This window comes from Calliopsis andreniformis, unplaced genomic scaffold, assembly GCF_051401765.1.
Source record: "Calliopsis andreniformis isolate RMS-2024a unplaced genomic scaffold, iyCalAndr_principal scaffold0002, whole genome shotgun sequence".
NCBI lineage: Eukaryota > Metazoa > Arthropoda > Insecta > Hymenoptera > Andrenidae > Calliopsis > Calliopsis andreniformis.
The window spans coordinates 14,354,684-14,643,041 of NW_027480423.1; positions in this window are offsets into that span (position 1 = coordinate 14,354,684).

Consider the following 288,358-nt stretch of genomic DNA (forward strand, 5'->3'; position numbering starts at 1 on the left):
CGCCCGAAGCATAAAACGCAATAAAGGTGCAACAGTTTTTCCATCGTTTAACAGGAATAACTGCAACCAGTTTGAATGTACTGGTCATTTCTACGTTCCGGATAACCTAGGTTTCACTCTAGGGCGTTGCTCTACCAGATCGAATAGCTAGGGATTTAGAATTCAACGCCAGAAGGATAAAATACGATATAAGTACAACAGTTATTCCATCGTATAAAATGAATAGTTGCAAACATTGTAAAAGTAATGGTCATTTCTACGTTCCGGGCAACCTAGGCGTCACTCTAGGGCGTTGCTCCACCACATCTAATAGCTACGGCCTTAGAAGTCAATTCCAGAGGCGTAAAATACAATATAAATACAACAGCTTTTCCATCGTACAAAATGAATAATAGCAAACAGTGTGAAAGTAATTGTCATTTCTACGTTCCGGGCAACCTAGGCGTCACTCTAGGGCGTTGCTCCACCACATCTAATAGCTACGGCCTTAGAAGTCAATTCCAGAGGCGTAAAATACAATATAAATACAACAGCTTTTCCATCGTACAAAATGAATAATAGCAAACAGTGTGAAAGTAATTGTCATTTCTACGTTCCGGGCAACCTAGGCTTCACTCCAGGACGATGCTCCACCAGATCGAATAGTTAGGGACTAAGAAGTCAACGCCAGAAGCATAAAATACAATAAAGATGCAACAGTTGTTCCATCGTATAACAGGGATAACTGCAAACAGTGTGAAAGTACAGGTCATTTCTACGTTCCGGGTAATCCAGGTTTCACTCTAGGGCGTTACTCCACCAGATGGAATAGCTAGGGACTTAGAATTCAACGCCAGAAGAATAAAATACAATCTAAGTACAGCAGCTTTTCCACCGAATAAAATGAATAGTTGCATACATTGTGAAAGCAACGGTCATTTCTGCGTTCCGGGCAACCTAGGCTTCACTCTGGGGCGTTGCCCCACCAGATCGAATAGCTAGGGACTTAGAATTCAATGCCAGAAGCATAAAATACAAAATAAATAGAACAGTTCTTCCATGTATAAAACGAATAATTGATACCACTGTGAAAGTTATGGTCATTTCTACGTTCCGGGCAACCGAGGCTTCACTCCAGGGCGTTGTTCCACCAGATGGAATAGTTAGGGCCTAAGAAGTCAACGCCAGAAGCATAAAATACGATATAAATACTACAGCTTTTCCATCGTATGTAACGAATAATTGCTACCAGTGTGAAAGTTATGGTCATTTCTACGTTCCTGGCAACCGAGGCTTCACCCTAGGGCGTTGTTCCACCAGATGGAGTAGTTAGGGCCTAAGAAGTCAGCGCAAGAAGCATAAAATACGATATAAATACAACAGCTTTTCCATCGTATAAAATGAATAATTGCAACCTGTGTGAAGGTTATGGTCATATCTTCGGTCCGTGCAACCTAGGCTTCACTGTAGGCTGTTGCTCTACCAGATCGAATAGGTAGGGCCATGGAAGTCAACGCCCAAGCATAAAATACAATAAATATACAAGAGTTTTTCCATCGTATAACAGGAATTATTGCAACCAGTGTGAAAGTGATGGTCATTTCTACGTTCCGGGCAACCTAGGCTTCACTCTGGGGCGTTGTTCCAACAGATCGAATAATTAGGGCCTAAGAAGTCAACGCCAGAAGTATAAAATACAATATAAACATAACAGTTTTTCCATTGTATAAAACAAATAATAGCAACCAGTGTGAAAGCTATGGTCATTTCTACGTTCCGGGCAACCTAGGCTTCCGTCTAGGCCGTTGTTCCACCCGTTCGAATAGTTAGGACCTTAGAAGTCAACGCCCGAAGCATAAAATACAAAATAAATAGAACAGCTGTTCCATGTATAAAACGAATAATTGTTTCCAGTGTGAAAGTTATGATCATTTCTACGTTCCGGGCAACCTAGGCTTCACCGTAGGGCGTTGTCCCACCAGATGGAATAGTTGGGGCCTAAGAAGTCAACGCCAGAAGGATAAAATACAACATAAATACAACAGTTTTTCCATCGTATAGAATGAATAATTGCAACCAGTGTGAAAGTTATAGCCATTTCTACATTTCGAGCAACCTAGGCTTCACTCTAGGGCGTTGTTCCACCAGATCGAATAGTTAGGGCCTGAGAAGTGAACGCCAGAAGCATAAAACACAATATAAATACAACAGTTTTTCCATCGTATAAAACGAATAATTGCAACCAGTGTGAAAGTTATGGTCACTTCTACGTTCCGGGCAACCTAGGCTACACTCTAGGGCGTTGCTCCACCAGATCGATCAGTTAGGGCTTTAGTAGTCAACGACCGAAGCATAAAATACAATAAAGATGCAACAGTTTTTCCATCGAATAAGAGGAATAACTGCAAACAGTGTGAAACTACTGGTCATTTCTACGTTCCGTGTAACCTAGGTTTCATTCTAGGGCGTAGCTCCACCAGATCGAATAGTTAGGGCCTTAGAACTCAACGGCCGAAGCATAAAATACAAAATAAATGGAACAGTTTTTCCATCGAATGACAGGAATAACTGCAAACAGCGTGAAACTACTGGTCACTTCTACGTTCCGGGTAACCGAGGTTTCACTCTAGGGCGTAGCTCCACCAGGTCTAATAGCTAGGGACTTAGAATTCAACGCCAGATGGATAAAATACAATATAAGTACAACAGTTTTTCCATCGTATAAAATGAATGATTGCTAACATTGTGAAAGTAATGGTCATTTCTACGTTCCCGGCAACCTAGCCGTCACTCTAAGACGTTGCTCCACCACATCTAATAGCTACGGCCTTAGAAGTCAACGCCAGAAGCGTAAAGTACAATATAAATACAACAGCTTTTCCATCGTATAAATTGAATAATTGCAACCAGTGTGAAAGTAATGGTCATTTCTACGATCCGGGCAACCTAGGCTTCACTCTAGGGCATTGCTCCACCATATCGAATAGCTAGGGACTTAGAATTAAACGCCAGAAGCATAAAATACAATAAAAATACAACAGTTTTTCCATTGTATAACAGGAATAATTGCAACGAGTGTGAAAGTAATGGTTATTTCTACGTTCCGGGCAACCTAGGTTTCACTCTCGGGCGTTGCTCCACCAGCTCGAGTAGCTAGGGCCTCAGAAGTCTACGCTTGAAGCATGGAATACGATATAAATACAACACCTTTTCCATCGTATAACAGGAATAATTGCAACCAGTGTGAAGGTAAAGGTATGTCCTACGCTCCGGGCAACCTAGGCTTCACTCCAGGGCGTTGCTCCACCAGATCGTATAGTTAGGGCCTTAGAAGTCAACGCCAGAAGCATAAAATACAATAAATATACAAGAGTTTTTCCATCGTATAACAGGAATAATTGCAACCAGTGTGAATGTGGTGGTCATTTCTACGTTCCGGGCAACCTAGGCTTCACCCTAGGGCGTTGCTCCACCACAACTAATTGCTACGGCCATAGAAGTCAACGACAGAAGCATAAAATACGATATAAATACAACAGCTTTTCCATCGTATAAGAGGAATAATTGCTGCCAGTGTGAAAGTTATGTTTATTTCTACGTTCCGGGCAACCTAGGCTTAACTGTAGGGTGTTGCTCGAACAGATCGAATAGGTAGGGCCATAGAAGTCAACGCCCAGAGAACAAAACACAACAAATATACAAGAGTTTTTCCATCGTATAACAGGAATAATTGCAACCAGTGTGAAAGTGATGATCATTTCTACGTTCCGGGCAACCTAGGCTTCACCGTAGGGCATTGTCCCTCCAGATGGACTAGTTGGGGCCTAAGAAGTCAACGCCAGAAGGATAAAATACAACATAAATACAACAGTTTTTCCATCGTATAGAATGAATAATTGCAACCAGTGTGAAAGTTATAGCCATTTCTACATTTCGAGCAACCTAGGCTTCACTCTAGGGCGTTGTTCCACCAGATCGAATAGTTAGGGCCTGAGAAGTGAACGCCAGAAGCATAAAACACAATATAAATACAACAGTTTTTCCATCGTATAAAACGAATAATTGCAACCAGTGTGAAAGTTATGGTAATTTCTGCGTTCCGGGCAACCTAGGCTTCACCCAAAGGCGTTGCTCCAACAGATTGAATAGTTAGGGCCTTAGAAGTCAATGCCCGAAGCATAAAATGCAATAAATATACAACAGTTTTTCCATCGTATAGCAGGAATAATTTGAAACCAGTGTGATAGTAGTGGTCATTTCTACGTTCCGGGCTACCTAGGTTTCTCTCCAGGGCGTTGCTCCACAAGATCGAATAGTTACGGCCTCAGAAGTCAACGCCAGAAGCATAAAATACGATAAAGATGCAACAGTTTTTCCATCGTATAAAACGAATAATTGCAACCAGTGTGAAAGTTATGGTCATTTCTACATTCCGAGCAATCTAGCCGTCACTATAGGGCGTTGCTCCAGCAGATCGAATAGTTAGGTCCTTAGAAGTCAACGCCAGAAGCATAAAATACGATATAAATACAACAGCTTTTCCATAGTATAAAAGGAATAATTGCAAACAGTGTGAAAGTAATGGTCATTTCTACGTTCCGGGCAACCTAGGCTTCACTCTACGGCGTTGTTCCACCAGATCGAATAGTTAGGGCCTAAGAAGTCAACACCAGAAGACTAAAATACAAAATAAACACAACAGCCTTTACACCGTATAAAATGAATTATTGCAAACAGTATGAAAGTACTGGTCATTTCTACGTTCCGGGTAACCTAGGTTTCACTCTAGGGCGTTGCTCCACCAGACCAATCAGTTAGGGCCTTAGAAGTCAACGCCCGAAGCATAAAATGCAAAATAAATAGAACAGTTTTTCCATTGTATAAAACGAATAATTGCTACCAGTGTAAAAGTTATGGTCATATCTACGTTCCGGGCAACCTAGGCTTCACCCTAGGGCGTTGCTCCACCAGATCAAACAGTTAGGGCCTTAGATGTCAACGCCAGAAGCATAAAACACAATAAAGGTGCAACAGTTTTTCAATCGTATAACAGGTATAACTGCAACCAGTGTGAAAGTACTGGTCATTTCTACGTTCCGGGTAACCTAGGTTTCACTCTAGGGAGTTGCTCCACTAGATTGAATAGCTAGGGACTTAGAATTCAACGCCATAAGAATAAAATACAATATAAGTACAACAGTTTTTCCATCGTATAAAATGAATAATTGCAACCAGTGTGAAAGTTATGGTCATTTCTACATTTCGAGCAACCTAGGCTTCACTCTAGGGCGTTGCTTCATCTGATCGAATAGATATGGCCTTAGAAGTCAACGCTAGAAGCAAAATATACAATAAAGATGCAACAGTTTTTCCATCGTATAACAGGAATAACTGCAAACAGTGTGAAACTACTGGTCATTTCTACGTTCCGGGTAACCTAGGTTTCAGTCTAGGGCGTTGCTCTACCAGATCGAATAGCTAGGGACTTAGAATTCAACGCCATAAGAATAAAATACAATATAAATATAACAGTTTTTCCATCGCATAAAACGAATATTAGCAACTAGAGTGAAAGTTATGGTCATTTCAACGTTCCGGGCAATCTAGGCTTCACACTAGGGCGTTGCTCCTCCAGATCAATCAGTTAGGGCATTAGAAGTCAACGCCCGAAGCATAAAATGCAAAATAAATAGAACAGTTTTTCCATTGTATAAAACGAATAATTGCTACCAGTGTAAAAGATATGGTCATATCTACGTTCCGGGCAACCTAGGCTTCACCCTAGGGCGTTGTTCCACCCGATCGAATAGTTAGGACCTTAGAAGTCAACGCCCGAAGCATAAAATACAAAGTAAATAGAACAGCTGTTCCATGTATAAAACGAATAATTGTTTCCAGTGTGAAAGTTATGATCATTTCTACGTTCCGGGCAACCTAGGCTTCACCGTAGGGCGTTGTCCCACCAGATGGAACAGTTGGGGCCTAAGAAGTCAACGCCAGAAGCATAAAATACGTTTAAATACAACAGCTTTTCCATCGTATAAAACGAATAATGGCAACCAGTGTGAAAGTTATGGTCATTTCTACGTTCCGGGCAACCTAGGCTTCACTCTAGGACGTTGCTCCACCTGATCGAATAGTTAGGGCCTTAGAAGTCATCGCCTGAAGCATACAATACAATAAAAATACAACAGTTTTACCATCGTATAAAAGGAATAATTGCAACGATTGTGAAAGATATGGTCATAACCACGTTCCGGGCAACCTAGGCTTCACTCTTGGACGTTGCCCCACCAGATCGAATAGCTAGCACCTTAGAATTCAAATACAGAAGCAGAAAATACAATAAATATGCAACAGTTCTTCAATCGTACAGCATGAATAATTGCAACCAGTGTGAAAGTAACGATCATTTCGACGTTTCGGGCATCCTAGACTTAACTCTGAGGCATTGCTCCACAAGATCGAATAGTTAGGGCCTAAGAAGTCAACGCCAGAAGCATAAAATACAATATAAATACAATAGCTTTTCCATCGTATAAAACGAATAATTGCACCCAGTGTGAAAGTTATGGTCATTTCTACGTTCCGGGCAACATAGGCTTCCCTCTTGGACGTTGCCTCACATGATCGAATAGGTAGGGCCTTAGAAGTCAAAGCCAGAAGCAGAAAAAACAATAAAAATGCAACAGTTTTTCCATCGTATAGCATGAATAGTTGCAACCAGTGAGAAATTAATGATCATTTCGACGTTTCGGGCATCCTAGACTTAACTCTGAGGCATTGCTCCGCCAGGTCGAAGTGTTAGGGCCTTGGAATTCAACGCCAGAAGCATAAACTGCAAAACAAATTCAACAGTCTATCAATCGTGTAAAACGAATAATTGCAACCTTTGTGAAGGTTATGGTCATATCTACGTTCCGGACAACCTAGGCTTCACTGTAGGGTGTTGCTCCACCAGATCGAATAGTTAGGGCGTAAGAAGTCAACGCCAGAAACATAAAACGCAATATAAACAACAGCTTTTCCATCGTATAAAACGAATAATTGCAATCAGTGTGAATGTTATGGTCATTTCTACTTTCCGAGCATCCTAGGCTTCACCCTAGGGCGTTGCTCCAACAGATTGAATAGTTAGGGCCTTAGAAGTCAACGCCCGAAGCATAAAATACAAAATAAATAGAACGGTTTTACCATTGTATAAAACGAATAATTGCTACGAGTGTAAAAGCTATGGTCATTTCTACGTTCCGGGCAACCTAGGCTTCACTCCAGGGCGTTGCTCCACCAGATCGAATAGTTAGGTCCTTAGAAGTCAACGCCAGAAGCATAAAATACGATATAAATACAACAGCTTTTCCATCGTATAAAAGGAATAATTGCAAACAGTGTGATAGTAGTGGTCATTTCTACGTTCCGGGTAACCTAGGTTTCACTCTAGGGCGTTGCTCCACCAGATCGAATAGTTACGGCCTAAGAAGTCAACGCCAGAAGCATAAAATACGATAAAGATGCAACAGTTTTTCCATCGTATAAAACGAATAATTGCAATCAGTGTGAAAGTTATGGTCATTTCTACATTCCGAGCAACCGAGGCTTCACTCTAGGGCGCTGCTCCACCAGATCGAATAGTTAGGTCCTTAGAAATCAACGCCAGAAGCATAAAATACGATATAAATACAACAGCTGTTCCATCGTATAAAAGGAATAATTGCAAACAGTGTGAAGGTAATGGTCATTTCTACGTTCCGGGCAACCTAGGCTTCACTCTACGGCGTTGTTCCACCAGATCGAATAGTTAGGGCCTAAGAAGTCAACACCAGAAGAATAAAATACAATAAAAATGCAACAGACTTTCCAGCCTATAAGAGGAATAATTGCAACCCGTGTGAAAGTGATGGTCATTTCTACGTTCCAGGCAACCTAGGCTTCACTCTAGGGCGTTGTTCCACAAGATCGAATAGTTAGTGCCTAAGTAGACAACGCCAGAAACATAAAATACAATATAAATAGAACAGTCTTTCCATTGTATAAAGCGAATAATTGCTACCAGTGTGAAAGTTATGGTCATTTCTACGTTCCGCGCAACCTGGGCTTTACTCTAGGGCGCTGTTCCACCAGATGGAATAGTTAGGGCCTAAGAAGTCAACGCCAGAAGCATAAAATACGATATAAATACAACAACTGTTCCATCGTATAAAACAAGTAATTGCAACCAGTGTGAAAGTTATGGTCATTTCAACGTTCCGGGCTACCTAGGCTTCACCCTAGGCCGTTGTTCCACCAGATCGAATAGTTAGGGCCTAAGAAGTGAACGCCAGAAGCATAAAATGCAATAAAAATACAACAGTTTTTCCATCGTATAGCAGGAATAATTTGCAACCAGTGTGATAGTAGTGGTCATTTCTGCGTTCCGGGCAACCCAGGTTTCACTCCAGGGCGTTGCTCCACCAGATCGAATAGTTAGGTCCCTAGAAGTCAACGCCCGAAGCATAAAATACGATATAAGTACAACAGCTTTTCCATCCTATAAAAGGAATAATTGCAAACAGTGTGAAAGTAATGGTCATTTCTACGTTCCGGGCAACCTAGGCTTCACTCTAGGGCGTTGCTCCACCAGATCGAATAGTTAGGGCCTTAGAAATCAACGCCAGAAGCATAAAATACGATATAAATACAACAGCTGTTCCATCGTATAAAAGGAATAATTGCAAACAGTGTGAAGGTAATGGTCATTTCTACGTTCCGGGCAACCTAGGCTTCACCCTAATGCGTTGCTACACCAGATCGAATAGTTAGGGCCTTAGAAGTCATCGCCTGAAGCATACAATACAATAAAAATACAACAGTTTTACCATCGTATAACAGGAATAATTGCAACGATTGTGAAAGGTATGGTCATAACCACGTTCCCGGCAACCTAGGCTTCACTCTAGGGCGTTGCTCCACCAGATCGAATAGGTAGGGACTTAGAATTCAATGCCAGAAGCATTAAATGCAATATATATATATAACAGCTTTTCCATGTATAAAACGAATAATTGCTACCAGTGTGGAATAGTTGGTCATTTCTACGTTCCGGGCAACCTAGGCTTCACCCTAGGGCGTTGTTCCACCAGATGGAATAGTTAGGGCCTAGGAAGTCAGCGCCAGAAGCATAAAATACGATATAAATACAACAGCTTTTCCATCGTATAAAACGAATAATGGTAACCAGTGTGAAAGTTATGGTCATTTGTACGTTCCGGGCAACCTAGGCTTCACTCTAGGGCGTTGCTCCACCAGATCGAATAGTTGGGGCCTAAGAAGTCAACGCCAGAAGCATAAAATGCAATCTAAGTACAACAGTTTTTCCACCGAATAAAATGAATAATTGCATACATTGTGAAAGCAATGGTCATAACTACGTTCCGGGCAGCCTAGGCTTCACTCTAGGGCGTTGCTCCACCAGATCAAACAGTTAGGGTCTTAGAAGCCCACGCCCGAAGCATTAAATACAAAATAAATAGAACAGTTTTTCCATCGTATAAAACGAATAATTGCAACCAGTATGAAAGTTAACGTCATTTCTACTTCCCGGGCAACATAGGCTTCACCCTAGGGCGTTGCTCCAACAGATTGAATAGTTAGGGCCTTAGAAGTCAACGCCCGAAGCATAAAAGGCAATAAAAATACAACAGTTCTTCCATCGTATAACAGGATTAATTGCAACCAGTTTGAAAGTGATGGCCAATTCTACGTTCCGGGCAATCTAGGCTTCACTCTAGGGCGTTGCTCCACCAGATCGAATGGTTAGTGCCTTAGAAGTCAACGCCGGAAGCTTAAATACAATATAAATACAACAGTTATTCCATCGTATAAAACGAATAATTGCAACCAGTACGAAACATATGGTCATTTCTACTTTCCGAACAACCTAGGCTTCACCCTAGGGCGTTGCACCAACAGATTGAATAGTTAGGGCCTTAGAAGTCAATGCCCGAAGCATAAAATGAAATAAAAATACAATAGCTTTTCCATTGTATAGCAGGAATAATTGCAACAAGTGTGAAAGTGATGGTCATTTCCACGATCCGGGTAACCCAGGTTTCACTCTAGGGCATTACTCCACCACATCGAATAGCTACGGCCGTAGAAGTCAACGACTGAAGCATAAAATGCAATAAAAGTACAACAGCTTTTTCATCGTATAACAGGAATAATTGCAGCAAGCGTGAAGGTAATGGCCATTTCTACGTTCCGGGCACCCTAGGCATCACTCTTGGGCGTTGTTCCACCAAATGGAACAGTGAGGGCCTAAGAAGTCAACGCCAGAAGCATAAAATACGATAAAGATGCAACAGTTGTTCCATCGTATAACAGGAATAACTGCAAACAGTGTGAAAGTACAGGTCATTTCTACGTTCCTGGCAACCTAGGTTTCACTCTAGGGCGTTGCTCCACCAAATCGAATAGCTAGGGCCTTAGAAGTCAACGCCAGAAGCATAAAATACAATAAAGATGCAAAAGTTTTTCCATCGTATAACAGGAATAACTGCAAACAGTATGAAAGCACTTGTCATTTCTACGTACCGGGTAACCTAGGTTTCACCCTAGGGCGTTGTTCCACCAGATCGAATAGTTAGGGCCTAAGAAGTGAACGCCAGAAGCATAAAATACAATATAAATACAACAGCTTTTCCATTGTATAACAGGAATAATTGCAACCAGTGTGAAAGTGATGGTCATTTCTACGATCCGGGTAACCCAGGTTTCTCTCTAGGGCATTACTCCACCACATCGAATAGCTACGGCCGTAGAAGTCAACGACTGAAGCATAAAATGCAATAAAAGTACAACAGTTTTTTCATCTTATAACAGGAACAATTGCAGCAAGCGTGAAGGTAATGGTCATTTCTACGTTCCGGGCACCCTAGGCATCACTCTTGGGCGTTGTTCCACCAGATGGAATAGTTAGGGCCTTAGAAATCAACGCCAGAAGCATAAAATACGATATAAATACAACAGCTGTTCCATCGTATAAAAGGAATAATTGCAAACAGTGTGAAGGTAATGGTCATTTCTACGTTCCGGGCAACCTAGGCTTCACCCTAATGCGTTGCTACACCAGATCGAATAGTTAGGGCCTTAGAAGTCATCGCCTGAAGCATACAATACAATAAAAATACAATAGTTTTACCATCGTATAACAGGAATAATTGCAACGATTGTGAAAGGTATGGTCATAACCACGTTCCCGGCAACCTAGGCTTCACTCTAGGGCGTTGCTCCACCAGATCGAATAGGTAGGGACTTAGAATTCAATGCCAGAAGCATTAAATGCAATATATATATATAACAGCTTTTCCATGTATAAAACGAATAATTGCTACCAGTGTGGAATAGTTGGTCATTTCTACGTTCCGGGCAACCTAGGCTTCACCCTAGGGCGTTGTTCCACCAGATGGAATAGTTAGGGCCTAGGAAGTCAGCGCCAGAAGCATAAAATACGATATAAATACAACAGCTTTTCCATCGTATAAAACGAATAATGGTAACCAGTGTGAAAGTTATGGTCATTTGTACGTTCCGGGCAACCTAGGCTTCACTCTAGGGCGTTGCTCCACCAGATCGAATAGTTGGGGCCTAAGAAGTCAACGCCAGAAGCATAAAATGCAATCTAAGTACAACAGTTTTTCCACCGAATAAAATGAATAATTGCATACATTGTGAAAGCAATGGTCATAACTACGTTCCGGGCAGCCTAGGCTTCACTCTAGGGCGTTGCTCCACCAGATCAAACAGTTAGGGTCTTAGAAGCCCACGCCCGAAGCATTAAATACAAAATAAATAGAACAGTTTTTCCATCGTATAAAACGAATAATTGCAACCAGTATGAAAGTTAACGTCATTTCTACTTCCCGGGCAACATAGGCTTCACCCTAGGGCGTTGCTCCAACAGATTGAATAGTTAGGGCCTTAGAAGTCAACGCCCGAAGCATAAAAGGCAATAAAAATACAACAGTTCTTCCATCGTATAACAGGATTAATTGCAACCAGTTTGAAAGTGATGGCCAATTCTACGTTCCGGGCAATCTAGGCTTCACTCTAGGGCGTTGCTCCACCAGATCGAATGGTTAGTGCCTTAGAAGTCAACGCCGGAAGCTTAAATACAATATAAATACAACAGTTATTCCATCGTATAAAACGAATAATTGCAACCAGTACGAAACATATGGTCATTTCTACTTTCCGAACAACCTAGGCTTCACCCTAGGGCGTTGCACCAACAGATTGAATAGTTAGGGCCTTAGAAGTCAATGCCCGAAGCATAAAATGAAATAAAAATACAATAGCTTTTCCATTGTATAGCAGGAATAATTGCAACAAGTGTGAAAGTGATGGTCATTTCCACGATCCGGGTAACCCAGGTTTCACTCTAGGGCATTACTCCACCACATCGAATAGCTACGGCCGTAGAAGTCAACGACTGAAGCATAAAATGCAATAAAAGTACAACAGCTTTTTCATCGTATAACAGGAATAATTGCAGCAAGCGTGAAGGTAATGGCCATTTCTACGTTCCGGGCACCCTAGGCATCACTCTTGGGCGTTGTTCCACCAAATGGAACAGTGAGGGCCTAAGAAGTCAACGCCAGAAGCATAAAATACGATAAAGATGCAACAGTTGTTCCATCGTATAACAGGAATAACTGCAAACAGTGTGAAAGTACAGGTCATTTCTACGTTCCTGGCAACCTAGGTTTCACTCTAGGGCGTTGCTCCACCAAATCGAATAGCTAGGGCCTTAGAAGTCAACGCCAGAAGCATAAAATACAATAAAGATGCAAAAGTTTTTCCATCGTATAACAGGAATAACTGCAAACAGTATGAAAGCACTTGTCATTTCTACGTACCGGGTAACCTAGGTTTCACCCTAGGGCGTTGTTCCACCAGATCGAATAGTTAGGGCCTAAGAAGTGAACGCCAGAAGCATAAAATACAATATAAATACAACAGCTTTTCCATTGTATAACAGGAATAATTGCAACCAGTGTGAAAGTGATGGTCATTTCTACGATCCGGGTAACCCAGGTTTCTCTCTAGGGCATTACTCCACCACATCGAATAGCTACGGCCGTAGAAGTCAACGACTGAAGCATAAAATGCAATAAAAGTACAACAGTTTTTTCATCTTATAACAGGAACAATTGCAGCAAGCGTGAAGGTAATGGTCATTTCTACGTTCCGGGCACCCTAGGCATCACTCTTGGGCGTTGTTCCACCAGATGGAATAGTTAGGGCCTAAGAAGCCAACGCCAGAAGCATAAAATACGATATAAATGCAACAGCTTTTCCATCGTAGAAAACGAATAATGGCAACCGGTGTGATAGTTATGGTCATTTCCACGTTCCGAGCAACTTCGGCTTCACTCTAGGGACTTGCTCCACCAGATCGAATGGTTAGTGCCTTAGATGTCAACGCCACATGCATAAAATACAATAATGGTGCAACAGTTTTTCCATCGTATAACAGGAATAATTGCAACCAGTGTGAAGGTAACGGTATGTTCTACGTTCCGGGCAACCTAGGCTTCACTCTAGAGCGTTGCTCCACCAGATCGAATAGTTAGGGCCTTAGAAGTCAACGCCCGAAGCATAAAATGCAAAATAAATAGAACAGTTGTTCCATTGTATAAAACGAATAACAGCAACCAGTGTGAAAGTACTGGTCATTTCTATGTTCCGGGCAACCTAGGCTTCACTCTAGGGCATTGCTCCACCAGATCGAATAATTAGGGCCTTAGAAGTCAACGCCCGAAGCATAAAACGCAATAAAGGTGCAACAGTTTTTCCATCGTTTAACAGGAATAACTGCAACCAGTTTGAATGTACTGGTCATTTCTACGTTCCGGATAACCTAGGTTTCACTCTAGGGCGTTGCTCTACCAGATCGAATAGCTAGGGATTTAGAATTCAACGCCAGAAGGATAAAATACGATATAAGTACAACAGTTATTCCATCGTATAAAATGAATAGTTGCAAACATTGTAAAAGTAATGGTCATTTCTACGTTCCGGGCAACCTAGGCGTCACTCTAGGGCGTTGCTCCACCACATCTAATAGCTACGGCCTTAGAAGTCAATTCCAGAGGCGTAAAATACAATATAAATACAACAGCTTTTCCATCGTACAAAATGAATAATAGCAAACAGTGTGAAAGTAATTGTCATTTCTACGTTCCGGGCAACCTAGGCTTCACTCTAGGTCGTTGCTCCACCATATCGAATAGCTAGGGCCTAAGAAGTGAACGCCAGAAGCATAAAATACAATATAAATATAACTGATTTTCCATCGTTTATATCGAGTAATAGGAACCAGTGTGAAACTTATGGTCATTTCTACGTTCCGGGCAACCTGAGCTTCACTCTAGGGCGTTGCTCCACCACATCAAACAGTTAGGGCCTTAGAAGTCAACGCCAGAAGCATAAAATACGATATAAATACAACAGCTTTTCCATGGTATAAAAGGAATAATTGCAAACAGTGTGATAGTAGTGGTCATTTCTACGTTCCGGGTAACCTAGGTTTCACTCTAGGGCGTTGCTCCACCAGATCGAATAGTTACGGCCTAAGAAGTCAACGCCAGAAGCATAAAATACGATAAAGATGCAGCAGTTTTTCCATCGTATAAAACGAATAATTGCAATCAGTGTGAAAGTTATGGTCATTTCTACTTTCCGAGCATCCTAGGCTTCACCCTAGGGCGTTGCTCCAACAGATTGAATAGTTAGGGCCTTAGAACTCAACGCCCGAAGCATAAAATACAAAATAAATAGAACGGTTTTACCATTGTAAAAAACGAATAATTGCTACGAGTGTAAAAGCTATGGTCATTTCTACGTTCTGGGCAACCTAGGCTTCACTCCAGGGCGTTGCTCCACCAGATCGAATAGTTAGGTCCTTAGAAGTCAACGCCAGAAGCATAAAATACGATATAAATACAACAGCTTTTCCATCGTATAAAAGGAATAATTGCAAACAGTGTGATAGTAGTGGTCATTTCTACGTTCCGGGTAACCTAGGTTTCACTCTAGGGCGTTGCTCCACCAGATCGAATTGTTACGGCCTAAGAAGTCAACGCCAGAAGCATAAAATACGATAAAGATGCAACAGTTTTTCCATCGTATAAAACGAATAATTGCAATCAGTGTGAAAGTTATGGTCATTTCTACATTCCGAGCAACCGAGGTTTCACTCTAGGGCGTTGCTCCACCAGATCGAATAGTTAGGTCCTTAGAAATCAACGCCAGAAGCATAAAATACGATATAAATACAACAGCTGTTCCATCGTATAAAAGGAATAATTGCAAACAGTGTGAAGGTAATGGTCATTTCTACGTTCCGGGCAACCTAGGCTTCACTCTACGGCGTTGTTCCACCAGATCGAATAGTTAGGGCCTAAGAAGTCAACACCAGAAGAATAAAATACAATAAAAATACAACAGACTTTCCATCCTATAAGAGGAATAATTGCAACCCGTGTGAAAGTGATGGTCATTTCTACGTTCCAGGCAACCTAGGCTTCACTCTAGGGCGTTGTTCCACAAGATCGAATAGTTAGTGCCTAAGTAGACAACGCCAGAAGCATAAAATACAATATAAATAGAACAGTTTTTCCATTGTATAAAGCGAATAATTGCTACCAGTGTGAAAGTTATGGTCATTTCTACGTTCCGCGCAACCTGGGCTTTACTCTAGGGCGCTGTTCCACCAGATGGAATAGTTAGGGCCTAAGAAGTCAACGCCAGAAGCATAAAATACGATATAAATACAACAGCTGTTCCATCGTATAAAACAAGTAATTGCAACCAGTGTGAAAGTTATGGTCATTTCAACGTTCCGGGCTACCTAGGCTTCACCCTAGGCCGTTGTTCCACCAGATCGAATAGTTAGGGCCTAAGAAGTGAACGCCAGAAGCATAAAATGCAATAAAAATACAACAGTTTTTCCATCGTATAGCAGGAACAATTTGCAACCAGTGTGATAGTAGTGGTCACTTCTGCGTTCCGGGCAACCCAGGTTTCACTCCAGGGCGTTGCTCCACCAGATCGAATAGTTACGGCCTAAGAAGTCAACGCCAGAAGCATAAAATACGATAAAGATGCAACAGTTTTTCCATCGTATAAAACGAATAGTTGCAATCAGTGTGAAAGTTATGGTCATTTCTACATTCCGAGCAACCTAGGTTTCACTCTAGGGCGCTGCTCCACCAGATCGAATAGTTAGGTCCCTAGAAGTCAACGCCCGAAGCATAAAATACGATATAAATACAACAGCTTTTCCATCGTATAAAAGGAATAATTGCAAACAGTGTGAAAGTAATGGTCATTTCTACGTTCCGGGCAACCTAGGCTTCACTCTAGGGCGTTGCTCCACCAGATCGAATAGTTAGGGCCTTAGAAGTCAACGCCCAAAGCTTAAAATACAAAATAAATAAATCAGTTTTTCCATCGTATAAAACGAAAAATTGCTACCAGTGTGAAAGTTATGGTCATTTCTACGTTCCGCGCAATCTGGGCTTTACCCTAGGGCGTTGTTCCACCAGATGGAATAGTTAGGGCCTAAGAAGTCAACGCCAGAATCACAAAGAACGATATAAATACAACAGCTTTTCCATCGTATAAAACGAATAATTGCATCCAGTGTGGAAGTTATGGTCATTTCTACGTTCTGGGCAACCTAGGCTTCACTCTAGGGCGGTGCTCCGCCAAATCGAATAGCTAGGGCCTTAGAAGTCAACGCCAGAAGCATAAAATACAATAAAGATGCAAAAGTTTTTCCATCGTATAAAAGGAATAACTGCAAACAGTATGAAAGTACTGGACATTTCTACGTTCCGGGTAACCTAGGTTTCACTCTAGGGCGTTGCTCCACCAGATCGAATAGTTAGGTCCTTAGAAATCAACGCCAGAAGCATAAAATACGATATAAATACAACAGCTGTTCCATCGTATAAAAGGAATAATTGCAAACAGTGTGAAGGTAATGGTCATTTCTACGTTCCGGGCAACCTAGGCTTCACTCTACGGCGTTGTTCCACCAGATCGAATAGTTAGGGCCTAAGAAGTCAACACCAGAAGAATAAAATACAATAAAAATACAACAGACTTTCCATCCTATAAGAGGAATAATTGCAACCCGCGTGAAAGTGACGGTCATTTCTCCGTTCCAGGCAACCTAGGCTTCACTCTAGGGCGTTGTTCCACAAGATCGAATAGTTAGTGCCTAAGTAGACAACGCCAGAAGCATAAAATACAATATAAATAGAACAGTTTTTCCATTGTATAAAGCGAATAATTGCTACCAGTGTGAAAGTTATGGTCATTTCTACGTTCCGCGGAACCTGGGCTTTACTCTAGGGCGCTGTTCCACCAGATGGAATAGTTAGGGCCTAAGAAGTCAACGCCAGAAGCATAAAATACGATATAAATACAACAGCTTTTCCATCGTATAAAACAAGTAATTGCAACCAGTGTGAAAGTTATGGTCATTTCAACGTTCCGGGCTGCCTAGGCTTCACCCAAGGCCGTTGTTCCACCAGATCGAATAGTTAGGGCCTAAGAAGTGAACGCCAGAAGCATAAAATGCAATAAAGGTGCAACAGTTTTTCCATCGTTTAACAGGAATAACTGCAACCAGTTTGAATGTACTGGTCATTTCTACGTTCCGGATAACCTAGGTTTCACTCTAGGGCGTTGCTCTACCAGATCGAATAGCTAGGGATTTAGAATTCAACGCCAGAAGGATAAAATACGATATAAGTACAACAGTTATTCCACCGTATAAAATGAATAGTTGCAAACATTGTAAAAGTAATGGTCATTTCTACGTTCCGGGCAACCTAGGCGTCACTCTAGGGCGTTGCTCCACCACATCTAATAGCTACGGCCTTAGAAGTCAATTCCAGAGGCGTAAAATACAATATAAATACAACAGCTTTTCCATCGTACAAAATGAATAATAGCAAACAGTGTGAAAGTAATTGTCATTTCTACGTTCCGGGCAACCTAGGCTTCACTCTAGGTCGTTGCTCCACCAGATCGAATAGTTAGGTCCTTAGAAGTCAACGCCAGAAGCATAAAATACGATATAAATACAACAGCTGTTCCATCGTATAGCAGGAATAATTTGCAACCAGTGTGATAGTAGTGGTCATTTCTATGTTCCGGGCAACCCAGGCTTCACTCCAGGGCGTTGCTCCACCAGATCGAATAGCTAGGGCCTAAGAAGTGAACGCCAGAAGCATAAAATACAATATAAATATAACTGATTTTCCATAGTTTATATCGAGTAATAGGAACCAGTGTGAAACTTATGGTCATTTCTACGTTCCGGGCAACCTGAGCTTCACTCTAGGGCGTTGCTCCACCACATCAAACAGTTAGGGCCTTAGAAGTCAACGCCAGAAGCATAAAATACGATATAAATACAACAGCTTTTCCATCGTATAAAAGGAATAATTGCAAACAGTGTGATAGTAGTGGTCATTTCTACGTTCCGGGTAACCTAGGTTTCACTCTAGGGCGTTGCTCCACCAGATCGAATAGTTACGGCCTAAGAAGTCAACGCCAGAAGCATAAAATACGATAAAGATGCAACAGTTTTTCCATCGTATAAAACGAATAATTGCAATCAGTGTGAAAGTTATGGTCATTTCTACTTTCCGAGCATCCTAGGCTTCACCCTAGGGCGTTGCTCCAACAGATTGAATAGTTAGGGCCTTAGAACTCAACGCCCGAAGCATAAAATACAAAATAAATAGAACGGTTTTACCATTGTATAAAACGAATAATTGCTACGAGTGTAAAAGCTATGGTCATTTCTACGTTCTGGGCAACCTAGGCTTCACTCCAGGGCGTTGCTCCACCAGATCGAATAGTTAGGTCCTTAGAAGTCAACGCCAGAAGCATAAAATACGATATAAATACAACAGCTTTTCCATCGTATAAAAGGAATAATTGCAAACAGTGTGATAGTAGTGGTCATTTCTACGTTCCGGGTAACCTAGGTTTCACTCTAGGGCGTTGCTCCACCAGATCGAATTGTTACGGCCTAAGAAGTCAACGCCAGAAGCATAAAATACGATAAAGATGCAACAGTTTTTCCATCGTATAAAACGAATAATTGCAATCAGTGTGAAAGTTATGGTCATTTCTACATTCCGAGCAACCGAGGCTTCACTCTAGGGTGTTGCTCCACCAGATCGAATAGTTAGGTCCTTAGAAATCAACGCCAGAAGCATAAAATACGATATAAATACAACAGCTGTTCCATCGTATAAAAGGAATAATTGCAAACAGTGTGAAGGTAATGGTCATTTCTACGTTCCGGGCAACCTAGGCTTCACTCTACGGCGTTGTTCCACCAGATCGAATAGTTAGGGCCTAAGAAGTCAACACCAGAAGAATAAAATACAATAAAAATACAACAGACTTTCCATCCTATAAGAGGAATAATTGCAAACAGTGTGAAAGTGATGGTCATTTCTACGTTCCAGGCAACCTAGGCTTCACTCTAGGGCGTTGTTCCACAAGTTCGAATAGTTAGTGCCTAAGTAGACAACGCCAGAAGCATAAAATACAATATAAATAGAACAGTTTTTCCATTGTATAAAGCGAATAATTGCTACCAGTGTGAAAGTTATGGTCATTTCTACGTTCCGCGCAACCTGGGCTTTACTCTAGGGCGCTGTTCCACCAGATGGAATAGTTAGGGCCTAAGAAGTCAACGCCAGAAGCATAAAATACGATATAATTACAACAGCTGTTCCATCGTATAAAACAAGTAATTGCAACCAGTGTGAAAGTTATGGTCATTTCAACGTTCCGGGCTACCTAGGCTTCACCCTAGGCCGTTGTTCCACCAGATCGAATAGTTAGGGCCTAAGAAGTGAACGCCAGAAGCATAAAATGCAATAAAAATACAACAGTTTTTCCATCGTATAGCAGGAACAATTTGCAACCAGTGTGATAGTAGTGGTCATTTCTGCGTTCCGGGCAACCCAGGTTTCACTCCAGGGCGTTGCTCCACCAGATCGAATAGTTACGGCCTAAGAAGTCAACGCCAGAAGCATAAAATACGATAAAGATGCAACAGTTTTTCCATCGTATAAAACGAATAGTTGCAATCAGTGTGAAAGTTATGGTCATTTCTACATTCCGAGCAACCTAGGTTTCACTCTAGGGCGCTGCTCCACCAGATCGAATAGTTAGGTCCCTAGAAGTCAACGCCCGAAGCATAAAATACGATATAAATACAACAGCTTTTCCATCGTATAAAAGGAATAATTGCAAACAGTGTGAAAGTAATGGTCATTTCTACGTTCCGGGCAACCTAGGCTTCACTCTAGGGCGTTGCTCCACCAGATCGAATAGTTAGGGCCTTAGAAGTCAACGCCCAAAGCTTAAAATACAAAATAAATAAATCAGTTTTTCCATCGTATAAAACGAAAAATTGCTACCAGTGTGAAAGTTATGGTCATTTCTACGTTCCGCGCAATCTGGGCTTTACCCTAGGGCGTTGTTCCACCAGATCGAATAGTTAGGTCCCTAGAAGTCAACGCCCGAGGCATAAAATACGATATAAATACAACAGCTTTTCCATCGTATAAAAGGAATAATTGCAAACAGTGTGAAAGTAATGGTCATTTCTACGTTCCGGGCAACCTAGGCTTCACTCTAGGGCGTTGTTCCACCAGATCGAATAGTTAGGGCCTTAGAAGTCAACGCCCGAAGCATAAAATGCAAAATAAATAGAACAGTTGTTCCATTGTATAAAACGAATAACTGCAACCAGTGTGCAAGTACTGGTCATTTCTATGTTCCGGGCAACCTAGGCTTCACACTAGGGCATTGCTCCACCAGATCCAATAGTTAGGGCCTTAGAAGTCAACGCCCGAAGCATAAAACGCAATAAAGGTGCAACAGTTTTTCCATTGTGTAACAGGAATAATTGCAAACAGTGTGAAAGTAATGGTCATTTCTACGTTCCGGGTAACCTAGGCGTCACTCTAGGGCGTTACTCCACCAGATCGAATAGTTAGGGCCTTAGAAATCAACGCCAGAAGCATAAAATACAATAAAGGTGCAACAGTTTTTCCATTGTTTAACAGGAATAACTGCAACCAGTGTGAATGTACTGGTCATTTCTACGTTCCGGATAACCTAGGTTTCACTCTAGGGCGTTGCTCTACCAGATCGAATAGCTAGGGATTTAGAATTCAACGCCAGAAGGATAAAATACAATATAAGTACAACAGTTATTCCATCGTATAAAATGAATAGTTGCAAACATTGTAAAAGTAATGGTCATTTCTACGTTCCGGGCAACCTTTGCGTCACTCTAGGGCGTTGCTCCACCACATCTAATAGCTACGGCCTTAGAAGTCAACGCCAGAGGCGTAAAATACAATATAAATACAACAGCTTTTCCATCGTACAAAATGAATAATAGCAAACAGTGTGAAAGTAATTGTCATTTCTACGTTCCGGGCAACCTAGGCTTCACTCTACGTCGTTGCTCCACCAGATCAAATAGCTAGCGACTTAGAATTAAACGCCAGAAGCATAGAATACAATAAAAATGCAACAGTTTTTCCATCGTATAACAGGAATAATTGCAACCAGTGTGAATGTAATGGTCATTTCTACGTTCCGGGCAACCTAGGTTTCACTCTAGGGCGTTGCTCCACCAGGTCGAATAGTTAGGGCCTAAGAAGTCAACGCCAGAAGCATAAAATACAATATAAATACAACAGCTTTTCCATCGTATAAAAGGAATAATTGCAAACAGTGTGATAGTAGTGGTCATTTCTACGTTCCGGGTAACCTAGGTTTCACTCTAGGGCGTTGCTCCACCAGATCGAATAGTTACGGCCTAAGAAGTCAACGCCAGTAGCATAAAATACGATAAAGATGCAACAGTTTTTCCATCGTATAAAACGAATAATTGCAATCAGTGTGAAAGTTATGGTCATTTCTACTTTCCGAGCATCCTAGGCTTCACCCTAGGGCGTTGCTCCAACAGATTGAATAGTTAGGGCCTTAGAACTGAACGCCCGAAGCATAAAATACAAAATAAATAGAACGGTTTTACCATTGTATAAAACGAATAATTGCTACGAGTGTAAAAGCTTTGGTCATTTCTACGTTCCGGGCAACCTAGGCTTCACTCCAGGGCGTTGCTCCACCAGATCGAATAGTTAGGTCCTTAGAAGTCAACGCCAGAAGCATAAAATACGATATAAATACAACAGCTTTTCCATCGTATAAAAGGAATAATTGCAAACAGTGTGATAGTAGTGGTCATTTCTACGTTCCGGGTAACCTAGGTTTCACTCTAGGGCGTTGCTCCACCAGATCGAATTGTTACGGCCTAAGAAGTCAACGCCAGAAGCATAAAATACGATAAAGATGCAACAGTTTTTCCATCGTATAAAACGAATAATTGCAATCAGTGTGAAAGTTATGGTCATTTCTACATTCCGAGCAACCGAGGCTTCACTCTAGGGCGTTGCTCCACCAGATCGAATAGTTAGGTCCTTAGAAATCAACGCCAGAAGCATAAAATACGATATAAATACAACAGCTGTTCCATCGTATAAAAGGAATAATTGCAAACAGTGTGAAGGTAATGGTCATTTCTACGTTCCGGGCAACCTAGGCTTCACTCTACGGCGTTGTTCCACCAGATCGAATAGTTAGGGCCTAAGAAGTCAACACCAGAAGAATAAAATACAATAAAAATACAACAGACTTTCCATCCTATAAGAGGAATAATTGCAACCCGTGTGAAAGTGATGGTCATTTCTACGTTCCAGGCAACCTAGGCTTCACTCTAGGGCGTTGTTCCACAAGATCGAATAGTTAGTGCCTAAGTAGACAACGCCAGAAGCATAAAATACAATATAAATAGAACAGTTTTTCCATTGTATAAAGCGAATAATTGCTACCAGTGTGAAGGTTATGGTCATTTCTGCCTTCCGCGCAACCTGGGCTTTACTCTAGGGCGCTGTTCCACCAGATGGAATAGTTAGGGCCTAAGAAGTCCACGCCAGAAGCATAAAATACGATATAAATACAACAGCTTTTCCATCGTATAAAACAAGTAATTGCAACCAGTGTGAAAGTTATGGTCATTTCAACGTTCCGGGCTGCCTAGGCTTCACCCTAGGCCGTTGTTCCACCAGATCGAATAGTTAGGGCCTAAGAAGTGAACGCCAGAAGCATAAAATGCAATAAAAATACAACAGTTTTTCCATCGTATAGCAGGAATAATTTGCAACCAGTGTGATAGTAGTGGTCATTTCTGCGTTCCGGGCAAACCAGGTTTCACTCCAGGGCGTTGCTCCACCAGATCGAATAGCTACGGCCTAAGAAGTCAACGCCAGAAGCATAAAATACGATAAAGATGCAACAGTTTTTCCATCGTATAAAACGAATAATTGCAATCAGTGTGAAAGTTATGGTCATTTCTACATTTCGAGCAACCTAGGCTTCACTCTAGGGCGTTGCTCCTCCAGATCAAACAGTTAGGGGCTTAGAAGTCGACGCCCGAGGCATTAAATACAAAATAAATAGAACAGTTTTTCCATTCTATAAAACGAATAATTGCTACCAGTGTGAAAGTTATGGTCATTTCTGCGTTCCGCGCAATCTGGGCTTTACCCTAGGGCGTTGTTCCACCAGATCGAATAGTTAGGTCCCTAGAAGTCAACGCCCGAAGCATAAAATACGATATAAATACAACAGCTTTTCCATCGTATAAAAGGAATAATTGCAAACAGTGTGAAAGTAATGGTCATTTCTACGTTCCGGGCAACCTAGGCTTCACTCTAGGGCGTTGCTCCACCAGATCGAATAGTTAGGGCCTTAGAAATCAACGCCAGAAGCATAAAATACAATAAAGGTGCAACAGTTTTTCCATTGTTTAACAGGAATAACTGCAACCAGTGTGAATGTACTGGTCATTTCTACGTTCCGGATAACCTAGGTTTCACTCTAGGGCGTTGCTCTACCAGATCGAATAGCTAGGGATTTAGAATTCAACGCCAGAAGGATAAAATACAATATAAGTACAACAGTTATTCCATCGTATAAAATGAATAGCTGCAAACATTGTAAAAGTAATGGTCATTTCTACGTTCCGGGCAACCTTTGCGTCACTCTAGGGCGTTGCTCCACCACATCTAATAGCTACGGCCTTAGAAGTCAACGCCAGAGGCGTAAAATACAATATAAATACAACAGCTTTTCCATCGTACAAAATGAATAATAGCAAACAGTGTGAAAGTAATTGTCATTTCTACGTTCCGGGCAACCTAGGCTTCACTCTACGTCGTTGCTCCACCAGATCAAATAGCTAGCGACTTAGAATTAAACGCCAGAAGCATAGAATACAATAAAAATGCAACAGTTTTTCCATCGTATAACAGGAATAATTGCAACCAGTGTGAATGTAATGGTCATTTCTACGTTCCGGGCAACCTAGGTTTCACTCTAGGGCGTTGCTCCACCAGGTCGAATAGTTAGGGCCTAAGAAGTCAACGCCAGAAGCATAAAATACAATATAAATACAACAGCTTTTCCATCGTATAAAAGGAATAATTGCAAACAGTGTGATAGTAGTGGTCATTTCTACGTTCCGGGTAACCTAGGTTTCACTCTAGGGCGTTGCTCCACCAGATCGAATAGTTACGGCCTAAGAAGTCAACGCCAGTAGCATAAAATACGATAAAGATGCAACAGTTTTTCCATCGTATAAAACGAATAATTGCAATCAGTGTGAAAGTTATGGTCATTTCTACTTTCCGAGCATCCTAGGCTTCACCCTAGGGCGTTGCTCCAACAGATTGAATAGTTAGGGCCTTAGAACTCAACGCCCGAAGCATAAAATACAAAATAAATAGAACGGTTTTACCATTGTATAAAACGAATAATTGCTACGAGTGTAAAAGCTATGGTCATTTCTACGTTCCGGGCAACCTAGGCTTCACTCCAGGGCGTTGCTCCACCAGATCGAATAGTTAGGTCCTTAGAAGTCAACGCCAGAAGCATAAAATACGATATAAATACAACAGCTTTTCCATCGTATAAAAGGAATAATTGCAAACAGTGTGATAGTAGTGGTCATTTCTACGTTCCGGGTAACCTAGGTTTCACTCTAGGGCGTTGCTCCACCAGATCGAATTGTTACGGCCTAAGAAGTCAACGCCAGAAGCATAAAATACGATAAAGATGCAACAGTTTTTCCATCGTATAAAACGAATAATTGCAATCAGTGTGAAAGTTATGGTCATTTCTACATTTCGAGCAACCTAGGCTTCACTCTAGGGCGTTGCTCCTCCAGATCAAACAGTTAGGGGCTTAGAAGTCGACGCCCGAGGCATTAAATACAAAATAAATAGAACAGTTTTTCCATTCTATAAAACGAATAATTGCTACCAGTGTGAAAGTTATGGTCATTTCTGCGTTCCGCGCAATCTGGGCTTTACCCTAGGGCGTTGTTCCACCAGATCGAATAGTTAGGTCCCTAGAAGTCAACGCCCGAAGCATAAAATACGATATAAATACAACAGCTTTTCCATCGTATAAAAGGAATAATTGCAAACAGTGTGAAAGTAATGGTCATTTCTACGTTCCGGGCAACCTAGGCTTCACTCTAGGGCGTTGCTCCACCAGATCGAATAGTTAGGGCCTTAGAAATCAACGCCAGAAGCATAAAATACAATAAAGGTGCAACAGTTTTTCCATTGTTTAACAGGAATAACTGCAACCAGTGTGAATGTACTGGTCATTTCTACGTTCCGGATAACCTAGGTTTCACTCTAGGGCGTTGCTCTACCAGATCGAATAGCTAGGGATTTAGAATTCAACGCCAGAAGGATAAAATACAATATAAGTACAACAGTTATTCCATCGTATAAAATGAATAGCTGCAAACATTGTAAAAGTAATGGTCATTTCTACGTTCCGGGCAACCTTTGCGTCACTCTAGGGCGTTGCTCCACCACATCTAATAGCTACGGCCTTAGAAGTCAACGCCAGAGGCGTAAAATACAATATAAATACAACAGCTTTTCCATCGTACAAAATGAATAATAGCAAACAGTGTGAAAGTAATTGTCATTTCTACGTTCCGGGCAACCTAGGCTTCACTCTACGTCGTTGCTCCACCAGATCAAATAGCTAGCGACTTAGAATTAAACGCCAGAAGCATAGAATACAATAAAAATGCAACAGTTTTTCCATCGTATAACAGGAATAATTGCAACCAGTGTGAATGTAATGGTCATTTCTACGTTCCGGGCAACCTAGGTTTCACTCTAGGGCGTTGCTCCACCAGGTCGAATAGTTAGGGCCTAAGAAGTCAACGCCAGAAGCATAAAATACAATATAAATACAACAGCTTTTCCATCGTATAAAAGGAATAATTGCAAACAGTGTGATAGTAGTGGTCATTTCTACGTTCCGGGTAACCTAGGTTTCACTCTAGGGCGTTGCTCCACCAGATCGAATAGTTACGGCCTAAGAAGTCAACGCCAGTAGCATAAAATACGATAAAGATGCAACAGTTTTTCCATCGTATAAAACGAATAATTGCAATCAGTGTGAAAGTTATGGTCATTTCTACTTTCCGAGCATCCTAGGCTTCACCCTAGGGCGTTGCTCCAACAGATTGAATAGTTAGGGCCTTAGAACTCAACGCCCGAAGCATAAAATACAAAATAAATAGAACGGTTTTACCATTGTATAAAACGAATAATTGCTACGAGTGTAAAAGCTATGGTCATTTCTACGTTCCGGGCAACCTAGGCTTCACTCCAGGGCGTTGCTCCACCAGATCGAATAGTTAGGTCCTTAGAAGTCAACGCCAGAAGCATAAAATACGATATAAATACAACAGCTTTTCCATCGTATAAAAGGAATAATTGCAAACAGTGTGATAGTAGTGGTCATTTCTACGTTCCGGGTAACCTAGGTTTCACTCTAGGGCGTTGCTCCACCAGATCGAATTGTTACGGCCTAAGAAGTCAACGCCAGAAGCATAAAATACGATAAAGATGCAACAGTTTTTCCATCGTATAAAACGAATAATTGCAATCAGTGTGAAAGTTATGGTCATTTCTACATTCCGAGCAACCGAGGCTTCACTCTAGGGCGTTGCTCCACCAGATCGAATAGTTAGGTCCTTAGAAATCAACGCCAGAAGCATAAAATACGATATAAATACAACAGCTGTTCCATCGTATAAAAGGAATAATTGCAAACAGTGTGAAGGTAATGGTCATTTCTACGTTCCGGGCAACCTAGGCTTCACTCTACGGCGTTGTTCCACCAGATCGAATAGTTAGGGCCTAAGAAGTCAACACCAGAAGAATAAAATACAATAAAAATACAACAGACTTTCCATCCTATAAGAGGAATAATTGCAACCCGTGTGAAAGTGATGGTCATTTCTACGTTCCAGGCAACCTAGGCTTCACTCTAGGGCGTTGTTCCACAAGATCGAATAGTTAGTGCCTAAGTAGACAACGCCAGAAGCATAAAATACAATATAAATAGAACAGTTTTTCCATTGTATAAAGCGAATAATTGCTAGCAGTGTGAAAGTTATGGTCATTTCTGCCTTCCGCGCAACCTGGGCTTTACTCTAGGGCGCTGTTCCACCAGATGGAATAGTTAGGGCCTAAGAAGTCAACGCCAGAAGCATAAAATACGATATAAATACAACAGCCTTTCCATCGTATAAAACAAGTAATTGCAACCAGTGTGAAAGTTATGGTCATTTCAACGTTCCGGGCTGCCTAGGCTTCACCCTAGGCCGTTGTTCCACCAGATCGAATAGTTAGGGCCTAAGAAGTGAACGCCAGAAGCATAAAATGCAATAAAAATACAACAGTTTTTCCATCGTATAGCAGGAATAATTTGCAACCAGTGTGATAGTAGTGGTCATTTCTGCGTTCCGGGCAAACCAGGTTTCACTCCAGGGCGTTGCTCCACCAGATCGAATAGCTACGGCCTAAGAAGTCAACGCCAGAAGCATAAAATACGATAAAGATGCAACAGTTTTTCCATCGTATAAAACGAATAATTGCAATCAGTGTGAAAGTTATGGTCATTTCTACATTTCGAGCAACCTAGGCTTCACTCTAGGGCGTTGCTCCTCCAGATCAAACAGTTAGGGGCTTAGAAGTCGACGCCCGAGGCATTAAATACAAAATAAATAGAACAGTTTTTCCATTCTATAAAACGAATAATTGCTACCAGTGTGAAAGTTATGGTCATTTCTGCGTTCCGCGCAACCTGGGCTTTACCCTAGGGCGTTGTTCCACCAGATGGAATAGTCAGGGCCTCAGAAGTCAACGCCCGAAGCATAAAATACAAAATAAATAGAACAGTTTTTCCATCGTATAAAGCGAATAATTGCTACCAGTGTGAAAGTTATGGACATTTCTACGTTCCGCGGAACCTGGGCTTTACTCTAGGGCGCTGTTCCACCAGATGGAATAGTTAGGGCCTAAGAAGTCACCGCCAGAAGCATAAAATACGATATAAATACAACAGCTTTTCCATCGTATAAAACAAGTAATTGCAACCAGTGTGAAAGTTATGGTCATTTCTACGTTCCGGGCAACCTAGGCTTCACTCTAGGGCGTTGCTCCACCAGATCGAATAGTTAGGGCCTTAGAAGTCAACGCCCCAAGCATAAAATGCAAAATAAATAGAACAGTTGTTCCATTGTATAAAACGAATAACTGCAACCAGTGTGAAAGTACTGGTCATTTCTATGTTCCGGGCAACCTAGGCTTCACACTAGGGCATTGCTCCACCAGATCCAATAGTTAGGGCCTTAGAAGTCAACGCCCGAAGCATAAAACGCAATAAAGGTGCAACAGTTTTTCCATTGTGTAACAGGAATAATTGCAAACAGTGTGAAAGTAATGGTCATTTCTACGTTCCGGGTAACCTAGGCGTCACTCTAGGGCGTTACTCCACCAGATCGAATAGTTAGGGCCTTAGAAATCAACGCCAGAAGCATAAAATACAATAAAGATGCAACAGTTTTTCCATTGTTTAACAGGAATAACTGCAACCAGTGTGAATGTACTGGTCATTTCTACGTTCCGGATAACCTAGGTTTCACTCTAGGGCGTTGCTCTACCAGATCGAATAGCTAGGGATTTAGAATTCAACGCCAGAAGGATAAAATACAATATAAGTACAACAGTTATTCCATCGTATAAAATGAATAGTTGCAAACATTGTAAAAGTAATGGTCATTTCTACGTTCCGGGCAACCTTTGCGTCACTTTAGGGCGTTGCTCCACCACATCTAATAGCTACGGCCTTAGAAGTCAACGCCAGAGGCGTAAAATACAATATAAATACAACAGCTTTTCCATCGTACAAAATGAATAATAGCAAACAGTGTGAAAGTAATTGTCATTTCTACGTTCCGGGCAACCTAGGCTTCACTCTAGGTCGTTGCTCCACCAGATCAAATAGCTAGCGACTTAGAATTAAACGCCAGAAGCATAGAATACAATAAAAATGCAACAGTTTTTCCATCGTATAACAGGAATAATTGCAACCAGTGTGAATGTAATGGTCATTTCTACGTTCCGGGCAACCTAGGTTTCACTCTAGGGCGTTGCTCCACCAGGTCGAATAGTTAGGGCCTAAGAAGTCAACGCCAGAAGCATAAAATACAATATAAATACAACAGCTTTTACGTCGTATAAAACGAGTAATTGCAACCAGTGTGGAAGTTATGGTCATTTCTACGTTCCGGGCAACCGAGGCTTCACTCTGGGGCATTGCTCGACCAGATCGAATAGCTAGGGCCTTAGAAGTCAACGCCCGAAGCATAAAATACAAAATAAATAGAACAGTTTTTCCATCGTATAAAACGAATAATTGCTACCATTGTGAAAGTTATGGTCATTGCTACGTTCCGCGCAACCTACCCTTCACCCTAGGGCGTTGCTCCACCAGATCGAATAGTTACGGCCTAAGAAGTCAACGCCAGAAGCATAAAATGCGATAAAGATGCAACAGTTTTTCCATCGTTTAAAACGAATAATTGCAATCAGTGTGAAAGTTATGGTCATTTCTACATTCCGAGCAACCGAGGCTTCACTCTAGGGCGTTGCTCCACCAGATCGAATAGTTAGGTCCTTAGAAATCAACGCCAGAAGCATAAAATACGATATAAATACAACAGCTGTTCCATCGTATAAAAGGAATAATTGCAAACAGTGTGAAGGTAATGGTCATTTCTACGTTCCGGGCAACCTAGGCTTCACTCTACGGCGTTGTTCCACCAGATCGAATAGTTAGGGCCTAAGAAGTCAACACCAGAAGAATAAAATACAATAAAAATACAACAGACTTTCCATCCTATAAGAGGAATAATTGCAACCCGTGTGAAAGTGATGGTCATTTCTACGTTGCAGGCAACCTAGGCTTCACTCTAGGGCGTTGTTCCACAAGATCGAATAGTTAGTGCCTAAGTAGACAACGCCAGAAGCATAAAATACAATATAAATAGAACAGTTTTTCCATTGTATAAAGCGAATAATTGCTACCAGTGTGAAAGTTATGGTCATTTCTACGTTCCGCGCAACCTGGGCTTTACTCTAGGGCGCTGTTCCACCAGATGGAATAGTTAGGGCCTAAGAAGTCAACCCCAGAAGCATAAAATACGATATAAATACAACAGCTGTTCCATCGTATAAAACAAGTAATTGCAACCAGTGTGAAAGTTATGGTCATTTCAACGTCCCGGGCTACCTAGGCTTCACCCTAGGCCGTTGTTCCACCAGATCGAATAGTTAGGGCCTAAGAAGTGAACGCCAGAAGCATAAAATGCAATAAAAATACAACAGTTTTTCCATCGTATAGCAGGAATAATTTGCAACCAGTGTGATAGTAGTGGTCATTTCTGCGTTCCGGGCAGCCCAGGTTTCACTCCAGGGCGTTGCTCCACCAGATCGAATAGTTACGGCCTAAGAAGTCAACGCCAGAAGCATAAAATACGATAAAGATGCAACAGTTTTTCCATCGTATAAAACGAATAGTTGCAATCAGTGTGGAAGTTATGGTCATTTCTACATTCCGAGCAACCTAGGCTTCACTCTAGGGCGCTGCTCCACCAGATCGAATAGTAAGGTCCCTAGAAGTCAACGCCCGAAGCATAAAATACGATATAAATACAACAGCTTTTCCATCGTATAAAAGGAATAATTGCAAACAGTGTGAAAGTAATGGTCATTTCTACGTTCCGGGCAACCTAGGCTTCACTCTAGGGCGTTGCTCGACCAGATCGAATAGTTAGGGCCTTAGAAGTCAACGCCCGAAGCTTAAAATACAAAATAAATAAAACAGCTTTTCCATCGTATAAAACGAAAAATTGCTACCAGTGTGAAAGTTATGGTCATTTCTACGTTCCGCGCAATCTGGGCTTTACCCTAGGGCGTTGTTCCACCAGGTGGAATAGTTAGGGCCTAAGAAGTCAACGCCAGAAGCATAAAGAACGATATAAATACAACAGCTTTTCCATCGTACAAAACGAATAATTGCAACCAGTGTGGAAGTTATGGTCATTTCTACGTTTTGGGCAACCTAGGCTTCACTCTAGGGCGGTGCTCCGCCAAATCGAATAGCTAGGGCCTTAGAAGTGAACGCCAGAAGCATAAAATAAAATAAAGATGCAAAAGTTTTTCCATCGTATAAAAGGAATAACTGCAAACAGTATGAAAGTACTGGACATTTCTACGTTCCGGGTATCCTAGGTTTCACTCTAGGGCGTTGCTTCACCAGATCGAATAGCTAGCGACTTAGAATTCAACGCCATAAGAATAAAATACAATATACCTACCACAGTTTTTCCATCGTATAAAATGAAAAATTGCAACCAGTGTGAAAGTTATGGTCATTTCTGCATTCCGAGCAACCCAGGCTTCACTCTAGGGCGTTGCTCCACCTGATCGAATAGTTAGGGCCTTAGAAGTCAACGCCCGAAGCATTAAATACAAAATAAATATAACAGTTTTTCCATCGTATAAAACGAATAATAGAAACCAGTGTGAAAGTTATGGTCATTTCTACGTTCCGAGCAACCTAGGCTTCACTCTAGGGCGTTGCTCCTCCAGATCAAACAGTTAGGGGCTTAGAAGTCGACGCCCGAAGCATTAAATACAAAATAAATAGAACAGTTTTTCCATTGTATAAAACGAATAATTGCTACCAGTGGAATAGTTAGGGCCTAAGAAGTCAACGCCAGAAGCATAAAATACGATATAAGTACAACAGCTTTTCCATCGTATAAAACGAATAATTGCAACCAGTGTGAAAGTTATGGTCATTTCTACATTTCGAGCAACCTAGGCTTCACTCTAGGGCGTTACTCCACCTGATCGAAGAGTTAGGGCCTTAGAAGTCAACGCCAGAAGCATAAAATACAATATAAACACAACAGTTTTTCCACCATATAAAACGAATAATTACAACCAGTATGAAAGTTATGGTCATTTCTACTTTCCGGGCAACCTAGGCTTCACCCTAGGGCGTTGCACGAACAGATTGAATAGTTAGGGCCTCAGAAGTCAACGCCCGAAGTATAAAATACAAAATAAATAGAGCAGTTTTTCCATCGTATAAAACGAATAGTTGCTACCGGTGTGAAAGTTATGGTCATTTCTACGTTCCGGGCAACCTAGGCTTCACTCCAGGGCGTTGCTCCACCAGATCGAATAGTTAGGTCCTTAGAAGTCAACGCCAGAAGCATAAAATACGATATAAATACAACAGCTTTTCCATCGTATAAAAGGAATAATTGCAAACAGTGTGATAGTAGTGGTCATTTCTACGTTCCGGGTAACCTAGGTTTCACTCTAGGGCGTTGCTCCACCAGATCGAATAGTTACGGCCTAAGAAGTCAACGCCAGAAGCATAAAATACGATAAAGATGCAACAGTTTTTCCATCGTTTAAAACGAATAATTGCAATCAGTGTGAAAGTTATGGTCATTTCTACATTCCGAGCAACCGAGGCTTCACTCTAGGGCGTTGCTCCACCAGATCGAATAGTTAGGTCCTTAGAAATCAACGTCAGAAGCATAAAATACGATATAAATACAACAGCTGTTCCATCGTATAAAAGGAATAATTGCAAACAGTGTGAAGGTAATGGTCATTTCTACGTTCCGGGCAACCTAGGCTTCACTCTACGGCGTTGTTCCACCAGATCGAATAGTTAGGGCCTAAGAAGTCAGCACCAGAAGAATAAAATACAATAAAAATACAACAGACTCTCCATCCTATAAGAGGAATAATTGCAACCCGTGTGAAAGTGATGGTCATTTCTACGTTCCAGGCAACCTAGGCTTCACTCTAGGGCGTTGTTCCACAAGATCGAATAGTTAGGGCCTTAGAAGTCAACGCCAGAAGCATAAAATACAATATAAATATAACTGATTTTCCATCGTTTATATCGAATAATTACAACCAGTATGAAAGTTATGGTCATTTCTACTTTCCGGGCAACCTAGGCTTCACCCTAGGGCGTTGCACGAACAGATTGAATAGTTAGGGCCTCAGAAGTCAACGCCCGAAGTATAAAATACAATATAAATAGAGCAGTTTTTCCATCGTATAAAACGAATAGTTGCTACCGGTGTGAAAGTTATGGTCATTTCTACGTTCCGGGCTACCTATGCTACACTCTAGGGCGGTGCTTTACCAGATTAAATAGATAGTGCCTAAGAAGTCAACGCCAGAAGTATAAAATACAATTAAATACAACAGCTTTTCCATCGTATATAATGTATATTTGCAAACAGTCCGAAAGTAATGGTCATTTCCATGTCCCGGGCAACCTAGTCTTCACCCTAGGGCGTTGCTCCACCACATCTAATAGCTACGGCCTTAGAAGTCAGCCGCAGATGAATAAAATACAATAAAGATGCCACAGCTTTTCCATCGTATAAAACGAATAATTGCAACCAGTGTGAAAGTTATGGTCATTTCTACTTTCCCGGCAACCTAGGCTTCACCCTAGGGCGTTGTCCCAGCAGATCGAATAGTTAGGTCCTAAGAAGTCAACGCCAGAAGCATAAAATACAATATAAATATAACAGTCTTTCCATCGTGTAAAACGGAAGATAGCAACCAGCGTGAAAGTTATGGTCATTTCTACGTTCCAGGCAACCTAGGCTTCACTCTAGGGCGTTGCTCCACCAGATCGAATAGTTAGGGCCTCAGAAGTCAACGCCCGATGCATAAAATACAAAATAAATAAAACTGTTTTTCCATCGTATAAAACGAATAATTGCTACCAGTGTGAAAGTTATGGTCATTTCTGCGTTCCGCGCAACCTGGGCTTTACCCTAGGGCGTTGTTCCACCAGATGGAATAGTTAGAGCCTAAGAAGTCAACGCCAGAATCATAAAATACGATATAAATACTACAGCTTTTCCATCGTGTAAAACGAATAATTGCAACCAGTGTGGAAGTTATGGTCATTTCTACGTTCCGGACAACCTAGGCTTCACTCTAGGGCGGTGCTCCACCAGATCAAATAGTTAGGGCCTAAGAAGTCAACGCCAGAATCATAAAATACAACAAAAATAAAACAGATTTTCCATCGTATATAATGAATAATTACAAACATTGTGAAAGTAATGGTCATTTCTACGTTCCGGGCAACCTAGGCGTCACCCTAGGGCGTTGCTCCACCATATCTAATAGCTACGGCCTTAGAAGTCAGCCCCAGATGAATAAAATACAATAAAGGTGCCATAGCTTTTCCATCGTATAAAACGAATAATTGCAACCAGTGTGAAAGTTATGGTCATTTCTACTTTCCCGGCAACCTAGGCTTCACCCTAGGGCGTTGTTCCACCAGATCGAATAGTTAGGGCCTAAGAAGTCAACGCCTGAAGCAAAAAATGCAATAAAAATGCAACAGTTTTTTCATCGTATAACAGGAATAATTGCAACAAGCGTGAAGCTAATGATCATTTCTACGTTCCGGGCAACCTAGGCTTCACTCTAGGGCGTTGTTCCACCAGATCGAATAGTTAGGGCCTAAGAAGTGAACGCCAGAAGCATAAAATACAATATAAATATAACTGATTTTCCATCGTTTATATCGAATAATTACAACCAGTATGAAAGTTATGGTCATTTCTACTTTCCGGGCAACCTAGGCTTCACCCTAGGGCGTTGCACGAACAGATTGAATAGTTAGGGCCTCAGAAGTCAACGCCCGAAGTATAAAATACAAAATAAATAGAGCAGTTTTTCCATCGTATAAAACGAATAGTTGCTACCGGTGTGAAAGTTATGGTCATTTCTACGTTCCGGGCTACCTATGCTTCACTCTAGGGCGGTGCTCCACCAGATCAAATAGTTAGGGCCTAAGAAGTCAACGCCAGAAGCATAAAATACAACAAAAATAAAACAGATTTTCCATCGTATATAATGAATAATTACAAACATTGTGAAAGTAATGGTCATTTCTACGTTCCGGGCAACCTAGGCGTCACCCTAGGGCGTTGCTCCACCATATCTAATAGCTACGGCCTTAGAAGTCAGCCCCAGATGAATAAAATACAATAAAGGTGCCATAGCTTTTCCATCGTATAAAACGAATAATTGCAACCAGTGTGAAAGTTATGGTCATTTCTACTTTCCCGGCAACCTAGGCTTCACCCTAGGGCGTTGTTCCACCAGATCGAATAGTTAGGGCCTAAGAAGTCAACGCCTGAAGCAAAAAATGCAATAAAAATGCAACAGTTTTTTCATCGTATAACAGGAATAATTGCAACAAGCGTGAAGGTAATGATCATTTCTACGTTCCGGGCAACCTAGGCTTCACTCTAGGGCGTTGTTCCACCAGATCGAATAGTTAGGGCCTAAGAAGTGAACGCCAGAAGCATAAAATACAATATAAATATAACTGATTTTCCATCGTTTATATCGAATAATTACAACCAGTATGAAAGTTATGGTCATTTCTACTTTCCGGGCAACCTAGGCTTCACCCTAGGGCGTTGCACGAACAGATTGAATAGTTAGGGCCTCAGAAGTCAACGCCCGAAGTATAAAATACAAAATAAATAGAGCAGTTTTTCCATCGTATAAAACGAATAGTTGCTACCGGTGTGAAAGTTATGGTCATTTCTACGTTCCGGGCTACCTATGCTTCACTCTAGGGCGGTGCTCCACCAGATCAAATAGTTAGGGCCTAAGAAGTCAACGCCAGAAGCATAAAATACAACAAAAATAAAACAGATTTTCCATCGTATATAATGAATAATTACAAACATTGTGAAAGTAATGGTCATTTCTACGTTCCGGGCAACCTAGGCGTCACCCTAGGGCGTTGCTCCACCATATCTAATAGCTACGGCCTTAGAAGTCAGCCCCAGATGAATAAAATACAATAAAGGTGCCATAGCTTTTCCATCGTATAAAACGAATAATTGCAACCAGTGTGAAAGTTATGGTCATTTCTACTTTCCCGGCAACCTAGGCTTCACCCTAGGGCGTTGTTCCACCATATCGAATAGTTAGGGCCTAAGAAGTCAACGCCTGAAGCAAAAAATGCAATAAAAATGCAACAGTTTTTTCATCGTATAACAGGAATAATTGCAACAAGCGTGAAGGTAATGATCATTTCTACGTTCCGGGCAACCTAGGCTTCACTCTAGGGCGTTGTTCCACCAGATCGAATAATTAGGGCCTAAGAAGTGAACGCCAGAAGCATAAAATACAATATAAATATAACTGATTTTCCATCGTTTATATCGAATAATAGGAACCAGTGTGAAAGTTATGGTCACTTCTACGTTCCGGGCTACCTATGCTACACTCTAGGGCGGTGCTCTACCAGATTAAATAGATAGTGCCTAAGAAGTCAACGCCAGAAGTATAAAATACAATTAAATACAACAGCTTTTCCATCGTATATAATGTATATTTGCAAACAGTCCGAAAGTAATGGTCATTTCCATGTCCCGGGCAACCTAGTCTTCACCCTAGGGCGTTGCTCCACCACATCTAATAGCTACGGCCTTAGAAGTCAGCCCCAGATGAATAAAATACAATAAAGATGCCACAGCTTTTCCATCGTATAAAACGAATAATTGCAACCAGTGTGAAAGTTATGGTCATTTCTACTTTCCCGGCAACCTAGGCTTCACCCTAGGGCGTTGTTCCACCAGATCGAATAGTTAGGTCCTAAGAAGTCAACGCCAGAAGCATAAAATACAATATAAATATAACAGTCTTTCCATCGTGTAAAACGAAAGATAGCAACCAGCGTGAAAGTTATGGTCATTTCTACGTTCCAGGCAACCTAGGCTTCACTCTAGGGCGTTGCTCCACCAGATCGAATAGTTAGGGCCTCAGAAGTCAACGCCCGATGCACAAAATACAAAATAAATAAAACTGTTTTTCCATCGTATAAAACGAATAATTGCTACCAGTGTGAAAGTTATGGTCATTTCTGCGTTCCGCGCAACCTGGGCTTTACCCTAGGGCGTTGTTCCACCAGATGTAATAGTTAGAGCCTAAGAAGTCAACGCCAGAATCATAAAATACAATATAAATATAACTGATTTTCCATCGTTTATATCGAATAATTACAACCAGTATGAAAGTTATGGTCATTTCTACTTTCCGGGCAACCTAGGCTTCACCCTAGGGCGTTGCACGAACAGATTGAATAGTTAGGGCCTCAGAAGTCAACGCCCGAAGTATAAAATACAAAATAAATAGAGCAGTTTTTCCATCGTATAAAACCAATAGTTGCTACCGGTGTGAAAGTTATGGTCATTTCTACGTTCCGGGCTACCTATGCTTCACTCTAGGGCGGTGCTCCACCAGATCAAATAGTTAGGGCCTAAGAAGTCAACGCCAGAAGCATAAAATACAACAAAAATAAAACAGATTTTCCATCGTATATAATGAATAATTACAAACATTGTGAAAGTAATGGTCATTTCTACGTTCCGGGCAACCTAGGCGTCACCCTAGGGCGTTGCTCCACCATATCTAATAGCTACGGCCTTAGAAGTCAGCCCCAGATGAATAAAATACAATAAAGGTGCCATAGCTTTTCCATCGTATAAAACGAATAATTGCAACCAGTGTGAAAGTTATGGTCATTTCTACTTTCCCGGCAACCTAGGCTTCACCCTAGGGCGTTGTTCCACCAGATCGAATAGTTAGGGCCTAAGAAGTGAACGCCAGAAGCATAAAATACAATATAAATATAACTGATCTTCCATCGTTTATATCGAATAATAGGAACCAGTGTGAAAGTTATGGTCACTTCTACGTTCCGGGCTACCTATGCTACACTCTAGGGCGGTGCTCTACCAGATTAAATAGATAGTGCCTAAGAAGTCAACGCCAGAAGTATAAAATACAATTAAATACAACAGCTTTTCCATCGTATATAATGTATATTTGCAAACAGTCCGAAAGTAATGGTCATTTCCATGTCCCGGGCAACCTAGTCTTCACCCTAGGGCGTTGCTCCACCACATCTAATAGCTACGGCCTTAGAAGTCAGCCCCAGATGAATAAAATACAATAAAGATGCCACAGCTTTTCCATCGTATAAAACGAATAATTGCAACCAGTGTGAAAGTTATGGTCGTTTCTACTTTCCCGGCAACCTGGGCTTCACCCTAGGGCGTTGTTCCACCAGATCGAATAGTTAGGTCCTAAGAAGTCAACGCCAGAAGCATAAAATACAATATAAATATAACAGTCTTTCCATCGTGTAAAACGAAAGATAGCAACCAGCGTGAAAGTTATGGTCATTTCTACGTTCCAGGCAACCTAGGCTTCACTCTAGGGCGTTGCTCCACCAGATCGAATAGTTAGGGCCTCAGAAGTCAACGCCCGATGCACAAAATACAAAATAAATAAAACTGTTTTTCCATCGTATAAAACGAATAATTGCTACCAGTGTGAAAGTTATGGTCATTTCTGCGTTCCGCGCAACCTGGGCTTTACCCTAGGGCGTTGTTCCACCAGATGTAATAGTTAGAGCCTAAGAAGTCAACGCCAGAATCATAAAATACGATATAAATACTACAGCTTTTCCATCGTGTAAAACGAATAATTGCAACCAGTGTGGAAGTTATGGTCATTTCTACGTTCCGGATAACCTAGGCTTCACTCTAGGGCGGTGCTCCACCAGATCAAATAGTTAGGGCCTAAGAAGTCAACGCCAGAAGCATAAAATACAACAAAAATAAAACAGATTTTCCATCGTATATAATGAATAATTACAAACATTGTGAAAGTAATGGTCATTTCTACGTTCCGGGCAACCTAGGCGTCACCCTAGGGCGTTGCTCCACCATATCTAATAGCTACGGCCTTAGAAGTCAGCCCCAGATGAATAAAATACAATAAAGGTGCCATAGCTTTTCCATCGTATAAAACGAATAATTGCAACCAGTGTGAAAGTTATGGTCATTTCTACTTTCCCGGCAACCTAGGCTTCACCCTAGGGCGTTGTTCCACCAGATCGAATAGTTAGGGCCTAAGAAGTCAACGCCTGAAGCAAAAAATGCAATAAAAATGCAACAGTTTTTTCATCGTATAACAGGAATAATTGCAACAAGCGTGAAGGTAATGATCATTTCTACGTTCCGGGCAACCTAGGCTTCACTCTAGGGCGTTGTTCCACCAGATCGAATAGTTAGGGCCTATGAAGTGAACGCCAGAAGCATAAAATACAATATAAATATAACTGATTTTCCATCGTTTATATCGAATAATAGGAACCAGTGTGAAAGTTATGGTCATTTCCACGTTCCGGGCAACCTAGGCTTCACCCTAATGCGTTGCTACACCAGATCGAATAGTTAGGGCCTTAGAAGTCATCGCCTGAAGCATACAATACAATAAAAATACAACAGTTTTACCATCGTATAACAGGAATAATTGCAACGATTCTGAAAGATATGGTCATAACCACGTTCCGGGCAACCTAGGCTTCACTCTAGGGCGTTGCTCCACCAGATCGAATAGGTAGGGACTTAGAATTCAATGCCAGAAGCATTAAATGCAATATATATATATATAACAGCTTTTCCATGTATAAAACGAATAATTGTTACCAGTGTGGAATAGTTGGTCATTTCTACGTTCCGGGCAACCTAGGCTTCACCCTAGGGCGTTGCTCCACCAGATGGAATAGTTAGGGCCTAAGAAGTCAGCGCCAGAAGCATAAAATACGATATAAATACAACAGCTTTTCCATCGTATAAAACGAATAATGGTAACCAGTGTGAAAGTTATGGTCATTTGTACGTTCCGGGCAACCTAGGCTTCACTCTAGGGCGTTGCTCCACCACATCAAACAGTTAGGGTCTTAGAAGCCCACGCCCGAAGCATTAAATACAAAATAAATAGAACAGTTTTTCCATCGTATAAAACGAATAATTGCAACCAGTATGAAAGTTAACGTCATTTCTACTTCCCGGGCAACATAGGCTTCACCCTAGGGCGTTGCTCCAACAGATTGAATAGTTAGGGCCTTAGAAGTCAACGCCCGAAGCATAAAAGGCAATAAAAATACAACAGTTCTTCCATCGTATAACAGGATTAATTGCAACCAGTTTGAAAGTGATGGCCAATTCTACGTCCCGGGCAATCTAGGCTTCACTCTAGGGCGTTGCTCCACCAGATCGAATGGTTAGTGCCTTAGAAGTCAACGCCGGAAGCATGAAATACAATATAAATACAACAGTTATTCCATCGTATAAAACGAATAATTGCAACCAGTACGAAACTTATGGTCATTTCTACTTTCCGAACAACCTAGGCTTCACCCTAGGGCGTTGCTCCAACAGATTGAATAGTTAGGGCCTTAGAAGTCAATGCCCGAAGCATAAAATGAAATAAAAATACAATAGCTTTTCCATTGTATAGCAGGAATAATTGCAACAAGTGTGAAAGTGATGGTCATTTCTACGATCCGGGTAACCCAGGTTTCACTCTAGGGCATTACTCCACCACATCGAATAGCTACGGCCGTAGAAGTCAATGACTGAAGCATAAAATGCAATAAAAGTACAACAGTTTTTTCATCTTATAACAGGAACAATTGCAGCAAGCGTGATGGTAATGGTCATTTCTACGTTCCGGGCATCCTAGGCATCACTCTTGGGCGTTGTTCCACCAGATGGAATAGTTAGGGCCTAAGAAGTCAACGCCAGAAGCATAAAATACGATATAAATGCAACAGCTTTTCCATCGTAGAAAACGAATAATGGCAACCAGTGTGAAAGTTATGGTCATTTCCACGTTCCGAGCAACTTAGGCTTCACTCTAGGGACTTGCTCCACCAGATCGAATGGTTAGTGCCTTAGATGTCAACGCCACATGCATAAAATACAATAATGGTCCAACAGTTTTTCCATCGTATAACAGGAATAATTGCAACCAGTGTGAAGGTAACGGTATGTTCTACGTTCCGGGCAACCTAGGCTTCACTCTAGGGCGTTGCTCCACCAGATCGAATAGTTAGGGCCTTAGAAGTCAACGCCCGAAGCATAAAATGCAAAATAAATAGAACAGTTGTTACATTGTATAAAACGAATAACTGCAACCAGTGTGAAAGTACTGGTCATTTCTATGTTCCGGGCAACCTAGGCTTCACACTAGGGCATTGCTCCACCAGATCCAATAGTTAGGGCCTTAGAAGTCAACGCCCGAAGCATAAAACGCAATAAAGGTGCAACAGTTTTTCCATTGTGTAACAGGAATAATTGCAAACAGTGTGAAAGTAATGGTCATTTCTACGTTCCGGGTAACCTAGGCGTCACTCTAGGGCGTTACTCCACCAGATCGAATAGTTAGGGCCTTAGAAATCAACGCCAGAAGCATAAAATACAATAAAGATGCAACAGTTTTTCCATTGCTTAACAGGAATAACTGCAACCAGTGTGAATGTACTGGTCATTTCTACGTTCCGGATAACCTAGGTTTCACTCTAGGGCGTTGCTCCACCAGGTCGAATAGTTAGGGCCTAAGAAGTCAACGCCAGAAGCATAAAATACAATATAAATACAACAGCTTTTACATCGTATAAAACGAGTAATTGCAACCAGTGTGGAAGTTATGGTCATTTCTACGTTCCGGGCAACCGAGGCTTGACTCTGGGGCATTGCTCGACCAGATCGAATAGCTAGGGCCTTAGAAGTCAACGCCCGAAGCATAAAATACAAAATAAATAGAACAGTTTTTCCATCGTATAAAACGAATAATTGCTACCATTGTGAAAGTTATGGTCATTGCTACGTTCCGCGCAACCTACCCTTCACCCTAGGGCGTTGCTCCACCAGATCGAATAGTTACGGCCTAAGAAGTCAACGCCTGAAGCAAAAAATGCAATAAAAATGCAACAGTTTTTTCATCGTATAACAGGAATAATTGCAACAAGCGTGAAGGTAATGATCATTTCTACGTTCCGGGCAACCTAGGCTTCACTCTAGGGCGTTGTTCCACCAGATCGAATAGTTAGGGCCTAAGAAGTGAACGCCAGAAGCATAAAATACAATATAAATATAACTGATTTTCCATCGTTTATATCGAATAATAGGAACCAGTGTGAAAGTTATGGTCATTTCCACGTTCCGGGCAACCTAGGCTTCACCCTAATGCGTTGCTACACCAGATCGAATAGTTAGGGCCTTAGAAGTCATCGCCTGAAGCATACAATACAATAAAAATACAACAGTTTTACCATCGTATAACAGGAATAATTGCAACGATTCTGAAAGATATGGTCATAACCACGTTCCGGGCAACCTAGGCTTCACTCTAGGGCGTTGCTCCACCAGATCGAATAGGTAGGGACTTAGAATTCAATGCCAGAAGCATTAAATGCAATATATATATATATAACAGCTTTTCCATGTATAAAACGAATAATTGTTACCAGTGTGGAATAGTTGGTCATTTCTACGTTCCGGGCAACCTAGGCTTCACCCTAGGGCGTTGCTCCACCAGATGGAATAGTTAGGGCCTAAGAAGTCAGCGCCAGAAGCATAAAATACGATATAAATACAACAGCTTTTCCATCGTATAAAACGAATAATGGTAACCAGTGTGAAAGTTATGGTCATTTGTACGTTCCGGGCAACCTAGGCTTCACTCTAGGGCGTTGCTCCACCAGATCGAATAGTTGGGGCCTAAGAAGTCAACGCCAGAAGCATAAAATACAATCTAAGTACAACAGTTTTTCCACCGAATAAAATGAATAATTGCATACATTGTGAAAGCAATGGTCATATCTACGTTCCGGGCAACCTAGGCTTCACTCTAGGGCGTTGCTCCACCAGATCGAATAGCTAGGGACTTAGAATTCAATGCCAGAAGCATAAAATGCAATATATATATAACAGCTTTTCCATGTATAAAACGAATAATTGTTACCAGTGTGAAAGTGTTGGTCATTTCTACGTTCCGGGCAACATAGGCTTCACCCTGTGGCGTTGTTCCACCTGATGGAATAGTTAGGGCCTAAGAAGTCAACGCCAGAAGCATAAAATACAATAAAGATGCAACAGTTTTTCCATCGTATGACAGGAATAATTGCAACCAGTGTGAAGGTAATGGTATGTTCTACGTTCCGGGCAACCTAGGCTTCACTCTAGGGTGGTGCTCCGCCTGGTTAAATAGTTAGGGCCTAAGAAGTCAACGCCAGAAGCACAAAATACAATATAAATACAACAGCCTTTCCATCGTATATAATGTATATTTGCAAACAGTGTGAAAGTAATGGTCATTTCTACGTTCCTGGCAACCTAGGCTTCACTCTAGGGCGTTGTTCCACCAGATCGAATAGTTAGGGCCTAAGAAGTCAACGCCAGAAGAATAAAATGCAATATAAGTACAACAGTTTACCATCGTATAAAATGAATAATTGCAAACATTGTGAAAGTAATGGTCATTTCTACGTGCCGGGCAACCTAGGCGTCACTCTAGGGCGTTGCTCCACCACATCGAATAGCTACGGCCTTAGAAGTCAACGCCTGAAGAAAAAAATGCAATAAAAATGCAACAGTTTTTTCATCGTATAACAGGAATAATTGCAACAAGCGTGAAGGTAATGATCATTTCTACGTTCCGGGCAACCTAGGCTTCACTCTAGGGCGTTGTTCCACCAGATCGAATAGTTATGGCCTAAGAAGTGAACGCCAGAAGCATAAAATGCAAAATAAATAGAACAGTTGTTCCATTGTATAAAACGAATAACTGCAACCAGTGTGAAAGTACTGGTCATTTCTATGTTCCGGGCAACCTAGGCTTCACACTAGGGCATTGCTCCACCAGATCCAATAGTTAGGGCCTTAGAAGTCAACGCCCGAAGCATAAAACGCAATAAAGGTGCAACAGTTTTTCCATTGTGTAACAGGAATAATTGCAAACAGTGTGAAAGTAATGGTCATTTCTACGTTCCGGGTAACCTAGGCGTCACTCTAGGGCGTTACTCCACCAGATCGAATAGTTAGGGCCTTAGAAATCAACGCCAGAAGCATAAAATACAATAAAGATGCAACAGTTTTTCCATTGTTTAACAGGAATAACTGCAACCAGTGTGAATGTACTGGTCATTTCTACGTTCCGGATAACCTAGGTTTCACTCTAGGGCGTTGCTCTACCAGATCGAATAGCTAGGGATTTAGAATTCAACGCCAGAAGGATAAAATACAATATAAGTACAACAGTTATTCCATCGTATAAAATGAATAGTTGCAAACATTGTAAAAGTAATGGTCATTTCTACGTTCCGGGCAACCTAGGCGTCACTCTAGGGCGTTGCTCCACCACATCTAATAGCTACGGCCTTAGAAGTCAACGCCAGAGGCGTAAAATACAATATAAATACAACAGCTTTTCCATCGTACAAAATGAATAATAGCAAACAGTGTGAAAGTAATTGTCATTTCTACGTTCCGGGCAACCTAGGCTTCACTCTAGGTCGTTGCTCCACCAGATCAAATAGCTAGCGACTTAGAATTAAACGCCAGAAGCATAGAATACAATAAAAATGCAACAGTTTTTCCATCGTATAACAGGAATAATTGCAACCAGTGTGAATGTAATGGTCATTTCTACGTTCCGGGCAACCTAGGTTTCACTCTAGGGCGTTGCTCCACCAGGTCGAATAGTTAGGGCCTAAGAAGTCAACGCCAGAAGCATAAAATACAATATAAATACAACAGCTTTTACATCGTATAAAACGAGTAATTGCAACCAGTGTGGAAGTTATGGTCATTTCTACGTTCCGGGCAACCGAGGCTTCACTCTGGGGCATTGCTCGACCAGATCGAATAGCTAGGGCCTTAGAAGTCAACGCCCGAAGCATAAAATACAAAATAAATAGAACAGTTTTTCCATCGTATAAAACGAATAATTGCTACCATTGTGAAAGTTATGGTCATTGCTACGTTCCGCGCAACCTACCCTTCACCCTAGGGCGTTGCTCCACCAGATCGAATAGTTACGGCCTAAGAAGTCAACGCCTGAAGCAAAAAATGCAATAAAAATGCAACAGTTTTTTCATCGTATAACAGGAATAATTGCAACAAGCGTGAAGGTAATGATCATTTCTACGTTCCGGGCAACCTAGGCTTCACTCTAGGGCGTTGTTCCACCAGATCGAATAGTTAGGGCCTAAGAAGTGAACGCCAGAAGCATAAAATACAATATAAATATAACTGATTTTCCATCGTTTATATCGAATAATAGGAACCAGTGTGAAAGTTATGGTCACTTCTACGTTCCGGGCTACCTATGCTACACTCTAGGGCGGTGCTCTACCAGATTAAATAGATAGTGCCTAAGAAGTCAACGCCAGAAGTATAAAATACAATTAAATACAACAGCTTTTCCATCGTATATAATGTATATTTGCAAACAGTCCGAAAGTAATGGTCATTTCCATGTCCGGGCAACCTAGTCTTCACCCTAGGGCGTTGCTCCACCACATCTAATAGCTACGGCCTTAGAAGTCAGCCCCAGATGAATAAAATACAATAAAGATGCCACAGCTTTTCCATCGTATAAAACGAATAATTGCAACCAGTGTGAAAGTTATGGTCATTTCTACTTTCCCGGCAACCTAGGCTTCACCCTAGGGCGTTGTTCCACCAGATCGAATAGTTAGGTCCTAAGAAGTCAACGCCAGAAGCATAAAATACAATATAAATATAACAGTCTTTCCATCGTGTAAAACGAAAGATAGCAACCAGCGTGAAAGTTATGGTCATTTCTACGTTCCAGGCAACCTAGGCTTCACTCTAGGGCGTTGCTCCACCAGATCGAATAGTTAGGGCCTCAGAAGTCAACGCCCGATGCACAAAATACAAAATAAATAAAACTGTTTTTCCATCGTATAAAACGAATAATTGCTACCAGTGTGAAAGTTATGGTCATTTCTGCGTTCCGCGCAACCTGGGCTTTACCCTAGGGCGTTGTTCCACCAGATGTAATAGTTAGAGCCTAAGAAGTCAACGCCAGAATCATAAAATACGATATAAATACTACAGCTTTTCCATCGTGTAAAACGAATAATTGCAACCAGTGTGGAAGTTATGGTCATTTCTACGTTCCGGATAACCTAGGCTTCACTCTAGGGCGGTGCTCCACCAGATCAAATAGTTAGGGCCTAAGAAGTCAACGCCAGAAGCATAAAATACAACAAAAATAAAACAGATTTTCCATCGTATATAATGAATAATTACAAACATTGTGAAAGTAATGGTCATTTCTACGTTCCGGGCAACCTAGGCGTCACCCTAGGGCGTTGCTCCACCATATCTAATAGCTACGGCCTTAGAAGTCAGCCCCAGATGAATAAAATACAATAAAGGTGCCATAGCTTTTCCATCGTATAAAACGAATAATTGCAACCAGTGTGAAAGTTATGGTCATTTCTACTTTCCCGGCAACCTAGGCTTCACCCTAGGGCGTTGTTCCACCAGATCGAATAGTTAGGGCCTAAGAAGTAAACGCCTGAAGCAAAAAATGCAATAAAAATGCAACAGTTTTTTCATCGTATAACAGGAATAATTGCAACAAGCGTGAAGGTAATGATCATTTCTACGTTCCGGGCAACCTAGGCTTCACTCTAGGGCGTTGTTCCACCAGATCGAATAGTTAGGGCCTAAGAAGTGAACGCCAGAAGCATAAAATACAATATAAATATAACTGATTTTCCATCGTTTATATCGAATAATAGGAACCAGTGTGAAAGTTGTGGTCATTTCCACGTTCCGGGCAACCTAGGCTTCACCCTAATGCGTTGCTACACCAGATCGAATAGTTAGGGCCTTAGAAGTCATCGCCTGAAGCATACAATACAATAAAAATACAACAGTTTTACCATCGTATAACAGGAATAATTGCAACGATTCTGAGAGATATGGTCATAACCACGTTCCGGGCAACCTAGGCTTCACTCTAGGGCGTTGCTCCACCAGATCGAATAGGTAGGGACTTAGAATTCAACGCCAGAAGCATAAAATACAATATAAATACAACAGCTTTTACATCGTATAAAACGAGTAATTGCAACCAGTGTGGAAGTTATGGTCATTTCTACGTTCCGGGCAACCTAGGCGTCACTCTAGGGCGTTGCTCCACCACATCTAATAGCTACGGCCTTAGAAGTCAACGCCAGAGGCGTAAAATACAATATAAATACAACAGCTTTTCCATCGTACAAAATGAATAATAGCAAACAGTGTGAAAGTAATTGTCATTTCTACGTTCCGGGCAACCTAGGCTTCACTCTAGGTCGTTGCTCCACCAGATCAAATAGCTAGCGACTTAGAATTAAACGCCAGAAGCATAGAATACAATAAAAATGCAACAGTTTTTCCATCGTATAACAGGAATAATTGCAACCAGTGTGAATGTAATGGTCATTTCTACGTTCCGGGCAACCTAGGTTTCACTCTAGGGCGTTGCTCCACCAGGTCGAATAGTTAGGGCCTAAGAAGTCAACGCCAGAAGCATAAAATACAATATAAATACAACAGCTTTTACATCGTATAAAACGAGTAATTGCAACCAGTGTGGAAGTTATGGTCATTTCTACGTTCCGGGCAACCGAGGCTTCACTCTGGGGCATTGCTCGACCAGATCGAATAGCTAGGGCCTTAGAAGTCAACGCCCGAAGCATAAAATACAAAATAAATAGAACAGTTTTTCCATCGTATAAAACGAATAATTGCTACCATTGTGAAAGTTATGGTCATTGCTACGTTCCGCGCAACCTACCCTTCACCCTAGGGCGTTGCTCCACCAGATCGAATAGTTACGGCCTAAGAAGTCAACGCCTGAAGCAAAAAATGCAATAAAAATGCAACAGTTTTTTCATCGTATAACAGGAATAATTGCAACAAGCGTGAAGGTAATGATCATTTCTACGTTCCGGGCAACCTAGGCTTCACTCTAGGGCGTTGTTCCACCAGATCGAATAGTTAGGGCCTAAGAAGTGAACGCCAGAAGCATAAAATACAATATAAATATAACTGATTTTCCATCGTTTATATCGAATAATAGGAACCAGTGTGAAAGTTATGGTCACTTCTACGTTCCGGGCTACCTATGCTACACTCTAGGGCGGTGCTCTACCAGATTAAATAGATAGTGCCTAAGAAGTCAACGCCAGAAGTATAAAATACAATTAAATACAACAGCTTTTCCATCGTATATAATGTATATTTGCAAACAGTCCGAAAGTAATGGTCATTTCCATGTCCGGGCAACCTAGTCTTCACCCTAGGGCGTTGCTCCACCACATCTAATAGCTACGGCCTTAGAAGTCAGCCCCAGATGAATAAAATACAATAAAGATGCCACAGCTTTTCCATCGTATAAAACGAATAATTGCAACCAGTGTGAAAGTTATGGTCATTTCTACTTTCCCGGCAACCTAGGCTTCACCCTAGGGCGTTGTTCCACCAGATCGAATAGTTAGGTCCTAAGAAGTCAACGCCAGAAGCATAAAATACAATATAAATATAACAGTCTTTCCATCGTGTAAAACGAAAGATAGCAACCAGCGTGAAAGTTATGGTCATTTCTACGTTCCAGGCAACCTAGGCTTCACTCTAGGGCGTTGCTCCACCAGATCGAATAGTTAGGGCCTCAGAAGTCAACGCCCGATGCACAAAATACAAAATAAATAAAACTGTTTTTCCATCGTATAAAACGAATAATTGCTACCAGTGTGAAAGTTATGGTCATTTCTGCGTTCCGCGCAACCTGGGCTTTACCCTAGGGCGTTGTTCCACCAGATGTAATAGTTAGAGCCTAAGAAGTCAACGCCAGAATCATAAAATACGATATAAATACTACAGCTTTTCCATCGTGTAAAACGAATAATTGCAACCAGTGTGGAAGTTATGGTCATTTCTACGTTCCGGATAACCTAGGCTTCACTCTAGGGCGGTGCTCCACCAGATCAAATAGTTAGGGCCTAAGAAGTCAACGCCAGAAGCATAAAATACAACAAAAATAAAACAGATTTTCCATCGTATATAATGAATAATTACAAACATTGTGAAAGTAATGGTCATTTCTACGTTCCGGGCAACCTAGGCGTCACCCTAGGGCGTTGCTCCACCATATCTAATAGCTACGGCCTTAGAAGTCAGCCCCAGATGAATAAAATACAATAAAGGTGCCATAGCTTTTCCATCGTATAAAACGAATAATTGCAACCAGTGTGAAAGTTATGGTCATTTCTACTTTCCCGGCAACCTAGGCTTCACCCTAGGGCGTTGTTCCACCAGATCGAATAGTTAGGGCCTAAGAAGTAAACGCCTGAAGCAAAAAATGCAATAAAAATGCAACAGTTTTTTCATCGTATAACAGGAATAATTGCAACAAGCGTGAAGGTAATGATCATTTCTACGTTCCGGGCAACCTAGGCTTCACTCTAGGGCGTTGTTCCACCAGATCGAATAGTTAGGGCCTAAGAAGTGAACGCCAGAAGCATAAAATACAATATAAATATAACTGATTTTCCATCGTTTATATCGAATAATAGGAACCAGTGTGAAAGTTGTGGTCATTTCCACGTTCCGGGCAACCTAGGCTTCACCCTAATGCGTTGCTACACCAGATCGAATAGTTAGGGCCTTAGAAGTCATCGCCTGAAGCATACAATACAATAAAAATACAACAGTTTTACCATCGTATAACAGGAATAATTGCAACGATTCTGAGAGATATGGTCATAACCACGTTCCGGGCAACCTAGGCTTCACTCTAGGGCGTTGCTCCACCAGATCGAATAGGTAGGGACTTAGAATTCAACGCCAGAAGCATAAAATACAATATAAATACAACAGCTTTTACATCGTATAAAACGAGTAATTGCAACCAGTGTGGAAGTTATGGTCATTTCTACGTTCCGGGCAACCGAGGCTTCACTCTGGGGCATTGCTCGACCAGATCGAATAGCTAGGGCCTTAGAAGTCAACGCCCGAAGCATAAAATACAAAATAAATAGAACAGTTTTTCCATCGTATAAAACGAATAATTGCTACCATTGTGAAAGTTATGGTCATTGCTACGTTCCGCGCAACCTACCCTTCACCCTAGGGCGTTGCTCCACCAGATCGAATAGTTACGGCCTAAGAAGTCAACGCCTGAAGCAAAAAATGCAATAAAAATGCAACAGTTTTTTCATCGTATAACAGGAATAATTGCAACAAGCGTGAAGGTAATGATCATTTCTACGTTCCGGGCAACCTAGGCTTCACTCTAGGGCGTTGTTCCACCAGATCGAATAGTTAGGGCCTAAGAAGTGAACGCCAGAAGCATAAAATACAATATAAATATAACTGATTTTCCATCGTTTATATCGAATAATAGGAACCAGTGTGAAAGTTATGGTCACTTCTACGTTCCGGGCTACCTATGCTACACTCTAGGGCGGTGCTCTACCAGATTAAATAGATAGTGCCTAAGAAGTCAACGCCAGAAGTATAAAATACAATTAAATACAACAGCTTTTCCATCGTATATAATGTATATTTGCAAACAGTCCGAAAGTAATGGTCATTTCCATGTCCCGGGCAACCTAGTCTTCACCCTAGGGCGTTGCTCCACCACATCTAATAGCTACGGCCTTAGAAGTCAGCCCCAGATGAATAAAATACAATAAAGATGCCACAGCTTTTCCATCGTATAAAACGAATAATTGCAACCAGTGTGAAAGTTATGGTCATTTCTACTTTCCCGGCAACCTAGGCTTCACCCTAGGGCGTTGTTCCACCAGATCGAATAGTTAGGTCCTAAGAAGTCAACGCCAGAAGCATAAAATACAATATAAATATAACAGTCTTTCCATCGTGTAAAACGAAAGATAGCAACCAGCGTGAAAGTTATGGTCATTTCTACGTTCCAGGCAACCTAGGCTTCACTCTAGGGCGTTGCTCCACCAGATCGAATAGTTAGGGCCTCAGAAGTCAACGCCCGATGCACAAAATACAAAATAAATAAAACTGTTTTTCCATCGTATAAAACGAATAATTGCTACCAGTGTGAAAGTTATGGTCATTTCTGCGTTCCGCGCAACCTGGGCTTTACCCTAGGGCGTTGTTCCACCAGATGTAATAGTTAGAGCCTAAGAAGTCAACGCCAGAATCATAAAATACGATATAAATACTACAGCTTTTCCATCGTGTAAAACGAATAATTGCAACCAGTGTGGAAGTTATGGTCATTTCTACGTTCCGGATAACCTAGGCTTCACTCTAGGGCGGTGCTCCACCAGATCAAATAGTTAGGGCCTAAGAAGTCAACGCCAGAAGCATAAAATACAACAAAAATAAAACAGATTTTCCATCGTATATAATGAATAATTACAAACATTGTGAAAGTAATGGTCATTTCTACGTTCCGGGCAACCTAGGCGTCACCCTAGGGCGTTGCTCCACCATATCTAATAGCTACGGCCTTAGAAGTCAGCCCCAGATGAATAAAATACAATAAAGGTGCCATAGCTTTTCCATCGTATAAAACGAATAATTGCAACCAGTGTGAAAGTTATGGTCATTTCTACTTTCCCGGCAACCTAGGCTTCACCCTAGGGCGTTGTTCCACCAGATCGAATAGTTAGGGCCTAAGAAGTAAACGCCTGAAGCAAAAAATGCAATAAAAATGCAACAGTTTTTTCATCGTATAACAGGAATAATTGCAACAAGCGTGAAGGTAATGATCATTTCTACGTTCCGGGCAACCTAGGCTTCACTCTAGGGCGTTGTTCCACCAGATCGAATAGTTAGGGCCTAAGAAGTGAACGCCAGAAGCATAAAATACAATATAAATATAACTGATTTTCCATCGTTTATATCGAATAATAGGAACCAGTGTGAAAGTTATGGTCATTTCCACGTTCCGGGCAACCTAGGCTTCACCCTAATGCGTTGCTACACCAGATCGAATAGTTAGGGCCTTAGAAGTCATCGCCTGAAGCATACAATACAATAAAAATACAACAGTTTTACCATCGTATAACAGGAATAATTGCAACGATTCTGAGAGATATGGTCATAACCACGTTCCGGGCAACCTAGGCTTCACTCTAGGGCGTTGCTCCACCAGATCGAATAGGTAGGGACTTAGAATTCAATGCCAGAAGCATTAAATGCAATATATATATATAACAGCTTTTCCATGTATAAAACGAATAATTGTTACCAGTGTGGAATAGTTGGTCATTTCTACGTTCCGGGCAACCTAGGCTTCACCCTAGGGCGTTGCTCCACCAGATGGAATAGTTAGGGCCTAAGAAGTCAGCGCCAGAAGCATAAAATACGATATAAATACAACAGCTTTTCCATCGTATAAAACGAATAATGGTAACCAGTGTGAAAGTTATGGTCATTTGTACGTTCCGGGCAACCTAGGCTTCACTCTAGGGCGTTGCTCCACCAGATCGAATAGTTGGGGCCTAAGAAGTCAACGCCAGAAGCATAAAATACAATCTAAGTACAACAGTTTTTCCACCGAATAAAATGAATAATTGCATACATTGTGAAAGCAATGGTCATATCTACGTTCCGGGCAACCTAGGCTTCACTCTAGGGCGTTGCACCACCAGATCGAATAGCTAGGGACTTAGAATTCAATGCCAGAAGCATAAAATGCAATATATATATAACAGCTTTTCCATGTATAAAACGAATAATTGTTACCAGTGTGAAAGTGTTGGTCATTTCTACGTTCCGGGCAACATAGGCTTCACCCTGGGGCGTTGTTCCACCTGATGGAATAGTTAGGGCCTAAGAAGTCAACGCCAGAAGCATAAAATACAATAAAGATGCAACAGTTTTTCCATCGTATGACAGGAATAATTGCAACCAGTGTGAAGGTAATGGTATGTTCTACGTTCCGGGCAACCTAGGCTTCACTCTAGGGTGGTGCTCCGCCTGGTTAAATAGTTAGGGCCTAAGAAGTCAACGCCAGAAGCACAAAATACAATATAAATACAACAGCCTTTCCATCGTATATAATGTATATTTGCAAACAGTGTGAAAGTAATGGTCATTTCTACGTTCCTGGCAACCTAGGCTTCACTCTAGGGCGTCGTTCCACCAGATCGAATAGTTAGGGCCTAAGAAGTCAACGCCAGAAGAATAAAATGCAATATAAGTACAACAGTTTACCATCGTATAAAATGAATAATTGCAAACATTGTGAAAGTAATGGTCATTTCTACGTGCCGGGCAACCTAGGCGTCACTCTAGGGCGTTGCTCCACCACATCGAATAGCTACGGCCTTAGAAGTCAACGCCTGAAGCAAAAAATGCAATAAAAATGCAACAGTTTTTTCATCGTATAACAGGAATAACTGCAACAAGCGTGAAGGTAATGATCATTTCTACGTTCCGGGCAACCTAGGCTTCACTCTAGGGCGTTGTTCCACCAGATCGAATAGTTAGGGCCTAAGAAGTGAACGCCAGAAGCATAAAATACAATATAAATACAACAGTTATTCCATCGTATAAAACGAATAATTGCAACCAGTACGAAACTTATGGTCATTTCTACTTTCCGAACAACCTAGGCTTCACCCTAGGGCGTTGCTCCAACAGATTGAATAGTTAGGGCCTTAGAAGTCAATGCCCGAAGCATAAAATGAAATAAAAATACAATAGCTTTTCCATTGTATAGCAGGAATAATTGCAACAAGTGTGAAAGTGATGGTCATTTCTACGATCCGGGTAACCCAGGTTTCACTCTAGGGCATTACTCCACCACATCGAATAGCTACGGCCGTAGAAGTCAATGACTGAAGCATAAAATGCAATAAAAGTACAACATTTTTTTCATCTTATAACAGGAACAATTGCAGCAAGCGTGAAGGTAATGGTCATTTCTACGTTCCGGGCACCCTAGGCATCACTCTTGGGCGTTGTTCCACCAGATGGAATAGTTAGGGCCTAAGAAGTCAACGCCAGAAGCATAAAATACGATATAAATGCAACAGCTTTTCCATCGTAGAAAACGAATAATGGCAACCAGTGTGAAAGTTATGGTCATTTCCACGTTCCGAGCAACTTAGGCTTCACTCTAGGGACTTGCTCCACCAGATCGAATGGTTAGTGCCTTAGATGTCAACGCCACATGCATAAAATACAATAATGGTCCAACAGTTTTTCCATCGTATAACAGGAATAATTGCAACCAGTGTGAAGGTAACGGTATGTTCTACGTTCCGGGCAACCTAGGCTTCACTCTAGGGCGTTGCTCCACCAGATCGAATAGTTAGGGCCTTAGAAGTCAACGCCCGAAGCATAAAATGCAAAATAAATAGAACAGTTGTTCCATTGTATAAAACGAATAACTGCAACCAGTGTGAAAGTACTGGTCATTTCTATGTTCCGGGCAACCTAGGCTTCACACTAGGGCATTGCTCCACCAGATCCAATAGTTAGGGCCTTAGAAGTCAACGCCCGAAGCATAAAACGCAATAAAGGTGCAACAGTTTTTCCATTGTGTAACAGGAATAATTGCAAACAGTGTGAAAGTAATGGTCATTTCTACGTTCCGGGTAACCTAGGCGTCACTCTAGGGCGTTACTCCACCAGATCGAATAGTTAGGGCCTTAGAAATCAACGCCAGAAGCATAAAATACAATAAAGATGCAACAGTTTTTCCATTGCTTAACAGGAATAACTGCAACCAGTGTGAATGTACTGGTCATTTCTACGTTCCGGATAACCTAGGTTTCACTCTAGGGCGTTGCTCTACCAGATCGAATAGCTAGGGATTTAGAATTCAACGCCAGAAGGATAAAATACAATATAAATACAACAGTTATTCCATCGTATAAAATGAATAGTTGCAAACATTGTAAAAGTAATGGTCATTTCTACGTTCCGGGCAACCTAGGCGTCACTCTAGGGCGTTGCTCCACCACATCTAATAGCTACGGCCTTAGAAGTCAACGCCAGAGGCGTAAAATACAATATAAATACAACAGCTTTTCCATCGTACAAAATGAATAATAGCAAACAGTGTGAAAGTAATTGTCATTTCTACGTTCCGGGCAACCTAGGCTTCACTCTAGGTCGTTGCTCCACCAGATCAAATAGCTAGCGACTTAGAATTAAACGCCAGAAGCATAGAATACAATAAAAATGCAACAGTTTTTCCATCGTATAACAGGAATAATTGCAACCAGTGTGAATGTAATGGTCATTTCTACGTTCCGGGCAACCTAGGTTTCACTCTAGGGCGTTGCTCCACCAGGTCGAATAGTTAGGGCCTAAGAAGTCAACGCCAGAAGCATAAAATACAATATAAATACAACAGCTTTTACATCGTATAAAACGAATAATTGCAATCAGTGTGAAAGTTATGGTCATTTCTACATTCCGAGCAACCGAGGCTTCACTCTAGGGCGTTGCTCCACCAGATCGAATAGTTAGGTCCTTAGAAATCAACGCCAGAAGCATAAAATACGATATAAATACAACAGCTGTTCCATCGTATAAAAGGAATAATTGCAAACAGTGTGAAGGTAATGGTCATTTCTACGTTCCGGGCAACCTAGGCTTCACTCTACGGCGTTGTTCCACCAGATCGAATAGTTAGGGCCTAAGAAGTCAACACCAGAAGAATAAAATACAATAAAAATACAACAGACTCTCCATCCTATAAGAGGAATAATTGCAACCCGTGTGAAAGTGATGGTCATTTCTACGTTCCAGGCAACCTAGGCTTCACTCTAGGGCGTTGTTCCACAAGATCGAATAGTTAGTGCCTAAGTAGACAACGCCAGAAGCATAAAATACAATATAAATGGAACAGTTTTTCCATTGTATAAAGCGAATAATTGCTACCAGTGTGAAAGTTATGGTCATTTCTACGTTCCGCGCAACCTGGGCTTTACTCTAGGGCGCTGTTCCACCAGATGGAATAGTTAGGGCCTAAGAAGTCAACGCCAGAAGCATAAAATACGATATAAATACAACAGCTGTTCCATCGTATAAAACAAGTAATTGCAACCAGTGTGAAAGTTATGGTCATTTCAACGTTCCGGGCTACCTAGGCTTCACCCTAGGCTGTTGTTCCACCAGATCGAATAGTTAGGGCCTAAGAAGTGAACGCCAGAAGCATAAAATGCAATAAAAATACAACAGTTTTTCCATCGTATAGCAGGATAAATTGCAACCCGTTTGAAAGTAATGGCCATTTCTACGTTCCGGGCAACCTAGGTTTCACTCTAGGGCGTTGCTCCACCAGATTAAACAGTTAGGGACTTAGAAGTCAACGCCCGAAGCATAAAATACGATATAAATACAACAGCTTTTGCATCGTATAAAAGGAATAATTGCAAACAGTGTGGAAGTAATTGTCATTTCTATATTCTGAGCAACCTAGGCTTCACCCAAGGACGTTGCTCCACCAGATCAAACAGATAGGTCCTTAGATGTCAACGCCAGAAGCATACAATACGATATAAATACAACAGCTTTTCCATGGTATAACAGGATTAATTGCAACCAGTTTGAAAGTGATGGTCATTTCGACGTTACGGGCAGCCTAGACTTCACTCTAGGGCGTTGCTCCACTAGATCGAATAGCTAGGGCCTTAGAAGACAACGCCAGAAGCATAAAATACGATATAAATGCAACAGCTTTTCCATCGTAGAAAACGAATAATGGCAACCAGTGTGAAAGTTATGGTCATTTCCACGTTCCGAGCAACATAGGCTTCACTCTAGGGACTTGCTCCACCAGATCGAATGGTTAGTGCCTTAGATGTCAACACCACATGCATAAAATACAATAATGGTGCAACAGTTTTTCCATCGTATAACAGGAATAATTGCAACCAGTGTGAAGGTAACGGTATGTTCTACGTTCCGAGCAACCTAGGCTTCACTCTAGGGCGTTGCTCCACCAGATCGAATAGTTAGGGCCTTAGAAGTCAACGCCCGAAGCATAAAATGCAAAATAAATAGAACAGTTGTTCCATTGTATAAAACGAATAACTGCAACCAGTGTGAAAGTACTGGTCATTTCTATGTTCCGGGCAACCTAGGCTTCACACTAGGGCATTGCTCCACCAGATCCAATAGTTAGGGCCTTAGAAGTCGACGCCCGAAGCATAAAACGCAATAAAGGTGCAACAGTTTTTCCATTGTGTAACAGGAATAATTGCAAACAGTGTGAAAGTAATGGTCATTTCTACATTCCGAGCAACCTAGGCTTCACTCTAGGGCGCTGCTCCACCAGATCGAATAGCTAGGTCCTTAGAAGTCAACGCCAGAGGCATAAAATACGATATAAATACAACAGCTTTTCCATCGTATAAAAGGAATAATTGCAAACAGTGTGAAAGTAATGGTCATTTCTACGTTCCGGGCAACCTAGGCTTCACTCTAGGGCGTTGCTCGACCAGATCGAATAGTTAGGGCCTTAGAAGTCGACGCCCGAAGCTTAAAATACAAAATAAATAAAACAGTTTTACCATCGTATAAAACGAAAAATTGCTACCAGTGTGAAAGTTATGGTCATTTCTACGTTCCGTGCAATCTGGGCTTTACCCTAGGGCGTTGTTCCACCAGATGGAATAGTTAGGGCCTAAGAAGTCAACGCCAGAAGCATAAAGAACGATATAAATACAACAGCTTTTCCATCGTATAAAACGAATAATTGCAACCAGTGTGGAAGTTATGGTCATTTCTACGTTTTGGGCAACCTTGGCTTCACTCTAGGGCGGTGCTCCGCCAAATCGAATAGCTAGGGCCTTAGAAGTGAACGCCAGAAGCATAAAATAAAATAAAGATGCAATAGTTTTTCCATCGTATAACAGGAATAACTGCAAACAGTATGAAAGTACTGGACATTTCTACGTTCCGGGTAACCTAGGTTTCACTCTAGGGCGTTGCTCCACCAGATCGAATAGCTAGCGACTTACAATTCAACGCCATAAGAATAAAATACAATATACGTACCACAGTTTTTCCATCGTATAAAATGAAGAATTGCAACCAGTGTGAAAGTTATGGTCATTTCTACGTTCCGGGCAACCTAGGCTTCACTCTAGGGCGTTGCTCCTCCAGATCAAACAGTTAGGGGCTTAGAAGTCGACGCCCGAAGCATTAACTACAAAATAAATAGAACAGTTTTTCCATTGTATAAAACGAATAATTGCTACCAGTGGAATAGTTAGAGCCTAAGAAGTCAACGCCAGAAGCATAAAATACGGTTTAAATACAACAGCTTTTCCATCGTTTAAAACGAATAATTGCAACCAGTGTGAAAGTTATGGTCATTTCTACATTTCGAGCAACCTAGGCTTCACTCTAGGGCGTTGCTCCACCTGATCGAATAGTTAGGGCCTTAGAAGTCAACGCCAGAAGCATAAAATACAATATAAATACAACAGTTTTTCCAGCATATGAAACGAATAATTACAACCAGTATGAAAGTTATGGTCATTTCTACTTTCCGGGAAACCTAGGCTTCACCCTAGGGCGGTGCTCCACCAGATCAAATAGTTAGGGCCTAAGAAGTCAACGCCAGAAGCATAAAATACAACAAAAATAAAACAGATTTTCCATCGTATATAATGAATAATTACAAACATTGTGAAAGTAATGGTCATTTCTACGTTCCGGGCAACCTACTCGTCACCCTAGGGCGTTGCTCCACCACATCTAATAGCTACGGCCTTAGAAGTCAGCCCCAGATGAATAAAATACAATAAAGATGCCATAGCTTTTCCATCGTATAAAACGAATAATTGCAACCAGTGTGAAAGTTATGGTCATTTCTACTTTCCCGGCAAACTAGGCTTCACCCTAGGGCGCTGTTCCACCAGATCGAATAGTTAGGGCCCAAGAAGTCAACGCCAGAAGCATAAAGTACAATATAAATATAACAGTCTTTCCATCGTATAAAACGAAAGATAGCAACCAGTGTGAAAGTTATGGTCATTTCTACGTTCCGGGCAATCTAGGCTTCACTCTAGGGCGTTGCTCCACCAGGTCGTATAGTTAGGGCCTCAGAAGTCAACGCCCGAAGCATAAAATACAAAATAAATAAAACAGTTTTTCCATCGTATAACACGAATAATTGCTACCAGTGTGAAGGTTATGGTCATTTCTGCGTTCCGCGCAACCTGGGCTTTACCCTAGGGCGTTGTTCCACCAGATGGAATAGTCAGGGCCTTAGAAGTCAACGCCCGAAGCATAAAATACAAAATAAATAGAACAGTTTTTCCATCGTATAAAACGAATAATTGCAACCAGTGTGAAAGTTATGGTCATTTCTACGTTCCGGGCAACCTAGGCTTCCCCCTAGGGTGTTGCTCCAACAGATTGCATAGTTAGGGCCTTAGAAGTTAATGCCCGAAGCATAACATGCAGTAAAAATACAACAGTTTTTCCATCGTATAGCAGGAATAATTTCCAACCAGTGTGAAGGTTATGGTCGTATCTACGTTCCGGGCAACCTAGGCATCACTGTAGGGTGTTGCTCCACCAGATCGAATAGTTAGGTCCTTCGAAGTCAACGCCAGAAGCATAAAATACGATATAAATACAACAGCTTTTCAATCGTATAAAAGGAATAATTGCAAACAGTGTGAAAGTAATGGTCATTCCTACGTTCCCGGCAACCTAGGCTTCTCTCTACGGCGTTGTTCAACCAGATCGCATAGCTAGGGCCTAAGAAATCAACACCAGAAGAATAAAATACAAAATAAGTAGAACAGCCTTTACACCGTATAAAACGAATAATTGCAACCTGTGTGAAGGTTATGGTCATATCTACGTTCCGGGCAACCTAGGCTTCACTGTAGGGCGTTGCTCCACCAGATCGAAATGTTAGGGTCTAAGAAGTCAACGCCCGAAGCATAAAATACGATATAAATACAACAGCTTTTCCATCGTATAAAATGAATAATTGCTACCAGTGTGAAAGTTATGGTCATTTCTACGTTCCGGGCAACCTAGGCTTCACCCTAGGGCGTTGTTCCACCAGATCGAATAGTTAGGGCCTAAGAAGTGAACGCCAGAAGCATAAAATACCATATAAATACAACAGTTTTTCCATCGTATAAAACGAATAATTGCAACCAGTTTGAAAGTTATGGTCATTTCTACATTCCGAGCAACCTAGGCTTTACTCTAGGGCGTTGCTCCAACAGGTTGAATAGTTAGGGCCTTAGAAGTCAACGCCAGAAGCATAAAATACGTTATAAATACAGCAGCTTTTCCATCGTATAAAATGAATAATTGCAAACAGTGTGAAAGTTATGGTCATTTCTACTTTCCGGGCAACCTAGGCTTCACCCTAGGCCGTTGTTCCACCAGATCGAATAGTTAGGGCCTAAGAAGTGAACGCCAGAAGCATAAAATACAATATAAATACAACAGTTTTTCCATCATATAAAACGAATGATAGCAACCAGTGTGAAAGATATGATCATTTCTACGTTCCGGGCAACCTAGGCTGCACTCTAGGGCGTTGGTCCACCAGATCGAATAGTTAGGGCCTTAGAAGTCAACGCCCGAAACATAAAATACAAAATAAATAAAACAGTTTTTCTATCGTATAAAGCGAAAAATTGCAAACAGTGTGAAAGATATGGACATTTCTACGTACCGGCCAACCTAGGCTTCACACTAGGGCGTTGCTCCACCAGATCGAATAGTTAGGGCCTTAGAAGTCAACGCCCGAAGCATAAAGTATAAAATAAATAGAACAGTTTTTCCATCGTATAAAACGAATAATTGCTACCAGTGTGAAAGTTATGGTCACTTCTACTTTCCGGGCAACCTAGACTTCACCCTAGGGCGTTGTTCCACCAGATGGAAAAGTTAGGGCCTAAGAAGTCAACGCCAGAAGCATAAACTACGATATAAATGCAACAGCATTTCCATCGTATAAAACGAATAATTGCAACCAGTGTGAAAGTTATGGTCATTTCTACATTCCCGGCAACCTAGGCTTCACCCTAGGGCGTTGTTCCTCCAGATCGAATAGTTAGGGCCCAAGAAATCAACGCCAGAAGCATAAAATACAATATAAATATAACAGTCTTTCCATCGTATAAAACGAAAGATAGCAACCAGTGTGAAAGTTATGGTCATTTCTACGTTCCGGGCAATCTAGGCTTCACTCTAGGGCGTTGCTCCACCAGGTCGTATAGTTAGGGCCTCAGAAGTCAACGCCCGAAGCATAAAATACAAAATAAATAAAACAGTTTTTCCATCGTATAAAACGAATAATTGCTACCAGTGTGAAAGTTATGGTCATTTCTGCGTTCCGCGCAACCTGGGCTTTACCGTAGGTCGTTGTTCCACCAGATGGAATAGTCAGGGCCTTAGAAGTCAACGCCCGAAGCATAAAATACAAAATAAATAGAACAGTTTTTCCATCCTATAAAACGAATAATTGCAACCAGTGTGAAAGTTATGGTCATTTCTACGTTCCGGGCAACCTAGGCCTCCCCCTAGGGCGTTGCTCCAACAGATTGCATAGTTAGGGCCTTAGAAGTTAATGCCCGAAGCATAACATGCAGTAAAAATACAACAGCTTTCCATCGTATAGCAGGAATAATTAGCAACCAGTGTGAAGGTTATGGTCGTATCTACGTTCCGGGCAACCTAGGCTTCACTGTAGGGCGTTGCTCCACCAGATCGAAATGTTAGGGTCTAAGAAGTCAACGCCCGAAGCATAAAATACGATATAAATACAACAGCTTTTCCATCGTATAAAACGAATAATTTCAACCAGTGTGAAAGTTATGGTCATTTCTACGTTCCGGGCAATCTAGGTTTCACTCCAGGGCGTTGCTCCACCAGATCGAATAGTTACGGCCTATGAAGTCAACGCCAGAAGCATAAAATACAATATAAATACAACAGTTTTTCTATCATATAAAACGAATGATAGCAACCAGTGTGAATGTTATGGTCATTTCTACGTTCCGCGCAATCTGGGCTTTACCCTAGTGCGTTGTTCCACCGGATGGAATAGTTAGGGCCTAAGAAGTCAACGCCAGGAGCATAAAAAACGATATAAATACAACAGCTTTTCCATCGTATAAAACGAATAATTGCAACCAGTGTGGAAGTTATGGTCATTTCTACGTTCCGGGCAACCTAGGCTTCACTCTAGGGCGATGCTCCACCAAATCGAATAGTTATGGCCTTAGAAGTCAACGCCCGAAGCATAAAATAAAAAATAAATAGAACAGTTTTTCCATCGTATAAAACGAATAATTGCTACCAGTGTGAAAGTTATGGTCATTTCTGCGTTCCGCGCAACCTGGGCTCTACCCTAGGGCGTTGTTCCACCAGATGGAATAGTCAGGGCCTTAGAAGTCAACGCCCGAAGCATAAAATACAAAATAAATAGAACAGTTTTTCCATCGTATAAAATGAATAATTGCTACCAGTGTGAAAGTTATGGTCATTTCTACTTTCCGGGCAACCTACGCTTCCCCCTAGGGCGTTGATCCACCAGATTCAATAGCTAGGGCCTGAGAAGTCAACGCCAGAAGCATAAAATACGATATAAATACAACAGCATTTCCATCGTATAAAACGAATAATTGCAACCAGTGTGAAAGTTATGGTCATTTCTACGTTCCGGGCAACCTAGGCTTCCCCCTAGGGCGTTGCTCCAACAGATTGCATAGTTAGGGCCTTAGAAGTTAATGCCCGAAGCATAACATGCAGTAAAAATACAACAGTTTTTCCATCGTATAGCAGGAATAATTTGCAACCAGTGTGAAGGTTATGGTCGTATCTACGTTCCGGGCAACGTAGGCTTCACTGTAGGGCGTTGCTCCACCAGATCGAAATGTTAGGGTCTAAGAAGTGAACGCCCGAAGCATAAAATATAAAATAAATAGAACAGTTTTTCCATCGTATAAAACGAAAAATTGCTACCAGTGTGAAAGTTATGGTCATTTCTACTTTCCGGGCAACCTAGGCTTCACTCTAGGCCGTTGTTCCACCAGATCGAATAGTTAGGGCCTAAGAAGTGAACGCCAGAAGCATAAAATACAATATAAATACAACAGTTTTTCCATCATATAAAACGAATGATAGCAACCAGTGTGAAAGATATGGTCATTTCTACGTTCCGGGCAACCTAGGCTGCACTCTAGGGCGTTGGTCCACCAGATCGAATAGTTAGGGCCTTAGAAGTCAACGCCCGAAACATAAAAAACAAAATAAATAAAACAGCTTTTCTATCGTATAAAACGAAAAATTGCAAACAGTGTGAAAGATATGGACATTTCTACGATCCGGGCTACCTAGGCTTCACTCTATGGCGTTCTTCCACCACATCGAATAGCAGCGGCCTCAGAAGTCAACGCCAGAAGCTTAAATACAATATAAATATAACAGTTTTTCCATCGTATAAAACGAATAATAGCAACCAGTGTGAAAGTTATGGTCATTTCTACGATCCGGGCAACCTAGGCTTCACTCTAGGGCGTTGTTGCACCAGATCGAATAGCTAGGGCCTTAGAAGTCAACGCCCGAAGCATAAAGTACAAAATAAATAGAACAGTTTTTCCATCGTATAAAACGAATAATTGCTACCAGTGTGAAAGTTATGGTTATTTCTACGTTCCGGGCAACCTAGGTTTCACTCCAGGGCGTTGCTCCACCAGATCGAATAGTTACGGCCTATGAAGTCAACGCCAGAAGCATAAAATACAATATAAATACAACAGTTTTTCTATCATATAAAACGAATGATAGCAACCAGTGTGAAAGTTATGGTCATTTCTACCTTCCGCGCAATCTTGGCTTTACCCTAGGGCGTTGTTCCACCAGATGGAATAGTTAGGGCCTAAGAAGTCAACGCCAGAAGCATAAAACACGATATAAATACAACAGCTTTTCCATCGTATAAAAGGAATAATTGCAACCAGTGTGAAAGTTATGGTCCTTTCTACATTTCGAGCAACCTAGGCTTCACTCTAGGGCTTTGCTCCACCTGATCGAATAGTTAGGGCCTTAGAAGTCAACGCCAGAAGCATAAAATACAATATAAATACTACAGCTTTTCCACCATATAAAACGAATAATTGCAACCAGTATGAAAGTTATGGTCATTTCTGCTTTCCGGGCAACCTAGGCTTCACCCTAGGGCGTTGTTCCACCAGATGGAATAGATAGGGCCTAAGAAGTCAACGCCAGAAGCATAAAATACGATATAAAAACAACAGCTTTTCCATCGTATAAAACAAATAATTGCAGCCAGTTTGATAGTGATGGTCATTTCTACGTACCGGTCAACCTAGGCTTCACTCTAGGGCGTTGTTCCACCAGATCGAATAGTTAGGGCCTTAGAAGTCAACGCCCGAAGCATAAAGTACAAAATAAATAGAACAGTTTTTCCATCGTATAAAACGAATAATTGCTACCAGTGTGAAAGTTATGGTCATTTCTACGTTCGGGCAACCTAGGTTTCACTCCAGGGCGTTGCTCCACCAGATCGAATAGTTACGGCCTATGAAGTCAACGCCAGAAGCATAAAATACAATATAAATACAACAGTTTTTCAATCATATAAAACGAATGATAGCAACCAGTGTGAAAGTTATGGTCATTTCTACCTTCCGCGCAATCTTGGCTTTACCCTAGGGCGTTGTTCCACCAGATGGAATAGTTAGGGCCTAAGAAGTCAACGCCAGAAGCATAAAACACGATATAAATACAACAGCTTTTCCATCGTATAAAACGAATAATTGCAACCAGTGTGAAAGTTATGGTCCTTTCTACATTTCGAGCAACCTAGGCTTCCCTCTATGGCTTTGCTCCACCTGATCGAATAGTTAGGGCCTTAGAAGTCAACGCCAGAAGCATAAAATACAATATAAATACTACAGCTTTTCCACCATATAAAACGAATAATTGCAACCAGTGTGAAAGTTATGGTCATTTCTACGTTCCGGGCAACCTAGGCTGCACTCTAGGGCGTTGCTCCTCCAGATCGAATAGCCAGGGAATTAGAAGTCAACGCCCGAAACATAAAAAACAAAATAAATAAAACAGCTTTTCTATCGTATAAAACGAAAAATTGCAAACAGTGTGAAAGATATGGACATTTCTACGATCCGGGCTACCTAGGCTTCACTCTATGGCGTTCTTCCACCACATCGAATAGCAGTGGCCTCAGAAGTCAACGCCAGAAGCTTAAATACAATATAAATATAGCAGTTTTTCCATCGTATAAAACGAATAATAGCAACCAGTGTGAAAGTTATGGTCATTTATACGATCCGGGCAACCTAGGCTTCACTCTAGGGCGTTGTTCCACCAGATCGAATAGTTAGGGCCTTAGAAGTCAACGCCCGAAGCATAAAGTACAAAATAAATAGAACAGTTTTTCCATCGTATAAAACGAATAATTGCTACCAGTGTGAAAGTTATGGTTATTTCTACGTTCCGGGCAACCTAGGTTTCACTCCAGGGCGTTGCTCCACCAGATCGAATAGTTACGGCCTATGAAGTCAACGCCAGAAGCATAAAATACAATATAAATACAACAGTTTTTCTATCATATAAAACGAATGATAGCAACCAGGGTGAAAGTTATGGTCATTTCTACCTTCCGCGCAATCTTGGCTTTACCCTAGGGCGTTGTTCCACCAGATGGAATAGTTAGGGCCTAAGAAGTCAACGCCAGAAGCATAAAACACGATATAAATACAACAGCTTTTCCATCGTATAAAACGAATAATTGCAACCAGTGTGAAAGTTATGGTCCTTTCTACATTTCGAGCAACCTAGGCTTCACTCCAGGGCTTTGCTCCACCTGATCGAATAGTTAGGGCCTTAGAAGTCAACGCCAGAAGCATAAAATACAATATAAATACTACAGCTTTTCCACCATATAAAACGAATAATTGCAACCAGTATGAAAGTTATGGTCATTTCTGCTTTCCGGGCAACCTAGGCTTCACCCTAGGGCGTTGTTCCACCAGATGGAATAGATAGGGCCTAAGAAGTCAACGCCAGAAGCATAAAATACGATATAAAAACAACAGCTTTTCCATCGTGTAAAACAAATAATTGCAGCCAGTTTGATAGTGATGGTCATTTCTACGTACCGGTCAACCTAGGCTTTACTCTAGGGCATTGTTCCACCAGATCGAATAGTTAGGGCCTTAGAAGTCAACGCCCGAAGCATAAAGTACAAAATAAATAGAACAGTTTTTCCATCGTATAAAACGAATAATAGCAACCAGTGTGAAAGTTATGGTCATTTCTACGTTCGGGCAACCTAGGTTTCACTCCAGGGCGTTGCTCCACCAGATCGAATAGTTACGGCCTATGAAGTCAACGCCAGAAGCATAAAATACAATATAAATACAACAGTTTTTCAATCATATAAAACGAATGATAGCAACCAGTGTGAAAGTTATGGTCATTTCTACCTTCCGCGCAATCTTGGCTTTACCCTAGGGCGTTGTTCCACCAGATGGAATAGTTAGGGCCTAAGAAGTCAACGCCAGAAGCATAAAACACGATATAAATACAACAGCTTTTCCATTGTATAAAACGAATAATTGCAACCAGTGTGAAAGTTATGGTCCTTTCTACATTTCGAGCAACCTAGGCTTCCCTCTAGGGCTTTGCTCCACCTGATCGAATAGTTAGGGCCTTAGAAGTCAACGCCAGAAGCATAAAATACAATATAAATACTACAGCTTTTCCACCATATAAAACGAATAATTGCAACCAGTGTGAAAGTTATGGTCATTTCTACGTTCCGGGCAACCTAGGCTGCACTCCAGGGCGTTGCTCCTCCAGATCGAATAGTTAGGGAATTAGAAGTCAACGCCCGAAACATAAAATACAAAATAAATAAAACATCTTTTCTATCGTATAAAACGAAAAATTGCAAACAGTGTGAAAGATATGGACATTTCTACGATTCGGGCTACCTAGGCTTCACTCTATGGCGTTCTTCCACCACATCGAATAGCAACGGCCTCAGAAGTCAACGCCAGAAGCTTAAATACAATATACATATAACAGTTTTTCCATCGTATAAAACGAATAATAGCAACCAGTGTGAAAGTTATGGTCATTTCTACGATCCGGGCAACATAGGCTTCACTCTACGGCGATGCTCCACCATATCAAACAGTTAGCGCCTTAGAAGTCAACGCCCGAAGCATAAAATACAAAATAAATAGAACGGTTTTTCCATTGTATAAAACGAATAATTGCTGCCAGTGTAAAAGTTATGGTCATTTCTACGTTCCGGGCAACCTAGGCTTCACCCTAGCGCGTTGTTCCACCAGATGGAATAGTTAGGGCCTAAGAAGTCAACGCCAGAAGCATAAAATACGATATTAATACAACAGCTTTTCCATCGTATAAAACAAATAATTGCAACCAGTTTGATAGCGATGGTCATTTCTACGTACCGGACAACCTAGGCTTCACTCTAGGTCGTTGTTCCACCAGATCGAATAGTTAGGGCCTTAGAAGTCAACGCCCGAAGCATAAAGTACAAAATAAATAGAACAGTTTTTCCATCGTATAAAACGAATAATTGCTACCAGTGTGAAAGTTATGGTCATTTCTACGTTCGGGCAACCTAGGTTTCGCTCCAGGGCGTTGCTCCACCAGATCGAATAGTTACGGCCTATGAAGTCAACGCCAGAAGCATAAAATACAATATAAATACAACAGTTTTTCTATCATATAAAACGAATGATAGCAACCAGTGTGAAAGTTATGGTCATTTCTACCTTCCGCGCAATCTTGGCTTTACCCTAGGGCGTTGTTCCACCAGATGGAATAGTTAGGGCCTAAGAAGTCAACGCCAGAAGCATAAAACACGATATAAATACAACAGCTTTTCCATCGTATAAAACGAATAATTGCAACCAGTGTGAAAGTTATGGTCCTTTCTACATTTCGAGCAACCTAGGCTTCACTCTAGGGCTTTGCTCCACCTGATCGAATAGTTAGGGCCTTAGAAGTCAACGCCAGAAGCATAAAATACAATATAAATAATACAGCTTTTCCACCATATAACGAATAATTGGAACCAGTATGAAAGTTATGGTCATTTCTGCTTTCCGGACAACCTAGGCTTCACCCTAGGGCGTTGTTCCACCAGATGGAATAGTTAGGGCCTAAGAAGTCAACGCCAGAATCGTAAAATACGATATAAAAACAACAGCTTTTCCATCGTATAAAACAAATAATTGCAGCCAGTTTGATAGTGATGGTCATTTCTACGTACCGGGCAACCGAGGCTTCACACTAGTGCGTTGCTCCACCAGATCGAAAGTTAGGGCCTTAGAAGTCAACGCCTGAAGCATAAAGTATAAAATAAATAGAACGGTTTTTCCATCGTATAAAACGAATAATTGCTACCAGTGTGAAAGTTATGGTCACTTCTACTTTCCGGGCAACCTAGACTTCACCCTAGGGCGTTGTTCCACCAGATGGAATAGTTAGGGCCTAAGAAGTCAACGCCAGAAGCGTAAAATACGATATAAATACAACAGCTTTTCCATCGTATAAAACGAATAATTGCAACCAGTGTGAAAGTTATGGTCCTTTCTACATTTCGAGCAACCTAGGCTTCACTCTAGGGCTTTGCTCCACCTGATCGAATAGTTAGGGCCTTAGAAGTCAACGCCAGCAGCATAAAATACAATATAAATACTACAGCTTTTCCACCATATAAAACGAATAATTGCAACCAGTATGAAAGTTATGGTCATTTCTGCTTTCCGGGCAACCTAGGCTTCACCCTAGGGCGTTGTTCCACCGGATGGAATAGTTAGGGCCTAAGAAGTCAACGCCAGGAGCATAAAAAACGATATAAATACAACAGCTTTTCCATCGTATAAAACGAATAATTGCAACCAGTGTGGAAGTTATGGTCATTTCTACGTTCCGGGCAACCTAGGCTTCACTCTAGGGCGATGCTCCACCAAATCGAATAGTTAGGGCCTTAGAAGTCAACGCCCGAAGCATAAAATAAAAAATAAATAGAACAGTTTTTCCATCGTATAAAACGAATAATTGCTACCAGTGTGAAAGTTATGGTCATTTCTGCGTTCCGCGCAACCTGGGCTCTACCCTAGGGCGTTGTTCCACCAGATGGAATAGTCAGGGCCTTAGAAGTCAACGCCCGAAGCATAAAATACAAAATAAATACAACAGTTTTTCCATCGTATAAAATGAATAATTGCTACCAGTGTGAAAGTTATGGTCATTTCTACTTTCCGGGCAACCTACGCTTCCCCCTAGGGCGTTGATCCACCAGATTGAATAGCTAGGGCCTAAGAAGTCAACGCCAGAAGCATAAAATACGATATAAATACAACAGCATTTCCATCGTATAAAACGAATAATTGCAACCAGTGTGAAAGTTATGGTCATTTCTACCTTCCGCGCAATCTTGGCTTTACCCTAGGGCGTTGTTCCACCAGATGGAATAGTTAGGGCCTAAGAAGTCAACGCCAGAAGCATAAAACACGATATAAATACAACAGCTTTTCCATCGTATAAAACGAATAATTGCAACCAGTGTGAAAGTTATGGTCCTTTCTACATTTCGAGCAACCTAGGCTTCACTCTAGGGCTTTGCTCCACCTGATCGAATAGTTAGGGCCTTAGAAGTCTACGCCAGAAGCATAAAATACAATATAAATAATACAGCTTTTCCACCATATAACGAATAATTGGAACCAGTATGAAAGTTATGGTCATTTCTGCTTTCCGGACAACCTAGGCTTCACCCTAGGGCGTTGTTCCACCAGATGGAATAGTTAGGGCCTAAGAAGTCAACGCCAGAATCGTAAAATACGATATAAAAACAACAGCTTTTCCATCGTATAAAACAAATAATTGCAGCCAGTTTGATAGTGATGGTCATTTCTACGTACCGGGCAACCTAGGCTTCACACTAGTGCGTTGCTCCACCAGATCGAAAGTTAGGGCCTTAGAAGTCAACGCCTGAAGCATAAAGTATAAAATAAATAGAACGGTTTTTCCATCGTATAAAACGAATAATTGCTACCAGTGTGAAAGTTATGGTCACTTCTACTTTCCGGGCAACCTAGACTTCACCCTAGGGCGTTGTTCCACCAGATGGAATAGTTAGGGCCTAAGAAGTCAACGCCAGAAGCGTAAAATACGATATAAATACAACAGCTTTTCCATCGTATAAAACGAATAATTGCAACCAGTGTGAAAGTTATGGTCCTTTCTACATTTCGAGCAACCTAGGCTTCACTCTAGGGCTTTGCTCCACCTGATCGAATAGTTAGGGCCTTAGAAGTCAACGCCAGCAGCATAAAATACAATATAAATACTACAGCTTTTCCACCATATAAAACGAATAATTGCAACCAGTATGAAAGTTATGGTCATTTCTGCTTTCCGGGCAACCTAGGCTTCACCCTAGGGCGTTGTTCCACCGGATGGAATAGTTAGGGCCTAAGAAGTCAACGCCAGGAGCATAAAAAACGATATAAATACAACAGCTTTTCCATCGTATAAAACGAATAATTGCAACCAGTGTGGAAGTTATGGTCATTTCTACGTTCCGGGCAACCTAGGCTTCACTCTAGGGCGATGCTCCACCAAATCGAATAGTTAGGGCCTTAGAAGTCAACGCCCGAAGCATAAAATAAAAAATAAATAGAACAGTTTTTCCATCGTATAAAACGAATAATTGCTACCAGTGTGAAAGTTATGGTCATTTCTGCGTTCCGCGCAACCTGGGCTCTACCCTAGGGCGTTGTTCCACCAGATGGAATAGTCAGGGCCTTAGAAGTCAACGCCCGAAGCATAAAATACAAAATAAATACAACAGTTTTTCCATCGTATAAAATGAATAATTGCTACCAGTGTGAAAGTTATGGTCATTTCTACTTTCCGGGCAACCTACGCTTCCCCCTAGGGCGTTGATCCACCAGATTGAATAGCTAGGGCCTAAGAAGTCAACGCCAGAAGCATAAAATACGATATAAATACAACAGCATTTCCATCGTATAAAACGAATAATTGCAACCAGTGTGAAAGTTATGGTCATTTCTACGTTCCGGGCAACCTAGGCTTCCCCCTAGGGCGTTGCTCCAACAGATTGCATAGTTAGGGCCTTAGAAGTTGATGCCCGAAGCATAACATGCAGTAAAAGTACAACAGTTTTTCCATCGTATAGCAGGAATAATTTGCAACCAGTGTGAAGGTTATGGTCGTATCTACGTTCCGGGCAACCTAGGCATCACTGTAGGGTGTTGCTCCACCAGATCGAATAGTTAGGTCCTTCGAAGTCAACGCCAGAAGCATAAAATACGATATTAATACAACAGCTTTTCAATCGTATAAAAGGAATAATTGCAAACAGTGTGAAAGTAATGGTCATTCCTACGTTCCCGGCAACCTAGGCTTCTCTCTACGGCGTTGTTCAACCAGATCGCATAGTTAGGGCCTAAGAAATCAACACCAGAAGAATAAAATACAAAATAAGTAGAACAGCCTTTACACCGTATAAAACGAATAATTGCAACCTGTGTGAAGGTTATGGTCATATCTACGTTCCGGGCAGCCTAGGCTTCACTGTAGGGCGTTGTTCCACCAGATCGAAATGTTAGGGTCTAAGAAGTCAACGCCCGAAGCATAAAATACGATATAAATACAACAGCTTTTCCATCGTATAAAATGAATAATTGCTACCAGTGTGAATGTTATGGTCATTTCTACGTTCCGGGCAACCTAGGCTTCACCCTAGGGCGTTGTTCCACCAGATCGAATAGTTAGGGCCTAAGAAGTGAACGCCAGAAGCATAAAATACCATATAAATACAACAGTTTTTCCATCGTATAAAACGAATAATTGCAACCAGTTTGAAAGTTATGGTCATTTCTGCGTTCCGCGCAACCTGGGCTCTACCCTAGGGCGTTGTTCCACCAGATGGAATAGTCAGGGCCTTAGAAGTCAACGCCCGAAGCATAAAATACAAAATAAATACAACAGTTTTTCCATCGTATAAAATGAATAATTGCTACCAGTGTGAAAGTTATGGTCATTTCTACTTTCCGGGCAACCTACGCTTCCCCCTAGGGCGTTGATCCACCAGATTGAATAGCTAGGGCCTAAGAAGTCAACGCCAGAAGCATAAAATACGATATAAATACAACAGCATTTCCATCGTATAAAACGAATAATTGCAACCAGTGTGAAAGTTATGGTCATTTCTACGTTCCGGGCAACCTAGGCTTCCCCCTAGGGCGTTGCTCCAACAGATTGCATAGTTAGGGCCTTAGAAGTTGATGCCCGAAGCATAACATGCAGTAAAAGTACAACAGTTTTTCCATCGTATAGCAGGAATAATTTGCAACCAGTGTGAAGGTTATGGTCGTATCTACGTTCCGGGCAACCTAGGCATCACTGTAGGGTGTTGCTCCACCAGATCGAATAGTTAGGTCCTTCGAAGTCAACGCCAGAAGCATAAAATACGATATTAATACAACAGCTTTTCAATCGTATAAAAGGAATAATTGCAAACAGTGTGAAAGTAATGGTCATTCCTACGTTCCCGGCAACCTAGGCTTCTCTCTACGGCGTTGTTCAACCAGATCGCATAGTTAGGGCCTAAGAAATCAACACCAGAAGAATAAAATACAAAATAAGTAGAACAGCCTTTACACCGTATAAAACGAATAATTGCAACCTGTGTGAAGGTTATGGTCATATCTACGTTCCGGGCAGCCTAGGCTTCACTGTAGGGCGTTGTTCCACCAGATCGAAATGTTAGGGTCTAAGAAGTCAACGCCCGAAGCATAAAATACGATATAAATACAACAGCTTTTCCATCGTATAAAATGAATAATTGCTACCAGTGTGAATGTTATGGTCATTTCTACGTTCCGGGCAACCTAGGCTTCACCCTAGGGCGTTGTTCCACCAGATCGAATAGTTAGGGCCTAAGAAGTGAACGCCAGAAGCATAAAATACCATATAAATACAACAGTTTTTCCATCGTATAAAACGAATAATTGCAACCAGTTTGAAAGTTATGGTCATTTCTACATTCCGAGCAACCTAGGCTTTACTCTAGGGCGTTGCTCCAACAGGTTGAATAGTTAGGGCCTTAGAAGTCAACGCCCGAAACATAAAATACAAAATAAATAAAACAGTTTTTCTATCGTATAAAACGAAAAATTGCAAACAGTGTGAAAGATATGGACATTTCTACGTACCGGGCAACCTAGGCTTCACACTAGGGCGTTGCTCCACCAGATCGAATAGTTAGGGCCTTAGAAGTCAACGCCCGAAGCATAAAGTATAAAATAAATAGAACAGTTTTTCCATCGTATAAAACGAATAATTGCTACCAGTGTGAAAGTTATGGTCACTTCTACTTTCCGGGCAACCTAGACTTCACCCTAGGGCGTTGTTCCACCAGATGGAAAAGTTAGGGCCTAAGAAGTCAACGCCAGAAGCATAAACTACGATATAAATACAACAGCATTTCCATCGTATAAAACGAATAATTGCAACCAGTGTGAAAGTTATGGTCATTTCTACTTTCCCGGCAACCTAGGCTTCACCCTAGGGCGTTGTTCCACCAGATCGAATAGTTAGGGCCCAAGAAGTCAACGCCAGAAGCATAAAATACAATATAAATATAACAGTCTTTCCATCGTATAAAACGAAAGATAGCAACCAGTGTGAAAGTTATGGTCATTTCTACGTTCCGGGCAATCTAGGCTTCACTCTAGGGCGTTGCTGCACCAGGTCGTATAGTTAGGGCCTCAGAAGTCAACGCCCGAAGCATAAAATACAAAATAAATAAAACAGTTTTTCCATCGTATAAAACGAATAATTGCTACCAGTGTGAAAGTTATGGTCATTTCTGCGTTCCGGGCAACCTAGGCTTCACTCTAGGGCGATGCTCCACCAAATCGAATAGTCAGGGCCTTAGAAGTCAACGCCCGAAGCATAAAATAAAAAATAAATAGAACAGTTTTTCCATCGTATAAAACGAATAATTGCTACCAGTGTGAAAGTTATGGTCATTTCTGCGTTCCGCGCAACCTGGGCTCTACCCTAGGGCGTTGTTCCACCAGATGGAATAGTCAGGGCCTTAGAAGTCAACGCCCGAAGCATAAAATACAAAATAAATACAACAGTTTTTCCATCGTATAAAATGAATAATTGCTACCAGTGTGAAAGTTATGGTCATTTCTACTTTCCGGGCAACCTACGCTTCCCCCTAGGGCGTTGATCCACCAGATTGAATAGGTAGGGCCTAAGAAGTCAACGCCAGAAGCATAAAATACGATATAAATACAACAGCATTTCCATCGTATAAAACGAGTAATTGCAACCAGTGTGAAAGTTATGGTCATTTCTACGTTCCGGGCAACCTAGGCTTCCCCCTAGGGCGTTGCTCCAACAGATTGCATAGTTAGGGCCTTAGAAGTTAATGCCCGAAGCATAACATGCAGTAAAAGTACAACAGTTTTTCCATCGTATAGCAGGAATAATTTGCAACCAGTGTGAAGGTTATGGTCGTATCTACGTTCCGGGCAACCTAGGCATCACTGTAGGGTGTTGCTCCACCAGATCGAATAGTTAGGTCCTTCGAAGTCAACGCCAGAAGCATAAAATACGATATTAATACAACAGCTTTTCAATCGTATAAAAGGAATAATTGCAAACAGTGTGAAAGTAATGGTCATTCCTACGTTCCCGGCAACCTAGCCTTCTCTCTACGGCGTTGTTCAAGCAGATCGCATAGTTAGGGCCTAAGAAATCAACACCAGAAGAATAAAATACAAAATAAGTAGAACAGCCTTTACACCGTATAAAACGAATAATTGCAACCTGTGTGAAGGTTATGGTCATATCTACGTTCCAGGCAGCCTAGGCTTCACTGTAGGGCGTTGTTCCACCAGATCGAAATGTTAGGGTCTAAGAAGTCAACGCCCGAAGCATAAAATACGATATAAATACAACAGCTTTTCCATCGTATAAAATGAATAATTGCTACCAGTGTGAATGTTATGGTCATTTCTACGTTCCGGGCAACCTAGGCTTCACCCTAGGGCGTTGTTCCACCAGATCGAATAGTTAGGGCCTAAGAAGTGAACGCCAGAAGCATAAAATACCATATAAATACAACAGTTTTTCCATCGTATAAAACGAATAATTGCAACCAGTTTGAAAGTTATGGTCATTTCGACATTCCGAGCAACCTAGGCTTTACTCTAGGGCGTTGCTCCAACAGGTTGAATAGTTAGGGCCTTAGAAGTCAACGCCCGAAACATAAAATACAAAATAAATAAAACAGTTTTTCTATCGTATAAAACGAAAAATTGCAAACAGTGTGAAAGATATGGACATTTCTACGTACCGGGCAACCTAGGCTTCACACTAGGGCGTTGCTCCACCAGATCGAATAGTTAGGGCCTTAGAAGTCAACGCCCGAAGCATAAAGTATAAAATAAATAGAACAGTTTTTCCATCGTATAAAACGAATAATTGCTACCAGTGTGAAAGTTATGGTCACTTCTACTTTCCGGGCAACCTAGACTTCACCCTAGGGCGTTGTTCCACCAGATGGAAAAGTTAGGGCCTAAGAAGTCAACGCCAGAAGCATAAACTACGATATAAATACAACAGCATTTCCATCGTATAAAACGAATAATTGCAACCAGTGTGAAAGTTATGGTCATTTCTACTTTCCCGGCAACCTAGGCTTCACCCTAGGGCGTTGTTCCACCAGATCGAATAGTTAGGGCCCAAGAAGTCAACGCCAGAAGCATAAAATACAATATAAATATAACAGTCTTTCCATCGTATAAAACGAAAGATAGCAACCAGTGTGAAAGTTATGGTCATTTCTACGTTCCGGGCAATCTAGGCTTCACTCTAGGGCGTTGCTGCACCAGGTCGTATAGTTAGGGCCTCAGAAGTCAACGCCCGAAGCATAAAATACAAAATAAATAAAACAGTTTTTCCATCGTATAAAACGAATAATTGCTACCAGTGTGAAAGTTATGGTCATTTCTGCGTTCCGCGCAACCTGGGCTTTACCCTAGGTCGTTGTTCCACCAGATGGAATAGTCAGGGCCTTAGAAGTCAACGCCCGAAGCATAAAATACAAAATAAATAGAACAGTTTTTCCATCGTATAAAACGAATAATTGCAACCAGTGTGAAAGTTATGGTCATTTCTACGTTCCGGGCAACCTAGGCTTCCCCCTAGGGCGTTGCTCCAACAGATTGCATAGTTAGGGCCTTAGAAGTTAATGCCCGAAGCATAACATGCAGTAAAAATACAACAGTTTTTCCATCGTATAGCAGGAATAATTTGCAACCAGTGTGAAGGTTATGGTCGTATCTACGTTCCGGGCAACCTAGGCTTCACTGTAGGGCGTTGCTCCACCAGATCGAAATGTTAGGGTCTAAGAAGTCAACGCCCGAAGCATAAAATACGATATAAATACAACAGCTTTTCCATCGTATAAAACGAATAATTTCAACCAGTGTGAAAGTTATGGTCATTTCTACGTTCCGGGCAACCTAGGCTTCACCCTAGGGCGTTGTTCCACCAGATCGAATAGTTAGGGCCTAAGAAGTGAACGCCCGAAGCATAAAATATAAAATAAATAGAACAGTTTTTCCATCGTATAAAACGAAAAATTGCTACCAGTGTGAAAGGTATGGTCATTTCTACTTTCCGGGCAACCTAGGCTTCACTCTAGGCCGTTGTTCCGCCAGATCGAATAGTTAGGGCCTAAGAAGTGAACGCCAGAAGCATAAAATACAATATAAATACAACAGTTTTTCCATCATATAAAACGAATGATAGCAACCAGTGTGAAAGTTATGGTCATTTCTACGTTCCGGGCAACCTAGGCTGCACTCTAGAGCGTTGGTCCACCAGATCGAATAGTTAGGGCCTTAGAAGTCAACGCCCGAAGCATAAAGTACAAAATAAATAGAACAGTTTTTCCATCGTATAAAACGAATAATTGCTACCAGTGTGAAAGTTATGGTTATTTCTACGTTCCGGGCAACCTAGGTTTCACTCCAGGGCGTTGCTCCACCAGATCGAATAGTTACGGCCTATGAAGTCAACGCCAGAAGCATAAAATACAATATAAATACAACAGTTTTTCTATCATATAAAACGAATGATAGCAACCAGTGTGAAAGTTATGGTCATTTCTACCTTCCGCGCAATCTTGGCTTTACCCTAGGGCGTTGTTCCACCAGATGGAATAGTTAGGGCCTAAGAAGTCAACGCCAGAAGCATAAAACACGATATAAATACAACAGCTTTTCCATCGTATAAAACGAATAATTGCAACCAGTGTGAAAGTTATGGTCCTTTCTACACTTCGAGCAACCTAGGCTTCACTCTAGGGCTTTGCTCCACCTGATCGAATAGTTAGGGCCTTAGAAGTCAACGCCAGAAGCATAAAATACAATATAAATACTACAGCTTTTCCACCATATAAAACGAATAATTGCAACCAGTATGAAAGTTATGGTCATTTCTGCTTTCCGGGTAACCTAGGCTTCACCCTAGGGCGTTGTTCCACCAGATGGAATAGATAGGGCCTAAGAAGTCAACGCCAGAAGCATAAAATACAATATAAATACAACAGTTTTTCAATCATATAAAACGAATGATAGCAACCAGTGTGAAAGTTATGGTCATTTCTACCTTCCGCGCAATCTTGGCTTTACCCTAGGGCGTTGCTCCACCAGATGGAATAGGTAGGGCCTAAGAAGTCAACGCCAGAAGCATAAAACACGATATAAATAAAACAGCTTTTCCATCGTATAAAACGAATAATTGCAACCAGTGTGAAAGTTATGGTCCTTTCTACATTTCGAGCAGCCTAGGCTTCCCTCTAGGGCTTTGCTCCACCTGATCGAATAGTTAGGGCCTTAGAAGTCAACGCCAGAAGCATAAAATACAATATAAATACTACAGCTTTTCCACCATATAAAACGAATAATTGCAACCAGTGTGAAAGTTATGGTCATTTCTACGGTCCGGGCAACCTAGGCTGCACTCTAGGGCGTTGCTCCTCCAGATCGAATAGTTAGGGAATTAGAAGTCAACGCCCGAAACATAAAATACAAAATAAATAAAACAGCTTTTCTATCGTATAAAACGAAAAATTGCAAACAGTGTGAAAGATATGGACATTTCTACGATTCGGGCTACCTAGGCTTCACTCTATGGCGTTCTTCCACCACATCGAATAGCAACGGCCTCAGAAGTCAACGCCAGAAGCTTAAATACAATATACATATAACAGTTTTTCCATCGTATAAAACGAATAATAGCAACCAGTGTGAATGTAATGGTCATTTCTACGTTCCGGGCAACCTAGGCTTCACTCTAGGGCGTTGCTCCACTAGATCGAATAGCTAGGGCCTTAGAAGCCAACGCCAGAAGCATAAAGTATAAATAAATAGAACAGTTTTTCCATCGTATAAAACGAATAATTGCTACCAGTGTGAAAGTTATGGTCACTTCTACATTCCGGGCAACCTAGACTTCGCCCTAGGGCGTTGTTCCACCAGATGGAATAGTTAGGGCCTAAGAAGTCAACGCCAGAAGCATAAAATACGATATAAATACAACAGCTTTTCCATCGTACAAAACGAATAATTGCAGCCAGTGTGAAAGTTATGGTCATTTCTACGTTCTGGGCAACCTAGGCTTCCCACTAGGGCGTTGCTCCAACAGATTGCATAGCTAGGGCCTTAGAAGCCAATGCCCGAAGCATAAAATGCAATAAAAATACAACAGTTTTTCCATCGTATAGCAGGAATAATTTGCAACCAGTGTGAAGGTTATGGTCATATCCACGTTCCGGGCAACCTAGGCATCACTGTAGGGCGTTGCTCCACCAGATCGAATAGTTAGGTCCTTAGAGGTCAACGCCAGAAGCATAAAATACAATATAAATACAACAGTTTTTCCCTCGTATAAAACGAATAATTGCAACCAGTTTGAAAGTGATGGTCATTTCTACGTTCCGGGTAACCTAGGCTTCACTCTAGGGCGTTGCTCCAACAGATTGAATAGTTAGGGCCTTAGAAGTCAGCGCCCGAAGCATAAAATGCAATAAAAATACAACAGTTTTTCCATCGTATAACAGGATTAATTGCAACCAGTTTGAAAGTGTTGGTCATTTCTACGTCACGGGCAACCTAGGCTTCACCCTAGGGCGTTGCTCCACCATATCAAACAGTTAGGGCCTAAGAAGTGAACGCCAGAAGCATAAAATACAATATAAATACAACAGTTTTTCCATCGTATAAAACGAATAATTGCTACCAGTGTAAAAGTTATGGCAATTCTACGTTCCGGGCAGCCTAGGCTTCACTCTAGGGCGGAGCTCCACCATATCGAATAGCTACGGCCTTAGAAGCCTACGCCTGAAGCATAAAATACAATAAAAATACAACGGTCTTTTCATCGTATAACAGGAATAATTGCAACAAGCGTGAAAGTAATGACCATTTCGGCGTTTCGGGCATCCTAGTCTTAACTCTGAGGCATTGCTCCACCAGATCGAATAGTTAGGGCCTAAGAAGTCAACGCCAGAAGCATAAAATACCATATAAATACAACAGTTTTTCCATTGTATAAAACGAATAATTGCTACCAGTGTAAAAGTTATGGTCATTTCTACGTTCCGGGCAACCTAGGCTTCACCCTAGGGCGTTGTTCCACCAGATTGAATAGTTAGCGCCTAAGAAGTGAACGCCAGAAGCATAAAATACAATATAAAAACAACAGTTTTTCCATCGTAAAAGACGAATAATTGCAACCAGTGCGAAAGTTATGGTCATTTCTACATTCCGAGCAACCTAGGCTTCACTCTAGGTCGTTGCTCCAACAGATTGAATAGCTAGGGCCTTAGAAGTCAACGCCAGAGGCATAACATACAATATAAATACAACAGCTTTTCCATTGTATAAAACGAATAATTTCTACCAGTGTAAAAGTTATGGTCATTTCTACGTTCCGGGCAACCTACGCTTCACCCTAGGGCATTGTTCCATCAGATCGAATAGTTAGGGCCTAAGAAGTGAACGCCAGAAGCATAAAATACAATATAAATAAAACAGTTTTTCCATTGTAGAAAACGAATAATTGCAACCAGTGTGAAAGTTATGGTCATTTCTATATTCCGAGCAACCTAGGCTTCACTCTAGGGTGGTGCTCCACCAGATCGAATAGTTAGGTCCTTAGAAGTCAACGCCAGAAGCATAAAATACGATATAAATACAACAGCTTTTCCATGGTATAAAAGGAATAATTGCAAACAGTGTGAAAGTAATGGTCATTTCTACGTTCCGGGCAACCTAGGCTTCACTCTACGGCGTTGCTCCACCAGGTCGAATAGTTAGGGCCTAAGAAGTCAACGCCAGAAGCATAAAATATAATATAAATACAACAGTTCTTCCATTGTATAAAACGAATAATTGCTACCAGTGTAAAAGTTATGGTCATTTCTACGTTCCGGGCAACCTGGGCTTCACCCTAGGGCGTTGTTCCACCAGATCGAATAGTTAGGGCCTAAGAAGTGAACGCCAGAAGCATAAAATACAATATAAATACAACAGTTTTTCCATCGTATAAAACGAATAATTGCAACCAGTGTGAAAGTTATGGTCATTTCTACATTCCGAGCAACCTAGGCTTCACTCTAGGGTGTTGCTCCAACAGACTGAATAGTTAGGGCCTTAGAAGTCAGCGCCCGAAGCATAAAATGCAATAAAAATACAACAGTTTTTCCATCGTATAAAACGAATAATTGCAACCAGTTTGAAAGTTATAGTCATTTCTACATTCCGAGCAACCTAGGCTTTACTCTAGGGCGTTGCTCCAACAGGTTGAATAGTTAGGGCCTTAGAAGTCAACGCCCGAAACATAAAATACAAAATAAATAAAACAGTTTTTCTATCGTATAAAACGAAAAATTGCAAACAGTGTGAAAGATATGGACATTTCTACGTACCGGGCAACCTAGGCTTCACACTAGGGCGTTGCTCCACCAGATCGAATAGTTAGGGCCTTAGAAGTCAACGCCCGAAGCATAAAGTATAAAATAAATAGAACAGTTTTTCCATCGTATAAAACGAATAATTGCTACCAGTGTGAAAGTTATGGTCACTTCTACTTTCCGGGCAACCTAGACTTCACCCTAGGGCGTTGTTCCACCAGATGGAAAAGTTAGGGCCTAAGAAGTCAACGCCAGAAGCATAAACTACGATATAAATACAACAGCATTTCCATCGTATAAAACGAATAATTGCAACCAGTGTGAAAGTTATGGTCATTTCTACTTTCCCGGCAACCTAGGCTTCACCCTAGGGCGTTGCTCCACCAGATCGAATAGTTAGGGCCCAAGAAGTCAACGCCAGAAGCATAAAATACAATATAAATATAACAGTCTTTCCATCGTATAAAACGAAAGATAGCAACCAGTGTGAAAGTTATGGTCATTTCTACGTTCCGGGCAATCTAGGCTTCACTCTAGGGCGTTGCTGCACCAGGTCGTAAAGTTAGGGCCTCAGAAGTCAACGCCCGAAGCATAAAATACAAAATAAATAAAACAGTTTTTCCATCCGTATAAAACGAATAATTGCTACCAGTGTGAAAGTTATGGTCATTTCTGCGTTCCGCGCAACCTGGGCTTTACCCTAGGTCGTTGTTCCACCAGATGGAATAGCCAGGGCCTTAGAAGTCAACGCCCGAAGCATAAAATACAAAATAAATAGAACAGTTTTTCCATCGTATAAAACGAATAATTGCAACCAGTGTGAAAGTTATGGTCATTTCTACGTTCCGGGCAACCTAGGCTTCCCCCTAGGGCGTTGCTCCAACAGATTGCATAGTTAGGGCCTTAGAAGTTAATGCCCGAAGCATAACATGCAGTAAAAATACAACAGTTTTTCCATCGTATAGCAGGAATAATTTGCAACCAGTGTGAAGGTTATGGTCGTATCTACGTTCCGGGCAACCTAGGCTTCACTGTAGGGCGTTGCTCCACCAGATCGAAATGTTAGGGTCTAAGTAGTCAACGCCCGAAGCATAAAATACGATATAAATACAACAGCTTTTCCATCGTATAAAACGAATAATTTCAACCAGTGTGAAAGTTATGGTCATTTCTACGTTCCGGGCAACCTAGGCTTCACCCTAGGGCGTTGTTCCACCAGATCGAATAGTTAGGGCCTAAGAAGTGAACGCCCGAAGCATAAAATATAAAATAAATAGAACAGTTTTTCCATCGTATAAAACGAATAATTGCTACCAGTGTGAAAGTTATGGTTATTTCTACGTTCCGGGCAACCTAGGTTTCACTCCAGGGCGTTGCTCCACCAGATCGAATAGTTACGGCCTATGAAGTCAACGCCAGAAGCATAAAATACAATATAAATACAACAGTTTTTCTATCATATAAAACGAATGATAGCAACCAGTGTGAAAGTTATGGTCATTTCTACCTTCCGCGCAATCTTGGCTTTACCCTAGGGCGTTGTTCCACCAGATGGAATAGTTAGGGCCTAAGAAGTCAACGCCAGAAGCATAAAACACGATATAAATACAACAGCTTTTCCATCGTATAAAACGAATAATTGCAACCAGTGTGAAAGTTATGGTCCTTTCTACATTTCGAGCAACCTAGGCTTCACTCTAGGGCTTTGCTCCACCTGATCGAATAGTTAGGGCCTTAGAAGTCAACGCCAGAAGCATAAAATACAATATAAATACTACAGCTTTTCCACCATATAAAACGAATAATTGCAACCTGTATGAAAGTTATGGTCATTTCTGCTTTCCGGGCAACCTAGGCTTCACCCTAGGGCGTTGTTCCACCAGATGGAATAGATAGGGCCTAAGAAGTCAACGCCAGAAGCATACAATACGATATAAAAACAACAGCTTTTCCATCGTATAAAACAAGTAATTGCAGCCAGTTTGATAGTGATGGTCATTTCTACGTACCGGGCAACCTAGGCTTCACTCTAGGGCGTTGTTCCACCAGATCGAATAGTTAGGGCCTTAGAAGTCAACGCCAGAAGCATAAAGTACAAAGTAAATAGAACAGTTTTTCCATCGTATAAAACGAATAATTGCTACCAGTGTGAAAGTTATGGTCATTTCTACGTTCGGGCAACCTAGGTTTCACTCCAGGGCGTTGCTCCACCAGATCGAATAGTTACGGCCTATGAAGTCAACGCCAGAAGCATAAAATACAATATAAATACAACAGTTTTTCAATCATATAAAACGAATGATAGCAACCAGTGTGAAGGTTATGGTCATTTCTACCTTCCGCGCAATCTTGGCTTTACCCTAGGGCGTTGTTCCACCAGATGGAATAGTTAGGGCCTAAGAAGTCAACGCCAGAAGCATAAAACACGATATAAATACAACAGCTTTTCCATCGTATAAAACGAATAATTGCAACCAGTGTGAATGTTATGGTCCTTTCTACATTTCGAGCAACCTAGGCTTCCCTCTAGGGCTTTGCTCCACCTGATCGAATAGTTAGGGCCTTAGAAGTCAACGCCAGAAGCATAAAATACAATATAAATACTACAGCTTTTCCACCATATAAAACGAATAATTGCAACCAGTGTGAAAGTTATGGTCATTTCTACGTTCCGGGCAACCTAGGCTGCACTCTAGGGCGTTGCTCCTCCAGATCGAATAGTTAGGTCCTTAGAAGTCAACGCCAGAAGCATAAAACACGATATAAATACAACAGCTTTTCCATGGTATAAAAGGAATAATTGCAAACAGTGTGAAAGTAATGGTCATTTCTACATTCCGAGCAACCTAGGCTTCACTCTAGGGCGTTGCTCCAACAGATTGAATAGTTAGGGCCTTAGAAGTCAACACCCGAAGCATAAAATGCAATAAAAATACAACAGTTTTTCCATCGTATAACAGGATTAATTGCAACCCGTTTGAAAGTGATGGTCATTTCTACGTTCCGGGCAACCTAGGCTTCACTCTAGGGCGTTGCTCTACTAGATCGAATCGCTAGGGCCATAGAAGTCAACGCCAGAAGCATAAAATGCGATATAAATACAACAGCTTTTCCATCGTATAAAAGGAATAATTGCAAACAGTGCGAAAGTAATGGTCATTTCTACGTTCCGGGCAACCTAGGCTTCACCCTAGGGCGTTGCTCCACCAGATTAAACAGTTAGGGCCTTAGAAGTCAACGCCCGAAGCATAAAATACGATATAAATACAACAGCTTTTGCATCGTATAAAAGGAATAATTGCAAACAGTGTGAAAGTAATTGTCATTTCTATATTCTGAGCAACCTAGGCTTCACCCAAGGGCGTTGCTCCACCAGATCAAACAGATAGGTCCTTAGATGTCAACGCCAGAAGCATACAATACGATATAAATACAACAGCTTTTCCATCGTATAAAAGGAATAATTGCAAACAGTGTGAAAGTAATGGTCATTTCTACGTTCCGGGCAACCTAGGCTTCACTCTAGGGCGTTGCTCCACCAGATCAAACAGTTAGGGCCTTAGAAGTCAGCGCCCGAAGCATAAAATACAAAATAAATAGAACAGTTTTTCCATTGTATAAAACGAATAATTGCAACCAGTGTAAAAGTTATGGTCATTTCTACGTTCCGGGCAACCTAGGCTTCACCCTAGGGCGTTGTTCCACCAGATCGAATAGTTAGGGCCTAAGAAGTGAACGCCCGAAGCATAAAATATAAAATAAATAGAACAGTTTTTCCAACGTATAAAACGAAAAATTGCTACCAGTGTGAAAGTTATGGTCATTTCTACTTTCCGGGCAACCTAGGCTTCACTCTAGGCCGTTGTTCCACCAGATCGAATAGTTAGGGCCTAAGAAGTGAACGCCAGAAGCATAAAATACAATATAAATACAACAGTTTTTCCATCATATAAAACGAATAATAGCAACCAGTGTGAAAGTTATGGTCATTTCTACGATCCGGGCAACCTAGGCTTCACTCTAGGGCGTTGTTCCACCAGATCGAATAGTTAGGGCCTTAGAAGTCAACGCCCGAAGCATAAAGTACAAAATAAATAGAACAGTTTTTCCATCGTATAAAACGAATAATTGCTACCAGTGTGAAAGTTATGGTTATTTCTACGTTCCGGGCAACCTAGGTTTCACTCCAGGGCGTTGCTCCACCAGATCGAATAGTTACGGCCTATGAAGTCAACGCCAGAAGCATAAAATAAAAAATAAATAGAACAGTTTTTCCATCGTATAAAACGAATAATTGCTACCAGTGTGAAAGTTATGGTCATTTCTGCGTTCCGCGCAACCTGGGCTCTACCCTAGGGCGTTGTTCCACCAGATGGAATAGTCAGGGCCTTAGAAGTCAACGCCCGATGCATAAAATACAAAATAAATACAACAGTTTTTCCATCGTATAAAATGAATAATTGCTACCAGTGTGAAAGTTATGGTCATTTCTACTTTCCGGGCAACCTACGCTTCCCCCTAGGGCGTTGATCCACCAGATTGAATAGCTAGGGCCTAAGAAGTCAACGCCAGAAGCATTAAATACGATATAAATACAACAGCATTTCCATCGTATAAAACGAATAATTGCAACCAGTGTGAAAGTTATGGTCATTTCTACGTTCCGGGCAACCTAGGCTTCCCCCTAGGGCGTTGCTCCAACAGATTGCATAGTTAGGGCCTTAGAAGTTAATGCCCGAAGCATAACATGCAGTAAAAGTACAACAGTTTTTCCATCGTATAGCAGGAATAATTTGCAACCAGTGTGAAGGTTATGGTCGTATCTACGTTCCGGGCAACCTAGGCATCACTGTAGGGTGTTGCTCCACCAGACCGAATAGTTAGGACCTTCGAAGTCAACGCCAGAAGCATAAAATACGATATTAATACAACAGCTTTTCAATCGTATAAAAGGAATAATTGCAAACAGTGTGAAAGTAATGGTCATTCCTACGTTCCCGGCAACCTAGGCTTCTCTCTACGGCGTTGTTCAACCAGATCGCATAGTTAGGGCCTAAGAAATCAACACCAGAAGAATAAAATACAAAATAAGTAGAACAGCCTTTACACCGTATAAAACGAATAATTGCAACCTGTGTGAAGGTTATGGTCGTATCTACGTTCCGGGCAACCTAGGCATCACTGTAGGGCGTTGTTCCACCAGATCGAATAGTTAGGGCCTAAGAAGTGAACGCCAGAAGCATAAAATACCATATAAATACAACAGTTTTTCCATCGTATAAAACGAATAATTGCAACCAGTTTGAAAGTTATGGTCATTTCTACATTCCGAGCAACCTAGGCTTTACTCTAGGGCGTTGCTCCAACAGGTTGAATAGTTAGGGCCTTAGAAGTCAACGCCCGAAACATAAAATACAAAATAAATAAAACAGTTTTTCTATCGTATAAAACGAAAAATTGCAAACAGTGTGAAAGATATGGACATTTCTACGTACCGGGCAACCTAGGCTTCACACTAGGGCGTTGCTCCACCAGATCGAATAGTTAGGGCCTTAGAAGTCAACGCCCGAAGCATAAAGTATAAATTAAATAGAACAGTTTTTCCATCGTATAAAACGAATAATTGCTACCAGTGTGAAAGTTATGGTCACTTCTACTTTCCGAGCAACCTAGACTTCACCCTAGGGCGTTGTTCCACCAGATGGAAAAGTTAGGGCCTAAGAAGTCAACGCCAGAAGCATAAACTACGATATAAATACAACAGCATTTCCATCGTATAAAACGAATAATTGCAACCAGTGTGAAAGTTATGGTCATTTCTACTTTCCCGGCAACCTAGGCTTCACCCTAGGTCGTTGTTCCACCAGATCGAATAGTTAGGGCCCAAGAAGTCAACGCCAGAAGCATAAAATACAATATAAATATAACAGTCTTTCCATCGTATAAAACGAAAGATAGCAACCAGTGTGAAAGTTATGGTCATTTCTACGTTCCGGGCAATCTAGGCTTCACTCTAGGGCGTTGCTGCACCAGGTCGTATAGTTAGGGCCTCAGAAGTCAACGCCCGAAGCATAAAATACAAAATAAATAAAACAGTTTTTCCATCGTATAAAACGAATAATTGCTACCAGTGTGAAAGTTATGGTCATTTCTGCGTTCCGCGCAACCTGGGCTTTACCCTAGGTCGTTGTTCCACCAGATGGAATAGTCAGGGCCTTACAAGTCAACGCCCGAAGCATAAAATACAAAATAAATAGAACAGTTTTTCCATCGTATAAAACGAATAATTGCAACCAGTGTGAAAGTTATGGTCATTTCTACGTTCCGGGCAACCTAGGCTTCCCCCTAGGGCGTTGCTCCAACAGATTGCATAGTTAGGGCCTTAGAAGTTAATGCCCGAAGCATAACATGCAGTAAAAATACAACAGTTTTTCCTTCGTATAGCAGGAATAATTTGCAACCAGTGTGAAGGTTATGGTCGTATCTACGTTCCGGGCAACCTAGGCTTCACTGTAGGGCGTTGCTCCACCAGATCGAAATGTTAGGGTCTAAGAAGTCAACGCCCGAAGCATAAAATACGATATAAATACAACAGCTTTTCCATCGTATAAAACGAATAATTTCAACCAGTGTGAAAGTTATGGTCATTTCTACATTTCGAGCAACCTAGGCTTCCCTCTAGGGCTTTGCTCCACCTGATCGAATAGTTAGGGCCTTAGAAGTCAACGCCAGAAGCATAAAATACAATATAAATACTACAGCTTTTCCACCATATAAAACGAATAATTGCAACCAGTGTGAAAGTTATGGTCATTTCTACGTTCCGGGCAACCTAGGCTGCACTCTAGGGCGTTGCTCCACTAGATCGAATAGCTAGGGCCATAGAAGTCAACGCCAGAAGCATAAAATGCGATATAAATACAACAGCTTTTCCATCGTATAAAAGGAATAATTGCAAACAGTGCGAAAGTAATGGTCATTTCTACGTTCCGGGCAACCTAGGCTTCACCCTAGGGCGTTGCTCCACCAGATTAAACAGTTAGGGCCTTAGAAGTCAACGCCAGAAGCATAAAACACGATATAAATACAACAGCTTTTCCATGGAAAAAAAAGGAATAATTGCAAACAGTGTGAAAGTAATGGCCATTTCTACATTCCGAGCAACCTAGGCTTCACTCTAGGGCGTTGCTCCAACAGATTCAATAGTTAGGGCCTTAGAAGTCAACACCCGAAGCATAAAATGCAATAAAAATACAACAGTTTTTCCATCGTATAACAGGATTAATTGCAACCCGTTTGAAAGTGATGGTCATTTCTACGTTCCGGGCAACCTAGGCTTCACTCTAGGGCGTTGCTCCACTAGATCGAATAGCTAGGGCCATAGAAGTCAACGCCAGAAGCATAAAATGCGATATAAATACAACAGCTTTTCCATCGTATAAAAGGAATAATTGCAAACAGTGCGAAAGTAATGGTCATTTCTACGTTCCGGGCAACCTAGGCTTCACCCTAGGGCGTTGCTCCACCAGATTAAACAGTTAGGGCCTTAGAAGTCAACGCCCGAAGCATAAAATACGATATAAATACAACAGCTTTTGCATCGTATAAAAGGAATAATTGCAAACAGTGTGAAAGTAATTGTCATTTCTATATTCTGAGCAACCTAGGCTTCACCCAAGGGCGTTGCTCCACCAGATCAAACAGATAGGTCCTTAGATGTCAACGCCAGAAGCATACAATACGATATAAATACAACAGCTTTTCCATCGTATAAAAGGAATAATTGCAAACAGTGTGAAATGGTCATTTCTACGTTCCGGGCAACCTAGGCTTCACTCTAGGGCGTTGCTCCACCAGATCATACAGTTAGGGCCTTAGAAGTCAGCGCCCGAAGCATAAAATACAAAATAAATAGAACAGTTTTTCCATTGTATAAAACGAATAATTGCTACCAGTGTAAAAGTTATGGTCATTTCTACGTTCCGGGCAACCTAGGCTTCACCCTAGGGCGTTGTTCCATCAGATCGAATAGTTAGGGCCTAAGAAGTGAACGCCCGAAGCATAAAATATAAAATAAATAGAACAGTTTTTCCAACGTATAAAACGAAAAATTGCTACCAGTGTGAAAGTTATGGTCATTTCTACTTTCCGGGCAACCTAGGCTTCACTCTAGGCCGTTGTTCCACCAGATCGAATAGTTAGGGCCTAAGAAGTGAACGCCAGAAGAATAAAATACAATATAAATACAACAGTTTTTCCATCATATAAAACGAATAATAGCAACCAGTGTGAAAGTTATGGTCATTTCTACGATCCGGGCAACCTAGGCTTCACTCTAGGGCGTTGTTCCACCAGATCGAATAGTTAGGGCCTTAGAAGTCAACGCCCGAAGCATAAAGTACAAAATAAATAGAACAGTTTTTCCATCGTATAAAACGAATAATTGCTACCAGTGTGAAAGTTATGGTTATTTCTACGTTCCGGGCAACCTAGGTTTCACTCCAGGGCGTTGCTCCACCAGATCGAATAGTTACGGCCTATGAAGTCAACGCCAGAAGCATAAAATACAATATAAATACAACAGTTTTTCTATCATATAAAACGAATGATAGCAACCAGTGTGAAAGTTATGGTCATTTCTACCTTCCGCGCAATCTTGGCTTTACCCTAGGGCGTTGTTCCACCAGATGGAATAGTTAGGGCCTAAGAAGTCAACGCCAGAAGCATAAAACACGATATAAATACAACAGCTTTTCCATCGTATAAAACGAATAATTGCAACCAGTGTGAAAGTTATGGTCCTTTCTACATTTCGAGCAACCTAGGCTTCACTCTAGGGCTTTGCTCCACCTGATCGAATAGTTAGGGCCTTAGAAGTCAACGCTAGAAGCATAAAATACAATATAAATACTACAGCTTTTCCACCATATAAAACGAATAATTGCAACCAGTATGAAAGTTATGGTCATTTCTGCTTTCCGGGCAACCTAGGCTTCACCCTAGGGCGTTGTTCCACCGGATGGAATAGTTAGGGCCTAAGAAGTCAACGCCAGGAGCATAAAAAACGATATAAATACAACAGCTTTTCCATCGTATAAAACGAATAATTGCAACCAGTGTGGAAGTTATGGTCATTTCTACGTTCCGGGCAACCTAGGCTTCACTCTAGGGCGATGCTCCACCAAATCGAATAGTTAGGGCCTTAGAAGTCAACGCCCGAAGCATAAAATAAAAAATAAATAGAACAGTTTTTCCATCGTATAAAACGAATAATTGCTACCAGTGTGAAAGTTATGGTCATTTCTGCGTTCCGCGCAACCTGGGCTCTACCCTAGGGCGTTGTTCCACCAGATGGAATAGTCAGGGCCTTAGAAGTCAACGCCCGAAGCATAAAATACAAAATAAATACAACAGTTTTTCCATCGTATAAAATGAATAATTGCTACCAGTGTGAAAGTTATGGTCATTTCTACTTTCCGGGCAACCTACGCTTCCCCCTAGGGCGTTGATCCTCCAGATTGAATAGCTAGGGCCTAAGAAGTCAACGCCAGAAGCATTAAATACGATATAAATACAACAGCATTTCCATCGTATAAAACGAATAATTGCAACCAGTGTGAAAGTTATGGTCATTTCTACGTTCCGGGCAACCTAGGCTTCCCCCTAGGGCGTTGCTCCAACAGATTGCATAGTTAGGGCCTTAGAAGTTAATGCCCGAAGCATAACATGCAGTAAAAGTACAACAGTTTTTCCATCGTATAGCAGGAATAATTTGCAACCAGTGTGAAGGTTATGGTCGTATCTACGTTCCGTGCAACCTAGGCATCACTGTAGGGTGTTGCTCCACCAGATCGAATAGTTAGGTCCTTCGAAGTCAACGCCAGAAGCATAAAATACGATATTAATACAACAGCTTTTCAATCGTATAAAAGGAATAATTGCAAACAGTGTGAAAGTAATGGTCATTCCTACGTTCCCGGCAACCTAGGCTTCTCTCTACGGCGTTGTTCAACCAGATCGCATTGTTAGGGCCTAAGAAATCAACACCAGAAGAATAAAATACAAAACAAGTAGAACAGCCTTTACACCGTATAAAACGAATAATTGCAACCTGTGTGAAGGTTATGGTCATATCTACGTTCCGGGCAGCCTAGGCTTCACTGTAGGGCGTTGTTCCACCAGATCGAAATGTTAGGGTCTAAGAAGTCAACGCCCGAAGCATAAAATACGATATAAATACAACAGCTTTTCCATCGTATAAAATGAATAAATGCTACCAGTGTGAATGTTATGGTCATTTCTACGTTCCGGGCAACCTAGGCTTCACCCTAGGGCGTTGTTCCACCAGATCGAATAGTTAGGGCCTAAGAAGTGAACGCCAGAAGCATAAAATACCATATAAATACAACAGTTTTTCCATCGTATAAAACGAATAATTGCAACCAGTTTGAAAGTTATGGTCATTTCTACATTCCGAGCAACCTAGGCTTTACTCTAGGGCGTTGCTCCAACAGGTTGAATAGTTAGGGCCTTAGAAGTCAACGCCCGAAACATAAAATACAAAATAAATAAAACAGTTTTTCTATCGTATAAAACGAAAAATTGCAAACAGTGTGAAAGATATGGACATTTCTACGTACCGGGCAACCTAGGCTTCACACTAGGGCGTTGCTCCACCAGATCGAATAGTTAGGGCCTTAGAAGTCAACGCCCGAAGCATAAAGTATAAAATAAGTAGAACAGTTTTTCCATCGTATAAAACGAATAATTGCTACCAGTGTGAAAGTTATGGTCACTTCTACTTTCCGAGCAACCTAGACATCACCCTAGGGCGTTGTTCCACCAGATGGAAAAGTTAGGGCCTAAGAAGTCAACGCCAGAAGCATAAACTACGATATAAATACAACAGCATTTCCATCGTATAAAACGAATAATTGCAACCAGTGTGAAAGTTATGGTCATTTCTACTTTCCCGGCAACCTAGGCTTCACCCTAGGGCGTTGTTCCACCAGATCGAATAGTTAGGGCCCAAGAAGTCAACGCCAGAAGCATAAAATACAATATAAATATAACAGTCTTTCCATCGTATAAAACGAAAGATAGCAACCAGTGTGAAAGTTATGGTCATTTCTACGTTCCGGGCAATCTAGGCTTCACTCTAGGGCGTTGCTGCACCAGGTCGTATAGTTAGGGCCTCAGAAGTCAACGCCCGAAGCATAAAATACAAAATAAATAAAACAGTTTTTCCATCGTATAAAACGAATAATTGCTACCAGTGTGAAAGTTATGGTCATTTCTGCGTTCCGCGCAACCTGGGCTTTACCCTAGGTCGTTGTTCCACCAGATGGAATAGTCAGGGCCTTAGAAGTCAACGCCCGAAGCATAAAATACAAAATAAATAGAACAGTTTTTCCATCGTATAAAACGAATAATTGCAACCAGTGTGAAAGTTATGGTCATTTCTACGTTCCGGGCAACCTAGGCTTCCCCCTAGGGCGTTGCTCCAACAGATTGCATAGTTAGGGCCTTAGAAGTTAATGCCCGAAGCATAACATGCAGTAAAAATACAACAGTTTTTCCATCGTATAGCAGGAATAATTTCCAACCAGTGTGAAGGTTATGGTCGTATCTACGTTCCGGGCAACCTAGGCTTCACTGTAGGGCGTTGCTCCACCAGATCGAAATGTTAGGGTCTAAGAAGTCAACGCCCGAAGCATAAAATACGATATAAATACAACAGCTTTTCCATCGTATAAAACGAATAATTTCAACCAGTGTGAAAGTTATGGTCATTTCTACGTTCCGGGCAACCTAGGCTTCACCCTAGGGCGTTGTTCCACCAGATCGAATAGTTAGGGCCTAAGAAGTGAACGCCCGAAGCATAAAATATAAAATAAATAGAACAGTTTTTCCATCGTATAAAACGAAAAATTGCTACCAGTGTGAAAGGTATGGTCATTTCTACGTTCCGGGCAACCTAGGCTTCCCCCTAGGGCGTTGCTCCAACAGATTGCATAGTTAGGGCCTTAGAAGTTAATGCCCGAAGCATAACATGCAGTAAAAATACAACAGTTTTTCCATCGTATAGCAGGAATAATTTGCAACCAGTGTGAAGGTTATGGTCGTATCTACGTTCCGGGCAACCTAGGCTTCACTGTAGGGCGTTGCTCCACCAGATCGAAATGTTAGGGTCTAAGAAGTCAACGCCCGAAGCATAAAATACGATATAAATACAACAGCTTTTCCATCGTATAAAACGAATAATTTCAACCAGTGTGAAAGTTATGGTCATTTCTACGTTCCGGGCAACCTAGGCTTCACCCTAGGGCGTTGTTCCACCAGATCGAATAGTTAGGGCCTAAGAAGTGAACGCCCGAAGCATAAAATATAAAATAAATAGAACAGTTTTTCCATCGTATAAAACGAAAAATTGCTACCAGTGTGAAAGGTATGGTCATTTCTACTTTCCGGGCAACCTAGGCTTCACTCTAGGCCGTTGTTCCACCAGATCGAATAGTTAGGGCCTAAGAAGTGAACGCCAGAAGCATAAAATACAATATAAATACAACAGTTTTTCCATCATATAAAACGAATGATAGCAACCAGTGTGAAAGTTATGGTCATTTCTACGTTCCGGGCAACCTAGGCTGCACTCTAGGGCGTTGGTCCACCAGATCGAATAGTTAGGGCCTTAGAAGTCAACGCCCGAAGCATAAAGTACAAAATAAATAGAACAGTTTTTCCATCGTATAAAACGAATAATTGCTACCAGTGTGAAAGTTATGGTTATTTCTACGTTCCGGGCAACCTAGGTTTCACTCCAGGGCGTTGCTCCACCAGATCGAATAGTTACGGCCTATGAAGTCAACGCCAGAAGCATAAAATACAATATAAATACAACAGTTTTTCTATCATATAAAACGAATGATAGCAACCAGTGTGAAAGTTATGGTCATTTCTACCTTCCGCGCAATCTTGGCTTTACCCTAGGGCGTTGTTCCACCAGATGGAATAGTTAGGGCCTAAGAAGTCAACGCCAGAAGCATAAAACACGATATAAATACAACAGCTTTTCCATCGTATAAAACGAATAATTGCAACCAGTGTGAAAGTTATGGTCCTTTCTACATTTCGAGCAACCTAGGCTTCACTCTAGGGCTTTGCTCCACCTGATCGAATAGTTAGGGCCTTAGAAGTCAACGCCAGAAGCATAAAATACAATATAAATACTACAGCTTTTCCACCATATAAAACGAATAATTGCAACCAGTATGAAAGTTATGGTCATTTCTGCTTTCCGGGCAACCTAGGCTTCACCCTAGGGCGTTGTTCCAACGGATGGAATAGTTAGGGCCTAAGAAGTCAACGCCAGGAGCATAAAAAACGATATAAATACAACAGCTTTTCCATCGTATAAAACGAATAATTGCAACCAGTGTGGAAGTTATGGTCATTTCTACGTTCCGGGCAACCTAGGCTTCACTCTAGGGCGATGCTCCACCAAATCGAATAGTTAGGGCCTTAGAAGTCAACGCCCGAAGCATAAAATAAAAAATAAATAGAACAGTTTTTCCATCGTATAAAACGAATAATTGCTACCAGTGTGAAAGTTATGGTCATTTCTGCGTTCCGCGCAACCTGGGCTCTACCCTAGGGCGTTGTTCCACCAGATGGAATAGTCAGGGCCTTAGAAGTCAACGCCCGAAGCATAAAATACAAAATAAATACAACAGTTTTTCCATCGTATAAAATGAATAATTGCTACCAGTGTGAAAGTTATGGTCATTTCTACTTTCCGGGCAACCTAGGCTTCACTCTAGGCCGTTGTTCCACCAGATCGAATAGTTAGGGCCTAAGAAGTGAACGCCAGAAGCATAAAATACAATATAAATACAACAGTTTTTCCATCATATAAAACGAATGATAGCAACCAGTGTGAAAGTTATGGTCATTTCTACGTTCCGGGCAACCTAGGCTGCACTCTAGGGCGTTGGTCCACCAGATCGAATAGTTAGGGCCTTAGAAGTCAACGCCCGAAGCATAAAGTACAAAATAAATAGAACAGTTTTTCCATCGTATAAAACGAATAATTGCTACCAGTGTGAAAGTTATGGTTATTTCTACGTTCCGGGCAACCTAGGTTTCACTCCAGGGCGTTGCTCCACCAGATCGAATAGTTACGGCCTATGAAGTCAACGCCAGAAGCATAAAATACAATATAAATACAACAGTTTTTCTATCATATAAAACGAATGATAGCAACCAGTGTGAAAGTTATGGTCATTTCTACCTTCCGCGCAATCTTGGCTTTACCCTAGGGCGTTGTTCCACCAGATGGAATAGTTAGGGCCTAAGAAGTCAACGCCAGAAGCATAAAACACGATATAAATACAACAGCTTTTCCATCGTATAAAACGAATAATTGCAACCAGTGTGAAAGTTATGGTCCTTTCTACATTTCGAGCAACCTAGGCTTCACTCTAGGGCTTTGCTCCACCTGATCGAATAGTTAGGGCCTTAGAAGTCAACGCCAGAAGCATAAAATACAATATAAATACTACAGCTTTTCCACCATATAAAACGAATAATTGCAACCAGTATGAAAGTTATGGTCATTTCTGCTTTCCGGGCAACCTAGGCTTCACCCTAGGGCGTTGTTCCAACGGATGGAATAGTTAGGGCCTAAGAAGTCAACGCCAGGAGCATAAAAAACGATATAAATACAACAGCTTTTCCATCGTATAAAACGAATAATTGCAACCAGTGTGGAAGTTATGGTCATTTCTACGTTCCGGGCAACCTAGGCTTCACTCTAGGGCGATGCTCCACCAAATCGAATAGTTAGGGCCTTAGAAGTCAACGCCCGAAGCATAAAATAAAAAATAAATAGAACAGTTTTTCCATCGTATAAAACGAATAATTGCTACCAGTGTGAAAGTTATGGTCATTTCTGCGTTCCGCGCAACCTGGGCTCTACCCTAGGGCGTTGTTCTACCAGATGGAATAGTCAGGGCCTTAGAAGTCAACGCCCGAAGCATAAAATACAAAATAAATACAACAGTTTTTCCATCGTATAAAATGAATAATTGCTACCAGTGTGAAAGTTATGGTCATTTCTACTTTCCGGGCAACCTACGCTTCCCCCTAGGGCGTTGATCCACCAGATTGAATAGCTAGGGCCTAAGAAGTCAACGCCAGAAGCATTAAATACGATATAAATACAACAGCATTTCCATCGTATAAAACGAATAATTGCAACCAGTGTGAAAGTTATGGTCATTTCTACGTTCCGGGCAACCTAGGCTTCCCCCTAGGGCGTTGCTCCAACAGATTGCATAGTTAGGGCCTTAGAAGTTAATGCCCGAAGCATAACATGCAGTAAAAGTACAACAGTTTTTCCATCGTATAGCAGGAATAATTTGCAACCAGTGTGAAGGTTATGGTCGTATCTACGTTCCGGGCAACCTAGGCATCACTGTAGGGTGTTGCTCCACCAGATCGAATAGTTAGGACCTTCGAAGTCAACGCCAGAAGCATAAAATACGATATTAATACAACAGCTTTTCAATCGTATAAAAGGAATAATTGCAAACAGTGTGAAAGTAATGGTCATTCCTACGTTCCCGGCAACCTAGGCTTCTCTCTACGGCGTTGTTCAACCAGATCGCATAGTTAGGGCCTCAGAAATCAACACCAGAAGAATAAAATACAAAATAAGTAGAACAGCCTTTACACCGTATAAAACGAATAATTGCAACCTGTGTGAAGGTTATGGTCGTATCTACGTTCCGGGCAACCTAGGCATCACTGTAGGGCGTTGTTCCACCAGATCGAATAGTTAGGGCCTAAGAAGTGAACGCCAGAAGCATAAAATACCATATAAATACAACAGTTTTTCCATCGTATAAAACGAATAATTGCAACCAGTTTGAAAGTTATGGTCATTTCTACATTCCGAGCAACCTAGGCTTTACTCTAGGGCGTTGCTCCAACAGGTTGAATAGTTAGGGCCTTAGAAGTCAACGCCCGAAACATAAAATACAAAATAAATAAAACAGTTTTTCTATCGTATAAAACGAAAAATTGCAAACAGTGTGAAAGATATGGACATTTCTACGTACCGGGCAACCTAGGCTTCACACTAGGGCGTTGCTCCACCAGATCGAATAGTTAGGGCCTTAGAAGTCAACGCCCGAAGCATAAAGTATAAAATAAGTAGAACAGTTTTTCCATCGTATAAAACGAATAATTGCTACCAGTGTGAAAGTTATGGTCACTTCTACTTTCCGAGCAACCTAGACATCACCCTAGGGCGTTGTTCCACCAGATGGAAAAGTTAGGGCCTAAGAAGTCAACGCCAGAAGCATAAACTACGATATAAATACAACAGCATTTCCATCGTATAAAACGAATAATTGCAACCAGTGTGAAAGTTATGGTCATTTCTACTTTCCCGGCAACCTAGGCTTCACCCTAGGGCGTTGTTCCACCAGATCGAATAGTTAGGGCCCAAGAAGTCAACGCCAGAAGCATAAAATACAATATAAATATAACAGTCTTTCCATCGTATAAAACGAAAGATAGCAACCAGTGTGAAAGTTATGGTCATTTCTACGTTCCGGGCAATCTAGGCTTCACTCTAGGGCGTTGCTGCACCAGGTCGTATAGTTAGGGCCTCAGAAGTCAACGCCCGAAGCATAAAATACAAAATAAATAAAACAGTTTTTCCATCGTATAAAACGAATAATTGCTACCAGTGTGAAAGTTATGGTCATTTCTGCGTTCCGCGCAACCTGGGCTTTACCCTAGGTCGTTGTTCCACCAGATGGAATAGTCAGGGCCTTAGAAGTCAACGCCCGAAGCATAAAATACAAAATAAATAGAACAGTTTTTCCATCGTATAAAACGAATAATTGCAACCAGTGTGAAAGTTATGGTCATTTCTACGTTCCGGGCAACCTAGGCTTCCCCCTAGGGCGTTGCTCCAACAGATTGCATAGTTAGGGCCTTAGAAGTTAATGCCCGAAGCATAACATGCAGTAAAAATACAACAGTTTTTCCATCGTATAGCAGGAATAATTTCCAACCAGTGTGAAGGTTATGGTCGTATCTACGTTCCGGGCAACCTAGGCTTCACTGTAGGGCGTTGCTCCACCAGATCGAAATGTTAGGGTCTAAGAAGTCAACGCCCGAAGCATAAAATACGATATAAATACAACAGCTTTTCCATCGTATAAAACGAATAATTTCAACCAGTGTGAAAGTTATGGTCATTTCTACGTTCCGGGCAACCTAGGCTTCACCCTAGGGCGTTGTTCCACCAGATCGAATAGTTAGGGCCTAAGAAGTGAACGCCCGAAGCATAAAATATAAAATAAATAGAACAGTTTTTCCATCGTATAAAACGAAAAATTGCTACCAGTGTGAAAGGTATGGTCATTTCTACGTTCCGGGCAACCTAGGCTTCCCCCTAGGGCGTTGCTCCAACAGATTGCATAGTTAGGGCCTTAGAAGTTAATGCCCGAAGCATAACATGCAGTAAAAATACAACAGTTTTTCCATCGTATAGCAGGAATAATTTGCAACCAGTGTGAAGGTTATGGTCGTATCTACGTTCCGGGCAACCTAGGCTTCACTGTAGGGCGTTGCTCCACCAGATCGAAATGTTAGGGTCTAAGAAGTCAACGCCCGAAGCATAAAATACGATATAAATACAACAGCTTTTCCATCGTATAAAACGAATAATTTCAACCAGTGTGAAAGTTATGGTCATTTCTACGTTCCGGGCAACCTAGGCTTCACCCTAGGGCGTTGTTCCACCAGATCGAATAGTTAGGGCCTAAGAAGTGAACGCCCGAAGCATAAAATATAAAATAAATAGAACAGTTTTTCCATCGTATAAAACGAAAAATTGCTACCAGTGTGAAAGGTATGGTCATTTCTACTTTCCGGGCAACCTAGGCTTCACTCTAGGCCGTTGTTCCACCAGATCGAATAGTTAGGGCCTAAGAAGTGAACGCCAGAAGCATAAAATACAATATAAATACAACAGTTTTTCCATCATATAAAACGAATGATAGCAACCAGTGTGAAAGTTATGGTCATTTCTACGTTCCGGGCAACCTAGGCTGCACTCTAGGGCGTTGGTCCACCAGATCGAATAGTTAGGGCCTTAGAAGTCAACGCCCGAAGCATAAAGTACAAAATAAATAGAACAGTTTTTCCATCGTATAAAACGAATAATTGCTACCAGTGTGAAAGTTATGGTTATTTCTACGTTCCGGGCAACCTAGGTTTCACTCCAGGGCGTTGCTCCACCAGATCGAATAGTTACGGCCTATGAAGTCAACGCCAGAAGCATAAAATACAATATAAATACAACAGTTTTTCTATCATATAAAACGAATGATAGCAACCAGTGTGAAAGTTATGGTCATTTCTACCTTCCGCGCAATCTTGGCTTTACCCTAGGGCGTTGTTCCACCAGATGGAATAGTTAGGGCCTAAGAAGTCAACGCCAGAAGCATAAAACACGATATAAATACAACAGCTTTTCCATCGTATAAAACGAATAATTGCAACCAGTGTGAAAGTTATGGTCCTTTCTACATTTCGAGCAACCTAGGCTTCACTCTAGGGCTTTGCTCCACCTGATCGAATAGTTAGGGCCTTAGAAGTCAACGCCAGAAGCATAAAATACAATATAAATACTACAGCTTTTCCACCATATAAAACGAATAATTGCAACCAGTATGAAAGTTATGGTCATTTCTGCTTTCCGGGCAACCTAGGCTTCACCCTAGGGCGTTGTTCCAACGGATGGAATAGTTAGGGCCTAAGAAGTCAACGCCAGGAGCATAAAAAACGATATAAATACAACAGCTTTTCCATCGTATAAAACGAATAATTGCAACCAGTGTGGAAGTTATGGTCATTTCTACGTTCCGGGCAACCTAGGCTTCACTCTAGGGCGATGCTCCACCAAATCGAATAGTTAGGGCCTTAGAAGTCAACGCCCGAAGCATAAAATAAAAAATAAATAGAACAGTTTTTCCATCGTATAAAACGAATAATTGCTACCAGTGTGAAAGTTATGGTCATTTCTGCGTTCCGCGCAACCTGGGCTCTACCCTAGGGCGTTGTTCCACCAGATGGAATAGTCAGGGCCTTAGAAGTCAACGCCCGAAGCATAAAATACAAAATAAATACAACAGTTTTTCCATCGTATAAAATGAATAATTGCTACCAGTGTGAAAGTTATGGTCATTTCTACTTTCCGGGCAACCTAGGCTTCACTCTAGGCCGTTGTTCCACCAGATCGAATAGTTAGGGCCTAAGAAGTGAACGCCAGAAGCATAAAATACAATATAAATACAACAGTTTTTCCATCATATAAAACGAATGATAGCAACCAGTGTGAAAGTTATGGTCATTTCTACGTTCCGGGCAACCTAGGCTGCACTCTAGGGCGTTGGTCCACCAGATCGAATAGTTAGGGCCTTAGAAGTCAACGCCCGAAGCATAAAGTACAAAATAAATAGAACAGTTTTTCCATCGTATAAAACGAATAATTGCTACCAGTGTGAAAGTTATGGTTATTTCTACGTTCCGGGCAACCTAGGTTTCACTCCAGGGCGTTGCTCCACCAGATCGAATAGTTACGGCCTATGAAGTCAACGCCAGAAGCATAAAATACAATATAAATACAACAGTTTTTCTATCATATAAAACGAATGATAGCAACCAGTGTGAAAGTTATGGTCATTTCTACCTTCCGCGCAATCTTGGCTTTACCCTAGGGCGTTGTTCCACCAGATGGAATAGTTAGGGCCTAAGAAGTCAACGCCAGAAGCATAAAACACGATATAAATACAACAGCTTTTCCATCGTATAAAACGAATAATTGCAACCAGTGTGAAAGTTATGGTCCTTTCTACATTTCGAGCAACCTAGGCTTCACTCTAGGGCTTTGCTCCACCTGATCGAATAGTTAGGGCCTTAGAAGTCAACGCCAGAAGCATAAAATACAATATAAATACTACAGCTTTTCCACCATATAAAACGAATAATTGCAACCAGTATGAAAGTTATGGTCATTTCTGCTTTCCGGGCAACCTAGGCTTCACCCTAGGGCGTTGTTCCAACGGATGGAATAGTTAGGGCCTAAGAAGTCAACGCCAGGAGCATAAAAAACGATATAAATACAACAGCTTTTCCATCGTATAAAACGAATAATTGCAACCAGTGTGGAAGTTATGGTCATTTCTACGTTCCGGGCAACCTAGGCTTCACTCTAGGGCGATGCTCCACCAAATCGAATAGTTAGGGCCTTAGAAGTCAACGCCCGAAGCATAAAATAAAAAATAAATAGAACAGTTTTTCCATCGTATAAAACGAATAATTGCTACCAGTGTGAAAGTTATGGTCATTTCTGCGTTCCGCGCAACCTGGGCTCTACCCTAGGGCGTTGTTCTACCAGATGGAATAGTCAGGGCCTTAGAAGTCAACGCCCGAAGCATAAAATACAAAATAAATACAACAGTTTTTCCATCGTATAAAATGAATAATTGCTACCAGTGTGAAAGTTATGGTCATTTCTACTTTCCGGGCAACCTACGCTTCCCCCTAGGGCGTTGATCCACCAGATTGAATAGCTAGGGCCTAAGAAGTCAACGCCAGAAGCATTAAATACGATATAAATACAACAGCATTTCCATCGTATAAAACGAATAATTGCAACCAGTGTGAAAGTTATGGTCATTTCTACGTTCCGGGCAACCTAGGCTTCCCCCTAGGGCGTTGCTCCAACAGATTGCATAGTTAGGGCCTTAGAAGTTAATGCCCGAAGCATAACATGCAGTAAAAGTACAACAGTTTTTCCATCGTATAGCAGGAATAATTTGCAACCAGTGTGAAGGTTATGGTCGTATCTACGTTCCGGGCAACCTAGGCATCACTGTAGGGTGTTGCTCCACCAGATCGAATAGTTAGGACCTTCGAAGTCAACGCCAGAAGCATAAAATACGATATTAATACAACAGCTTTTCAATCGTATAAAAGGAATAATTGCAAACAGTGTGAAAGTAATGGTCATTCCTACGTTCCCGGCAACCTAGGCTTCTCTCTACGGCGTTGTTCAACCAGATCGCATAGTTAGGGCCTCAGAAATCAACACCAGAAGAATAAAATACAAAATAAGTAGAACAGCCTTTACACCGTATAAAACGAATAATTGCAACCTGTGTGAAGGTTATGGTCGTATCTACGTTCCGGGCAACCTAGGCATCACTGTAGGGCGTTGTTCCACCAGATCGAATAGTTAGGGCCTAAGAAGTGAACGCCAGAAGCATAAAATACCATATAAATACAACAGTTTTTCCATCGTATAAAACGAATAATTGCAACCAGTTTGAAAGTTATGGTCATTTCTACATTCCGAGCAACCTAGGCTTTACTCTAGGGCGTTGCTCCAACAGGTTGAATAGTTAGGGCCTTAGAAGTCAACGCCCGAAACATAAAATACAAAATAAATAAAACAGTTTTTCTATCGTATAAAACGAAAAATTGCAAACAGTGTGAAAGATATGGACATTTCTACGTACCGGGCAACCTAGGCTTCACACTAGGGCGCTGCTCCACCAGATCGAATAGTTAGGGCCTTAGAAGTCAACGCCCGAAGCATAAAGTATAAATTAAATAGAACAGTTTTTCCATCGTATAAAACGAATAATTGCTACCAGTGTGAAAGTTATGGTCACTTCTACTTTCCGAGCAACCTAGACTTCACCCTAGGGCGTTGTTCCACCAGATGGAAAAGTTAGGGCCTAAGAAGTCAACGCCAGAAGCATAAAATACAATATAAATACTACAGCTTTTCCACCATAGAAAACGAATAATTGCAACCAGTGTGAAAGTTATGGTCATTTCTACGTTCCGGGCAACCTAGGCTGCACTCTAGGGCGTTGCTCCACTAGATCGAATAGCTAGGGACATAGAAGTCAACGCCAGAAGTATAAAATGCGATATAAATACAACAGCTTTTCCATCGTATAAAAGGAATAATTGCAAACAGTGCGAAAGTAATGGTCATTTCTACGTTCCGGGCAACCTAGGCTTCACCCTAGGGCGTTGCTCCACCAGATTAAACAGTTAGGGCCTTAGAAGTCAACGCCAGAAGCATAAAACACGATATAAATACAACAGCTTTTCCATGGTATAAAAGGAATAATTGCAAACAGTGTGAAAGTAATGGCCATTTCTACATTCCGAGCAACCTAGGCTTCACTCTAGGGCGTTGCTCCAACAGATTCAATAGTTAGGTCCTTAGAAGTCAACACCCGAAGCATAAAATGCAATAAAAATACAACAGTTTTTCCATCGTATAACAGGATTAATTGCAACCCGTTTGAAAGTGATGGTCATTTCTACGTTCCGGGCAACCTAGGCTTCACTCTAGGGCGTTGCTCCACTAGATCGAATAGCTAGGGCCATAGAAGTCAACGCCAGAAGCATAAAATGCGATATAAATACAACAGCTTTTCCATCGTATAAAAGGAATAATTGCAAACAGTGCGAAAGTAATGGTCATTTCTACGTTCCGGGCAACCTAGGCTTCACCCTAGGGCGTTGCTCCACCAGATTAAACAGTTAGGGCCTTAGAAGTCAACGCCCGAAGCATAAAATACGATATAAATACAACAGCTTTTGCATCGTATAAAAGGAATAATTGCAAACAGTGTGAAAGTAATTGTCATTTCTATATTCTGAGCAACCTAGGCTTCACCCAAGGGTGTTGCTCCACCAGATCGAATAGTTAGGACCTTCGAAGTCAACGCCAGAAGCATAAAATACGATATTAATACAACAGCTTTTCAATCGTATAAAAGGAATAATTGCAAACAGTGTGAAAGTAATGGTCATTCCTACGTTCCCGGCAACCTAGGCTTCTCTCTACGGCGTTGTTCAACCAGATCGCATAGTTAGGGCCTAAGAAATCAATACCAGAAGAATAAAATACAAAATAAGTAGAACAGCCTTTACACCGTATAAAACGAATAATTGCAACCTGTGTGAAGGTTATGGTCGTATCTACGTTCCGGGCAACCTAGGCATCACTGTAGGGCGTTGTTCCACCAGATCGAATAGTTAGGGCCTAAGAAGTGAACGCCAGAAGCATAAAATACCATATAAATACAACAGCTTTTCCATCGTATAAAAGGAATAATTGCAAACAGTGTGAAAGTAATGGTCATTTCTACGTTCCGGGCAACCTAGGCTTCACTCTAGGGCGTTGCTCCACCAGATCAAACAGTTAGGGCCTTAGAAGTCAGCGCCCGAAGCATAAAATACAAAATAAATAGAACAGTTTTTCCATTGTATAAAACGAATAATTGCAACCAGTGTAAAAGTTATGGTCATTTCTACGTTCCGGGCAACCTAGGCTTCACCCTAGGGCGTTGTTCCACCAGATCGAATAGTTAGGGCCTAAGAAGTGAACGCCCGAAGCATAAAATATAAAATAAATAGAACAGTTTTTCCAACGTATAAAACGAAAAATTGCTACCAGTGTGAAAGTTATGGTCATTTCTACTTTCCGGGCAACCTAGGCTTCACTCTAGGCCGTTGTTCCACCAGATCGAATAGTTAGGGCCTAAGAAGTGAACGCCAGAAGCATAAAATACAATATAAATACAACAGTTTTTCCATCATATAAAACGAATAATAGCAACCAGTGTGAAAGTTATGGTCATTTCTACGATCCGGGCAACCTAGGCTTCACTCTAGGGCGTTGTTCCACCAGATCGAATAGTTAGGGCCTTAGAAGTCAACGCCCGAAGCATAAAGTACAAAATAAATAGAACAGTTTTTTCATCGTATAAAACGAATAATTGCTACCAGTGTGAAAGTTATGGTTATTTCTACGTTCCGGGCAACCTAGGTTTCACTCCAGGGCGTTGCTCCACCAGATCGAATAGTTACGGCCTATGAAGTCAACGCCAGAAGCATAAAATAAAAAATAAATAGAACAGTTTTTCCATCGTATAAAACGAATAATTGCTACCAGTGTGAAAGTTATGGTCATTTCTGCGTTCCGCGCAACCTGGGCTCTACCCTAGGGCGTTGTTCCACCAGATGGAATAGTCAGGGCCTTAGAAGTCAACGCCCGATGCATAAAATACAAAATAAATACAACAGTTTTTCCATCGTATAAAATGAATAATTGCTACCAGTGTGAAAGTTATGGTCATTTCTACTTTCCGGGCAACCTACGCTTCCCCCTAGGGCGTTGATCCACCAGATTGAATAGCTAGGGCCTAAGAAGTCAACGCCAGAAGCATTAAATACGATATAAATACAACAGCATTTCCATCGTATAAAACGAATAATTGCAACCAGTGTGAAAGTTATGGTCATTTCTACGTTCCGGGCAACCTAGGCTTCCCCCTAGGGCGTTGCTCCAACAGATTGCATAGTTAGGGCCTTAGAAGTTAATGCCCGAAGCATAACATGCAGTAAAAGTACAACAGTTTTTCCATCGTATAGCAGGAATAATTTGCAACCAGTGTGAAGGTTATGGTCGTATCTACGTTCCGGGCAACCTAGGCATCACTGTAGGGTGTTGCTCCACCAGATCGAATAGTTAGGACCTTCGAAGTCAACGCCAGAAGCATAAAATACGATATTAATACAACAGCTTTTCAATCGTATAAAAGGAATAATTGCAAACAGTGTGAAAGTAATGGTCATTCCTACGTTCCCGGCAACCTAGGCTTCTCTCTACGGCGTTGTTCAACCAGATCGCATAGTTAGGGCCTAAGAAATCAACACCAGAAGAATAAAATACAAAATAAGTAGAACAGCCTTTACACCGTATAAAACGAATAATTGCAACCTGTGTGAAGGTTATGGTCGTATCTACGTTCCGGGCAACCTAGGCATCACTGTAGGGCGTTGTTCCACCAGATCGAATAGTTAGGGCCTAAGAAGTGAACGCCAGAAGCATAAAATACCATATAAATACAACAGTTTTTCCATCGTATAAAACGAATAATTGCAACCAGTTTGAAAGTTATGGTCATTTCTACATTCCGAGCAACCTAGGCTTTACTCTAGGGCGTTGCTCCAACAGGTTGAATAGTTAGGGCCTTAGAAGTCAACGCCCGAAACATAAAATACAAAATAAATAAAACAGTTTTTCTATCGTATAAAACGAAAAATTGCAAACAGTGTGAAAGATATGGACATTTCTACGTACCGGGCAACCTAGGCTTCACACTAGGGCGTTGCTCCACCAGATCGAATAGTTAGGACCTTAGAAGTCAACGCCCGAAGCATAAAGTATAAAATAAGTAGAACAGTTTTTCCATCGTATAAAACGAATAATTGCTACCAGTGTGAAAGTTATGGTCACTTCTACTTTCCGAGCAACCTAGACATCACCCTAGGGCGTTGTTCCACCAGATGGAAAAGTTAGGGCCTAAGAAGTCAACGCCAGAAGCATAAACTACGATATAAATACAACAGCATTTCCATCGTATAAAACGAATAATTGCAACCAGTGTGAAAGTTATGGTCATTTCTACTTTCCCGGCAACCTAGGCTTCACCCTAGGGCGTTGTTCCACCAGATCGAATAGTTAGGGCCCAAGAAGTCAACGCCAGAAGCATAAAATACAATATAAATATAACAGTCTTTCCATCGTATAAAACGAAAGATAGCAACCAGTGTGAAAGTTATGGTCATTTCTACGTTCCGGGCAATCTAGGCTTCACTCTAGGGCGTTGCTGCACCAGGTCGTATAGTTAGGGCCTCAGAAGTCAACGCCCGAAGCATAAAATACAAAATAAATAAAACAGTTTTTCCATCGTATAAAACGAATAATTGCTACCAGTGTGAAAGTTATGGTCATTTCTGCGTTCCGCGCAACCTGGGCTTTACCCTAGGTCGTTGTTCCACCAGATGGAATAGTCAGGGCCTTAGAAGTCAACGCCCGAAGCATAAAATACAAAATAAATAGAACAGTTTTTCCATCGTATAAAACGAATAATTGCAACCAGTGTGAAAGTTATGGTCATTTCTACGTTCCGGGCAACCTAGGCTTCCCCCTAGGGCGTTGCTCCAACAGATTGCATAGTTAGGGCCTTAGAAGTTAATGCCCGAAGCATAACATGCAGTAAAAATACAACAGTTTTTCCATCGTATAGCAGGAATAATTTGCAACCAGTGTGAAGGTTATGGTCGTATCTACGTTCCGGGCAACCTAGGCTTCACTGTAGGGCGTTGCTCCACCAGATCGAAATGTTAGGGTCTAAGAAGTCAACGCCCGAAGCATAAAATACGATATAAATACAACAGCTTTTCCATCGTATAAAACGAATAATTTCAACCAGTGTGAAAGTTATGGTCATTTCTACGTTCCGGGCAACCTAGGCTTCACCCTAGGGCGTTGTTCCACCAGATCGAATAGTTAGGGCCTAAGAAGTGAACGCCCGAAGCATAAAATATAAAATAAATAGAACAGTTTTTCCATCGTATAAAACGAAAAATTGCTACCAGTGTGAAAGGTATGGTCATTTCTACTTTCCGGGCAACCTAGGCTTCACTCTAGGCCGTTGTTCCACCAGATCGAATAGTTAGGGCCTAAGAAGTGAACGCCAGAAGCATAAAATACAATATAAATACAACAGTTTTTCCATCATATAAAACGAATGATAGCAACCAGTGTGAAAGTTATGGTCATTTCTACGTTCCGGGCAACCTAGGCTGCACTCTAGGGCGTTGGTCCACCAGATCGAATAGTTAGGGCCTTAGAAGTCAACGCCCGAAGCATAAAGTACAAAATAAATAGAACAGTTTTTCCATCGTATAAAACGAATAATTGCTACCAGTGTGAAAGTTATGGTTATTTCTACGTTCCGGGCAACCTAGGTTTCACTCCAGGGCGTTGCTCCACCAGATCGAATAGTTACGGCCTATGAAGTCAACGCCAGAAGCATAAAATACAATACAAATACAACAGTTTTTCTATCATATAAAACGAATGATAGCAACCAGTGTGAAAGTTATGGTCATTTCTACCTTCCGCGCAATCTTGGCTTTACCCTAGGGCGTTGTTCCACCAGATGGAATAGTTAGGGCCTAAGAAGTCAACGCCAGAAGCATAAAACACGATATAAATACAACAGCTTTTCCATCGTATAAAACGAATAATTGCAACCAGTGTGAAAGTTATGGTCCTTTCTACATTTCGAGCAACCTAGGCTTCACTCTAGGGCTTTGCTCCACCTGATCGAATAGTTAGGGCCTTAGAAGTCAACGCTAGAAGCATAAAATACAATATAAATACTACAGCTTTTCCACCATATAAAACGAATAATTGCAACCAGTATGAAAGTTATGGTCATTTCTGCTTTCCGGGCAACCTAGGCTTCACCCTAGGGCGTTGTTCCACCGGATGGAATAGTTAGGGCCTAAGAAGTCAACGCCAGGAGCATAAAAAACGATATAAATACAACAGCTTTTCCATCGTATAAAACGAATAATTGCAACCAGTGTGGAAGTTATGGTCATTTCTACGTTCCGGGCAACCTAGGCTTCACTCTAGGGCGATGCTCCACCAAATCGAATAGTTAGGGCCTTAGAAGTCAACGCCCGAAGCATAAAATAAAAAATAAATAGAACAGTTTTTCCATCGTATAAAACGAATAATTGCTACCAGTGTGAAAGTTATGGTCATTTCTGCGTTCCGCGCAACCTGGGCTCTACCCTAGGGCGTTGTTCCACCAGATGGAATAGTCAGGGCCTTAGAAGTCAACGCCCGAAGCATAAAATACAAAATAAATACAACAGTTTTTCCATCGTATAAAATGAATAATTGCTACCAGTGTGAAAGTTATGGTCATTTCTACTTTCCGGGCAACCTACGCTTCCCCCTAGGGCGTTGATCCTCCAGATTGAATAGCTAGGGCCTAAGAAGTCAACGCCAGAAGCATTAAATACGATATAAATACAACAGCATTTCCATCGTATAAAACGAATAATTGCAACCAGTGTGAAAGTTATGGTCATTTCTACGTTCCGGGCAACCTAGGCTTCCCCCTAGGGCGTTGCTCCAACAGATTGCATAGTTAGGGCCTTAGAAGTTAATGCCCGAAGCATAACATGCAGTAAAAGTACAACAGTTTTTCCATCGTATAGCAGGAATAATTTGCAACCAGTGTGAAGGTTATGGTCGTATCTACGTTCCGTGCAACCTAGGCATCACTGTAGGGTGTTGCTCCACCAGATCGAATAGTTAGGTCCTTCGAAGTCAACGCCAGAAGCATAAAATACGATATTAATACAACAGCTTTTCAATCGTATAAAAGGAATAATTGCAAACAGTGTGAAAGTAATGGTCATTCCTACGTTCCCGGCAACCTAGGCTTCTCTCTACGGCGTTGTTCAACCAGATCGCATTGTTAGGGCCTAAGAAATCAACACCAGAAGAATAAAATACAAAACAAGTAGAACAGCCTTTACACCGTATAAAACGAATAATTGCAACCTGTGTGAAGGTTATGGTCATATCTACGTTCCGGGCAGCCTAGGCTTCACTGTAGGGCGTTGTTCCACCAGATCGAAATGTTAGGGTCTAAGAAGTCAACGCCCGAAGCATAAAATACGATATAAATACAACAGCTTTTCCATCGTATAAAATGAATAATTGCTACCAGTGTGAATGTTATGGTCATTTCTACGTTCCGGGCAACCTAGGCTTCACCCTAGGGCGTTGTTCCACCAGATCGAATAGTTAGGGCCTAAGAAGTGAACGCCAGAAGCATAAAATACCATATAAATACAACAGTTTTTCCATCGTATAAAACGAATAATTGCAACCAGTTTGAAAGTTATGGTCATTTCTACATTCCGAGCAACCTAGGCTTTACTCTAGGGCGTTGCTCCAACAGGTTGAATAGTTAGGGCCTTAGAAGTCAACGCCCGAAACATAAAATACAAAATAAATAAAACAGTTTTTCTATCGTATAAAACGAAAAATTGCAAACAGTGTGAAAGATATGGACATTTCTACGTACCGGGCAACCTAGGCTTCACACTAGGGCGTTGCTCCACCAGATCGAATAGTTAGGGCCTTAGAAGTCAACGCCCGAAGCATAAAGTATAAAATAAGTAGAACAGTTTTTCCATCGTATAAAACGAATAATTGCTACCAGTGTGAAAGTTATGGTCACTTCTACTTTCCGAGCAACCTAGACATCACCCTAGGGCGTTGTTCCACCAGATGGAAAAGTTAGGGCCTAAGAAGTCAACGCCAGAAGCATAAACTACGATATAAATACAACAGCATTTCCATCGTATAAAACGAATAATTGCAACCAGTGTGAAAGTTATGGTCATTTCTACTTTCCCGGCAACCTAGGCTTCACCCTAGGGCGTTGCTGCACCAGATCGAAATGTTAGGGTCTAAGAAGTCAACGCCCGAAGCATAAAATACGATATAAATACAACAGCTTTTCCATCGTATAAAACGAATAATTTCAACCAGTGTGAATGTTATGGTCATTTCTACGTTCCGGGCAACCTAGGCTTCACCCTAGGGCGTTGTTCCACCAGATCGAATAGTTAGGGCCTAAGAAGTGAACGCCAGAAGCATAAAATACAATATAAATACAACAGTTTTTCTATCATATAAAACGAATGATAGCAACCAGTGTGAAAGTTATGGTCATTTCTACCTTCCGCGCAATCTTGGCTTTACCCTAGGGCGTTGTTCCACCAGATGGAATAGTTAGGGCCTAAGAAGTCAACGCCAGAAGCATAAAACACGATATAAATACAACAGCTTTTCCATCGTATAAAACGAATAATTGCAACCAGTGTGAAAGTTATGGTCCTTTCTACATTTCGAGCAACCTAGGCTTCACTCTAGGGCTTTGCTCCACCTGATCGAATAGTTAGGGCCTTAGAAGTCAACGCTAGAAGCATAAAATACAATATAAATACTACAGCTTTTCCACCATATAAAACGAATAATTGCAACCAGTATGAAAGTTATGGTCATTTCTGCTTTCCGGGCAACCTAGGCTTCACCCTAGGGCGTTGTTCCACCGGATGGAATAGTTAGGGCCTAAGAAGTCAACGCCAGGAGCATAAAAAACGATATAAATACAACAGCTTTTCCATCGTATAAAACGAATAATTGCAACCAGTGTGGAAGTTATGGTCATTTCTACGTTCCGGGCAACCTAGGCTTCACTCTAGGGCGATGCTCCACCAAATCGAATAGTTAGGGCCTTAGAAGTCAACGCCCGAAGCATAAAATAAAAAATAAATAGAACAGTTTTTCCATCGTATAAAACGAATAATTGCTACCAGTGTGAAAGTTATGGTCATTTCTGCGTTCCGCGCAACCTGGGCTCTACCCTAGGGCGTTGTTCCACCAGATGGAATAGTCAGGGCCTTAGAAGTCAACGCCCGAAGCATAAAATACAAAATAAATACAACAGTTTTTCCATCGTATAAAATGAATAATTGCTACCAGTGTGAAAGTTATGGTCATTTCTACTTTCCGGGCAACCTACGCTTCCCCCTAGGGCGTTGATCCTCCAGATTGAATAGCTAGGGCCTAAGAAGTCAACGCCAGAAGCATTAAATACGATATAAATACAACAGCATTTCCATCGTATAAAACGAATAATTGCAACCAGTGTGAAAGTTATGGTCATTTCTACGTTCCGGGCAACCTAGGCTTCCCCCTAGGGCGTTGCTCCAACAGATTGCATAGTTAGGGCCTTAGAAGTTAATGCCCGAAGCATAACATGCAGTAAAAGTACAACAGTTTTTCCATCGTATAGCAGGAATAATTTGCAACCAGTGTGAAGGTTATGGTCGTATCTACGTTCCGTGCAACCTAGGCATCACTGTAGGGTGTTGCTCCACCAGATCGAATAGTTAGGTCCTTCGAAGTCAACGCCAGAAGCATAAAATACGATATTAATACAACAGCTTTTCAATCGTATAAAAGGAATAATTGCAAACAGTGTGAAAGTAATGGTCATTCCTACGTTCCCGGCAACCTAGGCTTCTCTCTACGGCGTTGTTCAACCAGATCGCATTGTTAGGGCCTAAGAAATCAACACCAGAAGAATAAAATACAAAACAAGTAGAACAGCCTTTACACCGTATAAAACGAATAATTGCAACCTGTGTGAAGGTTATGGTCATATCTACGTTCCGGGCAGCCTAGGCTTTACTGTAGGGCGTTGTTCCACCAGATCGAAATGTTAGGGTCTAAGAAGTCAACGCCCGAAGCATAAAATACGATATAAATACAACAGCTTTTCCATCGTATAAAATGAATAATTGCTACCAGTGTGAATGTTATGGTCATTTCTACGTTCCGGGCAACCTAGGCTTCACCCTAGGGCGTTGTTCCACCAGATCGAATAGTTAGGGCCTAAGAAGTGAACGCCAGAAGCATAAAATACCATATAAATACAACAGTTTTTCCATCGTATAAAACGAATAATTGCAACCAGTTTGAAAGTTATGGTCATTTCTACATTCCGAGCAACCTAGGCTTTACTCTAGGGCGTTGCTCCAACAGGTTGAATAGTTAGGGCCTTAGAAGTCAACGCCCGAAACATAAAATACAAAATAAATAAAACAGTTTTTCTATCGTATAAAACGAAAAATTGCAAACAGTGTGAAAGATATGGACATTTCTACGTACCGGGCAACCTAGGCTTCACACTAGGGCGTTGCTCCACCAGATCGAATAGTTAGGGCCTTAGAAGTCAACGCCCGAAGCATAAAGTATAAAATAAGTAGAACAGTTTTTCCATCGTATAAAACGAATAATTGCTACCAGTGTGAAAGTTATGGTCACTTCTACTTTCCGAGCAACCTAGACATCACCCTAGGGCGTTGTTCCACCAGATGGAAAAGTTAGGGCCTAAGAAGTCAACGCCAGAAGCATAAACTACGATATAAATACAACAGCATTTCCATCGTATAAAACGAATAATTGCAACCAGTGTGAAAGTTATGGTCATTTCTACTTTCCCGGCAACCTAGGCTTCACCCTAGGGCGTTGCTGCACCAGATCGAAATGTTAGGGTCTAAGAAGTCAACGCCCGAAGCATAAAATACGATATAAATACAACAGCTTTTCCATCGTATAAAACGAATAATTGCAACCAGTGTGAAAGTTATGGTCCTTTCTACATTTCGAGCAACCTAGGCTTCACTCTAGGGCTTTGCTCCACCTGATCGAATAGTTAGGGCCTTAGAAGTCAACGCCAGAAGCATAAAATACAATATAAATACTACAGCTTTTCCACCATATAAAACGAATAATTGCAACCAGTATGAAAGTTATGGTCATTTCTGCTTTCCGGGCAACCTAGGCTTCACCCTAGGGCGTTGTTCCAACGGATGGAATAGTTAGGGCCTAAGAAGTCAACGCCAGGAGCATAAAAAACGATATAAATACAACAGCTTTTCCATCGTATAAAACGAATAATTGCAACCAGTGTGGAAGTTATGGTCATTTCTACGTTCCGGGCAACCTAGGCTTCACTCTAGGGCGATGCTCCACCAAATCGAATAGTTAGGGCCTTAGAAGTCAACGCCCGAAGCATAAAATAAAAAATAAATAGAACAGTTTTTCCATCGTATAAAACGAATAATTGCTACCAGTGTGAAAGTTATGGTCATTTCTGCGTTCCGCGCAACCTGGGCTCTACCCTAGGGCGTTGTTCCACCAGATGGAATAGTCAGGGCCTTAGAAGTCAACGCCCGAAGCATAAAATACAAAATAAATACAACAGTTTTTCCATCGTATAAAATGAATAATTGCTACCAGTGTGAAAGTTATGGTCATTTCTACTTTCCGGGCAACCTAGGCTTCACTCTAGGCCGTTGTTCCACCAGATCGAATAGTTAGGGCCTAAGAAGTGAACGCCAGAAGCATAAAATACAATATAAATACAACAGTTTTTCCATCATATAAAACGAATGATAGCAACCAGTGTGAAAGTTATGGTCATTTCTACGTTCCGGGCAACCTAGGCTGCACTCTAGGGCGTTGGTCCACCAGATCGAATAGTTAGGGCCTTAGAAGTCAACGCCCGAAGCATAAAGTACAAAATAAATAGAACAGTTTTTCCATCGTATAAAACGAATAATTGCTACCAGTGTGAAAGTTATGGTTATTTCTACGTTCCGGGCAACCTAGGTTTCACTCCAGGGCGTTGCTCCACCAGATCGAATAGTTACGGCCTATGAAGTCAACGCCAGAAGCATAAAATACAATATAAATACAACAGTTTTTCTATCATATAAAACGAATGATAGCAACCAGTGTGAAAGTTATGGTCATTTCTACCTTCCGCGCAATCTTGGCTTTACCCTAGGGCGTTGTTCCACCAGATGGAATAGTTAGGGCCTAAGAAGTCAACGCCAGAAGCATAAAACACGATATAAATACAACAGCTTTTCCATCGTATAAAACGAATAATTGCAACCAGTGTGAAAGTTATGGTCCTTTCTACATTTCGAGCAACCTAGGCTTCACTCTAGGGCTTTGCTCCACCTGATCGAATAGTTAGGGCCTTAGAAGTCAACGCCAGAAGCATAAAATACAATATAAATACTACAGCTTTTCCACCATATAAAACGAATAATTGCAACCAGTATGAAAGTTATGGTCATTTCTGCTTTCCGGGCAACCTAGGCTTCACCCTAGGGCGTTGTTCCAACGGATGGAATAGTTAGGGCCTAAGAAGTCAACGCCAGGAGCATAAAAAACGATATAAATACAACAGCTTTTCCATCGTATAAAACGAATAATTGCAACCAGTGTGGAAGTTATGGTCATTTCTACGTTCCGGGCAACCTAGGCTTCACTCTAGGGCGATGCTCCACCAAATCGAATAGTTAGGGCCTTAGAAGTCAACGCCCGAAGCATAAAATAAAAAATAAATAGAACAGTTTTTCCATCGTATAAAACGAATAATTGCTACCAGTGTGAAAGTTATGGTCATTTCTGCGTTCCGCGCAACCTGGGCTCTACCCTAGGGCGTTGTTCCACCAGATGGAATAGTCAGGGCCTTAGAAGTCAACGCCCGAAGCATAAAATACAAAATAAATACAACAGTTTTTCCATCGTATAAAATGAATAATTGCTACCAGTGTGAAAGTTATGGTCATTTCTACTTTCCGGGCAACCTACGCTTCCCCCTAGGGCGTTGATCCACCAGATTGAATAGCTAGGGCCTAAGAAGTCAACGCCAGAAGCATTAAATACGATATAAATACAACAGCATTTCCATCGTATAAAACGAATAATTGCAACCAGTGTGAAAGTTATGGTCATTTCTACGTTCCGGGCAACCTAGGCTTCCCCCTAGGGCGTTGCTCCAACAGATTGCATAGTTAGGGCCTTAGAAGTTAATGCCCGAAGCATAACATGCAGTAAAAGTACAACAGTTTTTCCATCGTATAGCAGGAATAATTTGCAACCAGTGTGAAGGTTATGGTCGTATCTACGTTCCGGGCAACCTAGGCATCACTGTAGGGTGTTGCTCCACCAGATCGAATAGTTAGGACCTTCGAAGTCAACGCCAGAAGCATAAAATACGATATTAATACAACAGCTTTTCAATCGTATAAAAGGAATAATTGCAAACAGTGTGAAAGTAATGGTCATTCCTACGTTCCCGGCAACCTAGGCTTCTCTCTACGGCGTTGTTCAACCAGATCGCATAGTTAGGGCCTAAGAAATCAACACCAGAAGAATAAAATACAAAATAAGTAGAACAGCCTTTACACCGTATAAAACGAATAATTGCAACCTGTGTGAAGGTTATGGTCGTATCTACGTTCCGGGCAACCTAGGCATCACTGTAGGGCGTTGTTCCACCAGATCGAATAGTTAGGGCCTAAGAAGTGAACGCCAGAAGCATAAAATACCATATAAATACAACAGTTTTTCCATCGTATAAAACGAATAATTGCAACCAGTTTGAAAGTTATGGTCATTTCTACATTCCGAGCAACCTAGGCTTTACTCTAGGGCGTTGCTCCAACAGGTTGAATAGTTAGGGCCTTAGAAGTCAACGCCCGAAACATAAAATACAAAATAAATAAAACAGTTTTTCTATCGTATAAAACGAAAAATTGCAAACAGTGTGAAAGATATGGACATTTCTACGTACCGGGCAACCTAGGCTTCACACTAGGGCGTTGCTCCACCAGATCGAATAGTTAGGGCCTTAGAAGTCAACGCCCGAAGCATAAAGTATAAATTAAATAGAACAGTTTTTCCATCGTATAAAACGAATAATTGCTACCAGTGTGAAAGTTATGGTCACTTCTACTTTCCGAGCAACCTAGACTTCACCCTAGGGCGTTGTTCCACCAGATGGAAAAGTTAGGGCCTAAGAAGTCAACGCCAGAAGCATAAAATACAATATAAATACTACAGCTTTTCCACCATAGAAAACGAATAATTGCAACCAGTGTGAAAGTTATGGTCATTTCTACGTTCCGGGCAACCTAGGCTGCACTCTAGGGCGTTGCTCCACTAGATCGAATAGCTAGGGCCATAGAAGTCAACGCCAGAAGTATAAAATGCGATATAAATACAACAGCTTTTCCATCGTATAAAAGGAATAATTGCAAACAGTGCGAAAGTAATGGTCATTTCTACGTTCCGGGCAACCTAGGCTTCACCCTAGGGCGTTGCTCCACCAGATTAAACAGTTAGGGCCTTAGAAGTCAACGCCAGAAGCATAAAACACGATATAAATACAACAGCTTTTCCATGGTATAAAAGGAATAATTGCAAACAGTGTGAAAGTAATGGCCATTTCTACATTCCGAGCAACCTAGGCTTCACTCTAGGGCGTTGCTCCAACAGATTCAATAGTTAGGGCCTTAGAAGTCAACACCCGAAGCATAAAATGCAATAAAAATACAACAGTTTTTCCATCGTATAACAGGATTAATTGCAACCCGTTTGAAAGTGATGGTCATTTCTACGTTCCGGGCAACCTAGGCTTCACTCTAGGGCGTTGCTCCACTAGATCGAATAGCTAGGGCCATAGAAGTCAACGCCAGAAGCATAAAATGCGATATAAATACAACAGCTTTTCCATCGTATAAAAGGAATAATTGCAAACAGTGCGAAAGTAATGGTCATTTCTACGTTCCGGGCAACCTAGGCTTCACCCTAGGGCGTTGCTCCACCAGATTAAACAGTTAGGGCCTTAGAAGTCAACGCCCGAAGCATAAAATACGATATAAATACAACAGCTTTTGCATCGTATAAAAGGAATAATTGCAAACAGTGTGAAAGTAATTGTCATTTCTATATTCTGAGCAACCTAGGCTTCACCCAAGGGTGTTGCTCCACCAGATCGAATAGTTAGGACCTTCGAAGTCAACGCCAGAAGCATAAAATACGATATTAATACAACAGCTTTTCAATCGTATAAAAGGAATAATTGCAAACAGTGTGAAAGTAATGGTCATTCCTACGTTCCCGGCAACCTAGGCTTCTCTCTACGGCGTTGTTCAACCAGATCGCATAGTTAGGGCCTAAGAAATCAACACCAGAAGAATAAAATACAAAATAAGTAGAACAGCCTTTACACCGTATAAAACGAATAATTGCAACCTGTGTGAAGGTTATGGTCGTATCTACGTTCCGGGCAACCTAGGCATCACTGTAGGGCGTTGTTCCACCAGATCGAATAGTTAGGGCCTAAGAAGTGAACGCCAGAAGCATAAAATACCATATAAATACAACAGTTTTTCCATCGTATAAAACGAATAATTGCAACCAGTTTGAAAGTTATGGACATTTCTACATTCCGAGCAACCTAGGCTTTACTCTAGGGCGTTGCTCCAACAGGTTGAATAGTTAGGGCCTTAGAAGTCAACGCCCGAAACATAAAATACAAAATAAATAAAACAGTTTTTCTATCGTATAAAACGAAAAATTGCAAACAGTGTGAAAGATATGGACATTTCTACGTACCGGGCAACCTAGGCTTCACACTAGGGCGTTGCTCCACCAGATCGAATAGTTAGGGCCTTAGAAGTCAACGCCCGAAGCATAAAGTATAAATTAAATAGAACAGTTTTTCCATCGTATAAAACGAATAATTGCTACCAGTGTGAAAGTTATGGTCACTTCTACTTTCCGAGCAACCTAGACTTCACCCTAGGGCGTTGTTCCACCAGATGGAAAAGTTAGGGCCTAAGAAGTCAACGCCAGAAGCATAAACTACGATATAAATACAACAGCATTTCCATCGTATAAAACGAATAATTGCAACCAGTGTGAAAGTTATGGTCATTTCTACTTTCCCGGCAACCTAGGCTTCACCCTAGGTCGTTGTTCCACCAGATCGAATAGTTAGGGCCCAAGAAGTCAACGCCAGAAGCATAAAATACAATATAAATATAACAGTCTTTCCATCGTATAAAACGAAAGATAGCAACCAGTGTGAAAGTTATGGTCATTTCTACGTTCCGGGCAATCTAGGCTTCACTCTAGGGCGTTGCTGCACCAGGTCGTATAGTTAGGGCCTCAGAAGTCAACGCCCGAAGCATAAAATACAAAATAAATAAAACAGTTTTTCCATCGTATAAAACGAATAATTGCTACCAGTGTGAAAGTTATGGTCATTTCTGCGTTCCGCGCAACCTGGGCTTTACCCTAGGTCGTTGTTCCACCAGATGGAATAGTCAGGGCCTTACAAGTCAACGCCCGAAGCATAAAATACAAAATAAATAGAACAGTTTTTCCATCGTATAAAACGAATAATTGCAACCAGTGTGAAAGTTATGGTCATTTCCACGTTCCGGGCAACGTAGGCTTCCCCCTAGGGCGTTGCTCCAACAGATTGCATAGTTAGGGCCTTAGAAGTTAATGCCCGAAGCATAACATGCAGTAAAAATACAACAGTTTTTCCTTCGTATAGCAGGAATAATTTGCAACCAGTGTGAAGGTTATGGTCGTATCTACGTTCCGGGCAACCTAGGCTTCACTGTAGGGCGTTGCTCCACCAGATCGAAATGTTAGGGTCTAAGAAGTCAACGCCCGAAGCATAAAATACGATATAAATACAACAGCTTTTCCATCGTATAAAACGAATAATTTCAACCAGTGTGAAAGTTATGGTCATTTCTACATTTCGAGCAACCTAGGCTTCCCTCTAGGGCTTTGCTCCACCTGATCGAATAGTTAGGGCCTTAGAAGTCAACGCCAGAAGCATAAAATACAATATAAATACTACAGCTTTTCCACCATATAAAACGAATAATTGCAACCAGTGTGAAAGTTATGGTCATTTCTACGTTCCGGGCAACCTAGGCTGCACTCTAGGGCGTTGCTCCACTAGATCGAATAGCTAGGGCCATAGAAGTCAACGCCAGAAGCATAAAATGCGATATAAATACAACAGCTTTTCCATCGTATAAAAGGAATAATTGCAAACAGTGCGAAAGTAATGGTCATTTCTACGTTCCGGGCAACCTAGGCTTCACCCTAGGGCGTTGCTCCACCAGATTAAACAGTTAGGGCCTTAGAAGTCAACGCCAGAAGCATAAAACACGATATAAATACAACAGCTTTTCCATGGTATAAAAGGAATAATTGCAAACAGTGTGAAAGTAATGGCCATTTCTACATTCCGAGCAACCTAGGCTTCACTCTAGGGCGTTGCTCCAACAGATTCAATAGTTAGGGCCTTAGAAGTCAACACCCGAAGCATAAAATGCAATAAAAATACAACAGTTTTTCCATCGTATAACAGGATTAATTGCAACCCGTTTGAAAGTGATGGTCATTTCTACGTTCCGGGCAACCTAGGCTTCACTCTAGGGCGTTGCTCCACTAGATCGAATAGCTAGGGCCATAGAAGTCAACGCCAGAAGCATAAAATGCGATATAAATACAACAGCTTTTCCATCGTATAAAAGGAATAATTGCAAACAGTGCGAAAGTAATGGTCATTTCTACGTTCCGGGCAACCTAGGCTTCACCCTAGGGCGTTGCTCCACCAGATTAAACAGTTAGGGCCTTAGAAGTCAACGCCCGAAGCATAAAATACGATATAAATACAACAGCTTTTGCATCGTATAAAAGGAATAATTGCAAACAGTGTGAAAGTAATTGTCATTTCTATATTCTGAGCAACCTAGGCTTCACCCAAGGGCGTTGCTCCACCAGATCAAACAGATAGGTCCTTAGATGTCAACGCCAGAAGCATACAATACGATATAAATACAACAGCTTTTCCATCGTATAAAAGGAATAATTGCAAACAGTGTGAAATGGTCATTTCTACGTTCCGGGCAACCTAGGCTTCACTCTAGGGCGTTGCTCCACCAGATCAAACAGTTAGGGCCTTAGAAGTCAGCGCCCGAAGCATAAAATACAAAATAAATAGAACAGTTTTTCCATTGTATAAAACGAATAATTGCTACCAGTGTAAAAGTTATGGTCATTTCTACGTTCCGGGCAACCTAGGCTTCACCCTAGGGCGTTGTTCCACCAGATCGAATAGTTAGGGCCTAAGAAGTGAACGCCCGAAGCATAAAATATAAAATAAATAGAACAGTTTTTCCAACGTATAAAACGAAGAATTGCTACCAGTGTGAAAGTTATGGTCATTTCTACTTTCCGGGCAACCTAGGCTTCACTCTAGGCCGTTGTTCCACCAGATCGAATAGTTAGGGCCTAAGAAGTGAACGCCAGAAGAATAAAATACAATATAAATACAACAGTTTTTCCATCATATAAAACGAATAATAGCAACCAGTGTGAAAGTTATGGTCATTTCTACGATCCGGGCAACCTAGGCTTCACTCTAGGGCGTTGTTCCACCAGATCGAATAGTTAGGGCCTTAGAAGTCAACGCCCGAAGCATAAAGTACAAAATAAATAGAACAGTTTTTCCATCGTATAAAACGAATAATTGCTACCAGTGTGAAAGTTATGGTTATTTCTACGTTCCGGGCAACCTAGGTTTCACTCCAGGGCGTTGCTCCACCAGATCGAATAGTTACGGCCTATGAAGTCAACGCCAGAAGCATAAAATACAATATAAATACAACAGTTTTTCTATCATATAAAACGAATGATAGCAACCAGTGTGAAAGTTATGGTCATTTCTACCTTCCGCGCAATCTTGGCTTTACCCTAGGGCGTTGTTCCACCAGATGGAATAGTTAGGGCCTAAGAAGTCAACGCCAGAAGCATAAAACACGATATAAATACAACAGCTTTTCCATCGTATAAAACGAATAATTGCAACCAGTGTGAAAGTTATGGTCCTTTCTACATTTCGAGCAACCTAGGCTTCACTCTAGGGCTTTGCTCCACCTGATCGAATAGTTAGGGCCTTAGAAGTCAACGCCAGAAGCATAAAATACAATATAAATACTACAGCTTTTCCACCATATAAAACGAATAATTGCAACCAGTATGAAAGTTATGGTCATTTCTGCTTTCCGGGCAACCTAGGCTTCACCCTAGGGCGTTGTTCCACCGGATGGAATAGTTAGGGCCTAAGAAGTCAACGCCAGGAGCATAAAAAACGATATAAATACAACAGCTTTTCCATCGTATAAAACGAATAATTGCAACCAGTGTGGAAGTCATGGTCATTTCTACGTTCCGGGCAACCTAGGCTTCACTCTAGGGCGATGCTCCACCAAATCGAATAGTTAGGGCCTTAGAAGTCAACGCCCGAAGCATAAAATAAAAAATAAATAGAACAGTTTTTCCATCGTATAAAACGAATAATTGCTACCAGTGTGAAAGTTATGGTCATTTCTGCGTTCCGCGCAACCTGGGCTCTACCCTAGGGCGTTGTTCCACCAGATGGAATAGTCAGGGCCTTAGAAGTCAACGCCCGAAGCATAAAATACAAAATAAATACAACAGTTTTTCCATCGTATAAAATGAATAATTGCTACCAGTGTGAGAGTTATGGTCATTTCTACTTTCCGGGCAACCTACGCTTCCCCCTAGGGCGTTGATCCTCCAGATTGAATAGCTAGGGCCTAAGAAGTCAACGCCAGAAGCATTAAATACGATATAAATACAACAGCATTTCCATCGTATAAAACGAATAATTGCAACCAGTGTGAAAGTTATGGTCATTTCTACGTTCCGGGCAACCTAGGCTTCCCCCTAGGGCGTTGCTCCAACAGATTGCATAGTTAGGGCCTTAGAAGTTAATGCCCGAAGCATAACATGCAGTAAAAGTACAACAGTTTTTCCATCGTATAGCAGGAATAATTTGCAACCAGTGTGAAGGTTATGGTCGTATCTACGTTCCGTGCAACCTAGGCATCACTGTAGGGTGTTGCTCCACCAGATCGAATAGTTAGGTCCTTCGAAGTCAACGCCAGAAGCATAAAATACGATATTAATACAACAGCTTTTCAATCGTATAAAAGGAATAATTGCAAACAGTGTGAAAGTAATGGTCATTCCTACGTTCCCGGCAACCTAGGCTTCTCTCTACGGCGTTGTTCAACCAGATCGCATTGTTAGGGCCTAAGAAATCAACACCAGAAGAATAAAATACAAAATAAGTAGAACAGCCTTTACACCGTATAAAACGAATAATTGCAACCTGTGTGAAGGTTATGGTCATATCTACGTTCCGGGCAGCCTAGGCTTCACTGTAGGGCGTTGTTCCACCAGATCGAAATGTTAGGGTCTAAGAAGTCAACGCCCGAAGCATAAAATACGATATAAATACAACAGCTTTTCCATCGTATAAAATGAATAATTGCTACCAGTGTGAATGTTATGGTCATTTCTACGTTCCGGGCAACCTAGGCTTCACCCTAGGGCGTTGTTCCACCAGATCGAATAGTTAGGGCCTAAGAAGTGAACGCCAGAAGCATAAAATACCATATAAATACAACAGTTTTTCCATCGTATAAAACGAATAATTGCAACCAGTTTGAAAGTTATGGTCATTTCTACATTCCGAGCAACCTAGGCTTTACTCTAGGGCGTTGCTCCAACAGGTTGAATAGTTAGGGCCTTAGAAGTCAACGCCCGAAACATAAAATACAAAATAAATAAAACAGTTTTTCTATCGTATAAAACGAAAAATTGCAAACAGTGTGAAAGATATGGACATTTCTACGTACCGGGCAACCTAGGCTTCACACTAGGGCGTTGCTCCACCAGATCGAATAGTTAGGGCCTTAGAAGTCAACGCCCGAAGCATAAAGTATAAAATAAGTAGAACAGTTTTTCCATCGTATAAAACGAATAATTGCTACCAGTGTGAAAGTTATGGTCACTTCTACTTTCCGAGCAACCTAGACTTCACCCTAGGGCGTTGTTCCACCAGATGGAAAAGTTAGGGCCTAAGAAGTCAACGCCAGAAGCATAAACTACGATATAAATACAACAGCATTTCCATCGTATAAAACGAATAATTGCAACCAGTGTGAAAGTTATGGTCATTTCTACTTTCCCGGCAACCTAGGCTTCACCCTAGGGCGTTGTTCCACCAGATCGAATAGTTAGGGCCCAAGAAGTCAACGCCAGAAGCATAAAATACAATATAAATATAACAGTCTTTCCATCGTATAAAACGAAAGATAGCAACCAGTGTGAAAGTTATGGTCATTTCTACGTTCCGGGCAATCTAGGCTTCACTCTAGGGCGTTGCTGCACCAGGTCGTATAGTTAGGGCCTCAGAAGTCAACGCCCGAAGCATAAAATACAAAATAAATAAAACAGTTTTTCCATCGTATAAAACGAATAATTGCTACCAGTGTGAAAGTTATGGTCATTTCTGCGTTCCGCGCAACCTGGGCTTTACCCTAGGTCGTTGTTCCACCAGATGGAATAGTCAGGGCCTTAGAAGTCAACGCCCGAAGCATAAAATACAAAATAAATAGAACAGTTTTTCCATCGTATAAAACGAATAATTGCAACCAGTGTGAAAGTTATGGTCATTTCTACGTTCCGGGCAACCTAGGCTTCCCCCTAGGGCGTTGCTCCAACAGATTGCATAGTTAGGGCCTTAGAAGTTAATGCCCGAAGCATAACATGCAGTAAAAATACAACAGTTTTTCCATCGTATAGCAGGAATAATTTGCAACCAGTGTGAAGGTTATGGTCGTATCTACGTTCCGGGCAACCTAGGCTTCACTGTAGGGCGTTGCTCCACCAGATCGAAATGTTAGGGTCTAAGAAGTCAACGCCCGAAGCATAAAATACGATATAAATACAACAGCTTTTCCATCGTATAAAACGAATAATTTCAACCAGTGTGAAAGTTATGGTCATTTCTACGTTCCGGGCAACCTAGGCTTCACCCTAGGGCGTTGTTCCACCAGATCGAATAGTTAGGGCCTAAGAAGTGAACGCCCGAAGCATAAAATATAAAATAAATAGAACAGTTTTTCCATCGTATAAAACGAAAAATTGCTACCAGTGTGAAAGGTATGGTCATTTCTACTTTCCGGGCAACCTAGGCTTCACTCTAGGCCGTTGTTCCACCAGATCGAATAGTTAGGGCCTAAGAAGTGAACGCCAGAAGCATAAAATACAATATAAATACAACAGTTTTTCCATCATATAAAACGAATGATAGCAACCAGTGTGAAAGTTATGGTCATTTCTACGTTCCGGGCAACCTAGGCTGCACTCTAGGGCGTTGGTCCACCAGATCGAATAGTTAGGGCCTTAGAAGTCAACGCCCGAAGCATAAAGTACAAAATAAATAGAACAGTTTTTCCATCGTATAAAACGAATAATTGCTACCAGTGTGAAAGTTATGGTTATTTCTACGTTCCGGGCAACCTAGGTTTCACTCCAGGGCGTTGCTCCACCAGATCGAATAGTTACGGCCTATGAAGTCAACGCCAGAAGCATAAAATACAATATAAATACAACAGTTTTTCTATCATATAAAACGAATGATAGCAACCAGTGTGAAAGTTATGGTCATTTCTACCTTCCGCGCAATCTTGGCTTTACCCTAGGGCGTTGTTCCACCAGATGGAATAGTTAGGGCCTAAGAAGTCAACGCCAGAAGCATAAAACACGATATAAATACAACAGCTTTTCCATCGTATAAAACGAATAATTGCAACCAGTGTGAAAGTTATGGTCCTTTCTACATTTCGAGCAACCTAGGCTTCACTCTAGGGCTTTGCTCCACCTGATCGAATAGTTAGGGCCTTAGAAGTCAACGCCAGAAGCATAAAATACAATATAAATACTACAGCTTTTCCACCATATAAAACGAATAATTGCAACCAGTATGAAAGTTATGGTCATTTCTGCTTTCCGGGCAACCTAGGCTTCACCCTAGGGCGTTGTTCCAACGGATGGAATAGTTAGGGCCTAAGAAGTCAACGCCAGGAGCATAAAAAACGATATAAATACAACAGCTTTTCCATCGTATAAAACGAATAATTGCAACCAGTGTGGAAGTTATGGTCATTTCTACGTTCCGGGCAACCTAGGCTTCACTCTAGGGCGATGCTCCACCAAATCGAATAGTTAGGGCCTTAGAAGTCAACGCCCGAAGCATAAAATAAAAAATAAATAGAACAGTTTTTCCATCGTATAAAACGAATAATTGCTACCAGTGTGAAAGTTATGGTCATTTCTGCGTTCCGCGCAACCTGGGCTCTACCCTAGGGCGTTGTTCCACCAGATGGAATAGTCAGGGCCTTAGAAGTCAACGCCCGAAGCATAAAATACAAAATAAATACAACAGTTTTTCCATCGTATAAAATGAATAATTGCTACCAGTGTGAAAGTTATGGTCATTTCTACTTTCCGGGCAACCTACGCTTCCCCCTAGGGCGTTGATCCACCAGATTGAATAGCTAGGGCCTAAGAAGTCAACGCCAGAAGCATTAAATACGATATAAATACAACAGCATTTCCATCGTATAAAACGAATAATTGCAACCAGTGTGAAAGTTATGGTCATTTCTACGTTCCGGGCAACCTAGGCTTCCCCCTAGGGCGTTGCTCCAACAGATTGCATAGTTAGGGCCTTAGAAGTTAATGCCCGAAGCATAACATGCAGTAAAAGTACAACAGTTTTTCCATCGTATAGCAGGAATAATTTGCAACCAGTGTGAAGGTTATGGTCGTATCTACGTTCCGGGCAACCTAGGCATCACTGTAGGGTGTTGCTCCACCAGATCGAATAGTTAGGTCCTTCGAAGTCAACGCCAGAAGCATAAAATACGATATTAATACAACAGCTTTTCAATCGTATAAAAGGAATAATTGCAAACAGTGTGAAAGTAATGGTCATTCCTACGTTCCCGGCAACCTAGGCTTCTCTCTACGGCGTTGTTCAACCAGATCGCATAGTTAGGGCCTAAGAAATCAACACCAGAAGAATAAAATACAAAATAAGTAGAACAGCCTTTACACCGTATAAAACGAATAATTGCAACCTGTGTGAAGGTTATGGTCATATCTACGTTCCGGGCAGCCTAGGCTTCACTGTAGGGCGTTGTTCCACCAGATCGAAATGTTAGGGTCTAAGAAGTCAACGCCCGAAGCATAAAATACGATATAAATACAACAGTTTTTCCATCGTATAAAACGAATAATTGCAACCAGTTTGAAAGTTATGGTCATTTCTACATTCCGAGCAACCTAGGCTTTACTCTAGGGCGTTGCTCCAACAGGTTGAATAGTTAGGGCCTTAGAAGTCAACGCCCGAAACATAAAATACAAAATAAATAAAACAGTTTTTCTATCGTATAAAACGAAAAATTGCAAACAGTGTGAAAGATATGGACATTTCTACGTACCGGGCAACCTAGGCTTCACACTAGGGCGTTGCTCCACCAGATCGAATAGTTAGGGCCTTAGAAGTCAACGCCCGAAGCATAAAGTATAAAATAAATAGAACAGTTTTTCCATCGTATAAAACGAATAATTGCTACCAGTGTGAAAGTTATGGTCACTTCTACTTTCCGAGCAACCTAGACTTCACCCTAGGGCGTTGTTCCACCAGATGGAAAAGTTAGGGCCTAAGAAGTCAACGCCAGAAGCATAAACTACGATATAAATACAACAGCATTTCCATCGTATAAAACGAATAATTGCAACCAGTGTGAAAGTTATGGTCATTTCTACTTTCCCGGCAACCTAGGCTTCACCCTAGGGCGTTGTTCCACCAGATCGAATAGTTAGGGCCCAAGAAGTCAACGCCAGAAGCATAAAATACAATATAAATATAACAGTCTTTCCATCGTATAAAACGAAAGATAGCAACCAGTGTGAAAGTTATGGTCATTTCTACGTTCCGGGCAAACTAGGCTTCACTCTAGGGCGTTGCTGCACCAGGTCGTATAGTTAGGGCCTCAGAAGTCAACGCCCGAAGCATAAAATACAAAATAAATAAAACAGTTTTTCCATCGTATAAAACGAATAATTGCTACCAGTGTGAAAGTTATTGTCATTTCTGCGTTCCGCGCAACCTGGGCTTTACCCTAGGTCGTTGTTCCACCAGATGGAATAGTCAGGGCCTTAGAAGTCAACGCCCGAAGCATAAAATACAAAATAAATAGAACAGTTTTTCCATCGTATAAAACGAATAATTGCAACCAGTGTGAAAGTTATGGTCATTTCTACGTTCCGGGCAACCTAGGCTTCCCCCTAGGGCGTTGCTCCAACAGATTGCATAGTTAGGGCCTTAGAAGTTAATGCCCGAAGCATAACATGCAGTAAAAATACAACAGTTTTTCCATCGTATAGCAGGAATAATTTGCAACCAGTGTGAAGGTTATGGTCGTATCTACGTTCCGGGCAACCTAGGCTTCACTGTAGGGCGTTGCTCCACCAGATCGAAATGTTAGGGTCTAAGAAGTCAACGCCCGAAGCATAAAATACGATATAAATACAACAGCTTTTCCATCGTATAAAACGAATAATTTCAACCAGTGTGAAAGTTATGGTCATTTCTACGTTCAGGGCAACCTAGGCTTCACCCTAGGGCGTTGTTCCACCAGATCGAATAGTTAGGGCCTAAGAAGTGAACGCCCGAAGCATAAAATATAAAATAAATAGAACAGTTTTTCCATCGTATAAAACGAAAAATTGCTACCAGTGTGAAAGGTATGGTCATTTCTACTTTCCGGGCAACCTAGGCTTCACTCTAGGCCGTTGTTCCACCAGATCGAATGGTTAGGGCCTAAGAAGTGAACGCCAGAAGCATAAAATACAATATAAATACAACAGTTTTTCCATCATATAAAACGAATGATAGCAACCAGTGTGAAAGTTATGGTCATTTCTACGTTCCGGGCAACCAAGGCTGCACTCTAGGGCGTTGGTCCACCAGATCGAATAGTTAGGGCCTTAGAAGTCAACGCCCGAAGCATAAAGTACAAAATAAATAGAACAGTTTTTCCATCGTATAAAACGAATAATTGCTACCAGTGTGAAAGTTATGGTTATTTCTACGTTCCGGGCAACCTAGGTTTCACTCCAGGGCGTTGCTCCACCAGATCGAATAGTTACGGCCTATGAAGTCAACGCCAGAAGCATAAAATACAATATAAATACAACAGTTTTTCTATCATATAAAACGAATGATAGCAACCAGTGTGAAAGTTATGGTCATTTCTACCTTCCGCGCAATCTTGGCTTTACCCTAGGGCGTTGCTCCACCAGATGGAATAGTTAGGGCCTAAGAAGTCAACGCCAGAAGCATAAAACACGATATAAATACAACAGCTTTTCCATCGTATAAAACGAATAATTGCAACCAGTGTGAAAGTTATGGTCCTTTCTACATTTCGAGCAACCTAGGCTTCACTCTAGGGCTTTGCTCCACCTGATCGAATAGTTAGGGCCTTAGAAGTCAACGCCAGAAGCATAAAATACAATATAAATACTACAGCTTTTCCACCATATAAAACGAATAATTGCAACCAGTATGAAAGTTATGGTCATTTCTGCTTTCCGGGCAACCTAGGCTTCACCCTAGGGCGTTGTTCCACCGGATGGAATAGTTAGGGCCTAAGAAGTCAACGCCAGGAGCATAAAAAACGATATAAATACAACAGCTTTTCCATCGTATAAAACGAATAATTGCAACCAGTGTGGAAGTTATGGTCATTTCTACGTTCCGGGCAACCTAGGCTTCACTCTAGGGCGATGCTCCACCAAATCGAATAGTTAGGGCCTTAGAAGTCAACGCCCGAAGCATAAAATAAAAAATAAATAGAACAGTTTTTCCATCGTATAAAACGAATAATTGCAACCAGTTTGAAAGTTATGGTCATTTCTACATTCCGAGCAATCTAGACTTTACTCTAGGGCGTTGCTCCAACAGGTTGAGTAGTTAGGGCCTTAGAAGTCAACGCCCGAAACATAAAATACAAAATAAATAAAACAGTTTTTCTATCGTATAAAACGAAAAATTGCAAACAGTGTGAAAGATATGGACATTTCTACGTACCGGGCAACCTAGGCTTCACACTAGGGCGTTGCTCCACCAGATCGAATAGTTAGGGCCTTAGAAGTCAACGCCCGAAGCATAAAGTATAAAATAAATAGAACAGTTTTTCCATCGTATAAAACGAATAATTGCTACCATTGTGAAAGTTATGGTCATTTCTACGTTCCGGGCAATCTAGGCTTCACTCTAGGGCGTTGCTGCACCAGGTCGTATAGTTAGGGCCTCAGAAGTCAACGCCCGAAGCATAAAATACAAAATAAATAAAACAGTTTTTCCATCGTATAAAACGAATAATTGCTACCAGTGTGAAAGTTATGGTCATTTCTGCGTTCCGCGCAACCTGGGCTTTACCCTAGGTCGTTGTTCCACCAGATGGAATAGTCAGGGCCTTAGAAGTCAACGCCCGAAGCATAAAATACAAAATAAATAGAACAGTTTTTCCATCGTATAAAACGAATAATTGCAACCAGTGTGAAAGTTATGGTCATTTCTACTTTCCGGGCAACCTACGCTTCCCCCTAGGGCGTTGTTCCACCAGATTGAATAGCTAGGGCCTAAGAAGTCAACGCCAGAAGCATTAAATACGATACAAATACAACAGCATTTCCATCGTATAAAACGAATAATTGCAACCAGTGTGAAAGTTATGGTCATTTCTACGTTCCGGGCAACCTAGGCTTCCCCCTAGGGCGTTGCTCCAACAGATTGCATAGTTAGGGCCTTAGAAGTTAATGCCCGAAGCATAACATGCAGTAAAAGTACAACAGTTTTTCCATCGTATAGCAGGAATAATTTGCAACCAGTGTGAAGGTTATGGTCGTATCTACGTTCCGGGCAACCTAGGCTTCACTGTAGGGCGTTGCTCCACCAGATCGAAATGTTAGGGTCTAAGAAGTCAACGCCCGAAGCATAAAATACGATATAAATACAACAGCTTTTCCATCGTATAAAACGAATAATTTCAACCAGTGTGAAAGTTATGGTCATTTCTACGTTCCGGGCAACCTAGGCTTCACCCTAGGGCGTTGTTCCACCAGATCGAATAGTTAGGGCCTAAGAAGTGAACGCCCGAAGCATAAAATATAAAATAAATAGAACAGTTTTTCCATCGTATAAAACGAAAAATTGCTACCAGTGTGAAAGGTATGGTCATTTCTACTTTCCGGGCAACCTAGGCTTCACTCTAGGCCGTTGTTCCACCAGATCGAATAGTTAGGGCCTAAGAAGTGAACGCCAGAAGCATAAAATACAATATAAATACAACAGTTTTTCCATCATATAAAACGAATGATAGCAACCAGTGTGAAAGTTATGGTCATTTCTACGTTCCGGGCAACCTAGGCTGCACTCTAGGGCGTTGGTCCACCAGATCGAATAGTTAGTGCCTTAGAAGTCAACGCCCGAAGCATAAAGTACAAAATAAATAGAACAGTTTTTCCATCGTATAAAACGAATAATTGCTACCAGTGTGAAAGTTATGGTCATTTCTACGTTCGGGCAACCTAGGTTTCACTCCAGGGCGTTGCTCCACCAGATCGAATAGTTACGGCCTATGAAGTCAACGCCAGAAGCATAAAATACAATATAAATACAACAGTTTTTCAATCATATAAAACGAATGATAGCAACCAGTGTGAAAGTTATGGTCATTTCTACCTTCCGCGCAATCTTGGCTTTACCCTAGGGCGTTGTTCCACCAGATGGAATAGTTAGGGCCTAAGAAGTCAACGCCAGAAGCATAAAACACGATATAAATACAACAGCTTTTCCATCGTATAAAACGAATAATTGCAACCAGTGTGAAAGTTATGGTCCTTTCTACATTTCGAGCAACCTAGGCTTCCCTCTAGGGCTTTGCTCCACCTGATCGAATAGTTAGGGCCTTAGAAGTCAACGCCAGAAGCATAAAATACATTATAAATACTACAGCTTTTCCACCATATAAAACGAATAATTGCAACCAGTGTGAAAGTTATGGTCATTTCTACGTTCCGGGCAACCTAGGCTACACTCTAGGGCGTTGCTCCTCCAGATCGAATAGTTAGGGAATTAGAAGTCAACGCCCGAAACATAAAATACAAAATAAATAAAACAGCTTTTCTATCGTATAAAACGAAAAATTGCAAACAGTGTGAAAGATATGGACATTTCTACGATTCGGGCTACCTAGGCTTCACTCTATGGCGTTCTTCCACCACATCGAATAGCAACGGCCTCAGAAGTCAACGCCAGAAGCTTAAATACAATATACATATAACAGTTTTTCCATCGTATAAAACGAATAATAGCAACCAGTGTGAAAGTTATGGTCATTTCTACGTTCCGGGCAACCTAGGCTTCACCCTAGCGCGTTGTTCCACCAGATGGAATAGTTAGGGCCTAAGAAGTCAACGCCAGAAGCATAAAATACGATATAAATACAACAGCTTTTCCATCGTATAAAACAAATAATTGCAACCAGTTTGATAGCGATGGTCATTTCTACGTACCGGACAACCTAGGCTGCACTCTAGGGCGTTGGTCCACCAGATCGAATAGTTAGGGCCTTAGAAGTCAACGCCCGAAGCATAAAGTACAAAATAAATAGAACAGTTTTTCCATCGTATAAAACGAATAATTGCTACCAGTGTGAAAGTTATGGTCATTTCTACGTTCGGGCAACCTAGGTTTCACTCCAGGGCGTTGCTCCACCAGATCGAATAGTTATGGCCTATGAAGTCAACGCCAGAAGCATAAAATACAATATAAATACAACAGTTTTTCTATCATATAAAACGAATGATAGCAACCAGTGTGAAAGTTATGGTCATTTCTACCTTCCGCGCAATCTTGGCTTTACCCTAGGGCGTTGTTCCACCAGATGGAATAGTTAGGGCCTAAGAAGTCAACGCCAGAAGCATAAAACACGATATAAATACAACAGCTTTTCCATCGTACAAAACGAATAATTGCAACCAGTGTGAAAGTTATGGTCCTTTCTACATTTCGAGCAACCTAGGCTTCACTCTAGGGCTTTGCTCCACCTGATCGAATAGTTAGGGCCTTAGAAGTCAACGCCAGAAGCATAAAATACAATATAAATACTACAGCTTTTCCACCATATAACTAATAATTGGAACCAGTATGAAAGTTATGGTCATTTCTGCTTTCCGGACAACCTAGGCTTCACCCTAGGGCGTTGTTCCACCAGATGGAATAGTTAGGGCCTAAGAAGTCAACACCAGAAGCGTAAAATACGATATAAAAACAACAGCTTTTCCATCGTATAAAACAAATAATTGCAGCCAGTTTGATAGTGATGGTCATTTCTACGTACCGGGCAACCTAGGCTTCACACTAGTGCGTTGCTCCACCAGATCGAATAGTTAGGGCCTTAGAAGTCAACGCCCGAAGCATAAAATACAAAATAAATAAAACAGTTTTTCCATCGTATAAAACGAATAATTGCTACCAGTGTGAAAGTTATGGTCATTTCTGCGTTCCGCGCAACCTGGGCTTTACCCTAGGTCGTTGTTCCACCAGATGGAATAGTCAGGGCCTTAGAAGTCAACGCCCGAAGCATAAAATACAAAATAAATAGAACAGTTTTTCCATCGTATAAAACGAATAATTGCAACCAGTGTGAAAGTTATGGTCATTTCTACGTTCCGGGCAACCTAGGCTTCCCCCTAGGGCGTTGCTCCAACAGATTGCATAGTTAGGGCCTTAGAAGTTAATGCCCGAAGCATAACATGCAGTAAAAATACAACAGCTTTTCCATCGTATAGCAGGAATAATTTGCAACCAGTGTGAAGGTTATGGTCGTATCAACGTTCCGGGCAACCTAGGCTTCACTGTAGGGCGTTGCTCCACCAGATCGAAATGTTAGGGTCTAAGAAGTCAACGCCCGAAGCATAAAATACGATATAAATACAACAGCTTCTCCATCGTATAAAACGAATAATTTCAACCAGTGTGAAAGTTATGGTCATTTCTACGTTCCGGGCAACCTAGGCTTCACCCTAGGGCGTTGTTCCACCAGATCGAATAGTTAGGGCCTAAGAAGTCAACGCCAGAAGCATAAAATACAATATAAATACTACAGCTTTTCCACCATATAAAACGAATAATTGCAACCAGTGTGAAAGTTATGGTCATTTCTACGTTCCGGGCAACCTAGGCTGCACTCTAGGGCGTTGCTCCTCCAGATCGAATAGTTAGGGAATTAGAAGTCAACGCCCGAAACATAAAATACAAAATAAATAAAACAGCTTTTCTATCGTATAAAACGAAAAATTGCAAACAGTGTGAAAGATATGGACATTTCTACGATTCGGGCTACCTAGGCTTCACTCTATGGCGTTCTTCCACCACATCGAATAGCAACGGCCTCAGAAGTCAACGCCAGAAGCTTAAATACAATATACATATAACAGTTTTTCCATCGTATAAAACGAATAATAGCAACCAGTGTGAAAGTTATGGTCATTTCTACGATCCGGGCAACATAGGCTTCACTCTACGGCGATGCTCCACCATATCAAACAGTTAGCGCCTTAGAAGTCAACGCCCGAAGCATAAAATACAAAATAAATAGAACGGTTTTTCCATTGTATAAAACGAATAATTGCTGCCAGTGTAAAAGTTATGGTCATTTCTACGTTCCGGGCAACCTAGGCTTCACCCTAGCGCGTTGTTCCACCAGATGGAATAGTTAGGGCCTAAGAAGTCAACGCCAGAAGCATAAAATACGATATAAATACAACAGCTTTTCCATCGTATAAAACAAATAATTGCAACCAGTTTGATAGCGATGGTCATTTCTACGTACCGGACAACCTAGGCTTCACTCTAGGTCGTTGTTCCACCAGATCGAATAGTTAGGGCCTTAGAAGTCAACGCCCGAAGCATAAAGTACAAAATAAATAGAACAGTTTTTCCATCGTATAAAACGAATAATTGCTACCAGTGTGAAAGTTATGGTCATTTCTACGTTCGGGCAACCTAGGTTTCACTCCAGGGCGTTGCTCCACCAGATCGAATAGTTACGGCCTATGAAGTCAACGCCAGAAGCATAAAATACAATATAAATACAACAGTTTTTCTATCATATAAAACGAATGATAGCAACCAGTGTGAAAGTTATGGTCATTTCTACCTTCCGCGCAATCTTGGCTTTACCCTAGGGCGTTGTTCCACCAGATGGAATAGTTAGGGCCTAAGAAGTCAACGCCAGAAGCATAAAACACGATATAAATACAACAGCTTTTCCATCGTATAAAACGAATAATTGCAACCAGTGTGAAAGTTATGGTCCTTTCTACATTTCGAGCAACCTAGGCTTCACTCTAGGGCTTTGCTCCACCTGATCGAATAGTTAGGGCCTTAGAAGTCAACGCCAGAAGCATAAAATACAATATAAATACTACAGCTTTTCCACCATATAACGAATAATTGGAACCAGTATGAAAGTTATGGTCATTTCTGCTTTCCGGACAACCTAGGCTTCACCCTAGGGCGTTGTTCCACCAGATGGAATAGTTAGGGCCTAAGAAGTCAACGCCAGAAGCGTAAAATACGATATAAAAACAACAGCTTTTCCATCGTATAAAACAAATAATTGCAGCCAGTTTGATAGTGATGGTCATTTCTACGTACCGGGCAACCTAGGCTTCACACTAGTGCGTTGCTCCACCAGATCGAATAGTTAGGGCCTTAGAAGTCAACGCCCGAAGCATAAAGTATAAAATAAATAGAACAGTTTTTCCATCGTATAAAACGAATAATTGCTACCAGTGTGAAAGTTATGGTCACTTCTACTTTCCGGGCAACCTAGACTTCACCCTAGGGCGTTGATCCACCAGATGGAATAGTTAGGGCCTCAGAAGTCAACGCCAGAAGCGTAAAATACGATATAAAAACAACAGCTTTTCCATCGTATAAAACAAATAATTGCAGCCAGTGTGAAAGTTATGGTCATTTCTACATTCCGAGCAACCTAGGCTTCACTCTAGGGCGTTGCTCCAACAGATTGAATAGTTAGGGCCTTAGAAGTCAACGCCCGAAGCATAAAATGCAATAAAAATACAACAGTTTTCCCATCGTATAACAGGATTAATTGCAACCAGTTTGAAAGTGATGGTCATTTCTACGTTCCGGTCCACCTAGGCTTCACTCTAGGGCGCTGCTTCACTAGATTGAATAGCTAGGGCCATAGAAGGCAACGCCAAAAGCATAAAATACAATATAAATACAACAGTTTTTCCATCGTGTAAAACGCATAATTGCAACCAGTGTGAAAGCTATGGTCATTTCTACGATCCGGGCAACATAGGCTTCACTCTACGGCGATGCTCCACCATATCAAACAGTTAGCGCCTTAGAAGTCAACGCCCGAAGCATAAAATACGATATAAATACAACAGCTTTTCCATCGTATAAAACGAATAATTTCAACCAGTGTGAAAGTTATGGTCATTTCTACGTTCCGGGCAACCTAGGCTTCACCCTAGGGCGTTGTTCCACCAGATCGAATAGTTAGGGCCTAAGAAGTCAACGCCAGAAGCATAAAATACAATATAAATACTACAGCTTTTCCACCATATAAAACGAATAATTGCAACCAGTGTGAAAGTTATGGTCATTTCTACGTTCCGGGCAACCTAGGCTGCACTCTAGGGCGTTGCTCCTCCAGATCGAATAGTTAGGGAATTAGAAGTCAACGCCCGAAACATAAAATACAAAATAAATAAAACAGCTTTTCTATCGTATAAAACGAAAAATTGCAAACAGTGTGAAAGATATGGACATTTCTACGATTCGGGCTACCTAGGCTTCACTCTATGGCGTTCTTCCACCACATCGAATAGCAACGGCCTCAGAAGTCAACGCCAGAAGCTTAAATACAATATACATATAACAGTTTTTCCATCGTATAAAACGAATAATAGCAACCAGTGTGAAAGTTATGGTCATTTCTACGATCCGGGCAACATAGGCTTCACTCTACGGCGATGCTCCACCATATCAAACAGTTAGCGCCTTAGAAGTCAACGCCCGAAGCATAAAATACAAAATAAATAGAACGGTTTTTCCATTGTATAAAACGAATAATTGCTGCCAGTGTAAAAGTTATGGTCATTTCTACGTTCCGGGCAACCTAGGCTTCACCCTAGCGCGTTGTTCCACCAGATGGAATAGTTAGGGCCTAAGAAGTCAACGCCAGAAGCATAAAATACGATATAAATACAACAGCTTTTCCATCGTATAAAACAAATAATTGCAACCAGTTTGATAGCGATGGTCATTTCTACGTACCGGACAACCTAGGCTTCACTCTAGGTCGTTGTTCCACCAGATCGAATAGTTAGGGCCTTAGAAGTCAACGCCCGAAGCATAAAGTACAAAATAAATAGAACAGTTTTTCCATCGTATAAAACGAATAATTGCTACCAGTGTGAAAGTTATGGTCATTTCTACGTTCGGGCAACCTAGGTTTCACTCCAGGGCGTTGCTCCACCAGATCGAATAGTTACGGCCTATGAAGTCAACGCCAGAAGCATAAAATACAATATAAATACAACAGTTTTTCTATCATATAAAACGAATGATAGCAACCAGTGTGAAAGTTATGGTCATTTCTACCTTCCGCGCAATCTTGGCTTTACCCTAGGGCGTTGTTCCACCAGATGGAATAGTTAGGGCCTAAGAAGTCAACGCCAGAAGCATAAAACACGATATAAATACAACAGCTTTTCCATCGTATAAAACGAATAATTGCAACCAGTGTGAAAGTTATGGTCCTTTCTACATTTCGAGCAACCTAGGCTTCACTCTAGGGCTTTGCTCCACCTGATCGAATAGTTAGGGCCTTAGAAGTCAACGCCAGAAGCATAAAATACAATATAAATACTACAGCTTTTCCACCATATAACGAATAATTGGAACCAGTATGAAAGTTATGGTCATTTCTGCTTTCCGGACAACCTAGGCTTCACCCTAGGGCGTTGTTCCACCAGATGGAATAGTTAGGGCCTAAGAAGTCAACGCCAGAAGCGTAAAATACGATATAAAAACAACAGCTTTTCCATCGTATAAAACAAATAATTGCAGCCAGTTTGATAGTGATGGTCATTTCTACGTACCGGGCAACCTAGGCTTCACACTAGTGCGTTGCTCCACCAGATCGAATAGTTAGGGCCTTAGTAGTCAACGCCCGAAGCATAAAGTATAAAATAAATAGAACAGTTTTTCCATCGTATAAAACGAATAATTGCTACCAGTGTGAAAGTTATGGTCACTTCTACTTTCCGGGCAACCTAGACTTCATCCTAGGGCGTTGATCCACCAGATGGAATAGTTAGGGCCTAAGAAGTCAACGCCAGAAGCATAAAATACAATATAAATACAACAGTTCTTCCATTGTATAAAACGAATAATTGCTACCAGTGTAAAAGTTATGGTCATTTCTACGTTCCGGGCAACCTAGGCTTCACACTAGGGCGTTGTTCCACCAGATCGAATAGTTAGGGCCTAAGAAGTGAACGCCAGAAGCATAAAATACAATATAAATACAACAGTTTTTCCATCGTATAAAACGAATAATTGCAACCAGTGTGAAAGTTATGGTCATTTCTACATTCCGAGCAACCTAGGCTTCACTCTAGGGCGTTGCTCCAACAGATTGAATAGTTAGGGCCTTAGAAGTCAACGCCCGAAGCATAAAATGCAATAAAAATACAACAGTTTTCCCATCGTATAACAGGATTAATTGCAACCAGTTTGAAAGTGATGGTCATTTCTACGTTCCGGGCCACCTAGGCTTCACTCTAGGGCGCTGCTCCACTAGATTGAATAGCTAGGGCCATAGAAGTCAACGCCAAAAGCATAAAATACAATATAAATACAACAGTTCTTCCATTGTATAAAACGAATAATTGCTACCAGTGTAAAAGTTATGGTCATTTCTACGTTCCGGGCAACCTAGGCTTCACCCTAGGGCGTTGTTCCACCAGATCGAATAGTTAGGGCCTAAGAAGTGAACGCCAGAAGCATAAAATACAATATAAATACAACAGTTTTTCCATCGTATAAAACGAATAATTGCAACCAGTGTGAAAGTTATGGTCATTTCTACGTTCCGGGCAACCTAGGCTTCCCCCTAGGGCGTTGCTCCAACAGATTGCATAGTTAGGGCCTTAGAAGTTAATGCCCGAAGCATAACATGCAGTAAAAATACAACAGTTTTTCCATCGTATAGCAGGAATAATTTGCAACCAGTGTGAAGGTTATGGTCGTATCTACGTTCCGGGCAACCTAGGCTTCACTGTAGGGCGTTGCTCCAACAGGTTGAATAGTTAGGGCCTTAGAAGTCAACGCCCGAAGCATAAAATACAAAATAAATAAAACAGTTTTTCTATCGTATAAAACGAAAAATTGCAAACAGTGTGAAAGATATGGACATTTCTACGTACCGGGCAACCTAGGCTTCACACTAGGGCGTTGCTCCACCAGATCGAATAGTTAGGGCCTTAGAAGTCAACGCCCGAAGCATAAAGTATAAAATAAATAGAACCGTTTTTCCATCGTATAAAACGAATAATTGCTACCAGTGTGAAAGTTATGGTCACTTCTACTTTCCGGGCAACCTAGACTTCACCCTAGGGCGTTGTTCCACCAGATGGAAAAGTTAGGGCCTAAGAAGTCAACGCCAGAAGCATAAACTACGATATAAATACAACAGCATTTCCATCGTATAAAACGAATAATTGCAACCAGTGTGAAAGTTATGGTCATTTCTACGTTCCGGGCAACCTAGGCTTCACCCTAGCGCGTTGTTCCACCAGATGGAATAGTTAGGGCCTAAGAAGTCAACGCCAGAAGCATAAAATACGATATAAATACAACAGCTTTTCCATCGTATAAAACAAATAATTGCAACCAGTTTGATAGCGATGGTCATTTCTACGTACCGGACAACCTAGGCTGCACTCTAGGGCGTTGGTCCACCAGATCGAATAGTTAGGGCCTTAGAAGTCAACGCCCGAAGCATAAAGTACAAAATAAATAGAACAGTTTTTCCATCGTATAAAACGAATAATTGCTACCAGTGTGAAAGTTATGGTCATTTCTACGTTCGGGCAACCTAGGTTTCACTCCAGGGCGTTGCTCCACCAGATCGAATAGTTATGGCCTATGAAGTCAACGCCAGAAGCATAAAATACAATATAAATACAACAGTTTTTCTATCATATAAAACGAATGATAGCAACCAGTGTGAAAGTTATGGTCATTTCTACCTTCCGCGCAATCTTGGCTTTACCCTAGGGCGTTGTTCCACCAGATGGAATAGTTAGGGCCTAAGAAGTCAACGCCAGAAGCATAAAACACGATATAAATACAACAGCTTTTCCATCGTACAAAACGAATAATTGCAACCAGTGTGAAAGTTATGGTCCTTTCTACATTTCGAGCAACCTAGGCTTCACTCTAGGGCTTTGCTCCACCTGATCGAATAGTTAGGGCCTTAGAAGTCAACGCCAGAAGCATAAAATACAATATAAATACTACAGCTTTTCCACCATATAACTAATAATTGGAACCAGTATGAAAGTTATGGTCATTTCTGCTTTCCGGACAACCTAGGCTTCACCCTAGGGCGTTGTTCCACCAGATGGAATAGTTAGGGCCTAAGAAGTCAACGCCAGAAGCGTAAAATACGATATAAAAACAACAGCTTTTCCATCGTATAAAACAAATAATTGCAGCCAGTTTGATAGTGATGGTCATTTCTACGTACCGGGCAACCTAGGCTTCACACTAGTGCGTTGCTCCACCAGATCGAATAGTTAGGGCCTTAGAAGTCAACGCCCGAAGCATAAAATACAAAATAAATAAAACAGTTTTTCCATCGTATAAAACGAATAATTGCTACCAGTGTGAAAGTTATGGTCATTTCTGCGTTCCGCGCAACCTGGGCTTTACCCTAGGTCGTTGTTCCACCAGATGGAATAGTCAGGGCCTTAGAAGTCAACGCCCGAAGCATAAAATACAAAATAAATAGAACAGTTTTTCCATCGTATAAAACGAATAATTGCAACCAGTGTGAAAGTTATGGTCATTTCTACGTTCCGGGCAACCTAGGCTTCCCCCTAGGGCGTTGCTCCAACAGATTGCATAGTTAGGGCCTTAGAAGTTAATGCCCGAAGCATAACATGCAGTAAAAATACAACAGCTTTTCCATCGTATAGCAGGAATAATTTGCAACCAGTGTGAAGGTTATGGTCGTATCAACGTTCCGGGCAACCTAGGCTTCACTGTAGGGCGTTGCTCCACCAGATCGAAATGTTAGGGTCTAAGAAGTCAACGCCCGAAGCATAAAATACGATATAAATACAACAGCTTCTCCATCGTATAAAACGAATAATTTCAACCAGTGTGAAAGTTATGGTCATTTCTACGTTCCGGGCAACCTAGGCTTCACCCTAGGGCGTTGTTCCACCAGATCGAATAGTTAGGGCCTAAGAAGTCAACGCCAGAAGCATAAAATACAATATAAATACTACAGCTTTTCCACCATATAAAACGAATAATTGCAACCAGTGTGAAAGTTATGGTCATTTCTACGTTCCGGGCAACCTAGGCTGCACTCTAGGGCGTTGCTCCTCCAGATCGAATAGTTAGGGAATTAGAAGTCAACGCCCGAAACATAAAATACAAAATAAATAAAACAGCTTTTCTATCGTATAAAACGAAAAATTGCAAACAGTGTGAAAGATATGGACATTTCTACGATTCGGGCTACCTAGGCTTCACTCTATGGCGTTCTTCCACCACATCGAATAGCAACGGCCTCAGAAGTCAACGCCAGAAGCTTAAATACAATATACATATAACAGTTTTTCCATCGTATAAAACGAATAATAGCAACCAGTGTGAAAGTTATGGTCATTTCTACGATCCGGGCAACATAGGCTTCACTCTACGGCGATGCTCCACCATATCAAACAGTTAGCGCCTTAGAAGTCAACGCCCGAAGCATAAAATACAAAATAAATAGAACGGTTTTTCCATTGTATAAAACGAATAATTGCTGCCAGTGTAAAAGTTATGGTCATTTCTACGTTCCGGGCAACCTAGGCTTCACCCTAGCGCGTTGTTCCACCAGATGGAATAGTTAGGGCCTAAGAAGTCAACGCCAGAAGCATAAAATACGATATAAATACAACAGCTTTTCCATCGTATAAAACAAATAATTGCAACCAGTTTGATAGCGATGGTCATTTCTACGTACCGGACAACCTAGGCTTCACTCTAGGTCGTTGTTCCACCAGATCGAATAGTTAGGGCCTTAGAAGTCAACGCCCGAAGCATAAAGTACAAAATAAATAGAACAGTTTTTCCATCGTATAAAACGAATAATTGCTACCAGTGTGAAAGTTATGGTCATTTCTACGTTCGGGCAACCTAGGTTTCACTCCAGGGCGTTGCTCCACCAGATCGAATAGTTACGGCCTATGAAGTCAACGCCAGAAGCATAAAATACAATATAAATACAACAGTTTTTCTATCATATAAAACGAATGATAGCAACCAGTGTGAAAGTTATGGTCATTTCTACCTTCCGCGCAATCTTGGCTTTACCCTAGGGCGTTGTTCCACCAGATGGAATAGTTAGGGCCTAAGAAGTCAACGCCAGAAGCATAAAACACGATATAAATACAACAGCTTTTCCATCGTATAAAACGAATAATTGCAACCAGTGTGAAAGTTATGGTCCTTTCTACATTTCGAGCAACCTAGGCTTCACTCTAGGGCTTTGCTCCACCTGATCGAATAGTTAGGGCCTTAGAAGTCAACGCCAGAAGCATAAAATACAATATAAATACTACAGCTTTTCCACCATATAACGAATAATTGGAACCAGTATGAAAGTTATGGTCATTTCTGCTTTCCGGACAACCTAGGCTTCACCCTAGGGCGTTGTTCCACCAGATGGAATAGTTAGGGCCTAAGAAGTCAACGCCAGAAGCGTAAAATACGATATAAAAACAACAGCTTTTCCATCGTATAAAACAAATAATTGCAGCCAGTTTGATAGTGATGGTCATTTCTACGTACCGGGCAACCTAGGCTTCACACTAGTGCGTTGCTCCACCAGATCGAATAGTTAGGGCCTTAGAAGTCAACGCCCGAAGCATAAAGTATAAAATAAATAGAACAGTTTTTCCATCGTATAAAACGAATAATTGCTACCAGTGTGAAAGTTATGGTCACTTCTACTTTCCGGGCAACCTAGACTTCACCCTAGGGCGTTGATCCACCAGATGGAATAGTTAGGGCCTCAGAAGTCAACGCCAGAAGCGTAAAATACGATATAAAAACAACAGCTTTTCCATCGTATAAAACAAATAATTGCAGCCAGTGTGAAAGTTATGGTCATTTCTACATTCCGAGCAACCTAGGCTTCACTCTAGGGCGTTGCTCCAACAGATTGAATAGTTAGGGCCTTAGAAGTCAACGCCCGAAGCATAAAATGCAATAAAAATACAACAGTTTTCCCATCGTATAACAGGATTAATTGCAACCAGTTTGAAAGTGATGGTCATTTCTACGTTCCGGTCCACCTAGGCTTCACTCTAGGGCGCTGCTTCACTAGATTGAATAGCTAGGGCCATAGAAGGCAACGCCAAAAGCATAAAATACAATATAAATACAACAGTTTTTCCATCGTGTAAAACGCATAATTGCAACCAGTGTTAAAGCTATGGTCATTTCTACGATCCGGGCAACATAGGCTTCACTCTACGGCGATGCTCCACCATATCAAACAGTTAGCGCCTTAGAAGTCAACGCCCGAAGCATAAAATACGATATAAATACAACAGCTTTTCCATCGTATAAAACGAATAATTTCAACCAGTGTGAAAGTTATGGTCATTTCTACGTTCCGGGCAACCTAGGCTTCACCCTAGGGCGTTGTTCCACCAGATCGAATAGTTAGGGCCTAAGAAGTCAACGCCAGAAGCATAAAATACAATATAAATACTACAGCTTTTCCACCATATAAAACGAATAATTGCAACCAGTGTGAAAGTTATGGTCATTTCTACGTTCCGGGCAACCTAGGCTGCACTCTAGGGCGTTGCTCCTCCAGATCGAATAGTTAGGGAATTAGAAGTCAACGCCCGAAACATAAAATACAAAATAAATAAAACAGCTTTTCTATCGTATAAAACGAAAAATTGCAAACAGTGTGAAAGATATGGACATTTCTACGATTCGGGCTACCTAGGCTTCACTCTATGGCGTTCTTCCACCACATCGAATAGCAACGGCCTCAGAAGTCAACGCCAGAAGCTTAAATACAATATACATATAACAGTTTTTCCATCGTATAAAACGAATAATAGCAACCAGTGTGAAAGTTATGGTCATTTCTACGATCCGGGCAACATAGGCTTCACTCTACGGCGATGCTCCACCATATCAAACAGTTAGCGCCTTAGAAGTCAACGCCCGAAGCATAAAATACAAAATAAATAGAACGGTTTTTCCATTGTATAAAACGAATAATTGCTGCCAGTGTAAAAGTTATGGTCATTTCTACGTTCCGGGCAACCTAGGCTTCACCCTAGCGCGTTGTTCCACCAGATGGAATAGTTAGGGCCTAAGAAGTCAACGCCAGAAGCATAAAATACGATATAAATACAACAGCTTTTCCATCGTATAAAACAAATAATTGCAACCAGTTTGATAGCGATGGTCATTTCTACGTACCGGACAACCTAGGCTTCACTCTAGGTCGTTGTTCCACCAGATCGAATAGTTAGGGCCTTAGAAGTCAACGCCCGAAGCATAAAGTACAAAATAAATAGAACAGTTTTTCCATCGTATAAAACGAATAATTGCTACCAGTGTGAAAGTTATGGTCATTTCTACGTTCGGGCAACCTAGGTTTCACTCCAGGGCGTTGCTCCACCAGATCGAATAGTTACGGCCTATGAAGTCAACGCCAGAAGCATAAAATACAATATAAATACAACAGTTTTTCTATCATATAAAACGAATGATAGCAACCAGTGTGAAAGTTATGGTCATTTCTACCTTCCGCGCAATCTTGGCTTTACCCTAGGGCGTTGTTCCACCAGATGGAATAGTTAGGGCCTAAGAAGTCAACGCCAGAAGCATAAAACACGATATAAATACAACAGCTTTTCCATCGTATAAAACGAATAATTGCAACCAGTGTGAAAGTTATGGTCCTTTCTACATTTCGAGCAACCTAGGCTTCACTCTAGGGCTTTGCTCCACCTGATCGAATAGTTAGGGCCTTAGAAGTCAACGCCAGAAGCATAAAATACAATATAAATACTACAGCTTTTCCACCATATAACGAATAATTGGAACCAGTATGAAAGTTATGGTCATTTCTGCTTTCCGGACAACCTAGGCTTCACCCTAGGGCGTTGTTCCACCAGATGGAATAGTTAGGGCCTAAGAAGTCAACGCCAGAAGCGTAAAATACGATATAAAAACAACAGCTTTTCCATCGTATAAAACAAATAATTGCAGCCAGTTTGATAGTGATGGTCATTTCTACGTACCGGGCAACCTAGGCTTCACACTAGTGCGTTGCTCCACCAGATCGAATAGTTAGGGCCTTAGTAGTCAACGCCCGAAGCATAAAGTATAAAATAAATAGAACAGTTTTTCCATCGTATAAAACGAATAATTGCTACCAGTGTGAAAGTTATGGTCACTTCTACTTTCCGGGCAACCTAGACTTCATCCTAGGGCGTTGATCCACCAGATGGAATAGTTAGGGCCTAAGAAGTCAACGCCAGAAGCATAAAATACAATATAAATACAACAGTTCTTCCATTGTATAAAACGAATAATTGCTACCAGTGTAAAAGTTATGGTCATTTCTACGTTCCGGGCAACCTAGGCTTCACACTAGGGCGTTGTTCCACCAGATCGAATAGTTAGGGCCTAAGAAGTGAACGCCAGAAGCATAAAATACAATATAAATACAACAGTTTTTCCATCGTATAAAACGAATAATTGCAACCAGTGTGAAAGTTATGGTCATTTCTACATTCCGAGCAACCTAGGCTTCACTCTAGGGCGTTGCTCCAACAGATTGAATAGTTAGGGCCTTAGAAGTCAACGCCCGAAGCATAAAATGCAATAAAAATACAACAGTTTTCCCATCGTATAACAGGATTAATTGCAACCAGTTTGAAAGTGATGGTCATTTCTACGTTCCGGGCCACCTAGGCTTCACTCTAGGGCGCTGCTCCACTAGATTGAATAGCTAGGGCCATAGAAGTCAACGCCAAAAGCATAAAATACAATATAAATACAACAGTTCTTCCATTGTATAAAACGAATAATTGCTACCAGTGTAAAAGTTATGGTCATTTCTACGTTCCGGGCAACCTAGGCTTCACCCTAGGGCGTTGTTCCACCAGATCGAATAGTTAGGGCCTAAGAAGTGAACGCCAGAAGCATAAAATACAATATAAATACAACAGTTTTTCCATCGTATAAAACGAATAATTGCAACCAGTGTGAAAGTTATGGTCATTTCTACGTTCCGGGCAACCTAGGCTTCCCCCTAGGGCGTTGCTCCAACAGATTGCATAGTTAGGGCCTTAGAAGTTAATGCCCGAAGCATAACATGCAGTAAAAATACAACAGTTTTTCCATCGTATAGCAGGAATAATTTGCAACCAGTGTGAAGGTTATGGTCGTATCTACGTTCCGGGCAACCTAGGCTTCACTGTAGGGCGTTGCTCCAACAGGTTGAATAGTTAGGGCCTTAGAAGTCAACGCCCGAAGCATAAAATACAAAATAAATAAAACAGTTTTTCTATCGTATAAAACGAAAAATTGCAAACAGTGTGAAAGATATGGACATTTCTACGTACCGGGCAACCTAGGCTTCACACTAGGGCGTTGCTCCACCAGATCGAATAGTTAGGGCCTTAGAAGTCAACGCCCGAAGCATAAAGTATAAAATAAATAGAACCGTTTTTCCATCGTATAAAACGAATAATTGCTACCAGTGTGAAAGTTATGGTCACTTCTACTTTCCGGGCAACCTAGACTTCACCCTAGGGCGTTGTTCCACCAGATGGAAAAGTTAGGGCCTAAGAAGTCAACGCCAGAAGCATAAACTACGATATAAATACAACAGCATTTCCATCGTATAAAACGAATAATTGCAACCAGTGTGAAAGTTATGGTCATTTCTACTTTCCCGGCAACCTAGGCTTCACCCTAGGGCGTTGTTCCACCAGATCGAATAGTTAGGGCCCAAGAAGTCAACGCCAGAAGCATAAAATACAATATAAATATAACAGTCTTTCCATCGTATAAAACGAAAGATAGCAACCAGTGTGAAAGTTATGGTCATTTCTACGTTCCGGGCAATCTAGGCTTCACTCTAGGGCGTTGCTGCACCAGGTCGTATAGTTAGGGCCTCAGAAGTCAACGCCCGAAGCATAAAATACAAAATAAATAAAACAGTTTTTCCATCGTATAAAACGAATAATTGCTACCAGTGTGAAAGTTATGGTCATTTCTGCGTTCCGCGCAACCTGGGCTTTACCCTAGGTCGTTGTTCCACCAGATGGAATAGTCAGGGCCTTACAAGTCAACGCCCGAAGCATAAAATACAAAATAAATAGAACAGTTTTTCCATCGTATAAAACGAATAATTGCAACCAGTGTGAAAGTTATGGTCATTTCTACGTTCCGGGCAACCTAGGCTTCCCCCTAGGGCGTTGCTCCAACAGATTGCATAGTTAGGGCCTTAGAAGTTAATGCCCGAAGCATAACATGCAGTAAAAATACAACAGTTTTTCCATCGTATAGCAGGAATAATTTGCAACCAGTGTGAAGGTTATGGTCGTATCTACGTTCCGGGCAACCTAGGCTTCACTGTAGGGCGTTGCTCCACCAGATCGAAATGTTAGGGTCTAAGAAGTCAACGCCCGAAGCATAAAATACGATATAAATACAACAGCTTTTCCATCGTATAGAACGAATAATTGCAACCAGTGTGAAAGTTATGGTCCTTTCTACATTTCGAGCAACCTAGGCTTCACTCTAGGGCTTTCCTCCACCTGATCGAATAGTTAGGGCCTTAGAAGTCAACGCCAGAGGCATAAAATACAATATAAATACTACAGCTTTTCCACCATATAAAACGAATAATTGCAACCAGTATGAAAGTTATGGTCATTTCTGCTTTCCGGGCAACCTAGGCTTCACCCTAGGGCGTTGTTCCACCAGATGGAATAGATAGGGCCTAAGAAGTCAACGCCAGATGCATAAAATACGATATAAAAACAACAGCTTTTCCATCGTATAAAACAAATAATTGCAGCCAGTTTGATAGTGATGGTCATTTCTACGTACCGGGCAACCTAGGCTTCACTCTAGGGCGTTGTTCCACCAGATCGAATAGTTAGGGCCTTAGAAGTCAACGCCAGAAGCATAAAGTACAAAATAAATAGAACAGTTTTTCCATCGTATAAAACGAATAATTGCTACCAGTGTGAAAGTTATGGTCATTTCTACGTTCGGGCAACCTAGGTTTCACTCCAGGGCGTTGCTCCACCAGATCGAATAGTTACGGCCTATGAAGTCAACGCCAGAAGCATAAAATACAATATAAATACAACAGTTTTTCAATCATATAAAACGAATGATAGCAACCAGTGTGAAAGTTATGGTCATTTCTACCTTCCGCGCAATCTTGGCTTTACCCTAGGGCGTTGTTCCACCAGATGGAATAGTTAGGGCCTAAGAAGTCAACGCCAGAAGCATAATACACGATATAAATACAACAGCTTTTCCATCGAATAAAACGAATAATAGCAACCAGTGTGAAAGTTATGGTCCTTTCTACATTTCGAGCAACCTAGGCTTCCCTCTAGGGCTTTGCTCCACCTGATCGAATAGTTAGGGCCTTAGAAGTCAACGCCAGATGCATAAAATACAATATAAATACTACAGCTTTTCCACCATATAAAACGAATAATTGCAACCAGTGTGAAAGTTATGGTCATTTCTACGTTCCTGGCAACCTAGGCTGCACTCTAGGGCGTTGCTCCTCCGGATCGAATAGTTAGGGAATTAGAAGTCAACGCCCGAAACATAAAATACAAAATAAATAAAACAGCTTTTCTATCGTATAAAACGAAAAATTGCAAACAGTGTGAAAGATATGGAGATTTCTACGATTCGGGCTACCTAGGCTTCACTCTATGGCGTTCTTCCACCACATCGAATAGCAACGGCCTCAGAAGTCAACGCCAGAAGCTTAAATACAATATACATATAACAGTTTTTCCATCGTATAGAACGAATAATAGCAACCAGTGTGAAAGTTATGGTCATTTCTACGATCCGGGCAACATAGGCTTCACTCTACGGCGATGCTCCACCATATCAAACAGTTAGCGCCTTAGAAGTCAACGCCCGAAGCATAAAATACAAAATAAATAGAACGGTTTTTCCATTGTATAAAACGAATAATTGCTGCCAGTGTAAAAGTTATGGTCATTTCTACGTTCCGGGCAACCTAGGCTTCACCCTAGCGCGTTGTTCCACCAGATGGAATAGTTAGGGCCTAAGAAGTCAACGCCAGAAGCATAAAATACGATATAAATACAACAGCTTTTCCATCGTATAAAACAAATAATTGCAACCAGTTTGATAGCGATGGTCATTTCTACGTACCGGACAACCTAGGCTTCACTCTAGGTCGTTGTTCCACCAGATCGAATAGTTAGGGCCTTAGAAGTCAACGCCCGAAGCATAAAGTACAAAATAAATAGAACAGTTTTTCCATCGTATAAAACGAATAATTGCTACCAGTGTGAAAGTTATGGTCATTTCTACGTTCGGGCAACCTAGGCTTCACTCTAGGCCGTTGTTCCACCAGATCGAATAGTTACGGCCTATGAAGTCAACGCCAGAAGCATAAAATACAATATAAATACAACAGTTTTTCTATCATATAAAACGAATGATAGCAACCAGTGTGAAAGTTATGGTCATTTCTACGTTCCGGGCAACGTAGGCTGCACTCTAGGGCGTTGGTCCACCAGATCGAATAGTTAGGGCCTTAGAAGTCAACGCCCGAAGCATAAAGTACAAAATAAATAGAACAGTTTTTCCATCGTATAAAACGAATAATTGCTACCAGTGTGAAAGTTATGGTTATTTCTACGTTCCGGGCAACCTAGGTTTCACTCCAGGGCGTTGCTCCACCAGATCGAAAAGTTACGACCTATGAAGTCAACGCCAGAAGCATAAAATACAATATAAATAAAACAGTTTTTCTATCATATAAAACGAATGATAGCAACCAGTGTGAAAGTTATGGTCATTTCTACCTTCCGCGCAATCTTGGCTTTACCCTAGGGCGTTGTTCCACCAGATGGAATAGTTAGGGCCTAAGAAGTCAACGCCAGAAGCATAAAACACGATATAAATACAACAGCTTTTCCATCGTATAAAACGAATAATTGCAACCAGTGTGAAAGTTATGGTCCTTTCTACATTTCGAGCAACCTAGGCTTCACTCTAGGGCTTTGCTCCACCTGATCGAATAGTTAGGGCCTTAGAAGTCAACGCCAGAGGCATAAAATACAATATAAATACTACAGCTTTTCCACCATATAAAACGAATAATTGCAACCAGTATGAAAGTTATGGTCATTTCTGCTTTCCGGGCAACCTAGGCTTCACCCTAGGGCGTTGTTCCACCAGATGGAATAGATAGGGCCTAAGAAGTCAACGCCAGAAGCATAAACTACGATATAAATACAACAGCATTTCCATCGTATAAAACGAATAATTGCAACCAGTGTGAAAGTTATGGTCATTTCTACTTTCCCGGCAACCTAGGCTTCACCCTAGGGCGTTGTTCCACCAGATCGAATAGTTAGGGCCCAAGAAGTCAACGCCAGAAGCATAAAATACAATATAAATATAACAGTCTTTCCATCGTATAAAACGAAAGATAGCAACCAGTGTGAAAGTTATGGTCATTTCTACGTTCCGGGCAATCTAGGCTTCACTCTAGGGCGTTGCTGCACCAGGTCGTATAGTTAGGGCCTCAGAAGTCAACGCCCGAAGCATAAAATACAAAATAAATAAAACAGTTTTTCCATCGTATAAAACGAATAATTGCTACCAGTGTGAAAGTTATGGTCATTTCTGCGTTCCGCGCAACCTGGGCTTTACCCTAGGTCGTTGTTCCACCAGATGGAATAGTCAGGGCCTTAGAAGTCAACGCCCGAAGCATAAAATACAAAATAAATAGAACAGTTTTTCCATCGTATAAAACGAATAATTGCAACCAGTGTGAAAGTTATGGTCATTTCTACGTTCCGGGCAACCTAGGCTTCCCCCTAGGGCGTTGCTCCAACAGATTGCATAGTTAGGGCCTTAGAAGTTAATGCCCGAAGCATAACATGCAGTAAAAATACAACAGTTTTTCCATCGTATAGCAGGAATAATTTGCAACCAGTGTGAAGGTTATGGTCGTATCTACGTTCCGGGCAACCTAGGCTTCACTGTAGGGCGTTGCTTCACCAGATCGAAATGTTAGGGTCTAAGAAGTCAACGCCCGAAGCATAAAATACGATATAAATACAACAGCTTTTCCATCGTATAAAACGAATAATTTCAACCAGTGTGAAAGTTATGGTCATTTCTACGTTCCGGGCAACCTAGGCTTCACCCTAGGGCGTTGTTCCACCAGATCGAATAGTTAGGGCCTAAGAAGTGAACGCCCGAAGCATAAAATATAAAATAAATAGAACAGTTTTTCCATCGTATAAAACGAAAAATTGCTACCAGTGTGAAAGTTATGGTCATTTCTACTTTCCGGGCAACCTAGGCTTCACCCTAGGCCGTTGTTCCACCAGATCGAATAGTTAGGGCCTAAGAAGTGAACGCCAGAAGCATAAAATACAATATAAATACAACAGTTTTTCCATCGTATAAAACGAATAATTGCTACCAGTGTGAAAGTTATGGTCATTTCTACGTTCGGGCAACCTAGGTTTCACTCCAGGGCGTTGCTCCACCAGATCGAATAGTTACGGCCTATGAAGTCAACGCCAGAAGCATAAAATACAATATAAATACAACAGTTTTTCAATCATATAAAACGAATGATAGCAACCAGTGTGAAAGTTATGGTCATTTCTACCTTCCGCGCAATCTTGGCTTTACCCTAGGGCGTTGTTCCACCAGATGGAATAGTTAGGGCCTAAGAAGTCAACGCCAGAAGCATAAAACACGATATAAATACAACAGCTTTTCCATCGTATAAAACGAATAATAGCAACCAGTGTGAAAGTTATGGTCCTTGCTACATTTCGAGCAACCTAGGCTTCCCTCTAGGGCTTTGCTCCACCTGATCGAATAGTTAGGGCCTTAGAAGTCAACGCCAGATGCATAAAATACAATATAAATACTACAGCTTTTCCACCATATAAAACGAATAATTGCAACCAGTGTGAAAGTTATGGTCATTTCTACGTTCCGGGCAACCTAGGCTGCACTCTAGGGCGTTGCTCCTCCAGATCGAATAGTTAGGGAATTAGAAGTCAACGCCCGAAACATAAAATACAAAATAAATAAAACAGCTTTTCTATCGTATAAAACGAAAAATTGCAAACAGTGTGAAAGATATGGAGATTTCTACGATTCGGGCTACCTAGGCTTCACTCTATGGCGTTCTTCCACCACATCGAATAGCAACGGCCTCAGAAGTCAACGCCAGAAGCTTAAATACAATATACATATAACAGTTTTTCCATCGTATAGAACGAATAATAGCAACCAGTGTGAAAGTTATGGTCATTTCTACGATCCGGGCAACATAGGCTTCACTCTACGGCGATGCTCCACCATATCAAACAGTTAGCGCCTTAGAAGTCAACGCCCGAAGCATAAAATACAAAATAAATAGAACGGTTTTTCCATTGTATAAAACGAATAATTGCTGCCAGTGTAAAAGTTATGGTCATTTCTACGTTCCGGGCAACCTAGGCTTCACCCTAGCGCGTTGTTCCACCAGATGGAATAGTTAGGGCCTAAGAAGTCAACGCCAGAAGCATAAAATACGATATAAATACAACAGCTTTTCCATCGTATAAAACAAATAATTGCAACCAGTTTGATAGCGATGGTCATTTCTACGTACCGGACAACCTAGGCTTCACTCTAGGGCTTTGCTCCACCTGATCGAATAGTTAGGGCCTTAGAAGTCAACGCCAGAGGCATAAAATACAATATAAATACTACAGCTTTTCCACCATATAAAACGAATAATTGCAACCAGTATGAAAGTTATGGTCATTTCTGCTTTCCGGGCAACCTAGGCTTCACCCTAGGGCGTTGTTCCACCAGATGGAATAGATAGGGCCTAAGAAGTCAACGCCAGAAGCATAAAATACGATATAAATACAACAGCTTTTCCATCGTATAAAACAAATAATTGCAACCAGTTTGATAGTGATGGTCATTTCTACGTACCGGGCAACCTAGGCTTCACTCTAGGGCGTTGTTCCACCAGATCGAATAGTTAGGGCCTTAGAAGTCAACGCCAGAAGCATAAAGTACAAAATAAATAGAACAGTTTTTCCGTCGTATAAAACGAATAATTGCTACCAGTGTGAAAGTTATGGTCATTTCTACGTTCGGGCAACCTAGGTTTCACTCCAGGGCGTTGCTCCACCAGATCGAATAGTTACGGCCTATGAAGTCAACGCCAGAAGCATAAAATACAATATAAATACAACAGTTTTTCAATCATATAAAGCGAATGATAGCAACCAGTGTGAAAGTTATGGTCATTTCTACCTTCCGCGCAATCTTGGCTTTACCCTAGGGCGTTGTTCCACCAGATGGAATAGTTAGGGCCTAAGAAGTCAACGCCAGAAGCATAAAACACGATATAAATACAACAGCTTTTCCATCGTATAAAACGAATAATAGCAACCAGTGTGAAAGTTATGGTCCTTTCTACATTTCGAGCAACCTAGGCTTCCCTCTAGGGCTTTGCTCCACCTGATCGAATAGTTAGGGCCTGAGAAGTCAACGCCAGAGGCATAAAATACAATATAAATACTACAGCTTTTCCACCATATAAAACGAATAATTGCAACCAGTGTGAAAGTTATGGTCATTTCTACGTTCCGGGCAACCTAGGCTGCACTCTAGGGCGTTGCTCCTCCAGATCGAATAGTTAGGGAATTAGAAGTCAACGCCCGAAACATAAAATACAAAATAAATAAAACAGCTTTTCTATCGTATAAAACGAAAAATTGCAAACAGTGTGAAAGATATGGAGATTTCTACGATTCGGGCTACCTAGGCTTCACTCTATGGCGTTCTTCCACCACATCGAATAGCAACGGCCTCAGAAGTCAACGCCAGAAGCTTAAATACAATATACATATAACAGTTTTTCCATCGTATAAAACGAATAATAGCAACCAGTGTGAAAGTTATGGTCATTTCTACGATCCGGGCAACATAGGCTTCACTCTACGGCGATGCTCCACCATATCAAACAGTTAGCGCCTTAGAAGTCAACGCCCGAAGCATAAAATACAAAATAAATAGAACGGTTTTTCCATTGTATAAAACGAATAATTGCTGCCAGTGTAAAAGTTATGGTCATTTCTACGTTCCGGGCAACCTAGGCTTCACCCTAGCGCGTTGTTCCACCAGATGGAATAGTTAGGGCCTAAGAAGTCAACGCCAGAAGCATAAAATACGATATAAATACAACAGCTTTTCCATCGTATAAAACAAATAATTGCAACCAGTTTGATAGCGATGGTCATTTCTACGTACCGGACAACCTAGGCTTCACTCTAGGTCGTTGTTCCACCAGATCGAATAGTTAGGGCCTTAGAAGTCAACGCCCGAAGCATAAAGTACAAAATAAATAGAACAGTTTTTCCATCGTATAAAACGAATAATTGCTACCAGTGTGAAAGTTATGGTCATTTCTACGTTCGGGCAACCTAGGTTTCACTCCAGGGCGTTGCTCCACCAGATCGAATAGTTACGGCCTATGAAGTCAACGCCAGAAGCATAAAATACAATATAAATACAACAGTTTTTCTATCATATAAAACGAATGATAGCAACCAGTGTGAAAGTTATGGTCATTTCTACCTTCCGCGCAATCTTGGCTTTACCCTAGGGCGTTGTTCCACCAGATGGAATAGTTAGGGCCTAAGAAGTCAACGCCAGAAGCATAAAACACGATATAAATACAACAGCTTTTCCATCCTATAAAACGAATAATTCCAACCAGTGTGAAAGTTATGGTCCTTTCTACATTTCGAGCAACCTAGGCTTCACTCTAGGGCTTTGCTCCACCTGATCGAATAGTTAGGGCCTTAGAAGTCAACGCCAGAAGCATAAAATACAATATAAATACTACAGCTTTTCCACCATATAACGAATAATTGGAACCAGTATGAAAGTTACGGTCATTTCTGCTTTCCGGTCAACCTAGGCTTCACCCTAGGGCGTTGTTCCACCAGATGGAATAGTTAGGGCCTAAGAAGTCAACGCCAGAAGCGTTAAATACGATATAAAAACAACAGCTTTTCCATCGTATAAAACAAATAATTGCAGCCAGTTTGATAGTGATGGTCATTTCTACGTACCGGGCAACCTAGGCTTCACACTAGTGCGTTGCTCCACCAGATCGAATAGTTAGGGCCTTAGAAGTCAACGCCCGAAGCATAAAGTATAAAATAAATAGAACAGTTTTTCCATCGTATAAAACGAATAATTGCTACCAGTGTGAAAGTTATGGTCACTTCTACTTTCCGGGCAACCTAGACTTCACCCTAGGGCGTTGTTCCACCAGATGGAATAGTTAGGGCCTAAGAAGTCAACGCCAGAAGCATAAAATACGATATAAATACAACAGCTTTTCCATCGTACAAAACGAATAATTGCAGCCAGTGTGAAAGTTATGGTCATTTCTACGTTCTGGGCAACCTAGGCTTCCCACTAGGGCGTTGCTCCAACAGATTGCATAGCTAGGGCCTTAGAAGCCAATGCCCGAAGCATAAAATGCAATAAAAATACAACAGTTTTTCCATCGTATAGCAGGAATAATTTGCAACCAGTGTGAAGGTTATGGTCATATCCACGTTCCGGGCAACCTAGGCATCACTGTAGGGCGTTGCTCCACCAGATCGAATAGTTAGGTCCTTAGAGGTCAACGCCAGAAGCATAAAATACAATATAAATACAACAGTTTTTCCCTCGTATAAAACGAATAATTGCAACCAGTTTGAAAGTGATGGTCATTTCTACGTTCCGGGCAACCTAGGCTTCACTCTACGGCGTTGTTCCACCAGATCGAATAGTTAGGGCCTAAGAAGTCAACACCAGAAGAATAAAGTACAAAATAAATACAACAGCCTTTACACCGTATAAAATGAATAATTGCAACCTGTGTGAAGGTTATGGTCATATCTACGTTCCGGGCAACCTAGGCTTCACCCTAGGGCGTTGTTCCAACAGATTGAATAGTTAGGGCCTTAGAAGTCAACACCCGAAGCATAAAATGCAATAAAAATACAACAGTTTTTCCATCGTATAACAGGATTAATTGCAACCCGTTTGAAAGTGATGGTCATTTCTACGTTCCGGGCAACCTAGGCTTCACTCTAGGGCGTTGCTCCACTAGATCGAATAGCTAGGGCCATAGAAGTCAACGCCAGAAGCATAAAATGCGATATAAATACAACAGCTTTTCCATCGTATAAAAGGAATAATTGCAAACAGTGCTAAAGTAATGGTCATTTCTACGTTCCGGGCAACCTAGGCTTCACCCTAGGGCGTTGCTCCACCAGATTAAACAGTTAGGGCCTTAGAAGTCAACGCCCGAAGCATAAAATACGATATAAATACAACAGCTTTTGCATCGTATAAAACGAATAATGGTAACCAGTGTGAAAGTTATGATCATTTCTTCGTTCCGGGCAACCTAGGCTTCACTCTAAGGCGTTGCTCCACTAGATCGAATAGCTAGGGCCTTAGAAGACGACGCCAGAAGCATAAAATACGATATAAATGCAACAGCTTTTCCATCGTATAAAAGGAATAATTGCAAACAGTGTGAAAGTAATGGTCATTTCTACGTTCCGGGCAACCTAGGCTTCACTCTAGGGCGTTGCTCCACCAGATCAAACAGTTAGGGCCTTAGAACTCAACGCCCGAAGCATAAAATACAAAATAAATAGAACAGTTTTTCCATTGTATAAAACGGATAATTGCTACCAGTGTAAAAGTTATGATCATTTCTACGTTCCGGGCAACCTAGGCTTCACCCACGGGCGTTGTTCCACCAAATCGAATAGTTAGGGCCTAAGAAGTGAACGCCAGAAGCATAAAATACAATATAAATACAACAGCCTTTCCATCGCATAAAAGGAATAATTGCAAACAGTGTGAAAGTAATTGTCATTTCTACGTTCCCGGCAACCTAGGCTACACTCTAGGGCGTTGCTCCACCAGATCAAACAGTTAGGTCCTCAGAAGTCAACGCCCGAAGCATAAAATACGGTATAAATACAACAGCTTTTCCATCGTATAAAAGGAATAATTGCAAACAGTGTGAAAGTAATGGTCATTTCTACGTTCCGGGCAGCCTAGGCTTCACCCTAGGGCGCTGTTCCACCAGATCGAATAGTTAGGGCCTAAGAAGTCAACGCCAGATGCATAAAATACAATATAAATACAACAGCTTTTCCAATGTATAGAACGAATAATTGCTACCAGTGTAGAAGTTATGATCATTTCTTCGTTCCGGGCAACCTAGGCTTCACCCTAGGGCGTTGCTCCACTAGATCGAATGGTTAGGGCAATAGAAGTCAACGCCAGAAGCATAAAATACGATATAAATACAACAGCTTTTCAATCGTATAAAAGGAATAATTGCAAACAGTGTGAAAGTAATGGTCATTTCTACGTTCCGGGCAACCTAGGCTTCACCTTAGGGCGTTGCTCCACCAGATTAAACAGTTAGGGCCTTAGAAGTCAACGCCCGAAGCATAAAATACGAAATAAATAGAAAAGTTTTTCCATTGTATAAAACGAATAATTGCTACCAGTGCAAAGTTATGGTCATTTCTACGTTCCGGGCAACCTAGGCTTCACCCTAGGGCGTTGCTCCACTAGATCGAATAGTTAGGGCAATAGAAGTCAACGCCAGAAGCATAAAATACGATATAAATACAACAGCTTTTCAATCGTATAAAAGGAATAATTGCAACCAGTGTGAAAGTAATGGTCATTTCTACGTTCCGGGCAGCCTAGGCTTCACTCTAAGGCGTTGCTCCACTAGATCGAATAGCTAGGGCCTTAGAAGACGACGCCAGAAGCATAAAATACGATATAAATGCAACAGCTTTTCCATCGTATAAAAGGAATAATTGCAAACAGTGTGAAAGTAATGGTCATTTCTACGTTCCGGGCAACCTAGGCTTCACTCTAGGGCGTTGCTCCACCAGATCAAACAGTTAGGGCCTTAGAAGTCAACGCCCGAAGCATAAAATACAAAATAAATAGAACAGTTTTTCCATTGTATAAAACGGATAATTGCTACCAGTGTAAAAGTTATGATCATTTCTACGTTCCGGGCAACCTAGGCTTCACCCACGGGCGTTGTTCCACCAAATCGAATAGTTAGGGCCTAAGAAGTGAACGCCAGAAGCATAAAACACAATATAAATACAACAGCCTTTCCATCGCATAAAAGGAATAATTGTACCCAGTGAGAAAGTAATGGTCATTTCTACGTTCCGGGCAACCTAGGCTTCACTCAAGGGCGTTGCTCCACCAGATCAAACAGTTAGGGCCTAAGTAGTCAACGCCAGAAGCATAAAATACGATATAAATACAACAGCTTTTCCATCGTACAAAACGAATAATTGCAACCAGTGTGAAAGTTATGGTCATTTCTAGGTTCTGGGCAATCTAGGCTTCCCCCTAGGGCGTTGCTCCAACAGATTGCATAGCTAGGGCCTTAGAAGCCAATGCCCGAAGCATAAAATGCAATATAAATACAACAGTTTTTCCATCGTATAGCAGGAATAATTTGCAACCAGTGTGAAGGTTATGGTCATATCTACATTCCGGGCAACCTAGGCATCACTGTAGGGCGTTGCTGCACCAGATCGAATAGTTAGGTCCTTAGAAGTCAACGCCCGAAGCATAAAGTATAAAATAAATAGAACAGTTTTTCCATCGTATAAAACGAATAATTGCTACCAGTGTGAAAGTTATGGTCACTTCTACTTTCCGGGCAACCTAGACTTCACCCTAGGGCGTTGTTCCACCAGATGGAATAGTTAGGGCCTAAGAAGTCAACGCCAGAAGCATAAAATACGATATAAATACAACAGCTTTTCCATCGTACAAAACGAATAATTGCAACCAGTGTGAAAGTTATGGTCATTTCTACGTTCTGGGCAACCTAGGCTTCCCACTAGGGCGTTGCTCCAACAGATTGCATATATAGGGCCTTAGAAGCCAATGCCCGAAGCATAAAATGCAATAAAAATACAACAGTTTTTCCATCGTATAGCAGGAATAATTTGCAACCAGTGTGAAGGTTATGGTCATATCCACGTTCCGGGCAACCTAGGCATCACTGTAGGGCGTTGCTCCACCAGATCGAATAGTTAGGTCCTTAGAAGTCAAAGCCAGAAGCATAAAATACAATATAAATACAACAGTTTTTCCCTCATATAAAACGAATAATTGCAACCAGTTTGAAAGTGATGGTCATTTCTACGTTCCGGGTAACCTAGGCTTCACTCTAGGGCGTTGCTCCAACAGATTGAATAGTTAGGGCCTTAGAAGTCAGCGCCCGAAGCATAAAATGCAATAAAAATACAACAGTTTTTCCACCGTATAACAGGATTAATTGCAACCAGTTTGAAAGTGTTGGTCATTTCTACGTCACGGGCAACCTAGGCTTCACTCTAGGGCGTTGCTCCACCATATCAAACAGTTAGGGCCTAAGAAGTGAATGCCAGAAGCATAAAATACAATATAAGTACAACAGTTTTTCCATCGTATAAAACGAATAATTGCTACCAGTGTAAAAGTTATGGTCATTTCTACGTTCCGGGCAACCTAGGCTTCACCCTAGGGCGTTGTTCCACCAGATTGTATAGTTAGGGCCTAAGAAGTGAACGCCAGAAGCATAAAATACAATATAAAAACAACAGTTTTTCCATCGTAAAAAACGAATAATTGCAACCAGTGTGAAAGTTATGGTCATTTCTACATTCCGAGCAACCTAGGCTTCACTCTAGGTCGTTGCTCCAGCAGATTGAGTAGCTAGGGCCTTAGAAGTCAACGCCAGAGGCATAACATACAATATAAATACAACAGCTTTTCCATTGTATAAAACGAATAATTTCTACCAGTGTAAAAGTTATGGTCATTTCTACGTTCCGGGCAACCTACGCTTCACCCTAGGGCATTGTTCCATCAGATCGAATAGTTAGGCCCTAAGAAGTGAACGCCAGAAGCATAAAATACAATATAAATAAAACAGTTTTTCCATTGTAGAAAACGAATAATTGCAACCAGTGTGAAAGTTATGGTCATTTCTATATTCCGAGCAACCTAGGCTTCACTCTAGGGTGGTGCTCCACCAGATCGAATAGTTAGGTCCTTAGAAGTCAACGCCAGAAGCATAAAATACGATATAAATACAACAGCTTTTCCATGGTATAAAACGAATAATTGCTACCAGTGTGAAAGTTATGGTCATTTCTACATTCCGAGCAACCTAGGCTTCACTCTAGGTCGTTGCTCCAGCAGATTGAGTAGCTAGGGCCTTAGAAGTCAACGCCAGAGGCATAACATACAATATAAATACAACAGCTTTTCCATTGTATAAAACGAATAATTTCTACCAGTGTAAAAGTTATGGTCATTTCTACGTTCCGGGCAACCTACGCTTCACCCTAGGGCATTGTTCCATCAGATCGAATAGTTAGGCCGTAAGAAGTGAACGCCAGAAGCATAAAATACAATATAAATAAAACAGTTTTTCCATTGTAGAAAACGAATAATTGCAACCAGTTTGAAAGTGATGGTCATTTCTACGTTCCGGGTAACCTAGGCTTCACTCTAGGGCGTTGCTCCAACAGATTGAATAGTTAGGGCCTTAGAAGTCATTGCCCGAAGCATAAAATGCAATAAAAATACAACAGTTTTTCCATCGTATAACAGGATTAATTGCAACCAGTTTGAAAGTGTTGGTCATTTCTACGTCACGGGCAACCTAGGCTTCACCCTAGGGCGTTGTTCCACCACATCGAATAGTTAGGGCCTAACAAGTGAACGCCAGAAGCATAAAATACAATAAAAATACAACAGTTTTTCCATCGTATAAATCGAATAATTGCAACCAGTGTGAATGTAATGGTCATTTCTACGTTCCGGGCAACCTAGGCTTCACTCTAGGGCGTTGCTCCACTAGATCGAATAGCTAGGGCCTTAGAAGCCAACGCCAGAAGCATAAAATACGATAGAAATACAACAGCTTTTCCATCGTATAAAAGGTATAAATGCAAACAGTGTGAAGGTAATGGTCATTTCTACGTTCCGGGCAACCTAGGCTTCACTCTAGGGCGTTGCTCCACCAGATCAAACAGTTAGGGCCTTAGAAGTCAACGCCCGAAGCATAAAATACAAAATAAATAGAACAGTTTTTCCCTTGTATAAAACGAATAATTGCTACCAGTGTAAAAGTTATGGTCATTTCTACGTTCCGGGCAACATAGGCTTCACCCTAGGGCGTTGTTCCACCAGATCGAATAGTTAGGGCCTAGGAAGTGAACGCCAGAAGCATAAAATACAATATAAATACAACAGTTTTTCCATCGTGTAAAACGCATAATTGCAACCAGTGTGAAAGCTATGGTCATTTCTACATTCCGAGCAACCTAGGCTTCACTCTAGGGCGTTGCTCCTCCAGATCGAATAGTTAGGTCCTTAGAAGTCAACGCCAGAAGCATAAAATACGATATAAACACAACAGCTTTTCCATGGTATAAAAGGAATAATTGCAAACAGTGTGAAAGTAATGGTCATTTCTACATTCCGAGCAACCTAGGCTTCACTCTAGGGCGTTGCTCCAACAGATTGAATAGTTAGGGCCTTAGAAGTCAACACCCGAAGCATAAAATGCAATAAAAATACAACAGTTTTTCCATCGTATAACAGGATTAATTGCAACCCGTTTGAAAGTGATGGTCATTTCTACGTTCCGGGCAACCTAGGCTTCACCCTAGGGCGTTGTTCCACCAGATCGAATAGTTAGGGCCTAGGAAGTGAACGCCAGAAGCATAAAATACAATATAAATACAACAGTTTTTCCATCGTGTAAAACGCATAATTGCAACCAGTGTGAAAGCTATGGTCATTTCTACATTCCGAGCAACCTAGGCTTCACTCTAGGGCGTTGCTCCGACAGATTGAATAGTAAGGTCCTTAGAAGTCAACGCCCGAAGCATAAAATGCAACAAAAATACAACAGTTCTTCCATCGTACAACAGGATTAATTGCAACCAGTTTGAAAGTGATGGTCATTTCTACGTTCCGGGCAACCTAGGCTTGACTCTAGGGCGTTCCTCCACTAGATCGAATAGCTAGGGCCTTAGAAGTCAACGCCCGAAGCATAAAATACAAAATAAATAGAACAGTTTTTCCATTGTATAAAACGGATAATTGCTAACAGTGTAAAAGTTATGATCATTTCTACGTTCCGGGCAACCTAGGCTTCACTCTACGCCGTTGTTCCACCAGATCGAATAGTTAGGGACTAAGAAGTCAACACCAGAAGAATAAAGTACAAAATAAATACAACAGCCTTTACACCGTATAAAATGAATAATTGCAACCTGTGTGAAGGTTATGGTCATATCTACGTTCCGGGCAACCTAGGCTTCACTGTAGTGCGTTGCCCCACCAGATCGAAGTGTTAGGGCCTAAGAAATCAACGCCCGAAGCATAAAATACAATATAAATACAACAGTTTTTCTATCGCAGAAAACGAATAATTGCAACCAGTGTGAAAGTTATGGTCATTTCTATATTCCGAGCAACCTAGGCTTCTCTCTAGGCCGTTGCTCCTCCAGATCGAATTGTTAGGTCCTTAGAAGTCAACGCCAGGAGCATAAAACACGATATAAACACAACAGCTTTTCCATGGTATAAAAGGAATAATTGCAAACAGTGTGAAAGTAATGGTCATTTCTACATTCCGAGCAACCTAGGCTTCACTCTAGGGCGTTGCTCCAACAGATTGAATAGTTAGGGCCTTAGAAGTCAACACCCGAGGCATAAAATGCAATAAAAATACAACAGTTTTTCCATCGTATAACAGGATTAATTGCAACCAGTTTGAAAGTGATGGCCATTTCTACGTTCCGGGCAACCTAGGCTTCACTCTAGGGCGTTGCTCCACTAGATCGAATAGCTAGGGCCTTAGAAGTCAACGCCAGAAGCATAAAATACAATATAAATACAACAGCCTTTCCATCCTATAACAGGAATAATTGCAATCCGTGTGAAAGTGATGGTCATTTGTACGTTCCAGGCAACCTAGGCTTCACCCTAGGGCGTTGTTCCACCAGATCGGATAGTTAGGGCCTAAGAAGTGAACGCCAGAAGCATAAAATGCAATAAAAATACAACAGCCTTTCCATCCTATAACAGGAATAATTGCAATCCGTGTGAAAGTGATGGTCATTTGTACGTTCCAGGCAACCTAGGCTTCACTCTAGGGCGTTGCTCCACCAGATCGAATAGTTAGGGAATTAGAAGTCAACGCCCGAAACATAAAATACAAAATAAATAAAACAGCTTTTCTATCGTATAAAACGAAAAATTGCAAACAGTGTGAAAGATATGGAGATTTCTACGATTCGGGCTACCTAGGCTTCACTCTATGGCGTTCTTCCACCACATCGAATAGCAACGGCCTCAGAAGTCAACGCCAGAAGCTTAAATACAATATACATATAACAGTTTTTCCATCGTATAGAACGAATAATAGCAACCAGTGTGAAAGTTATGGTCATTTCTACGATCCGGGCAACATAGGCTTCACTCTACGGCGATGCTCCACCATATCAAACAGTTAGCGCCTTAGAAGTCAACGCCCGAAGCATAAAATACAAAATAAATAGAACGGTTTTTCCATTGTATAAAACGAATAATTGCTGCCAGTGTAAAAGTTATGGTCATTTCTACGTTCCGGGCAACCTAGGCTTCACCCTAGCGCGTTGTTCCACCAGATGGAATAGTTAGGGCCTAAGAAGTCAACGCCAGAAGCATAAAATACGATATAAATACAACAGCTTTTCCATCGTATAAAACAAATAATTGCAACCAGTTTGATAGCGATGGTCATTTCTACGTACCGGACAACCTAGGCTTCACTCTAGGGCTTTGCTCCACCTGATCGAATAGTTAGGGCCTTAGAAGTCAACGCCAGAGGCATAAAATACAATATAAATACTACAGCTTTTCCACCATATAAAACGAATAATTGCAACCAGTATGAAAGTTATGGTCATTTCTGCTTTCCGGGCAACCTAGGCTTCACCCTAGGGCGTTGTTCCACCAGATGGAATAGATAGGGCCTAAGAAGTCAACGCCAGAAGCATAAAATACGATATAAATACAACAGCTTTTCCATCGTATAAAACAAATAATTGCAACCAGTTTGATAGTGATGGTCATTTCTACGTACCGGGCAACCTAGGCTTCACTCTAGGGCGTTGTTCCACCAGATCGAATAGTTAGGGCCTAAGAAGTCAACGCCAGAAGCATAAAATACGATATAAATACAACAGCTTTTCCATCGTATAAAACGAATAATAGCAACCAGTGTGAAAGTTATGGTCCTTTCTACATTTCGAGCAACCTAGGCTTCCCTCTAGGGCTTTGCTCCACCTGATCGAATAGTTAGGGCCTGAGAAGTCAACGCCAGAGGCATAAAATACAATATAAATACTACAGCTTTTCCACCATATAAAACGAATAATTGCAACCAGTGTGAAAGTTCTGGTCATTTCTACGTTCCGGGCAACCTAGGCTGCACTCTAGGGCGTTGCTCCACCAGATCGAATAGTTAGGGCCTTAGAAGTCAACGCCCGAAGCATAAAGTATAAAATAAATAGAACAGTTTTTCCATCGTATAAAACGAATAATTGCTACCAGTGTGAAAGTTATGGTCATTTCTACTTTCCGGGCAACCTAGACTTCACCCTAGGGCGTTGTTCCACCAGATGGAATAGTTAGGGCCTAAGAAGTCAACGCCAGAAGCATAAAATACGATATAAATACAACAGCTTTTCCATCGTACAAAACGAATAATTGCAGCCAGTGTGAAAGTTATGGTCATTTCTACGTTCTGGGCAACCTAGGCTTCCCACTAGGGCGTTGCTCCAACAGATTGCATAGCTAGGGCCTTAGAAGCCAATGCCCGAAGCATAAAATGCAATAAAAATACAACAGTTTTTCCATCGTATAGCAGGAATAATTTGCAACCAGTGTGAAGGTTATGGTCATATCCACGTTCCGGGCAACCTAGGCATCACTGTAGGGCGTTGCTCCACCAGATCGAATAGTTAGGTCCTTAGAGGTCAACGCCAGAAGCATAAAATACAATATAAATACAACAGTTTTTCCCTCGTATAAAACGAATAATTGCAACCAGTTTGAAAGTGATGGTCATTTCTACGTTCCGGGCAACCTAGGCTTCACTCTACGGCGTTGTTCCACCAGATCGAATAGTTAGGGCCTAAGAAGTCAACACCAGAAGAATAAAGTACAAAATAAATACAACAGCCTTTACACCGTATAAAATGAATAATTGCAACCTGTGTGAAGGTTATGGTCATATCTACGTTCCGGGCAACCTAGGCTTCACCCTAGGGCGTTGTTCCAACAGATTGAATAGTTAGGGCCTTAGAAGTCAACACCCGAAGCATAAAATGCAATAAAAATACAACAGTTTTTCCATCGTATAACAGGATTAATTGCAACCCGTTTGAAAGTGATGGTCATTTCTACGTTCCGGGCAACCTAGGCTTCACTCTAGGGCGTTGCTCCACTAGATCGAATAGCTAGGGCCATAGAAGTCAACGCCAGAAGCATAAAATGCGATATAAATACAACAGCTTTTCCATCGTATAAAAGGAATAATTGCAAACAGTGTTAAAGTAATGGTCATTTCTACGTTCCGGGCAACCTAGGCTTCACCCTAGGGCGTTGCTCCACCAGATTAAACAGTTAGGGCCTTAGAAGTCAACGCCCGAAGCATAAAATACGATATAAATACAACAGCTTTTGCATCGTATAAAACGAATAATGGTAACCAGTGTGAAAGTTATGATCATTTCTTCGTTCCGGGCAACCTAGGCTTCACTCTAAGGCGTTGCTCCACTAGATCGAATAGCTAGGGCCTTAGAAGACGACGCCAGAAGCATAAAATACGATATAAATGCAACAGCTTTTCCATCGTATAAAAGGAATAATTGCAAACAGTGTGAAAGTAATGGTCATTTCTACGTTCCGGGCAACCTAGGCTTCACTCTAGGGCGTTGCTCCACCAGATCAAACAGTTAGGGCCTTAGAACTCAACGCCCGAAGCATAAAATACAAAATAAATAGAACAGTTTTTCCATTGTATAAAACGGATAATTGCTACCAGTGTAAAAGTTATGATCATTTCTACGTTCCGGGCAACCTAGGCTTCACCCACGGGCGTTGTTCCACCAAATCGAATAGTTAGGGCCTAAGAAGTGAACGCCAGAAGCATAAAATACAATATAAATACAACAGCCTTTCCATCGCATAAAAGGAATAATTGCAAACAGTGTGAAAGTAATTGTCATTTCTACGTTCCCGGCAACCTAGGCTACACTCTAGGGCGTTGCTCCACCAGATCAAACAGTTAGGTCCTCAGAAGTCAACGCCCGAAGCATAAAATACGGTATAAATACAACAGCTTTTCCATCGTATAAAACGAATAATTGCAAACAGTGTGAAAGTAGTGGTCATTTCTACGTTCCGAGCAACCTAGGCCTCAATCTAGGGCGGTGCTCCACCATATCGAATAGCTACGGCCTTAGAAGCCTACGCCTGAAGCATAAAATACAATAAAAATACAACGGCCTTTTCATCGTATAACAGGAATAATTGCATCAAGCGTGAAAGTAATGATCATTTCGGCGTTTCGGGCATCCTAGACTTAACTCTGAGGAATTGCTCCACCAGATCGAATAGTTAGGGCCTAAGAAGTCAACGCCAGAAGCATAAAATACAATATAAATACAACAGCTTTGCCATCGTATAAAATGAACAATTGCAAACAGTGAGAAAGATATGGACATTTCTACGTTCTGGGCAACCTAGGCTTCACTCTATGGCGTTCTTCCACCACTTCGAATAGCTACGGCCTCAGAAGTCAACGCCTGAAGGATAAAATACAATAAAAATGCAACAGTCTTTCCATCCTATAACAGGAATAATTCCAACCCGTGTGAAAGTGATGGTTATTTCTACGTTCCGGGCAGCCTAGGCTTCACCCTAGGGCGCTGTTCCACCAGATCGAATAGTTAGGGCCTAAGAAGTCAACGCCAGATGCATAAAATACAATATAAATACAACAGCTTTTCCAATGTATAGAACGAATAATTGCTACCAGTGTAGAAGTTATGATCATTTCTTCGTTCCGGGCAACCTAGGCTTCACCCTAGGGCGTTGCTCCACTAGATCGAATGGTTAGGGCAATAGAAGTCAACGCCAGAAGCATAAAATACGATATAAATACAACAGCTTTTCAATCGTATAAAAGGAATAATTGCAAACAGTGTGAAAGTAATGGTCATTTCTACGTTCCGGGCAACCTAGGCTTCACCTTAGGGCGTTGCTCCACCAGATTAAACAGTTAGGGCCTTAGAAGTCAACGCCCGAAGCATAAAATACGAAATAAATAGAAAAGTTTTTCCATTGTATAAAACGAATAATTGCTACCAGTGCAAAGTTATGGTCATTTCTACGTTCCGGGCAACCTAGGCTTCACCCTAGGGCGTTGCTCCACTAGATCGAATAGTTAGGGCAATAGAAGTCAACGCCAGAAGCATAAAATACGATATAAATACAACAGCTTTTCAATCGTATAAAAGGAATAATTGCAACCAGTGTGAAAGTAATGGTCATTTCTACGTTCCGGGCAGCCTAGGCTTCACTCTAAGGCGTTGCTCCACTAGATCGAATAGCTAGGGCCTTAGAAGACGACGCCAGAAGCATAAAATACGATATAAATGCAACAGCTTTTCCATCGTATAAAAGGAATAATTGCAAACAGTGTGAAAGTAATGGTCATTTCTACGTTCCGGGCAACCTAGGCTTCACTCTAGGGCGTTGCTCCACCAGATCAAACAGTTAGGGCCTTAGAAGTCAACGCCCGAAGCATAAAATACAAAATAAATAGAACAGTTTTTCCATTGTATAAAACGGATAATTGCTACCAGTGTAAAAGTTATGATCATTTCTACGTTCCGGGCAACCTAGGCTTCACCCACGGGCGTTGTTCCACCAAATCGAATAGTTAGGGCCTAAGAAGTGAACGCCAGAAGCATAAAACACAATATAAATACAACAGCCTTTCCATCGCATAAAAGGAATAATTGTACCCAGTGAGAAAGTAATGGTCATTTCTACGTTCCGGGCAACCTAGGCTTCCCCCTAGGGCGTTGCTCCAACAGATTGCATAGCTAGGGCCTTAGAAGCCAATGCCCGAAGCATAAAATGCAATATAAATACAACAGTTTTTCCATCGTATAGCAGGAATAATTTGCAACCAGTGTGAAGGTTATGGTCATATCTACATTCCGGGCAACCTAGGCATCACTGTAGGGCGTTGCTGCACCAGATCGAATAGTTAGGTCCTTAGAAGTCAACGCCCGAAGCATAAAGTATAAAATAAATAGAACAGTTTTTCCATCGTATAAAACGAATAATTGCTACCAGTGTGAAAGTTATGGTCACTTCTACTTTCCGGGCAACCTAGACTTCACCCTAGGGCGTTGTTCCACCAGATGGAATAGTTAGGGCCTAAGAAGTCAACGCCAGAAGCATAAAATACGATATAAATACAACAGCTTTTCCATCGTACAAAACGAATAATTGCAACCAGTGTGAAAGTTATGGTCATTTCTACGTTCTGGGCAACCTAGGCTTCCCACTAGGGCGTTGCTCCAACAGATTGCATAGCTAGGGCCTTAGAAGCCAATGCCCGAAGCATAAAATGCAATAAAAATACAACAGTTTTTCCATCGTATAGCAGGAATAATTTGCAACCAGTGTGAAGGTTATGGTCATATCCACGTTCCGGGCAACCTAGGCATCACTGTAGGGCGTTGCTCCACCAGATCGAATAGTTAGGTCCTTAGAAGTCAAAGCCAGAAGCATAAAATACAATATAAATACAACAGTTTTTCCCTCATATAAAACGAATAATTGCAACCAGTTTGAAAGTGATGGTCATTTCTACGTTCCGGGTAACCTAGGCTTCACTCTAGGGCGTTGCTCCAACAGATTGAATAGTTAGGGCCTTAGAAGTCAGCGCCCGAAGCATAAAATGCAATAAAAATACAACAGTTTTTCCACCGTATAACAGGATTAATTGCAACCAGTTTGAAAGTGTTGGTCATTTCTACGTCACGGGCAACCTAGGCTTCACTCTAGGGCGTTGCTCCACCATATCAAACAGTTAGGGCCTAAGAAGTGAATGCCAGAAGCATAAAATACAATATAAGTACAACAGTTTTTCCATCGTATAAAACGAATAATTGCTACCAGTGTAAAAGTTATGGTCATTTCTACGTTCCGGGCAACCTAGGCTTCACCCTAGGGCGTTGTTCCACCAGATTGAATAGTTAGGGCCTAAGAAGTGAACGCCAGAAGCATAAAATACAATATAAAAACAACAGTTTTTCCATCGTAAAAAACGAATAATTGCAACCAGTGTGAAAGTTATGGTCATTTCTACATTCCGAGCAACCTAGGCTTCACTCTAGGTCGTTGCTCCAGCAGATTGAGTAGCTAGGGCCTTAGAAGTCAACGCCAGAGGCATAACATACAATATAAATACAACAGCTTTTCCATTGTATAAAACGAATAATTTCTACCAGTGTAAAAGTTATGGTCATTTCTACGTTCCGGGCAACCTACGCTTCACCCTAGGGCATTGTTCCATCAGATCGAATAGTTAGGCCCTAAGAAGTGAACGCCAGAAGCATAAAATACAATATAAATAAAACAGTTTTTCCATTGTAGAAAACGAATAATTGCAACCAGTGTGAAAGTTATGGTCATTTCTATATTCCGAGCAACCTAGGCTTCACTCTAGGGTGGTGCTCCACCAGATCGAATAGTTAGGTCCTTAGAAGTCAACGCCAGAAGCATAAAATACGATATAAATACAACAGCTTTTCCATGGTATAAAACGAATAATTGCTACCAGTGTGAAAGTTATGGTCATTTCTACATTCCGAGCAACCTAGGCTTCACTCTAGGTCGTTGCTCCAGCAGATTGAGTAGCTAGGGCCTTAGAAGTCAACGCCAGAGGCATAACAAACAATATAAATACAACAGCTTTTCCATTGTATAAAACGAATAATTTCTACCAGTGTAAAAGTTATGGTCATTTCTACGTTCCGGGCAACCTACGCTTCACCCTAGGGCATTGTTCCATCAGATCGAATAGTTAGGCCGTAAGAAGTGAACGCCAGAAGCATAAAATACAATATAAATAAAACAGTTTTTCCATTGTAGAAAACGAATAATTGCAACCAGTTTGAAAGTGATGGTCATTTCTACGTTCCGGGTAACCTAGGCTTCACTCTAGGGCGTTGCTCCAACAGATTGAATAGTTAGGGCCTTAGAAGTCATTGCCCGAAGCATAAAATGCAATAAAAATACAACAGTTTTTCCATCGTATAACAGGATTAATTGCAACCAGTTTGAAAGTGTTGGTCATTTCTACGTCACGGGCAACCTAGGCTTCACCCTAGGGCGTTGTTCCACCACATCGAATAGTTAGGGCCTAACAAGTGAACGCCAGAAGCATAAAATACAATAAAAATACAACAGTTTTTCCATCGTATAAATCGAATAATTGCAACCAGTGTGAATGTAATGGTCATTTCTACGTTCCGGGCAACCTAGGCTTCACTCTAGGGCGTTGCTCCACTAGATCGAATAGCTAGGGCCTTAGAAGCCAACGCCAGAAGCATAAAATACGATAGAAATACAACAGCTTTTCCATCGTATAAAAGGTATAAATGCAAACAGTGTGAAGGTAATGGTCATTTCTACGTTCCGGGCAACCTAGGCTTCACTCTAGGGCGTTGCTCCACCAGATCAAACAGTTAGGGCCTTAGAAGTCAACGCCCGAAGCATAAAATACAAAATAAATAGAACAGTTTTTCCCTTGTATAAAACGAATAATTGCTACCAGTGTAAAAGTTATGGTCATTTCTACGTTCCGGGCAACATAGGCTTCACCCTAGGGCGTTGTTCCACCAGATCGAATAGTTAGGGCCTAGGAAGTGAACGCCAGAAGCATAAAATACAATATAAATACAACAGTTTTTCCATCGTGTAAAACGCATAATTGCAACCAGTGTGAAAGCTATGGTCATTTCTACATTCCGAGCAACCTAGGCTTCACTCTAGGGCGTTGCTCCTCCAGATCGAATAGTTAGGTCCTTAGAAGTCAACGCCAGAAGCATAAAATACGATATAAACACAACAGCTTTTCCATGGTATAAAAGGAATGATTGCAAACAGTGTGAAAGTAATGGTCATTTCTACATTCCGAGCAACCTAGGCTTCACTCTAGGGCGTTGCTCCAACAGATTGAATAGTTAGGGCCTTAGAAGTCAACACCCGAAGCATAAAATGCAATAAAAATACAACAGTTTTTCCATCGTATAACAGGATTAATTGCAACCCGTTTGAAAGTGATGGTCATTTCTACGTTCCGGGCAACCTAGGCTTCACCCTAAGGCGTTGTTCCACCAGATCGAATAGTTAGGGCCTAGGAAGTGAACGCCAGAAGCATAAAATACAATATAAATACAACAGTTTTTCCATCGTGTAAAACGCATAATTGCAACCAGTGTGAAAGCTATGGTCATTTCTACATTCCGAGCAACCTAGGCTTCACTCTAGGGCGTTGCTCCGACAGATTGAATAGTAAGGTCCTTAGAAGTCAACGCCCGAAGCATAAAATGCAACAAAAATACAACAGTTCTTCCATCGTACAACAGGATTAATTGCAACCAGTTTGAAAGTGATGGTCATTTCTACGTTCCGGGCAACCTAGGCTTGACTCTAGGGCGTTCCTCCACTAGATCGAATAGCTAGGGCCTTAGAAGTCAACGCCCGAAGCATAAAATACAAAATAAATAGAACAGTTTTTCCATTGTATAAAACGGATAATTGCTAACAGTGTAAAAGTTATGATCATTTCTACGTTCCGGGCAACCTAGGCTTCACTCTACGCCGTTGTTCCACCAGATCGAATAGTTAGGGACTAAGAAGTCAACACCAGAAGAATAAAGTACAAAATAAATACAACAGCCTTTACACCGTATAAAATGAATAATTGCAACCTGTGTGAAGGTTATGGTCATATCTACGTTCCGGGCAACCTAGGCTTCACTGTAGTGCGTTGCCCCACCAGATCGAAGTGTTAGGGCCTAAGAAATCAACGCCCGAAGCATAAAATACAATATAAATACAACAGTTTTTCTATCGCAGAAAACGAATAATTGCAACCAGTGTGAAAGTTATGGTCATTTCTATATTCCGAGCAACCTAGGCTTCTCTCTAGGCCGTTGCTCCTCCAGATCGAATAGTTAGGTCCTTAGAAGTCAACGCCAGGAGCATAAAACACGATATAAACACAACAGCTTTTCCATGGTATAAAAGGAATAATTGCAAACAGTGTGAAAGTAATGGTCATTTCTACATTCCGAGCAACCTAGGCTTCACTCTAGGGCGTTGCTCCAACAGATTGAATAGTTAGGGCCTTAGAAGTCAACACCCGAGGCATAAAATGCAATAAAAATACAACAGTTTTTCCATCGTATAACAGGATTAATTGCAACCAGTTTGAAAGTGATGGCCATTTCTACGTTCCGGGCAACCTAGGCTTCACTCTAGGGCGTTGCTCCACTAGATCGAATAGCTAGGGCCTTAGAAGTCAACGCCAGAAGCATAAAATACAATATAAATACAACAGCCTTTCCATCCTATAACAGGAATAATTGCAATCCGTGTGAAAGTGATGGTCATTTGTACGTTCCAGGCAACCTAGGCTTCACCCTAGGGCGTTGTTCCACCAGATCGGATAGTTAGGGCCTAAGAAGTGAACGCCAGAAGCATAAAATGCAATAAAAATACAACAGCCTTTCCATCCTATAACAGGAATAATTGCAATCCGTGTGAAAGTGATGGTCATTTGTACGTTCCAGGCAACCTAGGCTTCACTCTAGGGCGTTGCTCCACCAGATCGAATTGTTAGGGCCAAAGAAGTCAACGCCCGAAGAATAAAATACAAAATAAATACAACAGCCTTTACACCGTATAAAACGAATAATTGCAACCTGTGTGAAGGTTATGGCCATATCTACGTTCCGGGCAACCTAGGCTTCACTGTAGGGCGTTGCTCCACCAGATCGAAGTGTTAGGGACTAAGAAGTCAACGCCCGAAGCATAAAATACAATGGAAATGCAACAGTTTTTCCATCGTATAAAACGAATAATTGCAACCATTATGAAACTTATGGTCATTTCTACGTTCCGGGCAACCTAGGCTTCACTCTAGGGCGTTGCTCCACCAGATCGAATAGTTAAGTCCTTAGAAGTCAACGCCAGAAGCATAAAATACGATATTAATACAGCAGCTTTTCCATCGTATAGAAGGGATAATTGCAAACAGTGTGAAAGTAATGGTTATATCTACGTTCCGGGCAACCTAGGCTTCACTCTAGGGCGTTGCTCCACGAGATCGAATTGTTAGGGCCAAAGATGTCAACGCCCGAAGCATAAAAGACAAAATAAATAGAACAGTTTTTCGATTGTATAAAACGAATAATTGCTACCAGTGTAAAAGTTATGGTCATTTCTACGTTCCGGGCAACCTAGGCTTCACCCTAGGGCGTTGTTCCACAAGATCGAATAGTTAGGGCCTAAGAAGTGAACGCCAGAAGCATAAAATGCAATAAAAATACAACAGTCTTTCCATCCTATAACAGGAATAATTGCAATCCGTGTGAAAGTGATGGTCATTTGTACGTTCCAGGCAACCTAGGCTTCACTCTAGGGCGTTGCTCCACGAGATCGAATTGTTAGGGCCAAAGAAGTCAACGCCCGAAGCATAAAATACAAAATAAATAGAACAGTTTTTCCATTGTATAAAATGAATAATTGCTACCAGTGTAAAAGTTATGGTCATTTCTACGTTCCGGGCAACCTAGGCTTCATCCTAGGGCATTGTTCCATCAAATCGAACAGTGAGGCCCTAAGAAGTGAACGCCAGAAGCATAAAATACAATATAAATACAACAGTTTTTCCATCGTAGAAAACGAATAATTGCAGCCAGTGTGAAAGTTATGGTCATTTGTATATTCCGAGCAACCTAGGCTTCACTCTAGGGCGGTGCTCCACCATATCGAATAGCTACGGCCTGAGAAGCCTACGCCTGAAGCATAACATACAATAAAAATACAACGGTCTTTTCATCGTATAACAGGAATAATTGCAACAAGCGTGAAAGTAATGATCATTTCGGCGTTTCGGGCATCCTAGACTTAACTCTGAGGCATTGCTCCACCAGATCGAATAGCTAGGGCCTAAGAAGTCAACGCCAGAAGCATAAAATACAATATAAATACAACAGTTTTTCCAGTGTATAAAATGAATAATTGCTACCAGTGTAAAAGTTATGGTCATTTCTACGTTCCGGGCAACCTAGGCTTCACCCTAGGGCGTTGTTCCACCAGATCGAATAGTTAGGGCCTAAGAAGTGAACGCCAGAAGCATAAAATACAATATAAATACAACAGTTTTTCTATCGTATAAAACGAATAATTGCAGCCAGTGTGAAAGTTATGGTCATTTCTACGTTCCGGGCAACCTAGGCTTCACCCTAGGGCGTTGTTCCACCAGATCGAATAGTTAGGGCCTAAGAAGTGAACGCCAGAAGCATAAAATGCAATAAAAATACAACAGCCTTTCCATCCTATAACAGGAATAATTGCAATCCGTGTGAAAGTGATGGTCATTTGTACGTTCCAGGCAACCTAGGCTTCACTCTAGGGCGTTGCTCCACCAGATCGAATTGTTAGGGCCAAAGAAGTCAACGCCCGAAGAATAAAATACAAAATAAATAGAACAGTTTCTCCATCGTATAAAAGGAATAATTGCAAACAGTGTGAAAGTAATGGTCATTTCTACGTTCCGGGCAACCTAGGCTTCACTCTACGGCTTTGTTCCGCCAGATCGAATAGTTAGGGCCTAAGAAGTCAACACCAGAAGAATAAAATACAAAATAAATACAACAGCCTTTACACCGTATAAAACGAATAATTGCAACCTGTGTGAAGGTTATGGCCATATCTACGTTCCGGGCAACCTAGGCTTCACTGTAGGGCGTTGCTCCACCAGATCGAAGTGTTAGGGACTAAGAAGTCAACGCCCGAAGCATAAAATACAATGGAAATGCAACAGTTTTTCCATCGTATAAAACGAATAATTGCAACCATTATGAAACTTATGGTCATTTCTACGTTCCGGGCAACCTAGGCTTCACTCTAGGGCGTTGCTCCACCAGATCGAATAGTTAAGTCCTTAGAAGTCAACGCCAGAAGCATAAAATACGATATTAATACAGCAGCTTTTCCATCGTATAGAAGGGATAATTGCAAACAGTGTGAAAGTAATGGTTATATCTACGTTCCGGGCAACCTAGGCTTCACTCTAGGGCGTTGCTCCACGAGATCGAATAGCTAGGGCCAAAGAAGTCAACGCCCGAAGCATAAAAGACAAAATAAATAGAACAGTTTTTCGATTGTATAAAACGAATAATTGCTACCAGTGTAAAAGTTATGGTCATTTCTACGTTCCGGGCAACCTAGGCTTCACCCTAGGGCGTTGTTCCACAAGATCGAATAGTTAGGGCCTAAGAAGTGAACGCCAGAAGCATAAAATGCAATAAAAATACAACAGTCTTTCCATCCTATAACAGGAATAATTGCAATCCGTGTGAAAGTGATGGTCATTTGTACGTTCCAGGCAACCTAGGCTTCACTCTAGGGCGTTGCTCCACGAGATCGAATTGTTAGGGCCAAAGAAGTCAACGCCCGAAGCATAAAATACAAAATAAATAGAACAGTTTTTCCATTGTATAAAATGAATAATTGCTACCAGTGTAAAAGTTATGGTCATTTCTACGTTCCGGGCAACCTAGGCTTCATCCTAGGGCTTTGTTCCATCAGATCGAACAGTGAGGCCCTAAGAAGTGAACGCCAGAAGCATAAAATACAATATAAATACAACAGTTTTTCCATCGTAGAAAACGAATAATTGCAGCCAGTGTGAAAGTTATGGTCATTTGTATATTCCGAGCAACCTAGGCTTCACTCTAGGGCGGTGCTCCACCATATCGAATAGCTACGGCCTGAGAAGCCTACGCCTGAAGCATAACATACAATAAAAATACAACGGTCTTTTCATCGTATAACAGGAATAATTGCAACAAGCGTGAAAGTAATGATCATTTCGGCGTTTCGGGCATCCTAGACTTAACTCTGAGGCATTGCTCCACCAGATCGAATAGCTAGGGCCTAGGAAGTCAACGCCAGAAGCATAAAATACAATATAAATACAACAGTTTTTCCAGTGTATAAAATGAATAATTGCTACCAGTGTAAAAGTTATGGTCATTTCTACGTTCCGGGCAACCTAGGCTTCACCCTAGGGCGTTGTTCCACCAGATCGAATAGTTAGGGCCTAAGAAGTGAACGCCAGAAGCATAAAATACAATATAAATACAACAGTTTTTCTATCGTATAAAACGAATAATAGCAGCCAGTGTGAAAGTTATGGTCATTTCAACATTCCGAGCAACCTAGGCTTCACTCTAGGGCGTTGCTCCAACAGATTGAATAGTCAGGGCCTTATAAGTCAACGCCCGAAGCATAAAATGCAATAAAAATACAACAGTTTTTCCATCGTATAACAGGATTAATTGCAACCAGTTTGAAAGTTATGGTCATTTCTACGTTCCGGGCAACCTAGGCTTCACCCTAGGGCGTTGTTCCACCAGATCGAATAGTTAGGGCCTAAGAAGTGAACGCCAGAAGCATAAAATGCAATAAAAATACAACAGCCTTTCCATCCTATAACAGGAATAATTGCAATCCGTGTGAAAGTGATGGTCATTTGTACGTTCCAGGCAACCTAGGCTTCACTCTAGGGCGTTGCTCCACCAGATCGAATTGTTAGGGCCAAAGAAGTCAACGCCCGAAGAATAAAATACAAAATAAATAGAACAGTTTTTCCATCGTATAAAAGGAATAATTGCAAACAGTGTGAAAGTAATGGTCATTTCTACGTTCCGGGCAACCTAGGCTTCACTCTACGGCTTTGTTCCGCCAGGTCGAATAGTTAGGGCCTAAGAAGTCAACACCAGAAGAATAAAATACAAAATAAATACAACAGCCTTTACACCGTATAAAACGAATAATTGCAACCTGTGTGAAGGTTATGGCCATATCTACGTTCCGGGCAACCTAGGCTTCACAGTAGGGCGTTGCTCCACCAGATCGAAGTGTTATGGACTAAGAAGTCAACGCCCGAAGCATAAAATACAATGGAAATGCAACAGTTTTTCCATCGTATAAAACGAATAATTGCAACCATTATGAAACTTATGGTCATTTCTACGTTCCGGGCAACCTAGGCTTCACTCTAGGGCGTTGCTCCACCAGATCGAATAGTTAAGTCCTTAGAAATCAACGCCAGAAGCATAAAATACGATATTAATACAGCAGCTTTTCATCGTATAGAAGGGATAATTGCAAACAGTGTGAAAGTAATGGTTATATCTACGTTCCGGGCAACCTAGGCTTCACTCTAGGGCGTTGCTCCACGAGATCGAATTGTTAGGGCCAAAGAAGTCAACGCCCGAAGCATAAAATACAAAATAAATAGAACAGTTTTTCCATTGTATAAAACGAATAATTGCTACCAGTGTAAAAGTTATGGTCATTTCTACGTTCCGGGCAACCTAGGCTTCACCCTAGGGCGTTGTTCCACAAGATCGAATAGTTAGGGCCTAAGAAGTGAACGCCAGAAGCATAAAATGCAATAAAAATACAACGGTCTTTTCATCGTATAACAGGAATAATTGCAACAAGCGTGAAAGTAATGATCATTTCGGCGTTTCGGGCATCCTAGACTTAACTCTGAGGCATTGCTCCACCAGATCGAATAGTTAGGGCCTAAGAAGTGAACGCCAGAAGCATAAAATACTTTATAAATACAACAGTTTCTCCATCGTAGAAAACGAATAATTGCAGCCAGTGTGAAAGTTATGGTCATTTGTATATTCCGAGCAACCTAGGCTTCACTCTAGGGCGGTGCTCCACCATATCGAATAGCTACGGCCTTAGAAGCCTACGCCTGAAGCATAACATACAATAAAAATACAACGGTATTTTCATCGTATAACAGGAATAATTGCAACAAGCGTGAAAGTAATGATCATTTCGGCGTTTCGGGCATCCTAGACTTAACTCTGAGGCATTGCTCCACCAGATCGAATAGTTAGGGCCTAAGAAGTGAACGCCAGAAGCATAAAATACTTTATAAATACAACAGTTTTTCCATCGTATAAAACGAATAATTGCAACCAGTGTGAAAGTTATGGTTATATCTACATTCCGAGCAACCTAGGCTTCACTCTAGGGCGTTGTTCCACCAGCTCGAATAGTTAGGGCCTAAGAAGTGAACGCTAGAAGCATTAAATACAATAAAAATACAACAGTTTTTCCATCGTATAACAGGTTTAATTGCAACCAGTTTGAAAGTGATGGTCACTTCTACGTTCCGGGCAACCTTGGCTTCACTCTAGGGCGTTGCTACACTAGATCGAATAGCTAGGGCCTTAGAAGTCAACGCCAGAGTCATAAAATACAATATAAATACAACAGCTTTTCCATCGTAAAGAACGTATAATTGCAACCAGTGTGAAAGTTATGGAAATTTCTACATTCCGAGCAACCTAGGCTTCACTCTAGGGCGTTGCTCCACCAGATCGAATAGTTAAGTCCTTAGAAGTCAACGCCAGAACCATAAAATACGATATAAATACAACCGCTTTTGCATCGTATAAAAGGAATAATTGCAAACAGTGTGAAAGTAATTGTCATTTCTACGTTCCGGGCAACCTAGGCTACACTCTAGGGCGTTGCTCCACCAGATCAGACAGTTAGGGCCTTAGAAGTCAACGCCCGAAGCATAAAATACAAAATAAATAGAACAGTTTTTCCATCGCAGAAAACGAATAATTGCAACCAGTGTGAAAGTTATGGTCATGTCTATATTCCGAGCAACCTAGGCTTCACTCTAGGGCGTTGGTCTACCAGGTCGAATAGTTAGGGCCTAAGAAGTGACCGCCAGAAGCATAAAATACAATATAAATACAACAGTTTTTCCATCGTATAAAACGAATAATTGCAACCAGTGTGAAAGTAATGATCATTTCTACATTCCGAGCAACCTAGGCTTCACTCTAGGGCGTTGCTCCAACAGATTGAATAGTTAGGGCCTTAGAAGTCAACGCCCGAGGCATAAAATGCAATAAAAATACAACAGTTTGTCCATCGTATAACAGGATTAATTGCAACCAGTTTGAAAGTGATGGTCATTTCTACGTTCCGGGCAACCTAGGCTTCACTCTAGGGCGTTGCTCCACTAGATCGAATAGCTAGGGCCTTAGAAGTCAACGCCAGAGGCATATAATACAATATAAATACAACAGCTTTTCCATCGTAAAAAACGAATAATTGCAAACAGTGTGAAAGTAATTGTCATTTCTTCGTTCCGGGCAACCTAGTCTTCACTCTAGGGCGTTGCTCCACCAGATCAAACAGTTACGGCCTTAGAAGTCAACGCCCGAAGTATAAAATACAAAATAAAAAGAAAAGTTTTTCCATTGTATAAAACGAATAATTGCTACCAGTGTAAATGTTATGGTCATTTCTACGTTCCGGGCAACCTAGGCTTCACCCTAGGGCGTTGTTCCACCAGATTGAATAGTTAGGGCCCAAGAAGTGAACGCCAGAAGCATAAAATACAATATAAATACAACAGTTTTTGCATCGTATAAAACGAATAATTGCAACCTGTGTGAAGGTTATGGTCATATCTACGTTCCGCGCAACCTAGGCTTCACTGTAGGGCGTTGCTCCACCAGATCGAAGTGTTAGGGCCTAAGATGTCAACGCCCGAAGCATAAAATACAATAGAAATACAACAGTTTTTCCATCGTATAAAACGAATAATTGCAACCATTACGAAACTTATGGTCATTTCTACGTTCGGGGCAACCTAGGCTTCACCCTAGGGCGTTGTTCCACCAGATCGAATAGTTAGGGCCTAAGAAGTGAACGCCAGAAGCATAAAATGCAATAAAAATACAACAGTTTTTCCATCGTATAACAGGATTAATTGCAAACAGTTTTATAGTGAAGGTCATTTCTACGTTCCGGGCAACCTAGGCTTCACTCTAGGGCGTTGCTCCACCAGGTCGAATTGTTAGGGCCAAAGAAGTCAACGCCCGAAGCATAAAATACAAAATAAATAGAACAGTTTTTCCATTGTATAAAACGAATAATTGCTACCAGTGTAAAAGTTATGGTCATTTCTACGGTCCAGGCAACCTAGGTTTCACTCTAGGGCGTTGCTCCACCAGATCAAACAGTAAGGTCCTTAGAGGTCAACGCCCGAAGCATAAAATACAAAATAAATAGATCAGTTTTTCCATTGTATAAAACGAATAATTGCTACCAGTGTAAAAGTTATGGTCATTTCTACGTTCCGGGCAACCTAGGCTTCACCCTAGGGCGTTGTTCCACCAGATCGAATAGTCAGGGCCTAAGAAGTGAACGCCAGAAGCATAAAATGCAATAAAAATACAACAGTCTTTCCATCCTATAACAGGAATAATTGCAACCCGTTTGAAAGCGATGGTCATTTGTACGTTCCAGGGAACCTAGGCTTCACTCTAGGGCGTTGCTCCACCAGATCGAATTGTTAGGGCCAAAGAAGTCAACGCCCGAAGCATAAAATACAAAATAAATACAACAGCCTTTACACCGTATAAAACGAATAATTGCAACCTGTGTGAAGGTTATGGCCATATCTACGTTCCGGGCAACCTAGGCTTCACTGTAGGGCGTTGCTCCACCAGATCGAAGTGTTAGGGACTAAGAAGTCAACGCCCGAAGCATAAAATACAATGGAAATGCAACAGTTTTTCCATCGTATAAAACGAATAATTGCAACCATTATGAATCTTATGGTCATTTCTACGTTCCGGGCAACCAAGGCTTCACTCTAGGGCGTTGCTCCACCAGATCGAATAGTTAAGTCCTTAGAAGTCAACGCCAGAAGCATAAAATACGATATTAATACAGCAGCTTTTCCATCGTATAGAAGGGATAATTGCAAACAGTGTGAAAGTAATGGTTATATCTACGTTCCGGGCAACCTAGGCTTCACTCTAGGGCGTTGCTCCACGAGATCGAATTGTTAGGGCCAAAGAAGTCAACGCCCGAAGCATAAAATACAAAATAAATAGAACAGTTTTTCCACTGTATAAAACGAATAATTGCTACCAGTGTAAAAGTTATGGTCATTTCTACGTTCCGGGCAACCTAGGCTTCACCCTAGGGCGTTGTTCCACAAGATCGAATAGTTAGGGCCTAAGAAGTGAACGCCAGAAGCATAAAATGCAATAAAAATACAACAGTCTTTCCATCCTATAACAGGAATAATTGCAATCCGTGTGAAAGTGATGGTCATTTGTACGTTCCAGGCAACCTAGGCTTCACTCTAGGGCGTTGCTCCACGAGATCGAATTGTTAGGGCCAAAGAAGTCAACGCCCGAAGCATAAAATACAAAATAAATAGAACAGTTTTTCCATCGTATAAAAGGAATAATTGCAAACAGTGTGAAAGTAATGGTCATTTCTACGTTCCGGGCAACCTAGGCTTCACTCTACGGCTTTGTTCCGCCAGATCGAATAGTTAGGGCCTAAGAAGTCAACACCAGAAGAATAAAATACAAAATAAATACAACAGCCTTTACACCGTATAAAACGAATAATTGCAACCTGTGTGAAGGTTATGGCCATATCTACGTTCCGGGCAACCTAGGCTTCACTGTAGGGCGTTGCTCCACCAGATCGAAGTGTTAGGGACTAAGAAGTCAACGCCCGAAGCATAAAATACAATGGAAATGCAACAGTTTTTCCATCGTATAAAACGAATAATTGCAACCATTATGAATCTTATGGTCATTTCTACGTTCCGGGCAACCAAGGCTTCACTCTAGGGCGTTGCTCCACCAGATCGAATAGTTAAGTCCTTAGAAGTCAACGCCAGAAGCATAAAATACGATATTAATACAGCAGCTTTTCCATCGTATAGAAGGGATAATTGCAAACAGTGTGAAAGTAATGGTTATATCTACGTTCCGGGCAACCTAGGCTTCACTCTAGGGCGTTGCTCCACGAGATCGAATTGTTAGGGCCAAAGAAGTCAACGCCCGAAGCATAAAATACAAAATAAATAGAACAGTTTTTCCACTGTATAAAACGAATAATTGCTACCAGTGTAAAAGTTATGGTCATTTCTACGTTCCGGGCAACCTAGGCTTCACCCTAGGGCGTTGTTCCACAAGATCGAATAGTTAGGGCCTAAGAAGTGAACGCCAGAAGCATAAAATGCAATAAAAATACAACAGTCTTTCCATCCTATAACAGGAATAATTGCAATCCGTGTGAAAGTGATGGTCATTTGTACGTTCCAGGCAACCTAGGCTTCACTCTAGGGCGTTGCTCCACGAGATCGAATTGTTAGGGCCAAAGAAGTCAACGCCCGAAGCATAAAATACAAAATAAATAGAACAGTTTTTCCATCGTATAAAAGGAATAATTGCAAACAGTGTGAAAGTAATGGTCATTTCTACGTTCCGGGCAACCTAGGCTTCACTCTACGGCTTTGTTCCGCCAGATCGAATAGTTAGGGCCTAAGAAGTCAACACCAGAAGAATAAAATACAAAATAAATACAACAGCCTTTACACCGTATAAAACGAATAATTGCAACCTGTGTGAAGGTTATGGCCATATCTACGTTCCGGGCAACCTAGGCTTCACTGTAGGGCGTTGCTCCACCAGATCGAAGTGTTAGGGACTAAGAAGTCAACGCCCGAAGCATAAAATACAATGGAAATGCAACAGTTTTTCCATCGTATAAAACGAATAATTGCAACCATTATGAAACTTATGGTCATTTCTACGTTCCGGGCAACCTAGGCTTCACTCTAGGGCGTTGCTCCACCAGATCGAATAGTTAAGTCCTTAGAAGTCAACGCCAGAAGCATAAAATACGATATTAATACAGCAGCTTTTCCATCGTATAGAAGGGATAATTGCAAACAGTGTGAAAGTAATGGTTATATCTACGTTCCGGGCAACCTAGGCTTCACTCTAGGGCGTTGCTCCACGAGATCGAATTGTTAGGGCCAAAGAAGTCAACGCCCGAAGCATAAAATACAATATAAATAGAACAGTTTCTCCATGGCAGAAAACGAATAATTGCAACCAGTGTGAAAGTTATGGTCATTTCTATATTCCGAGCAACCTAGGCTTCACTCTAGGGCGTTGCTCGACCAGATCGAATAGTTAGGTCCTTAGAAGTCAACGCCAGAAGCATAAAATACGATATAAATACAACAGCTTTTCCATGGTATAAAAGGAATAATTGCAAACAGTGTGAAAGTAATAGTTAGGGCATAAGAAGTGAACGCCAGAAGCATAAAATACAATATAAATACAACAGTTTTTCCATCATATAAAACGAATAATTGCAACCAGTATGAAAGTGATGGCCGATTCTACGTTCCGGGTAACCTAGGCTTCACTCTAGGGCGTTGCTCCTACAGATTGAATAGTTAGGACCTTAGAAGTCAACGCCAGGAGCATAAAATACAATATAAATACAACAGCTTTTCCATCATATAAAACGAATAATGGTAACCAGTGTGAAAGTTATGGTCATTTCTACGTGCCGGTCAACCTAGGCTTCACTCTAGGACGTTGCTCCACCAGATCGAATGGTTTGGGCCTATGCAGTCAACGCCAGAAGCATAAAATACAATAAAGGTGCAACAGTTTTTCCATCGTATAACAGGAATAATTGCAAACAGTGTGAAGGTAATGGTATGTTCTACGTTCCGGGCAACCTAGGCTTCACTCTAGGGCAGTGCTCCACCAGATCAAATAGTTAGGGCCTAAGAAGTCAACGCCAGAAGCATAAATTACAATATAAGTACAACAGCTTTTCCATCGTATATAATGTATATTTGCAAACAGTGTGGAAGTAATGGTCACTTCTACGTTCCGGGCAACCTAGGCTTCACTCTAGGGTGTTGCTCCACCAGATGGAATTGCTAGGGTCTGGGAATTCAATGCCAGAAGCATAAAGTGCAATATAAATTTAACAGCTTTTCCATCGTATAAAAGGAATAATAGCAACCAGTGTGAAAGTTATGGTCATTTCAACGTTCCGGGCAACCTAGGCATCACGCTAGGGTGCTGCTCCACCAGATGGAATTGCTAGGGACTTAGATTTCTATGCCAGAAGCATAATATGCAATATAAATATAACAGCTTTTCCATCGTATAAAACGAATAATAGCAACCAGAGTGAATGTTATGGTCATTTCTACTTCCCGGGCAACCTAGGCTTCACTCTAGGGCGTTGCTCCACCATGTCTAATAGTTAGGGCCTTAGAAGTCAACGCCCCAAGCATAAAATGCAAAATAAATAGAACAGTTTTTCCATGGTATAAAACGAATAACTGCAACCAGTGTGAAAGTACTGATCATTTCTACGTTCCGGGCAACCTAGGCTTCACTCTACGGCTTTGTTCCGCCAGATCGAATAGTTAGGGCCTAAGAAGTCAACACCAGAAGAATAAAATACAAAATAAATACAACAGCCTTTACACCGTATAAAACGAATAATTGCAACCTGTGTGAAGGTTATGGCCATATCTACGTTCCGGGCAACCTAGGCTTCACTGTAGGGCGTTGCTCCACCAGATCGAAGTGTTAGGGACTAAGAAGTCAACGCCCGAAGCATAAAATACAATGGAAATGCAACAGTTTTTCCATCGTATAAAACGAATAATTGCAACCATTATGAAACTTATGGTCATTTCTACGTTCCGGGCAACCTAGGCTTCACTCTAGGGCGTTGCTCCACCAGATCGAATAGTTAAGTCCTTAGAAGTCAACGCCAGAAGCATAAAATACGATATTAATACAGCAGCTTTTCCATCGTATAGAAGGGATAATTGCAAACAGTGTGAAAGTAATGGTTATATCTACGTTCCGGGCAACCTAGGCTTCACTCTAGGGCGTTGCTCCACGAGATCGAATTGTTAGGGCCAAAGAAGTCAACGCCCGAAGCATAAAATACAATATAAATAGAACAGTTTCTCCATGGCAGAAAACGAATAATTGCAACCAGTGTGAAAGTTATGGTCATTTCTATATTCCGAGCAACCTAGGCTTCACTCTAGGGCGTTGCTCGACCAGATCGAATAGTTAGGTCCTTAGAAGTCAACGCCAGAAGCATAAAATACGATATAAATACAACAGCTTTTCCATGGTATAAAAGGAATAATTGCAAACAGTGTGAAAGTAATAGTTAGGGCATAAGAAGTGAACGCCAGAAGCATAAAATACAATATAAATACAACAGTTTTTCCATCATATAAAACGAATAATTGCAACCAGTATGAAAGTGATGGCCGATTCTACGTTCCGGGTAACCTAGGCTTCACTCTAGGGCGTTGCTCCTACAGATTGAATAGTTAGGACCTTAGAAGTCAACGCCAGGAGCATAAAATACAATATAAATACAACAGCTTTTCCATCATATAAAACGAATAATGGTAACCAGTGTGAAAGTTATGGTCATTTCTACGTGCCGGTCAACCTAGGCTTCACTCTAGGACGTTGCTCCACCAGATCGAATGGTTTGGGCCTATGCAGTCAACGCCAGAAGCATAAAATACAATAAAGGTGCAACAGTTTTTCCATCGTATAACAGGAATAATTGCAAACAGTGTGAAGGTAATGGTATGTTCTACGTTCCGGGCAACCTAGGCTTCACTCTAGGGCAGTGCTCCACCAGATCAAATAGTTAGGGCCTAAGAAGTCAACGCCAGAAGCATAAATTACAATATAAGTACAACAGCTTTTCCATCGTATATAATGTATATTTGCAAACAGTGTGGAAGTAATGGTCACTTCTACGTTCCGGGCAACCTAGGCTTCACTCTAGGGTGTTGCTCCACCAGATGGAATTGCTAGGGTCTGGGAATTCAATGCCAGAAGCATAAAGTGCAATATAAATTTAAGAGCTTTTCCATCGTATAAAAGGAATAATAGCAACCAGTGTGAAAGTTATGGTCATTTCAACGTTCCGGGCAACCTAGGCATCACGCTAGGGTGCTGCTCCACCAGATGGAATTGCTAGGGACTTAGATTTCTATGCCAGAAGCATAATATGCAATATAAATATAACAGCTTTTCCATCGTATAAAACGAATAATAGCAACCAGAGTGAATGTTATGGTCATTTCTACTTCCCGGGCAACCTAGGCTTCACTCTAGGGCGTTGCTCCACCATGTCTAATAGTTAGGGCCTTAGAAGTCAACGCCCCAAGCATAAAATGCAAAATAAATAGAACAGTTTTTCCATGGTATAAAACGAATAACTGCAACCAGTGTGAAAGTACTGATCATTTCTACGTTCCGGGCAACCTAGGCTTCACTCTAGGGCGGTGCTCCACCAGATCAAATAGTTGCGGCCTAAGAAGTCAACGCCAGAAGCATAAATTACAATATAAGTACAGCAGCTTTTCCATCGTATATAAAGTGTATTTGCAAACAGTGTGGAACTAATGGTCATTTCTACGTGCCTGGCAACCTGCGCGTCTCTCTAGGGCGTTGCTGCTCCACATCTGATAGCTACGGCCTTAGAAGTTAACGCCGGAAGCATAAAATACAATATAAATACAACAGCTTTGCCATCGTATAAAATGAATAATTGCAAACAGTGTGAAGGTAATGGTCATTTCTACGTACCGAGCAACCTAGGCTTCACTCTAGGGCGTTGCTCCACCAGATCGAATAGCTAGGGACTTAGAATTCAATGCCAGAAGCATAATATGCAATATAAATATAACAGCTTTTCCATCGTATAAAACGAATAATAGCAACCAGTGTGAAAGTTATGGTCATTTCTACTTCCGGGCAACCTAGGCTTCACTCTAGGGCGTTGCTCCACCAGATGGAATAGTTAGGGCCTAAGAAGTCAACGCCAGAAGCATAAAATACGATATAAATACCACAGCTTTTCCATCGTATAAAACGAATAATGGTAACCAGTGTGAAAGTTATTGTCATTTCTACGTTCCGGTCAACCTAGGCTTCACTCTAGGACGTTGCTCCACCAGATCGAATAGTTAGGGCCTATGAAGTCAACGCCAGAATCTAAAATACAATAAAGGTGCAACAGTTTTTGCATCGTATAACAGGAATAACTGCAAACAGTGTGATAGTACTGGTCATTACTACGTTCCGTGTAATCTAGGCTTCACTATAGGGCGTTGCTCCACCAGATCGAATAGTTAGTGCCTTAGAAGTCAACGCCAGAAGCATAAAATACAATATAAATACAACGGTTTTTCCATCGTATAAAACGAATAATTGCTACCCGTATGGAAGTGATGGTCATTTATACGTTCCGGGCAACCTAGGCCTCACTCTAGGGTGTTGTTCCACCAGATTGAATAGTTAGGGCCTACGAAATCAACGACAGAAGCATAAAATACAATATAAATATAACAGTTTTTCCATCGTATAAAACGAATAATAGCAACCAGCGTTAAAGTTATGGTCATTTCTACGTTTCGGGCAACCTAGGCTTCACCCCAGGGCGTTGCTCCACCAGATCGAATAGTTAGGGCCGAAGAAGTGAACGCCAGCAGCATTAAATACAATATAAATACAACAGTTTTTCCATCATATAAAACGAATAATTGCAACCAGTATGAAAGTTCTGGTCATTTCTACGTTCCGGGCAACCTAGGCTTCACCCTATGGCGTTCTTCCACCACATCGAATAGCTACGGCCTCAGAAGTCAACGCCTGAAGCATAAAATACAATAAAAATACAACAGTCTTTCCATCCTATAACAGGAATAATTGCAACCCGTGTGAAAGTGATGGTCATTTCTACGTTCCGGGCAGCCTCGGCTTCACTCTAGGGCGTTGCACCACTAGATCAAACAGTTAGGGCCTTAGAAGTCAACGCCCGAAGCATAAAATACAAAATAAATAGAACAGTTTTTCCATCGTATAAAACGAATAATAGCAACCAGTGTGAAAGTTATGGTCATTTCTACGTTCCGGGCAACCTAGGCTTCAACCCAGGGCGTTGTTCCACCAGATTGAATAGTTAGGGCCTAAGAAGTGAACGCCAGCAACATAAAATACAATATAAATACAACAGTTCTTCCATCATATAAAACGAATGATTGCAACCAGTATGAAAGTTATGGTCATTTCTTCGTTCGGAGCAACCTAGGCTTCACTCTATGGCGTTCATCCACCACATCGAATAGCTACGGCCTCAGAAGTCAACGCCCGAAGCATAAAATGCAATAAAAGTACAACAGTGTTTCCATCATATAAGAGGAATAATTGCAACCAGTTTGAAAGTGATGGCCGATTCTACGTTCCGGGCAACCTAGGCTTCACTCTAGGGCGTTGCTCCTACAGATTGAATAGTTAGGACCTTAGAAGTCAATGCACGAAGCATAAAATGCAATAAAAATACAACAGTTTTTCCATCATATAACAGGAATAATTGCAACCAGATAGAAAGTGATGGTCATTTCAACGTTCCGGGCAACCTAGGCTTCACTCTTGGGCGTTGCTCCACCAGATAGAATAGTTAGTGCCTTCGAAGTCAACGCCAGAAGCATAAAATTCAATAAAGATGCAACAGTTTTTCCATCGTATAGCAGGAGTATCTGCAAACAGTGTGAAAGTACTGGTCATGTCTACGTTCCGGGTAACCTAGGCTTCACTCTAGGGCGTTGTTCCAACAGATCGAACTGTGAGGGCCTAAGAAGGCAACGCCAGGAGCATAAAATACAATATAAATACAACAGCTTTTCCACCGTATAAAATGAATAATAGCAAACAGTGTGAAAGTAATGGTCATTTCTACGTTCCGGTTAACCTAGGCTGCACTCTAGGGTCTTGCACCACCAGATGGAATAGCTAGGGCCTTAGAAGTCAACGCCCGAAGCATAAAATGCAAAATAAATATAACAGCTTTTCCATCGTATGAAACGAATAACAGCAACCAGTCTGAAAGTACTGGACATTTCTACGTTCCGGGTAACCTAGGTTTCACACTAGGGCGTTGCTCCACCAGATCGAATAGCTAGGGCCTTAGAAGTCAACGCCCGAAGCATAAAATACAATACAAATACAACAGCTTTGCCATCGTATAAAACGAATAATTGCAAACAGTGTGGAAGTAATGGTCACTTCTACGTTCCGGGCAACCTAGGCGTCACTCTAGGGTGTCGCTCAACCAGATGGAATTGCTATGGACTGAGAATTCAATGCCAGAAGCATAAAATGCAATATAAATTTAACAGCTTTTCCATCGTATAAAAGGAATAATAGCAACCAGTGTGAAAGTTATGGTCATTTCAACGTTCCGGGCAACCTAGGCATCACGCTAGGGTGTTGCTCCACCAGATGGAATAGCTAGGGACTTAAAATTCAATGCCAGAAGCATAATATGCAATATACATATAACAGCTTTACCATCGTATAAAACGAATAATAGCAACCAGTGTGAAAGTTATGGTCATTTCTACTTCCCGGGCAGCCTAAGCTTCACTCTAGGGCGTTGCTCCACCAGATCGAATAGTTAGGTCCTTAGAAGTCAACGCCCGAAGCATAAAATGCAAAATATATAGATCGGTTATTCCATTGTATAAAACGGATAACTGCAACCAGTGTGAAAGTAATGGTCATGTCTACGTTCCGGGTAACCTAGGTATCACTCTGGGGCGTTGCTCGACCAGATAGAATAGCTAGGGACTTAGAATTCAACGCCAGAAGAATAAAATACAATATAAGTACAACAGTTTTTCCATCGTATAAAATGAATATTTGCAAAGATTGTGAAAGTAATGGTCATTTCTACGTTCCGGGCAACCCATGCGACACTCTAGGGCGTTGCTCCACCACATCTAATAGCTACGGCCTTCAAAGACAATGCCAGAAGCATAAAATACGGTATAAATACAACAGCTTTTCCATCATATAAAACGAATAATGGTAACCAGTGTGAAAGTTATGGTCATTTCTACGTTCCGGTCAACCTAGGCTTCACTCTAGGACGTTGATCCACCAGATCGAATAGTTTGGGCCTATGATGTCAACGCCAGAAGTATAAAATACAATAAAGGTGCAACAGTTTTTCCATCGTATAGCAGGAATAATTGCAACCAGTGTGAAGGTAATGGTATGTTCTACGTTCCGGGCAACCTAGGCTTCACTCTAGGGCGGTGCTGCACCAGATCAAATAGTTAGGGCCTAAGAAGTCAACGCCAGTAGCATAAATTACAATATGAGTACAACAGCTTTTACATCGTATATAATGTATATTTGCAAACAGTGTGGAAGTAATGGTCACTTCTACGTTCCGGGCAACCTAGGCTTCACTCTAGGCTGTTGCTCCACCAGATGGAATTGCTAGGGTCTTAGAATTCAATGCCAGAAGCATAAAATGCAAAATAAATAGAACAGTTTTTCCATTGTATAAAACGAATAACTGCAACCAGTCTGAAAGTACTGGTCATTTCTACGTTCCGGGTAACCTAGGTTTCACACTAGGGCGTTGCTCCACCAGATCGAATAGCTAGGGTCTTCGAACTCAACGCCAGAAGGATAAAATACAATATAAGTACAAAAGTTTTTCCATCGTATAAAATGAATAATTGCAGACATTGTGAAAGTAATGGTCATTTCTACGTTCCGGTCAACCCAGGTGTCACTCTAGGGCGTTGCTCCACCACATCTAATAGCTACGGCTTTAGAAGTCGACGCCAGGAGCATAAAATACAATATAAATACAACAGCTTTTCCATCGTATAAAATGAATAATTGCAAACAATGTGAAAGTAATGGTCATTTCTACGTTCCGGGCAACCTAGGCTGCACTCTAGGGTGTTGCTCCACCAGATGGAATTGCTAGGGACTTAGAATTCAACGCAGGAAGCATAAAATGCAAAATAAATGGAACACTTTTTCCATTGTATAAAACGAATAACTGCAACCAGTCTGAAAGTACTGGTCATTTCTACGTTCCGGGTAACCTAGGCTTCACTCTAGGACGTTGCTCCACCAGATCGAATAGTTAGGGCCTATGAAGTCAACGCCAGAAGCTAAAATACAATAAAGGTGCAACAGTTTTTCCATCGTATAACAGGAATAACTGCAAACAGTGTGATAGTACTGGTCATTACTACGTTCCGTGTAATCTAGGATTCACTCTAGGGCGTTGCTCCACCAGATCGAATAGTTAGTGCCTTAGAAGTCAACGCCAGAAGCATAAAATACAATATAAATACAACAGTTTTTCCATCGTATAAAACGAATAATTGCTACCCGTATGGAAGTGATGGTCATTTCTACGTTCCGGGCAACCTAGGCCTCACTCTAGGGTGTTGTTCCACCAGATTGAATAGTTAGGGCCTAAGAAATCAACGCCAGAAGCATAAAATACAATATAAATATAACAGTTTTTCCATCGTATAAAACGAATAATAGCAACCAGCGTGAAAGCTATGGTCATTTCTACGTTCCGGGCAACCTAGGCTTCACCCTAGGGCGTTGTTCCACCAGATGGAATAGTTAGGGCCTAAGAAGTCAACGCCAGAAGCATAAAATACGATATAAATACAACAGCTTTTCCATCGTATAAAACGAATAATGGTAACCAGTGTGAAAGTTATGGTCATTTCTACGTTCCGGTCAACCTAGACTTCACTCTAGGAAGTTGCTCCACCAGAAAGAATAGTTAGGGCCTGTGAAGTCAACGCCAGAAGCATTAAAAACAATAAAGGTGCAACAGTTTTTCCATCGTATAACAGGAATAATTGCAACCAGTGTGAAGGTAATGGTATGGTCTTCGTTCCGGGCAACCTAGGCTTCACCCTAGGGCGGTGCTCCACCAGATCAAATAGTTACGGCCTAAGAAGTCAACGCCAGAAGCATAAATTACAATATAAGTACAACAGCTTTTCCATTGTATATAATGTATATTTGCAAACAGTGTGGAAGTAATGGTCATTTCTACGTTCCGGGCAACCTAGGCTTCACTCTAGGGTGTTGCTCCACCAGATGGAATTGCTAGGGACTTAGAATTCAACGCCCGAAGCATAAAATGCAAAATAAATAGAACAGTTTTTCCATTGTATAAAACGAATAACTGCAACCAGTCTGAAAGTACTGGTCATTTCTACGTTCCGGGTAACCTAGGTTTCACACTAGGGCGTTGCTCCACCAGATCGAATAGCTAGGGTCTTCGAACTCAACGCCAGAAGGATAAAATACAATATAAGTACAAAAGTTTTTCCATCGTATAAAATGAATAATTGCAGACATTGTGAAAGTAATGGTCATTTCTACGTTCCGGTCAACCCAGGTGTCACTCTAGGGCGTTGCTCCACCACATCTAATAGCTACGGCTTTAGAAGTCGACGCCAGGAGCATAAAATACAATATAAATACAACAGCTTTTCCATCGTATAAAATGAATAATTGCAAACAATGTGAAAGTAATGGTCATTTCTACGTTCCGGGCAACCTAGGCTGCACTCTAGGGTGTTGCTCCACCAGATGGAATTGCTAGGGACTTAGAATTCAACGCAGGAAGCATAAAATGCAAAATAAATGGAACACTTTTTTCATTGTATAAAACGATTAACTGCAACCAGTCTGAAAGTACTGGTCATTTCTACGTTCCGGGCAACCTAGGCTTCACTCTAGGGCGTTGCTCCACTAGATCGAATTGCTAGGGCCTTAGAAGCCAACGCCAGAAGCATAAAGTATAAAATAAATAGAACAGTTTTTCCATCGTATAAAACGAATAATTGCTACCAGTGTGAAAGTTATGGTCACTTCTACATTCCGGGCAACCTAGACTTCGCCCTAGGGCGTTGTTCCACCAGATGGAATAGTTAGGGCCTAAGAAGTCAACGCCAGAAGCATAAAATACGATATAAATACAACAGCTTTTCCATCGTACAAAACGAATAATTGCAGCCAGTGTGAAAGTTATGGTCATTTCTACGTTCTGGGCAACCTAGGCTTCCCACTAGGGCGTTGCTCCAACAGATTGCATAGCTAGGGCCTTAGAAGCCAATGCCCGAAGCATAAAATGCAATAAAAATACAACAGTTTTTCCATCGTATAGCAGGAATAATTTGCAACCAGTGTGAAGGTTATGGTCATATCCACGTTCCGGGCAACCTAGGCATCACTGTAGGGCGTTGCTCCACCAGATCGAATAGTTAGGTCCTTAGAGGTCAACGCCAGAAGCATAAAATACAATATAAATACAACAGTTTTTCCCTCGTATAAAACGAATAATTGCAACCAGTTTGAAAGTGATGGTCATTTCTACGTTCCGGGTAACCTAGGCTTCACTCTAGGGCGTTGCTCCAACAGATTGAATAGTTAGGGCCTTAGAAGTCAGCGCCCGAAGCATAAAATGCAATAAAAATACAACAGTTTTTCCATCGTATAACAGGATTAATTGCAACCAGTTTGAAAGTGTTGGTCCTTTCTACATTTCGAGCAACCTAGGCTTCACTCTAGGGCTTTGCTCCACCTGATCGAATAGTTAGGGCCTAAGAAGTGAACGCCAGAAGCATAAAATACAATATAAATACAACAGTTTTTCCATCGTATAAAACGAATAATTGCTACCAGTGTAAAAGTTATGGCAATTCTACGTTCCGGGCAGCCTAGGCTTCACTCTAGGGCGGAGCTCCACCATATCGAATAGCTACGGCCTTAGAAGCCTACGCCTGAAGCATAAAATACAATAAAAATACAACGGTCTTTTCATCGTATAACAGGAATAATTGCAACAAGCGTGAAAGTAATGATCATTTCGGCGTTTCGGGCATCCTAGTCTTAACTCTGAGGCATTGCTCCACCAGATCGAATAGTTAGGGCCTAAGAAGTCAACGCCAGAAGCATAAAATACCATATAAATACAACAGTTTTTCCATTGTATAAAACGAATAATTGCTACCAGTGTAAAAGTTATGGTCATTTCTACGTTCCGGGCAACCTAGGCTTCACCCTAGGGCGTTGTTCCACCAGATTGAATAGTTAGGGCCTAAGAAGTGAACGCCAGAAGCATAAAATACAATATAAAAACAACAGTTTTTCCATCGTAAGAGACGAATAATTGCAACCAGTGTGAAAGTTATGGTCATTTCTACATTCCGAGCAACCTAGGCTTCACTCTAGGTCGTTGCTCCAACAGATTGAATAGCTAGGGCCTTAGAAGTCAACGCCAGAGGCATAACATACAATATAAATACAACAGCTTTTCCATTGTATAAAACGAATAATTTCTACCAGTGTAAAAGTTATGGTCATTTCTACGTTCCGGGCAACCTACGCTTCACCCTAGGGCATTGTTCCATCAGATCGAATAGTTAGGGCCTAAGAAGTGAACGCCAGAAGCATAAAATACAATATAAATAAAACAGTTTTTCCATTGTAGAAAACGAATAATTGCAACCAGTGTGAAAGTTATGGTCATTTCTATATTCCGAGCAACCTAGGCTTCACTCTAGGGTGGTGCTCCACCAGATCGAATAGTTAGGTCCTTAGAAGTCAACGCCAGAAGCATAAAATACGATATAAATACAACAGCTTTTCCATGGTATAAAAGGAATAATTGCAAACAGTGTGAAAGTAATGGTCATTTCTACGTTCCGGGCAACCTAGGCTTCACTCTACGGCGTTGCTCCACCAGGTCGAATAGTTAGGGCCTAAGAAGTCAACGCCAGAAGCATAAAATATAATATAAATACAACAGTTCTTCCATTGTATAAAACGAATAATTGCTACCAGTGTAAAAGTTATGGTCATTTCTACGTTCCGGGCAACCTGGGCTTCACCCTAGGGCGTTGTTCCACCAGATCGAATAGTTAGGGCCTAAGAAGTGAACGCCAGAAGCATAAAATACAATATAAATACAACAGTTTTTCCATCGTATAAAACGAATAATTGCAACCAGTGTGAAAGTTATGGTCATTTCTACATTCCGAGCAACCTAGGCTTCACTCTAGGGTGTTGCTCCAACAGACTGAATAGTTAGGGCCTTAGAAGTCAGCGCCCGAAGCATAAAATGCAATAAAAATACAACAGTTTTTCCATCGTATAAAACGAATAATTGCAACCAGTTTGAAAGTTATGGTCATTTCTACATTCCGAGCAACCTAGGCTTTACTCTAGGGCGTTGCTCCAACAGGTTGAATAGTTAGGGCCTTAGAAGTCAACGCCCGAAACATAAAATACAAAATAAATAAAACAGTTTTTCTATCGTATAAAACGAAAAATTGCAAACAGTGTGAAAGATATGGACATTTCTACGTACCGGGCAACCTAGGCTTCACACTAGGGCGTTGCTCCACCAGATCGAATAGTTAGGGCCTTAGAAGTCAACGCCCGAAGCATAAAGTATAAAATAAATAGAACAGTTTTTCCATCGTATAAAACGAATAATTGCTACCAGTGTGAAAGTTATGGTCACTTCTACTTTCCGGGCAACCTAGACTTCACCCTAGGGCGTTGTTCCACCAGATGGAAAAGTTAGGGCCTAAGAAGTCAACGCCAGAAGCATAAACTACGATATAAATACAACAGCATTTCCATCGTATAAAACGAATAATTGCAACCAGTGTGAAAGTTATGGTCATTTCTACTTTCCCGGCAACCTAGGCTTCACCCTAGGGCGTTGCTCCACCAGATCGAATAGTTAGGGCCCAAGAAGTCAACGCCAGAAGCATAAAATACAATATAAATATAACAGTCTTTCCATCGTATAAAACGAAAGATAGCAACCAGTGTGAAAGTTATGGTCATTTCTACGTTCCGGGCAATCTAGGCTTCACTCTAGGGCGTTGCTGCACCAGGTCGTATAGTTAGGGCCTCAGAAGTCAATGCCCGAAGCATAAAATACAAAATAAATAAAACAGTTTTTCCATCCGTATAAAACGAATAATTGCTACCAGTGTGAAAGTTATGGTCATTTCTGCGTTCCGCGCAACCTGGGCTTTACCCTAGGTCGTTGTTCCACCAGATGGAATAGCCAGGGCCTTAGAAGTCAACGCCCGAAGCATAAAATACAAAATAAATAGAACAGTTTTTCCATCGTATAAAACGAATAATTGCAACCAGTGTGAAAGTTATGGTCATTTCTACGTTCCGGGCAACCTAGGCTTCCCCCTAGGGCGTTGCTCCAACAGATTGCATAGTTAGGGCCTTAGAAGTTAATGCCCGAAGCATAACATGCAGTAAAAATACAACAGTTTTTCCATCGTATAGCAGGAATAATTTGCAACCAGTGTGAAGGTTATGGTCGTATCTACGTTCCGGGCAACCTAGGCTTCACTGTAGGGCGTTGCTCCACCAGATCGAAATGTTAGGGTCTAAGAAGTCAACGCCCGAAGCATAAAATACGATATAAATACAACAGCTTTTCCATCGTATAAAACGAATAATTTCAACCAGTGTGAAAGTTATGGTCATTTCTACGTTCCGGGCAACCTAGGCTTCACCCTAGGGCGTTGTTCCACCAGATCGAATAGTTAGGGCCTAAGAAGTGAACGCCCGAAGCATAAAATATAAAATAAATAGAACAGTTTTTCCATCGTATAAAACGAATAATTGCTACCAGTGAGAAAGTTATGGTTATTTCTACGTTCCGGGCAACCTAGGTTTCACTCCAGGGCGTTGCTCCACCAGATCGAATAGTTACGGCCTATGAAGTCAACGCCAGAAGCATAAAATACAATATAAATACAACAGTTTTTCTATCATATAAAACGAATGATAGCAACCAGTGTGAAAGTTATGGTCATTTCTACCTTCCGCGCAATCTTGGCTTTACCCTAGGGCGTTGTTCCACCAGATGGAATAGTTAGGGCCTAAGAAGTCAACGCCAGAAGCATAAAACACGATATAAATACAACAGCTTTTCCATCGTATAAAACGAATAATTGCAACCAGTGTGAAAGTTATGGTCCTTTCTACATTTCGAGCAACCTAGGCTTCACTCTAGGGCTTTGCTCCACCTGATCGAATAGTTAGGGCCTTAGAAGTCAACGCCAGAAGCATAAAATACAATATAAATACTACAGCTTTTCCACCATATAAAACGAATAATTGCAACCTGTATGAAAGTTATGGTCATTTCTGCTTTCCGGGCAACCTAGGCTTCACCCTAGGGCGTTGTTCCACCAGATGGAATAGATAGGGCCTAAGAAGTCAACGCCAGAAGCATACAATACGATATAAAAACAACAGCTTTTCCATCGTATAAAACAAGTAATTGCAGCCAGTTTGATAGTGATGGTCATTTCTACGTACCGGGCAACCTAGGCTTCACTCTAGGGCGTTGTTCCACCAGATCGAATAGTTAGGGCCTTAGAAGTCAACGCCAGAAGCATAAAGTACAAAGTAAATAGAACAGTTTTTCCATCGTATAAAACGAATAATTGCTACCAGTGTGAAAGTTATGGTCATTTCTACGTTCGGGCAACCTAGGTTTCACTCCAGGGCGTTGCTCCACCAGATCGAATAGTTACGGCCTATGAAGTCAACGCCAGAAGCATAAAATACAATATAAATACAACAGTTTTTCAATCATATAAAACGAATGATAGCAACCAGTGTGAAAGTTATGGTCATTTCTACCTTCCGCGCAATCTTGGCTTTACCCTAGGGCGTTGTTCCACCAGATGGAATAGTTAGGGCCTAAGAAGTCAACGCCAGAAGCATAAAACACGCTATAAATACAACAGCTTTTCCATCGTATAAAACGAATAATTGCAACCAGTGTGAAAGTTATGGTCCTTTCTACATTTCGAGCAACCTAGGCTTCCCTCTAGGGCTTTGCTCCACCTGATCGAATAGTTAGGGCCTTAGAAGTCAACGCCAGAAGCATAAAATACAATATAAATACTACAGCTTTTCCACCATATAAAACGAATAATTGCAACCAGTGTGAAAGTTATGGTCATTTCTACGTTCCGGGCAACCTAGGCTGCACTCTAGGGCGTTGCTCCTCCAGATCGAATAGTTAGGTCCTTAGAAGTCAACGCCAGAAGCATAAAACACGATATAAATACAACAGCTTTTCCATGGTATAAAAGGAATAATTGCAAACAGTGTGAAAGTAATGGTCATTTCTACATTCCGAGCAACCTAGGCTTCACTCTAGGGCGTTGCTCCAACAGATTGAATAGTTAGGGCCTTAGAAGTCAACACCCGAAGCATAAAATGCAATAAAAATACAACAGTTTTTCCATCGTATAACAGGATTAATTGCAACCCGTTTGAAAGTGATGGTCATTTCTACGTTCCGGGCAACCTAGGCTTCACTCTAGGGCGTTGCTCCACTAGATCGAATAGCTAGGGCCATAGAAGTCAACGCCAGAAGCATAAAATGCGATATAAATACAACAGCTTTTCCATCGTATAAAAGGAATAATTGCAAACAGTGCGAAAGTAATGGTCATTTCTACGTTCCGGGCAACCTAGGCTTCACCCAAGGGCGTTGCTCCACCAGATCAAACAGATAGGTCCTTAGATGTCAACGCCAGAAGCATACAATACGATATAAATACAACAGCTTTTCCATCGTATAAAAGGAATAATTGCAAACAGTGTGAAAGTAATGGTCATTTCTACGTTCCGGGCAACCTAGGCTTCACTCTAGGGCGTTGCTCCACCAGATCAAACAGTTAGGGCCTTAGAAGTCAGCGCCCGAAGCATAAAATACAAAATAAATAGAACAGTTTTTCCATTGTATAAAACGAATAATTGCTACCAGTGTAAAAGTTATGGTCATTTCTACGTTCCGGGCAACCTATGCTTCACCCTAGGGCGTTGTTCCACCAGATCGAATAGTCAGGGCCTAAGAAGTGAACGCCCGAAGCATAAAATATAAAATAAATAGAACAGTTTTTCCAACGTATAAAACGAAAAATTGCTACCAGTGTGAAAGTTATGGTCATTTCTACTTTCCGGGCAACCTAGGCTTCACTCTAGGCCGTTGTTCCACCAGATCGAATAGTTAGGGCCTAAGAAGTGAACGCCAGAAGCATAAAATACAATATAAATACAACAGTTTTTCCATCATATAAAACGAATAATAGCAACCAGTGTGAAAGTTATGGTCATTTCTACGATCCGGGCAACCTAGGCTTCACTCTAGGGCGTTGTTCCACCAGATCGAATAGTTAGGGCCTTAGAAGTCAACGCCCGAAGCATAAAGTACAAAATAAATAGAACAGTTTTTCCATCGTATAAAACGAATAATTGCTACCAGTGTGAAAGTTATGGTTATTTCTACGTTCCGGGCAACCTAGGTTTCACTCCAGGGCGTTGCTCCACCAGATCGAATAGTTACGGCCTATGAAGTCAACGCCAGAAGCATAAAATAAAAAATAAATAGAACAGTTTTTCCATCGTATAAAACGAATAATTGCTACCAGTGTGAAAGTTATGGTCATTTCTGCGTTCCGCGCAACCTGGGCTCTACCCTAGGGCGTTGTTCCACCAGATGGAATAGTCAGGGCCTTAGAAGTCAACGCCCGATGCATAAAATACAAAATAAATACAACAGTTTTTCCATCGTATAAAATGAATAATTGCTACCAGTGTGAAAGTTATGGTCATTTCTACTTTCCGGGCAACCTACGCTTCCCCCTAGGGCGTTGATCCACCAGATTGAATAGCTAGGGCCTAAGAAGTCAACGCCAGAAGCATTAAATACGATATAAATACAACAGTTTTTCCATCGTATAACAGGATTAATTGCAACCCGTTTGAAAGTGATGGTCATTTCTACTTTCCCGGCAACCTAGGCTTCACCCTAGGTCGTTGTTCCACCAGATCGAATAGTTAGGGCCCAAAAAGTCAACGCCAGAAGCATAAAATACAATATAAATATAACAGTCTTTCCATCGTATAAAACGAAAGATAGCAACCAGTGTGAAAGTTATGGTCATTTCCACGTTGCGGGCAATCTAGGCTTCACTCTAGGGCGTTGCTGCACCAGGTCGTATAGTTAGGGCCTCAGAAGTCAACGCCCGAAGCATAAAATACAAAATAAATAAAACAGTTTTTCCATCGTATAAAACGAATAATTGCTACCAGTGTGAAAGTTATGGTCATTTCTGCGTTCCGCGCAACCTGGGCTTTACCCTAGGTCGTTGTTCCACCAGATGGAATAGTCAGGGCCTTACAAGTCAACGCCCGAAGCATAAAATACAAAATAAATCGAACAGTTTTTCCATCGTATAAAACGAATAATTGCAACCAGTGTGAAAGTTATGGTCATTTCTACGTTCCGGGCAACCTAGGCTTCCCCCTAGGGCGTTGCTCCAACAGATTGCATAGTTAGGGCCTTAGAAGTTAATGCCCGAAGCATAACATGCAGTAAAAATACAACAGTTTTTCCATCGTATAGCAGGAATAATTTGCAACCAGTGTGAAGGTTATGGTCGTATCTACGTTCCGGGCAACCTAGGCTTCACTGTAGGGCGTTGCTCCACCAGATCGAAATGTTAGGGTCTAAGAAGTCAACGCCCGAAGCATAAAATACGATATAAATACAACAGCTTTTCCATCGTATAAAACGAATAATTTCAACCAGTGTGAAAGTTATGGTCATTTCTACATTTCGAGCAACCTAGGCTTCCCTCTAGGGCTTTGCTCCACCTGATCGAATAGTTAGGGCCTTAGAAGTCAACGCCAGAAGCATAAAATACAATATAAATACTACAGCTTTTCCACCATATAAAACGAATAATTGCAACCAGTGTGAAAGTTATGGTCATTTCTACGTTCCGGGCAACCTAGGCTGCACTCTAGGGCGTTGCTCCACTAGATCGAATAGCTAGGGCCATAGAAGTCAACGCCAGAAGCATAAAATGCGATATAAATACAACAGCTTTTCCATCGTATAAAAGGAATAATTGCAAACAGTGCGAAAGTAATGGTCATTTCTACGTTCCGGGCAACCTAGGCTTCACCCTAGGGCGTTGCTCCACCAGATTAAACAGTTAGGGCCTTAGAAGTCAACGCCAGAAGCATAAAACACGATATAAATACAACAGCTTTTCCATGGTATAAAAGGAATAATTGCAAACAGTGTGAAAGTAATGGCCATTTCTACATTCCGAGCAACCTAGGCTTCACTCTAGGGCGTTGCTCCAACAGATTCAATAGTTAGGGCCTTAGAAGTCAACACCCGAAGCATAAAATGCAATAAAAATACAACAGTTTTTCCATCGTATAACAGGATTAATTGCAACCCGTTTGAAAGTGATGGTCATTTCTACGTTCCGGGCAACCTAGGCTTCACTCTAGGGCGTTGCTCCACTAGATCGAATAGCTAGGGCCATAGAAGTCAACGCCAGAAGCATAAAATGCGATATAAATACAACAGCTTTTCCATCGTATAAAAGGAATAATTGCAAACAGTGCGAAAGTAATGGTCATTTCTACGTTCCGGGCAACCTAGGCTTCACCCTAGGGCGTTGCTCCACCAGATTAAACAGTTAGGGCCTTAGAAGTCAACGCCCGAAGCATAAAATACGATATAAATACAACAGCTTTTGCATCGTATAAAAGGAATAATTGCAAACAGTGTGAAAGTAATTGTCATTTCTATATTCTGAGCAACCTAGGCTTCACCCAAGGGCGTTGCTCCACCAGATCAAACAGATAGGTCCTTAGATGTCAACGCCAGAAGCATACAATACGATATAAATACAACAGCTTTTCCATCGTATAAAAGGAATAATTGCAAACAGTGTGAAATGGTCATTTCTACGTTCCGGGCAACCTAGGCTTCACTCTAGGGCGTTGCTCCACCAGATCAAACAGTTAGGGCCTTAGAAGTCAGCGCCCGAAGCATAAAATACAAAATAAATAGAACAGTTTTTCCATTGTATAAAACGAATAATTGCTACCAGTGTAAAAGTTATGGTCATTTCTACGTTCCGGGCAACCTAGGCTTCACCCTAGGGCGTTGTTCCACCAGATCGAATAGTTAGGGCCTAAGAAGTGAACGCCCGAAGCATAAAATATAAAATAAATAGAACAGTTTTTCCAACGTATAAAACGAAAAATTGCTACCAGTGTGAAAGTTATGGTCATTTCTACTTTCCGGGCAACCTAGGCTTCACTCTAGGCCGTTGTTCCACCAGATCGAATAGTTAGGGCCTAAGAAGTGAACGCCAGAAGAATAAAATACAATATAAATACAACAGTTTTTCCATCATATAAAACGAATAATAGCAACCAGTGTGAAAGTTATGGTCATTTCTACGATCCGGGCAACCTAGGCTTCACTCTAGGGCGTTGTTCCACCAGATCGAATAGTTAGGGCCTTAGAAGTCAACGCCCGAAGCATAAAGTACAAAATAAATAGAACAGTTTTTCCATCGTATAAAACGAATAATTGCTACCAGTGTGAAAGTTATGGTCATTTCTACCTTCCGCGCAACCTAGGCTTCACCCTAGGGCGTTGTTCCACCGGATGGAATAGTTAGGGCCTAAGAAGTCAACGCCAGGAGCATAAAAAACGATATAAATACAACAGCTTTTCCATCGTATAAAACGAATAATTGCAACCAGTGTGGAAGTTATGGTCATTTCTACGTTCCGGGCAACCTAGGCTTCACTCTAGGGCGATGCTCCACCAAATCGAATAGTTAGGGCCTTAGAAGTCAACGCCCGAAGCATAAAATAAAAAATAAATAGAACAGTTTTTCCATCGTATAAAACGAATAATTGCTACCAGTGTGAAAGTTATGGTCATTTCTGCGTTCCGCGCAACCTGGGCTCTACCCTAGGGCGTTGTTCCACCAGATGGAATAGTCAGGGCCTTAGAAGTCAACGCCCGAAGCATAAAATACAAAATAAATACAACAGTTTTTCCATCGTATAAAATGAATAATTGCTACCAGTGTGAAAGTTATGGTCATTTCTACTTTCCGGGCAACCTACGCTTCCCCCTAGGGCGTTGATCCTCCAGATTGAATAGCTAGGGCCTAAGAAGTCAACGCCAGAAGCATTAAATACGATATAAATACAACAGCATTTCCATCGTATAAAACGAATAATTGCAACCAGTGTGAAAGTTATGGTCATTTCTACGTTCCGGGCAACCTAGGCTTCCCCCTAGGGCGTTGCTCCAACAGATTGCATAGTTAGGGCCTTAGAAGTTAATGCCCGAAGCATAACATGCAGTAAAAGTACAACAGTTTTTCCATCGTATAGCAGGAATAATTTGCAACCAGTGTGAAGGTTATGGTCGTATCTACGTTCCGTGCAACCTAGGCATCACTGTAGGGTGTTGCTCCACCAGATCGAATAGTTAGGTCCTTCGAAGTCAACGCCAGAAGCATAAAATACGATATTAATACAACAGCTTTTCAATCGTATAAAAGGAATAATTGCAAACAGTGTGAAAGTAATGGTCATTCCTACGTTCCCGGCAACCTAGGCTTCTCTCTACGGCGTTGTTCAACCAGATCGCATTGTTAGGGCCTAAGAAATCAACACCAGAAGAATAAAATACAAAATAAGTAGAACAGCCTTTACACCGTATAAAACGAATAATTGCAACCTGTGTGAAGGTTATGGTCATATCTACGTTCCGGGCAGCCTAGGCTTCACTGTAGGGCGTTGTTCCACCAGATCGAAATGTTAGGGTCTAAGAAGTCAACGACCGAAGCATAAAATACGATATAAATACAACAGCTTTTCCATCGTATAAAACGAATAATTGCAACCAGTTTGAAAGTTATGGTCATTTCTACATTCCGAGCAACCTAGGCTTTACTCTAGGGCGTTGCTCCAACAGGTTGAATAGTTAGGGCCTTAGAAGTCAACGCCCGAAACATAAAATACAAAATAAATAAAACAGTTTTTCTATCGTATAAAACGAAAAATTGCAAACAGTGTGAAAGATATGGACATTTCTACGTACCGGGCAACCTAGGCTTCACACTAGGGCGTTGCTCCACCAGATCGAATAGTTAGGGCCTTAGAAGTCAACGCCCGAAGCATAAAGTATAAAATAAGTAGAACAGTTTTTCCATCGTATAAAACGAATAATTGCTACCAGTGTGAAAGTTATGGTCACTTCTACTTTCCGAGCAACCTAGACTTCACCCTAGGGCGTTGTTCCACCAGATGGAAAAGTTAGGGCCTAAGAAGTCAACGCCAGAAGCATAAACTACGATATAAATACAACAGCATTTCCATCGTATAAAACGAATAATTGCAACCAGTGTGAAAGTTATGGTCATTTCTACTTTCCCGGCAACCTAGGCTTCACCCTAGGGCGTTGTTCCACCAGATCGAATAGTTAGGGCCCAAGAAGTCAACGCCAGAAGCATAAAATACAATATAAATATAACAGTCTTTCCATCGTATAAAACGAAAGATAGCAACCAGTGTGAAAGTTATGGTCATTTCTACGTTCCGGGCAATCTAGGCTTCACTCTAGGGCGTTGCTGCACCAGGTCGTATAGTTAGGGCCTCAGAAGTCAACGCCCGAAGCATAAAATACAAAATAAATAAAACAGTTTTTCCATCGTATAAAACGAATAATTGCTACCAGTGTGAAAGTTATGGTCATTTCTGCGTTCCGCGCAACCTGGGCTTTACCCTAGGTCGTTGTTCCACCAGATGGAATAGTCAGGGCCTTAGAAGTCAACGCCCGAAGCATAAAATACAAAATAAATAGAACAGTTTTTCCATCGTATAAAACGAATAATTGCAACCAGTGTGAAAGTTATGGTCATTTCTACGTTCCGGGCAACCTAGGCTTCCCCCTAGGGCGTTGTTCCACCAGATGGAATAGTTAGGGCCTAAGAAGTCAACGCCAGAAGCATAAAACACGATATAAATACAACAGCTTTTCCATCGTATAAAACGAATAATTGCAACCAGTGTGAAAGTTATGGTCCTTTCTACATTTCGAGCAACCTAGGCTTCACTCTAGGGCTTTGCTCCACCTGATCGAATAGTTAGGGCCTTAGAAGTCAACGCCAGAAGCATAAAATACAATATAAATACTACAGCTTTTCCACCATATAAAACGAATAATTGCAACCAGTATGAAAGTTATGGTCATTTCTGCTTTCCGGGCAACCTAGGCTTCACCCTAGGGCGTTGTTCCAACGGATGGAATAGTTAGGGCCTAAGAAGTCAACGCCAGGAGCATAAAAAACGATATAAATACAACAGCTTTTCCATCGTATAAAACGAATAATTGCAACCAGTGTGGAAGTTATGGTCATTTCTACGTTCCGGGCAACCTAGGCTTCACTCTAGGGCGATGCTCCACCAAATCGAATAGTTAGGGCCTTAGAAGTCAACGCCCGAAGCATAAAATAAAAAATAAATAGAACAGTTTTTCCATCGTATAAAACGAATAATTGCTACCAGTGTGAAAGTTATGGTCATTTCTGCGTTCCGCGCAACCTGGGCTCTACCCTAGGGCGTTGTTCCACCAGATGGAATAGTCAGGGCCTTAGAAGTCAACGCCCGAAGCATAAAATACAAAATAAATACAACAGTTTTTCCATCGTATAAAATGAATAATTGCTACCAGTGTGAAAGTTATGGTCATTTCTACTTTCCGGGCAACCTACGCTTCCCCCTAGGGCGTTGATCCACCAGATTGAATAGCTAGGGCCTAAGAAGTCAACGCCAGAAGCATTAAATACGATATAAATACAACAGCATTTCCATCGTATAAAACGAATAATTGCAACCAGTGTGAAAGTTATGGTCATTTCTACGTTCCGGGCAACCTAGGCTTCCCCCTAGGGCGTTGCTCCAACAGATTGCATAGTTAGGGCCTTAGAAGTTAATGCCAGAAGCATAAAATACAATATAAATAAAACAGTTTTTCCATTGTAGAAAACGAATAATTGCAACCAGTGTGAAAGTTATGGTCGTATCTACGTTCCGGGCAACCTAGGCATCACTGTAGGGTGTTGCTCCACCAGATCGAATAGTTAGGTCCTTCGAAGTCAACGCCAGAAGCATAAAATACGATATTAATACAACAGCTTTTCAATCGTATAAAAGGAATAATTGCAAACAGTGTGAAAGTAATGGTCATTCCTACGTTCCCGGCAACCTAGGCTTCTCTCTACGGCGTTGTTCAACCAGATCGCATAGTTAGGGCCTAAGAAATCAACACCAGAAGAATAAAATACAAAATAAGTAGAACAGCCTTTACACCGTATAAAACGAATAATTGCAACCTGTGTGAAGGTTATGGTCATATCTACGTTCCGGGCAGCCTAGGCTTCACTGTAGGGCGTTGTTCCACCAGATCGAAATGTTAGGGTCTAAGAAGTCAACGCCCGAAGCATAAAATACGATATAAATACAACAATTTTTCCATCGTATAAAACGAATAATTGCAACCAGTTTGAAAGTTATGGTCATTTCTACATTCCGAGCAACCTAGGCTTTACTCTAGGGCGTTGCTCCAACAGGTTGAATAGTTAGGGCCTTAGAAGTCAACGCCCGAAACATAAAATACAAAATAAATAAAACAGTTTTTCTATCGTATAAAACGAAAAATTGCAAACAGTGTGAAAGATATGGACATTTCTACGTACCGGGCAACCTAGGCTTCACACTAGGGCGTTGCTCCACCAGATCGAATAGTTAGGGCCTTAGAAGTCAACGCCCGAAGCATAAAGTATAAAATAAATAGAACAGTTTTTCCATCGTATAAAACGAATAATTGCTACCAGTGTGAAAGTTATGGTCACTTCTACTTTCCGAGCAACCTAGACTTCACCCTAGGGCGTTGTTCCACCAGATGGAAAAGTTAGGGCCTAAGAAGTCAACGCCAGAAGCATAAACTACGATATAAATACAACAGCATTTCCATCGTATAAAACGAATAATTGCAACCAGTGTGAAAGTTATGGTCATTTCTACTTTCCCGGCAACCTAGGCTTCACCCTAGGGCGTTGTTCCACCAGATCGAATAGTTAGGGCCCAAGAAGTCAACGCCAGAAGCATAAAATACAATATAAATATAACAGTCTTTCCATCGTATAAAACGAAAGATAGCAACCAGTGTGAAAGTTATGGTCATTTCTACGTTCCGGGCAAACTAGGCTTCACTCTAGGGCGTTGCTGCACCAGGTCGTATAGTTAGGGCCTCAGAAGTCAACGCCCGAAGCATAAAATACAAAATAAATAAAACAGTTTTTCCATCGTATAAAACGAATAATTGCTACCAGTGTGAAAGTTATGGTCATTTCTGCGTTCCGCGCAACCTGGGCTTTACCCTAGGTCGTTGTTCCACCAGATGGAATAGTCAGGGCCTTAGAAGTCAACGCCCGAAGCATAAAATACAAAATAAATAGAACAGTTTTTCCATCGTATAAAACGAATAATTGCAACCAGTGTGAAAGTTATGGTCATTTCTACGTTCCGGGCAACCTAGGCTTCCCCCTAGGGCGTTGCTCCAACAGATTGCATAGTTAGGGCCTTAGAAGTTAATGCCCGAAGCATAACATGCAGTAAAAATACAACAGTTTTTCCATCGTATAGCAGGAATAATTTGCAACCAGTGTGAAGGTTATGGTCGTATCTACGTTCCGGGCAACCTAGGCTTCACTGTAGGGCGTTGCTCCACCAGATCGAAATGTTAGGGTCTAAGAAGTCAACGCCCGAAGCATAAAATACGATATAAATACAACAGCTTTTCCATCGTATAAAACGAATAATTTCAACCAGTGTGAAAGTTATGGTCATTTCTACGTTCCGGGCAACCTAGGCTTCACCCTAGGGCGTTGTTCCACCAGATCGAATAGTTAGGGCCTAAGAAGTGAACGCCCGAAGCATAAAATATAAAATAAATAGAACAGTTTTTCCATCGTATAAAACGAAAAATTGCTACCAGTGTGAAAGGTATGGTCATTTCTACTTTCCGGGCAACCTAGGCTTCACTCTAGGCCGTTGTTCCACCAGATCGAATAGTTAGGGCCTAAGAAGTGAACGCCAGAAGCATAAAATACAATATAAATACAACAGTTTTTCCATCATATAAAACGAATGATAGCAACCAGTGTGAAAGTTATGGTCATTTCTACGTTCCGGGCAACCTAGGCTGCACTCTAGGGCGTTGGTCCACCAGATCGAATAGTTAGGGCCTTAGAAGTCAACGCCCGAAGCATAAAGTACAAAATAAATAGAACAGTTTTTCCATCGTATAAAACGAATAATTGCTACCAGTGTGAAAGTTATGGTTATTTCTACGTTCCGGGCAACCTAGGCTTCACTCCAGGGCGTTGCTCCACCAGATCGAATAGTTACGGCCTATGAAGTCAACGCCAGAAGCATAAAATACAATATAAATACAACAGTTTTTCTATCATATAAAACGAATGATAGCAACCAGTGTGAAAGTTATGGTCATTTCTACCTTCCGCGCAATCTTGGCTTTACCCTAGGGCGTTGTTCCACCAGATGGAATAGTTAGGGCCTAAGAAGTCAACGCCAGAAGCATAAAACACGATATAAATACAACAGCTTTTCCATCGTATAAAACGAATAATTGCAACCAGTGTGAAAGTTATGGTCCTTTCTACATTTCGAGCAACCTAGGCTTCACTCTAGGGCTTTGCTCCACCTGATCGAATAGTTAGGGCCTTAGAAGTCAACGCCAGAAGCATAAAATACAATATAAATACTACAGCTTTTCCACCATATAAAACGAATAATTGCAACCAGTATGAAAGTTATGGTCATTTCTGCTTTCCGGGCAACCTAGGCTTCACCCTAGGGCGTTGTTCCACCGGATGGAATAGTTAGGGCCTAAGAAGTCAACGCCAGGAGCATAAAAAACGATATAAATACAACAGCTTTTCCATCGTATAAAACGAATAATTGCAACCAGTGTGGAAGTTATGGTCATTTCTACGTTCCGGGCAACCTAGGCTTCACTCTAGGGCGATGCTCCACCAAATCGAATAGTTAGGGCCTTAGAAGTCAACGCCCGAAGCATAAAATAAAAAATAAATAGAACAGTTTTTCCATCGTATAAAACGAATAATTGCTACCAGTGTGAAAGTTATGGTCATTTCTGCGTTCCGCGCAACCTGGGCTCTACCCTAGGGCGTTGTTCCACCAGATGGAATAGTCAGGGCCTTAGAAGTCAACGCCCGAAGCATAAAATACAAAATAAATACAACAGTTTTTCCATCGTATAAAATGAATAATTGCTACCAGTGTGAAAGTTATGGTCATTTCTACTTTCCGGGCAACCTACGCTTCCCCCTAGGGCGTTGATCCACCAGATTGAATAGCTAGGGCCTAAGAAGTCAACGCCAGAAGCATTAAATACGATATAAATACAACAGCATTTCCATCGTATAAAACGAATAATTGCAACCAGTGTGAAAGTTATGGTCATTTCTACGTTCCGGGCAACCTAGGCTTCCCCCTAGGGCGTTGCTCCAACAGATTGCATAGTTAGGGCCTTAGAAGTTAATGCCCGAAGCATAACATGCAGTAAAAGTACAACAGTTTTTCCATCGTATAGCAGGAATAATTTGCAACCAGTGTGAAGGTTATGGTCGTATCTACGTTCCGGGCAACCTAGGCATCACTGTAGGGTGTTGCTCCACCAGATCGAATAGTTAGGTCCTTCGAAGTCAACGCCAGAAGCATAAAATACGATATTAATACAACAGCTTTTCAATCGTATAAAAGGAATAATTGCAAACAGTGTGAAAGTAATGGTCATTCCTACGTTCCCGGCAACCTAGGCTTCTCTCTACGGCGTTGTTCAACCAGATCGCATAGTTAGGGCCTAAGAAATCAACACCAGAAGAATAAAATACAAAATAAGTAGAACAGCCTTTACACCGTATAAAACGAATAATTGCAACCTGTGTGAAGGTTATGGTCATATCTACGTTCCGGGCAGCCTAGGCTTCACTGTAGGGCGTTGTTCCACCAGATCGAAATGTTAGGGTCTAAGAAGTCAACGCCCGAAGCATAAAATACGATATAAATACAACAGCTTTTCCATCGTATAAAATGAATAATTGCTACCAGTGTGAATGTTATGGTCATTTCTACGTTCCGGGCAACCTAGGCTTCACCCTAGGGCGTTGTTCCACCAGATCGAATAGTTAGGGCCTAAGAAGTGAACGCCAGAAGCATAAAATACCATATAAATACAACAGTTTTTCCATCGTATAAAACGAATAATTGCAACCAGTTTGAAAGTTATGGTCATTTCTACATTCCGAGCAACCTAGACTTTACTCTAGGGCGTTGCTCCAACAGGTTGAGTAGTTAGGGCCTTAGAAGTCAACGCCCGAAACATAAAATACAAAATAAATAAAACAGTTTTTCTATCGTATAAAACGAAAAATTGCAAACAGTGTGAAAGATATGGACATTTCTACGTACCGGGCAACCTAGGCTTCACACTAGGGCGTTGCTCCACCAGATCGAATAGTTAGGGCCTTAGAAGTCAACGCCCGAAGCATAAAGTATAAAATAAATAGAACAGTTTTTCCATCGTATAAAACGAATAATTGCTACCAGTGTGAAAGTTATGGTCACTTCTACTTTCCGAGCAACCTAGACTTCACCCTAGGGCGTTGTTCCACCAGATCGAATAGTTAGGGCCCAAGAAGTCAACGCCAGAAGCATAAAATACAATATAAATATAACAGTCTTTCCATCGTATAAAACGAAAGATAGCAACCAGTGTGAAAGTTATGGTCATTTCTACGTTCCGGGCAATCTAGGCTTCACTCTAGGGCGTTGCTGCACCAGGTCGTATAGTTAGGGCCTCAGAAGTCAACGCCCGAAGCATAAAATACAAAATAAATAAAACAGTTTTTCCATCGTATAAAACGAATAATTGCTACCAGTGTGAAAGTTATGGTCATTTCTGCGTTCCGCGCAACCTGGGCTTTACCCTAGGTCGTTGTTCCACCAGATGGAATAGTCAGGGCCTTAGAAGTCAACGCCCGAAGCATAAAATACAAAATAAATAGAACAGTTTTTCCATCGTATAAAACGAATAATTGCAACCAGTGTGAAAGTTATGGTCATTTCTACGTTCCGGGCAACCTAGGCTTCCCCCTAGGGCGTTGCTCCAACAGATTGCATAGTTAGGGCCTTAGAAGTTAATGCCCGAAGCATAACATGCAGTAAAAATACAACAGTTTTTCCATCGTATAGCAGGAATAATTTGCAACCAGTGTGAAGGTTATGGTCGTATCTACGTTCCGGGCAACCTAGGCTTCACTGTAGGGCGTTGCTCCACCAGATCGAAATGTTAGGGTCTAAGAAGTCAACGCCCGAAGCATAAAATACGATATAAATACAACAGCTTTTCCATCGTATAAAACGAATAATTTCAACCAGTGTGAAAGTTATGGTCATTTCTACGTTCCGGGCAACCTAGGCTTCACCCTAGGGCGTTGTTCCACCAGATCGAATAGTTAGGGCCTAAGAAGTGAACGCCCGAAGCATAAAATATAAAATAAATAGAACAGTTTTTCCATCGTATAAAACGAAAAATTGCTACCAGTGTGAAAGGTATGGTCATTTCTACTTTCCGGGCAACCTAGGCTTCACTATAGGCCGTTGTTCCACCAGATCGAATAGTTAGGGCCTAAGAAGTGAACGCCAGAAGCATAAAATACAATATAAATACAACAGTTTTTCCATCATATAAAACGAATGATAGCAACCAGTGTGAAAGTTATGGTCATTTCTACGTTCCGGGCAACCTAGGCTGCACTCTAGGGCGTTGGTCCACCAGATCGAATAGTTAGGGCCTTAGAAGTCAACGTCCGAAGCATAAAGTACAAAATAAATAGAACAGTTTTTCCATCGTATAAAACGAATAATTGCTACCAGTGTGAAAGTTATGGTTATTTCTACGTTCCGGGCAACCTAGGTTTCACTCCAGGGCGTTGCTCCACCAGATCGAATAGTTACGGCCTATGAAGTCAACGCCAGAAGCATAAAATACAATATAAATACAACAGATTTTCTATCATATAAAACGAATGATAGCAACCAGTGTGAAAGTTATGGTCATTTCTACCTTCCGCGCAATCTTGGCTTTACCCTAGGGCGTTGTTCCACCAGATGGAATAGTTAGGGCCTAAGAAGTCAACGCCAGAAGCATAAAACACGATATAAATACAACAGCTTTTCCATCGTATAAAACGAATAATTGCAACCAGTGTGAAAGTTATGGTCCTTTCTACATTTCGAGCAACCTAGGCTTCACTCTAGGGCTTTGCTCCACCTGATCGAATAGTTAGGGCCTTAGAAGTCAACGCCAGAAGCATAAAATACAATATAAATACTACAGCTTTTCCACCATATAAAACGAATAATTGCAACCAGTATGAAAGTTATGGTCATTTCTGCTTTCCGGGCAACCTAGGCTTCACCCTAGGGCGTTGTTCCACCGGATGGAATAGTTAGGGCCTAAGAAGTCAACGCCAGGAGCATAAAAAACGATATAAATACAACAGCTTTTCCATCGTATAAAACGAATAATTGCAACCAGTGTGGAAGTTATGGTCATTTCTACGTTCCGGGCAACCTAGGCTTCACTCTAGGGCGATGCTCCACCAAATCGAATAGTTAGGGCCTTAGAAGTCAACGCCCGAAGCATAAAATAAAAAATAAATAGAACAGTTTTTCCATCGTATAAAACGAATAATTGCTACCAGTGTGAAAGTTATGGTCATTTCTGCGTTCCGCGCAACCTGGGCTCTACCCTAGGGCGTTGTTCCACCAGATGGAATAGTCAGGGCCTTAGAAGTCAACGCCCGAAGCATAAAATACAAAATAAATACAACAGTTTTTCCATCGTATAAAATGAATAATTGCTACCAGTGTGAAAGTTATGGTCATTTCTACTTTCCGGGCAACCTACGCTTCCCCCTAGGGCGTTGTTCCACCAGATTGAATAGCTAGGGCCTAAGAAGTCAACGCCAGAAGCATTAAATACGATACAAATACAACAGCATTTCCATCGTATAAAACGAATAATTGCAACCAGTGTGAAAGTTATGGTCATTTCTACGTTCCGGGCAACCTAGGCTTCCCCCTAGGGCGTTGCTCCAACAGATTGCATAGTTAGGGCCTTAGAAGTTAATGCCCGAAGCATAACATGCAGTAAAAGTACAACAGTTTTTCCATCGTATAGCAGGAATAATTTGCAACCAGTGTGAAGGTTATGGTCGTATCTACGTTCCGGGCAACCTAGGCTTCACTGTAGGGCGTTGCTCCACCAGATCGAAATGTTAGGGTCTAAGAAGTCAACGCCCGAAGCATAAAATACGATATAAATACAACAGCTTTTCCATCGTATAAAACGAATAATTTCAACCAGTGTGAAAGTTATGGTCATTTCTACGTTCCGGGCAACCTAGGCTTCACCCTAGGGCGTTGTTCCACCAGATCGAATAGTTAGGGCCTAAGAAGTGAACGCCCGAAGCATAAAATATAAAATAAATAGAACAGTTTTTCCATCGTATAAAACGAAAAATTGCTACCAGTGTGAAAGGTATGGTCATTTCTACTTTCCGGGCAACCTAGGCTTCACTCTAGGCCGTTGTTCCACCAGATCGAATAGTTAGGGCCTAAGAAGTGAACGCCAGAAGCATAAAATACAATATAAATACAACAGTTTTTCCATCATATAAAACGAATGATAGCAACCAGTGTGAAAGTTATGGTCATTTCTACGTTCCGGGCAACCTAGGCTGCACTCTAGGGCGTTGGTCCACCAGATCGAATAGTTAGTGCCTTAGAAGTCAACGCCCGAAGCATAAAGTACAAAATAAATAGAACAGTTTTTCCATCGTATAAAACGAATAATTGCTACCAGTGTGAAAGTTATGGTCATTTCTACGTTCGGGCAACCTAGGTTTCACTCCAGGGCGTTGCTCCACCAGATCGAATAGTTACGGCCTATGAAGTCAACGCCAGAAGCATAAAATACAATATAAATACAACAGTTTTTCAATCATATAAAACGAATGATAGCAACCAGTGTGAAAGTTATGGTCATTTCTACCTTCCGCGCAATCTTGGCTTTACCCTAGGGCGTTGTTCCACCAGATGGAATAGTTAGGGCCTAAGAAGTCAACGCCAGAAGCATAAAACACGATATAAATACAACAGCTTTTCCATCGTATAAAACGAATAATTGCAACCAGTGTGAAAGTTATGGTCCTTTCTACATTTCGAGCAACCTAGGCTTCCCTCTAGGGCTTTGCTCCACCTGATCGAATAGTTAGGGCCTTAGAAGTCAACGCCAGAAGCATAAAATACATTATAAATACTACAGCTTTTCCACCATATAAAACGAATAATTGCAACCAGTGTGAAAGTTATGGTCATTTCTACGTTCCGGGCAACCTAGGCTACACTCTAGGGCGTTGCTCCTCCAGATCGAATAGTTAGGGAATTAGAAGTCAACGCCCGAAACATAAAATACAAAATAAATAAAACAGCTTTTCTATCGTATAAAACGAAAAATTGCAAACAGTGTGAAAGATATGGACATTTCTACGATTCGGGCTACCTAGGCTTCACTCTATGGCGTTCTTCCACCACATCGAATAGCAACGGCCTCAGAAGTCAACGCCAGAAGCTTAAATACAATATACATATAACAGTTTTTCCATCGTATAAAACGAATAATAGCAACCAGTGTGAAAGTTATGGTCATTTCTACGATCCGGGCAACATAGGCTTCACTCTACGGCGATGCTCCACCATATCAAACAGTTAGCGCCTTAGAAGTCAACGCCCGAAGCATAAAATACAAAATAAATAGAACGGTTTTTCCATTGTATAAAACGAATAATTGCTGCCAGTGTAAAAGTTATGGTCATTTCTACGTTCCGGGCAACCTAGGCTTCACCCTAGCGCGTTGTTCCACCAGATGGAATAGTTAGGGCCTAAGAAGTCAACGCCAGAAGCATAAAATACGATATAAATACAACAGCTTTTCCATCGTATAAAACAAATAATTGCAACCAGTTTGATAGCGATGGTCATTTCTACGTACCGGACAACCTAGGCTTCACTCTAGGTCGTTGTTCCACCAGATCGAATAGTTAGGGCCTTAGAAGTCAACGCCCGAAGCATAAAGTACAAAATAAATAGAACAGTTTTTCCATCGTATAAAACGAATAATTGCTACCAGTGTGAAAGTTATGGTCATTTCTACGTTCGGGCAACCTAGGTTTCACTCCAGGGCGTTGCTCCACCAGATCGAATAGTTACGGCCTATGAAGTCAACGCCAGAAGCATAAAATACAATATAAATACAACAGTTTTTCTATCATATAAAACGAATGATAGCAACCAGTGTGAAAGTTATGGTCATTTCTACCTTCCGCGCAATCTTGGCTTTACCCTAGGGCGTTGTTCCACCAGATGGAATAGTTAGGGCCTAAGAAGTCAACGCCAGAAGCATAAAACACGATATAAATACAACAGCTTTTCCATCGTATAAAACGAATAATTGCAACCAGTGTGAAAGTTATGGTCCTTTCTACATTTCGAGCAACCTAGGCTTCACTCTAGGGCTTTGCTCCACCTGATCGAATAGTTAGGGCCTTAGAAGTCAACGCCAGAAGCATAAAATACAATATAAATACTACAGCTTTTCCACCATATAACGAATAATTGGAACCAGTATGAAAGTTATGGTCATTTCTGCTTTCCGGACAACCTAGGCTTCACCCTAGGGCGTTGTTCCACCAGATGGAATAGTTAGGGCCTAAGAAGTCAACGCCAGAAGCGTAAAATACGATATAAAAACAACAGCTTTTCCATCGTATAAAACAAATAATTGCAGCCAGTTTGATAGTGATGGTCATTTCTACGTACCGGGCAACCTAGGCTTCACACTAGTGCGTTGCTCCACCAGATCGAATAGTTAGGGCCTTAGAAGTCAACGCCCGAAACATAAAGTATAAAATAAATAGAACAGTTTTTCCATCGTATAAAACGAATAATTGCTACCAGTGTGAAAGTTATGGTCACTTCTACTTTCCGGGCAACCTAGACTTCACCCTAGGGCGTTGATCCACCAGATGGAATAGTTAGGGCCTAAGAAGTCAACGCCAGAAGCGTAAAATACGATATAAAAACAACAGCTTTTCCATCGTATAAAACAAATAATTGCAGCCAGTGTGAAAGTTATGGTCATTTCTACATTCCGAGCAACCTAGGCTTCACTCTAGGGCGTTGCTCCAACAGATTGAATAGTTAGGGCCTTAGAAGTCAACGCCCGAAGCATAAAATGCAATAAAAATACAACAGTTTTCCCATCGTATAACAGGATTAATTGCAACCAGTTTGAAAGTGATGGTCATTTCTACGTTCCGGGCCACCTAGGCTTCACTCTAGGGCGCTGCTTCACTAGATTGAATAGCTAGGGCCATAGAAGGCAACGCCAAAAGCATAAAATACAATATAAATACAACAGTTTTTCCATCGTGTAAAACTCATAATTGCAACCAGTGTGAAAGCTATGGTCATTTCTACATTCCGAGCAACCTAGGCTTCACTCTAGGGTGGTGCTCCACCAGATCGAATAGTTAGGTCCTTAGAAGTCAACGCCAGAAGCATAAAATACAATATAAATACAACAGTTCTTCCATTGTATAAAACGAATAATTGCTACCAGTGTGAAAGTTATGGTCATTTCTACGTTCCGGGCAACCTAGGCTGCACTCTAGGGCGTTGGTCCACCAGATCGAATAGTTAGTGCCTTAGAAGTCAACGCCCGAAGCATAAAGTACAAAATAAATAGAACAGTTTTTCCATCGTATAAAACGAATAATTGCTACCAGTGTGAAAGTTATGGTCATTTCTACGTTCGGGCAACCTAGGTTTCACTCCAGGGCGTTGCTCCACCAGATCGAATAGTTACGGCCTATGAAGTCAACGCCAGAAGCATAAAATACAATATAAATACAACAGTTTTTCAATCATATAAAACGAATGATAGCAACCAGTGTGAAAGTTATGGTCATTTCTACCTTCCGCGCAATCTTGGCTTTACCCTAGGGCGTTGTTCCACCAGATGGAATAGTTAGGGCCTAAGAAGTCAACGCCAGAAGCATAAAACACGATATAAATACAACAGCTTTTCCATCGTATAAAACGAATAATTGCAACCAGTGTGAAAGTTATGGTCCTTTCTACATTTCGAGCAACCTAGGCTTCCCTCTAGGGCTTTGCTCCACCTGATCGAATAGTTAGGGCCTTAGAAGTCAACGCCAGAAGCATAAAATACATTATAAATACTACAGCTTTTCCACCATATAAAACGAATAATTGCAACCAGTGTGAAAGTTATGGTCATTTCTACGTTCCGGGCAACCTAGGCTACACTCTAGGGCGTTGCTCCTCCAGATCGAATAGTTAGGGAATTAGAAGTCAACGCCCGAAACATAAAATACAAAATAAATAAAACAGCTTTTCTATCGTATAAAACGAAAAATTGCAAACAGTGTGAAAGATATGGACATTTCTACGATTCGGGCTACCTAGGCTTCACTCTATGGCGTTCTTCCACCACATCGAATAGCAACGGCCTCAGAAGTCAACGCCAGAAGCTTAAATACAATATACATATAACAGTTTTTCCATCGTATAAAACGAATAATAGCAACCAGTGTGAAAGTTATGGTCATTTCTACGATCCGGGCAACATAGGCTTCACTCTACGGCGATGCTCCACCATATCAAACAGTTAGCGCCTTAGAAGTCAACGCCCGAAGCATAAAATACAAAATAAATAGAACGGTTTTTCCATTGTATAAAACGAATAATTGCTGCCAGTGTAAAAGTTATGGTCATTTCTACGTTCCGGGCAACCTAGGCTTCACCCTAGCGCGTTGTTCCACCAGATGGAATAGTTAGGGCCTAAGAAGTCAACGCCAGAAGCATAAAATACGATATAAATACAACAGCTTTTCCATCGTATAAAACAAATAATTGCAACCAGTTTGATAGCGATGGTCATTTCTACGTACCGGACAACCTAGGCTTCACTCTAGGTCGTTGTTCCACCAGATCGAATAGTTAGGGCCTTAGAAGTCAACGCCCGAAGCATAAAGTACAAAATAAATAGAACAGTTTTTCCATCGTATAAAACGAATAATTGCTACCAGTGTGAAAGTTATGGTCATTTCTACGTTCGGGCAACCTAGGTTTCACTCCAGGGCGTTGCTCCACCAGATCGAATAGTTACGGCCTATGAAGTCAACGCCAGAAGCATAAAATACAATATAAATACAACAGTTTTTCTATCATATAAAACGAATGATAGCAACCAGTGTGAAAGTTATGGTCATTTCTACCTTCCGCGCAATCTTGGCTTTACCCTAGGGCGTTGTTCCACCAGATGGAATAGTTAGGGCCTAAGAAGTCAACGCCAGAAGCATAAAACACGATATAAATACAACAGCTTTTCCATCGTATAAAACGAATAATTGCAACCAGTGTGAAAGTTATGGTCCTTTCTACATTTCGAGCAACCTAGGCTTCACTCTAGGGCTTTGCTCCACCTGATCGAATAGTTAGGGCCTTAGAAGTCAACGCCAGAAGCATAAAATACAATATAAATACTACAGCTTTTCCACCATATAACGAATAATTGGAACCAGTATGAAAGTTATGGTCATTTCTGCTTTCCGGACAACCTAGGCTTCACCCTAGGGCGTTGTTCCACCAGATGGAATAGTTAGGGCCTAAGAAGTCAACGCCAGAAGCGTAAAATACGATATAAAAACAACAGCTTTTCCATCGTATAAAACAAATAATTGCAGCCAGTTTGATAGTGATGGTCATTTCTACGTACCGGGCAACCTAGGCTTCACACTAGTGCGTTGCTCCACCAGATCGAATAGTTAGGGCCTTAGAAGTCAACGCCCGAAGCATAAAGTATAAAATAAATAGAACAGTTTTTCCATCGTATAAAACGAATAATTGCTACCAGTGTGAAAGTTATGGTCACTTCTACTTTCCGGGCAACCTAGACTTCACCCTAGGGCGTTGATCCACCAGATGGAATAGTTAGGGCCTAAGAAGTCAACGCCAGAAGCGTAAAATACGATATAAAAACAACAGCTTTTCCATCGTATAAAACAAATAATTGCAGCCAGTGTGAAAGTTATGGTCATTTCTACATTCCGAGCAACCTAGGCTTCACTCTAGGGCGTTGCTCCAACAGATTGAATAGTTAGGGCCTTAGAAGTCAACGCCCGAAGCATAAAATGCAATAAAAATACAACAGTTTTCCCATCGTATAACAGGATTAATTGCAACCAGTTTGAAAGTGATGGTCATTTCTACGTTCCGGGCCACCTAGGCTTCACTCTAGGGCGCTGCTTCACTAGATTGAATAGCTAGGGCCATAGAAGGCAACGCCAAAAGCATAAAATACAATATAAATACAACAGTTTTTCCATCGTGTAAAACGCATAATTGCAACCAGTGTGAAAGCTATGGTCATTTCTACATTCCGAGCAACCTAGGCTTCACTCTAGGGTGGTGCTCCACCAGATCGAATAGTTAGGTCCTTAGAAGTCAACGCCAGAAGCATAAAATACAATATAAATACAACAGTTCTTCCATTGTATAAAACGAATAATTGCTACCAGTGTAAAAGTTATGGTCATTTCTACGTTCCGGGCAACCTAGGCTTCACACTAGGGCGTTGTTCCACCAGATCGAATAGTTAGGGCCTAAGAAGTGAACGCCAGAAGCATAAAATACAATATAAATACAACAGTTTTTCCATCGTATAAAACGAATAATTGCAACCAGTGTGAAAGTTATGGTCATTTCTACATTCCGAGCAACCTAGGCTTCACTCTAGGGCGTTGCTCCAACAGATTGAATAGTTAGGGCCTTAGAAGTCAACGCCCGAAGCATAAAATGCAATAAAAATACAACAGTTTTCCCATCGTATAACAGGATTAATTGCAACCAGTTTGAAAGTGATGGTCATTTCTACGTTCCGGGCCACCTAGGCTTCACTCTAGGGCGCTGCTCCACTAGATTGAATAGCTAGGGCCATAGAAGTCAACGCCAAAAGCATAAAATACAATATAAATACAACAGTTCTTCCATTGTATAAAACGAATAATTGCTACCAGTGTAAAAGTTATGGTCATTTCTACGTTCCGGGCAACCTAGGCTTCACCCTAGGGCGTTGTTCCACCAGATCGAATAGTTAGGGCCTAAGAAGTGAACGCCAGAAGCATAAAATACAATATAAATACAACAGTTTTTCCATCGTATAAAACGAATAATTGCAACCAGTGTGAAAGTTATGGTCATTTCTACGTTCCGGGCAACCTAGGCTTCCCCCTAGGGCGTTGCTCCAACAGATTGCATAGTTAGGGCCTTAGAAGTTAATGCCCGAAGCATAACATGCAGTAAAAATACAACAGTTTTTCCATCGTATAGCAGGAATAATTTGCAACCAGTGTGAAGGTTATGGTCGTATCTACGTTCCGGGCAACCTAGGCTTCACTGTAGGGCGTTGCTCCAACAGGTTGAATAGTTAGGGCCTTAGAAGTCAACGCCCGAAACATAAAATACAAAATAAATAAAACAGTTTTTCTATCGTATAAAACGAAAAATTGCAAACAGTGTGAAAGATATGGACATTTCTACGTACCGGGCAACCTAGGCTTCACACTAGGGCGTTGCTCCACCAGATCGAATAGTTAGGGCCTTAGAAGTCAACGCCCGAAGCATAAAGTATAAAATAAATAGAACCGTTTTTCCATCGTATAAAACGAATAATTGCTACCAGTGTGAAAGTTATGGTCACTTCTACTTTCCGGGCAACCTAGACTTCACCCTAGGGCGTTGTTCCACCAGATGGAAAAGTTAGGGCCTAAGAAGTCAACGCCAGAAGCATAAACTACGATATAAATACAACAGCATTTCCATCGTATAAAACGAATAATTGCAACCAGTGTGAAAGTTATGGTCATTTCTACTTTCCCGGCAACCTAGGCTTCACCCTAGGGCGTTATTCCACCAGATCGAATAGTTAGGGCCCAAGAAGTCAACGCCAGAAGCATAAAATACAATATAAATATAACAGTCTTTCCATCGTATAAAACGAAAGATAGCAACCAGTGTGAAAGTTATGGTCATTTCTACGTTCCGGGCAATCTAGGCTTCACTCTAGGGCGTTGCTGCACCAGGTCGTATAGTTAGGGCCTCAGAAGTCAACGCCCGAAGCATAAAATACAAAATAAATAAAACAGTTTTTCCATCGTATAAAACGAATAATTGCTACCAGTGTGAAAGTTATGGTCATTTCTGCGTTCCACGCAACCTGGGCTTTACCCTAGGTCGTTGTTCCACCAGATGGAATAGTCAGGGCCTTAGAAGTCAACGCCCGAAGCATAAAATACAAAATAAATAGAACAGTTTTTCCATCGTATAAAACGAATAATTGCAACCAGTGTGAAAGTTATGGTCATTTCTACGTTCCGGGCAACCTAGGCTTCCCCCTAGGGCGTTGCTCCAACAGATTGCATAGTTAGGGCCTTAGAAGTTAATGCCCGAAGCATAACATGCAGTAAAAATACAACAGTTTTTCCATCGTATAGCAGGAATAATTTGCAACCAGTGTGAAGGTTATGGTCGTATCTACGTTCCGGGCAACCTAGGCTTCACTGTAGGGCGTTGCTCCACCAGATCGAAATGTTAGGGTCTAAGAAGTCAACGCCCGAAGCATAAAATACGATATAAATACAACAGCTTTTCCATCGTATAAAACGAATAATTTCAACCAGTGTGAAAGCTATGGTCATTTCTACGTTCCGGGCAAACTAGGCTTCACCCTAGGGCGTTGTTCCACCAGATCGAATAGTTAGGGCCTAAGAAGTGAACGCCCGAAGCATAAAATATAAAATAAATAGAACAGTTTTTCCATCGTATAAAACGAAAAATTGCTACCAGTGTGAAAGTTATGGTCATTTCTACTTTCCGGGCAACCTAGGCTTCACCCTAGGCCGTTGTTCCACCAGATCGAATAGTTAGGGCCTAAGAAGTGAACGCCAGAAGCATAAAATACAATATAAATACAACAGTTTTACCATCATATAAAACGAATGATAGCAACCAGTGTGAAAGTTATGGTCATTTCTACGTTCCGGGCAACCTAGGCTGCACTCTAGGGCGTTGGTCCACCAGATCGAATAGTTAGGGCCTTAGAAGTCAACGCCCGAAGCATAAAGTACAAAATAAATAGAACAGTTTTTCCATCGTATAAAACGAATAATTGCTACCAGTGTGAAAGTTATGGTTATTTCTACGTTCCGGGCAACCTAGGTTTCACTCCAGGGCGTTGCTCCACCAGATCGAAAAGTTACGGCCTATGAAGTCAACGCCAGAAGCATAAAATACAATATAAATACAACAGTTTTTCTATCATATAAAACGAATGATAGCAACCAGTGTGAAAGTTATGGTCATTTCTACCTTCCGCGCAATCTTGGCTTTACCCTAGGGCGTTGTTCCACCAGATGGAATAGTTAGGGCCTAAGAAGTCAACGCCAGAAGCATAAAACACGATATAAATACAACAGCTTTTCCATCGTATAAAACGAATAATTGCAACCAGTGTGAAAGTTATGGTCCTTTCTACATTTCGAGCAACCTAGGCTTCACTCTAGGGCTTTCCTCCACCTGATCGAATAGTTAGGGCCTTAGAAGTCAACGCCAGAGGCATAAAATACAATATAAATACTACAGCTTTTCCACCATATAAAACGAATAATTGCAACCAGTATGAAAGTTATGGTCATTTCTGCTTTCCGGGCAACCTAGGCTTCACCCTAGGGCGTTGTTCCACCAGATGGAATAGATAGGGCCTAAGAAGTCAACGCCAGATGCATAAAATACGATATAAAAACAACAGCTTTTCCATCGTATAAAACAAATAATTGCAGCCAGTTTGATAGTGATGGTCATTTCTACGTACCGGGCAACCTAGGCTTCACTCTAGGGCGTTGTTCCACCAGATCGAATAGTTAGGGCCTTAGAAGTCAACGCCAGAAGCATAAAGTACAAAATAAATAGAACAGTTTTTCCATCGTATAAAACGAATAATTGCTACCAGTGTGAAAGTTATGGTCATTTCTACGTTCGGGCAACCTAGGTTTCACTCCAGGGCGTTGCTCCACCAGATCGAATAGTTACGGCCTATGAAGTCAACGCCAGAAGCATAAAATACAATATAAATACAACAGTTTTTCAATCATATAAAACGAATGATAGCAACCAGTGTGAAAGTTATGGTCATTTCTACCTTCCGCGCAATCTTGGCTTTACCCTAGGGCGTTGTTCCACCAGATGGAATAGTTAGGGCCTAAGAAGTCAACGCCAGAAGCATAAAACACGATATAAATACAACAGCTTTTCCATCGTATAAAACGAATAATAGCAACCAGTGTGAAAGTTATGGTCCTTTCTACATTTCGAGCAACCTAGGCTTCCCTCTAGGGCTTTGCTCCACCTGATCGAATAGTTAGGGCCTTAGAAGTCAACGCCAGATGCATAAAATACAATATAAATACTACAGCTTTTCCACCATATAAAACGAATAATTGCAACCAGTGTGAAAGTTATGGTCATTTCTACGTTCCTGGCAACCTAGGCTGCACTCTAGGGCGTTGCTCCTCCAGATCGAATAGTTAGGGAATTAGAAGTCAACGCCCGAAACATAAAATACAAAATAAATAAAACAGCTTTTCTATCGTATAAAACGAAAAATTGCAAACAGTGTGAAAGATATGGAGATTTCTACGATTCGGGCTACCTAGGCTTCACTCTATGGCGTTCTTCCACCACATCGAATAGCAACGGCCTCAGAAGTCAACGCCAGAAGCTTAAATACAATATACATATAACAGTTTTTCCATCGTATAGAACGAATAATAGCAACCAGTGTGAAAGTTATGGTCATTTCTACGATCCGGGCAACATAGGCTTCACTCTACGGCGATGCTCCACCATATCAAACAGTTAGCGCCTTAGAAGTCAACGCCCGAAGCATAAAATACAAAATAAATAGAACGGTTTTTCCATTGTATAAAACGAATAATTGCTGCCAGTGTAAAAGTTATGGTCATTTCTACTTTCCAGATCAAATAGTTAGGCCCTAAGAAGTCAACGCCAGAGGCATAAAATACAATATAAATACAACAGCCTTTCCATCGTATAAAACGAATAATAGCAACCAGTGTGGAGCTAATAGTCTTTTCTACGTTCCGGGCAACCCAGGCTACACTCTAGGGCGGTGCCCCACCAGATCAAATAGTTAGGGCCTATGAAGTCAACGCCAGAAGCATAAAATACAATAAAAATACAACGGTTTTTCCATCGTATAAAACGAATAATTGCATCCAGTGTGAAAGTAATGGTCTTTTCTACGTTCCGGGCAACCCAGGCTACACTCTAGGGCGGTGCTCCACCAGATCAAATAGTTAGGGCCTAAGAAGTCAACGGCAGAAGCATAAAATACAATAAAAATACAACGGTTTTTGCATCGTATAAAACGAATAATTGCAACCAGTGTGAAGGTAATGGTCTTTTCTACGCTCCGGGCAACCTAGACTACACTCTAGGGCGGTGCTCCACCAGATAAAATAGTTTGGGCCTAAGAAGTCAACGCCAGAAGCATAAAATACAATATAAATACAGCAACTTTTCCATCCTATAAAATGAATAATTGCAAACAGCGTGAAAGTAATGGTCATTTCTACGATCCGGGCAACATAGGCTTCACTCTACGGCGATGCTCCACCATATCAAACAGTTAGCGCCTTAGAAGTCAACGCCCGAAGCATAAAATACAAAATAAATAGAACGGTTTTTCCATTGTATAAAACGAATAATTGCTGCCAGTGTAAAAGTTATGGTCATTTCTACGTTCCGGGCAACCTAGGCTTCACCCTAGCGCGTTGTTCCACCAGATGGAATAGTTAGGGCCTAAGAAGTCAACGCCAGAAGCATAAAATACGATATAAATACAACAGCTTTTCCATCGTATAAAACAAATAATTGCAACCAGTTTGATAGCGATGGTCATTTCTACGTACCGGACAACCTAGGCTTCACTCTAGGTCGTTGTTCCACCAGATCGAATAGTTAGGGCCTTAGAAGTCAACGCCCGAAGCATAAAGTACAAAATAAATAGAACAGTTTTTCCATCGTATAAAACGAATAATTGCTACCAGTGTGAAAGTTATGGTCATTTCTACGTTCGGGCAACCTAGGTTTCACTCCAGGGCGTTGCTCCACCAGATCGAATAGTTACGGCCTATGAAGTCAACGCCAGAAGCATAAAATACAATATAAATACAACAGTTTTTCTATCATATAAAACGAATGATAGCAACCAGTGTGAAAGTTATGGTCATTTCTACCTTCCGCGCAATCTTGGCTTTACCCTAGGGCGTTGTTCCACCAGATGGAATAGTTAGGGCCTAAGAAGTCAACGCCAGAAGCATAAAACACGATATAAATACAACAGCTTTTCCATCGTATAAAACGAATAATTGCAACCAGTGTGAAAGTTATGGTCCTTTCTACATTTCGAGCAACCTAGGCTTCACTCTAGGGCTTTGCTCCACCTGATCGAATAGTTAGGGCCTTAGAAGTCAACGCCAGAAGCATAAAATACAATATAAATACTACAGCTTTTCCACCATATAACGAATAATTGGAACCAGTATGAAAGTTATGGTCATTTCTGCTTTCCGGACAACCTAGGCTTCACCCTAGGGCGTTGTTCCACCAGATGGAATAGTTAGGGCCTAAGAAGTCAACGCCAGAAGCGTAAAATACGATATAAAAACAACAGCTTTTCCATCGTATAAAACAAATAATTGCAGCCAGTTTGATAGTGATGGTCATTTCTACGTACCGGGCAACCTAGGCTTCACACTAGTGCGTTGCTCCACCAGATCGAATAGTTAGGGCCTTAGAAGTCAACGCCCGAAGCATAAAGTATAAAATAAATAGAACAGTTTTTCCATCGTATAAAACGAATAATTGCTACCAGTGTGAAAGTTATGGTCACTTCTACTTTCCGGGCAACCTAGACTTCACCCTAGGGCGTTGATCCACCAGATGGAATAGTTAGGGCCTAAGAAGTCAACGCCAGAAGCGTAAAATACGATATAAAAACAACAGCTTTTCCATCGTATAAAACAAATAATTGCAGCCAGTGTGAAAGTTATGGTCATTTCTACATTCCGAGCAACCTAGGCTTCACTCTAGGGCGTTGCTCCAACAGATTGAATAGTTAGGGCCTTAGAAGTCAACGCCCGAAGCATAAAATGCAATAAAAATACAACAGTTTTCCCATCGTATAACAGGATTAATTGCAACCAGTTTGAAAGTGATGGTCATTTCTACGTTCCGGGCCACCTAGGCTTCACTCTAGGGCGCTGCTTCACTAGATTGAATAGCTAGGGCCATAGAAGGCAACGCCAAAAGCATAAAATACAATATAAATACAACAGTTTTTCCATCGTGTAAAACGCATAATTGCAACCAGTGTGAAAGCTATGGTCATTTCTACATTCCGAGCAACCTAGGCTTCACTCTAGGGTGGTGCTCCACCAGATCGAATAGTTAGGTCCTTAGAAGTCAACGCCAGAAGCATAAAATACAATATAAATACAACAGTTCTTCCATTGTATAAAACGAATAATTGCTACCAGTGTAAAAGTTATGGTCATTTCTACGTTCCGGGCAACCTAGGCTTCACACTAGGGCGTTGTTCCACCAGATCGAATAGTTAGGGCCTAAGAAGTGAACGCCAGAAGCATAAAATACAATATAAATACAACAGTTTTTCCATCGTATAAAACGAATAATTGCAACCAGTGTGAAAGTTATGGTCATTTCTACATTCCGAGCAACCTAGGCTTCACTCTAGGGCGTTGCTCCAACAGATTGAATAGTTAGGGCCTTAGAAGTCAACGCCCGAAGCATAAAATGCAATAAAAATACAACAGTTTTCCCATCGTATAACAGGATTAATTGCAACCAGTTTGAAAGTGATGGTCATTTCTACGTTCCGGGCCACCTAGGCTTCACTCTAGGGCGCTGCTCCACTAGATTGAATAGCTAGGGCCATAGAAGTCAACGCCAAAAGCATAAAATACAATATAAATACAACAGTTCTTCCATTGTATAAAACGAATAATTGCTACCAGTGTAAAAGTTATGGTCATTTCTACGTTCCGGGCAACCTAGGCTTCACCCTAGGGCGTTGTTCCACCAGATCGAATAGTTAGGGCCTAAGAAGTGAACGCCAGAAGCATAAAATACAATATAAATACAACAGTTTTTCCATCGTATAAAACGAATAATTGCAACCAGTGTGAAAGTTATGGTCATTTCTACGTTCCGGGCAACCTAGGCTTCCCCCTAGGGCGTTGCTCCAACAGATTGCATAGTTAGGGCCTTAGAAGTTAATGCCCGAAGCATAACATGCAGTAAAAATACAACAGTTTTTCCATCGTATAGCAGGAATAATTTGCAACCAGTGTGAAGGTTATGGTCGTATCTACGTTCCGGGCAACCTAGGCTTCACTGTAGGGCGTTGCTCCAACAGGTTGAATAGTTAGGGCCTTAGAAGTCAACGCCCGAAACATAAAATACAAAATAAATAAAACAGTTTTTCTATCGTATAAAACGAAAAATTGCAAACAGTGTGAAAGATATGGACATTTCTACGTACCGGGCAACCTAGGCTTCACACTAGGGCGTTGCTCCACCAGATCGAATAGTTAGGGCCTTAGAAGTCAACGCCCGAAGCATAAAGTATAAAATAAATAGAACCGTTTTTCCATCGTATAAAACGAATAATTGCTACCAGTGTGAAAGTTATGGTCACTTCTACTTTCCGGGCAACCTAGACTTCACCCTAGGGCGTTGTTCCACCAGATGGAAAAGTTAGGGCCTAAGAAGTCAACGCCAGAAGCATAAACTACGATATAAATACAACAGCATTTCCATCGTATAAAACGAATAATTGCAACCAGTGTGAAAGTTATGGTCATTTCTACTTTCCCGGCAACCTAGGCTTCACCCTAGGGCGTTATTCCACCAGATCGAATAGTTAGGGCCCAAGAAGTCAACGCCAGAAGCATAAAATACAATATAAATATAACAGTCTTTCCATCGTATAAAACGAAAGATAGCAACCAGTGTGAAAGTTATGGTCATTTCTACGTTCCGGGCAATCTAGGCTTCACTCTAGGGCGTTGCTGCACCAGGTCGTATAGTTAGGGCCTCAGAAGTCAACGCCCGAAGCATAAAATACAAAATAAATAAAACAGTTTTTCCATCGTATAAAACGAATAATTGCTACCAGTGTGAAAGTTATGGTCATTTCTGCGTTCCACGCAACCTGGGCTTTACCCTAGGTCGTTGTTCCACCAGATGGAATAGTCAGGGCCTTAGAAGTCAACGCCCGAAGCATAAAATACAAAATAAATAGAACAGTTTTTCCATCGTATAAAACGAATAATTGCAACCAGTGTGAAAGTTATGGTCATTTCTACGTTCCGGGCAACCTAGGCTTCCCCCTAGGGCGTTGCTCCAACAGATTGCATAGTTAGGGCCTTAGAAGTTAATGCCCGAAGCATAACATGCAGTAAAAATACAACAGTTTTTCCATCGTATAGCAGGAATAATTTGCAACCAGTGTGAAGGTTATGGTCGTATCTACGTTCCGGGCAACCTAGGCTTCACTGTAGGGCGTTGCTCCACCAGATCGAAATGTTAGGGTCTAAGAAGTCAACGCCCGAAGCATAAAATACGATATAAATACAACAGCTTTTCCATCGTATAAAACGAATAATTTCAACCAGTGTGAAAGCTATGGTCATTTCTACGTTCCGGGCAAACTAGGCTTCACCCTAGGGCGTTGTTCCACCAGATCGAATAGTTAGGGCCTAAGAAGTGAACGCCCGAAGCATAAAATATAAAATAAATAGAACAGTTTTTCCATCGTATAAAACGAAAAATTGCTACCAGTGTGAAAGTTATGGTCATTTCTACTTTCCGGGCAACCTAGGCTTCACCCTAGGCCGTTGTTCCACCAGATCGAATAGTTAGGGCCTAAGAAGTGAACGCCAGAAGCATAAAATACAATATAAATACAACAGTTTTACCATCATATAAAACGAATGATAGCAACCAGTGTGAAAGTTATGGTCATTTCTACGTTCCGGGCAACCTAGGCTGCACTCTAGGGCGTTGGTCCACCAGATCGAATAGTTAGGGCCTTAGAAGTCAACGCCCGAAGCATAAAGTACAAAATAAATAGAACAGTTTTTCCATCGTATAAAACGAATAATTGCTACCAGTGTGAAAGTTATGGTTATTTCTACGTTCCGGGCAACCTAGGTTTCACTCCAGGGCGTTGCTCCACCAGATCGAAAAGTTACGGCCTATGAAGTCAACGCCAGAAGCATAAAATACAATATAAATACAACAGTTTTTCTATCATATAAAACGAATGATAGCAACCAGTGTGAAAGTTATGGTCATTTCTACCTTCCGCGCAATCTTGGCTTTACCCTAGGGCGTTGTTCCACCAGATGGAATAGTTAGGGCCTAAGAAGTCAACGCCAGAAGCATAAAACACGATATAAATACAACAGCTTTTCCATCGTATAAAACGAATAATTGCAACCAGTGTGAAAGTTATGGTCCTTTCTACATTTCGAGCAACCTAGGCTTCACTCTAGGGCTTTCCTCCACCTGATCGAATAGTTAGGGCCTTAGAAGTCAACGCCAGAGGCATAAAATACAATATAAATACTACAGCTTTTCCACCATATAAAACGAATAATTGCAACCAGTATGAAAGTTATGGTCATTTCTGCTTTCCGGGCAACCTAGGCTTCACCCTAGGGCGTTGTTCCACCAGATGGAATAGATAGGGCCTAAGAAGTCAACGCCAGATGCATAAAATACGATATAAAAACAACAGCTTTTCCATCGTATAAAACAAATAATTGCAGCCAGTTTGATAGTGATGGTCATTTCTACGTACCGGGCAACCTAGGCTTCACTCTAGGGCGTTGTTCCACCAGATCGAATAGTTAGGGCCTTAGAAGTCAACGCCAGAAGCATAAAGTACAAAATAAATAGAACAGTTTTTCCATCGTATAAAACGAATAATTGCTACCAGTGTGAAAGTTATGGTCATTTCTACGTTCGGGCAACCTAGGTTTCACTCCAGGGCGTTGCTCCACCAGATCGAATAGTTACGGCCTATGAAGTCAACGCCAGAAGCATAAAATACAATATAAATACAACAGTTTTTCAATCATATAAAACGAATGATAGCAACCAGTGTGAAAGTTATGGTCATTTCTACCTTCCGCGCAATCTTGGCTTTACCCTAGGGCGTTGTTCCACCAGATGGAATAGTTAGGGCCTAAGAAGTCAACGCCAGAAGCATAAAACACGATATAAATACAACAGCTTTTCCATCGTATAAAACGAATAATAGCAACCAGTGTGAAAGTTATGGTCCTTTCTACATTTCGAGCAACCTAGGCTTCCCTCTAGGGCTTTGCTCCACCTGATCGAATAGTTAGGGCCTTAGAAGTCAACGCCAGATGCATAAAATACAATATAAATACTACAGCTTTTCCACCATATAAAACGAATAATTGCAACCAGTGTGAAAGTTATGGTCATTTCTACGTTCCTGGCAACCTAGGCTGCACTCTAGGGCGTTGCTCCTCCAGATCGAATAGTTAGGGAATTAGAAGTCAACGCCCGAAACATAAAATACAAAATAAATAAAACAGCTTTTCTATCGTATAAAACGAAAAATTGCAAACAGTGTGAAAGATATGGAGATTTCTACGATTCGGGCTACCTAGGCTTCACTCTATGGCGTTCTTCCACCACATCGAATAGCAACGGCCTCAGAAGTCAACGCCAGAAGCTTAAATACAATATACATATAACAGTTTTTCCATCGTATAGAACGAATAATAGCAACCAGTGTGAAAGTTATGGTCATTTCTACGATCCGGGCAACATAGGCTTCACTCTACGGCGATGCTCCACCATATCAAACAGTTAGCGCCTTAGAAGTCAACGCCCGAAGCATAAAATACAAAATAAATAGAACGGTTTTTCCATTGTATAAAACGAATAATTGCTGCCAGTGTAAAAGTTATGGTCATTTCTACTTTCCAGATCAAATAGTTAGGCCCTAAGAAGTCAACGCCAGAGGCATAAAATACAATATAAATACAACAGCCTTTCCATCGTATAAAACGAATAATAGCAACCAGTGTGGAGCTAATAGTCTTTTCTACGTTCCGGGCAACCCAGGCTACACTCTAGGGCGGTGCCCCACCAGATCAAATAGTTAGGGCCTATGAAGTCAACGCCAGAAGCATAAAATACAATAAAAATACAACGGTTTTTCCATCGTATAAAACGAATAATTGCATCCAGTGTGAAAGTAATGGTCTTTTCTACGTTCCGGGCAACCCAGGCTACACTCTAGGGCGGTGCTCCACCAGATCAAATAGTTAGGGCCTAAGAAGTCAACGGCAGAAGCATAAAATACAATAAAAATACAACGGTTTTTGCATCGTATAAAACGAATAATTGCAACCAGTGTGAAGGTAATGGTCTTTTCTACGCTCCGGGCAACCTAGACTACACTCTAGGGCGGTGCTCCACCAGATAAAATAGTTTGGGCCTAAGAAGTCAACGCCAGAAGCATAAAATACAATATAAATACAGCAACTTTTCCATCCTATAAAATGAATAATTGCAAACAGCGTGAAAGTAATGGTCATTTCTACATTCCGTGCAACCTAGGCTCCACTCTAGGGCGTTGCTCCACCAGATCGAATAGTTAGGGCCTAAGAAGTCAACGCCAGAAGCATAAATTACAATAAAAATACAACGGTTTTTCCATCATATAAAACGAATAATTGCAACCAGTGTGAAGGTAATGGTCTTTTCTACGTTCCGGGCAACCTAGGCTTCAGTCGAGGTCGTTGTTCCACCAGATCGAACAGTTAGGGCCTAAGAAGTCAACGCCAGAAGCATAAAATACACTAAAAATACAACAGTTTTTCCGTCGTATAACAGGAATAATTGCAACCAGTGTGAAGGTAATGGTCATTTCTACGTTCCGGGCAATCTAGGCTTCACTCTAGGGCGTTGCTCCACCAGATCGAATACCTACGGACTTAGAAGTCAACGCCAGAAGCATAAAATGCAATAAAGAAACAACAGTTTATCCATCGTATGACAGGAATAACTGCAACCAGTGTGAAAGTCATGGTCATTTCTACGTTCCGGGCTACCTAGGCTTCACTACAGGGCGTCGTTCCAGCAGATCGAATTGTTAGGCCCTAAGAAGACAACGCCAGTGGCATAAAATACAATATAAATACAACTGTTTTTCCATCGTATAAAACGAATAATTGAAACCAGTGTGAAAGTTATGGTCATTTCTACGTTCCCGTCTACCTAGGCTTCACTATAGGGCGTTGCTCCACCACATCGAATAGCTACGGAGTTAGAAGTCAACGCCAGAAGCATAAAATACAATATAAGTACAACAACATTTCCACCGTATAAAATGAATAATTGCAAACAGTGTGAAAGTAACGTTCATTTCTACGTTCCGGGCAACTTAGGCTTGACTCTAGGGCGTTGCTCCACCAGATCGAATAGTCAGGGCTTTAGAAGTCAACGCCAGAAGCATAAAATACAATATAAATACAACAGTTCTTCCATCGTATAAAACGAATAATTGCAACCAGTGTGAAAGTTATGGTCATTTCTACGTTCCGGGGTACCTAGGCTTCACCCTATGGCGTTGTTCCACCAGATCGAATTGTTAGGCCCTAAGAAGTCAACGCCAGGGGCATAAAATACAATATAAATACAACAGTTTTTCCATCGTATAAAACGAATAATTGCATCCAGTGTGAAAGTGATGGCCATTTCTACGTTCCGGCAACCTAGGCTTCACTATAGGGCGTTGCTCCACCACATCGAATAGCTAAGGAGTTAGAAGTCAACGCCAGAAGCATAAAATACAATATAAGTACAACATCTTTTCCATCGTATAAAATGAATAGATGCATACAGTGTGAAAGTAATTGTCATTTCTACGTTCCGGGCAACCTAGGCTTCACTCTATGGCGCTGTTCCACCAGATCGAATTGTTAGGCCCTAAGAAGTCAACGCCAGGGGCATAAAATACAATGTAAATACAACAGTTTTTCCATCGTATAAAACGAATAATTGCATCCAATGTGAAAGTAATGGCCATTTCTACGTTCCGGGCAACCTAGGCTTCACTCTAGGACGTTGCTCCACCAGATCGAATAGTTAGTGCCTAAGAAGTCAACGCCAGAGGCATAAAATACAATATAAGTACAACAGTCTTTCCATCGTATAAAACGAATAATAGCAACCAGTGTGGAGGTAATAGTCTTTTCTACGTTCCGGGCAACCCAGGCTACACTCCAGGGCGGTGCCCCACCAGATCAAATAGTTAGGGCCTAAGAAGTCAACGCCAGAAGCATAAAATACAATAAAGAAACAACAGTTTATCCATCGTATGACAGGAATAACTGCAACCAGTGTGAAAGTCATGGTCATTTCTACGTTCCGGGCTACCTAGGCTTCACTACAGGGCGTCGTTCCAGCAGATCGAATTGTTAGGCCCTAAGAAGAAAACGCCAGTGGCATAAAATACAATATAAATACAACTGTTTTTCCATCGTATAAAACGAATAATTGAAACCAGTGTGAAAGTTATGGTCATTTCTACGTTCCCGTCTACCTAGGCTTCACTATAGGGCGTTGCTCCACCACATCGAATAGCTACGGAGTTAGAAGTCAACGCCAGAAGCATAAAATACAATATAAGTACAACAACATTTCCACCGTATAAAATGAATAAATGCAAACAGTGTGAAAGTAACGTTCATTTCTACGTTCCGGGCAACTTAGGCTTGACTCTAGGGCGTTGCTCCACCAGATCGAATAGTCAGGGCTTTAGAAGTCAACGCCAGAAGCATAAAATACAATATAAATACAACAGTTCTTCCATCGTATAAAACGAATAATTGCAACCAGTGTGAAAGTTATGGTCATTTCTACGTTCCGGGGTACCTAGGCTTCACCCTATGGCGTTGTTCCACCAGATCGAATTGTTAGGCCCTAAGAAGTCAACGCCAGGGGCATAAAATACAATATAAATACAACAGTTTTTCCATCGTATAAAACGAATAATTGCATCCAGTGTGAAAGTAATGGCCATTTCTACGTTCCGGCAACCTAGGCTTCACTATAGGGCGTTGCTCCACCACATCGAATAGCTAAGGAGTTAGAAGTCAACGCCAGAAGCATAAAATACAATATAAGTACAACATCTTTTCCATCGTATAAAATGAATAGATGCATACAGTGTGAAAGTAATTGTCATTTCTACGTTCCGGGCAACCTAGGCTTCACTCTATGGCGTTGTTCCACCAGATCGAATTGTTATGCCCTAAGAAGTCAACGCCAGGGGCATAAAATACAATGTAAATACAACAGTTTTTCCATCGTATAAAACGAATAATTGCATCCAGTGTGAAAGTAATGGCCATTTCTACGTTCCGGGCAACCTAGGCTTCACTCTAGGACGTTGCTCCACCAGATCGAATAGTTAGTGCCTAAGAAGTCAACGCCAGAAGCATAAATTACAATAAAAATACAACGGTTTTTCCATCGTATAAAACGAATAATTGCAACCAGTGTGAAGGTAATGGTCTTTTCTACGTTCCGGGCAACCTAGGCTTCAGTCGAGGTCGTTGTTCCACCAGATCGAACAGTTAGGGCCTAAGAAGTCAACGCCAGAAGCATAAAATACACTAAAAATACAACAGTTTTTCCGTCGTATAACAGGAATAACAACAACCAGTGTGAAAGTGATGGTCATTTCTACGTTCCGGGCAACCTAGGCTTCACTCCGTTGCGTTGGTCCACCAGATCGAATTGTTAGGGCCTTAGAAGTCAACGGAGTAGCATAAAATACAAAATAAATACAACAGTTTTACCATCGTATAAAACGAATAATTGCAACCAGTGTGTTAATGGCCGTTTCTACGTGCCGGGCAGCCTAGGCTACACTCTAGCGCACTGGTCCACCAGATCAAATAGTTAGGCCCTAAGAAGTCAACGCCAGAGGCATAAAATACAATATAAGTACAACAGTCTTTCCATCGTATAAAACGAATAATAGCAACCAGTGTGGAGGTAATAGTCTTTTCTACGTTCCGGGCAACCCAGGCTACACTCCAGGGCGGTGCCCCACCAGATCAAATAGTTAGGGCCTAAGAAGTCAACGCCAGAAGCATAAAATACAATAAAGAAACAACAGTTTATCCATCGTATGACAGGAATAACTGAAACCAGTGTGAAAGTTATGGTCATTTCTACGTTCCCGTCTACCTAGGCTTCACTATAGGGCGTTGCTCCACCACATCGAATAGCTACGGAGTTAGAAGTCAACGCCAGAAGCATAAAATACAATATAAGTACAACAACATTTCCACCGTATAAAATGAATAATTGCAAACAGTGTGAAAGTAACGTTCATTTCTACGTTCCGGGCAACTTAGGCTTGACTCTAGGGCGTTGCTCCACCAGATCGAATAGTCAGGGCTTTAGAAGTCAACGCCAGAAGCATAAAATACAATATAAATACAACAGTTCTTCCATCGTATAAAACGAATAATTGCAACCAGTGTGAAAGTTATGGTCATTTCTACGTTCCGGGGTACCTAGGCTTCACCCTATGGCGTTGTTCCACTAGATCGAATTGTTAGGCCCTAAGAAGTCAACGCCAGGGGCATAAAATACAATATAAATACAACAGTTTTTCCATCGTATAAAACGAATAATTGCATCCAGTGTGAAAGTAATGGCCATTTCTACGTTCCGGCAACCTAGGCTTCACTCTAGGACGTTGCTCCACCAGATCGAATAGTTAGGGCCTTTGAAGTCAACGCCCGAAGCATGAAATACAATATAAATACAACAGTTTTTCCATCGTATAAAACGAATAATTGCATCCAGTGTGAAAGTAATGGCCATTTCTACATTCCGAGCAACCTAGGCTTCACTCTATGGCGTTGTTCCACCAGATGCAATTGTTAGGGCCTTAGAAGTCAACGCCAGAAGTATAAAATACAAAACAAATACAACAGTTTTTCCATCGTATAAAACGAATAATTGCAACCAGTGTGACAGTTATGGTCATTTCTACGTTCCGGGCTACCTAGGCTTCACTATAGGGCGTTGCTCCACCACATCGAATAGCTAAGGAGTTAGAAGTCAACGCCAGAAGCATAAAATACAATATAAGTACAACATCTTTTCCATCGTATAAAATGAATAAATGCATCCAGTGTGAAAGTAATGGCCGTTTCTACGTCCCGGGCAGCCTAGGCTACACTCTAGCGCGCTGCTCCACCAGATCAAATAGTTAGGCCCTAAGAAGTCAACGCCAGAGGCATAAAATACAATATAAATACAACAGTCTTTCCATCGTATAAAACGAATAATAGCAACCAGTGTGGAGGTAATAGTCTTTTCTACATTCCGGGCAACCCAGGCTACACTCCAGGGCGGTGCCCCACCAGATCAAATAGTTAGGGCCTAAGAAGTCAACGCCAGAAGCATAAAATACAATAAAAATACAACGGCTTTTCCATCGTATAAAATGAATAATTGCATCCAGTGTGAAAGTAATGGTCTTTTCTACGTTCCGGGCAACCCAGGCTACACTCTAGGGCGGTGCTCCACCAGATCAAATAGTTAGGGCCTAAGAAGTCAACGGCAGAAGCATAAAATACAATAAAAATACAACGGTTTTTGCATCGTATAAAACGAATAATTGCAACCAGTGTGAAGGTAATGGTCTTTTCTACGCTCCGGACAACCTAGACTACACTCTAGGGCGGTGCTCCACCAGATCAAATAGTTAGGGCCTAAGAAGTCAACGCCAGAAGCATAAATTACAATAAAAATACAACGGTTTTTCCATCGTATAAAACGAATAATTGCAACCAGTGTGAAGGTAATGGTCTTTTCTACGTTCCGGGCAACCTAGGCTTCAGTCGAGGTCGTTGTTCCACCAGATCGAACTGTTAGGGCCTAAGAAGTCAACGCCAGAAGCATAAAATACACTAAAAATACAACAGTTTTTCCGTCGTATAACAGGAATAACAAAAACCAGTGTGAAAGTGATGGTCATTTCTACGTTCCGGGCAACCTAGGCTTCACTCCGTTGCGTTGGTCCACCAGATCGAATTGTTAGGGCCTTAGAAGTCAACGGAGTAGCATAAAATACAAAATAAATACAACAGTTTTACCATCGTATAAAACGAATAATTGCAACCAGTGTGGTAATGGCCGTTTCTACGTGCCGGGCAGCCTAGGCTACACTCTAGCGCGCTGGTCCACCAGATCAAATAGTTAGGCCCTAAGAAGTCAACGCCAGAGGCATAAAATACAATATAAGTACAACAGTCTTTCCATCGTATAAAACGAATAATAGCAACCAGTGTGGAGGTAATAGTCTTTTCTACGTTCCGGGCAACCCAGGCTACACTCCAGTGCGGTGCCCCACCAGATCAAATAGTTAGGGCCTAAGAAGTCAACGCCAGAAGCATAAAATACAATAAAGAAACAACAGTTTATCCATCGTATGACAGGAATAACTGCAACCAGTGTGAAAGTCATGGTCATTTCTACGTTCCGGGCTACCTAGGCTTCACTACAGGGCGTCGTTCCAGCAGATCGAATTGTTAGGCCCTAAGAAGAAAACGCCAGTGGCATAAAATACAATATAAATACAACTGTTTTTCCATCGTATAAAACGAATAATTGAAACCAGTGTGAAAGTTATGGTCATTTCTACGTTCCCGTCTACCTAGGCTTCACTATAGGGCGTTGCTCCACCACATCGAATAGCTACGGAGTTAGAAGTCAACGCCAGAAGCATAAAATACAATATAAGTACAACAACATTTCCACCGTATAAAATGAATAATTGCAAACAGTGTGAAAGTAACGTTCATTTCTACGTTCCGGGCAACTTAGGCTTGACTCTAGGGCGTTGCTCCACCAGATCGAATAGTCAGGGCTTTAGAAGTCAACGCCAGAAGCATAAAATACAATATAAATACAACAGTTTTTCCATCGTATAAAACGAATAATTGCAACCAGTGTGAAAGTTATGGTCATTTCTACGTTCCGGGGTACCTAGGCTTCACCCTATGGCGTTGTTCCACCAGATCGAATTGTTAAGCCCTAAGAAGTCAACGCCAGGGGCATAAAATACAATATAAATACAACAGTTTTTCCATCGTATAAAACGAATAATTGCATCCAGTGTGAAAGTAATGGCCATTTCTACGTTCCGGCAACCTAGGCTTCACTCTAGGACGTTGCTCCACCAGATCGAATAGTTAGGGCCTTTGAAGTCAACGCCCGAAGCATGAAATACAATATAAATACAACAGTTTTTCCATCGTATAAAACGAATAATTGCATCCAGTGTGAAAGTAATGGCCATTTCTACATTCCGAGCAACCTAGGCTTCACTCTATGGCGTTGTTCCACCAGATGCAATTGTTAGGGCCTTAGAAGTCAACGCCAGAAGTATAAAATACAAAACAAATACAACAGTTTTTCCATCGTATAAAACGAATAATTGCAACCAGTGTGACAGTTATGGTCATTTCTACGTTCCGGGCTACCTAGGCTTCACTATAGGGCGTTGCTCCACCACATCGGATAGCTAAGGAGTTAGAAGTCAACGCCAGAAGCATAAAATACAATATAAGTACAACATCTTTTCCATCGTATAAAATGAATAAATGCATCCAGTGTGAAAGTAATGGCCATTTCTACGTTCCGGGCAACCTAGGCTTCACTCTAGGACGATGCTCCACCAGATCGAATAGTTAGGGCCTTTGAAGTCATCGCCCGAAGCATGAAATACAATATAAGTACAACAGTTTTTCCATCGTATAAAACGAAAAATTGCATCCAGTGTGAAAGTAATGGCCATTTCTGCGTTCCGGGCAACCTAGGCTTCACTCTAGGGCGTTGCTCCACCAGATCGAATACCTAGGGACTTAGAAGTCAACGCCAGAAGCATAAAATGCAATAAAAGTGCAACAGTTTTTCATCGTATAACGGGAATAATTGCAAGCAGCCTGAAAGTAATGGTCACTTCTACCTTCCGTGCAACCTAGGCTCCACTCTAGGGCGTTGCTCCACCAGATCGAATAGTTAGGGCCTTAGAAGTCAACGCCCGAAGCATAAAATACAATAAAGATACAACAGATTTACAATCGTATAACAGGAGTAATTGCAGCCAGCGTGAAGGTTATGGTCATTACTACGTTCCGGGCTACCTAGGCTTCTATATAGGGAGTTGTTCCACGAGACCGAATAGCTACGGAGTTAGAAGTCAACGCCAGAAGCATAGAATACAATATAAATACAACAACTTTTCCATCGTATAAAATGAATAATTGCAAACAGTGTGAAAGTAATGGTCATTTCTACATTCCGTGCAACCTAGGCTCCACTCTAGGGCGTTGCTCCACCAGATCGAATAGTTAGGGCCTAAGAAGTCAACGCCAGAAGCATAAATTACAATAAAAATACAACGGTTTTTCATCGTATAAAACGAATAATTGCAACCAGAGTGAAGGTAATGGTCTTTACTACGTTCCGGGCAACCTAGGCTTCAGTCGAGGTCGTTGTTCCACCAGATCGAACAGTTAGGGCCTAAGAAGTCAACGCAAGAAGCATAAAATACACTAAAAATACAACAGTTTTTCCATCGTATAAAACGAATAATTGCAAACAGTGAGAAAGTTATGGTCATTTCTATTTTCAAGGCAACCTAGGCTTCACTCTAGGGCGTTGCTCCACCAGATCGAATACCTAGGGACTTAGAAGTCAACGCCAGAAGCATAAAATGCAATAAAAGTGCAACAGTTTTTCATCGTATAACGGGAATAATTGCACACAGTCTGAAAGTAATGGTCATTTCTACATTCCGTGCAACCTAGGCTCCACTCTAGGGCGTTGCTCCACCAGATCGAATAGTTAGGGCCTAAGAAGTCAACGCCAGAAGCATAAAATACACTAAAGATACAACAGTTTTTTCGTCGTATAACAGGAATAATTGCAACCAGTGTGAAGGTAATGGTCACTTCTACGTTCCGGGCAATCTAGGCTTCACTCTAGGGCGTTGCTCCACCAGATCGAATACCTAGGGACTTAGAAGTCAACGCCAGAAGCATAAAATGCAATAAAGATACAACAGTTTTTCCATGGTATGACAGGAATAACTGCAACCAGTGTGAAAGTCATGGTCATTTCTACGTTCCGGGCTGCCTAGGCTTCACTACAGGGCGTCGTTCCAGCAGATCGAATTGTTAGGCCCTAAGAAGACAACGCCTGTGGCATAAAATACAATATAAATACAACTGTTTTTCCATCGTATAAAACGAATAATTGCAACCAGTGTGAAAGTTATGGTCATTTCTACGTTCCGGGCTACCTAGGCATCACCATAGGGCGTTGCTCCACCACATCGAATAGCTAAGGAGTTAGAAGTCAACGCCAGAAGCATAAAATACAATATAAATACAACAACTTTTCCATCGTATAAAATGAATAATTGCAAACAGTGTGAAAGTAATGGTCATTTCTACATTCCGTGCAACCTAGGCTCCACTCTAGGGCGTTGCTCCACCACATCGAATAACTACGGCCTTAGAAGCCAACGTCAGTAGCATAAAATACAATATAAATACAGCAGCCTTTCCGGCGTATAAATTGAATAATTGCAAACAGTGCGAAAGTAACGTTCATTTCTACGTTCCGGGCAACTTAGGCTTGACTCTAGGGCGTTGCTCCACCAGATCGAATAGTCAGGGCTTTAGAAGTCAACGCCAGAAGCATAAAATACAATATAAATACAACAGTTTTTCCATCGCATAAAACGAATAATTGCACCCAGTGTGAAAGTTATGGTCATTTCTACGTTCCGGGGTACCTAGGCTTCACCCTATGGCGTTGTTCCACCAGATCGAATTGTTAGGCCCTAAGAAGTCAACGCCAGGGGCATAAAATACAATATAAATACAACAGTTTTTCCATCGTATAAAACGAATAATTGCATCCAGTGTGAAAGTAATGGCCATTTCTACGTTCCGGCAACCTAGGCTTCACTATAGGGCGTTGCTCCACCACATCGAATAGCTAAGGAGTTAGAAGTCAACGCCAGAAGCATAAAATACAATATAAGTACAACATCTTTTCCATCGTATAAAATGAATAGATGCATACAGTGTGAAAGTAATTGTCATTTCTACGTTCCGGGCAACCTAGGCTTCACTCTATGGCGTTGTCCCACCAGATCGAATTGTTAGGCCCTAAGAAGTCAACGCCAGGGGCATAAAATACAATGTAAATACAACAGTTTTTCCATCGCATAAAACGAATAATTGCATCCAGTGTGAAAGTAATGGCCATTTCTACGTTCCGGGCAACCTAGGCTTCACTCTAGGACGTTGCTCCACCAGATCGAATAGTTAGTGCCTAAGAAGTCAACGCCAGAAGCATAAATTACAATAAAAGTACAACGGTTTTTCCATCGTATAAAACGAATAATTGCAACCAGTGTGAAGGTAATGGTCTTTTCTACGTTCCGGGCAACCTAGGCTTCAGTCGAGGTCGTTGTTCCACCAGATCGAACAGTTAGGGCCTAAGAAGTCAACGCCAGAAGCATAAAATACACTAAAAATACAACAGTTTTTCCGTCGTATAACAGGAATAACAACAACCAGTGTGAAAGTGATGGTCATTTCTACGTTCCGGGCAACCTAGGCTTCACTCCGTTGCGTTGGTCCACCAGATCGAATTGTTAGGGCCTTAGAAGTCAACGGAGTAGCATAAAATACAAAATAAATACAACAGTTTTACCATCGTATAAAACGAATAATTGCAACCAGTGTGTTAATGGCCGTTTCTACGTGCCGGGCAGCCTAGGCTACACTCTAGCGCACTGGTCCACCAGATCAAATAGTTAGGCCCTAAGAAGTCAACGCCAGAGGCATAAAATACAATATAAGTACAACAGTCTTTCCATCGTATAAAACGAATAATAGCAACCAGTGTGGAGGTAATAGTCTTTTCTACGTTCCGGGCAACCCAGGCTACACTCCAGGGCGGTGCCCCACCAGATCAAATAGTTAGGGCCTAAGAAGTCAACGCCAGAAGCATAAAATACAATAAAGAAACAACAGTTTATCCATCGTATGACAGGAATAACTGCAACCAGTGTGAAAGTCATGGTCATTTCTACGTTCCGGGCTACCTAGGCTTCACTACAGGGCGTCGTTCCAGCAGATCGAATTGTTAGGCCCTAAGAAGAAAACGCCAGTGGCATAAAATACAATATAAATACAACTGTTTTTCCATCGTATAAAACGAATAATTGAAACCAGTGTGAAAGTTATGGTCATTTCTACGTTCCCGTCTACCTAGGCTTCACTATAGGGCGTTGCTCCACCACATCGAATAGCTACGGAGTTAGAAGTCAACGCCAGAAGCATAAAATACAATATAAGTACAACAACATTTCCACCGTATAAAATGAATAATTGCAAACAGTGTGAAAGTAACGTTCATTTCTACGTTCCGGGCAACTTAGGCTTGACTCTAGGGCGTTGCTCCACCAGATCGAATAGTCAGGGCTTTAGAAGTCAACGCCAGAAGCATAAAATACAATATAAATACAACAGTTCTTCCATCGTATAAAACGAATAATTGCAACCAGTGTGAAAGTTATGGTCATTTCTACGTTCCGGGGTACCTAGGCTTCACCCTATGGCGTTGTTCCACCAGATCGAATTGTTAGGCCCTAAGAAGTCAACGCCAGGGGCATAAAATACAATATAAATACAACAGTTTTTCCATCGTATAAAACGAATAATTGCATCCAGTGTGAAAGTAATGGCCATTTCTACGTTCCGGCAACCTAGGCTTCACTCTAGGACGTTGCTCCACCAGATCGAATAGTTAGGGCCTTTGAAGTCAACGCCCGAAGCATGAAATACAATATAAATACAACAGTTTTTCCATCGTATAAAACGAATAATTGCATCCAGTGTGAAAGTAATGGCCATTTCTACATTCCGAGCAACCTAGGCTTCACTCTATGGCGTTGTTCCACCAGATGCAATTGTTAGGGCCTTAGAAGTCAACGCCAGAAGTATAAAATACAAAACAAATACAACAGTTTTTCCATCGTATAAAACGAATAATTGCAACCAGTGTGACAGTTATGGTCATTTCTACGTTCCGGGCTACCTAGGCTTCACTATAGGGCGTTGCTCCACCACATCGAATAGCTAAGGAGTTAGAAGTCAACGCCAGAAGCATAAAATACAATATAAGTACAACATCTTTTCCATCGTATAAAATGAATAAATGCATCCAGTGTGAAAGTAATGGCCATTTCTACGTTCCGGGCAACCTAGGCTTCACTCTAGGACGATGCTCCACCAGATCGAATAGTTAGGGCCTTTGAAGTCATCGCCCGAAGCATGAAATACAATATAAGTACAACAGTTTTTCCATCGTATAAAACGAAAAATTGCATCCAGTGTGAAAGTAATGGCCATTTCTGCGTTCCGGGCAACCTAGGCTTCACTCTAGGGCGTTGCTCCACCAGATCGAATACCTAGGGACTTAGAAGTCAACGCCAGAAGCATAAAATGCAATAAAAGTGCAACAGTTTTTCATCGTATAACGGGAATAATTGCAAGCAGCCTGAAAGTAATGGTCACTTCTACCTTCCGTGCAACCTAGGCTCCACTCTAGGGCGTTGCTCCACCGGATCGAATAGTTAGGGCCTTAGAAGTCAACGCCCGAAGCATAAAATACAATAAAGATACAACAGATTTACAATCGTATAACAGGAGTAATTGCAGCCAGCGTGAAGGTTATGGTCATTACTACGTTCCGGGCTACCTAGGCTTCTATATAGGGAGTTGTTCCACGAGACCGAATAGCTACGGAGTTAGAAGTCAACGCCAGAAGCATAGAATACAATATAAATACAACAACTTTTCCATCGTATAAAATGAATAATTGCAAACAGTGTGAAAGTAATGGTCATTTCTACATTCCGTGCAACCTAGGCTCCACTCTAGGGCGTTGCTCCACCAGATCGAATAGTTAGGGCCTAAGAAGTCAACGCCAGAAGCATAAATTACAATAAAAATACAACGGTTTTTCATGGTATAAAACGAATAATTGCAACCAGAGTGAAGGTAATGGTCTTTTCTACGTTCCGGGCAACCTAGGCTTCAGTCGAGGTCGTTGTTCCACCAGATCGAACAGTTAGGGCCTAAGAAGTCAACGCAAGAAGCATAAAATACACTAAAAATACAACAGTTTTTCCATCGTATAAAACGAATAATTGCACACAGTCTGAAAGTAATGGTCATTTCTACATTCCGTGCAACCTAGGCTCCACTCTAGGGCGTTGCTCCACCAGATCGAATAGTTAGGGCCTAAGAAGTCAACGCCAGAAGCATAAAATACACTAAAGATACAACAGTTTTTCCGTCGTATAACAGGAATAATTGCAACCAGTGTGAAGGTAATGGTCACTTCTACGTTCCGGGCAATCTAGGCTTCACTCTAGGGCGTTGCTCCACCAGATCGAATACCTAGGGACTTAGAAGTCAACGCCAGAAGCATAAAATGCAATAAAGATACAACAGTTTTTCCATCGTATGACAGGAATAACTGCAACCAGTGTGAAAGTCATGGTCATTTCTACGTTCCGGGCTGCCTAGGCTTCACTACAGGGCGTCGTTCCAGCAGATCGAATTGTTAGGCCCTAAGAAGACAACGCCTGTGGCATAAAATACAATATAAATACAACAGTTTTTCCATCGTATAAAACGAATAATTGCAACCAGTGTGAAAGTTATGGTCATTTCTACGTTCCGGGCTACCTAGGCATCACCATAGGGCGTTGCTCCACCACATCGAATAGCTAAGGAGTTAGAAGTCAACGCCAGAAGCATAAAATACAATATAAATACAACAACTTTTCCATCGTATAAAATGAATAATTGCAAACAGTGTGAAAGTAATGGTCATTTCTACATTCCGTGCAACCTAGGCTCCACTCTAGGGCGTTGCTCCACCACATCGAATAACTACGGCCTTAGAAGCCAACGTCAGTAGCATAAAATACAATATAAATACAGCAGCTTTTCCGGCGTATAAATTGAATAATTGCAAACAGTGCGAAAGTAACGTTCATTTCTACGTTCCGGGCAACTTAGGCTTGACTCTAGGTCGTTGCTCCACCAGATCGAATAGTCAGGGCTTTAGAAGTCAACGCCAGAAGCATAAAATACAATATAAATACAACAGTTTTTCCATCGTATAAAACGAATAATTGCAACCAGTGTGAAAGTAATGGCCATTTCTACATTCCGAGCAACCTAGGCTTCACTCTATGGCGTTGTTCCACCAGATCCAATTGTTAGGGCCTTAGAAGTCAACGCCAGAAGTATAAAATACAAAACAAATACAACAGTTTTTCCATCGTATAAAACGAATAATTGCAACCATTGTGACAGTTATGATCATTTCTACGTTCCGGGCTACCTAGGCTTCACTATAGGGCGTTGCTCCACCACATCGAATAGCTAAGGAGTTAGAAGTCAACGCCAGAAGCATAAAATACAATATAAGTACAACAACTTTTCCATCGTATAAAATGAATAAATGCATACAGTGTGAAAGTAATTGTCATTTCTACGTTCCGGGCAACCTAGGCTTCTCTCTATGGCGTTGTTCCACCAGATCGAATTCTTAGGCCCTAAGAAGTCAACGCCAGGGGCATAAAATACAATATAAATACAACAGTTTTTCCATCGTATAAAACGAATAATTGCAACCAGTGTGGTAATGGCCGTTTCTACGTCCCGGGCAGCCTAGGCTACACTCTAGCGCGCTGCTCCACCAGATCAAATAGTTAGGCCCTAAGAAGTCAACGCCAGAGGCATAAAATACAATATAAATACAACAGTCTTTCCATCGTATAAAACGAATAATAGCAACCAGTGTGGAGGTAATAGTCTTTTCTACATTCCGGGCAACCCAGGCTACACTCCAGGGCGGTGCCCCACCAGATCAAATAGTTAGGGCCTAAGAAGTCAACGCCAGAAGCATAAAATACAATAAAAATACAACGGCTTTTCCATCGTATAAAACGAATAATTGCATCCAGTGTGAAAGTAATGGTCTTTTCTACGTTCCGGGCAACCCAGGCTACACTCTAGGGCGGTGCTCCACCAGATCAAATAGTTAGGGCCTAAGAAGTCAACGGCAGAAGCATAAAATACAATAAAAATACAACGGTTTTTGCATCGTATAAAACGAATAATTGCAACCAGTGTGAAGGTAATGGTCTTTTCTACGCTCCGGACAACCTAGACTACACTCTAGGGCGGTGCTCCACCAGATCAAATAGTTAGGGCCTAAGAAGTCAACGCCAGAAGCATAAATTACAATAAAAATACAACGGTTTTTCCATCGTATAAAACGAATAATTGCAACCAGTGTGAAGGTAATGGTCTTTTCTACGTTCCGGGCAACCTAGGCTTCAGTCGAGGTCGTTGTTCCACCAGATCGAACTGTTAGGGCCTAAGAAGTCAACGCCAGAAGCATAAAATACACTAAAAATACAACAGTTTTTCCGTCGTATAACAGGAATAACAAAAACCAGTGTGAAAGTGATGGTCATTTCTACGTTCCGGGCAACCTAGGCTTCACTCCGTTGCGTTGGTCCACCAGATCGAATTGTTAGGGCCTTAGAAGTCAACGTAGTAGCATAAAATACAAAATAAATACAACAGTTTTACCATCGTATAAAACGAATAATTGCAACCAGTGTGGTAATGGCCGTTTCTACGTGCCGGGCAGCCTAGGCTACACTCTAGCGCGCTGGTCCACCAGATCAAATAGTTAGGCCCTAAGAAGTCAACGCCAGAGGCATAAAATACAATATAAGTACAACAGTCTTTCCATCGTATAAAACGAATAATAGCAACCAGTGTGGAGGTAATAGTCTTTTCTACGTTCCGGGCAACCCAGGCTACACTCCAGTGCGGTGCCCCACCAGATCAAATAGTTAGGGCCTAAGAAGTCAACGCCAGAAGCATAAAATACAATAAAGAAACAACAGTTTATCCATCGTATGACAGGAATAACTGCAACCAGTGTGAAAGTCATGGTCATTTCTACGTTCCGGGCTACCTAGGCTTCACTACAGGGCGTCGTTCCAGCAGATCGAATTGTTAGGCCCTAAGAAGAAAACGCCAGTGGCATAAAATACAATATAAATACAACTGTTTTTCCATCGTATAAAACGAATAATTGAAACCAGTGTGAAAGTTATGGTCATTTCTACGTTCCCGTCTACCTAGGCTTCACTATAGGGCGTTGCTCCACCACATCGAATAGCTACGGAGTTAGAAGTCAACGCCAGAAGCATAAAATACAATATAAGTACAACAACATTTCCACCGTATAAAATGAATAATTGCAAACAGTGTGAAAGTAACGTTCATTTCTACGTTCCGGGCAACTTAGGCTTGACTCTAGGGCGTTGCTCCACCAGATCGAATAGTCAGGGCTTTAGAAGTCAACGCCAGAAGCATAAAATACAATATAAATACAACAGTTTTTCCATCGTATAAAACGAATAATTGCAACCAGTGTGAAAGTTATGGTCATTTCTACGTTCCGGGGTACCTAGGCTTCACCCTGTGGCGTTGTTCCACCAGATCGAATTGTTAAGCCCTAAGAAGTCAACGCCAGGGGCATAAAATACAATATAAATACAACAGTTTTTCCATCGTATAAAACGAATAATTGCATCCAGTGTGAAAGTAATGGCCATTTCTACGTTCCGGCAACCTAGGCTTCACTCTAGGACGTTGCTCCACCAGATCGAATAGTTAGGGCCTTTGAAGTCAACGCCCGAAGCATGAAATACAATATAAATACAACAGTTTTTCCATCGTATAAAACGAATAATTGCATCCAGTGTGAAAGTAATGGCCATTTCTACATTCCGAGCAACCTAGGCTTCACTCTATGGCGTTGTTCCACCAGATGCAATTGTTAGGGCCTTAGAAGTCAACGCCAGAAGTATAAAATACAAAACAAATACAACAGTTTTTCCATCGTATAAAACGAATAATTGCAACCAGTGTGACAGTTATGGTCATTTCTACGTTCCGGGCTACCTAGGCTTCACTATAGGGCGTTGCTCCACCACATCGGATAGCTAAGGAGTTAGAAGTCAACGCCAGAAGCATAAAATACAATATAAGTACAACATCTTTTCCATCGTATAAAATGAATAAATGCATCCAGTGTGAAAGTAATGGCCATTTCTACGTTCCGGGCAACCTAGGCTTCACTCTAGGACGATGCTCCACCAGATCGAATAGTTAGGGCCTTTGAAGTCATCGCCCGAAGCATGAAATACAATATAAGTACAACAGTTTTTCCATCGTATAAAACGAAAAATTGCATCCAGTGTGAAAGTAATGGCCATTTCTGCGTTCCGGGCAACCTAGGCTTCACTCTAGGGCGTTGCTCCACCAGATCGAATACCTAGGGACTTAGAAGTCAACGCCAGAAGCATAAAATGCAATAAAAGTGCAACAGTTTTTCATCGTATAACGGGAATAATTGCAAGCAGCCTGAAAGTAATGGTCACTTCTACCTTCCGTGCAACCTAGGCTCCACTCTAGGGCGTTGCTCCACCAGATCGAATAGTTAGGGCCTTAGAAGTCAACGCCATAAGAATAAAATACAATATACGTACCACAGTTTTTCCATCGTATAAAATGAAAAATTGCAACCAGTGTGAAAGTTATGGTCATTTCTGCATTCCGAGCAACCCAGGCTTCACTCTAGGGCGTTGCTCCACCTGATCGAATAGTTAGGGCCTTAGAAGTCAACGCCCGAAGCATTAAATACAAAATAAATATAACAGTTTTTCCATCGTATAAAACGAATAATAGAAACCAGTGTGAAAGTTATGGTCATTTCTACGTTCCGGGCAACCGAGGCTTCACTCTGGGGCATTGCTCGACCAGATCGAATAGCTAGGGCCTTAGAAGTCAACGCCCGAAGCATAAAATACTAAATAAATTGAACAGTTTTTCCATCGTATAAAACGAATAATTGCTACCATTGTGAAAGTTATGGTCATTGCTACGTTCCGCGCAACCTACCCTTCACCCTAGGGCGTTGCTCCACCAGATCGAATAGTTACGGCCTTAGAAGTCAGCGCCAGAAGCATAAAATACATTAAAGATGCAACAGTTTTTCCATCGTTTAACAGGAATAACTGCAACCAGTGTGAATGCACTGGTCATTTCTACGTTCCGGATAACCTAGGTTTCACTGTCGGGCGTTGCTCCACCAGATCGAAATGTTAGGGCCTAAGAAGTCAACGCCAGAAGCATAAAATACGATATAAATACAACAGCTGTTCCATCGTATAGCAGGAATAATATGCAACCAGTGTGATAGTAGTGGTCATTTCTACGTTCCGGGCAACCCAGGTTTCACTCCAGGGCGTTGCTCCACCAGATCGAATAGTTACGACCTAAGAAGTCAACGCCAGAAGCATAAAATACGATATAAATACAACAGCTTTTCCATCGTATAAAAGGAATAATTGCAAACAGTGTGATAGTAGTGGTCATTTCTACGTTCCGGGTAACCTAGGTTTCACTGTCGGGCGTTGCTCCACCAGATCGAAATGTTAGGGCCTAAGAAGTCAACGCCAGAAGCATAAAATACGATATAAATACAACAGCTGTTCCATCGTATAGCAGGAATAATATGCAACCAGTGTGATAGTAGTGGTCATTTCTACGTTCCGGGCAACCTAGGCTTCACTCCAGGGCGTTGCTCCACCAGATCGAATAGTTAGGTCCTTAGAAGTCAACGCCAGAAGCATAAAATACGATATAAATACAACAGCTTTTCCATCGTATAAAAGGAATAATTGCAAACAGTGTGATAGTAGTGGTCATTTCTACGTTCCGGGTAACCTAGGTTTCACTCTAGGGCGTTGCTGCGCCAGATCGAATAGTTACGGCCTAAGAAGTCAACGCCAGAAGCATAAAATACGATAAAGATGCAACAGTTTTTCCATCGTATAAAACGAATAATTGCAATCAGTGTGAAAGTTATGGTCATTTCTACTTTCCGAGCATCCTAGGCTTCACCCTAGGGCGTTGCTCCAACAGATTGAATAGTTAGGGTCTTAGAAGTCAACGCCCGAAGCATAAAATACAAAATAAATAGAACGGTTTTACCACTGTATAGAACGAATAATTGCTACGAGTGTAAAACCTATGGTCATTTCTACGTTCCGGGCAACCTAGGCTTCACTCCAGGGCGTTGCTCCACCAGATCGAATAGTTAGGTCCTTAGAAGTCAACGCCAGGAGCATAAAATACGATATAAATACAACAGCTTTTCCATTGTATAAAAGGAATAATTGCAAACAGTGTGATAGTAGTGGTCATTTCTACGTTCCGGGTAACCTAGGTTTCACTCTAGGGCGTTGCTCCACCAGATCGAATAGTTATGGCCTAAGAAGTCAACGCCAGAAGCATAAAATACGATAAAGATGCAACAGTTTTTCCATCCTATAAAACGAATAATTGCAATCAGTGTGAAAGTTATGGGCATTTCTACATTCCGAGCAACCGAGGCTTCACTCTAGGGCGTTGCTCCACCAGATCGAATAGTTAGATCCTTAGAAATCAACGCCAGAAGCATAAAATACGATATAAATACAACAGCTGTTCCATCGTATAAAAGGAATAATTGCAAACAGTGTGAAAGTAATGGTCATTTCTACGTTCCGGGCAGCCTAGGCTTCACTCTAGGGCGTTGCTCCACCAGATCGAATAGGTACGGCCTAAGAAGTCAACGCCAGAAGCATAAAATACGATATAAATACAACAGCTTTTCCATCGTATAAAAGGAATAATTGCAAACAGTGTGATAGTAGTGGTCATTTCTACGTTCCGGGTAACCTAGGTTTCACTCTAGGGCGTTGCTCCACCAGATCGAATAGTTAGGTCCTTAGAAATCAACGCCAGAAGCATAAAATACGATATAAATACAACAGCTGTTCCATCGTATAAAAGGAATAATTGCAAACAGTGTGAAGGTAATGGTCATTTCTACGTTCCGGGCAACCCAGGTTTCACTCCAGGGCGTTGCTCCACCTGATCGAATAGTTACGGCCTAAGAAGTCAACGCCAGAAGCATAAAATACGATAAAGATGCTACAGTTTTTCCACCGTATAAAACGAATAATTGCAATCAGTGTGAAAGTTATGGTCATTTCTACTTTCCGAGCATCCTAGGCTTCACCCTAGGGCGTTGCTCCAACAGATTGAATAGTTAGGGCCTTAGAAGTCAACGCCCGAAGCATAAAATACAAAATAAATAGAACGGTTTTACCATTGTATAAAACGAATAATTGCTACGAGTGTAAAAGCTATGGTCATTTCTACGTTCCGGGCAACCTAGGCTTCACTCCAGGGCGTTGCTCCACCAGATCGAATAGTTAGGTCCTTAGAAGTCAACGCCAGAAGCATAAAATACGATATAAATACAACAGCTTTTCCATCGTATAAAAGGAATAATTGCAAACAGTGTGATAGTAGTGGTCATTTCTACGTTCCGGGTAACCTAGGTTTCACTCTAGGGCGTTGCTCCGCCAGATCGAATAGTTGCGGCCTAAGAAGTCAACGCCAGAAGCATAAAATACGATAAAGATGCAACAGTTTTTCCATCGTATAAAACGAATAATTGCAATCAGTGTGAAAGTTATGGTCATTTCTACTTTCCGAGCATCCTAGGCTTCACCCTAGGGCGTTGCTCCAACAGATTGAATAGTTAGGGCCTTAGAAGTCAACGCCCGAAGCATAAAATACAAAATAAATAGAACGGTTTTACCATTGTATAAAACGAATAATTGCTACGAGTGTAAAACCTATGGTCATTTCTACGTTCCGGGCAACCTAGGCTTCACTCCAGGGCGTTGCTCCACCAGATCGAATAGTTAGGTCCTTAGAAGTCAACGCCAGGAGCATAAAATACGATATAAATACAACAGCTTTTCCATCGTATAAAAGGAATAATTGCAAACAGTGGTGATAGTAGTGGTCATTTCTACGTTCCGGGTAACCTAGGTTTCACTCTAGGGCGTTGCTCCACCAAATCGAATAGTTACGGCCTAAGAAGTCAACGCCAGAAGCATAAAATACGATAAAGATGCAACAGTTTTTCCATCCTATAAAACGAATAATTGCAATCAGTGTGAAAGTTATGGTCATTTCTACATTCCGAGCAACCGAGGCTTCACTCTAGGGCGTTGCTCCACCAGATCGAATAGTTAGGTCCTTAGAAATCAACGCCAGAAGCATAAAATACGATATAAATACAACAGCTGTTCCATCGTATAAAAGGAATAATTGCAAACAGTGTGAAGGTAATGGTCATTTCTACGTTCCGGGCAACCTAGGCTTCACTCTACGGCGTTGTTCCACCAGATCGAATAGTTAGGGCCTAAGAAGTCAACACCAGAAGAATAAAATACAATAAAAATACAACAGACTTTCCATCCTATAAGAGGAATAATTGCAACCCGTGTGAAAGTGATGGTCATTTCTACGTTCCAGGCAACCTAGGCTTCACTCTAGGGCGTTGTTCCACAAGATCGAATAGTTAGTGCCTAAGTAGACAACGCCAGAAGCATAAAATACAATATAAATAGAACAGTTTTTCCATTGTAAAAAGCGAATGATTGCTACCAGTGTGAAAGTTATGGTCATTTCTACGTTCCGCGCAACCTGGGCTTTACTCTAGGGCGCTGTTCCACCAGATGGAATAGTTAGGGCCTAAGAAGTCAACGCCAGAAGCATAAAATACGATATAAATACAACAGCTGTTCCATCGTATAAAACAAGTAATTGCAACCAGTGTGAAAGTTATGGTCATTTCAACGTTCCGGGCTACCTAGGCTTCACCCTAGGCCGTTGTTCCACCAGATCGAATAGTTAGGGCCTAAGAAATGAACGCCAGAAGCATAAAATGCAATAAAAATACAACAGTTTTTCCATCGTATAGCAGGAATAATTTGCAACCAGTGTGATAGTAGTGGTCATTTCTGCGTTCCGGGCAACCCAGGTTTCACTCCAGGGCGTTGCTCCACCAGATCGAATAGTTACGGCCTAAGAAGTCAACGCCAGAAGCATAAAATACGATAAAGATGCAACAGTTTTTCCATCGTATAAAACGAATAGTTGCAATCAGTGTGAAAGTTATGGTCATTTCTACATTCCGAGCAACCTAGGCTTCACTCTAGGGCGCTACTCCACCAGATCGAATAGTTAGGTCCCTAGAAGTCAGCGCCCGAAGCATAAAATACTAAATAAATTGAACAGTTTTTCCATCGTATAAAACGAATAATTGCTACCATTGTGAAAGTTATGGTCATTGCTACGTTCCGCGCAACCTACCCTTCACCCTAGGGCGTTGCTCCACCAGATCGAATAGTTACGGCCTTAGAAGTCAGCGCCAGAAGCATAAAATACATTAAAGATGCAACAGTTTTTCCATCGTTTAACAGGAATAACTGCAACCAGTGTGAATGCACTGGTCATTTCTACGTTCCGGATAACCTAGGTTTCACTGTCGGGCGTTGCTCCACCAGATCGAAATGTTAGGGCCTAAGAAGTCAACGCCAGAAGCATAAAATACGATATAAATACAACAGCTGTTCCATCGTATAGCAGGAATAATTTGCAACCAGTGTGATAGTAGTGGTCATTTCTACGTTCCGGGCAACCCAGGTTTCACTCCAGGGCGTTGCTCCACCAGATCGAATAGTTACGACCTAAGAAGTCAACGCCAGAAGCATAAAATACGATAAAGATGCTACAGTTTTTCCATCGTATAAAACGAATAATTGCAATCAGTGTGAAAGTTATGGTCATTTCTACTTTCCGAGCATCCTAGGCTTCACCCTAGGGCGTTGCTCCAACAGATTGAATAGTTAGGGCCTTAGAAGTCAACGCCCGAAGCATAAAATACAAAACAAATAGAACGGTTTTACCATTGTATAAAACGAATAATTGCTACGAGTGTAAAAGCTATGGTCATTTCTACGTTCCGGGCAACCTAGGCTTCACTCCAGGGCGTTGCTCCACCAGATCGAATAGTTAGGTCCTTAGAAGTCAACGCCAGAAGCATAAAATACGATATAAATACAACAGCTTTTCCATCGTATAAAAGGAATAATTGCAAACAGTGTGATAGTAGTGGTCATTTCTACGTTCCGGGTAACCTAGGTTTCACTCTAGGGCGTTGCTGCGCCAGATCGAATAGTTACGGCCTAAGAAGTCAACGCCAGAAGCATAAAATACGATAAAGATGCAACAGTTTTTCCATCGTATAAAACGAATAATTGCAATCAGTGTGAAAGTTATGGTCATTTCTACTTTCCGAGCATCCTAGGCTTCACCCTAGGGCGTTGCTCCAACAGATTGAATAGTTAGGGTCTTAGAAGTCAACGCCCGAAGCATAAAATACAAAATAAATAGAACGGTTTTACCACTGTATAGAACGAATAATTGCTACGAGTGTAAAACCTATGGTCATTTCTACGTTTCGGGCAACCTAGGCTTCACTCCAGGGCGTTGCTCCACCAGATCGAATAGTTAGGTCCTTAGAAGTCAACGCCAGGAGCATAAAATACGATATAAATACAACAGCTTTTCCATCGTATAAAAGGAATAATTGCAAACAGTGTGATAGTAGTGGTCATTTCTACGTTCCGGGTAACCTAGGTTTCACTCTAGGGCGTTGCTCCACCAGATCGAATAGTTATGGCCTAAGAAGTCAACGCCAGAAGCATAAAATACGATAAAGATGCAACAGTTTTTCCATCCTATAAAACGAATAATTGCAATCAGTGTGAAAGTTATGGGCATTTCTACATTCCGAGCAACCGAGGCTTCACTCTAGGGCGTTGCTCCACCTGATCGAATAGTTAGATCCTTAGAAATCAACGCCAGAAGCATAAAATACGATATAAATACAACAGCTGTTCCATCGTATAAAAGGAATAATTGCAAACAGTGTGAAAGTAATGGTCATTTCTACGTTCCGGGCAGCCTAGGCTTCACTCTAGGGCGTTGCTCCACCAGATCGAATAGTTACGGCCTAAGAAGTCAACGCCAGAAGCATAAAATACGATATAAATACAACAGCTTTTCCATCGTATAAAAGGAATAATTGCAAACAGTGTGATAGTAGTGGTCATTTCTACGTTCCGGGTAACCTAGGTTTCACTCTAGGGCGTTGCTCCACCAGATCGAATAGTTAGGTCCTTAGAAATCAACGCCAGAAGCATAAAATACGATAAAGATGCTACAGTTTTTCCATCGTATAAAACGAATAATTGCAATCAGTGTGAAAGTTATGGTCATTTCTACTTTCCGAGCATCCTAGGCTTCACCCTAGGGCGTTGCTCCAACAGATTGAATAGTTAGGGCCTTAGAAGTCAACGCCCGAAGCATAAAATACAAAATAAATAGAACGGTTTTACCATTGTATAAAACGAATAATTGCTACGAGTGTAAAAGCTATGGTCATTTCTACGTTCCGGGCAACCTAGGCTTCACTCCAGGGCGTTGCTCCACCAGATCGAATAGTTAGGTCCTTAGAAGTCAACGCCAGAAGCATAAAATACAATAAAGATGCAACAGTTGTTCCATCGCATAACAGGAATAACTGCAAACAGTGTGAAGGTACAGGTCATTTCTACGTTCCTGGCAACCTAGGTTTCACTCTAGGGCGTTGCTCCACCAAATCGAACAGCTAGGGCCTTAGAAGTCAACGCCAGAAGCATAAAATACAATAAAGATGCAAAAGTTTTTCCATCGTATAACAGGAATAACTACAAACAGTATGAAAGCACTTGTCATTTCTACGTACCGGGTAACCTAGGTTTCACCCTAGGGCGTTGTTCCACCAGATCGAATAGTTAGGGCCTAAGAAGTGAACGCCAGAAGCATAAAATACAATATAAATACAACAGCTTTTCCATTGTATAACAGGAATAATTGCAACCAGTGTGAAAGTGATGGTCATTTCTACGATCCGGGTAACCCAGGTTTCACTCTAGGGCATTACTCCACCACATCGAATAGCTACGGCCGTAGAAGTCAACGACTGAAGCATAAAATGCAATAAAAGTACAACAGTTTTTTCATCTTATAACAGGATCAATTGCAGCAAGCGTGAAGGTAATGGTCATTTCTACGTTCCGGGCACCCTAGGCATCACTCTTGGGCGTTGTTCCACCAGATGGAATAGTTAGGGCCTAAGAAGTCAACGCCAGAAGCATAAAATACGATATAAATGCAACAGCTTTTCCTTCGTAGAAAACGAATAATGGCAACCAGTGTGAAAGTTATGGTCATTTCCACGTTCCGAGCAACTTAGGCTTCACTCTAGGGACTTGCTCCACCAGATCGAATGGTTAGTGCCTTAGATGTCAACGCCACATGCATAAAATACAATAATGGTGCAACAGTTTTTCCATCGTATAACAGGAATAATTGCAACCAGTGTGAAGGTAACGGTATGTTCTACGTTCCGGGCAACCTAGGCTTCACTCTGGGGCGTTGCTCCACCAGATCGAATAGTTAGGGCCTTAGAAGTCAACGCCCGAAGCATAAAATGCAAAATAAATAGAACAGTTGTTCCATTGTATAAAACGAATAACTGCAACCAGTGTGAAAGTACTGGTCATTTCTATGTTTCGGGCAACCTAGGCTTCACACTAGGGCATTGCTCCACCAGATTGAATAGTTAGGGCCTTAGAAGTCAACGCCCGAAGCATAAAACGCAATAAAGGTGCAACAGTTTTTCCATCGTGTAACAGGAATAATTGCAAACAGTGTGAAAGTAATGGTCATTTCTACGTTCCGGGTAACCTAGGCGTCACTCTAGGGCGTTACTCCACCAGATCGAATAGTTAGGGCCTTAGAAATCAACGCCAGAAGCATAAAATACAGTAAAGATGCAACAGTTTTTCCATTGTTTAACAGGAATAACTGCAACCAGTGTGAATGTACTGGTCATTTCTACATTCCGGGCAACCTAGGCGTCACTCTAGGGCGTTGCTCCACCACATCTAATAGCTACGGCCTTAGAAGTCAACGCCAGAGGCGTAAAATACAATACAAATACAACAGCTTTTCCATCGTACAAAATGAATAATAGCAAACAGTGTGAAAGTAATTGTCATTTCTACGTTCCGGGCAACCTAGGCTTCACTCTAGGTCGTTGCTCCACCAGATCAAATAGCTAGCGACTTAGAATAAAACGCCAGAAGCATAGAATACAATAAAAATACAACAGTTTTTCCATCGTATAACAGGAATAATTGCAACCAGTGTGAGTGTAATGGTCATTTCTGCGTTCCGGGCAACCTAGGTTTCACTCTAGGGCGTTGCTCCACCAGGTCGAATAGTTAGGGCCTAAGAAGTCAACGCCAGAAGCATAAAATACAATATAAATACAACAGCTTTTACATCGTATAAAACGAGTAATTGCAACCAGTGTGGAAGTTATTGTCATTTCTACGTTCCGGGCAACCGAGGCTTCACTCTGGGGCATTGCTCGACCAGATCGAATAGCTAGGGCCTTAGAAGTCAACGCCCGAAGCATAAAATACAAAATAAATAGAACAGTTTTTCCATCGTATAAAACGAATAATTGCTACCATTGTGAAAGTTATGGTCATTGCTACGTTCCGCGCAACCTACCCTTCACCCTAGGGCGTTGCTCCACCAGATCGAATAGTTACGGCCTTAGAAGTCAGCGCCAGAAGCATAAAATACATTAAAGATGCAACAGTTTTTCCATCGTTTAACAGGAATAACTGCAACCAGTGTGAATGCACTGGTCATTTCTACGTTCCGGATAACCTAGGTTTCACTGTCGGGCGTTGCTCCACCAGATCGAAATGTTAGGGCCTAAGAAGTCAACGCCAGAAGCATAAAATACGATATAAATACAACAGCTGTTCCATCGTATAGCAGGAATAATTTGCAACCAGTGTGATAGTAGTGGTCATTTCTACGTTCCGGGCAACCCAGGTTTCACTCCAGGGCGTTGCTCCACCAGATCGAATAGTTACGGCCTAAGAAGTCAACGCCAGAAGCATAAAATACGATAAAGATGCTACAGTTTTTCCATCGTATAAAACGAATAATTGCAATCAGTGTGAAAGTTATGGTCATTTCTACTTTCCGAGCATACTAGGCTTCACCCTAGGGCGTTGCTCCAACAGATTGAATAGTTAGGGCCTTAGAAGTCAACGCCCGAAGCATAAAATACAAAATAAATAGAACGGTTTTACCATTGTATAAAACGAATAATTGCTACGAGTGTAAAACCTATGGTCATTTCTACGTTCCGGACAACCTAGGCTTCACTCCAGGGCGTTGCTCCGCCAGATCGAATAGTTAGGTCCTTAGAAGTCAACGCCAGGAGCATAAAATACGATATAAATACAACAGCTTTTCCATCGTATAAAAGGAATAATTGCAAACAGTGTGATAGTAGTGGTCATTTCTACGTTCCGGGTAACCTAGGTTTCACTCTAGGGCGTTGCTCCACCAGATCGAATAGTTACGGCCTAAGAAGTCAACGCCAGAAGCATAAAATACGATAAAGATGCAACAGTTTTTCCATCCTATAAAACGAATAATTGCAATCAGTGTGAAAGTTATGGTCATTTCTACATTCCGAGCAACCGAGGCTTCACTCTAGGGCGTTGCTCCACCAGATCGAATAGTTAGGTCCTTAGAAATCAACGCCAGAAGCATAAAATACGATATAAATACAACAGCTGTTCCATCGTATAAAAGGAATAATTGCAAACAGTGTGAAAGTAATGGTCATTTCTACGTTCCGGGCAACCTAGGCTTCACTCTAGGGCGTTGCTCCACCAGATCGAATAGTTACGGCCTAAGAAGTCAACGCCAGAAGCATAAAATACGATATAAATACAACAGCTTTTCCATCGTATAAAAGGAATAATTGCAAACAGTGTGATAGTAGTGGTCATTTCTACGTTCCGGGTAACCTACGTTTCACTCTAGGGCGTTGCTCCACCAGATCGAATAGTTAGGTCCTTAGAAATCAACGCCAGAAGCATAAAATACGATATAAATACAACAGCTGTTCCATCGTATAGCAGGAATAATTTGCAACCAGTGAGATAGTAGTGGTCATTTCTACGTTCCGGGCAACCCAGGTTTCACTCCAGGGCGTTGCTCCACCTGATCGAATAGTTACGGCCTAAGAAGTCAACGCCAGAAGCATAAAATACGATAAAGATGCTACAGTTTTTCCATCGTATAAAACGAATAATTGCAATCAGTGTGAAAGTTATGGTCATTTCTACTTTCCGAGCATCCTAGGCTTCACCCTAGGGCGTTGCTCCAACAGATTGAATAGTTAGGGCCTTAGAAGTCAACGCCCGAAGCATAAAATACAAAATAAATAGAACGGTTTTACCATTGTATAAAACGAATAATTGCTACGAGTGTAAAAGCTATGGTCACTTCTACGTTCCGGGCAACCTAGGCTTCACTCCAGGGCGTTGCTCCACCAGATCGAATAGTTAGGTCCTTAGAAGTCAACGCCAGAAGCATAAAATACGATATAAATACAACAGCTTTTCCATCGTATAAAAGGAATAATTGCAAACAGTGTGATAGTAGTGGTCATTTCTACGTTCCGGGTAACCTAGGTTTCACTCTAGGGCGTTGCTCCACCAGATCGAATAGTTACGGCCTAAGAAGTCAACGCCAGAAGCATAAAATACGATATAAATACAACAGCTGTTCCATCGTATAAAAGGAATAATTGCAAACAGTGTGAAGGTAATGGTCATTTCTACGTTCCGGGCAACCTAGGCTTCACTCTACGGCGTTGTTCCACCAGATCGAATAGTTAGGGCCTAAGAAGTCAACACCAGAAGAATAAAATACAATAAATATACAACAGACTTTCCATCCTATAAGAGGAATAATTGCAACCCGTGTGAAAGTGATGGCCATTTCTACGTTCCAGGCAACCTAGGCTTCACTCTAGGGCGTTGTTCCACAAGATCGAATAGTTAGTGCCTAAGTAGCCAACGCCAGAAGCATAAAATACAATATAAATAGAACAGTTTTTCCATTGTATAAAGCGAATAATTGCTACCAGTGTGAAAGTTATGGTCATTTCTACGTTCCGCGCAACCTGGGCTTTACTCTAGGGCGCTGTTCCACCAGATGGAATAGTTAGGGCCTAAGAAGTCAACGCCAGAAGCATAAAATACGATATAAATACAACAGCTGTTCCATCGTATAAAACAAGTAATTGCAACCAGTGTGAAAGTTATGGTCATTTCAACGTTCCGGGCTACCTAGGCTTCACCCTAGGCCGTTGTTCCACCAGATCGAATAGTTAGGGCCTAAGAAGTGAACGCCAGAAGCATAAAATGCAATAAAAATACAACAGTTTTTCCATCGTATAGCAGGAATAATTTGCAACCAGTGTGATAGTAGTGGTCATTTCTGCGTTCCGGGCAACCCAGGTTTCACTCCAGGGCGTTGCTCCACCAGATCGAATAGTTACGGCCTAAGAAGTCAACGCCAGAAGCATAAAATACGATAAAGATGCAACAGTTTTTCCATCGTATAAAACGAATAGTTGCAATCAGTGTGAAAGTTATGGTCATTTCTACATTCCGAGCAACCTAGGCTTCACTCTAGGGCGCTACTCCACCAGATCGAATAGTTAGGTCCCTAGAAGTCAACGCCCGAAGCATAAAATACGATATAAATACAACAGCTTTTCCATCGTATAAAAGGAATAATTGCAAACAGTGTGAAAGTAATGGTCATTTCTACGTTCCGGGCAACCTAGGCTTCACTCTAGGGCGTTGCTCCACCAGATCGAATAGTTAGGGCCTTAGAAGTCAACGCCCGAAGCTTAAAATACAAAATAAATAAAACAGTTCTTCCATCGTATAAAACGAAAAATTGCTACCAGTGTGAAAGTTATGGTCATTTCTACGTTCCGCGCAATCTGGGCTTTACCCTAGGGCGTTGTTCCACCAGATGGAATAGTTAGGGCCTAAGAAGTCAACGCCAGAAGCATAAAGAACGATATAAATACAACAGCTTTTCCATCGTATAAAACGAATAATTGCAACCAGTGTGGAAGTTATGGTCATTTCTACGTTCTGGGCAACCTAGGCTTCACTCTAGGGCGGTGCTCCGCCAAATCGAATAGCTAGGGCCTTAGAAGTCAACGCCAGAAGCATAAAATACAATAAAGATGCAAAAGTTTTTCCATCGTATAAAAGGAATAACTGCAAACAGTATGAAAGTACTGGACATTTCTACGTTCCGGGTAACCTAGGTTTCACTGTAGGGCGTTGCTCCACCAGATCGAATAGTTACGGCCTAAGAAGTCAACGCCAGAAGCATAAAATACGATATAAATACAACAGCTTTTCCATCGTATAAAAGGAATAATTGCAAACAGTGTGATAGTAGTGGTCATTTCTACGTTCCGGGTAACCTAGGTTTCACTCTAGGGCGTTGCTCCACCAGATCGAATAGTTAGGTCCTTAGAAATCAACGCCAGAAGCATAAAATACGATATAAATACAAAAGCTGTTCCATCGTATAAAAGGAATAATTGCAAACAGTGTGAAGGTAATGGTCATTTCTACGTTCCGGGCAACCTAGGCTTCACTCTACGGCGCTGTTCCACCAGATCGAATAGTTAGGGCCTAAGAAGTCAACACCAGAAGAATAAAATACAATAAAAATACAACAGACTTTCCATCCTATAAGAGGAATAATTGCAACCCGTGTGAAAGTGACGGTCATTTCTCCGTTCCAGGCAACCTAGGCTTCACTCTAGGGCGTTGTTCCACAAGATCGAATAGTTAGTGCCTAAGTAGACAACGCCAGAAGCATAAAATACAATATAAATAGAACAGTTTTTCCATTGTATAAAGCGAATAATTGCTACCAGTGTGAAAGTTATGGTCATTTCTACGTTCCGCGCAACCTGGGCTTTACTCTAGGGCGCTGTTCCACCAGATGTAATAGCTAGGGCCTAAGAAGTCAACGCCAGAAGCATAAAATACGATATAAATACAACAGCTTTTCCATCGTATAAAACAAGTAATTGCAACCAGTGTGAAAGTTATGGTCATTTCAAGGTCCCGGCTGCCTAGGCTTCACCCTAGGCCGTTGTTCCACCAGATCGAATAGTTAGGGCCTAAGAAGTGAACGCCAGAAGCATAAAATGCAATAAAAATACAACAGTTTTTCCATCGTATAGCAGGAATAATTTGCAACCAGTGTGATAGTAGTGGTCATTTCTGCGTTCCGGGCAAACCAGGTTTCACTCCAGGGCGTTGCTCCACCAGATCGAATAGCTACGGCCTAAGAAGTCAACGCCAGAAGCATAAAATACGATAAAGATGCAACAGTTTTTCCATCGTATAAAACGAATAATTGCAATCAGTGTGAAAGTTATGGACATTTCTACATTCCGAGCAACCAAGGCTTCACTCTAGGGCGCTGCTCCACCAGATCGAATAGTTAGGTCCTTAGAAGTCAACGCCAGAGGCATAAAATACGATATAAATACAACAGCTTTTCCATCGTATAAAAGGAATAATTGCAAACAGTGTGAAAGTAATGGTCATTTCTACGTTCCGGGCAACGTAGGCTTCACTCTAGGGCGTTGCTCGACCAGATCGAATAGTTAGGGCCTTAGAAGTCAACGCCATAAGAATAAAATACAATATACGTACCACAGTTTTTCCATCGTATAAAATGAAAAATTGCAACCAGTGTGAAAGTTATGGTCATTTCTGCATTCCGAGCAACCCAGGCTTCACTCTAGGGCGTTGATCCACCTGATCGAATGGTTAGGGCCTTAGAAGTCAACGCCCGAAGCATTAAATACAAAATAAATATAACAGTTTTTCCATCGTATTAAACGAATAATAGAAACCAGTGTGAAGGTTATGGTCATTTCTACGTTCCGGGCAACCTAGGCTTCACTCTAGGGCGTTGCTCCTCCAGACCAAACAATTAGGGGCTTAGAAGTCGACGCCCGAAGCATTAAATACAAAATAAATAGAACAGTTTTTCCATTGTATAAAACGAATAATTGCTACCAGTGGAATAGTTAGGGCCTAAGAAGTCAACGCCAGAAGCATAAAATACGATAAATACTACAGCTTTTCCATCGTGTAAAACGAAAAATTGCAACCAGTGTGGAAGTTATGGTCATTTCTACGTTCCGGACAACCTAGGCTTCACCCTGGGGCGGTGCTCCACAAGACCAAATAGTTAGGGCCTAAGAAGTCAACGCCAGAAGCATAAAATACAACAAAAATAAAACAGATTTTCCATCGTATATAATGAATAATTACAAACATTGTGAAAGTAATGGTCATTTCTACGTTCCGGGCAACCTAGGCGTCACCCTAGGGCATTGCTCCACCACATCTAATAGCTACGGCCTTAGAAGTCAGCCCCAGATGAATAAAATACAATAAAGATGCCATAGCTTTTCCATCGTATAAAACGAATAATTGCAACCAGTGTGAAAGTTATGGTCATTTCTACTTTCCCGGCAACCTAGGCTTCACCCTAGGGCGTTGTTCCACCAGATCGAATAGTTAGGGCCTAAGAAGTCAACGCCAGAAGCATAAAATACAATATAAATATAACAGTCTTTCCATCGTATAAAACGAAAGATAGCAACCAGTGTGAAAGTTATGGTCATTTCTACGTTCCGGGCAATCTAGGCTTCACTCTAGGGCGTTGCTCCACCGGGTCGTATAGTTAGGGCCTCAGAAGTCAACGCCCGAAGCATAAAATACAAAATAAATAAAACAGTTTTTCCATCGTATAAAACGAATAATTGCTACCAGTGTGAAAGTTATGGTCATTTCTGCGTTCCGCGCAACCTGGGCTTTACCCTAGGGCGTTGTTCCACCAGATGGAATAGTCAGGGCCTTAGAAGTCAACGCCCGAAGCATAAAATACAAAATAAATAGAACAGTTTTTCCATCGTATAAAATGAATAATTGCTACCAGTGTGAAAGTTATGGTCATTTCTACTTTCCGGGCAACCTACGCTTCCCCCTGGGGCGTTGATCCACCAGATTGAATAGTTAGGGCCTAAGAAGTCAACGCCAGAAGCATAAAATACAATATAAATAGAAAAGTTTTTCCATCGTATAAAACGAATAATTGCAACCAGTAAGAAAGTTAACGTCATTTCTACTTCCCGGGTAACCTAGGTTTCACCCTAGGGCGTTGTTCCACCAGATCGAATAGTTAGGGCCTAAGAAGTGAACGCCAGAAGCATAAAATACAATATAGATACAACAGTTTATCCATCGTATAAAACGAATAATTGCAACCAGTATGAAAGTTATGGTCATTTCCACGTTCCGAGCAACTTAGGCTTCACTCTAGGGACTTGCTCCACCAGATCGAATGGTTAGTGCCTTAGATGTCAACGCCACATGCGTAAAATACAATAATGGTGCAACAGTTTTTCCATCGTATAACAGGAACAATTGCAACCAGTGTGAAGGTAACGGTATGTTCTACGTTCCGGGCAACCTAGGCTTCACTCTAGGGCGTTGCTCCACCAGATCGAATAGTTAGGGCCTTAGAAGTCAACGCCCGAAGCATAAAATGCAAAATAAATACAACAGTTGTTCCATTGTATAAAACGAATAACTGCAACCAGTGTGAAAGTACTGGTCATTTCTATGTTCCGGGCAACCTAGGCTTCACTCTAGGGCATTGCTCCACCAGATCGAATAGTTAGGGCCTTAGAAGTGAACGCCCGAAGCATAAAACTCAATAAAGGTGCAACAGTTTTTCCATCGTGTAACTGGAATAATTGCAAACAGTGTGAAAGTAATGGTCATTTCTACGTTCCGGGCAACCTAGGCTTCACCATAGGGCGTTGGTCCACCAGATGGAATAGCTGGGGCCTAAGATCTCAACGCCAGAAGCATAAAATACGATATAAATACAGCAGCTTTTCCATCGTATAAAACGAATAATGGCAAGCAGTGTGAAAGTTATGGTCATTTCCACGTTCCGGGCAACCTAGGCTACACCCTAATGCGTTGCTACACCAGATCGAATAGTTAGGGCCTTAGAAGTCATCGCCTGAAGCATACAATACAATAAAAATACAACAGTTTTACCATCGTATAACAGGAATAATTGCAACGATTGTGAAAGTTATGGTCACTTCTACGTTCCGGGCAACCTAGGCTTCACTCTAGGGCGTTGCTCCACCAGATCAAACAGTTAGGGTCTTAGAAGCCAACGCCCGAAGCATTAAATACAAAATAAATAGAACAGTTTTTCCATCGTATAAAACGAATAATTGCAACCAGTATGAAAGTTAACGTCATTTCTACTTCCCGGGCAACATAGGCTTCACCCTAGGGCGTTGCTCCAACAGATTGAATAGTTAGGGCCTTAGAAGTCAACGCCCGAAGCATAAAAGGCAATAAAAATACAACAGTTTTTCCATCGTATAACAGGATTAATTGCAACCAGTTTGAAAGTGATGGCCAATTCTACGTTCCGGGCAATCTAGGCTTCACTCTAGGGCGTTGCTCCACCAGATCGAATGGTTAGTGCCTTAGAAGTCAACGCCGGAAGCATAAAATACAATATAAATACAACAGTTTTTCCATCGTATAAAACGAATAATTGCAACCAGTACGAAACTTATGGTCATTTCTACTTTCCGAACAACTTAGGCTTCACCCTAGGGCGTTGCTCCAACAGATTGAATAGTTAGGGCCTTAGAAGTCAATGCCCGAAGCATAAAATGAAATAACAATACAATAGCTTTTCCGTTGTATAGCAGGAACAATTGCAACAAGTGTGAAAGTGATGGTCATTTCTACGATCCGGGTAACCCAGGTTTCACTCTAGGGCATTACTCCACCACATCGAATAGCTACGGCCGTAGAAGTCAACGACTGAAGCATAAAATGCAATAAAAGTACAACAGCTTTTTCATCGTATAACAGGAATAATTGCAGCAAGCGTGAAGGTAATGGTCATTTCTACGTTCCGGGCACCCTAGGCATCACTCTTGGGCGTTGTTCCACCAAATGGAACAGTTAGGGCCTAAGAAGTCAACGCCAGAAGCATAAAATACAATAAAGATGCAACAGTTGTTCCATCGTATAACAGGATTAACTGCAAACAGTGTGAAAGTACAGGTCATTTCTACGTTCCTGGCAACCTAGGTTTCACTCTAGGGCGTTGCTCCACCAAATCGAATAGCTAGGGCCTTAGAAGTCAACGCCAGAAGCATAAAATACAATAAAGATGCAAAAGTTTTTCCATCGTATAACAGGAATAACTGCAAACAGTATGAAAGCACTTGTCATTTCTACGTACCGGGTAACCTAGGTTTCACCCTAGGGCGTTGTTCCACCAGATCGAATAGTTAGGGCCTAAGAAGTGAACGCCAGAAGCATAAAATACAATATGAATACAACAGTTTATCCATCGTATATAACGAATAATTGCAACCAGTATGAAACTTATGGTCATTTCTACTTTCCGAGCAACCTAGGCTTCACCCTAGGGCGTTGCTCCAGCAGATTGAATAGTTAGGGCCTTAGAAGTCAATGGCCGAAGCATAAATTGAAATAAAAATACAACAGCTTTTCCATTGTATAACAGGAATAATTGCAACCAGTGTGAAAGTGATGGTCATTTCTACGATCCGGGTAACCCAGGTTTCACTCTAGGGCATTACTCCACCACATCGAATAGCTACGGCCGTAGAAGTCAACGACTGATGCATAAAATGCAATAAAAGTACAACAGTTTTTTCATCTTATAACAGGAACAATTGCAGCAAGCGTGAAGGTAATGGTCATTTCTACGTTCCGGGCACCCTAGGCATCACTCTTGGGCGTTGTTCCACCAGATGGAATAGTTAGGGCCTAAGAAGTCAACGCCAGAAGCATAAAATACGATATAAATGCAACAGCTTTTCCATCGTAGAAAACGAATAATGGCAACCAGTGTGAAAGTTATGGTCATTTCCACGTTCCGAGCAACCTAGGCTTCACTCTAGGGCGTTGCTCCACCAGATCGAAATGTTAGGGCCTGAGAAGTCAACGCCCGAAGCATAAAACACGATATAAATACAACAGCATTTCCATCGTATTAAATGAATAATTGCAAACAGTGTGAAAGTAGTGGTCATTTCTACGTTCCGGGCAACCTAGGCTTCAGTGTATGGCGTTCTTCCACCACATCGAATTGCTACGGCCTCAGAAGTCCACGCCTGAAGCATAAAATACAATAAAAATACAACAGTCTTTTCATCGTATAACAGGAATAATTGCAACAAGCGTGAAAGTAATGTCCATTTCGGCGTTTCGGGCATCCTAGTCTTAACTCTGAGGCATTGCTCCACCAGATCGAATATTTAGGGCCTTGGAAGTCAACGCCAGAAGCATAAAGTACAATATAAATACAACAGTTTTTCGATCGTATAAAACGAATAATTGCAACTAATTGCAAATAATTGCAATTGCGAATAATTGCTACCAGTGTGAAAGTTATGGTCATTTCTACGTTCCGCACAACCTGGGCTCTACTCTAGGGCGCTGTTCCACCAGATGGAATAGTTAGGGCCTAAGAAGTCAACCCCAGAAGCATAAAATACGATATAAATACAACAGCTGTTCCATCGTATAAAACAAGTAATTGCAACCAGTGTGAAAGTTATGGTCATTTCAACGTTCCGGGCTACCTAGGCTTCACCCTAGGCCGTTGTTCCACCAGATCGAATAGTTAGGGCCTAAGAAGTGAACGCCAGAAGCATAAAATGCAATAAAAATACAACAGTTTTTCCATCGTATAGCAGGAATAATTTGCAACCAGTGTGATAGTAGTGGTCATTTCTGCGTTCCGGGCAACCCAGGTTTCACTCCAGGGCGTTGCTCCACCAGATCGAATAGTTAGGGCCTAAGAAGTGAACGCCAGAAGCATAAAATGCAATAAAAATACAACAGTTTTTCCATCGTATACCAGGAATAATTTGCAACCACTGTGATAGTAGTGGTCATTTCGGCGTTCCGGGCAACCCAGGTTTCACTCCAGGGCGTTGCTCCACCAGATCGAATAGTTACGGCCTAAGAAGTCAACGCCAGAAGCATAAAACGCAATAAAGGTGCAACAGTTTTTCCATCGTGTAACAGGAATAATTGCAAACAGTGTGAAAGTAATGGTCATTTCTACGTTCCGGGTAACCTAGGCGACACTCTAGGGCGTTACTCCACCAGATCGAATAGTTAGGGCCTTAGAAATCAACGCCAGAAGCTTAAAATACAAAATAAATAAAACAGTTTTTCCATCGTATAAAACGAAAAATTGCTACCAGTGTGAAAGTTATGGTCATTTCTACGTTCCGCGCAATCTGGGCTTTACCCTAGGGCGTTGTTCCACCAGATGGAATAGTTAGGGCCTAAGAAGTCAACGCCAGAAGCATAAAGAACGATATAAATACAACAGCTTTTCCATCGTATAAAACGAATAATTGCAACCAGTGTGGAAGTTATGGTCATTTCTACGTTCTGGGCAACCTAGGCTTCACTCTAGGGCGGTGCTCCGCCAAACCGAATAGCTAGGGCCTTAGAAGTCAACGCCAGAAGCATAAAATACAATAAAGAGGCAAAAGTTTTTCCATCGTATAAAAGGAATAACTGCAAACAGTATGAAAGTACTGGACATTTCTACGTTCCGGGTAACCTAGGTTTCACTCTAGGGCGTTGCTCCACCAGATCGAATAGTTACGGCCTAAGAAGTCAACGCCAGAAGCATAAAATACGATATAAATACAACAGCTTTTCCATCGTATAAAACAAGTAATTGCAACCAGTGTGAATGTTATGGTCATTTTAACGTTCCGGGCTGCCTAGGCTTCACCCTAGGGCGTTGCTCCACCAGATCGAATAGTTAGGTCCTTAGAAGTCAACGCCAGAAGCATAAAATACGATATAAATACAACAGCTTTTCCATCGTATAAAAGGAATAATTGCAAACAGTGTGATAGTAGTGGTCATTTCTACGTTCCGGGAAACCTAGGTTTCACTCTAGGGCGTTGCTCCACCAGATCGGATAGTTACGGCCTAAGAAGTCAACGCCAGAAGCATAAAATACGATAAAGATGCAACAGTTTTTCCATCGTATAAAACGAATAATTGCAATCAGTGTGAAAGTTATGGTCATTTCTACATTCCGAGCAACCGAGGCTTCACTCTAGGGCGTTGCTCCACCAGATCGAATAGTTAGGTCCTTAGAAATCAACGCCAGAAGCATAAAATACGATATAAATACAACAGCTGTTCCATCGTATAAAAGGAATAATTGCAAACAGTGTGAAGGTAATGGTCATTTCTACGTTCCGGGCAACCTAGGCTTCACTCTACGGCGTTGTTCCACCAGATCGAATAGTTAGGGCCTAAGAAGTCAACACCAGAAGAATAAAATACAATAAAAATACAACAGACTTTCCATCCTATAAGAGGAATAATTGCAACCCGTGTGAAAGTGATGATCATTTCTACGTTCCAGGCATCCTAGGCTTCACTCTAGGGCGTTCTTCCACAAGATCGAATAGTTAGTGCCTAAGTAGACAACGCCAGAAGCATAAAATACAATATAAATAGAACAGTTTTTCCATTGTATAAAGCGAATAATTGCTACCAGTGTGAAGGTTATGGTCATTTCTACGTTCCGCGCAACCTGGGCTCTACTCTAGGGCGCTGTTCCACCAGATGGAATAGTTAGGGCCTAAGAAGTCAACCCCAGAAGCACAAAATACGATATAAATACAACAGCTGTTCCATCGTATAAAACAAGTAATTGCAACCAGTGTGAAAGTTATGGTCATTTCAACGTTCCGGGCTACCTAGGCTTCACCCTAGGCCGTTGTTCCACCAGATCGAATAGTTAGGGCCTAAGAAGTGAACGCCAGAAGCATAAAATGCAATAAAAATACAACAGTTTTTCCATCGTATACCAGGAATAATTTGCAACCAGTGTGATAGTAGTGGTCATTTCTGCGTTCCGGGCAACCCAGGTTTCACTCCAGGGCGTTGCTCCACCAGATCGAATAGTTAGGGCCTAAGAAGTGAACGCCAGAAGCATAAAATGCAATAAAAATACAACAGTTTTTCCATCGTATAGCAGGAATAATTTGCAACCAGTGTGATAGTAGTGGTCATTTCGGCGTTCCGGGTAACCCAGGTTTCACTCCAGGGCGTTGCTCCACCAGATCGAATAGTTACGGCCTAAGAAGTCAACGCCAGTAGCATAAAATACGATAAAGATGCAACAGTTTTTCCATCGTATAAAACGAATAGTTGCAATCAGTGTGAAAGTTATGGTCATTTCTACATTCCGAGCAACCTAGGCTTCACTCTAGGGCGCTGCTCCACCAGATCGAATAGTTAGGTCCCTAGAAGTCAACGCCCGAAGCATAAAATACGATATAAATACAACAGCTTTTCCATCGTATAAAAGGAATAATTGCAAACAGTGTGAAAGTAATGGTCATTTCTACGTTCCGGGCAACCTAGGCTTCACTCTAGGGCGTTGCTCCACCAGATCGAATAGTTAGGGCCTTAGAAGTCAACGCCCGAAGCTTAAAATACAAAATAAATAAAACAGTTTTTCCATCGTATAAAACGAAAAATTGCTACCAGTGTGAAAGTTATGGTCATTTCTACGTTCCGCGCAATCTGGGCTTTACCCTAGGGCGTTGTTCCACCAGATGGAATAGTTAGGGCCTAAGAAGTCAACGCCAGAAGCATAAAGAACGATATAAATACAACAGCTTTTCCATCGTATAAAACGAATAATTGCAACCAGTGTGGAAGTTATGGTCATTTCTACGTTCTGGGCAACCTAGGCTTCACTCTAGGGCGGTGCTCCGCCAAACCGAATAGCTAGGGCCTTAGAAGTCAACGCCAGAAGCATAAAATACAATAAAGAGGCAAAAGTTTTTCCATCGTATAAAAGGAATAACTGCAAACAGTATGAAAGTACTGGACATTTCTACGTTCCGGGTAACCTAGGTTTCACTCTAGGGCGTTGCTCTACCAGATCGAATAGTTAGGGCCTTAGAAGTCAACGACCGAAGCATAAAATACAAAATAAATAGAACAGTTTCTCCATCGTATAAAACGAATAATTGCTACCAGTGTGAAAGTTATGGTCATTTCTACTTTCCGGACAACCTAGACTTCACCCTAGGGCGTTGTTCCACCAGATGGAATAGTTAGGTCCTAAGAAGTCAACGCCAGAAGCATAAAATACGATATAAATACAACAGCTTTTCCATCGTATAAAACAAATACTTGTAACCAGTTTGATAGTGATGGTCATTTCTACGTACCGGGCAACCTAGGCTTCACTCTAGGGCGTTGCTCCACCAGATCGAATAGTTAGGGCCTTAGAAGTCAACGCCCGAAGCATAAAATATAAAATAAATAGAACAGTTTTTCCATCGTATAAAACGAAAAATTGCTACCAGTGTGAAAGTTAGGGTCATTTCTACGTTCCGCGCAATCTGGGCTTTACCCTAGTGCGTTGTTCCACCGGATGGAATAGTTAGGGCCTAAGAAGTCAACGCCAGGAGCATAAAAAACGATATAAATACAACAGCTTTTCCATCGTATAAAACGAATAATTGCAACCAGTGTGGAAGTTATGGTCATTTCTACGTTCCGGGCAACCTAGGCTTCACTCTAGGGCGATGCTCCAGCAAATCGAATAGTTAGGGCCTTAGAAGTCAACGCCCGAAGCATAAAATATAAAATAAATAGAACAGTTTTTCCATCGTATAAAACGAATAATTGCTACCAGTGCGAAAGTTATGGTCATTTCTACTTTCTGGGCAAACTAGGCTTCACCCCAGGGCGTTGTTCCACCAGATGGAATAGTTAGGACCTAAGAAGTCAACGCCAGAAGCATAAAATACGATATAAATACAACAGCTTTTCCATCGTATAAAACAAATAATTGCAACCAGTTTGATAGTGATGGTCACTTCTACGTACCGGGCAACCTAGGCTTCACTCTAGGGCGTTGCTGCACCAGATCGAATAGTTAGGGCCTTAGAAGTCAACGCCCGAGGCATAAAATATAAAATAAATAGAACAGTTTTTTCATCGTATAAAACGAAAAATTGCTACCAGTGTGAAAGTTATGGTCATTTCTACTTTCCGGGCAACCTAGGCTTCACCCTAGGCCGTTGATCCACCAGATCGAATAGTTAGGGCCTAAGAAGTGAACGCCAGAAGCATAAAATACAATATAAATACAACAGTTTTTCCATCATATAAAACGAATGATAGCAACCAGTGTGAAAGTTATGGTCATTTCTACGTTCCGGGCAACCTAGGCTGCACTCTAGGGCGTTGCTCTACCAGATCGAATTGTTAGGGCCTAAGAAGTGAACGCCAGAAGCATAATATACAATATAAATACAACTGCTTTTCCATCGTACAAAATGAATAATTGCCAACAGTGTGAAAGTAATGGTCATATCTACGTTCCGGACAACCTAGGCTTCACTGTAGGTCGTTGCTCCACCCGATCGAATAGCTAGCGACTTACAATTAAACGCCAGAGGCATAAAATATAATAAAAATACAACAGTCTTTCCATCGTATAAAAGGAGTAATTGCAACCAGTGTGAAAGTAATGGTCATTCCGACGTACCGGGCAACCTAGGCTTCACTCTAGAGCGTTGCTCCACCAGATCGAAGAGTTAGGGCCTATGAATTCAACGCCAGAAGCATAAAATACAATAAAGGTGCAACAGTTTTTCCATCGTATAACAGGAATAATTGCAACCAGTGTGAAGGTAATGGTATGTTCTACGTTCCGGGCAACCTAGGCTTCACTCTAGGGCGGTGCTCCACCAGATCAAATAGTTACGGCCTAAGAAGTCAGCGCCAGAAGCATAAATTACAATATAAGTACAACAGCTTTTCCATCGTATATAATGTATATTTGCAAACAGTGTGGAAGTAATTGTCATTTCTACGTTCCGGGCAACCTAGGCTTCACGCTAGAGTGTTGCTCCACCAGATGGAATAGCTAGGGCCTTGGAAGTCAACGCCCGAAGCATAAAATGCAAAATAAATAGAACAGTTTTTCCATTGTATAAAACGAATAACTGCAACCAGTGTGAAAGTACTGGTCATTTCTACGTTCCGGGTAACCTATGTTTCACTCTAGGGCGTTGCTCCACCAGGTCGAATAGCTAGGGACTTAGAATTTAACGCCAGAAGGATAAAATGCAATATAAGTACAACAGTTTTTTCATCGTATAAAATGAATAATTGCAGACATTGTGAAAGTAATGGTCATTTCTACGATCCGGTCAACCTAGGCGTCACTCTAGGGCGTTGCTCCACCACGTCTAATAGCTACGGCCCTAGAAGTCAACGCCAGGAGCATAAAATACAACATAAATACAACAGCTTTTCCATCGTATAAAATGAATAACTGCAAACACTGTGCAAGTAATGGTCATTTCTACGTTCCGGGCAACCTAGGCTGCACTCTAGGGTGTTGCTCCACCAGATGGAATAGCTAGGGCCTTAGAAGTGAACGCCCGAAGCATAAAATGCAAAATAAATATAACTGCTTTTCCATCGTACGAAACGAATAACAGCAACCAGTCTGAAAGTACTGGTCATTTCTACGTTCCGGGTAACCTAGGTCTCACACTAAGGCGTTGCTCCACCAGACCGAATAGCCAGGGACTTAGAATTCAACGCCAGAAGGATAAAATACAATATAAGTCCACAGTTTTTCCATCGTATGAAATGAATAATTGCAGACATTGTGAAAGTAATGGTCATTTCTACGTTCCGGGTTACCTAGGTTTCACACTAGGGCGTTGCTCCACCAGACCGAATAGCTAGGGACTTAGAATTCAACGCCAGAAGGATAAAATACAATATAAATACAACAGTTTTTCCATCATATAAAACGAATAATTGCAACCAGTATGAAAGTTCTGGTCATTTCTACGTTCCGGGCAGCCTAGGCTCCACTCTATGGCGCTCTTCCACCACATCGAATAGCTACGGCCTCAGAAGTCAACGCCTGAAGCATAAAATACAATAAAAATACAACAGTCTTTCCATCCTATATCAGGAATAATTGCAACCCGTGTGAAAGTGATGGTCATTTCTACGTTCCGGGCAACATAGGCTTCACTCTATGGCGTTTTTCCTCCACATCGAATAGCTACGGCCGCAGAAGTCAACGCCTGAAGCATAAAATACAATAAAAATACAACAGTCTTTCCATCCTATAACAGGAATAATTGCAACCCGTGTGAAAGTGATGGTCATTTGTACGTTCCAGGCAACCTAGGCTTCACTCTAGGGCGTTGCTCTACCAGATCGAATTGTTAGGGCCTAAGAAGTGAACGCCAGAAGCATAATATACAATATAAATATGACAGTTTTTCCATTGTATAAAACGAATAATAGCAATCAGTGTGAAAGTTGTGGTCATTTCTACGTTCCGGGCAACCTAGGCTTCACTCTAGGGCGTTGCTCTACCAGATCGAATTGTTAGGGCCTAAGAAGTGAACGCCAGAAGCATAATATACAATATAAATACAACTGCTTTTCCATCGTACAAAATGAATAATTGCCAACAGTGTGAAAGTAATGGTCATATCTACGTTCCGGGCAACCTAGGCTTCACTGTAGGTCGTTGCTCCACCGGATCGAATAGCTAGCGACTTACAATTAAACGCCAGAGGCATAAAATGTAATAAAAATACAACAGTCTTTCCATCGTATAAAAGGAGTAATTGCAACCAGTGTGAAAGTAATGGTCATTCCGACGTACCGGGCAACCTAGGCTTCACTCTAGAGCGTTGCTCCACCAGATCGAAGAGTTAGGGCCTTAGAAGACAACGCCAGAAGCATAAGATACAATAAAGACGCAACAGTTTTTCCATCGAATAACAGGCGTAATTGCAAGCCGTGTGAAGGTAATGGTATGTTCTACGTTCCGGGCAACGTAGGCTTCACTCAAGTGCGGTGCTCCACCAGATCAAACAGCTGGGGCCTAAGAAGTCAACGCCAGAAGCATAAAATACGATAAAGATGCAACAGTTTTACCATCGTATAAAACGAATAATTGCAACCAGTGTGAAAGTTATGGTCATTTCTAAATTCCGAGCAACCTAGGCTTCACTCTATTGCGTTGCTCCAGCAGATTGAATAGTTAGGGCCTAAGAAGTGAAAGCCAGAAGCATAAAATTCAATATAAATACAACAGTTTTTCCATCATATAAAACGAGTAATTGCAACCAGTATGAAAGTTATGGTCATTTCTACTTTCCAGGCAACCTACGCTACACACTAGGGCGTTGCTCCAACAGATTGAAGAGTCAGGGCCTTATAAGTCAACGCCCGAAGCATAAAATGCAATAAAAATACAACAGTTTTTCCATCGTATAACAGGATTAATTGCAACCAGTTTGAATGTGATGGTCTTTTCTACGTTCCGGGCAACCTAGGCTTCACTCTAGGGCGTTGCTCCACTAGATCGAATAGTTAGGGCCTAAGAAGTCAACGCCAGAAGCATGAAATACGATATAAATTCAACAGCTTTTCCATCGTATAAAACGAATAATGGTAACCAGTGTGAAAGTTATGGTCATTTCTACGTTCCGGTCAACCTAGGCTTCACTCTAGGACGTTGCTCCACCAGATCGAATAGTTAGGGCCTATGAAGTCAACGCCAGAAGCATAAAATACAATAAAGGTGCAACAGTTTTTCCATCGTATAACAGGAATAATTGCAACCAGTGTGAAGGTAATGGTATGTTCTACGTTCCGGGCAACCTAGGCTTCACTCTAGGGCGGTGCTCCACCAGATCAAATAGTTACGGCCTAAGAAGTCAGCGCCAGAAGCATAAATTACAATATAAGTACAACAGCTTTTCCATCGTATATAATGTATATTTGCAAACAGTGTGGAAGTAATTGTCATTTCTACGTTCCGGGCAACCTAGGCTTCACGCTAGAGTGTTGCTCCACCAGATGGAATAGCTAGGGCCTTGGAAGTCAACGCCCGAAGCATAAAATGCAAAATAAATAGAACAGTTTTTCCATTGTATAAAACGAATAACTGCAACCAGTGTGAAAGTACTGGTCATTTCTACGTTCCGGGTAACCTATGTTTCACTCTAGGGCGTTGCTCCACCAGATCGAATAGCTAGGGACTTAGAATTTAACGCCAGAAGGATAAAATGCAATATAAGTACAACAGTTTTTTCATCGTATAAAATGAATAATTGCAGACATTGTGAAAGTAATGGTCATTTCTACGTTCCGGTCAACCTAGGCGTCACTCTAGGGCGTTGCTCCACCACGTCTAATAGCTACGGCCTTAGAAGTCAACGCCAGGAGCATAAAATACAACATAAATACAACAGCTTTTCCATCGTATAAAATGAATAACTGCAAACACTGTGCACGTAATGGTCATTTCTACGTTCCGGGCAACCTAGGCTGCAGTCTAGGGTGTTGCTCCACCAGATGGAATAGCTAGGGCCTTAGAAGTGAACGCCCGAAGCATAAAATGCAAAATAAATATAACTGCTTTTCCATCGTACGAAACGAATAACAGCAACCAGTCTGAAAGTACTGGTCATTTCTACGTTCCGGGTAACCTAGGTCTCACACTAAGGCTTTGCTCCACCAGGCCGAATAGCCAGCGACTTAGAATTCAACGCCAGAAGGATAAAATACAATATAAGTCCACAGTTTTTCCATCGTATGAAATGAATAATTGCAGACATTGTGAAAGTAATGGTCATTTCTACGTTCCGGGTTACCTAGGTTTCACACTAGGGCGTTGCTCCACCAGACCGAATAGCTAGGGACTTAGAATTCAACGCCAGAAGGATAAAATACAATATAAATACAGCAGTTTTTCCATCATATAAAACGAATAATTGCAACCAGTATGAAAGTTCTGGTCATTTCTACGTTCCGGGCAGCCTAGGCTCCACTCTATGGCGCTCTTCCACCACATCGAATAGCTACGGCCTCAGAAGTCAACGCCTGAAGCATAAAATACAATAAAAATACAACAGTCTTTCCATCCTATATCAGGAATAATTGCAACCCGTGTGAAAGTGATGGTCATTTCTACGTTCCGGGCAACATAGGCTTCACTCTATGGCGTTTTTCCTCCACATCGAATAGCTACGGCCGCAGAAGTCAACGCCTGAAGCATAAAATACAATAAAAATACAACAGTCTTTCCATCCTATAACAGGAATAATTGCAACCCGTGTGAAAGTGATGGTCATTTGTACGTTCCAGGCAACCTAGGCTTCACTCTAGGGCGTTGCTCTACCAGATCGAATTGTTAGGGCCTAAGAAGTGAACGCCAGAAGCATAATATACAATATAAATATAACAGTTTTTCCATTGTATAAAACGAATAATAGCAATCAGTGTGAAAGTTGTGGTCATTTCTACGTTCCGGCAACCTAGGCTTCACTCTAGGGCGTTGCTCTACCAGATCGAATTGTTAGGGCCTAAGAAGTGAACGCCAGAAGCATAATATACAATATAAATACAACTGCTTTTCCATCGTACAAAATGAATAATTGCCAACAGTGTGAAAGTAATGGTCATATCTACGTTCCGGGCAACCTAGGCTTCACTGTAGGTCGTTGCTCCACCGGATCGAATAGCTAGCGACTTACAATTAAACGCCAGAGGCATAAAATGTAATAAAAATACAACAGTCTTTCCATCGTATAAAAGGAGTAATTGCAACCAGTGTGAAAGTGATGGTCATTCCGACGTACCGGGCAACCTAGGCTTCACTCTAGAGCGTTGCTCCACCAGATCGAAGAGTTAGGGCCTTAGAAGACAACGCCAGAAGCATAAGATACAATAAAGACGCAACAGTTTTTCCATCGTATAACAGGCGTAATTGCAACCCGTGTGAAGGTAATGGTATGTTCTACGTTCCGGGCAACGTAGGCTTCACTCAAGTGCGGTGCTCCACCAGATCAAACAGCTGGGGCCTAAGAAGTCAACGCCAGAAGCATAAAATACGATAAAGATGCAACAGTTTTACCATCGTATAAAACGAATAATTCCAACCAGTGTGAAAGTTATGGTCATTTCTAAATTCCGAGCAACCTAGGCTTCACTCTATTGCGTTGCTCCAGCAGATTGAATAGTTAGGGCCTAAGAAGTGAACGCCAGAAGCATAAAATTCAATATAAATACAACAGTTTTTCCATCATATAAAACGAGAAATTGCAACCAGTATGAAAGTTATGGTCATTTCTACTTTCCGGGCAACCTAGGCTACACACTAGGGCGTTGCTCCAGCAGATTCAATAGTTAGGGCCTTAGAAGTCAATGCCCGAAGCATAAAATGCAATAAAAGTACAACAGTTTTTCCATCATATAACAGGAATAATTGCAACCAGTTCGAAAGTGATGGTCATTTCTACGTTCCGGGCAATCTCGGCTTCACTCTAGGGCGTTGCTCCACCAGATCGAACAGGTAGGGCCTTTGAAGTCAAAGCCCGAAGCATAAAATACAAAATAAACAGAACAGTCTTTCCACTGTATAAAACGAATAATTATAATAAATAATTATAAAAATAACGCTTCTGGCGTTGAATTCTAAGTCCCTAAGTATTCGATCTCGTGGAGCAACGCCCTACAGTGAAGCTTAGGTTGCCCGGAACGTAGAAATGACCATCACTTTCACACTGGTTGCAATTATTCCTGTTATACGATGGAAAAGCTGTTGTATCTATATAGTATTTTATGCTTCTGGCGTTGACTTCTTAGGCCCTAACTATTCCATCTGGTGGAACAACGCCCTAGGGTGAACCCTAGGTTGTCCGGAACGTGGAAATGACCATAACTTTCACACTGGTTGCAATTATTCGTTTTATATAATGGAAAAACTGTCGTATTTATATTGTATTTTATGCTTCTGGCGTTGACTTCTAAGGCCGTAGCTATTGGATGTGGTGGAGCAACGCCCTAGAGTGACGCCTAGGTTGCCCGGAACGTAGAAATGACCATTACTTTCACACTGTTTGCAATTATTCATTTTATACGATGGAAAGGCTGTTGCATCTTTATTGTATTTTATGCTTCTGGCATTGACTTCTAAGCCCCTTACTATTCGATCTGGTGTAGCAACGCCCTAGAGTGAAGCCTAGGTTGCCCGGTACGTAGAAATGACCATTACCTTCACGCTTGTTGCAATTATTCCTGTTACTCGATGAAAAAGCTGTTGCACTTCTTATTGCGTTTTATGCTTCAGGCGTTGACTTCTAAGGCCGTAGCTATTCGATGTGGCGGAGCAACGCCCTAGAGTGAAGCCTAGGTTGGCCGGAACGTAGAAATGGCCATTACTTTCACACTGCTTGCAATTATTCGTTTTATACGATGGAAAAGCTGTTGTATTTATATCGTATTTAGTGCTTCTGGCGTTGGCTTCTTAGGCCCTAACTATTCCATCTGGTGGAGCAACGCCCTTGGGTGAAGCCTAGGTTGCCCGGAACGTAGAAATGACCAACACTTTCACACTGGTAGCAATTATTCCTTTTATACGATGGAAGAACTGTTGTATTTATATTGTATTTTATGCTTCTGGCGTTGAATTCTAAGGCACTAACTATTCGCTCTGGTGGACCAACGCCCTGAAGTGAAGCCTAGGATGCCCGGAACATAGAAATGACCATCACTTTCAAACTGGTTGCTTTATTCCTGTTATATGATGGAAAAAGTGTTGTATTTTTATTGCATTTTATGTTTCGGGCGTTGACTTCTAAGGCCCTAACTATTAGATTTGTTGGAGCAACGACCTAGGGTGAAGCCCAGGTTGCCCGGAAAGTAGAAATGTCCATAACTTTCATACTGGTTGCTATTATTCGTTTTATACGATGGAAAAACTGTTGTATTTGTATTGTATTTTATGGTTCTGGCGTTCACTTCTAAGGCCCTAACCCTTCGATGTGGTGGAGCAACGCCTCAGAGTTAAGTCTAGGATGCCCGAAACGCTGAAATGGTCATTACTTTCACATTGGTTGCAATTATACGTTTAATACGATGGAAAAGCTGTTGTATTTATATCGTATTTTATGCTTCTGGCGTTGACTTCTTAGGCCCTAACTATTCCATCTGGTGGAACAACGCCCTAGGGTGAAGCCTAGGTTGCCCGGAACGTAGAAATGACCATAACTTTCACACTGGTAGCAATTATTCGTTTTATACGATGGAAGAACTGTTATATTTGTATTGTTCTTTATACTTCTGGTGTTGACTTCTAAGCCCCTAACTATTCGATCTGGTGGAGCAACGCCCTAGAGTGAAGCCTAGGTTGCCGGGAACGTGGAAATGACCATCGCTTTCACACTGGTTGCAATTATTCCTGTTATACGATGGAAAAGCTGTTGTATTTATATCGTATTTTATGCTTCTGGCGTCGACTTCTTAGCCTCTAACTATACCATCTGATGGAACAACGCCCTAGGGTGAAGCCTAGGTTGCCCTGGACGTAGAAATGAACATTACTTTCACACTGGTTGCAATTATTCGTTTTATACAATGGAAAAACTGTTGTACTTATTTTGTTTTTGATGCTTCTAGCGTTGACTTCTTAGGCCCTAACTATTCGATCGGGTGGAGCAACGCCTTAGAGTGAAACGTAGGTTACTCGGAACGTAGAAATGACCATTACATTCACACTGGTTGCAATTATTCCTGTTATGACCATTACTTTCACATTGTTTGCAATTATTCATATTATACGATGGAAAAGCTGTTGTATTTATATCGTATTTTATGCTTCTGGCGTCGACTTCTTAGCCTCTAACTATACCATCTGATGGAACAACGCCCTAGGGTGAAGCCTAGGTTGCCCTGGACGTAGAAATGAACATTACTTTCACACTGGTTGCAATTATTCGTTTTATACAATGGAAAAACTGTTGTACTTATTTTGTATTTGATGCTTCTAGCGTTGACTTCTTAGGCCCTAACTATTCCATCTGGTGGAACAACGCCCTAGGGTGAAGCCTAGGTTGCCCGGAACGTAGAAATGACCATATCTTTCACACTGATAGCAATCAATCGTTTTATTCAATGGAAGAATTGTTACAATTATACTGTATTTTATGCTTCTGGTGTTGCCCTCTAATGCCCTAACTATTCGATCTGGTGGAGCAACGCCCTAGAGTGAAGCCTAGGTTGCCGGGAACATAGAAATGACCATCACTTTCACACTGGTTGCAATTATTCCTGTTATACGATGGAAAAGCTGTTGTATCTATATCGTATTTTATGCTTCTGGCGTTGACTTCTTAGGCCCTAACTATTCCATCTGGTGGAACAACGCCCTAGGGTGAACCCTAGGTTGTCCGGAACGTAGAAATGACCATAACTTTCACACTGGTTGCAATTATTCGTATTATACAATGGAAGAGCTGTCGTATTTATATTGTATTTTATGCTACTGGCGTTGACTTCTAAGGCCGTAGCTATTGGATGTGGTGGAGCAACGCCCTAGAGTGACGCCTAGGTTGCCCGGAACGTAGAAATGACCATTACCTTCACGCTTGTTGCAATTATTCCTGTTACTCGACGAAAAAGCTGTTGCATTTCTTATTGTATTTTATGCTTCTGGCTTTGGCTTCTAAGTCCGTAACAATTAGATGTGGTGGAGCAACGCCCTAGAGTGAAGCCAAGGTTGCCCGGAAAGTAGAAATGACCATAACTTTCATACTGGTTCAATTATTCGTTTTATACGATGGAAAAACTGTTGTATTTATATTGTATTTTATGTTTCTGACGTTGAATTCTAAGGCCGTAGCTATTGGATGTGGTGGAGCAACGCCCTAGAGTTAAACCTAGGTTACCCGGAACGTAGAAATGACCAGTACTTTCACACTGTTTGCAGTTATTCCTGTTACACGATGGAAAAACTGTTGCATATTTATTGTATTTTGTGCTTCTGGCGTCGACTACTAAGGCCCTAACTGTTCGATCTGGTGGAGCAACGCCCTAGATTGAAGCCTAGGTTGCCCGGAACGTAGAAATGGTCATAACTTTCATACTGGTAGCAATTATTCGTTGTATACAATGGAAAAACTGTCTCTATTTATTTTGTATTTTATGCTTCTGGCGTTGACTTCTAAGGCCCTAACTCTTCTATCTGGTGGAGCAACGCCTCAGAGTTAAGTCTAGGATGCACGAAACGCCGAAATGATCATTACTTTCACATTGGTTGCAATTATACGTTTTATACGATGGAAAAGCTATTGTATTTATATCGTATTTTTTGCTTCTGGCGTTGTCTTCTTAGGCCCTAACTATTCCATCTGGTGGAACAACGCCCTAGGGTGAAGCCTACGTTGCCCGGAACGTAGAAATGACACCAACTTTCACACTGGTAGCAATTAATCGTTTTATACAATGGAAGAACTGTTATATTTATACTGTATTTTATGCTTCTGATGTTCACTTCTAAGGCCCTAACTATTCGATCTGGTGGAGCAACGCCCTATAGTGAAGCCTAGGTTGCCGGGAACGTAGAAATGACCATCACTTTCACACTCGTTGCAATTATTCATTTTATACGATGGAAAAGCTGTTGTATTTATATTGTCTTTTATGCTTCTGGCGTTGACTTCTAAGGCCGTAGCTATTAGATGTGGTGGAGCAACGCCCTAGTGTGACGCCTAGGTTGCTCGGAACGTAGAAATGACCATTACTTTCACAATGTTTGCAATTATTCATTTTATACGATGGAAAAACTGTTGTACTTATATTGTATTTTATCCTTCTGGCGTTGATTTCTAGGTCCCTAGCTATTCGATCTGGTGGAGCAACGCCCTAGAGTTAAACCTAGGTTACCCGAAACACAGAAATGACCAGTACTTTCACACTGTCTGCAGTTATTCCTGTTATACGATGGAAAAACTGTTGCATCTTTATTGTATTTTATGCTTCTGGCGTTGACTACTAAGGCCCCAACTGTTCGATCTGGTGGAGCAACGCCCTAGAGTGTAGCCTAGGTTGCTCGGAATGTTGAAATGTCCATAACTTTCACACTGGTTGCAATTATTCGTTTTATACGATGGAAAAACTGTTGCATCTGTATTGCATTTTATGCTTCTGGCGTTGATTTCTAAGTCCCTAGCTATTAGATCTGGTGGAGCAACGCCCTAGAGTTAAACCTAGGTTACCCGGAACGTAGAAATGACGAGTACATTCACACTGTTTGCAGTAATTCCTGGTACACGATGGAAAAACTGTTGCATATTTATTGTATTTTGTGCTTCTGGCGTTGACTACTAAGGCCCTAACTGTTCGATCTGGTGGAGCAACGCCCTAGAGTGAAGCCTAGGTTGCCCGGAACGTAGAAATGACCATAACTTTCATACTGGTAGCAATTATTCGTTATACACAATGGAAAAACTGTTCTATTTATTTTGTATTTTATGCTTCTGGCGTTGACTTCTTAGGCCCTAACTATTCCATCTGGTGGAACAACGCCCTAGGGTGAACCCTAGGTTGTCCGGAACGTAGAAATGACCATAACTTTCACACTGGTTGCAATTATTCGTTTTATACAATGGAAGAACTGTCGTATTTATATTGTATTTTATGCTACTGGCGTTTACTTCTAAGGCCGTAGCTATTGGCTGTGGTGGAGCAACGCCCTAGAGTTAAACCTAGGTTACCCGGAACGTAGAAATGACCAGTACTTTCACAATGTTTGCAATTATTCATTTTATTCGATGGAAAAGCTGTTGTACTTATATTGCATTTTATTCTTCTGGCGTTGACTTCATAGACCCTAACTATTCGATCTGGTGGAACAACGCCCTAGAGTGAAGCCTAGGTTGCCCGGAACGTAGCACTGACCATTACGATCACACTGTTTGCAAATATACATTATATACGATGGAAAAACTGTTGTATTTATATTGTATTTTATCCTTCTGGCGTTGAATTCTAAGTGCCTAGCTATTCGATCTGGTGGAGCAACGCCATATAGTTAAGCCCAGGTTGCCCGGAACGCAGAAATGACCACTACATTCACATTGTGTGCAATTATTCATTTTATACGATGGAAAAGCTGTTGTACTTATATTGTATTTTATGCTTCTGGCGATGACTCCTAAGGCCGTAGCTATTAGATGTGGTGGAGCAACGCCATAGAGTGACGCCTAGGTTGCCCGGAACGTAGAAATGACCATCACTTTCACACTGGTTGTAATTATTCCTGTTATACGATGGAAAAGCTGTTGTATTTATACCGTATTTTATGCTTCTGGCGTTGACTTCTTAGGCCGTAACTATTCCATCTGGTGGAACAACGACCTAGGGTGAAGCCTAGGTTGCCCGGAACGTAGAAATGACAATTACATTCACACTGGTTGCAATTATTCGTTTTATACGATGGAAAAACTGTTGTATTCATTTTGTATTTGGTGCTTCTGGCGTTGACTTCTTAGGCCTTAACTATTCGATCTGGTTGAGCAGCGCCATAGAGTGAAGCCTAGGGTGCCCGGAAAGTAGAAATGAACATTATTTTCACACTGGTTGCAATTATTCTTTTTATACGATGGAAAAACTGTTGTATTTATTATGTATTTTATGCTTCTGACGTTGTATTTTAAGGCCGTAGCTATTCGATGCGGTGGAGCAACGCCCTAGAGTGAAGCCGAGGTTGCCCGGAACCTAGAAATGAACATCACTTTCAAACTGGTTGCAATTAATCCTTTTATACGATGGAAAAACTGTTGAATTTTTATTGCATTTTATGCTTCCGGCGTTGACTTCTAAGGCCTTAACTATTCAATCTGTTGGAGCAACACCCAAGGGTGAAACCTAGGTTGCCCGGAAAGAAGAAATGACGTTAACTTTCATACTGGTTGCAATTACTCGTTTTATATGATGGAAAAACTGTTGTATTTATATTGTATTTTATGCTTCTGGCGTTCACTTCTTAGGCCCTAACTATTCGATCTGGTGGAACAGCGCCCTAGGGTGAAACCTAGGTTGCCCGGAACGTAGAAATGACCATAACTTTTACACTGGTAGCAATTATTCGTTTTATACAATGGAAAAACTGTTCTATTTATTTTCTATTTTATGCTTCGGGCGTTGACTTCTAAGGCCCTCACTGTTTGATCTGGTGGAGCAACGCCCTAGAGTGAAGCCTAGGTTGCCCGGAACGTAGAAATGACCATAACTTTCACACTGGTTGCTATTATTCGTTCTATACATTGGAAAAACTGTTATATTTATATTGTATCTTATGCTTCTGGCGTTGACTTCTTAGGCCCTAACAATTCGATCTGGTGGGACAACGCCCTAGAGTGAAGCCTAGATTGCCTGGAACGTACAAATGACCATCACTTTCACAAGGGTTGCAATTATTCCTGTTATAGGAGGAAATACTGTTGTATTTCTATTGTATTTTATGCTTCGGGTCGTTGACTGCTAAGGCCCTAACTATTCAATCTGTTGGATCAACGCCCTAGAGTAAAGCCTAGGTTGCTCGGAATGTAGAAATGACCATAACATTCACGCTGGTTGAAATTATTCGTTTAATACGGTGGAAAAGCTGTTGCATCTTTATTGTATTTTATGATTCTGGCGTTGACTTCTAAGGCCCTAACTATTCGATCTGGTGGAGCAACGCCCTAGAGTGAAGCCTAGGTTGCCCGGAACGTAGAAATGACCATCACTTTCAAACTGGTTGCAATTAATCCTTTTATACGATGGAAAAACTGTTGTATTTTTATTGCATTTTATGCTTCCGGCATTGACTTCTAAGGCCCTAACTATTCAATCTGTTGGAGCAACGCCCATGTGTGAAGCCTAGGTTGCCCGGAAAGAAGAAATGACGTTAACTTTCATACTGGTTGCAATTATTCGTCTTATACGATGGAAAAACTGTTCTATTTATATTGCATTTTATGCTTCTGGCGTTGACTTCTAATGCACTAACTTTTCGATCTGGCGGAGCAACGCCCTAGAGTGAAGCCGAGGTTCCCCGGAACGTAGAAATGACCATCACTTTCAAACTGGTTGGAATTATTCCTGTTATATGACGGAAAAACTGTTGTATTTTTATTGCATTTTATGCTTCGGGCACTGACTTCTATGGCCCTAACTATTCAATCTGTTGGAGCAACGCCCTAGGGTGTAGCCTAGGTTGCCCGGAAAGTAGAAATGACCATAACTTTCATACTGGTTGCAATCATTCGTTTTATATCATGGAAAAACTGTTGTATTCATATTGTATTTTATGCTGCTGGCGTTCACTTCTTAGGCCCTAACTATTCGATCTGGTGGAACAACGCCCTGTGGTGATGTCTAGGTTGCTCGGAACGTAGAAACGACCGTAACTTTCACACTGGTTGCTATTATTCGCTTTATACGATTGAAAAACTGTTATATTTATATTGTATTTTATGCTTCTGGCGTTGCCTTCTTAGGCCCTAACTGTTCGATCTGGTGGTACAACGCCCTAGGGTGAAGCCTAGGTTGCCCGGAACGTAGAAATGACCATAACTTTTACACTGGTAGCATTTATTCGTTTTATACAATGGAAAAACCGTTCTATTTATTTTGTATTTTATGCTTCGGGCGTTGAATTATAAGGCCCTAACTATTCGATTTGGTGGAGCAACGCCCTACAGTGAAGCCTAGGTTGCCCGGAACGTAGATATGTCCATAACCATCACACAGGTAGCAATTATTCGTTTTATACGATGGAAAGACTGTTGTATTTATTTT